General features: G+C 47.6%; 1 protein-coding gene and 1 long non-coding RNA gene across 3 annotated transcripts; both read left to right on the forward strand.

The window, feature by feature from the left end:
* The first annotated feature begins 4,144 nt into the window (after positions 1 to 4,144).
* LOC135054963 (zinc finger protein OZF-like) lies at positions 4,145 to 239,335 on the forward strand. Of its 2 annotated transcripts, XM_063958470.1 has the most exons (5): positions 4,145 to 4,403; positions 39,889 to 40,007; positions 203,596 to 203,769; positions 203,959 to 204,037; positions 236,683 to 239,335. In XM_063958470.1, exons 2-5 carry the CDS (start codon positions 39,930 to 39,932, stop codon positions 238,035 to 238,037), a joined length of 1,686 nt encoding a protein of 561 aa, XP_063814540.1. In that variant the 5' UTR covers positions 4,145 to 4,403; positions 39,889 to 39,929; the 3' UTR covers positions 238,038 to 239,335. The 2 variants fall into 2 exon arrangements, with proteins under 2 accessions (XP_063814540.1, XP_063814542.1); XM_063958472.1 differs by lacking the exons at positions 4,145 to 4,403; positions 39,889 to 40,007 and having other exon boundaries at positions 203,684 to 203,769; positions 203,959 to 204,041.
* On the forward strand, positions 108,465 to 135,285 carry LOC135054964 (uncharacterized). Its single transcript, XR_010243605.1, has 2 exons — positions 108,465 to 108,595; positions 134,382 to 135,285. It is a non-coding gene; the product is annotated as an uncharacterized LOC135054964 (long non-coding RNA).
* Positions 239,336 to 288,358: the final 49,023 nt, after the last annotated feature.

Consider the following 288,358-nt stretch of genomic DNA (forward strand, 5'->3'; position numbering starts at 1 on the left):
TCAAGACCCCATTTGGAAGGTAAGTATGCCTCTCTGACTTCAAGGAGTTGGTGATTTCAACCTTTTAAATTCCAGCCTTTAGGTATACGCAGTTACCAAGAACTCAGCCGGAAGGTGAGTATGCATGCCTGCCTGACAAGGACTAGGTGAGTTAAACCTTTTAAGTACCAACCTTTAGGTATATGCAGTTACAGGAAGCCCGCCGGAAGGTGAGTATTCCTGTGTGACTTCAAGGAGTAGGTGAGTTTAACCTTTTAAATTCCAGCCTACAGTTAAGAGAAGTTGCCAAGAACCCCGCCGGAAGGTGAGTATGCCTGTCTGACTTCAAGGAGTAGGTCAGGTTATCCTTTTAAATCCAAGCCTTTAGTTATATGCAGTTACAAGGACGCACGTCGGAAGGTGAGTGTTTCTGTGTAACTTCAAGAGGAGTAGGTGAATTTAACCTTTTAAATTCTAGCATTTAGGTAAGTGAAGTTGCCAAGATCCCCGCCGGAAGATGAGTGTGAATGCCTGACTTCGTGGAGCAGGTGAATTAAACTTTTAAATTCCAGCCCTCAGTTAAGTGAAGTTGCAAACACCCCTGCTGGAAGGTGAGTATGCCTGTCTGACTTCAAGGTGTAGGTGAGTTAAACCTTTTAAATCCAAGCCTTTAGGTATATGCAGTTACAAGGACGCCCGTCGGAAGGTGAGTGTTTCCGTGTAACTTCAAGGAGTGGGTGAGTTTAACCTTTTAAATTCTAGCATTCAGGTAAGTGAAGTTGTGAAGACCCGCACCGGAAGGTGAGTATGCCTGTCTGACTTCAAGGAGTATGTAAGTTAAACCTTTTAAATCCCAGCCTTTAGATATATGCAGTTACCAGAACGCACTCCAGAAGGTGAGTATTTCGTGTAACTTTAAGGAGTAGGCCACCAACTGGAAGGTGAGTATGGCTGTTAGGATCCAAGGGACAGGTCAGTGAAAATGTTTGGATCTAAAAAATCAGGTCCGTGGAGCAACCTAAACCCCAGCCGGAAGGTGAGTATGCCTATCACATTTCAAGAAATAGGTGAGTTAAACCTTTTTCTGTCTCCAAGGTGTAGGTGAGTAAATCCGTTTGAATCCCAGCCTTCAGCTAAGTGAAGTTGCCAGCATCACTTCTGGAAGGTGAGTATGCCTGTCTGAGTTTAAGGAGTTTGTGAATGATACCACTAAAATCCCAGCCTTTACGTATGCAAAGTTGCCAGGATCTATGCCGTAAGGTGAGTATGACAGTTGGGATCCAAGGATTAGGTGCATGAAAATGTTTAGATCAAAGAATTCAGGCACGTGGAGCAGCCTGGACCCCCACATATAGGTGAGTATGGCTGTCGGTCTCCAAGAAGTAGGTGAATAAATTTGTTTGAATCCTAGGCTTCAGGAAAATAAAGTTGCCAGGACAACCAGTGGAAGGTGATTTTTGCTGCTGGTAACCAAGTATTAGGTGAGTGAAACCCTTTAAATCCCAGCCTTTCGATATGCAAAGTTCCCAGGACCCCCGTCGGAAGGCGAATGTGTCTGTCAGACGTCAAGGAGTAGGTGAGTTAAACCTTTTAAATCCCAACCTTTAGGTATGTGAAGTTGGCAGAAGCACCACCAGAAGGTGAGTATACCTACTGGATTTGAAGGAGTAGGTGAGTTAAATTTTGAATACCAGCCTTCAGATAAGTGAAGATGAAGATTTCTCTCTATGATTTGATAAATCTCCCCCACTGTCTGCTGAAAACAGCCCTGCATGCCCAGGAGGATGACATCTCTCTTGTATGCATTTGTATCCATTTATAATATATATGTTTAGGAAAAGTACTTTCCACCATACAGCATGTAACTCTTTCACTCGATGTGACAACGTTGTATTATCGCCAAAAAAAGAGGTGGTTGTGATAGACAAGATTCCGCAAACCGCCGTCAGTTTCCCCTATCCTGCCTGTGTGGGGGAGAATGGAAAGAAATCCTCTCTTCACTAATGTCCAGTACTATTTATTTAATTTCTTTTACTTATACTGTAACTCGTCGCTTCCTCACTGTAAATAAAGGGAACACACTGTATATAACATACTTGTCTATCTTCTACACCTACATCCAAAGTTCAAGTGCAGAGTGTGTGGTGATGCGATTCACATAAACAAGACCCTGCCCATTACTGCTACATGCCGCAGGTCTGGGCATCTCATAATGAAGATCAGGGATTGCCGGGAAGTGAATGGGATGCAGGGGGGATGAGGGATTTTTAGGCAAATGCTATTCAGCTGGCCTAGGAAATGTGCGGCCTTTCAGCTGCCTTGGAACTACACATCCCAGCATGCCTAGCTTTAATTTTAGCATATCCTATCAGAGGCGTCACTCATCTCTTTTACACCCGGTGTGGCAGCGAAAGGGGTGTGGCTTTGCAGAGGGGCGTGGCTAAGAATGTGCCCCTCTGGAGGACATGGCTTCACGGGAGGGGGCGTGGCTTCGCGCCCCGACTCACATTTTCGTCACTCCTGGGGTCCGGGAAGTGCGGGCTGCCCCTGGAGACTAGTGTGTCTCTGTTGCCTTCTCCTACACAGTAACAGAAGCCAGGTTGCTGCACGTAATGTTACAGTGCAGCACCCGACTCCTGTCACTGAACAGGAGCTGGCACTTTGGTGTCACCCCTCGGCGGGTGACACCTGGGTGCGGGCCGCACCCCCCGCACCCACCTTGTGACGCCAGTGTATCCTAATATCAATTCTTTGGCAAGGTATGCTAGGATGTGTAGTACCACAGCAACAACCGTATGCATGAACATTTAAGCAAATGACAGCTCTTGCGTTAAGAGCTGGCATTTGCAGTGTGTGAACTTCTGGGTTTATGACCCGGAAGCCTGACTGCGCATGTGTCGGTGAGCATGCACCGCGGTGGGTGCTGGGAGGGATCTGATTGGATCCCTTTTAGCGGCAAAATGAAAAAGCAGTCCATAGGCTACAGGCCACAGCATCCAAGCCCCGGATTCTATTGCATTCCGGGGCATGGTGCATATGCTGTAAATGGCCAGACCCCCGGAGTGCCAGGTATCTTAAGGGAACCCTGCAGAGCTGAATTCTGTATCTAAATACGAAGTCCGAATCTTCACGCAGCTAAATGATTCACTGAATTCCCAAAAGTGTTTTCTATATGAAAAGAGTATACATATAAAGCAAAGCAAGTAACCCTCACCAAGTGTAGTGGATGGTTCACAGATAGTTAAGATCATTACTTAACGCACTACAAACTGTCTTTATACAGAATAGAAATGATATGGAACATTACCTGCTTCTGTCTTCCAGTGTCAGAGTTGCCATATAAACGGTATGAACATGTTAAATACCAGTCTTCTTATTTGAGAAATTTCACGCCCATAGTCCATAGGGATTAGATAAAAACCAACACAGTCTGGACCCCGGAACGCCGGACTGGCTTCCTGCAGAAAACTGTGCCATTCTGAAGCTTGTAGTGCTCGTCTCCGTCCGGTGGGTGTTCTGTCCGTAGTGGTGCCTACAACTGTCACCAGGGCGGCATGGAGGGAGAGATTACAGCATCCCTTTACGGTCCGGACCAGTTTTATCCCATCATACATACGGAACATACGGAGAGGCTGTAATCTCTCCATCCCTGCCTCCCTGGTGACAGCTGTACCCCAACTTGGATGGGACACTGAATGGCAGAGTTTGTTGCATGGAGCTAGTCCGGTCCAGCGCTTGGGGTTCCGGCCCGATCTGGTTTTTACCCAATCGCTAGTCCATACACTGTCTGGGAAACATATTCTAACAGCTAAACCTATTATATGGGCTAATGCTATCAAAGATAATATCTAATGTAACAAACACTTGTAACAATTCACACCAATATTTTCAAATATTTGCCACTTTACTAATTCAAATAAATGTTACTTTAACAAAGATTAATGTACAATACTGTGTAGATGTTCTGTTCTCAAATTCAGTGACACCTCCAAGGATAATTATTTCACAGGACAAACACAGACAAAACATAAATTAGGGACAAAAAGAAAAAAAAAACTAAAAAAAAAAAAAAAAAGTACCCCGAGCAAACCACTAGAGGTCATTGCCGCGCATATAACTAGCATATTAGGGAAAGTAGGGTTTTAAGCGAAGTGAATAGAGAAATGCATTCTGGGAGCTGTAGTTTAGTTCTCACCTGACAGCCTTACGCTGCCTGATGGGTCGGTAGATGCTAGATTCAACCGTCCCTAATAATCCTGGCACATCTGTAGCCTCCTCCTGTTTTTTCATATGACTAGAATAAGTGAGATACAGTATAATGGAGAGGCCTGATGCTCACCATCCGGATGTGCATCTCTAGCAATCAGCTTCCTGCCCAGGACAAAGAATACAGACAACATTGCTGGGAATATCCCAACACACTGGTAACTATGACATGGCACTGTAAATGTGTCTGTGACTGTAGTGTGACATTGGGTATAGTCCAGGTATTACACATTATCCCAGCAGCCTGTAACAGCAGCGAGTAATTGTTCTATATGACCTATAACATTTGGGGGGGTCACAGATCACTGACTTATCTCTGTCCGCCTACTGTAAATTTATTGTTGTCATTTAGATTTACTAGCACCTGTCAGATATTACATGCTCTTCATTTTCATACTGACCCAAATGGTCCCCTGTGTGGATACTGTGATACAGCAGATTATGATTTCTAAGATCAAAGCATTAAACACATTGATATGATTTTGATGTTAATGACTTATGGTGGCTACACACTAGGCAATTTTGTAAACAAAATCGCTCATTTTCACCCTCCTGAGCGATATTGTTTGTATGTGTGTATTCTGCCAGCGGTGGCCGATGCGCACTCCTGGGTGTCGTTAACGACCCTTGCTGTCGCCTGGACATGCAGCTCAAGCTGACTATATCATCAGATCTGCATGTTCGGGCCGGCCGCAGCATGAATTACTGTGCGATATCACATAGTGTGTATGCGATATCGCTCATAGAGCAGCGGTGGCCAACCCACGGCTTTCGAGCCGCATGCTGCTCTTTTATCAATCTGTTGCGGCACACAGTTGCACCTGTGGCCGCCTCCCACCTTGCAGCGGTGCTGGGAGCTGTGGCAGGAGCGCGACTCCGGGAGCAGGAGCAAGATGCCAGGGCAGGAGCGTGGCAGCGGACTCAGCGGAGGCAGGAGCATAAAGGCAGCGCTACATCAGGGGGAGCAGGCTGAGAGGCACAGAGTGAAGGCGGAGCAAGCTGAGAGGCACAGAGTGAAGGCGGAGCAAGCTGAGAGGCACAGAGTGAAGGGGTGCCAAGCTGAGAGGCACAGAGTGAAGGGGTGCCAAGCTGAGAGGCACAGAGTGAAGGGGTGCCAAGCTGAGAGGCACAGAGTGAAGGGGTGCCAAGCTGAGAGGCACAGAGTGAAGGGGGACCAAGCTGAAAGGCACAGAGAGAAGGGGGAGGGGGCTGAGAGGCACAGAGAGAAGGGGAGCAGGCTGAGAGACAGAAGGGGGAGAAGGCTGAGAGGCACAGAGTGAAGGGGGAGAAGGCTGAGAGACAGAGAAGGCTGAGAGGCACAAAGAGAAGGGGGAGCAGGTTGAGAGGTACAGAGAGAAGGGGACAAATCTGAGAGGCACAGATAGAAGGGGGAGAAGGCTGAGAGGCACAGAGAGAAGGGGGAGCAGGCTGAGAGGTAAAGAGTGTAGGGGTAGCAGGCTGAGAGGCACAGAGAAGGGGGCAGGCTGAAAGACACAGAGGAGGGATGCAGAGAGGCACAAAGTGAAGGGGGAGTCTTGCTTGTTTCAGTGTATTTTATGTATACCTGGATTGTTGGTGTTTTTCGCCTCCAGTGTAACTAAACATGGGTGTGTGACACATGGTCCCGCTCCTCCAAACATCATACTGAAGGTGGGCGCACAAAAATGGGGCGTGGCCTCATGCCAGTTAGGCCACGTCCCATTTTTTTGCACATGCGCCTTTGGTGCACACATGTTACTGGCTCTTTCACTTAACTATAGATATTTTTCATCTCTTTGCCTCTGACTGGTTGGCCACCCCTGGCATAGTGTGTACCCATCATTAGGAGGAGATGTGTCAAAGCTTGCAGAGAGATGAAGTACTGTCCAATCAGCTTCTGTAATTTTACAGGCTGTATTTGAAAAATTGATTGATGGGCATTTTATTTCTCTGCGCTGTATCTCTCTCCAAGCTCCCCCTACAGCAGCGGTGGCCAACCTGCGGCTCTTGAATCCCCCGCATGCGGCTCGATTCGCTCCCAGCCACCGCTGCCTGACACAGCGCACTCACAGCAGGTCTCCAGCGGCGGTGTCTATCTAAACTTCGGCACCGGCCTGTGAGCCAAACAGAGCTCGCGGACCGACAGCTAAGGCTCCTGATTGGCTGCCGGACAGCGAGCTCTGTTTGGCTCACGGGCCGGCGCCGAATTGAAGATAGACACGGCCGCCGGAGACTGAGGGGCTGCGCTCTCCTTCCCCTCACAACAGCAGTGCGGTAAGCAGCACTTTTTTTTCCTCTAACGTCCTAGAGGATGCTGGGGACTCCATAAGGACCATGGGGATAGACGGGCTCTGCAGGAGACATGGGCACTTTAAGAAAGAATTTAGTTCCTGGTGTGCACTGGCTCCTCCCTCTATGCCCCTCCTCCAGACCTCAGTTTACTACTGTGCCCAGACGAGCTGGATGCTTTTCAGTGAGCTCTCCTGAGTTTACTGATAGAAAGTATTTTGTTAGGTTTTTTATTTTCAGGGAGCTCTGCTGGCAACAGACTCCCTGCATCGAGGGACTGAGGGGAGAGAAGCAGCCCTACTCTCTGAAGCTAGGTCCTGCTTCTTAGGCTACTGGACACCATTAGCTCCAGAGAGATTGGTACGCAGGATCTCACCCTCGCCGTCCGTCCCAGAGCCGCGCCGCCGTTCCCCTCACAGAGCCGGAAGATAGAAGCCGGGTGAGTATGAGAAGAAAAGAAGACTTCACAGGCGGCAGAAGACTTCATGATCTTCACTGAGGTAACGCACAGCACTGCAGCTGTGCGCCATTGCTCCCACACACCTCACATACTCCAGTCACTGTAAGGGTGCAGGGCGCAGGGGGGGGGGGCGCCCTGGGCAGCAATATAAACCTCTTAATTTGGCAAAAGGAGCATATATACAGCTGGACACTGTATATATGCAGGAGCCCCCGCCACTTTTACACTTTTAGCGTGACAGAAGCCCGTCGTCGAGTGGGCGGAGCTTCTCCCTCAGCACTCACCAGCGCCATGTTTTTCTCCACAGCACCGCTGAGAGGAAGCTCCCCGGACTTTCCCCTGCTTATACCACGGTAGAAGAGAGGGTTTTAAAGAAGAGGGGGGGGACATAATTTGACGCAGATAATAACAGCGCTACTGGGTAAACATTAAATTACTGGGTTTTTCTCTGACGTCCTAAGTGGATGCTGGGACTCCGTAAGGACCATGGGGAATAGCGGCTCCGCAGGAGACTGGGCACAACTAAAGAAAGCTTTAGGACTACCTGGTGTGCACTGGCTCCTCCCACTATGACCCTCCTCCAGACCTCAGTTAGAATCTTGTGCCCGGCTGAGCTGGATGCACACTAGGGGCTCTCCTGAGCTCCTAGAAAGAAAGTATATTTTAGGTTTTTTATTTTACAGTGAGATCTGCTGGCAACAGACTCACTGCAGCGAGGGACTAAGGGGAGAAGAAGCGAACCTACCTGACTGGAGATAGCTTGGGCTTCTTAGGCTACTGGACACCATTAGCTCCAGAGGGATCGAACACAGGAACTGGTCTCGATCGTTCGGTCCCGGAGCCGCGCCGCCGTCCCCCTTACAGAGCCAGAAGCGAGAAGAGTCTGGAAAATCGGCGGCAGAAGACTTCGGTCTTCACCAAGGTAGCGCACAGCACTGCAGCTGTGCGCCATTGCTCCTCATGTACACCTCACACTCCGGTCACTGATGGGTGCAGGGCGCTGGGGGGGGGGGCGCCCTGAGGGCAATATTACACACCTTGGCTGGCAAATCTACACCATATATAGTCCCAGAGGCTATATAGGTGTAAAAATATACCCCTGCCAGAGTTTCAAAAACGCGGGAGAAGTCAGCCGAAAAAGGGGCGGGGCTATCTTCCTCAGCACACTGGCGCCATTTCTCCCTCACAGCTCCGCTGGAAGGAAGCTCCCTGGCTCTCCCCTGCAGTCTACAAGCTACAGAAGGGTAAAAAAGAGAGGGGGGGGGGGGCACTAAATTTAGGCGCAATATATATTATATAGCAGCTATAAGGGGATATAATTCAGTTAGTCCCTGTATTATATAGCGCTCTGGTGTGTGCTGGCATACTCTCTCTCTGTCTCCCCAAAGGGCTTTGTGGGGTCCTGTCCTCTGTCAGAGCATTCCCTGTGTGTGTGCGGTGTGTCGGTACGGCTGTGTCGACATGTTTGATGAGGAGGCTTATGTGGAGGCGGAGCAGATGCCTATAAATGTGATGTCACCCCCTGCGGGGCAGACACCTGAGTGGATGGACTTGTGGAAGGAATTACGTGAAAGTGTCGACTCCTTACATAAAAAATTTGACGACATGCCAAATGCGGGACAGCCGGCTTCTCAGCTCGTGCCTGCCCAGGCGTCTCAAAGGCCATCAGGAGCTCTAAAACGCCCGCTACCTCAGATGGCAGACACAGATGTCGACACGGATACTGATACCAGTGTCGACGACGAAGAGACTAATGTAATGTCCAATAGGGCCACTCGTTACATGATTGAGGCAATGAAAAATGTATTACACATTTCTGATATTACCCCAGGTACCACAAAAAAGGGTATTATGTTTGGGGAGAAAAAACTACCAGTGGTTTTTCTCCCTTCTGAAGAATTAAATGAAGTGTGTGAAGTAGCGTGGGCTTCCCCCGATAAAAAATTGGTAATTTCTAAAAGGTTACTAATGGCGTACCCTTTCCCGCCAGAGGATAGGTCACGTTGGGAGACACCCCCTAGGGTGGATAAAGCGCTCACACGCTTGTCAAAGAAGGTGGCACTACCGTCTCCGGATACGGCCGCCCTAAAAGAGCCTGCTGATAGAAAGCAGGAGGCGATCCTGAAGTCTGTATATACACACTCAGGTATTATACTGAGACCAGCTATTGCTTCAGCATGAATGTGCAGTGCTGCAGCTGCGTGGTCAGATTCCCTGTCGGAAAATATTGACACCATAGACAGGGACACTATATTGCTAACCATAGAGCATATAAAAGACGCAGTCTTATACATGAGAGATGCACAGAGGGATATTTGCCGGCTGGCATCTAAAATAAGTGCAATGTCCATTTCTGCCAGGAGAGGGTTATGGACTCGGCAGTGGACAGGGGATGCAGATTCTAAAAGGCACATGGAAGTTTTGCCTTATAAGGGTGAGGAGTTATTCGGGGATGGTTTCTCAGACCTAGTTTCCACAGCAACAGCTGGGAAGTCAACATTTTTGCCCCATGTTCCCTCACAGCCTAAGAAAGCACCGTATTATCAGGTACAGTCCTTTCGGCCCCAGAAAAGCAGGCGGGGTAAAGGCGCGTCCTTTCTGCCCAGAGGCACAGGTAGGGGGAAAAAGCTGCAACAGACAGCCTGTTCCCAGGAGCAAAAGCCCTCCGCCGCTTCCTCCAAGTCCGCCGCATGACGGTGGGGCTCCACAGGTGGAGCCAGGTACAGTGGGGGGGCGGCTCAAAAATTTCAGCAATCAGTGGGCTCGCTCACGGGTGGATCCCTGGATCCTTCAAGTTGTATCTCAGGGGTACAAGCTGGAATTCGAGTCGTCTCCCCCCCGCCGTTTCCTCAAATCTGCCTTGCCAACAACTCCCTCAGGCAGGGAGGCTGTGCTAGAGGCAATTCACAAGCTGTATTCCCAGCAGGTGATAGTCAAGGTGCCCCTACTTCAACAAGGACGGGGTTACTATTCCACAATGTTTGTGGTACCGAAACCGGACGGTTCGGTGAGACCCATTTTAAATTTGAAATCCTTGAACACATATATAAAAAAATTCAAGTTCAAGATGGAATCGCTCAGGGCGGTTATTGCAAGCCTGGAAGAGGGGGATTACATGGTATCCCTGGACATCAAGGATGCTTACCTGCATGTCCCCATTTACCATCCTCACCAGGAGTACCTCAGATTTGTGGTACAGGATTGTCATTACCAATTCCAGACGTTGCCGTTCGGTCTGTCCACGGCACCGAGGGTATTTACCAAGGTAATGGCCGAAATGATGATACTCCTTCGAAAAAAGGGAGTTTTAATTATCCCATACTTGGACGATCTCCTAATAAAGGAGAGATCCAAAGAGCAGTTGTTGGTGGGGGTAGCACTATCTCAGGAAGTGCTACGTCAGCACGGTTGGATTCTAAATATTCCAAAGTCACAGCTGGTCCCTACGACGCGTCTACTGTTTCTGGGGATGGTTCTGGACACAGACCAGAAAAAAGTGTTTCTCCCGGAGGAGAAAGCCAAGGAGCTGTCATCTCTAGTCAGAGGCCTCCTGAAACCAAAACAGGTCTCGATGCATCACTGCACGCGAGTCCTGGGAAAGATGGTAGCTTCTTACGAAGCAATTCCATTCGGCAGGTTCCATGCAAGAACTTTTCAGTGGGACCTGTTGGACAAGTGGTCCAGATCGCATCTTCAGATGCATCGGCTGTTAACCCTGTCTCCAAGGACCAGGATGTCTCTGCTGTGGTGGCTGCAGAGTGCTCATCTTCAAGAGGGCCGCAGATTCGGAATACAGGACTGGGTCCTGGTGACCACGAATGCCAGCCTTCGAGGCTGGGGAGCAGTCACACAGGGAAGAAACTTCCAAGGACTATGGTCAAATCAGGAGATTTCCCTACACATAAATATTCTGGAACTGAGGGCCATTTACAATGCCCTAAGTCAAGCAAGACCCCTGCTTCAAAACCAGCCGGTACTGATTCAGTCAGACAACATCACGGCAGTCGCCCATGTAAACCGACAGGGTGGCACAAGAAGCAGGATGGCGATGGCAGAAGCCACAAAGATTCTCAGATGGGCGGAAAATCACGTGTTAGCACTGTCAGCAGTGTTCATTCCGGGTGTGGACAACTGGGAAGCAGACTTCCTCAGCAGGCACGACCTCCACCCGGGAGAGTGGGGACTTCATCCAGAAGTCTTCCAAATGCTGGTAAACCGTTGGGAAAGGCCACAGGTGGACATGATGGCATCCCGCCTCAACAAAAATCTAAAAAGATATTGCGCCAGGTCAAGAGACCACCAGGCTATATCTGTGGACGCTCTAGTGACACCGTGGGTGTACCAGTCGGTTTATGTGTTCCCTCCTCTACCTCTCATACCAAAGGTACTGAGAATAATAAGAAGGAGAGGAGTAAGAACGATACTCGTGGTTCCGGATTGGTCAAGAAGAGCTTGGTATCCAGAACTTCAAGAAATGATCTCAGAGGACTCATGGCCTCTGCCGCTCAGACAGGACCTGCTGCAGCAGGGACCCTGTCTGTTCCAAGACTTACCGCGGCTGCGTTTGACGGCATGGCGGTTGAACACCGGATCCAAAAAGAAAAGGGCATTCCGGAGGAAGTAATTCCTACGCTCATTAAAGCCAGGAAAGATGTAACCGCACAACATTATCACCGCATATGGAGAAAATATGTTGCGTGGTGTGAGGCCAGGAAGGCCCCAACGGAGGAATTTCAGCTGGGTCGATTTCTGCACTTCCTACAGTCAGGGGTGACTATGGGCCTAAAATTGGGTTCCATTAAGGTCCAGATTTCGGCTCTGTCGATTTTCTTCCTAAAAGAACTGGCTTCACTGCCTGAAGTTCAGACATTTGTTAAAGGAGTCCTGCATATTCAGCCTCCTTTTGTGCCTCCAGTGGCACCTTGGGACCTCAACGTGGTGTTGGGTTTCCTAAAGTCACATTGGTTTGAGCCACTTAAACCCGATGATTTAAAATATCTCACGTGGAAAGTGGTCATGCTTTTGGCCTTGTCTTCGGCCAGGCGTGTGTCAGAATTGGCGGCTTTGTCATGTAAAAGCCCCTATCTGATTTTCCATATGGATAGGGCAGAATTGAGGACTCGTCCCCAGTTTCTCCCTAAGGTGGTATCAGCTTTTCACTTGAACCAACCTATCGTGGTGCCTGCTGCTACTAAGGACTTGGAGGACTCCAAGTTACTGGACGTAGTCAGGGCCTTGAAAATTTATGTTTCCAGGACGGCTGGAGTCAGGAAGACTGACTCGCTATTTATCCTGTATGCACCCAACAAGCTGGGTGTTCCTGCTTCGAAGCAGACTATTGCTCGCTTGATTTGTAGCACAATTCAGCTTGCGCATTCTGCGGCTGGCCTGCCGCATCCTAAATCTGTAAAAGCCCATTCCACGAGGAAGGTGGGCTCTTCTTGGGCGGCTGCCCGAGGGGTCTCGGCTTTACAACTTTGCCGAGCTGCTACTTGGTCAGGGCCAAACACGTTTGCTAAATTCTACAAATTTGATACCCTGGCTGAGGAGGACCTTGAGTTCTCTCATTCGGTGCTGCAGAGTCATCCGCACTCTCCCGCCCGTTTGGGAGCTTTGGTATAATCCCCATGGTCCTTACGGAGTCCCAGCATCCACTTAGGACGTCAGAGAAAATAAGATTTTACTCACCGTTAAATCTATTTCTCGTAGTCCGTAGTGGATGCTGGGCGCCCGTCCCAAGTGCGGATTGTCTGCAATACTTGTACATAGTTATTGTTAACTAAAGGGTTATTGTTGAGCCATCTGTTGAGAGGCTCAGTTATATTTCATACTGTTAACTGGGTATAATATCACGAGTTATACGGTGTGATTGGTGTGGCTGGTATGAGTCTTACCCGGGATTCAAAATCCTTCCTTATTGTGTCAGCTCTTCCGGGCAAAGTATCCTAACTAAGGTCTGGAGGAGGGTCATAGTGGGAGGAGCCAGTGCACACCAGGTAGTCCTAAAGCTTTCTTTAGTTGTGCCCAGTCTCCTGCGGAGCCGCTATTCCCCATGGTCCTTACGGAGTCCCAGCATCCACTACGGACTACGAGAAATAGATTTACCGGTGAGTAAAATCTTATTTTTCCTGGGTCATATAGCGCTGGGGTGTGTGCTGGCATACTCTTTCTCAGTCTCTCCAAAGGGCCTTGTGGGGGAATTATCTTCAGATGAGCATTCCCTGAGTGTGTGGTGTGTCAGTACGTGTGTGTCGACATGTCTGAGGTAAAAGGCTCTCCTAAGGAGGAGATGGAGCAAGTGTGTGTGTGAGTGGTGTCTCCGTCGACATCGCCGACACCTGATTGGATATGTGAAATTAAGTGCTAAGGTAAATTTATTGCACAAAAGAGTGAGAACAGACAGCGAATCTACACATGTCTGTCCCTATGTCGCAGAGACCTTCAGAGTCTCACAACGCTCACTATCCAAACTAATAGACACTGATATCGACACAGAGTCTGACTCCAGTGCCGACTACGATAATGCAAAGTTACAGCCAAAACTGGCAGAAAAGTATTCAATATATGATTATTGTAATAAAAGATGTTTTGCATATCACTGATGACTCATCTGTCCCTGACACAAGGGTACACATGTTTAAGGGGAAGAAAGCTGAGGTAAATTTCCCTCCTCTCATGAAGAAAAAGAGCGGGAATCTCCAGAAAAGAGACGGCAGATTCCCACAATGAATTCTCAGGGAGTATCCTTTCCCTGCTAGGGCCAGGATACGATGGGAATCTTCCCCTAGGGTGGACAAAGCTTTGTCACGTTTACCCAAAAGGTAGCGGTGACTTAACAGCTATCCTCAGGGATCCTGCAGATAGCATGCAGTAAAAGTACTTTGAAGTCCATTTACACACATTCTGGTACACTACTCAGACCGGCGATTGTGTCGGCATGGGTTTATAGCGCTGTAGCAGCGTGAACAGATACCTTGTCAGCGGAGATTGAAACCCTAGATAAGGATACCATGTTATTGACCCTAGTATATGTGTATATATATATATATATATATATATATATATATATATATATAAAAGATGCTGTCTTTATATATATATATATATATATATATATATATATATATAAAAGACATGCCCAAAGAGATATTAGTCTACTGGGTTCTAGAGTCAACACTATGTCGATACCTGCTAGACGTGTCCTGTGGAACATGCAATGGACAGGTGATGCCGACTAAAAGAGGCATATGGAAGGTTTACCTTACAAGGCTGAGGAATTGTGTGGAGAAGGGCTCTCGGACCTGGTCTCCACATCTATAGCTGGTAATTCTGATCTATTGCCTTATATTCCCTCACAGCCTAAGAAAGCACGACATTATCAAATGCAGTCCTTTCGGTCGCAGAATAACTAGAAAGTACGAGGAGCGTCCTTTCTTACCAGAGGTAAGGGCACAGGGCACAGCTAGTTCCCAGGAACAGAAGTCCTCACCGGCCTCTACTACATTCACCGCATGACGCTGGAGCTCCGCTAAGGGAGTCTGTCCCTGTGGGAGCACGTCTTCGGCTCTTCGGCCACATCTGAGTTCACTCACAGGTGGATCCCGGGGCAATAAAAATTGTTTCTCAAGGTTACAAGCTGGAATTCGAAAGGTGCCTCCTCGCCGGTTTTCCTTATCGGACCTACCGGCTTCTCCCCGAGAAAGGGATATAATATTAAATACAATTCACACATTGTATCTCCAACAGGTGGTGCTCAAGGTTCCCCTCCTGCAACAAGGAAGGCGATATGATTCACCCTTGGCTGTAGTCCCGAAACCGTACGGTTCGGTCAGACCTATTTTAAAATTAAAATCTCTGAACCTATACGGGAAAAGGTTCAGATTTAAAGTGGAATCGCCCAGAGCGATCATCGCCAGCCTGGAAGGGGGGGGATTTGATGGTGTATCTAGACATAAAGGCTGCATACCTTCATGTTCCCATTTATCCACCCCATCAGGCGTACCTGACACTTGCAGTACAGGATTGTCATTACCAATTTCAGGGTAATTGGCAAAAATAATGGTGCTCCTACGCAAGCAAGGAGTCACAGTTATCCCATACTTGGACGATCTCCTAATAAGGCCGAGATCAAAAAGGCAGTTGTTCAACAGCGTATCACTTTCGCTGAAGGTGTCACAGCAACACGGCTGGATTCTCAATTTCCCAAGGTCACAGTTTGTTCCTATACCTCGTCTGCCCTTCTTGGGTTTGATTCTGGATACAGACCAGAAATGGGTTTACCTTCAGATAGAGAAGGCCCAGGAACTCATGACTCTAGTCGAAGACCTATTGAAACCAAGACAGGTGTCAGTGCATCACTGCCCTCGAGTCCTGGGAAAAACATTCCCTTACGGTTCCATGCGAGGACTTCAAATGGGACCTACTGGACAAGTGGCCCGCGTCACATCTACAGATTCATCAGTTGATCACCCTATCCCCCAGGGCCAGGGTATCTCTCCTGTGGTGGCTGCAGAGTGCTCACCTTATAGAGGGCCGCAGATTCGGCATTCAGGACTGGATCCTGGTGACCACGGACGCGAGCCTCCGAGGCTGGGGAGCAGTCACACAGGGAAGAAATTTCCAAGGTCTTTTGGTCAAGTCAAGAGACTTGTCTTCACATCCACATATTGGAACTAAGGATACAACGCCCTACGTCAAGCGGAGACCTTTCTTCGCTACCAACCGGTTCTGATCCAGTCAGACAAAGTCACCGCAGTAGCTCATGTAAACCGCCAAGGCGGCACAAGGAGCAGAGTGGCGATGGCGGAAGCCACCAGAATTCTTCGCTGTGCGGAGAATCATGTAAGAGCACTGTCAACAGTGTTCATTCCGGAAGTGAACAACTGGGAAGCAGACTTCCTCACCAGACATATGTCCTGGAGAGTGGAGACTTCATCAGGAAGTCTTCGCACAGATTGCAGTTCGGTGGGGACTGCCACAGATTGACATGATGGCGTCCCACCTCACCAAAAAGCTGCAGAGTTATTGCGCCTGATCAAGAGACCCTCAGGCAGTAGTGGTAGACGCCCTAGTGACACAGTGGGTGTTCCAGTCAGTCTATGTATTTCCTCCTCTTCCTCTCATACCCAAGGGTTGAGAATAATAAGAAAAATGAGGAGTGAGAACAATACTCATTGTTCCAGATTGGCCACGAAGGATCTGGTATCCGGATCTTCAGGAAATGCTTACAGAAGATCCGTGGCCTCTCCCTCTAAGGCAGGACCTGTTGCAACAGGGCCCATGTCTGTTCCAAGACTTACCGCGGCTGCGTTTGGTGGCATGGCGGTTGAACACCGGATCCTAGCGGAAAAAGGCATTCCGGATGAGGTCATTCCTACGCTGATAAAGGCTAGGAAGGACGTGACATCTAAACATTATCACCGTATATGGCGAAAATATGTTTCTTGGTGTGAGGCCAGGAATGCTCCTACGGAAGAACAGGGGTGTATCTAGGGGTCCGAGCGCCCCTGGCAAAGTAAGGGGCTGGCGCCCCCCCCCCCACACACACATTTGGAATAAGATGTGAGTATTGGAAATGGGGCATGGTCTTGTGGGTGAAGGGAGTGGACACAATAGTACTTCCAATTCAAATGATGCCACACAGTAGTGTCCCTCATTCACATTACACCGCACAGTAGTGTCTCGTCTTCACGTTACACCATCCCTCCCCCCTAACCCACCTTTCCCACAGCCTGAGCCTAACCCGCCCCCCCCCCCCCCCCCCCCCCAAAGCCTCTTCAGTGGTGCCTAACACTAACCCACCCTTCCTAATCTCCCTCCCTGCAGCCTAACCCTAACCCTCCCACGTGGCTTGCCAGTGGAGTCTTTGGCACCAACTCGATCCGGATTTTGGCATTCTGCATCGCTATCTATGTTGGGATGCCAGCATCAGCATTCCGAGCAGTTTTGGGATGCTGGCGTCAGCTTTCCGACCGCCGGGATGCCAAACGCCAGCATCTTGACTGCATCCTGAATGAAATGCTAATGAGCTGCTGTGAGATGAGCCTCAAATGGACCCAGCCAGGGGCGGATCCAGAAGAAAATGATAGGGGGGGCACCATGGAAGGGGCAAGTACATTTGCGTGCGGCTTCGGTGCATGTGAGGTGGCGCTTCTTATACAATGCCCACAGTTGTAGCGCTCATTATGCAATGTCCACTGTACTGGTAGTGCCCCTTATATAGACCCCATAGTAGTGGTGTCCCTTATGCAATGCCCGTATTGCCCCCAGTAGTAATGTTGCCTGTAGTAATGCCCCCAGTCATTATGCCCCCAGTGGTAATGCCCCTGCAGTTATGACCCCAGTAGTTTAGCCACCAGTAGTAATGCCCCCCTATAGTTTGCCCCATTGTAGTTTAGCCCCTGTAGTTATGCCCCCCTTATAGTTTAGCCACCAGTAGTAATGCCCCCCTGTAGTTTGCCCCATTGCAGTTTAGCCCCTGTAGTTATGCCCCCCTTATAGTTTAGCCTCCAGTAGTAATGCCCCCAATAGTTTGGCCCCTGTAGTTATGCCCCCAGTAGTTTGGCTCCCCCTATAGTTTAGCCCCCAAGTAGTAATGCCCCTGTAGTTTAGCCCCCAAGTAGTAATGCCCCCTGTAGGTGCCCCCCAGTAATAATGCCCCCAGTAGCTGCCCCCCCCAGTAATAATGCCCCCAGTAGCTGCCCCCCCAGTAGTGATGCCCCCAGTTATAATGCCCCCAGTAGTAATGCCCCCCCTCAGTAGTAATGCCCCTTGTTGATGCCCCCACAGTAGTAATGCCCCTTGTTGGTGCCCCCCCAGTAGTAATGTCCCCCCGTAGTTTCCTCCAGGAGATGCCCCCGCTGCATTAAGGAAGAAAAAAACATAATACTTACCGAGCCCCGTTCCCGCGCCGCTGCAGTCCTCCTTCTGGCTGGCGTCTTCTCCTCAGTACTATGAGAGAGACGTCATGACTGACGTCTCTCCCATAGCGCACGGCGCAGTGACAGCGCCGGAAGCCGGAGCTCAGTACTGAGCTCCTGCCTCCGGCTACCGCTGTGCAGAGAGACGGGCGCCCGCTGGTAACACAATCTCAGCGGGCGCCCGTCATCTCCCTGTGCGGCGCCGACGCCGCGGGGGGGGGAGCCACAAATGACAGGGGGGGCACGGGCCCGAGTGCCCCCCCCCTGGATCCGCCACTGGACCCAGCCATTAACCAAACACCATTAGTTGGATGGTAGAAGTGCTTCCAGGGTGCCATCGCTTCCAAGATAAAATGATCAATTATACAATTAACTGATATACATTTCATTGAACCTGGCCTTGAAATAGGTAAGATATGTATTTTCTTTATTACACTCAACAAGTTAAAGTTTTCGCTTACTTGCTACTTACTTACATCTAACATGCATGAAAATCGTGTAGTTTTCCAGGTACTACAGTCCCTTCTCCCAAACACTGACACTTTATTATCTTCAACAACAAATAGATCTATAGCATTGTGCTATATAACAATTGCACTGTGGGGGCATGTGTGTCTGCACTGGTGCATATCTGGCACTGTGTTGGCATGTGTGTCTGCACTGGGGACATATCTGGCACTGTGGGGGCATGTGTATCTGCACTGGGGCATATCTGGCACTGTGGGGGCATGTGTATCTGCACTGGGGGCATATCTGGCACTGTGGGGGCATGTGTATCTGCACTGGGGCATATCTGGCACTGTGGGGGCATGTGTATCTGCACTGGGGGCATATCTGGCACTGTGAGAGGCACTGTGGGGACGTGTGTATCTGCACTGGGGGCATATCTGACACTGTGGGGGCTTGAGTATCTGCACTGAGGCATATCTGGCACTGTGGGGACATGTGTATCTGGCACTGTGGGGACTTGTGTATCTGGCACTCTGGGTCATATATGTATCTGGCACTGTGGGGCATATATGTATCTGGCACTGTGGGGACATACGTGTATTTGGCAATGTGGAAGCATACATGTATTTGGCACTGGGGGGTCATATATGTATTTGGCATTGTGGGGCATATATGTATCTTGCACTGTGGGGGACATGTGTATCTGGTACTGGGGGCATATGTGTATCTGGCACTGTGGGGACATGTGTATCTGGTACTGGGGGCATATATGTATCTGGCACTGTGGGAACATGTGTATCTGGCACTGTGGGGCATATATGTATCTGGCACTGTGGGGACATACGTGTATTTGGCAATGTGGAAGCATACATGTATTTGGCACTGGGGGTCATACATGTATTTGGCATTGTGGGGCATATATGTATCTTGCACTGTGGGACATATGTGTATCTTGCACTGTGGGGACATGTGTATCTGGTACTGGGGGCATATGTGTATCTGGCACTGTGGGGACATGTGTATCTGGTACTGGGGGCATATATGTATCTGGCACTGTGGGAACATGTGTATCTGGTACTGGGGGCATATATGTATCTGGCACTGTGGTGGCACCCATTTTTTGGTATTTATATGTATGTGGCACTGTACAACATGACTAAACGGGGTTATGACACAAGGTCACACTCCTACAAACATCATACCGAAAGGTGTGTGCACAAAAATGGGGCGTGGCTTTGTGACAACTAGGCCACCCCCCCATTTTGGCACACGCATGATAGTGGCTCATGCCCTTGCCTATGGATCTTTTCTGGCTCTTTGCCTCTGACTGGTGGTGGCCACCCCTGCCCTACAGTATTTCAAGCATCTCAGGTTCCATCTAGAGAGAAAGGTCCTAGTTATGCTGAATAATAGATCTTTTGAACATGTTACAATATAAACTGCAAAAATATTACCCTCCGACACTAGGTAGGTAGTGATCTCAGGCTGTTACATCCTTGTCCTATCAGGGTAATATAAAGCAGTATAGCAGCACTTACTGACCACTGTAAGCAAAGCAGCATTTATTAACGCCATATGCTTTCATTGAAATCACAAAGGATAGCTCTACCGATAAGAGCTGTCCTTTTCAATACAAGGACTTCGGGATTTATGACACAGCAGTCCTTTTGCGCGGGTGGTCTTCAGGTTTCCAACTGTCAGGATCCCGACGCACAGTATTCTGGCGCCGGAATCCCAACAGCCGTCATACAAACAGTTTTTCTTCCTCATGGGGGTCCACGACCCCCCTGGAGGGAGAATAAATAGTGTCGCACCACCGTGCCTGCAGCGTGGCGAGTGCAGCCAGCCAGCAAGGGGCTCATTTGCGCTCGCCACTCTGTTGGTATGTCGGCGGTCAGGCTTCCGGTGCCGGTATGCTGGTCGCCGGGAGCCCGGCCACCGGCATACCATACTACACCCCTTTTCCGCATGCGTTGGATGACACGTACGCTACAGGGGATACTGGAAGGGATCTGATTGGATCCCTCTCAGTGCACATTTTGAAAAGAACCGCATAGGCTTCTATTAGGCAACGCCATCTACATGGTATCCGGTCTCTAGGTCGACATGTTCTAGGTCAAAAGGTCGACATGGGATTTTCACAATTTTTTTCTTTTTTTAAAAACTTTTCCATACTTAACGATCCACGCGGACTACGATTGGGAATAGTAACCTAGCCAAGCACATGCGAGGGGACACGGTGCACTAATTGGGGTTCCCGGTCACTGTACGACAAAACGACACCAAAAAAACATAAAAAATGCATGTCGACCTTTTGACCTGTCGACCTAGACCGTGTCGACCTACAGACCCTGTTGACCTAGTTACTGTTGACCAATAGTGGTCGACCTAGTTACTGTCGACCCTCCATACCACACCCGCAACAGATGGCGTTGCATACCGGGTTCAAGCTCCAGAGTGTATTGCATTATGGAGCTTGTACATATGAAAATCCATATGACAGTACTTTTACCTTTGAGGCATCCCTTCCTGAAAGCTGTGAATGCAATTTTATAATTATTTATTGTATTGCTGACCAGTATGTACACCTATTTTGGCTTTTTTTTTAACTTTATTTAACACAGTTCTAGAACCAAATATGTAATGAGTTAGTTATATTATTTCTATTACTCTTGCGGTATAAGCCAGTGCCGTAAGTAGACATTTTGGTGCCCTGTGCCAGAAAAAGAAATGGTGGCCCCTCTCCCACCATATTTAAAGTAAGAACAGTGCGCGTCTAAGGGCAAATATTTAGGGGTGTTGCTTACAGGGAAGGAGCGTGGCCACAGAATAGTACCAATTCACATTACACGGCACAGTAGTGTCTGTTATTCACATTACACAGTAGTACGCCTTATACACATTACACAGCAGTAGAGCCCCTGATACACATTATGCCAGGTAGAGCCCCTGATACACATTATGCCAGGTAGAGCCCCTGATACACATTATGCCAGGTAGAGCCCCTGATACACAGGGGCGGATTTAGGTTCAGGCTGCTCCTAGGCACATTATTGGCCGTCGACCCCCATCCCCCCCAATTATGTTACTGCCCCCCCACCATGGGGCAAGTACAGATGCCTGGAGGCTGTCAAAGCAGCCCCAACCTCACCCCATTACCAGCTCCAACCATTCCCATCAGTTGCAAAATAAAATATTAAAAAAAATGTTGTAATGACAGAAAAAAATCCCCAATCACCTGGCCTCATCTGCCTTGTGTGCTACCCCCAACACGTGCCACGTGGAAAATCCACCACTGCTGATACACCTTATGCCAGTTAGAGCCCCTGTTACACATTAGTCCAAGTAGAGCCTACATGCCAAGTAGAGCCCCTAAAACACAGGTACATGCCAGGTAGAGTCCTTGGGGGGAGGGTCTCAGCACCCCTCCCCGGAGCTATACTGTCAGTACATTTCATGTGCCTAGTGATAAGTGGAGACACTCTGACTGCCCAGCGGTGCTGCATGTTAAACAGCCTTTCTAGTCACGCCATGTGGGTGACTCGGTAGCGCTGAGCATCTTTCCATTTAAATGCATCTTACTTGCATCGCTCTGTGGATAGGACGCACAAGCATTATGCTGATTAAAATGATATGTGGCATGCTATATTCTGTATGTAACTGTGGCTTTCTCTGACGTCCTAGTGGATGCTGGGAACTCCGTAAGGACCATGGGGAATAGCGGCTCCGCAGGAGACTGGGCACATCTAAAGAAAGCTTTAGGACTATCTGGTGTGCACTGGCTCCTCCCCCTATGACCCTCCTCCAAGCCTCAGTTAGATTTTTGTGCCCGAACGAGAAGGGTGCACACTAGGGGCTCTCCTGAGCTTCTTAGTGAAAGTTTTAGTTTAGGTTTTTTATTTTCAGTGAGACCTGCTGGCAACAGGCTCACTGCATCGAGGGACTAAGGGGAGAAGAAGCGAACTCACCTGCGTGCAGAGTGGATTGGGCTTCTTAGGCTACTGGACACCATTAGCTCCAGAGGGACCGATCACAGGCCCAGCCTCGGAGCTCGGTCCCAGAGCCGCGCCGCCGGCCCCCTTACAGAGCCAGAAGCGAGAAGAGGTCCGGAAAAATCGGCGGCAGAAGACATCCTGTCTTCACCAAGGTAGCGCACAGCACTGCAGCTGTGCGCCATTGCTCCTCAGCACACTTCACACTCCGGTCACTGAGGGTGCAGGGCGCTAGGGGGGGGCGCCCTGAGCAGCAATATAAACACCTTGGCTGGCAAAAATACATCACATATAGCCCCCAGGGCTATATGGATGAATTTTAACCCCTGCCAGATTCCACAGAAAAATGGGAGAAAAGGCCGCCGAAAAGGGGGCGGAGCCTATCTCCTCAGCACACTGGCGCCATTTTCTCTCACAGCTCCGTTGGAGGGAAGCTCCCTGGCTCTCCCCTGCAGTTACTACACTACAGAAAGGGGTTAAAAAAGAGAGGGGGGCACTAATTAGGCGCAGTATAACAATACAGCAGCTATAAAGGGAAAAACACTTATATAAGGTTATCCCTGTATATATATATATATAGCGCTCTGGTGTGTGCTGGCATACTCTCCCTCTGTCTCCCCAAAGGGCTAGTGGGGTCCTGTCCTCTATCAGAGCATTCCCTGTGTGTGTGCTGTGTGTCGGTACGGCTGTGTCGACATGTTGGATACGTGGAGGCGGAGCGGAGGCCGATAAATGGGATGTCGCCCCCTGTGGGGCCGACACCAGAGTGGATGGATAGGTGGAAGATATTAACCGACAGTGTCAACTCCTTACATAAAAGGCTGGATGACGTAACAGCTGTGGGACAGCCGGCTGCTCAGTCCGCGCCTGCCCAGGCGTCTCAAAGGCCATCAGGGGCTCAAACAACGCCCGTTACCTCAGATGGCAGACACAGATGTCGACACGGAGTCTGACTCCAGTGTCGACGAGGTTGAGACATATACACAATCCACTAGGAACATCCGTTACATGATTTCGGCAATTAAAAATGTGTTACGCATTTTCTGACATGAACCCAAGTACCACATAAAAAGGGTTTTATTTTTGGGGAGAAAAAGCAGCCAGTGTTTTGTTCCCCCATCAGATGAATGAATGAAGTGTGAAAAGAAGCGTGGTTTCCCCGATAAGAAACTGGTGATTTCTAAAAAGTTACTGATGGCGTACCCTTTCCCGCCAGAGGATAGGTCACGTTGGGAGATATCCCTTGGGGTGGATAAGGCGCTCACACGTTTGTCAAAAGGTGGCACTGCCGTCTTAGGATACGGTCACCTTGAAGGAACCTGCTGATAAAAAGCAGGAGGCGATCCTGAAGTCTGTAATTACACACTCAGGTTATACACTGAAGCCTGCTATTACTTTAGCATAAATAGTGCTGCTGCAGCGTGGTCTGATACCCTGTCAGATAATAGCTAAGACAGGGATAATGTTTTGCTAACATTGAGCATATTTAAGACGTTGTCATATATATAAAGGATGCACAGAGGGATATTTGCCGGCTGGCATCCAGAATAAATGCAATGTCCATTCTGCCAGGAGGGTATTAGAAACCTGGCAGTGGGCAGGTGATGCTTCATTTAAAAGGCACATGGAGATTCTGCCTTATAAGGGTGAGGAATTGTTTGGGGATGGTCTCTGGGACCTCGTATCCACAGCAACAGCTGGGAAGAAAAATTTTTACCTCAGGTTTCCTCACAAAAGCCTAAGAAAGCACCGTATTTTCAGGTACAGTCCTTTCGGCTTCAGAAAAGCAAGCGGGTCAAAGGCGCTTCCTTTCTACACAGAGACAAGGGAAGAAGGAAAAAGCTGCACCAGTCAGCCAGTTCCCAGGATCAAATATCTTCCCTCGCTTCCTCTGAGTCCACCGCAGGACGCTGGGGCTCCACAGGTGGAGACAGGTGCGGTGGGGGCGCGTCTCGGGAACTGCAGGGACCAGTGGGCTTGCCCACAGGTGGATCCCTAGGTTCTGCAAGTAGTATCACAGGGATACAGGCTGGAGTTCGAGACGACTCCCCCTCGCCGTTGCCTTCACATCAGCCTTGCCTGCTGCCCTCGGAAAGGTAGTACTGGCGGAAATTCACAAGCTGTACTTCCAGCAGGTGAAATCAAGGTACCCCTCCTTCAACAAGGCCGGGGTTACTATTCCAAAATGTTGTGGTACCGAAACCAGACGGTTCGGTGAGACCCATTCTAAAATTGAAATCCTTGAACACTTATATACGAAGGTTCAAGTTCAAAATGGAATCGCTCAGGGCGATTATTGCAAGCCTGGAAAATTTCAGGGTATCACTGGACATCAAGGATACTTACCTGCATGTCCCTATTTACCCTCTTCACCAGGTGTACCTCAAAATTGTGGTACAGGATTGTCATTACCAATTCCAGACGTTGCCGTTGGTCTGTCCCCGGCACTGAGGGTATTTATCAAGGTAATGGCCGAAGTACTTATCCCGTACTTGGACGATCTCCTTATAAAGGCGAGGTCCAGGGAGCAGTTGTTCGTCGGAGTAGCACTATCTCGGGAAGTGCTACAACAGCACGGCTGGATTCTGAATATTCCAAAGTCGCAGCTGGTTCCTACGACGCGTCTACTGTTCCTGGATATGGTTCTGGACACAGAACAGGTTAAAATGGGTTTCTCCCGGAGGAGAAGTCCAAGGAGTTGGCGTCTCTAGACGGAGACCTCCTAATACAAATACAGGTATCGGTGCATCAATGCACACGAGCCTTGGAAAAGATGGTAGCTTCTTACGAAGAATTTCCATTCGTCAATTCCCATGCAAGGGATCTGTTGGACAAGTGGTCCGGGTCGCATCCTCAGATGCATCGGCGGATAACCCTGTCTCCAAGGGCCAGGGTGTCGCTGTGGTGGTGACTGCAGAGTGCTCATAGGCTGGGGGGCAGTCACACAGGGAAGAAACTTCCAAGGCCTATGGAAAAGTCAGGAGACTTCCTTACACATAAATGTTCTGGAACTATGGGCCATTTACAATGCCCTAAGTCAGGCTAGACCCCTGCTTCAACACCGGCCGGTGCTGATCCAGTCAGACAACATCACGGCGGTCGCTCATGTAAACCGACAGGGCGGCACAAGAAGCAGGATGGCGATGACAGACGCCACAAGGATTCGCCGATGGGTGGAAAATCATGTGTTAGCACTGTCAGCAGTGTTCATTCCTGGAGTGGACAACTGAGAAGCAGACTTTCTCAGCAGATATAACCTCCACCCGGGAGAGTGGGGACTTCATCCAGAAGTTTTCCAAATGATTGTACACCGTGGGGAAAGGCCACAGGTGGACAGGAGGGCGTCCCGCCTCAACAAAAAGCTACAAAGATATTGCGCCAGGTCAAGGGACCCTCAGGCGATAGCTGTGGACGCTCTGGTAACACCGTGGGTGTACCAGTTGGTGTATGTGTTCCCTTCTCTGCCTCTCATACCAGGGTAATGAGAATAATAAGAAGGAGAGGAATAAGAACTATACTCATTGTTCCGGGGGGCCAAGAAGAGCTTGGTACCCAGAACTCCAAGAAATTATCTCAGAGGACCCATGGCCTCTGCAGCTCAGACAGGACCTGCTGCAGCAGGAGTCCTGTCTGTTCCAAGACTTACCGCGGCTGCATTTGACGGCATGGCGGTTGAACGCCGGATCCTGAAGGAAAAAGGCATTCCGGAGGAAGTTATCCCTACGCTATTTAAAGCTGGGAAAGAAGTGAACGCAAACCATTATCACCGCATATGGCGGAAATATGTTGCGTGCTGTGAGGCCAGTACGGCCCCAAAGGAGGAATTTCAGCTAGGTCAATTTCTGCACTTCCTACAAGTCAGAGGTGACTATGGGCCTAAAATTGGGTTCCATTAAGGTCCTGATTTCGGCTCTATCGATTTTCTTCCAAAATAGAACTGGCTTCACTGCCTGAAGTTCAGATTTTTGTTAAGGGAGTGCTGCATAGTCAGCCCCCGTTTGTGCCTCCAGTGGCACCGTGGGATCTCAACGTAGTGTTGGATTTCCTGAAGTCGCATTGAGTTGAGCCACTTAAATCCGTGGAGCTATAATACCTCACGTGGAAAGTGTTCATGCTGTGGGCCTTGGCGTCGGCCAGGCGTGTATCAGAATTGGCGGCTTTGTCAAAAGCTCTTATCTGTATTTTAAATGGATAAGGCGGAATTGAGGACTCGTTCCCAATTCCTTCCTAAGGTGGTAGCAGTTTTTCATGTGAACCAACCTATTGTGGTACCTGCGGCTACTAGTGACTTGGAGGACTCCAAGTTGCTGGACATAGTCAGGGCCCTGAAAATATATGTTTCCAGGACGGCTGGAGTCAGAAAATCTGACTCGCTGTTTATCCTGTATGCACCAAACAAGCTGGGTGCTCCTGCTTTTAAGCAGACTATTGCTCGTTGGATTTGTAGTACAATTCAGCTTGCACATTCTGTGGCAGGCCTGCCACAACCAAAATCTGTAAAAGCCCATTCCACAAGGAAGGTGGGCTCATCTTGGGCGGCTGCCCGAGGGGTCTCGGCTTTACAACTTTGCCGAGCAGTTACTTGGTCAGGGGCAAACACGTTTGCTAATTTCTACAAATTTGATACCCTGGCTGAGGAGGACCTGGAGTTCTCTCATTCGGTGCTGCAGAGTCATCCGCACTCTCCCGCCGGTTTGGGAGCTTTGGTATAATCCCCATGGTCCTTACGGAGTTCCCAGCATCCACTAGGACGTCAGAGAAAATAAGAATTTACTTACCGATAATTCTATTTCTCGTTGTCCGTAGTGGATGCTGGGCGCCCATCCCAAGTGCGGATTGTCTGCAATACTTGTACATAGTTATTGTTAACTAAATCGGGTTATTGTTGTAGTGAGCCATCTTTTCTAGAGGCTCATCTGTTATCATACTGTTAACTGGGTTCAGATCACAAGTTATACGGTGTGATTGGTGTGGCTGGTATGAGTCTTACCCGGGATTCAAAATCCTTCCTTATTGTGTACGCTCGTCCGGGCACAGTATCCTAACTGAGGCTTGGAGGAGGGTCATAGGGGGAGGAGCCAGTGCACACCAGATAGTCCTAAAGCTTTCTTTAGATGTGCCCAGTCTCCTGCGGAGCCGCTATTCCCCATGGTCCTTACGGAGTTCCCAGCATCCACTACGGACTACGAGAAATAGAATTATCGGTAAGTAAATTCTTATTTTTATTTGCATACGAAATGCTACGTTACAGTGTTTTTCCAGAAAATCACGGTGACATAGACATCCATATGCAGATACAGCTGCAGTCACACACAGAATATAGTCATGCTGCATATCATAAGCTGCTTGTGTGTCCTATCCACATAGCAATGCGAATAATACTCATTTTCTGCAACAACAAAAAAATGCCTGATGTCAGCAGAACTACCTGGAAACTGCTGGCTCGTTCACGCCAGGCATCTTGTGGTGCATGGCGTATTGAGGCTAGATGTATGAGGACACATCTATAAGTGACCAATTGTGCACCGCTGACACACACCTAGTTAGGGCCACTGTACACTGCCCAGCTTCTTAGTGAGAGGGGAGTAGGAACTGCCTAATACAGGCAGTAGCATGGTACAGTGTGAAGGTGCACTTTGTAGTGAGCTCATGTAGTGGTGGCATATTATTACCTATCTATACACCCAAATAATACATCTGAAGACCGCTAATTTATATAGCAAAGTATGTGCCAATATTGACATTCTCTCCATTGCTCTTTGCGGAGTATAAAACATTATCTGAATATTGTACAACAACTAAAGTGCAGCGCACCTGCAGCTAGGTTATGATCTTGGGGCTATACGTCAGTGCAATGGGAGCAGTTTTTGGATCTGTTGCCCTGAGTCACATATGGACGCAATGCCGATTATGTACGCAGTGGAGCCATATTTTGGCACTGCGCATAGGTCGCACTGAGCTTGTGCCGCGGTGGTCTTGCGATGATGGTCACAGTCAAAATTTTTACTAAACGCAGGCGTGTCATGACCATTTTGGGGTTGTGCAACTTGATCCTGTATGTAGTCACAATGGCTCCAGCGTCTCAGTTCCGTCAGCCAGTCTGCGTATGCATATGGTTTCTCATATGGTCTATTATGGACTTATGTTCATCCGATGGTTGCGTCTGCATACACAAGCGGCAGATCTATGTATAAGGAAAATAAGTATAAGGAATCTGGGACATGTCCCACCAGGAGGTTTAGGTATTTTGGGCTTGGGTATTTCCACTTTGTCACTGTATACAGGCGTGGTCAAATTTGTTGGTGCCCTTCCACGAAAATAGAAGAACCCTATTTGTTATCTGTAAAATAACTGTCCCACTCTTCCCGCATGATCAATAGGATTCATATAAGGGCTCATAAATGGCCACTTCAGAATAGTCCAATGTTTTGTTCTTACCATTGAATGGGTGCTTTTAGCTATGTGTCGTGTGTAATTATCCTGTTGCAGGATCCATGACCTGTGATACCCCTTTTCCACAGCCGCTAAAACCCAGGTTATTGCCATGACAACCCAGGAGCGGCTCAGTGGAAGTGGGTTAACCCGGGTCCCGATAATCCAACCTAGCTAGCTTACAGGGTTGGTCCCAGAAAGTGTAATACCTCTTTCACACCGCCATTGCTGGATCTCACCCGCGAATTGGAAACAGGTCCTTCCCGGGTGGGATCTGGCATTGGACCCTATCTGCTGGCTTCCCTACCCAGCAATTTGCCGGGCCAGTTGCCATAGCGGCGGGGGGCGGAGGCGGCGCTGGGAGATGAGCTCATCTCCGTGTCACCTCTCCCTATCTAGTTCACGCTGCCACTGACCCGGTATTCAACCCGGGAATAACACTGCTTTATTCCCTGGTTGAATTACCGGGACAGGGGACCCGGGAATTTGACCATGGCCCTTTCACACCGCACACCGACCCGTGTCGACCTGGCAATATACCAGGTCGATACCGGGTTATTTGTGCGGTGTGAAAGGGGTTTTAATGGGACGATCTCATTCCCAAACACTGGCACTGCACCTGTGTGCGGAGACATCATGCACCCCCCTGCGCTGCAATAAGCCAGGTCCTGCCGCCAGTCTAAAAGAGGACTCAGCCAGGTCGCACCCAGGTTGAACCCATGTCCAAAATCCTGGGTGTGACCCGGCATTTTAATCTAAAAGGGGTATAACGGAGACAGAGCTTTCTGACACTGGGCCTAATTCATATTTGTATGCACAAGCCTATGCAGCTGTGAGTTCTCAGGCTACAGTACTGCTAATCATCGCAAGTGAAGCTGCTGCCTAGAAAAAGATCCTTAATAGTCTATATTTCATTGTACCATGCATAGATTCAACACCCAGTGCCAGATGTAGCAAAGCAGCCCCAAAACATAACCAAGCTTTATTTTGTCATCTGTGAACATAGGACCTTAATCAGGTCTGGTTGTTACTGCGCCACATGCCGCAAAATACTGATGATCGTGCAGGACTCGTTCTGCGATGATGGACGCAGAACAGCATCAGAATGTCAGTGATTGACAGTCTGATGTGGTGTGGGGGCGTGAGGCTGCCGTTGCAGGGGAGGGAAGAGGCCAGGATCTCGTGCAGGACTCGTTCTGCGATGATGGACGCAGAACAGCATCAGAATGTCAGTGATTGACAGTCTGATGTGGTGTGGGGGCGTGAGGCTGCCGTTGCAGGGGAGGGAAGAGGCCAGGATCTCCATCAGAGGACAGAGATTTCCTGGCCTTTAGGTAGCAGCTCCAGTGACTGACTTGCACGACTCTATAGGTCGCGTAAGCCGTTTTTTTATTTGTTTGTTTTTTGTTTTTTTTGGGGGGGAGGTTTAGTCCATCTGGGCCTTCTTCCACGGAGCCTACTGTCACTTAAAATATGTCGGATGGTGTGGTAAGGTATATTTTTCTACCATTCTCACTTTTCTCCTGTTTCATCTGGGGTTGATTTTCTTCTTGCAGCTGCATGCAGGGAGGTTGGCTACAGACGTGTGATGCTAATTCAAGAAAAAATTTGTTAGAAATATAGCTATAATCAATTTTCTCTGACGTCCTAGTGGATGCCGGGTACTCCGTAAGGACCATGGGGAATAGCGGGCTCCGCAGGAGACTGGGCACTCTAAAAGAAAGTTTAGGTACTATCTGGTGTGCACTGGCTCCTCCCTCTATGCCCCTCCTCCAGACCTCAGTTAGAATCTGTGCCCTGCCCGAGCTGGTTGCACACTAGGGGCCCTCCTGAGCACCTAGAAAAGAAAGTATTTGTTAGGTTTTTTATTTTCAGTGAGATCTGCTGGCAACAGACTCACTGCTACGAGGGACTAAGGGGAGAGAAGCGAACCTGCCTGCTTGCAGCTAGCTTGGGCTTCTTAGGCTACTGGACACCATTAGCTCCAGAGGGATCGAACACAGGCCCAGCCTCGGTCGTCTTGGGTCGGAGCCGCGCCGCCGTCCACCTTGCAGAGCCAGAAGCAAGAAGAGCAACCTGGAAATCGGCGGCTGAAGACTTCGGTCTTCATTAAGGTAGCGCACAGCACTGCAGCTGTGCGCCATTGCTCCCTATGCACACCACACACTCCGGTCACTGATGGGTGCAGGGCGCTGGGGGGCGCCCTGGGCTGCAATTAGAGTACCTTAACTTTGGCAAACAACACATAATATAGCCTAATAAGCTATATATGTGTAAAAATCCCCTGCCATAATACAATTATAAGAGCGGGAGAAGTCCGCCGAAAAAGGGGCGGGGCTATCTCCCTCAGCACACTGGCGCCATTTTCTCTTCACAGTGCAGCTGGAAGACAGCTCCCCAGGCTCTCCCCTGCAGTTTCCAGGCTCAAAGGGTTAAAAAGAGAGGGGGGGCACTAAATTTAGGCGCAAACTGTATATAAAAAGCAGCTATAAGGATAAATCACTTTTCTGTTAGTGTAAATCCCTGATTAAATAGCGCTGTGGTGTGTGCTGGCATACTCTCTCTCTGTCTCCCCAAAGGACTTTGTGGGGTCCTGTCCTCAGTCAGAGCATTCCCTGTGTGTGTGCGGTGTGTCGGTACGGCTGTGTCGACATGTTTGATGAGGAGGCTTATGTGGAGGCTGAGCAGGTGCCGATAAATGTGATGTCACCCCCTGCGGGGTCGACACCAGAGTGGGTGGATATGTGGAAGGTATTAACAGACAGTGTCAACTCCTTACATAAAAGGCTGGATGACGTAACAGCCGTGGGACAGCCGGCTTCTCAGCCCGCGCCTGCCCAGGCGTCTCAAAGGCCATCAGGGGCTCAAAAACGCCCGCTACCTCAGATGGCAGACACAGATGTCGACACGGAGTCTGACTCCAGTGTAGACGACGATGAGACATATACACAATCCACTAGGGGCATCCGTTGCATGATTACGGCAATGAAAAATGTGTTACACATTTCTGACATTAACCCAAGTACCACCAAAAAGGGTATTATGTTTGGGGAGAAAAAGCAGCCAGTGTTCTTTCCCCCATCAGATGAGTTGAATGAAGTGTGTGAAGAAGCGTGGGCTTCCCCCGATAAGAAACTGGTAATTTCTAAAAAGTTACTTACTTTCCCGCCAGAGGATAGGTCACGTTGGGAGATATCCCCTAGGGTGGATAAGGCGCTCACAAGCTTGTCAAAAAAGGTGGCACTGCCGTCTTAGGATACGGCCGCCTTGAAGGAGCCTGCTGATAGAAAGCAGGAGGCGATCCTGAAGTCTGTACAGGTTGAGTATCCCTTATCCAAAATGCTTGGGGCCAGAGGTATTTTGGATATCGGATTTTTCCGTATTTTGGAATAATTCCATACCATAATGAGATATCATGGTGTTGGGACCTAAGTCTAAGCACAGGATGCATTTATGTTTCATATACACCTTATACACACAGCCTGAAGGTCATTTAATACAACATTTTTAATAACTTTGTGTATTAAACAAAGTTTGTGCACATTGAGCCATCAAAAAACAAAGGTTTCATTATCTCACTCGCACTCCAAAAAGTCCGTATTTCGGAATATTTGGATATGGGATACTCAACCTGTATATACACACTCAGGTACTATACTGAGACCCGCAATTGCCTCAGCATGGAGGTGTAGTACTGCTGCAGCGTGGTCTGATACCCTGTCAGATAATATTGATACCCTCGACAGGGTTACTATTTTGCTAACCATAGAGCATATTAAAGACGTTGTCTTATATATGAGAGATGCACAGAGGGATATTTGCCGGCTGGCATCCAGAATTAATACAATGTCCATTTCTGCCAGGAGGGTATTATGGACCCGGCAGTGGACAGGTGATGCTGATTCTAAAAGGCACATGGAGGTTCTGCCTCATAAGGGTGAGGAATTGTTTGGGGATGGTCTCTCGGACCTCGTATCCACAGCAACAGCTGGGAAGTCGACGTTTTTACCTCAGATTCCCTCACAGCCTAAGAAAGCACTGTATTACCAGGTACAGTCCTTTCGGCCTCAGATAAGCAAGCGGGTCAAAGGCGCTTCCTTTCTGACCAGAGGCAAGGGAAGAGGGAAAAAGCTGCACCAGACAGCCAGTTCCCAGGATTAAAAATCTTCCCCCGCTTCCTCTAAGTCCACCGCATGACGCTGGTGCTCCACAGGCGGAGCCAGGTGCGGTGGGAGCGCGTTTCTGGAACTTCAGCGACCAGTGGGCTCGCTCACGGGTGGATCCCTGGGTTCTGCAAGTAGTATCACAGGGATACAAGCTGGAGTTCGAGGCGAGTCCCCCTCGCCGTTACCTCAAATCTGCCTTGCCTGCTGCCCTCGGAGAAAAGGAGGTAATACTGGCGGCAATTCACAATCTGTATCTTCAGCAGGTGATAATCAAGGTACCCCTCCTTCAACAGGGACGGGGTTACTATTCCACAATGTTTGTGGTACCGAAACCAGACGGTTCGACGAGACCCATTCTAAATTTAAAATCCTTGAACATTTATATAAAAAAGTTCAAGTTCATGGATTTTATGGTGTCATTGGACATCAAGGAATGTCATTACCAATTCCAGACGTTGCCGTTTGGTCTGTCCACGGCACCGCGGGTATTTACCAAAGTAATGGCCGAAATTATGATGCTCCTCCGAAAGAAGGGAGTCATGATTATTCCGTACTTGGACGATCTCCTTATAAAGGCGAGGTCCAAAGAGCAGTTGCTAGTCAGCATAGCACTATCTCAGGAAGTGCTGCATCAGCACGGCTGGATTCTGAATATCCCAAAGTCGCAGCTGATTCCTGCGATGCGTCTGCTGTTCTTGGGAATGATTCTGGACAATTAACAGAAGAAGATGTTTCTCCCGGAGGAGAAGGCCCAGGAATTATCATCTCTGGTCAGGGACCTCCTGAAACCAAAGCAGGTGTCGGTGCATCACTGCACGCGAGTCCTGGAAAAGATGGTAGCTTCTCACGAAGCAATTCCCTTCGGCAGATTCCATGCAAGGATCTTCCAGTGGGATCTGTTGGACAAGTGGTCCGGATCGCATCTCCAGATGCATCGGTTAATCACCCTGTCCCCGAGGTCCAGGGTGTCTCTGCTGTGGTGGCTGCAGAGTGCTCATCTGCTCGAAGGCCGCAGATTCGGCATACAGGACTGGGTCCTGGTGACCACGGATGCAAGCCTCCGAGGTTGTGGGGCAGTCACCCAGGGAAGAATCTTCCAAGGACAATGGTCGAGTCAGGAAACTTCCCTACACATAAATATTCTGGAACTAAGGGCCATTTACAACGCCCTGAGTCAAGCAGAACCCCTGCTTCAAAACCAACCGGTTCTGATTCAGTCAGACAACATCACAGCGGTCGCCCATGTAACCCGCCAGGGCGGCACAGGAAGCAGGGTGGCAATGGCAGAAGCCACAAGGATTCTTCGATGGGCGGAGAATCACGTGATAGCACTATCAGCAGTGTTCATTCCGGGAGTGGACAACTGGGAAGCAGACTTCCTCAGCAGGCACGACCTCCACCCGGGAGAGTGGGGACTTCATCCAGAAGTCTTCCAGCTGATTGTGAACCGTTGGGAACGGCCACAGGTGGACATGATGGCGTCCCGCCTCAACAAAAGCTAAAAAGATATTGCGCCAGGTCAAGGGACCCTCAGGCGATAGCTGTGGACGCTCTAGTGACACCGTGGGTGTACCAGTCGGTTTATGTGTTCCCTCCTCTTCCTCTCATACCCAAGGTACTGAGGATAATAAGAGGGAGAGGAGTAAGAACTATACTCATTGTTCCGGATTGGCCAAGAAGAGCTTGGTACCCAGAACTTCAAGAAATGATCTCAGAGGACCCATGGCCTCTGCCGCTCAGACAGGACCTGCTACTGCACTGGCCCTGTCTGTTCCAAGACTTACCGCGGCTGCGTTTGACGGCATGGCGGTTGAACAACGGATCCTAAAGGAAAAGGGCATTCCGGAGGAAGTCATTCCTACGCTGATTAAAGCTAGGAAGGATGTGACAGCAAAACATTATCACCGCATATGGCGGAAATATGTTGCTTGGTGTGAGGCCAGGAAGGCCCCTACAGAGGAATTTTAGCTGGGTCGATTTCTGCACTTCCTCCAGTCAGGGGTGACTATGGGCCTAAAATTGGGTTCCATTAAGGTCCACATTTCGGCTCTGTCGATTTTCTTCCAAAAAGAAATGGCTTCACTGCCTGAAGTTCAGACTTTTATTAAGGGAGTGCTGCATATTCAGCCCCCCTTTGTGCCTCCAGTGGCACCTTGGGATCTCAACGTGGTGTTGGATTTCCTAAAGTCGCATTGGTTTGAGCCACTTAAAACCGTGGAGCTAAAATATCTCACGTGGAAAGTGGTCATGCTGCTGGCGTTGCATTCGGCCAGGCGTGTATCAGAATTGGCGGCTTTGTCATGTAAAACCCCTTATCTGATTTTCCATATGGATAGGGCGGAATTGAGGACTCGTCCCCAATTTCTCCTAAGGTGGTATCAGCGTTTCATTTGAACCAACCTATTGTGGTGCCTGCGGCTACTCGGGACTTTGAGGATTCCAAGTTACTGGAGGTAGTCAGGGCCCTGAAAATCTATGTTTCCAGGATGGCTAGAGTCAGGAAAACTGACTCGCTATTTATCCTGTATGCACCCAACAAGCTGGGTGCTCCTGCTTCAAAGCAGACTATTGCTCGCTGGATCTGTAGCACGATTCAACTTGCACATTCTGCGGCTGGACTGCGGCATCCTAAATCTGTAAAAGCCCATTCCACGAGGAAAGTGGGCTCTTCTTGGGCGGCTGCCCGAGGGGTCTCGGCTTTACAACTTTGCCGAGCTGCTACTTGGTCGGGTTCAAACACGTTTGCAAAATTCTACAAGTTTGATACCCTGGCTGAGGAGGACCTTGAGTTTGCTCATTCGGTGCTGCAGAGTCATCCGCACTCTCCCGCCCGTTTGGGAGCTTTGGTATAATCCCCATGGTCCTTACGGAGTACCCAGCATCCACTAGGACGTCAGAGAAAATAAGAATTTACTCACCGGTAATTCTATTTCTCGTAGTCCGTAGTGGATGCTGGGAGCCCGTCCCAAGTGCGGACTTTCTGCAATACATGTATATAGTTATTGCGTAACTAAAGGGTTTTGTTATGAGCCATCTGTTAATGAGGCTCATTATTGTTTCACACTGTTAACTGGATATAGTTATCACAAGTTGTACGGTGTGATTGGTGTGGCTGGTATGAGTCTTACCCTGGATTCCAAATCCTTTCCTAGTAATGTCAGCTCTTCCGGGCACAGTTTCCCTAACTGAGGTCTGGAGGAGGGGCATAGAGGGAGGAGCCAGTGCACACCAGATAGTACCTAATCTTTCTTTTAGAGTGCCCAGTCTCCTGCGGAGCCCGCTATTCCCCATGGTCCTTACGGAGTACCCAGCATCCACTACGGACTACGAGAAATAGAATTACCGGTGAGTAAATTCTTATTTTTTATTCTCTTTTCTAAGGGTTAGAAACAAATCTGTATGGGCTATTTTAGAATATATTTGGATAATAACCGATCATTTATCTGCTTTCGCTGTTTCTTAGCTTTATTGATATACCAAAGCCATGCAGGTATACATGATATATAATAGTTTTTAAGGTCAACACTTTTCAGGAGGAATGAAACAATGTTTCAATGAGATGTAATTGGCATATTGAATAAAGTGAACAAATTTGTCAACGTCTGTATACTGTTTCTAGTGTGTGGGTATACAAAGGTTATTTTGAGATGGTTACCAGTAGCTTTTATATCTACAAATTATGAGCCTTTAAATGGCAATGCAATGTACAAACAAAGGGGCAGATTGGATAAGTGTGAGGTGCGATGTGCTGTGAGACTATACACATAAGCCCTGATTCAGATGTGGACAGAGGTGCTATTACTGCTGCTTACGTGGAAGCAGCAGCAATAGCACTAATATGTTAATGTAGCAGGAGGCATCTGATATAAGTAGATGTCTCCTGCTTTTATTAGTGAGACCCGTACTGCACATCTGTGCAGCACCTCCAGCCACGTCTTAATAAGGCCCAATGCGCGTAATAATTGGAGGAAAATCTCTTTTTATTCCTTTCCCATCCTACAGATGTGTCCACGTGTGTGTACGCATCGCAGCAAACATGAGAAAGAACTCATCTGTATTTGGGGAACAGTGCAGACTGTCGGCTGAGGAGTAGGCGATAAATAGTTAAGCTGTTGGAGGAGCTGAACCAAGATCTAAAGCTGGGATATATCAGGTAGGATGTACCTGAAACTGGAAGTCCAAGGGTCACCACACACCAGCCCACCAGACTTTTATCCATCGTGACCAGGGTCCAGGGTTGCAGGTCTCCTCACAAAAGCACAAGTTAAATAATTAGCTCCACCTGTGGACCTTTTAAAACGTGTCAGTGAGTAATTAATACACCTGTGCACCTGCTGGGTTACCTGCAAAACATGCACTGTGTGGGGTCCTGAGGACCGAGTTTGGGAACCTATGCCAACACTGTTTATGTTATCTGTTAGTGTTGTGTTCTCTTTAGGCTTTGTTCGATAAATAACTGAGGGCCTTATTCCAGTTTGTATGGAATTGCACCGTCGCAGGTAGCCGGAGTCGTCTCTAGGAGATAGACGCCTCCTGCATGCATCTGCGAGATCCGAGTGCTGCATCTGAGGATGCAGCAATGGATCACCATCTTGACCATTGGTCGCTACTCACGATGGTAAGAGCCAAAGCTTACTCAGACTGGCCTTATGGTCCATGAAGCCTGCATTCCGACAACGCATACCCTGGGCCTGGCACACCTACAAAACAGGGTCGACGCCCCCGAGTTTGAAGAATGGTGTCGGTTGACACCCCTGCCCTGCCACAGAATTTCAACAGCGTGTCAATCTTGCAGCGCCTAAAGGGTGGGCTGTTAGCGATATCGCAAGACCTGTTCTGCACATGCGCAGAATGGGTATTGTGTATGCGCCAACCGCTATCCATGGGATTTGGGTGTAGACCATTGGGTTTGCATATAAATCTGAATCAGGTCCTGAGTTACTGGATACTGGAAAAAATGGGAGGGCTTAGAAAAGGGGGGGGGAGGGGTTCAGCTCCAGACCTTTAACTATTTAGGGGGGGTTATTCAAAGATGAATGCAGATGGCTGCATATGCAGCCAGATCTGCGTTCATCTCTGCAGATGCTGGGGGTAGCCCAGACCAGGCAAGGCCGCCCAGCATGTGTAAGGCCTCCTCCCGATGCGTCCACAATCTAATTGCGAACGAATCGGATCTAAGGTTGACCCCTGGTGCGCAGTCATGCGGTCAGCGGCCATTTTTTTAATTGGAGCGGCTGCGTGTGATGTCACACAGCTGTACCGAAAACGGTCCCGGCCCGCCCCCGTTTGCCCCGCACCGTCCCCCCAACGTCATGTTGCCAGCCCGAAAACTGCCTCCGTGGATGCGACCGCAACTGAGCTGTGCGCCACAACAGCGCTGGGGTCTCAATGACCCCCTTAGTGCCTACTCCTCAACCTCCCCGCTAAACCCACAGTCTGAGGTGCCTCTGAAGATTTCCAGTGAGTACAAAAATTTTGTTTTTTTTGCTCCCATCTCTATAGGGTGCAAGCAGAAACAAGCAAGGCTTCCCTACCTACATTGTATTCATGCACAATGTTTCAGTGGACCCTCATAGCTAATTTAATATCTTCCAAGGGTATATCCAGACAAACATAATCAACATCACATAAAGATCAATAGGCAGCTGTAATGTACTGTATGGCACTTTGCTGGATCTCCGCACAAGTGGGTTCTGAAAAAAGTGGGGTAGTCCTAATCGTTATCTCTGGAAACAAAAAAGAGAAGATACTACTTCACCAGCGCCTGCCCCGTTTGTAGCGGAGCAATCCACCTCTTACTCTCCGATAATGTCTCCTAATTAGGAGTGCTCGTATCAGTAGGTAACCGGAAAGAGAGGAGAATGCAAAGAATAGTGTGATATCGTAAAAACAAAGGCCCTCATTCCGAGTTGTTCGCTCGCAAGCTGCTTTTAGCAGCTTTGCACACGCTAAGCCGCCGCCTACTGGGAGTGAATCTTAGCATAGTAAAATTGCGAACGAAAGATTCTCAAAATTGCGATTACACACCTCTTAGCAGTTTCAGAGTAGCTCCAGACTTACTCGGCATCTGCGATCAGTTCAGTGCTTGTCGTTCCTGGTTTGACGTCACAAACACACCCAGCGTTCGCCCAGACACTCCTCCGTTTCTCCAGCCACTCCCGCGTTTTTCCCAGAAACGGTAGCGTTTTTTCACACACACCCATAAAACGGCCAGTTTCCGCCCAGAAACACCCACTTCCTGTCAATCACACTACGATCACCAGAACGAAGAAAAAGCCGTGAGTAAAATACCTAACTTCATAGCAAATTTACTTGGCGCAGTCACAGTGCTAACATTGCGCATGCGCACTAAGCGGAAAATCGCTGCGATGCGAAGAAATTTACCGAGCGAACAACTCGGAATGAGGGCCAAAGTAATTTAATTAACACATTATTCTAAAAACATGCAAAATGTAATTCCAATATGGAAGATACTGGTATAATGACACAGCATGTGTCACAATGGACAGAAACATTCACAAAAAAGAATCCACCCTCATGAGAGGAACAGAAGCAATGGCTGATTACCGATTCCTGGTGAACTGATGTGCGGCAGTTCTAAAGCGCATATGAATCCAGGTGGTCTCTCCCAGCTGCAGCAAGGGGATCTCCCGGTCTCAGTTTTATCCAAGCGTAGGTTCAGTCTATAAGCATCAGTGTCAGCATGTGGGGGGTATAAAGGCAAGGTACCCACGCGTTCCGACCCGCCTCGGGTCTTTCTCAAGGTCTGCTGTCAAAAGTGGAATGACATTCCACTTTTGGCAGCAGACCTTGAGACACTGATGCTTATGGACTGAACCTACACCTGGATAAAACTGAGACCGAGAGATCCCCTTGCTATTTTAAATTCCTTTCCAACGCTAATCGTTATCTCTATTAACAAAATCTGAGTAAAGTGTAACAATCTTCTTATTTAGAGGGAAGAGTCTTGTGTAAATTATCAGACTGACTCATTGGGATGGAGAAGCACAGAAATTACAGGACGGAGAGGATACTGAGTCTCACACTGGAGATCATCTACCTGCTGACCGGAGAGGTGAGGCATATGGAAATGTTGGTGCTACTGCTGCCATTATATCACACAGGTTACTAGACCAAGGGGTAAATTACTAAGCGCCAGATTTTTGGCGATTTCGATCTCTATATTTAAAATGGTAATGATATTGATTAAATGCAAAACACGCTAAATTATGTACTTTTTCTTTTGATTCTGTAGTGTTTTAGGACCATCCTTACAAACGCAGAAACTTTTACTGGGTGACATTAAAACTAGGGGCATTATGTAATAGCCTACAAGGTGCTGTCTTTTTGGGAATGTCTGTGAGTCTGTTTGTATTTTTAAAGTGGCAGTCGTTTACAAGGCAAAACTGATCTTGTTTTGCCTTGTAAATGATCAAAGCTTTAAAAATACGGACAGACTATCACAGAAATTCCCAAAAAGCCAGCACCTTGCAGGCTATTATTGTCCTAGGTCTTTGAAGCTGATGTTATCTGAGCAGGGGGCTGTGAGGCCACCAAGCAGTATTGCAGATGCTATTAACACTTGCTCTTACGTCCTAGAGGATGCTGGGGTCCATATTAGTACCATGGGTATAGACGGGTCCACCAGGAGCCATTGGCACTTTAAGAGTTTAATAGTGTGGGCTGGCTCCTCCCTCTATGCCTCTCCTACCAGGCTCAGTTTAGAAAGTGTGCCCGGAGGAACCAGTCACAGCTAGGGGAGCTCTACAGAGCTTTTCTAGTAAAGTTATTTTTTATTCAACAGCCTGCCTGCAGCGAGGGACTAAGGGGGGGAGCAGTGTCTGCCCTGTGTGGTCTGAGCCACTGTCTCCGCTGACAGGACATTGAGCTCCAGAGGGGATAGATCGCTCCCCGCCACAGGGAAACGCTCACCACAGCAGCAGGGGGCCACCCCCTTGCAGAGCTGAAGTGTGGCAAGTGAGTCACCATCCCCCCTAACAAGGGGTCGGTGTGAAGATGGCGGCTTCAGGGTAGGACAGCTCAGCTGTATTTCAGTGCGGCGCTGTGAGGGGCGCCCTGAGCCAGCGCCTGACCCTACACTGACCAATTCAGCCTGTCGGGGTCTGCGGATCTCAGCCAGCACTTAAAATCCTCAGGCCAGTATAATCGTGAAGAGCGGGAAGACAGCGCCATTAAGGGGGCGGAGTTTCTCCTCAGAGCGGACCCAGCAGGGTTTCAGCGCCATTTTCCTGTCTGCAGTCAGACGCAAGTGGAAGATCAGTCCCTCCAGTGCAACTCCAGCTATCTGTAAGGTACCAGGGGGGTTGTAGAAGGGAGGGGAGGCTATGTAAAGGCTGTGTCACCTATTAAGGGACACAGTCAGCGCTGGTTTAGGGTCTCCCTATACCTGTAATAGCCCTGTGTGTGGGTTGGCTCCAATCTCTGTGTCTCTCTGCCATTCTTGGTGGGGAAACTCTGTCTGCCCAGTACCCTGTGTGTATGTGGGGTGAGTGGTGTGTATTAGCAAACATGTCTAGAGAGACTGTTTCATATACTGCAGAGGATTTATCTTCTAAGGAAGATCCCATCCCATGTAATCAGGATTGCACTGTTGTAGCGCAGATCCCAGCTAGGGAACCGGAGTGGTTAGCCTCTCTTAGGGGGACTATTTCTCAAATTTCTGAAAAGGTTGCAAGAACTGAGCGTGCAACTCAGGTACTGCAATACTCTATGGCTGTATGGTCTGATACTGCTCCCACAGGGTCCCCTGCGGTACATTCTCACAAACGTGCACTTGCCAAGATTATACAGGATGACACGGACACCGATTCTGACACTGCAGACGGTGACAGGGATGTGTCAAGAGGGAGGGCATCACTTGCAAAGGGGGTGCAGTTGATGATTGAAGCCGTACGGCATGTGTTGCACATTTTTGACACAACTCCTTAGCAGGTTGAGGAGGCCTTTTTCACGGACAGTAAAAAGGCCCCTCTCACCTTCCCAGCATCTAAGGAATTAAATGCTATCTTTGAAAAAGCCTGGGAAACTCCGGAGAAAAATTCCAGATCCCTCAGAGGGTCTTGGTTGCTTTTCCCTTCCCAGAGGAAGATAGAAAGAAGTGGGAGTCTCCGCCGATAGTTGACGCTTCTGTCTCCAGGCTGTCAAAACAGGTGGTTTTACCAGTCCCGGGTTTTACCGCGTTGAAGGACCCGGCAGATCGCAAGGTGGATGCTACGCTCAAATCCATATACGCGGTCTCAGGGGCTATACTGCGGCCTACTATTGCCTGTGCATGGATTTCCAAAGCAATAGCCAGGTGGTCAATCACTCTGCAGGAGGACTTGACTACGATGGATAAAGGTGACGTTGATTTATTTTTACGTAATATTCAGGATTCTGCAGGGTTCCTGGTAGATTCCACGAAGGACCTGGGTTCCATGGCTGCAAGGATCTCCTCCATGTCTGTCTCTGCTCGCAGGGTTCTCTGGCTGCGACAATGGTCTGCGGACGCGGAATCCAGGAAAAGTGTGGAGGGCCTACCCTATGAAGGTCAGGCGCTCTTTGGGGAGGCGCTGGATGTGTGGATTGCCACGGCTACCGCGGGTACGTCTCCTTTTCTCCCCTCAGCTGCTCCAGCTACGAAGAAGCCTTTTACACCAGCCACGTCACAGTCCTTTCGGCCCGCGAGGTCTAGAAAGAACAAGCCTTCTTACACCTTCTTTAGAGGTGGTCGTGCTAAAGTAAAAAAGCCTGCTCCCGCAGGTACCCAAGACCAGAAGCCTGCTTCTGGTACCTCAAAGTCCTCCGCATGACAGTGGACAGCACAACCTGGAGGAAGGTCAGGTGGGAGCAAGACTCCGGCATTTCAGCCACGTCTGGATGTCGTCTGGCTTGGACCCTTGGGTACAGGATATAGTGTCCAGGGGGTACAGGCTGGAGTTTCAAACTCTCCCACCTCACCATTTCTTCAAATCAGGCTTGCCAACTGTGACGGCAGACATTCTTCTGGAAGCTATCCGAAAATTGGTAGTGTCCGAGGTCATTGTTCCAGTTCCACCTCATCAGTGGAACAAGTGTTACTATTCTAATTTTTTCGTGGTACCGAAGCCGGAGGGTTCAGTATGGCCAATTCTGCACTTAAAATCTTTGAACCCTTATCTCAGGGAGTTCAAATTCAAGATGGAGTCTCTGAGAGCTGTCATCTCAGGACTGACGGAGGGGGGAGTTCCTGGTGTGTCTGGACATCAAGGATGCGTACCTCCACATTCCCATTTGGGTGCTGCATCAGGCATATCTCAGGTTTGCACTACTGGACGATCAATATCAGTTTCAGCCGTTGCCGTTCGGCCTCTCCACAGCACCGAGGGTCTTCATCAAGGTGATGGCAGAGATGATGGTTCTCCTCCACAAGCAGGGGTTGAACATTATTCTGTATCTGGACGATCTCCTGATCAAGGCGTCGTCCAGGGAAAAGTTGTTAAGATCCATTGCTCTCACGAACTAACTGCTCAAGGAGCACGGTTGGATCCTGGACCTTCCAAAGTCTCACCTGGAGCCGACAAGGAGGCTGTCTTTCCTGGGGATGATCCTAGACACGGAAGTGCAGAGGGTGTTTCTTCCAGTGGAGAAAGCATTGGTGATTCAAACAATGGTCCGGGATGTCTTGAAGCCTATCCGGGTATCGGTTCATCAGTGCATCTGCCTTCTGGGGAAGATGGTTGCCTCCTACGAGGCTCTACAGTACGGAAGGTTTCATGCTCGACCCTTTCATCTGGATCTCTTGGACTAGTGGTCGGGATCTCATCTACATATGCACCAGAAGATACGTCTGTCACCGAAAGGCAGGATTTCGCTCCTCTGGTGGCTACAACTGCCACACCTTCTGGAAGGCCGAAGGTTCAGAGTTCGGGACTGGATCCTTCTAACCACAGATGCAAGTCTAAGAGGTTGGGAAGCAGTCGCTCAGGGGGAAATCTTCCAAGGAAAGTGGTCGAATCAAGAAACCCTTGTCCCAATAAACATCCTGGAGCTAAGAGCCGTGTACAACTGCCTTCTGCAAGCAGCACACCATCTACAGGATCTGGGCTGTTCAGGTGCAGTCGGACCACGTAACCACAGTGGCCTACATAAACCGACGAGGCGGAACGAAGAGCAGGGCTGCAATGTCAGAGGTGTCAAGAATCCTCCTCTGGGCAGAAAGACACGCTGTGGCGATGTCAGCAATCTTCATTCCGAGAGTAGGCAGCTGGGAAGCAGACTTCCTCAGCAGACACGATCTCCATCCAGGAGAGTGGGGCCTCCATCCGGAGGTGTTCAAGGAGGTAACCGGTTGGTGGGGGGTTCCTCACATAGACATGATGGCCTCCCGCCTCAACAAGAAGCTGTGGAGGTACTGTTCCAGGTCGAGAGACCCGCAGGCAGTGGCGGTGGACGCACTGGTAACACTGTGGGTGTTCACGTCAGTGTATGTGTTTCCTCCACTTCCTCTGATACCAAAAGTTCTTCAACTGGTAAGAAGAACAAAGGTTCTGGCAATCCTGATTGCTCCGGACTGGCCAAGGAGTGCTTGGTACGCGGATCTGCTGGATCTTCTGCTGGAATATCCGAGGCCCTTAACTTTTCTGGAGGATCTGCCAATGCAGGGGCCGTTCGCTTATCAAGACTTACCACAGCTACGTTTGACGGCATGGCGGTTGAACGCCAGATCTTAGCTCGGAACTGTATCCCGAGTGAGGTTATTCCTTTCCTGATACAGGCTAGAAAGGGGGTAACGTCTAAACATTACCATCAAATTTGGAAAAAATATGTTTCTTGGGGAAATTTCCTGTGCTGGAGTTTCAATTTGGACGTTTTTATCCTTTTCCTGCAAGCAGGTGTGGATATGGGCCTGAGATTGGTCTCCATCAAGGTCCAGATCTCAGCTTTGGCCATTTTCTTCCAAAAACAATTGGCTGTCCCCACTGAGGTTTAGACCTTTTTGAAAGGGGTTCTGCACATCCAGCCTCCCTTTGTGGCACCAAAGGTACCCTGGGATCTTGATGTGGTGTGGCAGTTCCTGCAATCAGCTTGGTTTGAGCCTCTACAGGAGGCTGACATTAAGTTTCTCATGTGGAAGGCGGTCACTTTGTTGGCCTTAGCTTCTGCTCGACACGTGTCGGAATTGGAGGCTTTATCTTGTAAAAGTCCCTATCTGATCTTCCATGAAGATAGGGCGGAACTCAGGAGATGTCCGCAGTTCCTGCCTAAGGTTGTATCAGCTTTTCATATCAACCAACCTATTGTGGTGCCAGTGGCTACTGACTCCTCAATTGCTTCAAAGGCCTTGGATGTTGTGAGGGCTTTGAAAATTTATGTGAAGAGGACGGCTCGTCATAGAAAATGTGACTCTCTGTTTGTCCTCTATGATCCCAAGAAAATTGGGTGTTCTGCTTCTAAGCAGTCAATTTCACGCTGGATGAGGTTCACCATCCAGCATGCATATTCTACGGAAGATTTATTCTCCGTGTCCAAAATCTGTAAAGGCCCATTCTACTCGTAAGGTGAGCTCTTCCTGGGCGGCTGCCCGGGGTGTCTCGGCTGTACAGCTTTGCCGAGCGGCTACTTGGTCGGAGTCGAACACATTATCAAAGTTTTACAAGTTCGATGCTTTGGCCTCTGATGACCTCAAGTTTGGTCAAGCAGTCTTGCAGGAGCCTTCGCGCTCTCCCTCCCGTTCTGGGAGCTTTGGTACATCCCTATGGTACTTATATGGACCCCAGCATCCTCTAAGACGTAAGAGAAAATAGGATTTAATTACCTACCGGTAAATCCTTTTCTCGTAGTCCGTAGTGGATGCTGGGCGACCGCCCAGCGCTTCGTTTTTCTGCATTAGTTTTATAGTTCAGTACTGCCTGGTTCCTAAGTATGTTCTGCGTTATTTACTGCTTCAGTACTGTTTCAGCTGTTGCTGAGTTTTCCGTCACGTTAGCCGGATTTGCCTGTTGTGTGAGCGGGTATGAATCTCGCCACTATCTGACTATTTCCTTCTCTCCAAGTATGTTGTCTCCTCAGGCACAGTTTCTAGACTGAGTCTGGTAGGAGGGGCATAGAGGGAGGAGCCAGCCCACACTATTAAACACTTAAAGTGCCAATAGCTCCGGGTGGACCCGTCTATACCCATGGTACTAATATGGACCCCAGCATCCTCTACGGACTACGAGAAAAGTATTTACCGGTAGGTAATTAAAATCCTATTTTTGCTACAGACAAGTCGGACACTCACCATTAGCATATACTTTTATAACTGTGGACAACAAGCCCCGATCTTCATTTTCAGTGATAGGGTAGATAAGTAGCTTAAGTATTGAAGGTTTAAATTAATTACTACCCTTTTAGATGAGCAACAGTCTTGTCCGATGGTAACTGAACCCTCTTTAGAGCTTCAAGGAGGTACGAAGTTTAACATTTTATTTAAAAGCAACAGTTCTATCAGTGCATCTTGGTAGGAATGTATCATGCACAGTATTCCTTGTCTCCTGTTCATCGGATTGCCTGTGGTGACTTCTCACATTAATGAATCTTGGCCGCCCAACACCCTGAGCTGTAAGTGGTCATGTCTTCAGATCTCCACTCCAACCTAGTCTCTATTCTGGGTTCCAGGCATGGCCTTTAGCCTGGCTGTGGTGGGCGCAACCTCTTCTGGTTACCTTTTATCTCCTGGGATCTGGACAGGGACGAGGTGATGTGCATTTCATTCTAACCCAGCCAGTACTAGCTCCGTAATGTCTGGAGATTACATGCTTGCAGAATGGTACTCAGAGACGGAGCATAAGGACTGGTGATTAACTCTGCTCTGATCATTTGAATGACTTAATACCTTCCTTTTTGGTAGATTCAGACTTCAAGGTAGTTCCTGTTGGTGCACCTTTAGGCAAAGCAAAAGTCCTCCCCTTCCGTACAAGCGTGTGTCCGAATGTGCAAAGACTCAGACGCCCACTTTCAGCGCCCGTAAATGCAGAACTAGCGATTGGTGCATCTTTAGATGGCCCATCTCTGAGAGTGCGCTAGGACACATCTTTCACCACCCAGGAATGGCTACTATATTTTATATACAGTTCTCCTTGTCAACACCAGAATCTCAACTGCGTTTCACGGACACAATCAGAGGGATTCGCAGTGCAACTTACGTTGCTCCGCTACAGATACTTTCTCATACATCTTTGCTGCAGTCATGCCATACAGTCCCTCTTGGCATGCCAGGTTGCATGAGAATATTCTAGCTTGGGGCGTCTCTTTTTTGTTAAAAATGCATCTTCGTTACAACACTTTTGACGGATGCACGAGGATACTGTGCTGATTAATCGATATGACACTTGTATATCTGTGTGCGACTGAGGGCCTGATTCAGACAACCATGCAAAACCGTTGCTCCACAGAACTGAGCGATTATCAGACAGCGCATGTGTTGCGTTTGTATTGCGCATGCATCATGGTGCCACTGTGAACCCGCCCACTTTGTGGACTCCTTTGCATATTAATTGACAGGAAGGGACTATTTGGGGGTGTAAACATGGGGCTAACGGGGAGTGGTTGTTAAAACGCAGGCATGTAATGGCAGCTTTCGGGCCATGTATCTGACATCAGATGCCTGCCTTAAAACACACAAACAGGACGCCTGCGTGACTATTGCCGGGGGTTCCCGTATAAAAGATAGATAGTGTCTAGTTAGACAGTCAATAGATAGACACCATATGTTAGACAGACATTAGGTCGACAGGGTCAAAAGGTCGACATGAAAATGGTCGACGTGAAAAAGATAGACACCATGTTTTTTGCATTTTTGTGGTTTGTGTGGATAGTTTTGTCATCTGGGACCCCCAGTTGTAGAAAGGCATACCCTCGCGGGGCTCGCTTCGCTCGCCACGCTTCGGGCTCGGTGGCTCGCTGCGTTCGCCGCAAGGTTTATAACCAACTCTATGCCGACATGGATAGAGAAGGTATGAAATAGTCCAAAAACGTTAATTTAAAAAAACAAAACATTTGTCTATCTTTTTTGTCGACCATTTTCATGTCGACATTTTGACTCTGTCGACCTTTTGTACTGTATACCTTTTTCATGTCGACCTTTTGACCCTGTCGACCTTTTGACCCTGTCGACTTAATGTCTGTCTAATACCCCTTTTCCACTAGTGTAGCACGGGTCGCAGCCGTGTCGCCTGATCTCCCAGCGCCGCCGTCCCTATGCACTATGAGGACGCCGTCCCTATGCACTGTGAACGGGAACATGTGTTCAACCCGGCTAGCTACCCGGGTAGGATTCCCGGATCACTTGATCCGGGAATTTGCCGGGGAACCCTTCCCCACTAGGGAAAAACACGGGTAAATGCGCGCCCCCGCGCATTTACCCGTGTTTAAAAAAGCTAGTGGAAAAGGGGTATAACATATGGTGCCTATCTATTGACTGTCTAACTAGACACTGTCTATCAACCGGATACCATTGCCGGGTTCAGTCTGCGTACCCTACCCTTTAGCCTGATTTTCATTGTTTTCTCATACGTCCTAGAGGATGCTGGGGACTCCGTAAGGACGATGGGGTATAGACGGGATCCGCAGGAGACATGGGCACACTATAAGTCTTTGAATGGGTGTGAACTGGCTCCTCCCTCTATGCCCCTCCTCCAGACCTCAGTTAGACTTTGTGCCCAGGAGTGATGGGTCACACACTAGGGGAGCTCTACTGAGTTTCTCTAAAAGACTTTATGGTTAGGTTTTCTCTGACGTCCTAGTGGATGCTGGTAACTCCATAAGGACCATGGGGTATAGACGGGCTCCGCAGGAGACTGGGCACTCTTAAAAGAAAGATTAGGTACTATATCTGGTGTGCACTGGCTCCTCCCTCTATGCCCCTCCTCCAGACCTCAGTTAGTATCTGTGCCCGGCCAGAGTTGGATGCACTCTAGGGGCTCTCCTGAGCTTCCTTGAAAGAAAGTATTTGTTAGGTTTTTATTTTCAGTGAGATCTGCTGGCAACAGACTCACTGCTACGTGGGACTGAGGGGAGAGAAGCGAACCTACCTGCTTGCAGCTAGCTTGGGCTTCTTAGACTACTGGACACCATTAGCTCCAGAGGGATCGAACACAGGCCCAGTCCTCGGTCGTCCGGTCCCGGAGCCGCGCCGCCGTCCCCCTTGCAGAGCCAGAAGAACCGAAGAGAAGTTGAAAATCGGTGGCTGAAGACTCCGGTCTTCATTAAGGTAGCGCACAGCACTGCAGCTGTGCGCTATTGCTCCCTCTGCACACCACACACTCCGGTCACTGATGGGTGCAGGGCGCTGGGGGGGGGGGGGGGCGCCCTGGGCAGCAATTAGAGTACCTTACATGGCTAAATAGCACATAATACAGCTATTAAACTGTATATGTGCATAATCCCCCGCCATAAAGCATATAAAAAAGCGGGAGAAGTCCGCCGAGAAAGGGGCGGAGCTATCTTCCTCAGCATACTGGCGCCATTTCTCTTCACAGCTCCGCTGGAAGACAGCTCCCCAGGCTCTCCCCTGCAGTTTCCAGGCTTCAAGGGTAAAAAAGAGAGGGGGGCACTAAATTTAGGCGCAAACTGTGTATAACAAGCTGCTATAGGGAAAAATCAAACACTTTAGTGTAAATCCCTGGTTATATAGCGCTGTGGTGTATGCTGGCATACTCTCTCTCTGTCTCCCCAAAGGACTTGGTGGGGTCCTGTCCTCAGTCAGCATTCCCTGTGTGTGTGCGGTGTGTCGGTACGGCTGTGTCGACATGTTTGATGAGGAAGCTTATGTGGAGGCGGAGCAGGTGCCGATAAGTGTGATGTCACCCCCTGCGGGGCCGACACCAGAATGGGTGGATATGTGGAAGGTATTAACCGACAGTGTCAACTCCTTGCATAAAAGGTTCGATGACATAACAGCTGTGGGACAGCCGGCTTCTCAGCCCGTGCCTGCCCAGGCGTCTCGAAGGCCATCAGGGGCTCAAAAACACCCACTACCTCAGATGGCAGACACAGATGTCGACACGGAGTCTGACTCCAGTGTCGACGAGGACGAGACTAATGTACAATCCACAAGGGCCATCCGTTGCATGATTACGGCAATGAAAAATGTGTTGCACATTTCTGACATTAACCCAGGTACCGCTAAAAAGGGTATTGTGTTTGGGGAGAAAAAGCAACCAGTGGTTTTTCCCCCATCAGATGAGTTGAATGAAGTGTGTGAAGAAGCGTGGGGTTCCCCCGATAAGAAACTAGTGATTTCTAAAAAGTTACTAAAAAGTTTCCCGCCAGAGGACAGGTTACGTTGGGAGACATCCCCTAGGGTGGATAAGGCGCTCACACGCTTGTCAAAAAAGGTGGCACTGCCATCTCTGGATACGGCCGCCTTAAAGGAGCCTGCTGATAGAAAGAAGGAGGCTATCCTGAAGTCTGTATATACACACTCAGGTACTATATTGAGACCTGCAATTGCTTCAGCATGGATGTGTAGTGCTGCAGCAGCTTGGTCCGATACCCTGTCAGATAATATTGATACCCTCGACAGGGATACTATTTTGCTAACCATAGAGCATATTAAAGACGTAGTCTTATATATGAGGGATGCACAGAGGGATATTTGCCGGCTGGCATCTAGAATTAATGCAATGTCCATTTCTGCCAAGAGAGTATTATGGACTCGGCAGTGGACAGGTGATGCTGATTCTAAAAGGCACATGGAGGTTTTGCCTTATAAGGGTGAGGAATTGTTTGGGGATGGTCTCTCGGACCTCGTATCCACAGCAACAGCTGGGAAGTCGACATTTTTACCTCAGGTTTCCTCACAGCCTAAGAAAGCACCGTATTATCAGGTACAGTCCTTTCGGCCCCAAAAAGGCAAGCGGGTCAGAGGCGCTTCCTTTCTGACCAGAGGCAAGGGAAGAGGGAAAAAGCTGCACCAGACAGCCAGTTCCCAGGAACACAAATCCTCCCCGCTTCCTCTAAGTCCACCGCATGACGCTGGGGCTCCACAGGCGGAGCCAGGTGCGGTTGGGGCGCGTCTCCGGAACTTCAGCGACCAGTGGGTTCGCTCACAGGTGGATCTCTGGGTTCTGCAAGTGGTATATCAGGGATACAAGCTGGAGTTCGAGGCCACTCCCCCTCGCCGTTACCTCAAATCAGCCTTGCCAGCTGCTCCCAAAGAAAGGGAGGTAGTACTGGCAGCTATTTACAAGCTGTACCACCAGAAGGTGATAATCAAGGTACCCCCCCTTCAACAGGGGTGGGGTTACTATTCCACAATGTTTGTGGTATCGAAACCAGACGGTTCGGTGAGACCCATCCTAAATTTAAAATCCTTGAACACTTATATAAGGAAGTTCAAGTTCAAGATGGAATCGCTCAGGGCGGTTATTGCAAGCCTGGAAGAGGGGGATTTTATGGTGTCATTGGACAACAAGGATGCATACCTACATGCCCCCATTTACCCACCTCACCAGGAGTACCTCAGGTTTGTGGTACAGGACTTTCATTACCAATTCCAGACGTTGCCGTTTGATCTGTCCACGGCACCGAGGGTATTTACCAAGGTAATGGCCGAAATGATGATACTCCTTCGAAAGAAGGGAGTTATAATTATCCCGTACTTGGACGATCTCCTGATAAAGGCGAGGTCCAAAGAGCAGTTGCTAATCAGCGTAGCACTATCTCAGGAAGTGCTGCATCAGCACGGCTGGATTCTGAATATCCCAAAGTCACAGCTGATTCCTACGAAGTGTCTGCTGTTCCTGGGCATGATTCTAGACACAGAACAGAAGAAGGTGTTCTCCCGGAGGAGAAGGCCCAGGAATGATCATCTCTGGTCAGGGACCTCCTGAAACCAAAACAGGTGTCGGTGCATCACTGCATGCGAATCCTGGGAAAGATGGTAGCTTCTTACGAAGCGATTCCCTTCGGCAGGTTCCATGCAAGGATCTTCCAGTGGGATCTATTGGACAAGTGGTCCGGATCGCATCTTCAGATTCATCGGTTGATCACCCTGTCCCCGAGGGCCAGGGTGTCTCTGCTGTGGTGGCTGCAGAGTGCTCATCTTCTCGAAGGCCGCAGATTCGGCATACAGGACTCGGTCCTGGTGACCACGGATGCAAGCCTCCGAGGTTGGGGAGCAGTCACTCAGGGAAGAAACTTCCAAGGACAATGGTCGAGTCAGGAAACTTCCCTACACATAAATATTCTGGAACTAAAGGCCATTTACAATGCCCTGAGTCAAGCAGAATCCCTGCTTCAAGACCAACCGGTGCTGATTCAGTCAGACAACATCACGGCAGTTGCCCATGGTAATCGACAGGGTGGCACAAGAAGCAGGATGGCAATGGCAGAAGCCACAAGGATTCTTCGATGGGCAGAGAATCACGTGCTAGCACTGTCAGCAGTGTTCATTCCGGGAGTGGACAACTGGGAAGCAGACTTCCTCTGCAGACACGACCTCCACCCGGGAGAGTGGGGACTTCATCCAGAAGTCTTTAAAGCTGATTGTAAACCGTTGGGAATGACCACAGGTGGACATGATGGCGTCCCGCCTCAGCAAAAAGCTAAAAAGATATTGCGCCAGGTCAAGGGACCCTCAGGCGATAGCTGTGGACGCTCTAGTGACACCGTGGGTGTACCAGTCGGTTTATGTGTTCCCTCCTCTTCCTCTCATACCCAAGGTACTGAGGATAATAAGAAAGAGAGGAGTAAGAACTATACTCATCGTTCCGGACTGGTCAAGAAGAACTTGGTACCCGGAACTTCAAGAAATGATCTCAGAGGACCCATGGCACCTGCCGCTCCGACAGGACCTGCTGCAGCAGGGGCCCTGTCTGGTCCAAGACTTACCGCGGCTGCGTTTGACGGCATGGCGGTTGAACGCAGGATCCTAAGGGAAAAGGGCATTCCGGATGAAGTCATAAAGTGATAAAAGCTAGGAAGGTTGTGACAGCACAACATTATCACCGCATATGGCGAAAATATGTTGCTTGGTGTGAGGCCAGGAAGGCCCCAACAGAGGAATTACAGCTCGGTCGTTTTCTGCACTTCCTACAGTCAGGAGTGACTATGGGCCTAAAATTGGGATCCATAAAAGTCCAGATTTCGGCCTTGTCTATTTTCTTTCAAAAAGAACTGGCTTCACTGCCTGAAGTTCAGACGTTTGTTAAGGGAGTGCTGCATATTCAGCCCCCTTTTGTGCCTCCAGTGGCACCTTGGGATCTCATCGTTGTGTTGGATTTCCTAAAATCACATTGGTTTGAGCCACTTAAGACCGTGGAGTTAAAATATCTCACGTGGAAGGTGGTCATGCTGTTGGCCTTGGCTTCGGCCAGGCCGGTGTCAGAATTGGCGGCTTTGTCGTGTAAAAGCCCATATCTGATTTTCCATATGGACAGGGCAGAATTGAGGACTCGTCCCCAATTTCTTCCTAAGGTGGTATCAGCGTTTCATTTGAACCAACCTATTGTGGTGCCTGCGGCTACTCGGGACTTGGAGGATTCCAAGTTGCTGGACGTAGTCCGGGCCCTGAAAATATATGTTTCCAGAACGGCTGGAGTCAGAAAAACTGATTCGCTATTTATCCTGCATGCACCCAACAAGCTGGGTGCTCCTGCTTCAAAGCAGACTATTGCTCGCTGGATCTGTAGCACGATTCAACTTGCACATTCTGCGGCTGGACTGCCGCATCCAAAATCGGTAAAAGCCCATTTCACGAGAAAGGTGGGCTCTTCTTGGGCGGCTGCCCGAGGGGTCTCGGCTTTACAACTTTGCCGAGCTGCTACTTGGTCGGGTTCAAACACGTTTGCAAAATTCTACAAGTTTGATACCCTGGCTGAGGAGGACCTTGAGTTTGCTCATTCGGTGCTGCAGAGTCATCCGCACTCTCCCGCCCGTTTGGGAGCTTTGGTATAATCCCCATGGTCCTTACGGAGTACCCAGCATCCACTAGGACGTCAGAGAAAATAAGAATTTACTCACCGGTAATTCTATTTCTCGTAGTCCGTAGTGGATGCTGGGAGCCCGTCCCAAGTGCGGACTCTCTGCAATACATGTATATAGTTATTGCGTAACTAAAGGGTTATTGTTATGAGCCATCTGTGAATGAGGCTCATTATTGTTCTCATACTGTTAACTGGGTATAGTTATCACAAGTTGTACGGTGTGATTGGTGTGGCTGGTATGAGTCTTACCCTGGATTCCAAATCCTTTCCTGGTAATGTCAGCTCTTCCGGGCACAGTTTCCCTAACTGAGGTCTGGAGGAGGGGCATAGAGGGAGGAGCCAGTGCACACCAGATATAGTACCTAATCTTTCTTTTAAGAGTGCCCAGTCTCCTGCGGAGCCCGTCTATACCCCATGGTCCTTACGGAGTACCCAGCATCCACTAGGGACTACGAGAAATAGAATTACCGGTGAGTAAATTCTTATTTTTGATTTTCAGGGAGACCTGCCGGCTACAGGCTCCCTGCATCGTGGGAGTGAGGGGAGAGAAGTCAGGCCTACTTCTGTGAGTTTCAAGGCTCTGCTTCTCGGCTACTGGACACCTTTAGCTCCAGAGGGTTCGATCACTTGGTGTGCCTAGCTGCTTGTTCCCGGAGCTACGCCGTCACCCCCTCACAGAAGCCAGAAGAAAGAAGCCGGGTGAGTATTGGAAGAAAAGAAGACTTCAGTGACGGCAGAAGACTTCAGTAACGGAGGTAACCACAGCGGTAGCGCTGCTCTCCATGCTCCCACGCACCAACGGCACTCGCAGGGTGCTGGGGGGGAGCGCTCTGGGCAGCAAGTTACTGAGGGCTAAAATTGATGGCAAGAGGGACATACTAGGTGCCCGGGCACCGCGTACGATACCCTGCCAGTGTAACACAGCGGCCTCGCCGCGTGCCTTTGCTCCCATACACCAACGGCTCACGAGGGTGCAGGGCGCAGGGGGGGGCGGCCTGGGCAGCGATATGTATATATATACAGGGTGTAGTGTTGTATACGGACCCCCCAGCTCAACTTATATATATATTTTAGCGGGGCTTAAGCGCGCCGGGAAGGGGCGGAGCTTAGCCCTCACAACAGATTCAGCGCCATTTTCCTCCATGTCCCCGCCAAGGCTATGTATACAGTATAAACAGAGTTTTAGTACTATATGGAGGGAAATATAGCACTATTTTCAATACTGGGCGTATATTCATTGTTGTGGTACATATATCTCTGTGTTTTTCCTGTCAAATTACCCACTATAGTTTTTAGTCAACATATGTCGACATCTGTGAGGGCTCTGTCACAAGTAGCTGTGGGGATCACTGTCGGCATCGCCGATGCCTGTTGGTACTTGATTCAGAAAATGCAGTGTCAGCAGGTCGGTAGTTGTATACTTGTAAAAAGTAAACCCGATATGGGAGACACAGTCGTATGTAAGTGCCCTGTCGGCATCAATATGTGGGGGGAGTGTTATTGAATTTATATATGTATGCTTCCCTCAGACCCCTCTGGTTTTCGAGAATGTTATTTTTTGCCTGCTTACTATTCCCTGCTGTCAACGACTACTAAGTTTTCTGTCGACCATAACGTTCCTGATAGATCCACAACTGGGGCATGTCAGTACATGGTCATACACATTCAGAACACATTACTGTCACTAGGGACCTGGCGGGTCTGGACAATCCACTTATATATATGTTTTATATATATATATATATATATATATATATATATATACACATAGTTAGGATATGTGTGTTATATTGTGTATTACATTATGTATATTCATGAATGCTGAAGTAATAGTATTTCTTCTCATGTGCTGGTCGTTCTGTTGATTAAGCTCTAGATCGGCCGTGACGAGTTGGTCTTCAATCCTCTCAATGAGTCCGAATGTTTATTCTCTTCCCGACGCGGGGAGAATACTGTGGCAGTTAACTCCTGGTCGACACGGAGCCCGGTCACAAAGGATCATACACAGGAAGCTAAGTGATATTTTATTTCTATACTTTGGACTTATTTGCATTGCATGCACATGGGGGAGTCTTATATTCGGATAGGCATCCGATAGAATTACCCTACAGAGAGTGGGTAAGGTTGTTTATGTTGATTCTACTTTATAAAATTGCAACAGGCTGCCGCGTGACGGCAGGAGGTGTGGCCGGGGAAATGCTGAGGATGTCTCTGAGAGATACTGGAGGGACGGTATACAGCTGTTTGGGGATGCCTCAGTACAGTCAGTCTCGGCGGATAGCACTGGTAAGTCTAACTTCGTGAGTTAGACTCCTTCACAACAGTTGGTGGCGCATTTTTTTGTGGGATGCAGTCGTTTTAACCGGTTCAATACCATTCTTTTTTCCTTTTCTGTGCAGACAGTGGAAGGTGAAAAGGTAAGAGTTCTGCAGCCTTGTTAGGTTCGCAGAAGCGGATGTTGTTTTCTGTTTCTACCACATCCACCACTTGTCGCTGAGTCTATCTGGCGGGACCCCACTCCGGTGAGCACTCGTCTACTAATTTTCAGTTAGTCCGGGAATAGACTAGGACCTGTGAGTTATTTATAGAATCCAAATGGGGACATTCTGAGTTACAGATGTTTCCCTTCGCTGTTTTTTCTAATAGATCTTGCCGTTCCCCTCTGGAAGGGGAGGTAGTATGCGACGCCATACAGAGGTGCGGCAGGTTCAGGGCATTGTCCTGCTGTCCCTGTTAAAAAAAAAAAAAAAAGACTAAGAGGTTTACATGCGTTGTTCTCCGCATTCAGATTACCTGGTTGGATATCCAGGATTGTCTTTGCCATTTCACCAGAGTGATGGCAGTATGATGGTTTTCTTTCAATAGTAAGAGCCATTGTTATTCTGTACTGTGACGCTCTCCTGATTAAGGCGAGGTCAAGAAACAAGTGGTGCAAATCGTTGTTTCTCTCTGACTGTTCTTCAACACAGGGAATGGCTGTTGTTCCCAACGACGCAGATGTCGGAGGTGGGTATCAGAGTAGATACTGACCGGTTAAGGTTCTGTGTTTTCCTGTGGATAGAGGTCTGAGGATCCAGAGTCGGATCAGGTTTGCTGTGAAAATCCATCAATATGTTCCGTTAATGAAACAGATGGGTGCGGCCTAAGAGGCCTTTTTGGTGAGCAGGTCAAATGCCAGAGTGGTTTTCAAAGGACCAGTTGGAAATGTGGTCCGGGTCTCACCTGCACGTGCACAGGAATATAATCCTAAGGGCCAGGACATCGCTCCTGTGGTGTCTGCTCGGTTCTCACCTTCTAGAGGGATGAAGGTTTGGGATCCAGGATTAGATCCTGGTGTCCATGCATGCAGATCTCTGAGGCTGGGGAGCAGTTCTTGCAAGGGACGTATTTCCAGAGGAAAAGGTCAAGCGGGAAAGCTTGTCTGCAATAAGCTTTCTTGAATTAAAAGTTTTTTTCGACGAGCATATGCTTCGTGATCTGCCCGTGTTAGTCCTGTCAGATGACGTGACAGCAGTGGCAAAAGTAAGCCGCTAGGGCGGAACAAGGAGCAAAGCGGCAATGTCAGAAGATGCAAAAGTTTGCCGCTGGGTGGAAAGACTGGTAAACGCTATATTAGCAGTCTTCGTTCTGGAGGTAAACGACTGAGAAATAGATTTACTCTGCAGACGCGATCTCCATCCGGGAGAAATATAGTCGGCATCGAGAAGTTTTCACAGAAGTGACAAGTCTTTGAGGAGTGTCTCAATTGGACATGTTGGCGTCTCGCCTCAACGAGTGGCCTCAGAGATATTGTTCCAGGTCAAGGGACACTCAAGCTATAGCAGTGGACGCCCCCTCGTGACACCTTGGGTGTTTTCAGTTGGTCTATGTGTCCTCTCCGCTTTCACTCTTTCTGAAGGTGATAAACGTGAGAAGAACAAAAGTTCAGGCGATCCTCTTTGCTCCGGTCTAGCCAAGGAGGGCTTGGTATCCAGTTTTTCATGATTTACTCATAGAAGATCCCTGGCTTCTTCCTCTACGTGAGGAACCGTTACAGCAAGATCAGGGCGTGTATCAAGACTTACCGCGGCTGCGTCTGACGGCGTGGCGGTTGAATGCCATATCCTAGCCCGAAAGGGTGTTCCCAGTGAAGTAATTTCCTCACTTCTTCAGGTTAGAAAAGAAGTAACGGCAAAGCCTTACCACCGTAGTTGGCATAACTATATGTCTTGGTGTGAATCCAAGAAGGCTCCTACGGAAGACTTTCAGCTGGGTCGTTCTTATCCATGCTTTGCAAGCCGGTGTGGATGCAGGCCTAAAGTTAGGCACCATTTCAGTGCAGTTTTGGTCTTAAAAATTTTCTTAAAAGAAAAAAAAAAGGGGAATTGGCCACCTTTCCGGAAGTTCAGACTTTCGTGAAAGGAGTACTGCACGTCCAACCTCCATTTGTGCCCCCATTGGCACCATGGGACCTTGACGTGGTGTTGCGTTACTTGTGTCACACTGATTGGAACCTTTAGGAAAGGTTGTGTTTAAAATTTCTCTCTTGAAGAGTGGTCATGCTATTGACTTTGGCATCCGCAAAGCGGGTGTCGGAAGTAGCGGCTTTGTCTCACAAGAGCCCCTGTTGGATCTTCCATGTGGATAGAGCGGAATGAGAACTCGGATAATAGTTCTGCCAAAAGTGGTTTCTGTGTTTCGCAGAAACTAGCCTACTTTGATGCCTGTGGTTACTTATGCATTGGCTGATTCAATTTCTCTCGATGTAGTCGGGGCTTTGATTATTTATGTTGCCAATTTGGCTCAGATTGGGGAAACAGAGGCTCTGTTTGTCCGGTATGCTCCCAGCATGATTGGGGCGCCTGCGTCTATGCAGTCTGTTACACGCTGGATCTGTGATACGATTCGGCGTGCTCGTTCTACGGCTGGATTGACGTTACAAAGTGGTGGAGACCCATTCTACTAGGAAGATGGGCTCTTCTTGGGCGGATGCCCGAGGAGTCTCGGCGGTTCAACTTTGCTGAGCGTTTACTTGGTCGGGTTCAAACACTTTTGCTAAGATCTACGCGTTTGATGCCCTGGCTGATGGGGACCTCATGTTGCTCAATCGATGCTGCAGAGTTGTCCTCACTCTCCCGCCCGGTCTGGAGCTTTGGTATAAACCCAATGGTCCTTACGGAGTCCCCAGCATCCTCTAGGACGTATGAGAAAATAGGATTTTAATACCTACCGGTAAATCCTTTTCTCTTAGTCCGTAGAGGATGCTGGGCGCCCGTCCCAGTGCGTACTGTATCTGCAGTTATTGATTATTCATACACTCTTGTGGTGTTTCTTTTCAGTCAGGCTGTTGCTGACATTGTTCATGCCATGGCATGCGGTATCTTATTATTGGTTCTGTTGACACACTGGTTGTGTTACATTTTATCGCAGCATATGGCTGTATTTTTTCATACCGTTGGCTGGTGTTCTATTGAATGCCACATTCTGCGGTAGGTTCGTGGTGTGAGCTGGTATGACACTCACTGTGTTTAAACAAATTCTTTCCTCGAAATGTCCGTCTCCCTGGGTACAGTTTTCTAACTGAGGTCTGGAGGAGGGGCATAGAGGGAGGAGCCAGTTCACACCCATTCAAAGTCTTATAGTGTGCCCATGTCTCCTGTGGATCCCGTCTATACCCCATGGTCCTTACGGAGTCCCCAGCATCCTCTACGGACTAAGAGAAAAGGATTTACCGGTAGGTATTAAAATCCTATTTTTGCCTATAGGCTGTAAAAGTGTACGCAATTGCCAATCAGTTGCAGTAGCACCAGTGGGTGTCTCTCTTCATCGTTGGGCGGCAGCTTTATTTGCTGATGTCTACAGTTGCGTTGCGGAGCAAATGCGCTTGCAGCTGCATTAGTGTACTTCTCTGAATCAGGCCCTGTATACAACGTCGCATCATTTTTCCAATACAAGTTCTGTTCTGCCCCATATACAGACTCCGTCACACACATTATACAAGTGTCATATATTAAATGAAACCGCACTGTCTCCTTGTGTGTCCTACTTGCACTGTGTTGTGACTAAGATGCAATTTGCGGGGGGAAAGACACCTGACTTTAGCAGAGCTGCACAGGACCTGACAGCTCACTTGCACCAGGCATTTTGCACTGCATGGCGTATTGAGGCTAGATGAGGACACATCTGTACATCCAACATCGGCAGTGCATCCACCTCTGCATCAGGCCCAGAGTTTCCTAAAAAATATTCAAAGACTAGTTATCAGCCCGTCAAAATAACGGAACAACAGTAATGTCTGCGCCGGCAGCTGTGCGCGCCCCGAACAGAGCAACACTTGAATTGCTCTGTTGGTCGCCATCTAGTGGCTGCCTGTGCAAAAACATTTGAATTCCCCCGATAGAAATGAGGAGAAGCATTAGCCATTTATTATATAGAATTACAGCAATACATGACAATACATAAATATATATATATTTCTACGGCTGGGTCCACAGGTTATCCACAGGATAACATTGGGATATGCCGGAGCAACACCGGAAATGGCACCAAATAGTCACGAGCTTTCTGGCCTCCCAGGATGCATCGGGGCTCCTCCATATAATCCCGCCCACCGACTCAGTCAAATCAGTTTTTTGTTTGGTGCAGCAGGAGCCGGACCATGGTCACAGGGCTGCTGTTAAGGCAGCCCTAAGCTTTTATTATTTTATTTTTATAGTCTTACTATGTTTTGAGTGATCTTTCTTAACAGCGTCTTAAACGCATGCTAGAAAGAGTCGCTCCAACAACTATCCACCGGGTCGCAACAACGCTTACCTCCGGGTACTAGTGCTGTCTCGTCGGGCATCTGTGACGGATGTTCTAGCAGGTCCAGCAGACGTTTCCAGGCTGTGGCCGGAGCATGGAGAGAAGGTAAGGCATTGGTTCCACTTACTAGGGGATTCCGGACACAGCTGCACTGTATTGGAGGAGACTACAGACAGTGGTTGACGCGCCGCCACTCTTAAGTGCTCCAGCGCTATACTTTAGGGATCATAGGCGCCTGGACTAGGTTGAGGGCGCGATCCCTAGAGTTGGTGTCAGCAGGGGGAGTCAGATGCTCTCCTGGTCGCCCCTCCCCCCCAGTTCATGACCAGTTTCTGCTGCGGGGTACACTGGGCTCCACAAGGAAAGACATAGGGTGTAGAGTAGGATCTTGATCTGAGGCACCAACAGGCTCAAAAGCTTTGACTGTTCCCAGAATGCATAGCGCCGCCTCCTCTATAACCCTACCTCCCTGCGTAGGAGCTCAGTTTTGTAGTTGGTGCCGCAGATAGCAGGCACATAACAGAGGGGCTGCTCTGGGCAGCCCTAAGAAGAGCTTTTTTTGAAGAAAAGTGAAGACTTCAAGGGCTGTAGCAGTGTGTACATGTCTAGTGACATTCACTGCTGCAGCTCCATCTCTCCCCAGCGGCGCTGTACACTCCCGAGCCTTGGTTGCCGGGTAACTACAGCAGGAGGCTCCGGTTTTCTTCTGGTCAGGCACACATGACGGGGGCTCTCCGGGATCGCGTGGCCGCGCTTCGGGAGGTGGTGAGTGGGTCCCGTTCGCGGGACCCGTGCTTTATCGCGATCTGGCGCGGCCAGTGGACACTGTGGCAGTACAGGCGTTCTCACTAGATCACCAGGGCATGGGTGAAGGTCAGGTTTTCCCTTAAAACCTTTTTATGTGTAGCCCGCAGTACCTGGTGGTTTTGCCAGCAGAGGGGATAAGGCTTAGACCTTGAGCCCCTCCCCCAGCGCGCCATTTCCAGCAAATGTTCCCGCCCTGGAGCTTCATATCTGTCTCTCCCTCACTCCCTGTCAGTGTTTGGGCGCCATTTCTCTCAGCTACACTGTTCCTGGGACTGCTTGGGCAAATCCTCCTGTGTAAAGCCGCCTGGTTGTCAGCGCTGTGACTTTACATGACGCTTAAGTATTCTACATGTCAATTAGACAGTGTTAGTTAAGAAAGAGTGCATTTAGTCAGGGTTCTCTGGTACAAGTACCCTGTGACATACATCCAGTTCTTACTGTGCAGTGTTATATCTATTGACTACATAGCTATATATAAGCTGGTCCAGTGCAGTATTATTGTTAGTAATAACCTCTGCATTGTTTAACTGTGACTATATGTGTGTGCATTAGCTTGCTGAATGGTTTCCATTTTGTGTCTCTCACTTAACTTGCTATCCCTATATTCTATAACCTGAGGGGGCTTGGTGGGTCAGGTTTTATAATTATATAAGATTTTCACTAGTGATGAGCGGATTCGGTTTTACTCGGTTTTACTCGGTTCTCAAAACGGCATCTTATTGGCTATCCAAAACACGTGACATCCGTGAGCCAATAAGATGCCGTTTTGAGAACCGAGTAAAACCGAATCCGCTCATCACTAATTTTCACAAGATATACCTTAATATATATTGTTCTCTGTGATTTTAGTCACTGTATCTCTCCTGTATCTCTGCTTGTGCTAACTACACTGCGCAGGGGTTTGAGTAAGAGGTATTGTGCTGCTGACAATTGTACTGTGTTACCTGATACTGCAAGTTACATTATGTCTGCTTCTGAAGGTAATGGTTCTGGGGCTGAACACACTGCGGGAGTTGCTGATGCCACAGATCCCTATGAGGAGAATATAGCAGCTTTGGGCTCTGGTTCTGGGGGCTCCTTGCCCCCCAGTGGGACTGTGGCAACGGGGGTACATAATGACCCACCGTGGGCTACTTTCTACACGCTTCTACATACGCTAGTTACTAAACTTACACCCCCTATGGGACCTCCTATGCCGTGCAACCGTATGTGGTCCCCGCAGCTAACCCGCCGTGGGCAGATAATTTGTCTGCTCAATTGAAGAAGTTGAACCAGTCCTTGACTACTAAAAAGTCTGACCCTCCTCGCCTAAGACCAAGGGGTCCTCTAAGCGAGCTCTTATCTCCTCACAATCCACTGCTGTCACTGACACCTCGTCTGATGAAGATGGCACTTACACTGACCCCACAGATTCTGACACAGACACTGCTGATCGGGAGGGTAGTTCACATGTGGATGTTCCTGATCTTTTGGAGGCTATTAAGTTAATGTCACGGTCCGGCGGATCGGGTTCCGGGACCAGCGGTACTTACCTGTCCGGATGCTCTGGCGCGGTCCCTCCGGTGGGGGTGCGGGCTGCTGGCGAGGGGCACGACTTGCAGGCATATCTGGGAGGAGAGGTCTCAGAGGCAGCAGCAAACGTTTGTGCAGCTTCCAGCTGCAGAGGTATGGGATGGGCGTCGCCGCTTTGGAAGGATCAGCTAATCTAAAACACTCAGTCACCTGCAAGGTTTGCAAAACCAGTGAGAAACAGTCTGCAGGTATAAATCTGGGGATTTCTGGGTAAGAAATCGCCAGTGCAACGTCTCTCACACAGTACTGTGTGTGTGTGTCAATCTGTGCTCCACAGCCTTGAATATACATCATTCTGTTCCAGTTTCTCTGCAAGTTCCTAGAATTCCAGGCTTCTTCACTTCACTGGCTGAATCCTCAGTTTTCAGCTCCAGCATCTCAGAAGTCCTATGAAAAAGACTTTTATCCAGCCTGCCCGGTTTATCCTGTGGAAAGCTACCGACACCGAAACCCAAGCCACAACTCCGGATATTCAAAATCCAAGCCCCGTGACAGTTAATTTTACAGATTACGGATGATCCCGAGCCATCCGCCCCTCCTAAGAAACCAGATAGGTTCAAGCGTCAGAAGGTGGTTAAACAAGTTTTACCTCACTCTGACCACCTAGTGGATATACGTCAGGAACCCTGGGGAAACCCGGTTAAGAAGTTTGTGCCTCAAAAGAAGATGCTGGCTCGCTATCCCCTCGCGCCAGAGCTGTCTAAAATTTGGGAAACGCCTCCTCCAGTGGACTCACATGTGGCTAGGATGGTGGTTTCCTCAGCTCCACCTGTCACTACCGTCACGTCTCTAAAAGAGCCTATGGATAAACGTGTGGAGGGTTGTCTGAAAGCGATTTACACCCTCACGGGTGCTGCACAAAGGCCCACTATTGCAGCAACATGGGCTGCAGAGGCTATTGAAGCATGGGCCCTAGAGTTAGAAGCTGAAATTTCTTCTGACCATGCTAGACAATTCTTGTCATATATTGTCACAGTTTCTCACTATATTAAAGAGGCGGCTTCTGATGCCGGTATCCTAGCAGCCAGGGCCTCTACTACATCAGTCCTGGCTCGCCGGATATTGTGGTTGAGATCCTGGTCTGTGGATCTGGACTCTAGAAAAACCCTGGAGGTACTCCCTTTCAAGGGAGATATTCTGTTTGGGGAGGACTTAAATAAGATAGTGGCTGACTTGGCAACTACCAAAACTGCCTGTCTGCCAAGTACCGCTCCTTCTTTGACGAAGGCTAAAGGTACTTCCTTTCGCCCCTTTCGTCCTTCAGGTAAAGCAAAAGGTCAGGAGTACAACAAGCAGGCCCGCACTTCCAAACCTGGTAAGCCAAAGCCCAAAAGAGCCTGGGCTGCCCGTCAGCCAGCTTCCAAGACCAATAAGCCTGCCGCATGACGGGGCGGGCCTCCTCCTGGGGGATCCCAGGGTGGGGGGCCGGCTTCTAGGGTATACCCAGGAATGGTTGAAGACCACTTCAGATGCCTGGGTACGGGAAGTCGTCACTCGAAGGTACGCTATAGCCTTCAAAAACCGACCCCCTCATCGATTTTTGCCGGACAGACGTCCCGTTGGACCAGACAAAGGCAAACACTCTACATTCGGTGGTACAGAGCCTCCTGGATACATGAGTCGTACAGGTGCCTCTTGCTCAGAGGGGCCGGGGGTACTACTCTCCGCTGTTTCTGGTCCCGAAACCGAATGGGTCCTCCAGGCCCATTCTCAACCTCAAGGCATTGAACAGGTTTGTGAAAGTTTCCAAGTTCCGTATGGAAACCCTTCGCTCTATAGTTCTGGCCTTGGAACCTGGGGACTACATGGTCTCCCTGGACATACAGGATGCTTACCTGCATATTCCTATAGCAGTGTCACATCAGCAAAACCTGAGGTTTGCGATCGGCAACCTCCATTACCAGTTTCGGGCATTACCTTCTGGTTTAACTACGGCTTTGCAAGTCTTCACCAAAGTGGTGGTACTCTGCCGTCAAGGGGTCCGGATACTGCCGTATCTGGACGACTTGTTAATCCTGGCAAATTCCCCAGAACTTCTCCTACGTCATCTGGATATAGCTGTCCGGTTTCTACAATCCCACGGGTGGCTCATCAACTAGAAGAAATCCTCCCTGGTCCCTGCTGTGAATGCCAAATTGCTTTCTCACAAATATTTAAAATGCCCGCTCTAATATATATTGCAGACGCCAGGCGCATCTTATTACCATATACGATAAAAGTGCGCTGTACATCGCAAAACACTGCATCCCATAAGAGAAAACAATACACCCACACATTATCTGAGTTCCAAAACTCATTGATGTATATATTTGTTATTAAAAGGATATGGATTCAATATATTACAATGTACAGTATACCTATAGTTACAACTCATACAGTAAGCAGTTAATACAAACCGTTACATACAGTTACAGTTACATACAGTTACAGGCCAGCAATACAATACCATTCCCTCAATGCTTATGTCTCTCTCTCTAAAATCATGCTGGGACTCCATCTTACGCTGAGACCAAAACAGGAACTGAGCTCCTGTGTGATCAGCAATGTGTTATCTAGTTTTTGAGGGAGGGAACTTACTCATTCATGATGAGTCACTAGTCTATTTGTATATGCTAATCAGGTTCAGCCTTGGGGACGTCCAAAGGGGCTGGCCTGAGCTTCCTGTCCACTACCTGTTTGGAATATCTATTGTTCTAATAAAAGTGATTTTAGCTTTTATACATTTAATCATAACTATTTGTTGCAATGTCCTATAACTTAATAACAAGTATCAAATGAGTCTACACATTAATCTGGTTGCTTTAATAGTAAATATGACAGGTCTATCTTGCTTCATTCAAATAATACACATACATGACATTACTTCATTATATAATTTTAAATCATCATGATGTCTGGCGCTTGATATTATTATAATTATGTACTGCATGAAATAAGTGTCAAATCCATCTCTGTGGCATGTCCGTGTAAATGCGTGTGTTACCATATATTGCTGTGCTCGCTGCGCGTATTTGCAAGTATAGCGACTCATATGTGTGTAGTTTGTATGTTCTTTTTATGTAATATTTTTTACTTCGACAGTCCACCCTTTGGCAGCAAACAATAACTGCCATCAATTATTAACATAAGATAAAAAAATATTTCATACAATAATCCGTGACCTAGACACAAGTATGTATGCATTTAGCAAATCAGACACTTAACTATATTTGGGGAAGACAGGGAGGAGGACGAGACATCCTCTATATGCACTCGGCGGTCACGGGACCACTGGTTGGGTGTGGGACAACATTCAACCTATAGAGTATGCTGGGACAGTGCTTTGGCCTATAATGTCTGATTTGCATCGAACATTTCACACATACATGTACCTACGTCTTTGTACACTGATGTTTGGATTCAATTGAGGTTCTGCTGGGTAGATGAAGAAGACACAAACAAATCGTGACAGTGACATGTTAAATTTTCATGATCTACATATTCCTATCATTTTCTGAAACCTTCGGAATTCGGGGAGATCACCTCTGAACTCCATAACTACTAGACCTTTGATTTTCTCTGACTTTAACAAACTGATCGGCTAATCCTGGGATCCTATAAGGAAATCACTCCTTCCTCCAGAACCAGTTCCAGTCCCACACTCGACTCCTCATAAAAAAAAAACCTTGCAAAAATAGAATATCCTGAAAAAAAAATGTTTGTCAGTGGGAAAGAGAGAAAAGAGAAATAGAACAAAACAACTCTTGTTCATAACAAATCAATTACAATGACTGGTCTTTCTGCAATCCTTTAGTACGCTCAGGTAGTGTTCAACAGTGCCGCCTCTCAGTCTTCACGGAACAGAGTCTCTGGTGATACTTTTGCGATCTCACTCCATTTACGAGTTCCTTCCGAACTACCGACTTTCCTGCAATGGGAATCGTGGACCCAAGTTTCTCTCTCAGCTACTTTCACTGGGATAGTGCTGTCAACAAAACTTGCTATGGTCCTTCCCACCTGTCTATTAGACAACCTGAGCGTAAGAACAATCACACAGTCTCTTGGTTCACAATCAAGATAATTAGTATTTGGCATACCAGCAATCAACAGTTTCAAGTTCTTTTGTCAAGTTCTCAAATGCTGGCTCATCTCAATAAGGTACTGTACTGTCACCTTATTGGTGTATTTCTGATCATTGTGCGGATCAATCATGACATGAGGTTGTCTTCCAAAAACAACCCAAAAAACCACAAATACCAAAACCAAAACACAAACAAATTTTGAAGAGGGTGATTCGTTAAGTGAAGATCTGGGAGTGGTTCCGAAGCTACATAATACTAGTGGCAGTATCTATGATCACAATAGTACAATTTCAAGCTATACTCCTATTTCTAGGGGTACCATTATCTACACACAAATTTCTGCACAATTTTTTCTTTGCGGTAAACACAGCAGCATCCGTGGCGGCAGGAAATGCCTCTACCCAGTTTGAGAAAACATCAGTGCACACCAATACATAACAATAATTCCTAAAGGGTGTTAAATGTACAAAGTCGATTTGTATTTCCTGAAAAGATCCGTCTGCAGGAGGGATATGGGATGGCTCTGTTGGTATTGCTTTACCAATATTCTTCCTCAAGCAAGCAAGACAGGTCATTGCTCTCTTACCTGCATGAGAGTAGAATCCTGGCGCACACCAGTAGGCTCTCATCAGCCTGCACATACCCTCTTTGCCTAGATGACTCAGACCATGTTCCACCTCAGCTAGACTTGGAAGGTATGCTCTGGGGGCTGCTGGCTTACCGTGTCCACCTGTCCACAGTCCTGAGGACTCCTGGCCATACCCCTTTGTCCTCCAGACTGCCTTTTCCTGTAGGGAACACAATCTTTTTCATTTTAATTTAACTATCATGTGTTTGCAATGAGAGTACCATGAGCATAACTCAAAAAAATAAAAGAAACATCTCTAGAGGAGAGAAGGAAGAAGAAAATGAAAAAGAAAATGTCAGGTTTGCCATTCACCAACAGGCATATCAGTGTCTATACAAAATTTCCCTTCACCAGTATTCCCATTCTCCACCCTTTGTGCATGACAAGGCACACTGCAGTAATACTGGTGTTATCGTGCTGTTGAGATATATTGGGTTCGGGCAGAACTCTGAAGGACCTAGGCATGTGGAGTTTGAACTGTACTTGGGTCCATGTATTGTACCACCCTGTGTGAACGCAAAAGATGAAGAGGAAACTAGAGAAACAGAATAGAGGTTGGTGACAGATGAGTTTGCAGAGGTGAAGAAGATTTTATAAAAAATTTGACAACTGGATTGGGCACTACGGGGAAGTGATTCTCTACTTGGTCTACTCCCCTTAAAAAAAATTCTGTGTTTGTCGTATCGCTATTGGGCCTATCCCAGCCATCAATCCAGTGTCCTGTCCATCCTAAGTTCATAGGGAACCCGGTATCTGTGAGATAATTTTCTCTACCTGTGATGGACATGCATCTAGAACAGTAGAATGCGACATTAGTCTTCGTGGGTGTCTAACATACGTTGTACTTCCTGAGCAGGAGCATAGTATATGTATATCATATTTAACAAAATTAAGTTAATCAGGGGCCATTTCTGCTAGGAAAAAGAAGCAAAAGTTTAGAAGCCCCATCTTAAACCCAGCAAGTATTGTCAAAGGGTAATATTGCATTTATTTTGTTCTTCCCATTAGCCGAATCTGTGTTTTCTATATGGCTTATGATTCCTTACTATATGTCCCTTGGTCCCGTCTATGTGTTTAATAATGTGGCTTGTGTTTTCTGTCTAGGGGATCTATATTGACTATGTGTCCTACTACTCCTACAATCTCTGGCAAAATGCCCTTCCTTCCTACAAGTGTAACATATTATTGACCATTAGGGATCTGGGGTTTGGACTGATGGGTCTTTCCTGTATGTGCCAGTATACTTACCGTCCTCAACCTCTCCACCTGTTGTTCTCTGCGCCTAGCACTCTTCTTGTGATGTTCAATAGCACACTATCTAAGATTAGCTACTGTGACCCCTTTCCAATTTTGCAAAGAAGTCTGCACCCTGACACTCAATGCCTTATTGAGCCCGTCCATTTGCACAGAGACAGCCACCTCCCATTTGCCGAATTAGTGTTTACCAGTGGTCTTATCCAGATGGAGAGTTTTCTATTACTGCAAGAGACCAAAAAAAAAAAAAAAAAGTTTAACAAGCTTCTAGGTCATGCGAAGTATTCATTCAATCCTTCTCATCCCGTATTACATTGTCCAACAAACATTTCCGAGCTCATCTTTACTAGGGGCATTACTAGGAATGAATACTTCTTATATGGTAACTGAAAGAAATACCCGGGGGTTACCTTATCTCTGTCCGCTTTCCTACTGGCAAATACTAATGCGCGGACAGGTTTTTCTCCATTTCTGACGTTACTTTCTTGATTTTTTTGTTTTATTTTTGGGTTTTACTATATATGTACACGAATGATACCATACTTACCTGTTCCACTGGTCTCAGCCACTTCCCCCACAGGCTACTGCTCTTCTTTTACCGGTTGGATACTCCTCTGGGTGCATAAGAAATGGCTGAAAACAATCAGGTCACCTTCTCCTCCTAAATAAAACTTCAACATTCATTAGTACATATATAGGTTACAGTCATATTTTTCATATTTTTATTATTTTCTATAGTTTCTATGCTGGCCGTAACTGCTTCCACATCTACATATGGCGGTGTACTTGCATTCTTTTTTTTTTCCTTCCTTCTTGCTTATTGTTGCTACAAGTTCAAACAGTTCTTATATTTCCATTCTTGTCTTATATGACTTTGGTTAGACATACCACCTGCAATACCTTAGGATCAAACTCACCAACCCCTCTTGTTGCCACAGATTTAAACAATTTGTATGTCTGACCCTTTGTTTTCTGGATTTTATCAGACATATCCTTATCCTTAAGTTCTGCAATACGTCTGGTTCAAAGCTTCCCCCCCTAGGGAATGGTACCCTATCTTTGTCAGTCATACATAACCATTCATTGCAAAAAGCCTCCGTGTGTGAACCATACTTTTCACACATAATAAACCTTGCTGACCCTCTTGGTCGCAATTCTGACCTTCTCGGTCCCGAGTCTGACCTTCTCAGTCCCAACTCTTCTTCAGCCTGAACCCTAGCTACCAAACGCCCACTGCTTGTGCAATCGGATCCCATCGCGGACTTTCTGCCAATAAACGCAATCCCCAATGCACACCGCAAATAGACGGTGAAAGACACCTAGCGCTTTCACTCGCTTGTTCTCCGCGGAGTACCACGACTCACTCCAATAGTGAACACCGCGTACCCAGTGAGGCCCTATTGGTTTCTATATACTGGAAGTGTTAGGAGTGACTTACCTTTTCCAGTAAATATCTGCTGCGGGAGATTTTCCTGAGAGAGACCAGCGAAAACTCCCTATACACTTTTTTTTATACACAAATCACGCTTGCATATGCTCTATACAGCGCTAATGATACCGCGATTTTACGCAAAAGCTCGTAAACCATAAACGCGCGGTCCAATCGCACAGCGTATAGGTACTTGTTACCTATCTGCCGTACAACCATGGGTCAATGTACAAACTGTGACCCTCCGCTCGGAGCGTAACAAAAAACCTTTTTACTTCAATACTACACAATGCACAATTCCCTATTACGCTCCTCTGCAAATCTCACGATTTGCGTATTAAACCTTATACTAACGTGAGTCAGCCGCCTCACGCCGCCAAGCCTCCACTTACTACCACACTACGGGATCCCGAATTCCCTGGGTTCAATATCCGCTCACTCAAATACACTTTGTTTTTTTCTGTACAGAAAATTCCCATTCATTCAGATAGGCAGCTTTACCCCAGAGGCAATACAGTTTTTAAACTAAATTTAGAGTAACCTGCTTTTGAAATCTGATAGTTATGTGCTATTGTATTAAATGTCTACTATCCCACCTTTGAACTAAACGACACTATTGTGTAATTTGTACTTAGCTCCCGCATTCTTACGCACTTTGCTTAACACGCGACCGTGCGTGTCTCACGCTGCTTGCGCAGTCCTTTACTTTGTCTGAGACACGAGTACAAAACCCTGCGTCCGCAATAAAACAAATCACACAGCTCTATAAATGTGAACATTACTAATTACTATTGCCCACTAGACACAACTTGTTCTGTATAAACTTTTATGCAGACCTGCGTTTGTGTCTTTACACTTACTTCCTTAAAATACTGTTATTTCAAATGTACCTATATAGCAACAAATGTATCCTATTTCACACAGATCTATAATGACTGTAGCAATAATCAATTATTTAAATGATATGATTCAGATTGGATAGCTATCTTGCAGAACATACACTGATATAAATGTACACATAATTATTATAATAATATTATATATATGTACCATTCACTGGTCTCCTATGAGACACCTTACCTCTTATTTGCATATCAAAGCTATTTGCTTTTCCACTGCTAAAAAAAAAAAAACAGTTACACAGGTTAATTTGATATCCTATAATTTGCTATTTCAATTGCTATCCTATAGCAAGCAGATTCTACAAGTCTTGGAAGGAAAAAGAGGAAAAAACAAACAAACCCGTTCTTTCCTTTTTCTATGTGTGTGCAATTTCTTACCCCAAGCCAAGCATTTATCTTACCATTTACTCTCACTAGGCCCAATTGAAACTATTTGTAATTGACTATGGCATGGGTTAAATAAATGCATTGGTAACTCATAAATTGTGCTTGATGTGACTAAGGTAACTGATTATTCTGAGCAGACTGAAAATCAGCTATTTAGAAAATGAATTTCCTAAAATGGCCACTGCTCCTCCCCATTCCACATCCATGAGGTTTACACAAAATGGTGGACAGGCCATGTGGTTAGTCCAAAATGGAGGACAGACCATGCGGCTTCCTTTGTCACAAAGAAATCACACATTATACAAGCACCAGAAGTTATTTTAGCCCTGAGTTAAAAAAAACCCTGTATCAAGGCTATGCAGCAACTTTTAAATGTACTTTTAACCCTACTTAACAGATAAACAATCCAATCTGAATCAAACACAATAGGACTTATTTGAACTTTGTTTTGCAACAATAAAAATTAGTGATGAGCGGGTTCGGTTTTACTCGGTTCTACTCGGTTCTCAAAACGGCATCTTATTGGTTCACGGATGTCACGTGTTTTGGATAGCCAATAAGATGCCGTGTTTAGAACCCAGTAAAATCGAGTAAAACCGAACCCGCTCATCTCTAATAAAAATAAATTTTAGCATCTTAAATATTATGAGAAATGCATTGTCCCTTGAAATTTCATATCATTGGCTTACTGATATCACAACAATACACGTGGATGTTATTTTCATCAGCGTCGCGATGCGTTCATCGGAGTCAGTCGATTACAGCCGCGTTTGTAATGTACAGTGCATCATTAAGACCCTGATATCGCGGACCAGCCCCCATCTGTGAATGCCAAATTGCTTTCTCACAAATATTTAAAATGCCCGCTCTAATATATATTGCTGACGCCAGGCGCATCTTATTACCATATACGATAAAAGTGCGCTGTACATCGCAAAACACTGCATCCCATAAGAGAAAACAATACACCCACACATTATCTGAGTTCCAAAGCTCATTGATGTATATATTTTTTATTAAAAGGATATGGATTCAGCTGCACTCCCGTCATTTCCCGCAGGGGTATTATAATGATTTCTCTGGGCTAAGGCCAAGGGGGTTGCACTTTTGTTTGCTAAACATATTAGACTACATGACGTAGTAGAAATCCCTATTGGAGATGGGAGGGGCCTGATGGTGAAGGCTACCATCGCTGACCAAATTTTTACATTTGTTAACCTTTATCTCCCTAATCAGGGTCAGATCTGTTTTGAGGGAGGCTTTGGAGCTGATAGAGCAATCTCTGGCGGGGGTATTAGTGATAGGTGGCGACCTTAACTGGGCATTGGAGCCTCTTCTAGATACTTCAACTGGAGCACCTAGATCCTCATTGAATGACGTTAGACGCTTTAAGTCATTTTTACATGATTTTCAGTTAATGGACACCTGGCGCCTGCTCCATCCCAAAGATAGGGACTACACATTTTATTCTCACCCACACAATTGTTACACCCATATTGACTATCTCTTTGTAGACCATAACTCCCTCGATTTTCTTGTAGATGCCACAATAGGTCAAATAGTCGGCTCTGACCATGCCCCAACTACTGTTACCCTGTCTTTGCGCCCCCCCCCCCCGCGCCAGTGGCATTGGCACTTTAACGAGCATTTTCTCAGAGATCCAGACTGTCGGGCCCAATTAGACAGTGCTATTGAGGATTATATAGCTCTTAATATGACTGATGAAGTCTCCCCAGTGACGGTGTGGGAAGCCCATAAATGTGTGATTAGGGGCAAATGTATTCAACTGGGCTCGCTCCTTAAGAAACAAAAAAATGAATGTCGGGAAGCTCTACTTGCTAAAATTAAAAGGCTGGAACTCATTCATAAATCCACACTAAACTCAGACGTGTTAGCAGAGCTGCAAGACACTCGATCTTCTCTTAATAACTTGCTGAATGAAGGCACCCGTAGGGCATTCCGCTGCTGTCGACACAAGTTCCATAGATGGGGTAACAAACCCGGGAAACTTCTTGCCCGTGCTCTTCGTGCCCAAAGATCCCTGACTTATATTAGAGAGATTAGGGACTCCTCTGGTGTGCCCCATGCTTCTGACGGTAAGATGGCTGAGATCTTTCATGCGTACTATACGAAACTCTATAATTTGGCGTCACAGAGCTCCCATTGTGAGCAGTCATTACATGGGAAGGCAGTGGAGGATTACCTGGAAGAGATTAAATTCCCGTCCCTCTCCCCAGTTATAATTGAGGCCCTTGACGACCCTTTTACAGCCGACGAATTGCTGTCCGCTCTGAAGTCCTCCCCGTCTGGAAAAAGCCCGGGCCACCGACGGCTTTCCCATATCTTATTACAAAACATTTCTGTTATGATTCCAATGCTCTGGTCTGGGGAGATCTTATAGCAAGGACCCGAGTACTGGAACGTAATGCTGGGAATGAGAGTGGGAACGGGAATAGCCCCTGGCGTCCTATCTCCGTTGTCTCGCCCGTGCTGTCAGAATTCTCTTGCGAGACTATGGTTGCTTGAGCCCATGGCAGCCGCGTTTGAAGGGCGGATTAGGTCTGCCCAACTCCGATGCCCCCTCAGGTCTTAATGGGAGACAAAGAGAAATCCGAGACAGGGTGATAACAAGGGGCCCTCTAACTAAACAACAAGGCCAGGGGCTACAAACTAACCTAAAACTAGAGTATGTGCGGAAAACCGCCAGGGAAAAGGACAACCAAAATACCCACTTGTCCACTCTCCTACTCGGCACCGCCGAGTTCCGGAGAGGACTGTGGAAGCGGAAACCTCCGCAAATGCTCCAAAACAGAATACAAAATAAAGCGGCCTAGGACGCAGCACGCGGCAGAGCCGCCACTCACGAAAACCACACGAGATCCTCTAGTGACTGTTGCGGGTAAATGAGGACCAGAAGACTCCTTGGGATGAGATAACATACACCAAGATTCAGAAACTCTGAGGACAGGAATGACCGGACACAGCAGAACTGGAACAGACGTTCAGCAAACCAAAGCAGCATGCAGGAAGCTATAACCGGCGTCTGTGTGAGGCACTGGGAAGGCTTAAAACCTTGCATCCTCCAATCAGAGTTTCAGAGCCTGATTAACATAAATGTCGTGCAGCTGCCTGGTTGCACGACCAGAAAAGTGTCTATAATTAACTTGATTGACCCTGCACCGGGGAACGCGGTCCGCCCGTGGCGTCCCCGTTGCTAGGGTCCTGGCGGCTCGGCGCGCCCGGCGTCCTAGCGTTGCTAGGGAGCCGGCGGCTCAGCACGCACGGCGTCCTAGCGTCGCTAGGGACCCGGCGGCTCAGCGCGCTCGGCGTCCCTAGTTGCTAGGCGCCGGGCCGCGAAGAGAACCCGGACCGCGGCGCCTAACAGTACCCCCCCCCCCCCCCTTGAGGAGGGGTCAATGAACCCCTAAAGCCAGGTTTCTGGGGAAATTCCAAAAAAAATAATCTCTTGAGTTTGGGGGCATGAAGATCCTTATCCAGGACCCAAGACCTTTCCTCCGGACCATAGCCTTTCCAGTGAACCAAAAAATAAAGCCGGCCCCGGGACACTTTAGTATCAAGAACCTTCTCTACCAAGAACTCCTGTTGTCCCTGTACATCCACTGGAGATCTTCCCTGAGAGGTCCTCCGAGGAAATCTACTGGAAGAAACATATTGTTTCAACAGGGAACAGTGAAAGGTATTTCCAATTCTGAGAGATCTTGGTAAACGTATCCGAAAGGCAACTGGGTTGACCTTCTTAATGATAAGAAACGGTCCAATAAATTTGGGTCCCAGTCTAGCCGAGGATTGTCGAAGCTTGATGTTGCGAGTTGACAACCACACCTTATCTCCCACCTTAAAAGTGCAAGGACGTCAGAGCCTATCAGAAAATTTCTTTTCTCGGAAGGCCGCTTTTCTGAGAGCACAGTGCACTTTTCTCCAAATTGCTCTGAGATGGGAGGTTAAGGTCAACGAGGAGACTGGAGAATGATGAAAAAAAGAATTGGCTCTAGGGTGAAAACCAAAAACAGAAAAGAATGGAGACTCTTTGGTGGAGGAATGACAAGAGTTATTATAAGAAAATTCAGCCAAAGGGAGAAACTCGGACCAATCATTCTGGAGTTTGGCCGAATACAAACGTAAATACTGTTTTAATGACTGGTTGACTTGTTCGGTTTGCCCGTTAGACTGTGGGTGGTAACCAGATGTTAAAGACAGTTTCATTTTCAATGAGGCACAAAAACGTTTCCAGAATCGTGAATTGAATTGTGGACCCCGATCAGAAACGATATCAGTGGGCAAACCATGAAGCCTGAACACATGGCGGAGGAACAAAACTGCCAACCCTTGAGCAGAAGGCAATCGGGGAAGAGCAATAAAATGAGCCATTTTACTAAAACGGTCCACTACCACCCAAATGACTCGGAAACCGGCTGAAAGGGGAAGGTCAACCACGAAATCCATGGAAATATGAGACCATGGCCTGAGAGGAACAGTTAAAGGCATAAGTTGCCCGATAGGCAACGAATGAGGAACCTTATGCTGTGCACAAACCTGACAGGAATGGACAAATTCCTTAACGTCTTTAGAAAGACTAGGCCACCACACTGAGCGAGAGACTAACTCTAAGGTCTTAGTGATACCCGAATGCCCTGAGACTTTGTTGTCATGAAACTCAGTTAAAACAGTGCCTCTCAAAAATTCAGGGACATAAAGATGACCAGCAGGAGTAAAGCTAGGAGCTTGGTGTTGAAGCTGGTTTAACTGAGTAAATAAATCCTGTGTGAGGCCTGCCCGAATGACTGAAGATGGAACTATGGGGGTAACAACAGGATTGCTATTGTGAACCGGAAGAAAGCTACGTGACAGGGCATCAGCTTTCGTATTCTTGGAACCAGGCCTGAAGGTGATTATAAACCTGAAACGAGTAAAAAATAATGCCCAACGTGCCTGCCAAGCATTAAGCCGTTTAGCTGATTCAATATATTGCAGGTTTTTATGGTCAGTAAAAACTGAAATAGTATGTCTAGCTCCCTCCAGCCAATGCCTCCATTCCTCGAAAGCCCATTTTACTGCCAGTAACTCCCGATTACCAACGTCATAGTTGGATTCAGCGGAGGAGAATTTCCTGGACATGAAGGCACAAGGATGTAACTCCAGAGACTTCTGATCTTCCTGAGAAAGAATAGCCCCCACTCCAACCTCTGAGGCATCAACCTCCACAATAAAGGGCAGTTCTGGATTAGGATGTCTGAGGACAGGAGCCGAGACAAAGGCTTGTTTCAAGGCCCGGAAGGACAACTCAGCTTCATGCGACCAATTGGAGGGATCCGCTCCTTTTTTAGTCAGAGCTACTATGGGAGCGACCAGGTCAGAAAAAGTATGAATGAACCGCCTATAATAATTTGCAAACCCTAAAAAGCGCTGAATTGCTTTTAAATTAGTGGGTTGCGCCCAATTAAGGATGGCCTGGAGCTTCTTCGGTTCCATGGAAAATCCCTGGGGAGAAATTATGTACCCTAAAAAAGATACCTCTGTGATGTGAAAATCACACTTCTCCAGCTTGGCATATAAATGATTCTCAAGTAACTTTTGAAGAACCAGACGCACCTGGGTAACATGTTGTTCCATCGACTCAGAATATATCAAGATGTCGTCCAAATAAACGACCACGAATTTCCCAAGGAAGTCACGGAGAACATCGTTAATGAGGTCTTGAAAAACCGCCGGAGCATTTGACAGGCCGAACGGCATCACCAGGTATTCATAGTGACCCGACTGAGTGCTGAAAGCCGTCTTCCACTCATCCCCAGATTTAATTCGGATGAGGTTGTAAGCTCCCCTAAGGTCAATTTTAGAGAAAATCACGGCGGAACGTAACTGATCAAAGAGTACAGAAATTAACGGCAAAGGATAGGTGTTTTTAACAGAGATCTTATTCAGTGCCCTAAAATCAATGCATGGTCTAAGCGAGCCATCTTTTTTCTCCACAAAGAAAAAACCAGCACTTAAGGGAGATTTTGATGGTCTAATAAATCCCTTCTTAAGGCTTTCCTGAATATAATTATTCATGGCCGTGGTTTCTGGCCCCGACAAGGCATATAATCTCCCCTTAGGCAAAGTGGCACCTGGAACAAGTTCAATTGCACAATCATAGGACCGATGGGGAGGCAGAATGTCCGCATTGCCTTTGGAGAACACATCGGCAAAATCCTGGTATTCCACAGGAATGAGCTCTGGGACGACTGCTGCAACCCTGACTGGATAAGAAATACATTCTTCAGCACAAAAAGAACCCCATTGGGAAATCTTCCCGGACCGCCAATCAATGGTGGGATTATGAAAGGCAAGCCAAGGGTGACCCAAAACTACAGGAACTGCCGGGCAATGTGTAAAGTAGAATTCTATATCTTCAGAATGTAAGGCTCCTACTGTAAGTACTACTGGAGGTGTACGGTGAGTAATTACCCCGTTGGAAAGCGGACCCCCATCTAAGCCGTGCATGGTGATACATCTATCCAACGGTAAATGTGGAATACCTAAGGCCTTAGCCCAAGTTAAATCCATAAAGTTTCCTGCAGCTCCACTGTCGACAAAGGCCGACACCAATGAACTGAGGCTGCCAAAGGAAACCTTAACAGGGACTAATAGAGAGTTGTTTGAGGAGATAAGCTGCAGACCTAAGTGAACCCCCTCACAATTCACCTGGTCAGAGCGTTTCCCGACTTGTTCGGGCAGTTACGAGCAAAATGTCCCTTACCACCACAGTATAAACAAAGACCGGAATTTTGTCTTCTGGTTCTTTCCTCAGGAGACAGCCGGGAGAGACCCATCTGCATGGGCTCCTCGACGTCCTCTGGGAAGGTATAAACACAAGGACTAGGCCTTACAGTTATTCCTCTTTCAGCCCTCCGCTCTCGGAGACGACGATCAATTTTTATAGCAAACTCCATGAGTTTATCGAGAGTCTCAGGAGCGGGGTACTGGAGGAGACTGTCTTTAATGAAATCAGATAAACCGATGCGAAACTGACTGCGCAGGGCCGGGTCATTCCAGCCACAGTCGTTCGACCAACGGCAAAACTCGGTACAATAAACCTCCGCTGGATTTCTACCTTGTTTGAGAGCGCGCAGATGACTCTCAGCTGACGCCTCTCTCTCTCTGGGTCATCATACAAGAGCCCTAATGACTTATAAAAGGCGTCTACAGATAGCAACGCAGGATCCTCAGCTTTTAAACCAAACGCTCAGGTCTGAGGATCCCCCTGGAGTAATGAAATAATAATCCCCACACGCTGGGATTCAGTACCAGAGGATGCAGGTCTCAAACGAAAATATAGTTTACAAGCTTCTTTAAAATTAAAAAAATCCTTTCTGTCACCGGAAAAACGGTCGGGTAAATGCATCTTTGGTTCTGGGACTACCCTCGGGGAGGCTCGCAAAAGATCTTCCTGCGATCTCACCCGAAGAGAAAGATCCTGAACCATCTGAGTTAGTTCTTGCATCTGGTTGACTAAGAGCTGACCGGGATTTGGTCCTAAGCCTGTCGGATTCATGAGGCCGATAAACTCTCACAAAAACAGAATGAGAAAAAATTAAACCCCCTTTAATTTTAAGTTTTGGGGCCGGTTATAATGTTATGATTCCAATACTCTGGTCTGGGGAGATCTTATAGCAAGGACCCGAGTACTGGAACGTAATGCTGGGAATGAGAGTGGGAACGGGAATAGGCCCTGGCGCCCTATCTCCGTTGTCTCACCCGTGCTGTCAGAATTCTCTTGCGAGACTATGGTTGCTTGAGCCCATGGCAGCCGCGTTTGAAGGGCGGATTACGTCTGCCCAACTCCGATGCCCCCTCAAGTCTTAATGGGAGACAAAGAGAAATCCGAGACAGGGTGATAACAAGGGCCCTCTAACTAAACAACAAGGCCAGGGGCTACAAACTAACCTAAAACTAGAGTATGTGCGGAAAACCGCCAGGGAAAAGGACAACCAAAATACCCACTTGTCCACTCTCCTACCCGGCACCGCCGAGTTCCGGAGAGGACTGTGGAAGCAGAAACCTCCGCAAATGCTCCAAAACAGAATACAAAATAAAGCAGCCTAGGCCGCAGCATGCGGCAGAGCCGCCACTCACGAAAACCACACGAGATCCTCTAGTGACTGTTGCGGGTAAATGAGGACCAGAGGACTCCTTGGGATGAGATGACAAACACCAAGATTCAGAAACTCTGAGGACAGGAATGACCGGACACAGCAGAACTGAAACAGACGTTCAACAAACCAAAGCAGCACGCAAGAAGCTATAACCGGCGTCTGTGTGAGGCACTAGGAAGGCTTAAAACCTTGCATCCTCCAATCAGGGTTTCAGAGCCTGATTAACATAAATGTCGTGCAGCTGCCTGGCTGCACGACCTGAAAACATGTGTCTATAATTAACTTGATTGACCCTGCAACGGGGAACGCGGTCCGCCCGTGGCGTCCCCGTTGCTAGGGTCCTGGCGGCTCGGCGCGCCCGGTGTCCTAGCGTTGCTAGGGAGCAGGCGGCTCCGCGCACGGCGTCCTAGCATCGCTAGGGACCCGGCGGCTCAGCACGCTCGGCGTCCCTAGTTGCGCCTAACAATTTCAAGATAAACTTCTCCCTCTCTTGCTCCGCGCATGCAATTCTGTCTCTCCGCAGGCCCCCTTCTCGAACCAGTCCTTGGGGGCTCATGTCACGGTCATCCCTAAGGATGGAAAAGACCTATCATTGCCATCTAGTTATAGGCCAATCTCCCTCCTTAACGTTTATATTAAATTGTATGCTAAACTCTTAGCAAACCGCCTGTGTCTGTTGCTGCCAACAGTGATACACCCGTATCAGGTTGGTTTCGTTCGAGGTAGAGAAGCAAGAGACAACACTATACGAGTGATTGACTTGATAGCTCATGCGAACTCCGCTAAAGTTCCCATGATGCTTCTCTCCATAGATGCTGAGAAAGCCTTTGACCGCATCGACTGGGTCTTTATGGAAAGGACGCAGCGTCGGCTGGGCCTGGGAGAGGTGTTCTTGCAAAAAATCTTGGCGCTATATCGAGCACCCTCGGCGCAAGTGCAGGTAAATGGAATACTTTCTGACCCGATAGCCATCTCTAATGGGACTAGACAGGGATGCCCGCTGTCGCCATTGATATATGTTATCTGCATGGAGGCTCTGGCTAGAGCCATTCGGCAGAACCCTGATGTCACTGGCCTGAGGGTGGACGGAAATTAACATAAACTTGCAATATTCGCGGACGACCTTTTGGTGGTCGTTACAAACCCTGCTATATCCCTGTCTGGTCTTATGAAAGAATTTGCACGCTTTGGAGCATTGTCCAATTTCAAGATTAACTATGCTAAATCGACGGCCCTTAGTATCTCTCTCACCACGGATTTAGTTTCGTCCCTAAAGACTGCATTCCCTTTTGCCTGGCACCCCTCACACATTAAATACTTAGGCATTCTGATCCCCTCCTCCCTCTCGGCCACGGTCACTCTAAACCACCTTCCTTTATTGCGCAAGCTGTGTAAGGAAATGTCGCAGTGGCTCCAATAGAAGTTCTCCTGGCTAGGCCGTATGAACATTGTGAAAATGAATATCCTGCCACGGCTACTTTATCTTTTCCAAACTATCCCCTTAAAGCTCCCCCATCAGTTTTTGGTAAGTGCACACAAAGCTATCAGCCACTTTGTTTGGGGTGGCAGAAAACCCAGGTTTAAACATTGCTACTTATTCTTAAGGAAGGCTCAGGGGGGCCAACAGCTGCCCATGGTTTTGTCATAATATCAGGCTACAATTTTGAATAGGGTTCTGGATTGGTCACGATCTGGCGCCGGCTCTAAACAGTGGGTTGACTTGGAGAAACGGTCCTCGGGTCTACATTTACAGGTAGTACCCTGGCTTGGAACCATTGGCCGCTCCTCACATCTGACGGTTGGACCCACCTTGGCTCTGTGGAGAACACAGATTTAAAATGGGTCTTTCCTCATCAACTTCCCTGCTTCTCCCGCTCCTCGACAACCCGCTGTTTGGACCGGGTATGGGTGGTGGTGTGGCCGCTAGGTGGAGCAGGGCAGGTTTGAATAGAATAACACATTTGCTCTCTGGGGGGAAGATCAAAGCTTTTAATGACCTTAGGGAGGGAACTGATATTCCTGCGACTGACTTCTGGTTCTATCTCCAAACTCGCCATTTTATTTTGTCTCACAGGACAGCTGCTGCATTGACTGGTAGTCTTACCCCTTTTGAAGCAATGTGCTCCCAATCCTCTGAACCCTCACATGTTGTATCAGGTATCTATAAGATATTGCTACATGGTCGTTTCCCCGGTGACCCCGCTTTCTGCGCGAAATGGGATGCAGATCTCACACCTAGAGGGATACATATTAACTGGAAGAAACACTGTGAAGTTATGTCCCGTTGCTCTACAAGCTTAGAAGTTATTTAAACACAGTATAAACTGCTTACTAGATGATATCGCTGTCCCTCCCTTTTACATAAGTTCTTTCCCTCAGTGTCCCCCTTGTGTCGGAGATGTGGAAGGGAGTGTGGCACCCTTATTCATATATGGTGGGACTGTCCCCTGATCGCTACCTTTTGGGGCCAGATAATTCAAATCTCCTCCAAGATCCTGGGGTTTCAGGCTCCTACTGGAATTGACTTCTGGTTGCTCTCCCACACTACAATTCCGCTGGCAAAGTACAAACACTCCCTTCTCAAACACCTCAATAACGCAGCGAGAGCGGTGGTACCGGTCCATTGGAAGTCTCCGGCCCCCCCCCTCGAATATGGGAATGGTTCCAGCGGATAGACTTTTATAGATCAATGGAGGATATTTTTCATTCAGTCCTTGACTCACATGCCGATTATGTCGCCACGTGGTTTTCTTGGATGGAATTTAAATCTACGTCTACCTACAAAGACCAGATCCCGCTAGACTCAGCATGATGCCGCTTATCTGTGTAGCCCGCCTCGCTGTATGGAACCCAAACTTATATCTAGTTAAGAGTGATTAGCTCGCTCATTCCCCTTCCCTGATTTTATTCCCATTTCCTCGCTCTAACCTTTGTCTTGTTTTTTGTGTAGATTTTGGATGTTTTATATTTTACCGGTCTATTGACCCATGTGTTTCTATATTGTACGACTTGTTGTACTCTTGGTAACGTCCTTACTTTTTCTGTAAAACCAAAATAAAGAATATATTAAAAAAAAAAGGATATGGATTCAATATATTACAATGTACAGTATACCTATAGTTACAACTCATACAGTTACATACAGTTACAGGCCAGCAATACAATACCATTCCCTCAATGCTTATGTCTCTCTCTCTCTCTCTCTCTCTCTCTCTCTAAAATCGTGCTGGGACTCCATCTTACGCTGAGACCAAAACAGGAACTGAGCTCCTGTGTGATCAGCAATGTGTTTTCTAGTTTTTTGGGGAGGGAACTTACTCATTCATGATGAGTCACTAGTCTCTTTGTATATGCTAATCAGGTTCAGCCTTGGGGATGTCCAAAGGGGCTGGCCTGAGCTTCCTGTCCACTACCTGTTTGGAATATCTATTGTTCTAATAAAAGTGATTTTAGCTTTTATACATTTAATCATAACTATTTGTTGCAATGTCCTATAACTTAATGACAAGTATCAAGTGAATCTACACATTAATCTGGTTGCTTTAATAGTAAATATGACAGGTCTATCTTGCTTCATTCAAATAATACACATACATGACATTACTTCATTATATAATTTTAAATCATCACGATGTCTGGCGCTTGAAATTATTATAATTATGTACTGCATGAAATAAGTGTCGAATCCATCTCTGTGGCATGTCCGTGTAAATGCGTGTGTTACCATATATGGCTGTGCTCGCTGCGCGTATTTGCAAGTATAGCGGCTCATATGTGTGTAGTTTGTTCTTTTCTCTGACGTCCTAGTGGATGCTGGGAACTCCGTAAGGACCATGGGGAATAGCGGCTCCGCAGGAGACTGGGCACAAAAGTAAAAGCTTTAGGACTACCCGGTGTGCACTGGCTCCTCCCCCTATGACCCTCCTCCAAGCCTCAGTTAGATTTTTGTGCCCGGCCGAGAAGGGTGCACACTAGGGGCTCTCCTGAGCTTCTTAGTGAAAGTTTAGTTTTAGGTTTTTTATTTTCAGTGAGACCTGCTGGCAACAGGCTCATTGCATCGAGGGACTAAGGGGAGAAGAAGCGAACCTGCCTGCTTGCAGCCAGCTTGGGCTTCTTAGGCTACTGGACACCATTAGCTCCAGAGGGACCGAACACAGGCCCAGCCTCGGAGTCCGGTCCCAGAGCCGCGCCGCCGGACCCCTTACAGAGCCAGAAGCAAGAAGAGGTCCGGAAAAATCGGCGGCAGAAGACATCAGTCTTCAACAAGGTAGCGCACAGCACTGCAGCTGTGCGCCATTGCTCCTCAGGCACACTTCACACTCCGGTCACTGAGGGTGCAGGGCGCTAGGGGGGGGGCGCCCTGAGCAGCAATGTAAACACCTTGGCTGGCGAAAATACACCACATATAACCCCCGGGGCTATATGGATGTATTTTAACCCCTGCCAGAATACAGCAAAAAGCGGGAGAAAAGGCCGCCGAGAAGGGGGCGGAGCCTATCTCCTCAGCACACGGGCGCCATTTTCCATCACAGCTCCGCTGGAAGGACGTCTCCCTGACTCTCCCCTGCAGTCCTGCACTACAGAAAAGGGTAAAAAAGAGAGGGGGGGGCACTAATTTGGCGCAGTTTTGATAATAACAGCAGCTATAAAGGGAAAAGCACGTTATATAGTGGTATTCCTGTCTATATATAGCGCTCTGGTGTGTGCTGGCATACTCTCCCTCTGTCTCCCCAAAGGGCTAGTGGGGTCCTGTCCTCTATTAGAGCATTCCCTGTGTGTGTGCTGTGTGTCGGTACGTTTGTGTCGACATGTATGAGGAGGAAACTGATGTGGAGGCGGAGCAATTGCCTGTAATGGTGATGTCACCCCCTAGGGGGTCGACACCTGAGTGGATGGGCTTATGGAAGGACTTACGTGACAGTGTCAGCTCTTTACAAAAGACAGTTGATGACATGAGACAGCCGGCTACTCAGCTTGGGCCTGTCGGGGCGTCTCAAAGGCCATCAGGGGCTCTAAAGCGCCCGTTACCTCAGATGGCAGATACAGATGCCGACACGGATACTGACTCCAGTGTCGACGGTGAAGAGACGAATGTGACTTCCAGTAGGGCCACACGTTACATGATTGAGGCAATGAAAGATGTTTTACACATTTCTGAGATTACAAGTACCACTAAAAAGGGTATTATGTTTGGTGAGAAAAAACTACCCGTAGTTTTTAATGAATCTGATGAATTAAATGAAGTGTGTGATGAAGCGTGGGTTTCCCCCGATAAAAAACTGATAATTCCTAAAAAGTTATTGGCATCATACCCTTTCCCGCCAGAGGATAGGGCACGTTGGGAAACACCCCCTAGGGTGGATAAAGCGCTCACACGCTTGTCAAAACAGGTGGCACTACCGTCTCCTGATACGGCCGCCCTTAAGGAACCTGCTGACAGAAAGCAGGAGAATATCCTAAAATGTATATACACACATACTGGTGTTATACTGCGACCAGCAATCGCCTCAGCCTGGATGTGCAGTGCTGGGGTGGCTTGGTCGGATTCCCTGACTGAAAATATTGATACCTTGGATAGGGACAGTATATTACTGACTATATTGCATTTAAAAGATGCATTTTTATATATGCGTGATGCACAGAGGGATATTTGCCGACTGGCATCAAGAGTAAGTGCGCTGTCCATTTCTGCCAGAAGAGGGTTATGGACGAGGCAGTGGTCAGGTGATGCGGATTCCAAAAGGCATATGGAAGTATTGCCTTATAAAGGGGAGGAGTTATTTGGGGTAGGTCTATCAGACCTGGTGGCCACGGCAACGGCTGGGAAATCCACATTTTTACCCCAGGTAGCCTCTCAACATAAGAAGACGCCGTATTATCAGGCGCAGTCCTTTTGGCCCCATAAGGGCAAGCGGGCAAAAGGCTCCTCTTTTCTGCCCCGTGGCAGAGGAAGAGGAAAAAGGCTGCAGCAGACAGCCAGTTCCCAGGAACAGAAGCCCTCTCCCGCTTCTGCCAAGTCCTCAGCATGACGCTGGGGCTTTACAAGCGGACTCAGGCACGGTGGGGGCCCGTCTCAAGAATTTCAGAGCGCAGTGGGCTCACTCACAAGTGGACCCCTGGATCCTTCAGGTGGTATCTCAGGGGTACAAATTGGAATTCGAGACGTCTCCCCCTCGCCGTTTCCTAAAGTCTGCTTTACCGACATCTCCCTCCGACAGGGAGGCGGTATTGGAAGCCATTCACAAGCTGTATTCTCAGCAGGTGATAATCAAGGTACCTCTCCTGCAACAGGGAAAGGGGTATTATTCCACGCTGTTGGTATACCGAAGCCGGACTGCTCGGTGAGACCTATTTTACATTTAAAATATTTGAACACTTACATACAGAGGTTCAAATTCAAGATGGAGTCACTCAGAGCAGTGATCGCGAACCTGGAAGAAGGGGATTATATGATGTCTCTGGTCATGTCCCAATTTACCCTTCTCATCAAGGGTACCTCAGGTTTGTGGTACAGAACTGCCACTATCAGTTTCAGACGCTGCCGTTTGGATTGTCCACGGCACCCCGGGTCTTTACCAAAGTAATGGCCAAAATGATGATACTCCTCCGAAGGAAAGGAGTTTTAAATTATCCCTTACTTGGACGATCTCCTGATAAGGGCGAGATCCAGGGAACAGTTGGTAGTCGGGTTAGCACTATCGCAAGTAGTGCTGCGGCAGCACGGTTGGATTCTCAATATCCCAAAATCGCAGCTGATCCCGACGACTCGTCTTCTATTCCTAGGGATGATCCTGGACACAGTCCAGAAAAAGGTGTTTCTCCCGGAGGAGAAAGCCGGGGAGTTATCCGAGCTAGTCAGAAACCTCCTAAAACCAGGCCAAGTCTCAGTGCATCAATGCACAAGGGTCCTGGGAAAAATGGTGGCTTCCTACGAAGCAATCCCATTTGGCAGATTCCACGCAAGAACATTCCAGTGGGACCTGCGGGACAAATGGTCCGGATCGCATCTTCAGATGCATCAGCGGATAACCCTGTCCCCAAGGACAAGGGTGTCTCTCCTGTGGTGGTTGCAGAGTGCTCATCTTCTAAAGGGCCGCAGATTCGGCATTCAGGACTGGGTCCTGGTGACCACGGATGCCAGCCTGCGAGGCTGGGGAGCAGTCACACAGGGAAGAAATTTCCAGGGCTTGGGGTCAAGCCTGGAGACATCACTTCACATAAATTTTCTGGAGTTAAGGGCCATTTACAATGCTCTAAGCCAAACAAGACCTCTGCTTCAGGGTCAGCCGGTGCTGATCCACTCGGACAACATCACGGCAGTCGCCCACGTAAACAGACAGGGCGGCACAAGAAGCAGGAGGGCAATGGCAGAAGCTGCAAGGATTCTTCGCTGGGCGGAAAATCATGTAATAGCACTGTCAGCAGTGTTCATTCCGGGAGTGGACACGACCTCCACCCGGGAGAGTGGGGACTTCATCCAGAAGTCTTCCACATGATTGGGAACCGTTGGGAAAAACCAAGGGTGGACATGATGGCGTCCCGCCTCAACAAAAAACTGGACAGGTATTACGCCAGGTCAAGGGACCCTCAGGCAATAGCTGTGGACGCTCTGGTAACACCGTGGGTGTACCAGTCGGTGTATGTGTTCCCTCCTCTGCCTCTCATACCCAAGGTACTGAGAATTATAAGACGGAGAGGAGTAAGAACTATACTCGTGGCTCCGGATTGGCCAAGAAGGACTTGGTACCCGGAACTTCAAGAGATGCTCACAGAGGACCCGTGGCCTCTGCCTCTAAGAAGGGACCTACTCCAGCAAGGACCCTGTCTGTTTCAAGACTTACCGCGGCTGCGTTTGACGGCATGGCGGTTGAACGCCGGATCTTAAAGGAAAAAGGCATTCCTGAGGAAGTCATCCCTACCCTGATCAAAGCCAGGAAGGATGTAACCACAAAACATTATCACCGCATTTGGCGAAAATATGTTGCGTGGTGTGAGGCCAGGAAGGCCCCAACGGAGGAATTTCAACTGGGTCGATTCCTGCATTTCCTGCAAACAGGAGTGTCTATGGGCCTCAAATTGGGGTCCATTAAGGTTCAAATTTCGGCCCTGGAGATTTTCTTCCAGAAAGAACTGACTTCAGTTCCTGAAGTCCAGACGTTGTCAAGGGAGTGCTGCATATACAGCCTCCTTTTGTGCCTCCAGTGGCACCTTGGGATCTCAATGTAGTTTTGGGGTTCCTCAAATCACATTGGTTTGAACCACTTAAATCTGTGGATTTAAAATATCTCACATGGAAAGTGGCCATGCTGTTGGCCCTGGCTTCGGCCAGGCGCGCGTCAGAATTGGCGGCTTTATCTTGCAAAAGTCCCTATCTGATTTTCCATTCGGACAGGGCGGAATTGAGGACTCGCCCTCAGTTTCTCCCTAAGGTGGTGTCAGCGTTTCACCTGAACCAACCTATTGTGGTGCCTGCGGCTACTAGGGACTTGGAGGACTCCAAGTTGCTAGATGTTGTCAGGGCCCTGAAAATATCCTGTATGCACCCAACAAGCTGGGTGCTCCTGCTTCTAAGCAGACTATTGCTCGTTGAATTTGTAGTACAATTCAGCTTGCACATACTGTGGCAGGCCTGCCACAGCCAAAATCAGTAAATGCCCATTCCACAAGGAAGGTGGGCTCATCTTGGGCGGCTGCCCGAGGGGTCTCGGCTTTAAAACTTTGCCGAGCAGCTACTTAGTCAGGGGCAAACACGTTTGCAAATTTCTACAAATTTGATACCCTGGCTGAGGAAGACCTGGAGTTCTCTCATTCGGTGCTGCAGAGTCATCCGCACTCTCCCGCCCGTTTGGGAGCTTTGGTATAATCCCCATGGTCCTTACGGAGTTCCCAGCATCCACTAGGACGTCAGAGAAAATAAGAATTTACTTACCGATAATTCTATTTCTCGTAGTCCGTAGTGGATGCTGGGCGCCCATCCCAAGTGCGGATTGTCTGCAATACTTGTACATAGTTATTGTTAACTAAATCGGGTTATTGTTGTAGTGAGCCATCTTCCTAGAGGCTCCTCTGTTATCATACTGTTAACTGGGTTCAGATCACAAGTTGTACGGTGTGATTGGTGTGGCTGGTATGAGTCTTACCCGGGATTCAAAAATCCTTCCTTATTGTGTACGCTCGTCCGGGCACAGTATCCTAACTGAGGCTTGGAGGAGGGTCATAGGGGGAGGAGCCAGTGCACACCGGGTAGTCCTAAAGCTTTTACTTTTGTGCCCAGTCTCTGCGGAGCCGCTATTCCCCATGGTCCTTACGGAGTTCCCAGCATCCACTACGGACTACGAGAAATAGAATTATCGGTAAGTAAATTCTTATTTTTATGTAATATTTTTGACTTCGACACTGCTCAGAGCATGGTGCACCTGGGAGCGATATTGGACACTCACAACCAGCGGTTGTTCTTGTCTCAGGAGAAAGTCCTGAAGCTTCAGGACAGGATTCGTTGCTTCCTTTCTCGTTCGCAGGTGTCGATACATTCGGTGATGCAGGTGCTGGGCCTCATGGTGTCAGCATTCGACATGGTGGAGTATGCTCAATTCCATTCTCGCCCCCTCCAGAGGCTGATCCTAGCCAAGTGGGACGGCCTGCCTCACCGGATCAGGTCTCACATGATCTCATTGACTCTGGAGGTCCGTCTGTCGCTGCACTGGTGGCTCCAGGACCATTGATTGCAATGGCCGTTCCTTCTGGATATCCGACTGGGTCCTGTTGATGACAGATGCCAGTCTAAGAGGTTGGGGCATGGTGCTGGAGCAACACTCCCTTCAGGGTCGGTGGACCAAGGAGGAATCTCTCCTCTCGATCAACATTCTGGAATTGCGGGCGGTCTTCAATGTGTTGAACCTGGCCCAGCATTTAATTCAGAACCGTCCTGTTCAAGTACAGTCGGACAACGCCACCACAGTGGCTTACATAAATCATCAAGGCGGCACTCGAAGCCGTTTGGCAATGAAGGAAGTCTCACGGATTCAACATTGGGCGGAACGCCATCTACCGGCAATATTCATTCCGGGAGTCCTGAATTGGGAAGCGGACTTTCTCAGTCGTCAGGACGTACACGCCGGAGAGTGGGGCCTCCATCCAGAAGTGTTTCAACTCCTAGTGGAAAAGTGGGGCCTTCCAGACGTAGATCTGATGGCGTCTCGACACAATCACAAGGTTCGGAGCAAGGGATCCTCAAGCAGCATTCGTGGATGCGCTGGCGGTGCCATGGAGGTTTCGGCTGCCATATGTGTTCCCTCCGGTGTCACTCCTGCCCAGGGTAATTCGGAAGTTCAAGCAAGAAAGAGGAATCCTGCTTCTAATAGCTCCAGCGTGGCCCAGACGGCACTGGTTCTCAGACCTGCAGGGCCTATTGTCAGAGCGTCCACTTCTACTTCCACAACGCCCAGACCTCCTCGTTCAGGGCCCCTGTGTCTACCAGGACCTAGCCCGGCTGTCTTTGACGGCGTGGCTCTTGAAGCTTCCGTCTTGAGGGCTAAAGGGTTTTCTGAGGCGATCATTCAAACTATGTTGCGGGCCCGGAAACCGGCTTCTGCTCAGATTTACTATAGGGTCTGGCATTCTTACTTTGTTTTGTGCACATCTAACCATTATGACGCTTCCAAGTTTAGTATAGCCAAGCCGGGGGCCTTTCTTCAGCAGGGCCTGGACTTAGGCCTGCGTCTGGCCTCCCTCAAGGTTCAAATATCTACCTTGTCTGTGTGGTTACAGAGAAAGATTGCAACCTTACCTGATGTGCATACCTTTACTCAGGGTGTGTTGCGTATCTAACCTCCCTATGTCCCACCTGTGGCTCCTTGGGACTTGTCGGTGGTTTTGGAGGCGTTACAAGAATCTCCGTTTGAACCTCTTGGTTCAGCTGATCTTAAGTGGCTTTCCCTTAAGGTGGTGTTTCTGCTGGCTATTGCTTCAGCTAGAAGAGTGTCGGATTTGGGTGCCTTGTCTTGTAGTTCCCCATATATATGATATTTCACCATGACCGGGCGGTTCTTAGGACTCGTCCCGGATATTTACCTAAAGTGGTTTCTTCGTTCTACCTTAACCAGTAGATTGTGGTTCCGGCACTTGTTTCTCATGATTTGTCTCCCAAAGAGCGGTCTTTGGATGTGGTACGGGCTCTCCGTATCTATGTGAAGAGAACTGCTTCTATTACGAAATCTTATTCTCTCTTTGTGCTGTTTGGATTTTACAAACGGGGCTGGCTTGCTCACAAGCAAACTTTGGCCAGATGGATTAGAATGGTGATTGCACATGCTTATGTGAGGGCTGGTCTATCAGCTCCTGCTCACATTACGGCCCATTCTACACGGTCTGTTGGACCTTCTTGGGCGGCCCGCCGTGGTGCGACCCTTGAACAATTGTGCAAGGCGGCTACGTGGTCCTCTGTGAACACGTTCATAAGGTTCTATGCCTTTGATACTGCCTTTGGACACCGGGTTCTTGTGCCCGCTAGTGCGTCCCCTCCCATAAGGAACTGCTTTAGGACATCCCCTATGTCTTTCCTTGTGGAGCCCAGTGTACCCCGCAGCAGAAAACGAGTTTTATGGTAAGAACTTACCTTTGTCAAAACTCTTTCTGCGAGGTACACTGGGCTCCACAAGGCACCTACCCTGACGCACTATATAACACTCAGTAGAGTGGGATACAGGGTCTCACCCCACTTCCAGGATCGATCAATACGCTCGAAAGACGCTGAAACTAGGGAAAGACATAGGGTGTAGAGTAGGATCTTGATCCGAGGCACCAACAGGCTCAAAAGCTTTGACTGTTCCCAGAATGCATAGCGCCGCCTCCTCTATAACCCCGCCTCCCTGCACCGGAGCTCCGTTTTTAGTTAACCAGCCCAATGCAGTAGCAGGAAAAGAGACGACAACGGTTAGTAGCCACATACACCACACTCTCACAACAAGAGAAGTGTTAGCGGCTAATGCCATATCGACCCAAAGAAGCTAAGTGCGTCAGGGTAGGTGCCTTGTGGAGCCCAGTGTACCTCGCAGAAAGAGTTTTAACAAAGGTAAGTTCTTACCATAATACTGGTTTTCCGTGCGTCTCCCGTCCATGAACTGATGACCTCACTTCCGTCTCAGACGCTACCACGAGGGTACTCGGTCGCAGCTTAGGCCGCTGCGGTTGTGTACACTAGAGTTGCCACCGAGACCGGGTCGCAGACAGGAGTGTCTGCATACACTCATCGTTCACTGAGCGTCTGTGTCCGTTAGTGAGCGTCTGTGTCTCTTATCAGTTACCGGAGCGGCAGTGTACACTAGTAGCGTCTGCATCCACTCAGCGTCTTTCGAGCGTATTGATCGATCCTGGAAGTGGGGTGAGACCCTGTATCCCACTCTACTGAGTAAGTGTTATATAGTACTAAGATTCTATCTACTTGTTAGTATGAATAGTTAATTCTGGTACACAATGCATATGAGGCCTGTACAGTACTGTTGTTTTCTCTTACGTCCTAGAGGATGCTGGGTACTCCAAAAGGACCATGGGGTATAGACGGGATCCGCAGGAGCTTAGGCACACTAAAAAGACTTTGACTGGGTGTGAACTGGCTCCTCCCTCTATGCCCCTCCCCCAGACCTCAGTTAGACTTTGTGCCCAGGAGTGACTGGACATACACTAGGGGATCTCTACTGAGTTTCTCTAGAAAGACTTTTGTTAGGTTTTTTATTTTCAGGGAGACCTGCTGGCTACAGCAGGCTCCCTGCTTTGTGGGAGTGAGGGGTGAGAAGTCAGACCTACTTCTGCTTAGTTAAGGGCGCTGCTTCTTAGGCTACTGGACACCATTAGCTTCAGAGGGTTCGATCACTTGGTTCGCCCTAGCTGCTTGTTCCCGGGGCCGCGCCGACACCCCCTCACAGAAGCCAGAAGACCGAAGCCGGGTGAGTATTAGAAGATCCGAAGACTTCAGTGATGGCAGAAGACTTCAGTAACGAGGTACAGCGCAGCGGTAGCGCTGCGCTCCATGCTCCCACACATACCTCTAACGGCACTCACAGGGTGCAGGGCGCTGGGGGGGGGCGCCCTGGGCAGCAGTTACTGAGGTGTTTTTGAACTGGTAAATGACATATTCGGTGCCCGGGAACCGTATATCAGACCCCCGCCAATATAAAAAATTCAAATTCAGGCGGGACTGAAGCGTGCCGGGAAGGGGCGGGGCTTAGCCACACAGCTCACCAGCGCCATTTTCTTCTCTCCGCGGACGCTGCAGAGAACGCTGGCCCGGACCTCCAAGCTCCTCACACTTAAAAGGAGCAAAACGGGGAGGGGGGCACAAATGTTTTGTTGCTTTTATTATTATTATTAGTACAGCGCTGGACATATATTGTTGTGGTGTAATATATGAGCGCTGGGGTGTGAGCTGGCATACTTCCTCTGTTTTTCTCTCTCCAGGCTTCCCTGTAAGCTGTCACCTTTATTGGCCAGTGTGTGTGTCGGCATGTCTGAGGCTGAGTGTTACTCCCCGGAGGAAGTTACTGGCGCAGAAAAGGAGCTGGGAATGGCTCTGTCGACACAGTCGACTACTGATTGGGTTGCTATGTTGAGTACACTTAATGCTAATGTTGCTTTGTTTGTCTAAGAGGTTGGATATATCTGATTCTCGGACACAGATATGGAGAAAATCCATGGAGGATGCTTTGACTCAAGTGCAGACCCCCTCAGGGTCACAAAAACGTTCATTTACCCAGATGGTAGATACAGATGCCGACACGGACTCTGATTCCGATGTCGATTTTAATGAGGCTATTTTACACCCTAGGGTAGTTAAGAGTATTCAGTGCATGATTGTGGCTATTAAAGATGTTTTGCGAATCTCTGATGAACCTGCTGTTCAGGAAACAAGGATTTGCCTATTTAAAGTGAAAAAACCTGAGGTGAACTTTCCCCCCCTCTCATGAAATGAATGCTTTTTGTGAAAAAGCTTGGGAGTCGCCAGACAAGAGGTGGCAGATTCCCAAGAGAATTTTTATGGCATTTCCTTTCCCCTCTGATGACAGGGAAAAATGGGAGTCGTCTCCGAATGTTTACAAGGCTCTATCCCGTTTGTCCAAACGGGTGGCGCTTCCGTCCCCTGACACGGCTGCTCTCAGGGATCCGGCGGACCGCAAGCTGGAGACGTCTTTGAAGGCCATTTTCGTTAATACTGGTGCATTGCTCAGACCTGCTGTGGCGTCGGTATGGGTGAGTAGTGCTATTGCTAAATGGGCTGATAATTTAGCTTCTGATATGGATACCCTTGATAAAGATAATATTCTCTTGACTCTTGGTTATATCAAGGACGCTGCTGATTACCTAAAGGATGCGGCGAGAGATGTTGACCTCTTGGGATCAAGAGCCAATGCCATGGCGGTCTCGGCTAGGAGGGCGCTGTGGATCCATCAATGGAATGCTGATGCCGACTCCAAGAAAAATATGGAAGCTCTCCCCTTCAAAGGTAGTGTCTTGTTTGGTGACGGTCTGGCTGACCTGGTGTCTACCCGCTACTGCGGGTAAGTCATTTTTTCTTCCTTATGTTCCCACACAACAGAAAAAGGCACCCCATCAACAGATGCAGTCCTTTCGACCTAATAAATATAAACAAGGTAAAGGCTCGTCCTTCCTCACTTCTAAGGGTAGAGGAAGGAGAAAGAAGTCGCTTGCAGGATCAGGCACCCAGGACCAAAAGTCCTCCCCCGCCTCTACCAAGTCCACCGCATGACGCTGGGGCTCCCCTGCGGGAGTCCGTGCCGGTGGGGGGCCGTCTCCGGATCTTCAGTCAGGTCTGGGTTCAACCAGCCCTGGATCCTTGGGTCGTAGACATAGTGTCCCAAGGGCACAAGTTGGAGTTTCAGGAGACCACCCCCCCCCCCCCGCCGCTTTTTCATATCGGCCTTGCCAGTTTCTCTTCCAGAAAGAGAAGTGGTAAATGCTGCGATACAAAAGTTGTGTCAACAAAGGGTCATTGTTCCCATTCCCCTGTCCCAACGGGTGGAAGGGTTCTATTCGAGCCTCTTTGTCATACCGAAGCCGGACGGTTCGGTCAGACCGATTTTGAACCTAAAATCCCTCAATCCATACTTGAAAACTTTCAAGTTCAAGATGGAATCTCTTCGAGCTGTGATCTCTAGCCTAGAAGGGGGGGATTTTATGGCGTCAGTCGACATAAAGGATGCCTACTTACACGTCCCGATTTATCCTCCGCATCAGGCCTTCCTGAGATTTGCAGTGCAGGATTGTCATTACCAAATTCATACATTGCCGTTTGGGCTTTCCACGGCCCAAGGGTTTTCACCAAGGTTATGGCAGAAATGATGGTACTCCTTCGCAAGCGAGGGGTCACAATTATCCCGTACTTGGACAATCTCCTGATAAAGGCGAGGTCAAAGGAACAATTGTTAAAGAATGTGGAACTCTCCCTGACAGTTCTGCAACATCACTGTTGGATTTTAAATTTGCCAAAGTCTCAGTTACTTCCGACGACTCGACTGCCCTTCCTGGGCATTATCCTGGACACGAAGCTTCAGAGAGTGTTTCTTCCGGAGGACAAAGCTCTGGAAATTCAGACCATGGTAAAGGAGCTTTTGAGACCGACAAGAGTGTCGATTCATCAATGCACTTGAGTGCTAGGGAAGATGGTGGCGGCTTACGAGGCCATTCCGTTTGGCAGGTTTCATGCCAGGGTGTTTCAGTGGGACCTGCTGGACAAATGGTCCGGGTCTCACCTACACATGCACCGGAAAATAAGTCTATCTTCCAGGGCCAGGATCTCTCTTCTGTGGTGGCTGCAAAGCTCTAACCTCCTAGAGGGACGCCATTTCGGAATCCAGGACTGGGTCCTGCTGACCACAGATGCAAGTCTCAGAGGCTGGGGCGCAGTCGCGCAGGGAAGAAGTTTCCTGGGAAAATGGTCAAGCCAGGAATCTTCTCTCCACATAAATGTTCTCGAGTTAAGAGCCATTTACAATGGCCTCCTGCAAGCAAAGAACATTCTTCAGGGTCTCCCTGTCCTGATCCAGTCGGACAACATCACAGCAGTGGCGTACGTAAACCGCCAAGGCGGAAAAAGGAGCAGGGTGGCAATGGCGGAAGCCACAAGAATTCTATGCTGGGCGGAACAGCATGTGAGCGCTCTGTCAGCAGTTTTCCTCCCGGGCGTGGACAACTGGTTAGCAGATTTCCTCAGCAGACACGATCTCCATCCAGGAGAGTGGGCTCTTCATCAAGAGGTATTTGCAGAAGTGGCAAGGCGTTGGGGAATTCCTCAGATAAACATGATGGCGTCTCGCCTCAACAAGAAGCTTCCGAGGTATTGTTCCAGGTCAAGGGACCCCCAAGTCTGTGCAGTGGACGCCCTGGTAACTCCGTGGGTGTTTCAGTCGGTATATGTGTTCCCTCCGCTTCCTCTCATTCCAAAGGTGCTGAGGATCAGAAGATGAACAAGGGTCCAGGCAATACTCGTTGTTCCAGATTGGCCGCGGACGGCCTGGTATCCGGATCTTCAGGAATTACTAGTGGAAGATCCCTGGCCGCTTCCTCTAAGTGAGGACCTGTTACTGCAGGGGCCCTGCCTCTTTCCGGACTTACCGCAGCTGCGTTTGACGGCGTGGAAGTTGAACGCCAGATTTTAGCTCGGAAGGGTATTCCCGGGGAAGTCATCCCCACTCTCCTTAAGGCTAGGAAGGAGTTCATGGTGAAACATTATCACCGTATTTGGAGAAAATATGTGTCGTGGTGTGAAACCAAAGCAGCTCCTGCGGAGGAGTTTCACTTGGGTCGCTTCCTCCATTTTTTGCAGGCAGGCGTGGATGCGGGCTTGAAATTGGGTTCCATCAAAGTGCAGATTTTGGCTTTATCTGTTGTCTTTCAAAAGGAATTGGCCGTCCTTCCTGAGGTTCAGACTTTCGTGAAGGGAGTGCTGCATATCCATCCTCCATTTGTGCCACCCGTGGCGCCGTGGAATCTTGAAGTGGTGTTGCAGTTTCTTATGTCTAACTGGTTTGAGCCTTTGCGTAAGGTTGAGTTGAAGTTTCTCACTTGGAAACTGGTCATGCTTTTGGCTCTGGCGTCTGCCAGATGAGTGTCCGACTTGGTCGCCTTAGACTCACATTAGCCCATATTTGATATTTCATTCGGATAGAGCAGAATTGAGGACGCGTCAACAATTTCTGCCGAAGGTGGTTTCTTCGTTTCACATAAACCAGCCTATTGTGGTACCTGTGGCTACAGATGCTGTAGCGTTCCCAAAATCTCTTGTAAGAGCTTTGAAAATTTATGTCGCTAGAACGGCTCTTACTAGGAAGACAGAGGCTCTGTTTGTCCTGTATGCTTCCAACAAGATTGGAAATCCTGCTTCTAAGCAGACTATTGCACGCAGGATTTGTAATACAATTCAGCAAGCTCATTCTTCGGCTGGACTACCGGTACCAAAGTCAGTAAAGGCCCATTTTACCAGGAAGGTGGGCTCATCTTGGGCGGTTGCCCGAGGGGTCTCGGCACTTCAACTTTGCCGAGCAGCTACATGGTCGGGTTCAAACACTTTTGCTAAGTACTATAAGTTTGATACCCTGGCTGATGAAGACCTCATGTTTGCTCAATCGGTGCTGCAGAGTCGTCCGCACTCTCCCGCCCTGTCTTGAGCTTTGGTATAGACCCCATGATCCTTTTGGAGTCCCCAGCATCCTCTAGGACGTAAGAGAAAATAGGATTTTAATACCTACCGGTAAATCCTTTTCTCCTAGTCCGTAGAGGATGCTGAGCGCTTATCCCAGTGCGGACTGTTCCTTGCAGTTGTATTGATACTGGTTACTTATGGTTACACGTGGTTTGTGTATCAGTTATGTTCAGCTTGTTGCTGTTGTTAGTTCATACTGTCCTCTGGTTTCATGCTACTCCGGTTGTATGGTATGTTTGTGGTGTGGGCTGGTATGTTTATCGCCCTTAGTTAACAAAAATCCTTTCCTAGAAATGTCCGTCTCTCCTGGGCACAGTTCCTATAACTGAGGTCTGGGGGAGGGGCATAGAGTGAGGAGCCAGTTCACACCCAGTCAAAGTCTTTTTAGTGTGCCCAAGCTCCTGCGGATCCCGTCTATACCCCCATGTCCTTTTGGAGTCCCCAGCATCCTCTACGGACTAGGAGAAAAGGATTTACCGGTAGGTATTAAAATCCTATTTTCTGCTGTTTAAAAACAGAAATGCAGTAATTGTACTTCTACATACTGGAGAAATATTTTTGTGGTTGATTATATTCTCATATGACAATGTCTAATATTTAACATGTGACTGACTGCTAGTGTGATTGCTGACTTTTATACGTTTTTCAGTATTGTTTCTGAACCTCAATTCAGGTGCTCAGGTTGTGGTCAGATTGATATCACTTCTATATCTATATAGGTGATTTTCAGTCACAGAGAGTGTAGTTTTTGTAAAAACTGATTATTTACAATTGACAGATATTCTAGAATCGGAAGCTGAATCCAAGAAGGTCAGGTTTCCGGCTAGTTATAACCCTAAGCCTAGGGGTTTGAAATTTCGGCCTTTTTGATGGCAAGACAGAGCAAAAGGGAAAGATGAAGCTAAGCAACCCCAGTTCAATAAATCAGCTAGGGGTAGGAAGCAATGGGCTAATAGACAGCCAGCTTCCAATCCGGAACAGAAGCCATCAGTCTGAGGGTGCGGGCCTCCGGCTGGAGGATTCCAGGGTTGGGGGACGACTCCTTCACTTTGCACACATATGGCCGCAGTCGACGACAGATGCTTGGGTGCAGAAGGTGGTATCTCTCGGTTATGGTTTCCCTTTCAAGAGGCAGCCTCCTCAAAGGTTTTTTTGCACCAGCCCATCTCGTATAGAGTCAAAGGCCAACGCCCTGCAAGAAGCAGTTCAGAAATTGCTTCAGTCTGGGGTAATTATCCCAGTTCCCCACACACAACGGGGACAGGGTTTTTACTCCAATCTATTTTTGATTCCGAAGCCAAATGGGTCATTCCGACCAATTCTCAATCTCAAAATGTTAAACAAATACATTTGGGTTCCAAAGTTCCACATGGAGACGTTACGCTCCATAGTTTTGGCCATGAAACCAGGAGATTACATGGTATCTCTAGATATACAGGATGCTTACCTGCATGTGCCCATAGTGCGATCCCATCAGTGTTACCTCAGGTTTGCCATCCCCCAGGGTATTTACCAAGATTATGGTGGTTATGGCAGCATATCTCCGCAAGCAGGGGATAAGAATTTTTCCATACCTCTACGATCTTTTAATCCTGGCACAATCCCAGGAATTACTATTGAGCCATTTCCAACAGACAATAGTCTGTCTGCAAAGACACGGGTGGCTCATAAATTGGGAAAAGTCATCTCTGAGTCCATCACAACGGATGGTTCATTTGGGGGCCATATTGGATTCAAGTCTACAAAGAATAATTTTACCTTGGAAAAAGATATACAAGGTGCAAGTAATGACTCAAGAGTTGTTGCACAGTCAGACAATATCAGTCCATGCTGCGATGCGACTGATGGGTCTTATGGTGTCAACATTCGACATGGTGGAATATGCACAATTCCACTCCAGACCTCTATAGCACCTCATTCTGACCAAATGGAACGGAAGGCATCAGACAATAAAAAGACAGATGATAAAGCTTCCAATAAACGTAAAAAGGTCACTAACTTGGTGGCTACAGACGGACCATCTAGACAAGGGGAAACCCTTTTGGATAACAGATTGGCTAGTCCTGACAACAGATGCCAGGGCTGGGGAGCGGTGTTCGAAAGTTTCTGGTTCCAGGGAAAATGGACCATAAAGGAAAGTTGCCTGCCAATAAATCTCTTGGAAATAGGGGCCATATAGCTCTGGTTCAGGCAAAGGACATTCTGCAAGGAAGACCAGTCCAGATCCGCTCAGACAATGCAACAGCAGTAGCGTACCTCAATCATCAGGGAGGAACTCACAGCAAAAGGTTGATGGACAAAGTAACTCACATACTAAGATGGGCAGAACTCCATCTTCCGGCATTGTCCGTTGTGTTTGTTCCAGGAGTGCTGAACTGGGAAGCGGACTTTCTCAGTCGACACACCATTCAGGAAACCGAATGGGTGTTACACCCGGAAGTATTTCAGACTCTAGCAAACAGATGGGGTCTGCCAGAGTTAGATCTCATGGCGTCCCATCTGAACAACAAAGTTCCGATATACGGGTCAAGAACAAAGGATCCCCGGGCGATCCTTGTAGACGCACTGTCAGAGAAATGGGAATTTCATCTTGCATATCTGTTTCCTCCAATCTCCCTGTTACCCAGGGTGGCGAGGAAAATAAAGCAAGCAAAGGGGGCTATAATTCTAATAGCTCCAGCTTGGCCCAGAAGGCATTGGTACACAGACCTACTAAGGATGTCCATGGAAGCTCCAATACTGCTTCCTCAACGTTTAGATCTACTAATGCAGGGTCCTTGTTATCACAGCCACCTGGATCATCTGTCTTTGACGGCGTTGCTGTTGAGACCTCTATCCTAAAGTCAAGAGGATTTTCACAAGTAATTCAAACTATGCTTAGAGCAAGAAAACCTTCTTCAGCTCGTATTTATCATCGAATATGGCAAGTCTATATTCATTGGTGTAGTGAAAGAAGTATGGATCCAAGATCTTTTAGAGTATCCAGGATTTTAGATTTCCTTCAAGCAGGATTGGATAAGGGGTTAAAAGTAGCTTCCTTGAGAGTTCAGGTATCAGCATTAACTATGGTTTCAGAAAAAGATTGCTAACCTACAGGATGTGCGTACTTTCTTTCAGGGAGTGTTGCACATTCAACCTCCATTTGTTCCTTCTGCAGTTCCCTGGGATTTGAATCTGGATCTTGAGATCCTTCAGGGGGCTCCGTTTGAACCACTTAAGAGAGCAGATCTTAAATGGTTGACGGCTAAAGTTCTCTTTCTGCTGACGATGGTGTTGGCTAGAAGAGTGTCAGATTTAGGAGTGCTGTCGTGTAAGTCTCCTTTTCTGATCTTTTATCCAGATAAAGCAGGTCTCAGAACTAGATCTGGGTATCCTCCGAAGGTGGTCTCAAAGTTTCACCTTAATGACGAGATTGTAGTCCCGGCTTTTCAGGTATCAGGACTTTCTGCGGGAGAAGCGTCGCTGGACGTAGTCCGTGCATTAAGAAGCTACGTAGATCGTACTAGTGCCATCAGAAACACAGATTCTCTCTTCTTTCTCTACGGATTTCACAAAAGAGGATGGCCTGCTAGTAAACAGAAGCATATTCTCATGCTGATCTCCCTGCTCCGGCTAATGTCTCTGCGCACTCTACACGTAAGGTAGGTCCTTCATGGGCAGCACAACATGGTGCTTCAGCAGAACAGATTTGTAAGGCAGCCACAAGATCTTCCATTAACACTTTCATTAGACATTATGCCTTGGATACTTTTGCCTCTCATGACGCGGAATTCGGGCGAAAGGTTCTCCTGTCTAATCAGGAGCGTTCCCACCACTAAAAATGGTTTTGGGAATCCCAATGTTATCCTGTGGATAACCTGTGGACCCAGCCGGAGAAATATACGTTATGGTAAGAATTTACCGTTGATAACGGAATTTCTCTTATGTCCACAGGTATCCACGGGGATCCCACCCTGACGCACCTGATTTGAGGATCTTTACAATTACTAAACCTCTTCCCTCTTGTATGGAAGGGTGTGCATGTGTGTTCTTATCGCCTGAATAGGGTTCTATATGATGCTCCTGCCTAAATTGCTGTGAAAACAACTGATTTGACGGAGTCGGTGGGAGGGATTATATTGAGGAGCCCCGATGCATCCTGGGAGGCCAGAAAGCTTGTGACTATTTGGTGCCATTTCCGCTGTCGCTCTGGCATATCCCAATGTTATCCTATGGATACCTGTGGACACATGAGAAATTCCATTATAAACGGTAAGTTCTTACCATAATGTGTGTGTGTGTGTGTGTGTATATATATATATATATATATATATATATATATATAGTCAAATGTATAAGCGTGCGCTCAAGTAGGCCAATAAGATCTGTAATTATATCTTTAAAAATTCAATAAATATTCTGATAAAAACAACCATTTTCACATGCATTCCTCACTGTCATGAGTGGCTGCTGGTCACTAGTTATAATAGTTAAAATGTGTTTAAAAATGAAAGTGATCAGCGCCTATTAATGCCCAGAAAATGAAGGTGCAAACATAAGGTGGGGTTTAGTGAGCTAGTGATGTTAAAAAAGTTGGAACAAGCACTTATCTCTAGCGGAAATATTCAGTCCTTAGACCAGTAATATCTTTCACTGTGATATGAAAAAGAGAAGAGACAACCGTTTTAACCTATATGTACTTATAGCGATTTACTACTAAGTGGGTGTTAATGGAAATAGTATTGTAGTAGAAAGAAATTTTCACATTTAATTAGTACATAGAAATATCCAGGGTTGAAAATGAGCAGGTATCACACGTACAAGAAACAATTAGTATTAAAAGCTTATCTGTCCATCAAAAGAGGGTCCAGGGTAACCTCCGACGCGTTTCGTCTTTAAGGCAAGATTCATCATGGAGATAATGTCCCAGAGGTATTGAGATGAATTTATACCTCTGGCACTTAAGATGGTGGAGACATGTGGGACAAACATCATGACCTCACTTCCTGTCATTATGTGACAGGAAATTATAAAATTACATCAAAACTCTTTATTTATAAAGATAGAGTAGAAGAAAGGGAGTATAATAACTAGGAATAGACGTTATCTTATTAACAGAACAGGGCAAAACTCGCCCGTCTGAATATAAACAACAAAAAACCTATTGGAACGCATATGGAATGCATATTGACGTCACTTCCAGTCCTGGAAGTGACGGAGTATGCTAAACTACCAGATTAATTTAAAATTAAAACTAAAACATCATGCAGTACAATCACAAGCCATATTTATGAAAATAGCAGTTAAATAACAATTACAAGCGCTCCTATGCACTGGGCGGTGCTGACACGCAAGACGCGCTTCCTGTCAGCTAGCTGGAACGCATTTCCTGTTCTGAAGTCCTAGTGCAGATCGTGGAACGCGGAAGTAGAGTTGTATTCAATCTATCAAAGCACCAGCTGACAGCTGCAGAGGCATCACTGCCTAGAAAGGGTTTTAAATTTGCCCCCTCCAACCAGACGAATAAATTTGAGTTATTCATCGATTTGAATAAATTCATAAGATCATTGACGTTAAAAAGACATTTTAACAAGAAAGATAAAGAAAAGATGACCGAAGTCCACCAGATCTTGCCATCAAAATCTGGCCTTAAGAAAAATTCTAATTATTTCCCGCTTGAGTCAAAAGGCAATCACATTAATGTATTTCATGACCTCATAAAACAAGATCTGTGTGATCAAGAGTTAAAACACACGGGAAAATTTAATTTGAAAAATGTTGAAAAAGAAGCCTTAAAAAATCTCCAAAAGAATGTAGATGTGGTATTTAAACAGGCTGACAAGGGAGGAGGAGTAGTGATTTTAGACGAGACGCGTATGAAGAAGCTTACAGGCTTCTGAGTGATGACTCCTATAAGAAACTGGCGAAGGACCCAACGAACCTGTTTATCGATGAACTGAGGACATTATTATTACACTACTTTCACAACAAAGTGCTAAATAAAGACTAATTCCAAAATCTGATGGTGTCCACCCTAACTATTCCTGTCTTCTGAAAAAAGAAGAAAATACTGTTATCCCCATTCCACCTATAAGGAGGGATCACAATCCACTCCCCCAAAGAATTAGACCTCGCTTCCAAAGAAGTTACCAAAGATCAGATCAAGTCTCCCATTATAAACCAGAGTATACATCTTACAGGTCTCCTCTAATTAATCAAAAAATGAATCAAATAGATTCTCTGCTACCAATCAAAGGGGTAGACCAGTTGGGAGAGAGTATGGACAAAAAAGAGAACATCAGTGGCCACGTTATCGTGAAAATGAAACTACCATGAGAAAGTTTCATTCTGAAAATGTGGGCCACAATACATTGGTAACTAATACACCCAAGGGGAGATTTAGAACACAATCCAACTATGATGATGAACAACATTTTTTGGGGAAGACACACTTCCTAAAGAGATACCATTAAAGGGAACTGAATCAAGTGTCACCAATAATATACATCCCAAGGGCAGAAAGAGAGGGAAAAGAGGAGGAAAACGCTCCAAAATCCTAAAAAGGAAGAATAAGAAATCTGTTGTTAGTCCGGTAATATTAGGAGAACAAGACACTGATACTGGAGTTATCAGTGATACAGTTGATAAAATTGAGGGTATAAATTTTTTTAATCTGAGTTAATATGTGCTGAATGAGATAGAATCCCATGTCCTGAAAAAAGGACTTAAATTCTGCCCCACTAATGATATTAATCATTTTAATCTATATGTAGACTTACAAAAGTTCATCCGAAAATTATCATTAAAAAGGTTCTTCAAGGATGGCACAGAACCAGAGATAGAGAAACAAGTCACCCCTTTCAAGAGAAAATCTGTTTTTTATCCCATCCATAGCAAAGGATGTTTCGTAGACACATTTTACAAAAGTATTTTGGATGAATTTAATCAGCTTAAAAAAGCAGTCCCAAATAAAATTAACAATCTGAACAAAAAAGAACGGGAATGTCTCAAAAACTTACAAGAGAACCATGAAATTATCCTCAAACCAGTGGATAAGGGGGGAGGGATTGTTGTTATGGACAGGGAAAATTATATTAAAGAAGGTTTACGACAATTTGAGGATGGGGTCACATATGTAAAACTTAAAAGTGATCCATCAAATAATATTTTTAAATCATGAGATCAAATGGTAAGTCAATACGTGAATTTGGGAACCATTGATGAAGGGGCTGCCCAGTATTTGATAAATGAAAATTTTTCGATACCAGTGTTGTACCTTCTTCCCAAAGTGCACAAAAGCACGACTAATCCCCCTGGAAGGCCAATAGTGGCAGAAACTAATTCCATTACGTCTAATTTATCGGCATATATAGATTATCATCTGCAGCCCCTTGTAATACAGGGTAAGTCACACCTTAAGGACACTAGGGATATATTGAATTATCTTTCAGATTTACAATGGGAAGATGACTTTATCATTACAACTGCTGATGTATCTTCCCTATACACTATTATCTCTCATACGGATGGTCTAGAAGCCATTAAGGCCACATTGGATCAAGCTAATTTTGATAACACTCTGTCCAATTTTATCCTTGATGGCATATCATTCATTCTCAAAAACAATTATTTTAATTTTGATGGTTCTTTTTATAAACAGCTAGTTGGTACCGCCATGGGCACCAGGTTCGCGCCCAGCTATGCCAATCTATTTATGACTAGGTGGGAGGAGTCTCATGTTTGGATGGGTCATGGCTGGGGCGCGAGTTTGGTGCGGTTGTGGCGGTACATTGATGATATTATTTTCATTTGGAGGGGTGATGAATCTTCCCTTCATGAATTTTGTCAATATTTGAATGATAACAATTTAAATATCCAGTTATCTTTTGATAGTAGCCGAGTGTCTGTTCACTTTTTGGATTTAAATATTGAAATATTGGAAGGAGTTCTCACTACTAGTAATTATGTGAAACCAACTGACTGCAATACATATATACCTCTGGATAGCAATCACTTACCTATTTGGCTGGAGAATGTACCGAGAGGCCAACTGCTCAGACTACGCAGGAATTGTTTAAATAATGTTAAATATAAAGAACAAGCTTCCGTGATGGTTAAGAGTTTTGCAGATAAGGGTTATGAGGCAGCTAAACTCTTACAAACATCAGAGGAAGTTGGTAGGGTAGATAGACTCACATTGCTAAAAAGTAAGAATAAGACAGCCACTAATACTTCCAATTTTCAAGTATCCTTCCATACACAGTTCAATAAACAACATAAAAAGATTGAAGGCATTATCAGGAATAATTGGAAGATTCTATTGAAAGATGAGATCCTAAAGGAAATCTTACCTGATAAACCCAAATTCACCCACAGGAGGGCACCAAATATTAAAAGCAATCTTGTATCCAGTGCCCTATATATGGATGGTAAGCATTTTCTTCCCAGAAATAAAGGTTTTTATCGATGTGGAGATTGTAAAATGTGCAAAGCCTGCCCAAGTCGTGAGTCGAAAGTGACCAATTTTTGTTGGGATAAGAAAACCATCAAAATTGATGAATTTATCACATGCCATACAGATTACCTGATATATGGTATAATATGTAAATGCAATCTATTATATATAGGAAAAACAAAGCGTCAGGTGAAGATTCGATGGGCCGAACATGCTAGGAATATTATCAATGGAAATAGAAACCATCCTTTCTCATTACATTTTAAAGAGAAACATGATATGTCAGTAAAGGGGATAAAGAGCTTTTGTGCCATAAAATGGATAAAAAACAACTGGCGCACAAGGGATAGAGATAATAGGTTAGTAAAAGCAGAAATGAGAAATATCTATGAATTCAACAGTCTTAAACCCCATGGTCTTAATCATGATTTCGAAATCCTATATTGTATCGTTTACCATCCATTTGTTCTTGTGTACATATTATTGATCGCTTTGCCCACACTATGTAGGGCTGACCTAATCATGGCGGCCATCTTTGATAGAGGCTAATGGATATATCACAGTATAATACATGTCTAAGATTTATAACTGCATCTTTTTAATCAAAACCACGGTTTACATACGTAATTAATGGTTGTTAGAAAGTTCATTCACTTTAATGTATGATACTGTGTAAATCCGGCAGCCATCTTTGAAATGGGTAAAATTTATCCCATAGTTAATATAAAGGTATCCGTCTCTAAGATTCATCCCCGATTTATATATATTTTTGTTGGAAACCATATATTTGATCACAACATATTGGACATTATTTGTTAGAATCTATGGGAAGGAAGCGTGTCATGCGATTCCACACAATTAGACACGACGGGTTCCCATGGAAACGTGAAAGGCTACGGTTGGAGGAAGCGCGGACACGTGACTACATTCGGCTGTCTGTTCAGCCTGCAGTCATGGGAATGGTAACGCGGATGTAGGTCAAGACGCACACAAGACTAACGTGCGTCACGTGATCATCGTTCGGGCAAGTTCCGGCCGGATTGCTATGACAGCGGGATGCGCTGTCAGGATAGTGGACGGAGGACATCTGTTCTCATTAGCGGGTTGTATATGTTACCATGGCGATAGGCCGCTGGTTCATATCGTCAGTAGGATTAAAGCACGGAGTTTGGCGCCAATTATGCAAATAAACCTCAAAGGGTTTGTATATAATTGGTGCATTTAAATGTCCACCATGTGAGATTCTAATCTATTGGTTAAAAACACACCAGTTCTTTGCTATTTAAGGGAGGTCAGTTTGGGTTTCATTTCATCCAGCTGACCCCATGTGAGAGGCTGCACGCCAGTGGTATGTTTCATGTCAGGTTTTTATGGAAATGTTTATGGGAATTTTATAAATATGGTTAATTTTCTGATTGATGTCTTTTTTATTATAGTTAAACACACTGTTTAATCTTGATAAAGACGCCTCCGTGCGTCGAAACGCGTTGATACAGTGTTTTATCAATGTTTTAAACCAGTCTATCCACTGAGGGGAACATATGACATTGTAAATTCCGGATTTTTCCTTGTCAGCTGAAGTCCATCTCTGTTTCCCAATTTGGGTACGACTATTTGTTTGTTTGAATTTTCTTATAAAAAATAAAAAGGGTTTTGGTTTGCCCTAATTGTCCTCCCCCTTCTTTCTTAATTTCCACACAATACTGCATGAGTGGTATCCATCCACGTCATGAGGTCTAAGAAGAATTTCATCTTCATTAAAGAAACCTTTATTGGTGTTCTACTACACTGATACAAGTAAGCATACATGTAAGAAATCTGTCAAGTCCCCATTACATCACTTTGGTGACCCCATAAGAAGGTGGACGTCTGATCTCCTCTGGGACTGTTCTCCATCACCTTTTTTTCCTCGTCAACACCGTGGAAAGGACTCTGTGTATATACAGTATTACACTATGATATGTTTAATTCTTTGTTCCATGTAAACCCTGATATCGGTGAGAGGACAACTCAAGTGAAGGGACAATTGGAGCGCAAAAAGTGAGATTGTACATTTTCTTTGCTACATATTCCTGTCTTCTATTTTTTGCCAAAGATACATAAGTCTTTGTCAAAACCACCAGGCCGACCCATTATCGCAGGGATTGGGTCTCTGACGTCCAACTTATCCGAGTGTATTGATATTTTCCTGAGCAAGTATGTGTCAGATCTACCTTCATATCTAAAGGATACAAGTAGTATCATAGCTCTTGTGGCACAAATAGAGTGGAAGGACACCTACCTGTGGGTGACGATCGACATCCAGAGCTTATATACCTGCATTGAACATGACAAGGGCATTGCAGCATGTCGGAAATTTTTAGACAGAGACAATGAGATGTCGGTTCTACATAAGAATGGGATTTGTGATTTTATCAGAATTATTCTTAGTCACAATTATTTTACATTTTTAGACTCTTTTTTTTTTCTTACAAACATGTGGGACGGCGATGGGGACGATCTTTGGCCCAAGTTTTTGCGAACCTACTGTTGGGAAGAGGAAAGTGTATAAACCAACAATCCATTCCGGAAGAACTTGAAGATGTACAAGAGGTACATAGATGATATTATAATTATCTGGGAGGGTGATGAAGCATCTTTTTTAGAATTTTGTAAAATGATCTCAACCAATAGTTTTAACTTAAAATTTACGTTCAATATTGATCATGAGAAAGTGGAATACCTGTACTTGGTGCTGAAAGGGGAAGGAAGTAAGATAATTACTTCAAATTTTATTAAGACAGTTGACACAAACAGTTACTTGCACTTTAATAGCTGTCATGCTAAGCACTGGAAAAATTAATATACCTTTTGCACAATTCTCAAGGATCACAAGGAATTGCAGTAAGAAAGAAGACGGTGATCAGCAAATACAACGATATGCAGAGAGATTTAGAGAAAGAGAGTATCTAGATAAGATTATCAGAAATGCCATCTCAAAAGTTGAAAAGTTGTTCCATTTATTACAACTTTCTCTGACGTCCTAGTGGATGCTGGGAACTCCGTAAGGACCATGGGGAATAGCGGCTCCGCAGGAGACTGGGCACAAAAGTAAAGCTTTAGGACTACCTGGTGTGCACTGGCTCCTCCCCCTATGACCCTCCTCCAAGCCTCAGTTAGATTTTTGTGCCCGGCCGAGAAGGGTGCACACTAGGGGCTCTCCTGAGCTTCTTAGTGAAAGTTTAGTTTTAGGTTTTTTATTTCCAGTGAGACCTGCTGGCAACAGGCTCACTGCATCGAGGGACTAAGGGGAGAAGAAGCGAACCTGCCTGCTTGCAGCCAGCTTGGGCTTCTTAGGCTACTGGACACCATTAGCTCCAGAGGGACCGAACACAGGCCCAGCCTCGGAGCTCGGTCCCAGAGCCGCGCCGCCGGCCCCCTTACAGAGCCAGAAGCAAGAAGAGGTCCGGAAAAATCGGCGGCAGAAGACATCAGTCTTCAACAAGGTAGCGCACAGCACTGCAGCTGTGCGCCATTGTTACTCAGGCACACTTCGGTCACTGAGGGTGCAGGGCGCTGGGGGGGGGGGCGCCCTAAACAGCAATGTAAACACCTTGGCTGGCATAAATACACCACATATAACTCCCAGGGCTATATGGATGTATTTTAACCCCTGCCAGAACTCACCAAAAAGCGGGAGAAAAGGCCGCCGAGAAGGGGGCGGAGCCTTTCTCCTCAGCACACGGGCGCCATTTTCCATCACAGCTCCGCTGGAAGGATGTCTCCCTGACTCTCCCCTGCAGTCCTGCACTACAGAAAAGGGTAAAAAAGAGAGGGGGGCACTAATTTGGCGCAGTTTTAATACTAACAGCAGCTATAAAGGGAAAAGCACATTTTATAGTGGTATTCCTGTCTATATATAGCGCTCTGGTGTGTGCTGGCATACTCTCCCTCTGTCTCCCCAAGGGGCTAGTGGGGTCCTGTCCTCTATCAGAGCATTCCCTGTGTGTGTGCGGTGTGTCGGTACGATTGTGTCGACATGTTTGAAGAGGAAAATGAGATGGAGGCGGAGCAGTTGCCTATTATAGAGTTGTCACCCCCTAGGGAGTCGACACCTGAGTGGATGAGCTTATGGAAGGAATTGCGTGACAGTGTCAGCTCTTTACGACAGACAGTTGACGACATGAGACAGCCGGCTACTCAGCTTGTGCCTGTCCAGGGGTCTCAAACGCCATCAGGGGCTTTAAAACGCCCGTTACCTCAAATGGCAGACACAGACACGGATACTGACTCCAGTGTCGATGATGAGGAGACAAACGTGACTTCCACTAGGGCCACACGTTACATGATTGAAGCAATGAAAAATGTATTGCATATCTCTGATAATACAAGTACCACTAAAATGGGTATTATGTTTGGTGAGAAAAAACTGCCTGTAGTTTTTCCTGTATCCGAGGAATTAAATGAAGTGTGTGATGAGGCGTGGGTTTCCCCCGATAAAAAACTGATAATTCCTAAAAGGTTATTGGCATCGTACCCTTTCCCGCCAGAGGATAGGGCACGTTGGGAAACACCCCCTAGGGTGGATAAAGCGCTCACACGCTTGTCTAAACAGGTAGCACTACCCTCTCCTGATACGGCCGCCCTAAAGGAACCTGCCGATAGAAAGCTGGAGAATATCCTAAAATGTATATGCACTCACACGGGTGTTATACTGCGACCAGCAATCGCCTCAGCCTGGATGTGCAGTACGGGCCTGGCGTGGTCGGATTCCCTGACTGAAAATATTGATACCCTAGATAGGGACAGTATATTACTGACTATAGAGCATTTGAAGGATGCATTTCTATATATGCGTGATGCACAGAGGGATATTTGCCGACTGGCATCAAGAGTTAGCGCGCTGTCCATTTCTGCAAGAAGAGGTTTATGGACGCGGCAGTGGTCAGGTGATGCGGATTCTAAAAGGCACATGGAAGTATTGCCTTATAAGTGGGAGGAGTTATTTGGGGTAGGTCTATCAGACCTGGTAGCGACGGCAACTGCTGGAAAATCCACATTTTTACCCCAGGTAGCTTCTCAACCTAAGAAGACGCCGTATTATCAGGCGCTGTCCTTTCGGCCCCATAAGGGCAAGCGGGCAAAAGGCGCCTCAGAGGAAAAAGGCTGCAACAAACAGCCAGTTCCCAGGAACAAAAGCCCTCTCCCGCCTCCGCAAAGTCCTCAGCATGACGCTGGGGCTTTACAAGCGGACTCAGGCACGGTGGGGGCCCGTCTCAAGAAATTCAGTGCGCAGTGGGCTCACTCGCAAGTGGACCCCTGGATCCTTCAGGTGGTATCTCAGGGGTACAAATTGGAATTCGAGACGTCTCCCCCTCGCCGTTTTCTAAAGTCTGCTTTACCGACGTCTCCCTCAGACAGGGAGGCAGTATTGCAAGCCATTCACAAGCTGTATTCCCAGCAGGTGATAATCAAGGTACCCCTCCTACAACAGGGAAAGGGGTACTATTCCACACTATTTGTGGTACCGAAGCCGGACGGCTCGGTGAGACCAATTTTAAACCTAAAATCCTTGAACACTTACATACAAAGGTTCAAATTCAAGATGGAGTCACTCAGAGCAGTGATTACAAACCTGGAAGAAGGGGACTATATGGTGTCTCTGGACATCAAAGATGCTTACCTACATGTCCCAATTTACCCTTCTCACCAAGGGTACCTCAGGTTTGTGGTACAGAACTGTCACTATCAGTTTCAGACGCTGCCGTTTGGATTGTCCACGGCACCCCGGGTCTTTACCAAGGTAATGGCCGAAATGATGATACTCCTTCGAAGGAAGGGAGTTTTAGTTATCCCTTACTTGGACGATCTCCTGATAAGGGCAAGATCCAGGGAACAGTTGGAAGTCGGGGTAGCACTATCTCAGATAGTGCTGCGCCAGCACGGTTGGATTCTCAATATTCCAAAATCGCAGCTGATCCCGACGACACGACTTCTATTCCTAGGGATGATCCTGGACACAGTCCAGAAAAAGGTGTTTCTCCCGGAGGAGAAAGCCAGGGAGTTATCCGAACTAGTCAGAAATCTCCTAAAACCAGGCCAAGTCTCAGTGCATCAATGCACAAGGGTCCTGGGAAAGATGGTGGCTTCTTACGAAGCAATCCCATTCGGCAGATTCTACGCAAGAACCTTCCAGTGAGATCTGCTAGACAAATGGTCCGGGTCGCATCTTCAGATGCATCAGCGGATAATCTTGTCACCAAGGACAAGGGTGTCTCTCCTGTGGTGGTTGCAGAGTGCTCATCTTCTAGAGGGCCGCAGATTCGGCATTCAGGACTGGGTCCTGGTGACCACGGATGCCAGCCTGAGAGGCTGGGGAGCAGTCACACAGGGAAGAAATTTCCAGGGCTTGTGGTCAAGCCTGGAGACATCACTTCACATAAATATCCTGGAGCTAAGGGCCATCTACAATGCTCTAAGCCTAGCAAGACCTCTGCTTCAAGGTCAGCCGGTGCTGATCCAGTCAGACAACATCACGGCAGTCGCCCACGTAAACAGACAGGGCGGCACAAGAAGCAGGAGGGCAATGGCAGAAGTTGCAAGGATTCTTCGCTGGGCGGAAAATCATGTGATAGCACTGTCAGCAGTGTTCATTCCGGGAGTGGACAACTGGGAAGCAGACTTCCTCAGCAGACACGACCTCCACCCGGGAGAGTGGGGACTTCACCCAGAAGTCTTCCACATGATTGTGAACCGTTGGGAAAAACCAAAGGTGGACATGATGGCGTCCCGCCTCAACAAAAAACTAGACAGGTATTGCGCCAGGTCAAGGGACCCTCAGGCAATAGCTGTGGACGCTCTGGTAACACCGTGGGTGTACCAGTCAGTGTATGTGTTCCCTCCTAGGTACTGAGAATCATAAGAAGGAGAGGAGTAAGGACTATACTCGTGGCTCCGGATTGGCCAAGAAGGACTTGGTACCCGGAACTTCAAGAGATGCTCACAGAGGACCCGTGGCCTCTACCTCTAAGAAGGGACCTGCTCCAGCAGGGACCCTGTCTGTTCCAAGACTTACCGCGGCTGCGTTTGACGGCATGGCGGTTGAACGCCGGATCCTGAAGGAAAAAAGGCATTCCGGATGAAGTCATCCCTACCCTGATCAAAGCCAGGAAGGATGTAACCGTACAGCATTATCACCGTATTTGGCGTAAATAAGTTGCGTGGTGCGAGGCCAGGAAGGCCCCTACAGAGGAATTTCAACTGGGTCGTTTCCTGCATTTCCTGCAAACAGGACTGTCTATGGGCCTAAAATTAGGGTCCATTAAGGTTCAAATTTCGGCCCTGTCGATTTTCTTCCAGAAAGAACTGGCTTCAGTTCCTGAAGTTCAGACGTTTGTCAAGGGGGTACTGCATATACAGCCTCCTTTTGTGCCTCCAGTGGCACCTTGGGATCTCAATGTAGTTTTGGGGTTCCTAAAATCACATTGGTTTGAACCACTCACCACTGTGGACTTAAAATATCTCACATGGAAAGTGGTAATGCTGTTGGCCCTGGCTTCAGCCAGGCGTGTCTCAGAATTGGCGGCTTTATCCTATAAAAGCCCTTACCTAATTTTTCATACGGACAGGGCAGAATTGAGGACTCGTCCTCAATTTCTCCCTAAGGTGGTTTCAGCGTTTCACTTGAACCAGCCTATTGTGGTACCTGCGGCTACTAGGGACTTGGAGGACTCCAAGTTGCTGGACGTAGTCAGGGCCCTGAAAATATATGTTTCCAGGACGGCTGGAGTCAGAAAATCTGACTCGCTGTTTATCCTGTGTGCACCCAACAAGCTGGGTGCTCCTGCTTCTAAGCAGACTATTGCTCGTTGGATTTGTAGTACAATTCAGCTTGCACATTCTGTGGCAGGCCTGCCACAGCCAAAATCTGTAAAAGCCCTTTTCACAAGGAAGGTGGGCTCATCTTGGGCGGCTGCCCGAGGGGTCTCGGCTTTACAACTTTGCCGAGCAGCTACTTGGTCAGGGGCAAACACGTTTGCTAAATTCTACAAATTTGATACCCTGGCTGAGGAGGACCTGGAGTTCTCTCATTCGGTGCTGCAGAGTCATCCGCACTCTCCCGCCCGTTTGGGAGCTTTGGTATAATCCCCATGGTCCTTACGGAGTTCCCAGCATCCACTAGGACGTCAGAGAAAATAAGAATTTACTTACCGATAATTCTATTTCTCGTAGTCCGTAGTGGATGCTGGGCGCCCATCCCAAATGCGGATTGTCTGCAATACTTGTACATAGTTATTGTTACAGAAATCGGGTTATTATTGTTGTGAGCCATCTTTTCAGAGGCTCCTCTGTTATCATGCTGTTAACTGGGTTCAGATCACAGGTTGTACGGTGTGATTGGTGTGGCTGGTATGAGTCTTACCCGGGATTCAAAATCCTTCCTTATTGTGTACGCTCGTCCGGGCACAGTATCCTAACTGAGGCTTGGAGGAGGGTCATAGGGGGAGGAGCCAGTGCACACCAGGTAGTCCTAAAGCTTTACTTTTGTGCCCAGTCTCCTGCGGAGCCGCTATTCCCCATGGTCCTTACGGAGTTCCCAGCATCCACTACGGACTACGAGAAATAGAATTATCGGTAAGTAAATTCTTATTTTTAGTTGTCAGGAGGAAATCATCAGGAAATCCCTTTTCTCTGACGTCCTAGTGGATGCTGGGTACTCCGTAAGGACCATGGGGAATAGACAGGCTCCGCAGGAGACTGGGCACTCTAAAAGAAAGATTAGGTACTATCTGGTGTGCACTGGCTCCTCCCTCTATGCCCCTCCTCCAGACCTCAGTTAGAATCTGTGCCCGGCCAGAGCTGGGTGCTCCTAGTGGGCCCTCCTGAGCTTGCTAGAAAAGAAAGTATTTGTTAGGTTTTTTATTTTCAGTGAGATCTGCTGGCAACAGACTCACTGCTACGAGGGACTGAGGGGAGAGAAGCAAACCTACCTGCTTGCAGCTAGCTTGTGCTTCTAAGGCTACTGGACACCATTAGCTCCAGAGGGTTCGAACACAGGGCCCGACCTCGATCGTCCGTTCCCGGAGCCGCACCGCCGTCCCCCTTGCAGAGCCAGAAGACAGAAGAAGCGACGAAAAACGGCGGCTGAAGACTCCTGTATTCATTAAGGTAGCGCACAGCACTGCAGCTGTGCGCCATTGCTCCCACAGCACACCACACACTCCGGTCACTGTTGGGTGCACGGCGCTGGGGGGGGGGGGGTGCGCCCTGGGCAGCAATTATTATACCTTTTGGCACAAAATGCACATAATACAGTTTATAAAACTGTATATGTGCAAAAAACCCCGCCATTAACATTATACAAAACGCCGGAGAAGCCCGCCGCTGAGGGGGCGAGGCCTTCTTTCTCAGCACACCAGCGCCATTTTCTCTTCACAGCTCCGCTGGAAGGACGCTCCCCAGGCTCTCCCCTGCAGTATCCAATACAACAAGGGTAAAAAAGAGAGGGGGGGGCACATAAATTTAGGCGCAAATGTGATAATAAGCAGCTATTGGGAAAAGTCACTTTTTAGTGTAAATCCCTGTGTTATTTAGCGCTGTAGTGTGTGCTGGCATACTCTCTCTCTGTCTCCCCAAAGGACTTTGTGGGGTCCTGTCCTCAGTCAGAGCATTCCCTGTGTGTGTGCGGTGTGTCGGTACGGCTGTGTCGACATGTTTGATGAGGAGGGTTACGTGGAGGCGGAGCAGGAGCCGATAAGTGTGGTGTCGCCCCCGACGGGGCCGACACCGGAGTGGATGGATATGTGGAAGGTATTAAACGACAGTGTCAACTCCTTACATAAAAGGTTCGATGACGCAGCAGCCTTGGGACAGCCGGCATCTCAGCCCGCGCCTGCCCAGGCGTCTCAGAGGCCATCAGGGGCTCATAAACGCCCGCTAGCTCAGATGGCAGACACAGATGTCGACACGGAGTCTGACTCCAGTGTAGATGAGGATGAGACAAATGTACAGTCCAATAGGGCCATCCGATGCATGATTACGGCAATGAAAAATGTATTGCACATTTCTGACATTAACCCGGTTACCACCAAAAAGGGTATTATGTTTGGGGAGAAAAAGCAGCCAGTGACTTTTCCCCCATCTGATGAGTTAAATAAATTGTGTGAAGAAGCGTGGTGCTCCCCTGATAAGAAACTAGTGATTTCTAAGAGGTTACTGATGGCGTACCCTTTCCCGGCAACGGATAGGTCACGTTGGGAAACATCCCCTAGGGTGGACAAGGCGCTCACACGCTTATCAAAAAAGGTGGCACTGCCGTCTCAGGATACGGCCGCCCTAAAGGAGACTGCGGATAGAAAGCAGGAGGCTATCCTGAAGTCTGTAAATACACACTCAGGTACTATACTAAGACCTGCTATTGCTTCAGCATGGATGTGTAGTGGTGCAGCAGCATGGTCTGATACCCTGTCAGACAACATTGATTCCCTCGACAGGGATACTATTTTGCTAACCATAGACCATATAAAAGATGTTGTCTTATATATGAGAGATTCACAGAGGGACATTTGCTGGCTGGCATCTAAAATTAATGCAATGTCCATTTCTGCCAGGAGAGTATTATGGACTCGGCAGTGGACAGGTGATGCTGATTCTAAAAGGCACATGGAGGTTTTGCCTTATAAGTGTGAGGAATTGTTTGGGGACGGTCTCTCGGACCTCGTATCCACAGCAACAGCTGGGAAGTTTACTTTTTTACCTCAGGTTCCCTCACAGCCTAAGAAAGCACCGTATTATCAAGTACAGTCCTTTCGGCCTCAGAAAGGCAAGCAGGTCAGAGGTGCATCCTTTCTGCCCAGATGCAGGGGTAGAGGAAAGAAGCTGCACCAGGCAGCCAGTTCCCAGGAACAAAAATCCTCCCCTGCTTCCTCTAAGTCCACCGCATGACGGTGGGGCTCCACAGGCGGAGCCAGGTGCGGTGGGGGCGCGTCTCCTGAACTTCAGCAACCAGTGGGTTCGCTCACAGGTGGATATCTGGGTTGTACAAGTTGTATCTCAAGGATACAAGTTGGAGTTCGAGGCGACTCCCCCTCGCTGTTAACTCAAATCAGCCTTGCCAGCTGCTCCCAGGGAAAGGGAGCTATTCACAAGCTGTACCTCCAGCAGGTGATAATCAAGGTTCCCCTCCTGCAACAGGGACTGGGTTACTATTCCACAATGTTTGTGGTACCGAAACCAGACGGTTCGGTGAGACCCATTCTGAATTTAAAATCCTTGAACACTTATATAAGGAAGTTCAAGTTCAAAATGGAATCGCTCAGGGCGGTTATTGCAAGCCTTGAAGAGGGGGATTTTATGGTGTTGCTGGACATCAAGGATGCTTACTTGCATGTCCGTATTTACCCACCTCACCAGGAGTACCTCAGGTTTGTGGTACAGGACTGTCATTACCAATTCCAGACGTTGCCGTTTGGTCTGTCCACGGCACCGAGAGTATTTACCAAGGTAATGGCAGAAATGATGATACTCCTTCGGAAGAAGGGAGTTATAATTATCCCGTACTTGGACGATCTCCTTATAAAGGCGAGGTCCAAAGAGCAGTTGTTAGTCAGCGTAGCACTATCTCGGGAAGTGTTGCAACAGCACGGCTGGATTCTGAATATCCCAAAGTCGCAGCTGATTCCTGCGACGCATCTGCTGTTCTTGGGCATGATTCTGGACACAGAACAGAAGAAGGTGTTTCTCCCGGGGGAGAAGGCCCAGGAATTGTCATCACTGGTCAGGGACCTCCTGAAACCAAAACAGGTGTCGGTGCATCATTGCACGCGAGTCCCGGGAAAGATGGTGGCTTCTTACGAAGCAATTCCCTTCTGCAGATTCCATGCAAGGATCTTTCAGTGGGATCTGTTAGACAAATGGTCCGGATCGCATCTTCAGATGCATCGGTTGATCACCCTGTCCCCGAGGGCCAGGGTGTCTCTGCTGTGGTGGCTGCAGAGTGCTCATCTTCTCGAGGGCCGCATATTCGGCATACAGGACTGGGTCCTGGTAACCACGGATGCAAGCCTCCGAGGATGGGGGGCAGTCACTCAGGGAAGGAACTTCCAAGGACAGTGGTCAAGTCAGGAGACTTCACTACACATAAATATACTGGAACTAAGGGCCATTTACAACGCCCTGAGTCAAGCAGAGCCCCTGCTTCAAAACCAACCGGTGCTGATTCAGTCAGACAACATCACAGCGGTCGCTCATGTAAACCGCCAGGGCGGCACAAGAAGCAGGATGGCGATGGCAGAAGCCACAAGGATTCTTCGATGGGCGGAGAATCACGTCCTAGCATTGTCAGCAGTGTTCATTCCGGGAGTGGACAACTGGGAAGTAGACTTCCTCAGCAGGCACGACCTCCACCCGAGAGAGTGGGGACTTCATCCAGAAGTCTTCACACTGATTGTAAATCGTTGGGAACGGCCACAGGTGGACATGATGGCGTCCGGCCTCAACAAAAAGCTAAAAAGATATTGCGCCAGGTCAAGGGACCCTCAGGCGATAGCTGTGGACGCAAGGATGTGACAGCAAAACATTATCACCGCATATGGCGTAAATATGTTGCTTGGTGTGAGGCCAGGAAGGCCCCAACAGAGGAATTTCAGCTGGGTCGTTTTCTGCACTTCCTCCAGTCAGGAGTGACTATGGGCCTAAAATTGGGATCCATAAAAGTCCAGATTTCGGCCCTGTCTAGTTTCTTTCAAAAAGACCTGGCTTCACTGCCTGAAGTTCAGACGTTTGTTAAGGGAGTGCTGCATATTCAGCCCCCTTTTGTGCCTCCAGTGGCATCTTGGGATCTTAACGTTGTGTTGGATTTCTTGAAATCCCATTGGTTTGAGCCACTTAAGACCGTGGAGTTAAAGTATCTCACGTGGAAGGTGGTCATGCTGTTAGCCTTGGCTTCAGCTAGGCGTGTGTCAGAATTGGCGGCTTTGTCATGTAAAAGCCCATATCTGATTTTCCATATGGACAGGGCAGAATTGAGGACTCGTCCCCAATTTCTCCCAAAGGTGGTATCAGCGTTTCATTTGAACCAACCTATTGTGGTGCCTGCGGCTACTCGGGACTTGGAGGATTCCAAGTTGCTGGACGTAGTCCGGGCCCTGAAAATTTACTTTTCCAGGACGGCTAGAGTCAGAAAAACTGACTCCCTGTTTATCCTGCATGCACCCAACAAGATGGGAGCTCCTGCTTCAAAGCAGACTATTGCTCGCTGGATCTGTAGCACGATTCAGCTGGCACATTCTGCGGCTGGACTGCCGCATCCTAAATCAGTAGCTGCCCGAGCGGTCTCGGCTTTACAGCTTTGCCGAGCTGCTACTTGGTCAGGTTCAAACACATTTGCAAAATTCTACAAGTTTGATACCCTGGCTAAGGAGGACCTTGAGTTTGCTTATTCGGTGCTGCAGAGTCATCCGCACTCTCCCGCCCGTTTGGGAGCTTTGGTATAATCCCCATGGTCCTTACGGAGTACCCAGCATCCACTAGGACGTCAGAGAAAATAAGAATTTACTCACCGGTAATTCTATTTCTTGTAGTCCGTAGTGGATGCTGGGCGCCCGTCCCAAGTGCGGACTCTCTGCAATACATGTATATAGTTATTGCTTAACTTAAGGGTTATTGTTATGAGCCATCTTTTAAATGAGGCTCAGTTTTTTGTTCATACTGTTAACTGGGTATAGTTATCACGAGTTATACGGTGTGATTGGTGTGGCTGGTATGAGTCTTACCCTGGATTCCAAATCCTTTCCTTGTTGTGTCAGCTCTTCCGGGCACTGTTTCCCTAACTGAGGTCTGGAGGAGGGGCATAGAGGGAGGAGCCAGTGCACATCAGATAGTACCTAATCTTTCTTTTAGAGTGCCCAGTCTCCTGCGGAGCCCGTCTATTCCCCATGGTCCTTACGGAGTACCCAGCATCCACTACGGACTACGAGAAATAGAATTACCGGTGAGTAAATTCTTATTATTTAGAACTGGAACATCTTTTTAATGGACCCTGTACTTAAGGATCTCCTCCCACCTCAACCTAAGATCGTCTATAAGAAGACTAAAAGCTTGAAGGAAACCTTAGCACCTAGTCTCCACAGGGAAAAAAATAAACCTAATAATACAATAAAGTGCCAAGGATGTTTCAAATGTGGCGGATGTAATATCTGCAAATTTGTACACGCAAAAAGAAAAGTTTTTGATAATCATGACCACTCAAAAGTATATAAAATAAAAGACTTTATAATTGTATATGGTCATATATATACTTGAGTGCTCATGCCGGATGAAATATGTAGGTAAGACGAAAAGGACACTGAAACTGCGCATCCAGGAGCATGTGCGAAATATTAAAAATAAAATTACTACTTATGCTATATACAGACACTTTATTGAAAGTCATAACTGCAGTCTTCACGATTTTTAATTTAAAGCAATAGAGCTAGTGAGAATGGGAGAGAGGGGAGGGGACATCCTTAAGAAACTATCACAAAGAGAGATGTTTTGGATTTTTGAGTTAGGAACCCCCTCTCCCTTAGGCTTTAATGAATCATTCGAGATTGCACCATTTTTATGAACCTTGTACGTCTGCCTACTTGCACTTTATTCACTTTGTCACTTTATAAATTATTTAAACACTTTTGATATATATATATATATATATATATAAAATTTAATATATATTTAGGTGGCCTGGCTAGCTGAGGGAGCAGAAGTGTATACTCCCAGCTCCTGCAGTGTGATCGCTTTAGGGGCATATATTTGTGGGACCCCACCACCAAACTGCTTATAGTGCCCCCCGGTTAACTACCAACACCCCTATCCCTCACTGGCTGACATTTGGAGGCTCTGCCGACATCCCTTCCGCTGAGGCCTCTACCTGAGGTGAAGCCGCGGCCTCAATTTCAGGACCTTCCTTTGGCGTACACAGCTGCTGCAAGCCCGGCGGATCTCTACCCTCCTCACTGACAGTCCGGCGTTCCGGCCCGCGACCACCCGTGCCCCTGTGCTTCCACGTCTCCCTGTCCCCGGACTGTGCCATGACCCCCCGCGAACCCCGCCCGCCATCTTGGCAGCGGCTTGCGCAGCCTTTCTACCGGCGCCAGCCTGCGGGAATCTCCGGCCACCCTGCCCCACTTACACCTCCGTTGAGTGGTGCTGTGGTGGGAGAACGGGCGCATGGCTTGGAGGAAGTGCTCTCGGAGCCCCTGTCAGCTGAAGTGCAGCGGTGTGCAGACATCAGTGCCGCTCCTGCTGCTACGTGTGAACTCTGGAGGTACACTGCAGGCACTGGAGCTGTGGCAGCTCTCAGTGACCTGGTTCCCTCCTGTGCTGAAGATTCCCTTAGAGGTGGAAGGGCAAACACCTGCAGATCATAATATTGCATGCCAGCCTTTTATGTATATATAGCAGCTATTTTGATTAGACTCCCTGGCTGATGCTAATCTCAAACGAGCTGCCAGAGGTTTCCTATAGCTGCCACCTGTATTTTACTTTTCTCATTGCCTATATTGTCCCAGGGTTCCTGAAAGACTATATAAGTGGTGTATACTGTACTGACCCTTACTAGTTTCTGTGTGCCTCATCAAGATTGCACTACAGCTCTCCATGAGGAATTAATTGTGCATTCAGCTGTACCTTACTTCAGTTTATTGGAACTATTCCTCTCCTGGATACGTTTCACCACTCCGTCCTGGCGACGTGACTTTCTTTCGCAGCCCTCTCCCACTGCCGACTCTGCTCTTCATTCCCACCTGAAGAGGGGGATCACTCGGCTCAACAACACAGGGCCAGCTGTCTTCCTGTGCCGTAGCTGCCCCCAGCTCTTTGCTCCGGAAGGACAGATGCGGCTTTCTGCGACAACCATGTCGGCCTCTCTCCGACGTGATGTCTGAGCTTTAACCTACAATGGCTTAGCCGGGCCACGTTGAGGGGAACACATGATATGTCGCCTGTATGTCACTATTCAGCTCAAAGATAATTATTTCTGACTACGCTTAAACACGTGCCTCATGCCAAGACGACGTTCCTCCAAGAAATTGACAAACACTTCAGCTAACTCATCCCAAGCTACAGCTTTTCGTACACTATTTAGACCACCAGTGTCCGATTCTACCTCGTCAACCCCTTTGTCGCCCTCTTTCCTCTCCAGTGCCATGGAAGACAATGCAGCTGCGGGACCCCCTGCTCCCATTCCACTGTCTACACCTACAGTGGAATCTTCAGATTTATCTGCCATTCTCTCCAAATTGCGGTCTCTCCCCACCCGCCACGATCTGCAACAGTCCATGGAACAACTGATACAGGATTCCATCCAAGCCCGTATCTCTTCCATTCAGTCTGATGTCGCCCACGTCGCAGACAGAGTGGTGACAATGGAAGATTGTTCAGAGAGGACAGATTCTAAGGTATCTGATCTCCATGATCTCATCTCTCGCCAATCACGCTCTCTGATAGCCATGGGCCTCAGGCTCGATGATATTGACAACGGAACGCAGGAATAATTTGCGAATACGGGGACTGCATGAAGACGTCGCTCCCCAAAACATTGAACCTGCTCTGACTAGAATATTTAATGAACTCCTGGGTGCGGACTCCGACTACCAGATGGTGTTTGACAGGGCGCATCGGGCCTTGCGTCCTAGTGGGGCCCCAACGGAAAGACCACGCGACGTTATCTGCAAACTCTACTATTTCCAGGAAAAGGAGGAGATCCTTAAAGCAGCCAGACGTGCTCCGGACATTGCTTTTAATGCCATAGAATACAAATTTTTCCGGACCTCTCGTCAACCCTGCAACATAGGTGTCTTCTCCGCCCCCTCACAGACGAACTCAAAAAACGTAACATCAAATTTTGCTGGGAATTCCCCTTATCCATTCAAGTGACCTCCAAAGGGGCCCTTCTTATCTTACAGGAATTTGAAAATGTTAAGGATTTTTGTTCAACCTTAGACATCCCTACCCCAATTCTTCCTAACTGGCTGGACCCGTTTGAGCTTTCAATGTCACCTCCGCCTCGTGCGGAACAGTGGCAGACAGTCTGTAACACTAGGAGGTGACGACAAGCTGACACATCCGAGGAGTCTGAAGCCGTCACGGCTGCCACAGGTGACGCTGATAACACGGGATGACAATTTCGGACTGGACTCCAAGTTCAAATGTCTATGGACACGTGAATGTTTGACATATTTAGTGTGTTTTTGATGTTTTTTTTTTCTCTTTTTGTTGTGTCCTTCAACTAAGGGTTAAATTGTCCACTGTGATTGTTTAGCCAATTGATTGCCCCTTGTGGCTGCTTGAATACTGCCACTTCTTATCAGGTCATGTTGTTTGTTCTTGTTTTTTGGTTTTAAGATGTGTCACGTATACACTAGATTAATATTGCCTGTTAAGCCATTTTGCCTTTGGCTTTCAGTACTCTATTTGATCTCGTAGTTTTTTGATCCAGTTTTTTTCCCCTTCCTTCGATTTGCTTACCTGCTGAATACTTTTATTTATATTTCCATGCTATATAATGGTGATGTATCCCGGGTCCCCTCTGACCCCCCTTGCTCTGCAGTATATTTTTAGATCATGGGCCGTTTATGGTTTCCCATGACTAATGATGCACAGTACTGCTGTTCTACTAACAGTAATTTTTTTTTTGTTTTTCATTGTCTACGTCTTTTCCCCCTGTCTTTCCTCCTGTGCTCTCCTTCCTCCCCTCCCCCACTTGGATAAGGTGTAATAGGTGGTTATCCTCTCAGCGAGGTCAAAAAGGTGATACGGGGTTGTGGCAGCATTGGGATTCCCTGGTAACCTACCAATATGGCTAACTTGAAGTTCATTTCTCTTACGTCTTAGAGGATGCTGGGGACTCCGTAAGGACCATGGGGTATAGACGGGCTCCGCAGGAGACATGGGCACTCTAAAGACTTTAGATGGGTGTGCACTGGCTCCTCCCTCTATGCCCCTCCTCCAGACCTCAGTTAGATCTTGTGCCCAGGGGAGACTGGGTGCACTGCAGGGGAGCTCTACTGAGTTTCTCTGAAAAAATACTTTTTGTTAGGTATTTTATTTTCAGGGAGCACTGCTGACAACAGGCTCCCTGCATCGTGGGACTGAGGGGAGAGAAGCAGACCTACTTAAATGATAGGCTCTGCTTCTTAGGCTACTGGACACCGTTCGCTCCAGAGGGTCGGAACGCAGGTCTCACCCTTGCCGTTCGTCCCGGAGCCGCACCGCCGTCCTCCTCACAGAGCCGGAAGATAGAAGCCGGTTTAGTATGAGAAGATAGAAGACTTCAAAGGCGGCAGAAGACTTCTGATCCTCTATGAGGTAACGCGCAGCGGTAACGCTGCGCGCCATTGCTCCCAATACACACACACACTGGCGGCACTGTATGGGTGCAGGGCGCAGGGGGGGGCGCCCTGGGCAGCAATTATTAACCCTCTGGGGACACTGGCATAGATATATACTGCGGAGGCAGTATATTGCAAAAAGCCCCGCCAGTATAAAGATTTGAGCGGGATCGAAGCCCGCCGGTAAGGGGGCGGAGCTTGATTCCTCAGCACTAACCAGCGCCATTTTCTCCACAGCACGCTGCAGAGAAGCTGGCTCCCCGGACTCTCCCCTGCTGAACACAAGTACAGAGGGCAAAAAAGAGGGGGGCACACTTAATTGGCGTAGAAAGTATATTTATAAAAGCGCTGTATTGACTGGGATTTATTCCAGTGTCCGGTGGCGCTGAGTGTGTGCTGGCATACTCTCTCTCTGTCTCTTCAAAGGGCCTTATTGGGGGACTGTCTCCATATATATATATATATATATATATATATATATCCCTGAGTGTGTGGGGTTGTCGGTACGTGTGTGTCAGCATGTCTGAAGCGGAAGGCTCATCTAAAAAGGAGGGGGAGCAGATGATTGTGGTGTCTCAGTCGGCGACGCCGACACCTGATTGGCTGGATATGTGGAATGTTTTAAATGCAAATGTGTCTTTATTACATAGGAGAATGGACAAAGCAGAGTCCAGAGAAAAGAAAGGGAGTCAATCCATGGCTTTGGCTGTATCACATGGCCCTCCAGGGTCTCAGAAACGTCCCCTGTCCCAAGTAGCAGACACTGATACCGACACGGATTCTGACTCCAGTGTCGACTATGATGATGCGAGGTTACACCCAAGGGTGGCCAAAAGTATTCATTATATGATTATTGCAATAAAAGATGTTTTGCATATCACAGATATCACAGATGACCCCTTGGTCCCTGACACGAGGGTATACATGTTTAAGGAAAAGAAACCTGAGGTAACCTTTTCCCCATCTCATGAGCTGAACGCGTTATTTGAAAAGACTTGGGAAACTCCAGACAAGAAGCTGCAGATTCCCAAGAAAATTATTATGGCTTATCCTTTCCCTGCACAGGATAGGTTATGGTGGGAATCCTCGTCCAGGGTTGACAAGGCTTTAACGAGCTTGTCCAAAAAGGTGGCGTTACCGTCTCCAGACACGGCAGCCCTCATGGATCCTGCTGATCGCAGACAGGAGCCTACCTTAAAATCAATTTATGCACATACGGGTGCCTTGCTCAGACCGGCAATAGCGTTGGATTGTGTTTGTAGCGCTGTAGCAGCTTGGGCAGATACCTTGTCATCTGACATTGATACCCTAGATAGGGATAGCATTTTATTGACCTTAGGTTACATTAAAGACGCAGTCTTATATATGAGAGACGCTTCGAGAGATGTTGGGCTGTTAGGTTCGAGAGCCAACGCCATGGCGATTTCTGATAGGCGAGCCCTGTGGACCCGCCAATGGACGGGTGATGCCGACTCAAAGAGACATATGGAAGTTTTGCCTTACAAGGGTGAGGTTTTATTTGGGGAAGGTCTCGCGGACCTGGTTCCCACAGCTACCACAGGTAAATCTACTTTTTTACCTTATGTTCCCCCACAGCAAAAGAAAACACCACATTATCAGATGCAGTCCTTTCAGTCGCATAAGTCCAGAAAAGGTCGGGGCTCTTCCTTCCTCGCCAGAGCTAAGGGTAGAGGGAAGAGAATGCCTGCTACGGCTAGTTCCCAGGAGCAGAAGTCCTCCCAGGCTTCTACTAAATCCACCGCATGACGCTGGGGCTCCTCTGAGGGAGTCCGCGCCGGTGGGGGCACGTCTTCGACTATTCAGCCATGTCTGGGTTCAGTCAGACGTGGATCCTTGGGCGATGGAAATTGTATCCCAAGGCTACAAGCTGGAATTCGAAGACGTGCCTCCTCGACGATTTTTCAAATCGGCTTTACCAACTTCTCCCCCAGAAAGGGAGATAGTTTTAGCTGCAATTCAAAAACTGTGTCAACAACAAGTCATTGTCAAGGTTCCCCTAGTGTAACAGGGGAAGGGGTACTATTCAACCCTGTTTGTGGTCCCGAAACTGGATGGCTCGGTCAGACCCATTCTAAATCTAAAATCCCTAAACCTGTACTTGAAAAAGTTCAAATTCAAGATGGAATCGCTCCGGGCAGTTATTTCCAGCCTGGAAGGGGGGGATTTTATGGTGTCACTAGACATAAAGGATGCATACCTTCATGTCCCCATATATCCCCCTCATCAGGCATACCTGAGATTCGCTGTACAGGACTGTCATTACCAGTTTCAGACAGTGCCGTTTGGGCTTTCCACGGCCCCGAGGATTTTCACCAAGGTAATGGCGGAAATGATGGTGCTCCTGCGCAGGCAGGGAGTCACAATTATCCCGTACTTGGACGATCTCCTGATAAAAGCGAGATCGAGAGATAAATTGCAGAAAAGCGTGTCGCTCTCCCTGAGAGTGCTGCAGCAGCATGGCTGGATTCTAAGTCACAGTTGATTCCAACGACTCGGCTATCTTTCTTAGGCATGATTCTGGACACGGAACAAAAGAGGGTTTTTCTCCCGATGGAAAAAGCCCAGGGACTCCAGAACATGGTCAGAGACCTGTTAAAACCGAAAAAAGTGTCAGTCCATCAAATGCACTCGAGTACTGGGAAAAATGGTGGTGGCCTACGAGGCCATCCCCTTCGGCAGGTTCCATGCGAGGACATTTCAGTGGGACCTTCTGGACAAGTGGTCGGGGTCCCATCTACAAATACATCAGAAAATAAGCCTGTCCTCCAGGGCCAGGGTGTTTCTCCTGTGGTGGCTGCAGAGTGCTCACCTTCTCGAAGGTCGCAGGTTCGGCATTCAAGACTGGGTTCTGGTGACCACGGACGCGAGCCTCCGAGGATGGGGAGCAGTCACACAAGGAAGAAATTTTCAGGGACTATAGTCAAGCCAGGAGGCTTGTCTACACATCAACGTACTGGAATTGAGGGCCACATACAACAGCCTACGACAAGCGGAGAATCTTCTTCGCGACCTACCGGTTCTGATTCAATCAGACAACGTCACAGCTGTGGCTCATGTAAACCGCCAAGGCGGGACAAGGAGCAGAGTGGCAATGGCGGAAGCCACCAGGATTCTTCGCTGGGCGGAAAATCACGCAAGTGCTCTGTCAGCAGTATTCATTCCGGGAGTGGACAACTGGGAAGCAGACTTCCTCAGCAGACACTATCTCCATCCAGAAAAGTGGGGACTTCATCAAGAAGTTTTTGCAGAGATAACAAGTCAGTGAGGACTTCCACAAATAGACAAGAAGCTTCGGAGGTATTGTGCCAGGTCAAGGGGCCCTCAGGCAGTAGCGGTGGACGCCCTGGTGACACCATGGGTGTTTCAGTCGGTCTATGTGTTCCCTCCTCTTCCGCTCATCTCAAAAATACTGAGAATCATAAGACGAAAAAGAGTGCAGACAATACTCATTGTTCCGGATTGGCCTCGAAGGGCCTGGTATTCAGATCTTCAGGAAATGATCACAGAAGATTCGTGGCCTCTTCCTCTAAGGCAGGGGTGGGGAACCTCAGGCCCGAGGGCCGTATAAGGCCCGCAGAGCCACTTGATCTGGCCCGGCCAGGCTCATCTAGCCGGGTGCCCGCTGAGATTTTGTTACTAGAGGGCGCCTGGCTTCTTACCCTCAGTAACAGCCGGAGGCAGGAGCTCCCTCTGGCAGTGTGCATATGCTGTTGTGCGGTGTTATGGGAGAGATGTCATGACTTCTCTCCCATAGTTCTGAGGAGTGAGTAGCCAGGCGGAGGGCAGCGATCTGGAAACAGAAGCGGGGCTGGTGAGTATTGTGTTTTTTTGTTTTAGTTTTAATGTGTGTGTGTAAGCGTTGCTACTAAAGGGCATATCTAATGGGGCATAACAAGTGACGGAGCATATCTAATGCGGCATAACAAGTGACTGGGGGCATATCTACTGGGGCATAACAACTGACTGGGGGTATATCTACTGGGGGCATAACTACTGACTGAGGGCATAACTACTGACTGGGGGCATATCTACTGTGGCAAAACTACTGGGGCCATATCTACTAGGGGCAGGCTCATTTTTAAGTTGATAATTTTTGTATGGCCCCCGAAGGATTTTATAAATATCCAAATGGCCCTTGGTAGAAAAAAGGTTCCCCACCCCTGCTCTAAGGGAAGACCTATTGCAGCAGGGGCCCTGCGTGTTCCAAGACTTACCGCAGTTACGTTTGACGGCATGGCGGTTGAACACCAAATCCTAGCGGGGAAAGGTATTCCGGAGGAAGTCGTCCCTACTCTGATTAAGGATAGGAAGGAGGTGACGGCGAAACATTATCACCGCATCTGGAGGAATTATGTATCTTGGTGTGAAGCCAAGAATGCTCCTACTGAAGATTTCCATGTGGGCCGTTTTCTCCACTTTCTACAGACAGGAGTGGATATGGGCCTAACGTTAGGCTCCATTAAGGTACAGATTTCGGCCCTATCAATTTTCTTTCAGAAGGAATTGGCTTCTCTCCCAGAAGTCCAGACTTTTGTAAAGGGAGTGCTGCACATCCCGCCTCCTTTTGTACCCCCAGTGGCACCATGGGACCTTAACGTGGTGTTACAGTTCCTAAAATCTCACTGGTTTGAGCCTCTTCAAACAGTGGATTTAAAATTTCTCACTTGGAAGGTGGTCATGTTGTTGGCCTTGGTATCTGCAAGGCGGGTGTCCGAATTGGCAGCTTTGTCTCACAAGAGCCCCTATCTGATTTTCCATGTGAATAGAGCAGAATTAAGGACTCGTCCTCAATTTTTGCCTAAGGTGGTTTCATCTTTTCATATGAACCAACCTATCGTGGTGCCTGTGGCTACGGGTGACTTAGAGGATTCCAAGTGCCTTGATGTAGTCAGGGCCTTGAAAATGTATGTAGCCAGGACAGCTCGGGTTAGGAAAACAGAGGCACTGTTTGTCCTGTATGCAGCCAACAAGCTTGGCGCTCCTGCTTCTAAGCAGACTATTGCTCGCTGGATCTGTAACACGATTCAGCAGGCTCATTCTATGGCTGGATTGCCGTTACCAAATTCGGTAAAGGCCCATTCTACAAGGAAGGTTGGCTCTTCTTGGGCGGCTGCCCGAGGCATCTCAGCATTACAGCTTTGCCGAGTGGCGACTTGGTCGGGTTCAAACACTTTTGCTAAATTCTACAAGTTTGATACCTTGGCTGAGGAGGACCTCATGTTTGCTCAATCGGTGCTGCAGAGTCATCCGCACTCTCCTGCCCGGTCTGGAGCTTTGGTATAATCCCCATGAAAGTCCCCAGCATCCTCTAGGATGTAAGAGAAAATAAGATTTTAAACCTACCGGTAAATCTTTTTCTCCTAGTCCGTAGAGGATGCTGGGCGCCCGTCCCAGTTCGGATTAAATTCTGCATGACTTGTATATAGTTCTTGCTTACATAAGGGTTATGTTACAGTTTGATTAGTCTCGGGCTGATACTGTTTTTTGTTTCATACTGTTAACTGGTTCGTATGTTCCAAGTTGCACGGTGTGGATGGTGTGGGCTGGTATGTATCTTGCCCTTGGATTAACAAAAATCCTTTCCTCGTACTGTCCGTCTCCTCTGGGCACAGTTCTTGAGGTCTGGAGGAGGGGCATAGAGGGAGGAGCCAGTGCACACCCATCTAAAGTCTTTAGAGTGCCCATGTCTCCTGCAGAGCCCGTCTATACCCCATGGTCCTTACGGAGTCCCCAGCATCCTCTACGGACTAGGAGAAAAAGATTTACTGATAGGTTTAAAATCTTATTATCGTTTAATGTGAAAGGCCTTAACATCCCTGAGAAGAGATCCCGGCTTCTACACGCCCTGCATATTGATAAAGCGGACGTGGTGTTCCTCCAGGAGACACACTTTAAAAGAGGTGCCTCTCCGAAGCTGCACTCACGTCATTTCCCACAGGGATATTATAATGACTTCTCGGGAGCTAAGGCCGAAGGAGTTGCAATTTTATTTGCCAAACATGTTAGATTGAGTGATGTATCGGAGGTTCCTATTTGGGATGGGAGGTGCCTGCTGGTGAAAGCTACTATTGCCAACCTAATTTTTACATTTGTTAACTTTTATCTTCCCAATCAGGGTCAACTCCGTTTTATGAGGCAGGCTTTGGAATTGATAGAGCAAAATCTGGAAGGGGTGTTGGTGGTAGTAGGGGACCTTAATTGGGCTTTGGAGCCTCCTATAGATACCTCAACTGGTGCGCCCAGATCTTCTTTAAAGTATATCGCACGCTTTAAATCAATTCTTCATGATTTTCAACTCATAGACGCTTGGCGACTGCTCCACCCTAAAGATAGAGACTACACATTTTACTCTTACCCGCATAATTGCTATACCCGTATAGATTATCTCTGTGTGGATCACAAATCTCTAGATTTTCTTGTGGATGCCACAATAGGACAAATAGTTGGCTCTGATCATGCCCCCATTACTCTTATTCTATCTTTTCACCACCCTCCCCCATGGCAATGGCGCTTTCATGAGCAATTTCTCAGAGACACAGACTGTCGGGCCCAAATAGAAAACACTATTGATGACTACATTGCTCTTAATCTGACTGACGAGGTCTCCCCAGTGATGATATGGGAAACCCATAAATGCGTGATTAGAGGTAAATGCATTCAACTGGGTTCCCACCTCAAAAAACTGAATGCTGTGATGCCCTACTTGCTAAAATTAAAAGACTGGAACTCGCACATAAATCTACGCTAACTTCTGATGTGTTGGCAGAGTTACTAGAGGCACGGTCATTCCTAAATAGTTTAGTGAATGAGGGCACCCGCAGAGCGTTTTGCTGCTGCCGACATAAATTCCATAGGTGGGGTAATAAACCTGGGAAGCTTCTTGCCCGTGCCTTACGAGCTCAAAGATGCTTAACTTATCTTAAGGAGATGAAGGACTCCTCTGGTGTGCCTCATGCCACTTATAATAAGATGGCTGAGATCTTTCATGAATATTATACTGATCTCTATAATTTGACATCGCTGCGCTCCCATTGTGAGCAGTCAGTACATGAGAAGGCAGTAGAGGACTTCCTAGAAGAGATCAAATTACAGTCACTCTCCGCGGATTTGACTTCAGCCCTTGGAGACCCCTTTACAGATAGTGAGCTCATGACCGCCCTGAAGTCCTCCCCAACTGGTAAAAGTCCGGGCCCTGATGGCTTCCCCATATGTTATTACAAAATGTTTCAAGATAAACTTCTCCCTCTTTTGCTCCATGCTTGCAACTCAGTCTCTCCACAGGCCCCTTTCTCGAATCAGTCCTTAGGAGCACACATCACAGTCATACCTAAAGATGGCAAAGATCCATCATTGCCATCCAGTTACAGGCCAATCTCCCTCCTTAACGTAGATGTTAAATTATATGCCAAGCTCATAGCGAACCGCCTGGGTTTATTACTGCCAGAGTTGATTCACCCTGACCAGGTTGGTTTTGTTTGGGGTAGGGAAGCAAGGGATAACACCATAAGGGTGATTGACCTGGTAGCCCATGCAAGATCAGCTAAAACTCCTATGATGCTTCTTTCCATAGACGCTGAGAAAGCTTTCAACCGCATAGACTGGGTCTTTATGGAAGCGACACTGCGACGACTGGGCCTGGGAGAGGTGTTCTTGCAAAAAATCCTTGCGCTATATCGGGCTCCCTCAGCACAGGTGCGGGTAAACGGACTACTTTCTGACCCAATAACCATTTTTAATGGGAGCAGACAGGAATGCCCATTGTCACCATTGATATTTGTTGTCTGCATGGAGGATCTGGCTAGAGCCATTAGACGGAACCCTGATATCACTGGATTGAAAGTGGGTGAAAATGAACATAGACTTGCATTGTTTGCAGATGACCTCTTGGCGGTCGCTACAAACCCTGCTGTATTATTACCTAATCTTATGAAAGAATTTTCACGTTTTGGAGCATTATCTAATTTTAAGATTAATTATACTAAATCAATGGCTCTTAATGTCTCCTTTTCTACTAAATTAGTCTCGTCCCTTCCCCTAGGATCCCACTCACATTAAATATTTAGGCATTCTAATCCCCTCCTCTCTATCTACTACAGTCACTTTAAATCATCTCCCTTTATTGCAGAAACTGCGTGGGGAAATGACCCAGTGGCTCAAGCAGAAATTCTCCTGGTTAGGCCGTATGAGTATTGTGAAAATGAATATACTACCAAGGTTGCTATACCTTTTCCAGACTATCCCCTTGAAGCTCCCCCATCAGTTTCTGGTAGACACACATAAGGCAATTAGCCGATTTGTTTGGGGTGGCAGGAAACCTAGGTTCAAACATTGGTACTTGTTTTATAGGAGAGCCCATGGGGGCCAACAGTATACCCATGATATCGGCATATTATCAGGCCACAATGTTACATAGGATCCTAGACTGGTCACGGCCTGGCACCAGCTCCAAACAGTGGGTAGACTTGGAGAGATGGTCCTCGGGTCTATATTTGCAGGCAGCACCCTGGCTTAGGACCATTGGCCGCTCCACTCATTTGACGGTTGGACCCACTTTGGCTCTCTGGAGAGTGCTACGTTATAAATTGGGTCTTCCTTCGCAAAATTCCCTGCTTCTCCCATTTCTTAACAACCCTTCATTTGTGCCGGGCACTGGAAGAGGCGCGGCCACCAGATGGAAACTGGCAGGCTTGACTAGGATATCCCATTTGCTCTCAGGGGGAAAGGTTAAATCTTTTAATGAACTCAGGGAGGGCACTGACATTCCTGCGACTGACTTTTGGTTCTATCTCCACACCCGTCACTTTATTTTGTCACAAAGGACAGCTGCTGCATTAACAGGAGACATCACACCTTTTGAAGGTGTTCCCAATCTTCCGAACCCACTCATGTTATCTCAGGTATATATAAGATATTATTGCATGGTCATTTCACGGGAGATCCCACTTTTTACACAAAGTGGGATACTGACCTTATACCTTGAGGGATACATATTAATTTGAACAAACATTGTGAATTTATGCTGCGGTGCTCTACAAGTTTGGAGGTGATAGAAACACAATATAAACTGCTTACTAGGTGGTATCGATGTCCCTCCCTTTTGCATAAGTTCTTTCCTTCTGTGTCCCCCCTGTGCTGGAGGTGTGACAGGGAACGAGGCACCCTCATTCATATATGTGGGACTGCCCTCTAATTGCTGCCTTTTGGGACGGGGTTATTCAAATTTCCTCCGAAATCCTGGGGTTTCATGCTCCTACTGAGCTTGACTTCTGGCTACTCTTCCATACTACAATACCACTAACAAAATATAAACATCCCCTTCTCAAGCATCTTAATTACGCAGTGAAAGCTGTAATACCGGTTCACTGGAAGTCTCCAAGCCCCCCCAAGTTATGGGAATAGTTCCAGAGGATAGAATGTTATAGAACCATGGAGGATATTTACCATTCAGTACTGGAAAAACACTCTGATTATGTTGCTACGTGGTCCTCATGGCTGGATTTTAAGTCTGCCTCCACCTACAAAGACCAGATCCCGCTAGACTCACCATGATACTGATTACCTCTGTAGTCCACTTCACTAAATAAATAAACACACTTGTACTAGATGTGATTGGTTAGCTCACTCATTCCCCCCCCCCCCGACTCTACCCTCTCCCTCCCTCTACCCTTTGTCTTGTCTTCTTCTTTGTAATATTAGTTGTGATTTCAATGTATTTTGTCATATTTATTTTTGTTTTCCATACACACTGAATATACTATTGCCGATCCTCTGATATATAATGAAAAATGTGTTACTTCCTAGACGGATCAATTATATATATTATTTTTTCATTTTCTGTTTGTATTGTTGATGTTATATTGATGCTTTGTGATATGTGTTCATACGATATTGACCTATTTGTATCGTTTCTATTTCTTTTGAAAAACCAAAATAGAGAATATATAAATATATATTTATTCTTTCTGCATATCTATGAAATCATATTGATTGATATCTTTATATTAGCACAGATCACGGATTAAATATGGAATCAATACTCCAGCAGCGCTTGGACAATTATAATGAACTGCCTGAGAATGGATTTTTATATGACTGGCACTTTTAAAATGACTTTTGAGTTGAGATTGGACCAGTACAAAATCAATACTGTAATAGACTCTTCTTCTATCTAAGACTTATGTTTTTCTGTATTAATTCATTATGTATTCTGGATTTGCGATCAGCATTTGTTCTCTGGAGCCGGAAGAAAGCATGCGTTCCACAACTCTACTTCCGCGTTCCACGATCTGCACTAGGACTTCAGAACAGGAAATGCGTTCCAGCTAGCTGACAGGAAGCGCGTCTTGCGTGCCAGCACCGCCCAGCGCATAGGTGCACTTGTAATTGTTATTTAACTGCTATTTTCATAAATATGGCTTGTGATTGTACTGCATGATGTTTTAGTTTTAATTTTAAATTCGTCTGGTAGCTTTGCATACTCCTGTCGCGTCCGGGACCGGAAGTGACGTCAGTATGCCTTCCATATGCGTTTCAATAGGTTTTTTGTTGCTTATATTCAGACGGGCGAGTTTTGCCCTGTTCTTTTAATAAGATAAGGTCTATTCCTAGTTATTATACTCCCTTTCTTCTACTCTATCTTTATAAATAAAGAGTTTTGATGTAGTTTAATCATTTCCTGTCACATAATGACAGGAAGTGAGGTCATGATGTTTGTCCCACATGTCTCCACCATCTTAAGTGCCAGAGGTATAAATTCATCTCAATACCTCTGGGACATTATCTCCATGATGAATCTTGCCTTAAAGATGAAACGCGTCGGAGGTTACCCTGGACACTAATTGTTTCTTGTACGTGTGATACCTGCTCATTTTTAACTATGTACTAATTAAATGTGAAACTTTCTTTCTACCACAATACTGTGGAGTGTGTTACTTTGGGAGTATTCCCATTAACACCCACTTAGTAGTAAATTGCTATAAGCACATATAGGTTAAAACGGTACACCCTATTTTGTTGTCTCTTCTCTTTTTCATATCACTGTGATATTACTGGTCTAAGGACTGAAGATTTTGTAAGTGCTTGTTCCAATTTTTTTAACATCACTAGCTCACTAAACCCCACCTTATGTTTCCACCTTAATTTTCTGGGCATTAATAGGCACTGATCACTTTTATTTTTAAATATACACATATATATATATATATATATATATATATCCAAAGAAGTTGCACTAGCATACTGAAGCTTCACAACCGCTGGGGTGCATAAACCAGAGATCAGTCCATTCCAGATACTGTCCCAAATAAAGGAAAAAATAGCAAGGAACGCACTCACCAGACTTCTTCAATGTTGAAAAGTAAAAGCCTTTTTAATTCAGCTAACATGATTTACATGGTCAGGGTCAACGTTTCGGACCTCTCTGGAACCTTTGTCAAGACCAAAGATTTTAGGTTGCCATCTCCCCTGCACAGTCACATACTGTGGAACTATAAATACCCTATGGGCCATCCCACCAATCAAACAATCATTGGAAACTACCATAACGTATGTTAAAGCAATGAAATATCTCATACATATCCCTCACAATCATGTCAGTATCATGCTAACACTCAAAAACCAACTATAGGAGAGCGAAAACATGATTTAAATCCCTGTGTTCCAGCAATAAACAGCGGTGAACCGCACGCCGCCGCTGTGGAACGCACTAGACTTCCTGTTCCGATCGCGCACTTCCGGTTGCGCATCACCTAGCAACCGGACCGGGTCTTGTAGCGTCTCTTAGCAACCTGATCAGTGCGCTCCGCTGAACAGTGGAACACATCGGTGCCAATGGCTGGGAGCACAGCATTTATAAATGCAAGGGACCCACCAGAAAGCAGCGTATCATTAGAGGCTTATCACTAGAGAGCTTAATAATAGAGCCTAAAATGGAGTGTTATGGGTACATAATGACATAAGATGCTAATAAACTTATGTAATAACATAAGTCTGTAGGTGATATGGTGACATATAGTGGACCAATGTCCATGATGTCAACTTTATATTTATGTAGCCCTGGGTTTTTATAGTTCCACAGTGTCAGAGCCATCTTAAAACACATAACAAAGAAAGTGAAAATATAGAATATCAAAAACATGCGTCCACATGTGCAGAATCAAACACACATGGGGACCTCACAGGACATAAACTATACCATGGTGTCAGAGGGTGCCCTAATGCCATGGTCAATGAGCCCAACCAAACCAAAGCACACCAGCACCGTCAAGAAAATCAAAATTAAAAAAATACAAAAAGCTGGGGGGAAAAAAATTAAAAAATTAAAAGAATCGGACGTTTAACTACAGGAACATATGCAACGGGTTTTGTTCATTGAGTCCTTTAGGAGACATAGTCCCAAGGAAATGGATCCAATATGACTCCCTCTTCAATAGGAGCTTGCCCCTGTCTCCTCCCCGGGGTAACGGAGGAATCCAGTCAATCATCATACACCGTAGTGTTGAGAGTTGATGCTGGAGCTGCAGGATGTGTGCTGCGACTGGCTTGTCGGTGTTACCGGTATAGTATGCTAGATGAATTGAGGAACGCTGGTTCATTCTCTCAAGGAAAGGTCTAATTGTCTTGATCCATCATGCACGTTAAATTATGTCGTAATCTTATCTTCGTGCCATACAGCGGATGGCTAAAGAATTGCCCGGTAATCATCGACCTGCATGTGGTGCATTGCAAGCACTTGTAACAGCCGTGTTGTTTGTTCAACCACTGGTACCTGCTAGATGCATCAGGTTTCATTGTTGGTCTGAGGAGCATATCTTTCATATCTTTCATCGTTGGTCTGAGGAGCATATTTCCACCTCTCTACAAAACTTCAAACGGGCTCTCAAGACCCACTTCTTCACCAAACCCAGCCAAATCTCATCCTAACCCTCTGTTCTACACTCCCTATGTACCCCATCTGTGTCACCCCTGTCTGTCTACCCCTCCCCTTTAGAATGTAAGCTCTCACGAGCAGGGCCCTCTTCCCTCATGTGCTTATCCTTTCTTACTTTAATAATCTTCAACTGCATCAACTTCAGCAGTCTTCTGCCACCTGATACTTATTCCAGTGTCATCTGCTGATGTAACTATGTTTGTTTACCCTGTACTTGTCCTATACTGTCATCAACTGTAAGTTGCTGTTTTCCTGTTTGATTATTTATGTACTCTGTAATTGGGCGCTGCGGAACCCTTGTGGCGCCATATAAATAAAGGATAATAATAATAATAATAATAATAAATCTTTCAAATTACTTCCTCGCTGTATGCTTAGTAGGGGTGGCGCCGAACCGATGGTCTTGAATTTAGGATCGCTGTTAATTATATGCCAGTTCATCTTTATCGATTTCTGCACCGTCGATAATCTAATATTGCAACTAGTTTTAAGATGATACGTTCAGACCCAGTAGAGCTGTCTACAGCAGTGCCCCCTGCTTTATGTAATTTACGTGCTTTGGATAGACCGTTCGAAACAGTCTTTTTCTTATAGCAAAGTTCAATAAACCGGTCGGCACACTCCTTGAGCTGTTGCTCCGCTACTCTCCCATCTGAATTATTACGGAAGACTCTTAGGAACTGTGAAACAGGCAAGTTGGACTTCAATTTATCTGGATGGTGGCTGGTTGCCCATAAAAGGGTATTGCGGTCTGTTGGCTTCCGGAATAAAGTATACTCCAAAACTGGAGAATTTTAAAAAATGTATAGAAACATCATTAATGGCTGCAGTACATCTAATCGGAGTGTCTAGTTGGTTGAGCTCACTGACCATGGCCTCAAAAGACTCGACACTGCCCTTCCACACCACAAAAAGGTCATCTATGTATCTTTTATAATAAATCAAGTGTTGTGAAAACTTGTCATAGATCTGTTCCATTTCATATTTCGCCATGTACAAATTACCGAACCCCGGGGCCAGATTAGAACCCATCGCGGTCCCGATCCGCTGGATGTAATATTCATCCTGGTATTGAAAATTATTATGTGATGGGACCAATTCAATCAATTCCAACATAAACTCAATGGGTGGACCCTGATAGGGGCCATTCAGTAAAGCCTAACTGCCTCTATACCCTCCTTGTAGGGTATGACAGTGTATAACGAGCTAACATCAAGTGTAGCTAGATAGCAATCAGAGGAAATGTCACATAATGAAGATATTCCCTTCAAAAAATCGCTAGTGTCCCTTATATAACTGGTCATGGATTGAACACACGGTTGTAAATGATGATCGACAAATATAGCCAATGGTTGCAACAGCGACCCACGGGCAAATATAATAGGACACCCTGGGGGCTTGTCCATCGACTTGTGAACCTTGGGGAGTGTGTATATAACTGGGCACACTGGAAATTTGACTGTCAGATATTCAAAGACGTCCTCAGTAATCCATGCATTTTGAAAGGCGGAATTGAGAGCCGTTTAATCCTGGGAATAGGATTAAATTCAACAGATACGTGAGTGTTGGGATCAGCTAATTGTGACCTTATCTCAGAGTCGTAATCAGAAAAGTTCTGCAAGCCGACTGCACCACCCTTATCGGCATTCCGAATGACGAGCGATGTGTCATTCTTCAGACCCTTAAGGGCCACCCATTGGTCATGAGGAAGATTAGAATAATGTCCAGTACTTGCTTCATCATACCCATTAACATCAGAATTTAATATACGTAAAAAGGTACGTAGACTGGGATTATTCGAGGTGGGATCGGAAGTGCTGGGGTTCCTAAATAGTGTGGAAGAAACATTACTAGACTTTAGAGTAGGTTGAGAGGGTTTGCTACCAAAATTTGCGTAATCTTAATTATCTTCCCATCTTAAAATGCTCAACCGACCATTGAAAAGGTCTAAATCTGCTAGTCGACACAAAAGACCATCCTTTGCTCAGTAGGGATGTCTCTGCCTGTGTAAATTGATGGGTAGACAAGATAAAGATTAGGTTTTCGGGCCTTCCCTGCCTCTTCCGCAAGTTTTTGCCCCCCCCCCCCCCTCCCCCTCTGCGGGTAGGGCCTCCCGTATTTTTCTCTCTTTTTGATCTGGTGTCTGGACCTAAAAAAAGAGGATGAAGAGGAGGCTCCTGAGGGTGCTAGTGTATCAATGTAATCTGAGTCAGAAGAGGAATATGGTGGATGAGTGTTTGGAGTATGTGATCTACCTCCTCTACCTCTGGAGCCTTGTGAACGGCCCTGATAAGGGGGTCTCCCACGGCTCTCTCCTGACCGCCACCTATAGACAGAATGTCTTTGGTAGTCAATCTCAACCGTCCCCCACTTCTTCATCTTAAAAGATAATAAATCACTTCAATATTTATCAACTTGTTCCTGGATCTTATTGATCCAGTCCTCAGATTTATCAGATCTTAAGACTGCACCCTGAGCTTTCTCAAAAACCTCGATTTCACCTTTGACCTTCTTGAGTTCCACACCAACCTCTTCAATCACTAAAACAAGTAAGTCTAAAGAGCACTTGTTTAGCACCACGCACCATTTGACACAGAAAGCTGGATTCTTTCTCCCAATGGTGGGTGTGTTGTTGACGCGGAACCCTCTAGGTATTCTTTTCTTTCTAAAGTACTCAGACAAGAATTGTCCGTGCAGATTTAAATCAATCTCTCTCCGCCGCAAACAGTGCAATTTGTGATATAAGTCAAGAGGAGTCTGCACAGGTAATTCATCAAAATCAATTTGGTTAAACAAAACTCTCTCAACCTCATCATCAGTCAGACTAACCAACAAGTTCTCAGCCTCACTTAGAGACTGCTAGTCTAATATGCCAAGGGCATGTGTCATATTTAGAATGCAAAGTAGAAAGAAGTATTAAATGGTGTAGAATCCAACTTGCACCCTCTGACCCACATGCAAAGCAAAAAACATACAAAAATAAAAATAAAAAACAAGACAGTGCAAAAAAAGAGAAAGCTTTACATCAGACTAAGCGGTATATGCAATTGCGGTCAAATTGATGCAAAAGTCGAAAAACGGGACATTTTCGACAAAAAAAACATGTCGAATTGGATTCGTCAATGCAATACAGTACTTTTCGCCAAAATATCTTCTGTTTCAGACTCGACTTTTTACAAATCGACTTTTTCAAAATTCGACATGTCTGCAATGGTCAAAATGCGGCTTTTCGACAAAAGTATATTCAATTGAAGAATTACGATTCGACAACAGTGCTTTTCGACCGCAAATTCGTCATTTTCAGTCCGCCTCACTTTGCTGGCGGGTTCTAATAAAAAAAAATTAATAAATGATTTTTTTTTTTTGCTTTTTGGATTGCTAATAGCATATCTATTTATATTTGAAGGGATTATCTACTTGGTTTGTCTTTTTTTGACTCACAAGTATTATTTAATTGATTTTTTAAGAGAATATTTTTTTCTTCACTCTGCTGAGGGAAATGTACCCATGATTCCACAGTTTTACCCAGGATACACTTCTGCAAAGCTCCTCCTATCTCCTCACTCCCAGTTTTTTGAGACTAGGGAGAAGGAGCCATTACAGTCAGCTCTCTTGTGGAATCGTTTTTTTTTAGGACAATCCCTGCGTTTTAAAACACGTTTATCCTATTTTTGTACTGACTACAATAATGGAGCCTTTTTCTGACCAGATTGTGATGTTCATGTTGGCTGCAAGCATGGAGAAAGAAAGGGCTGCTGAACATCAGGATCAAGGTCAGCAAATGTCTGCATTGGGTGAGCCAGTATTGCGGGTTTAATTTCCACGTCCACGCCAGTATCGCACTAGGCGTGAACTGGAGGATCTCAGCGAGTTCGAGGTGATTCAAAATTATCGCTTATCGACTTGCGACATATATTCGCTGTATGCTCTGTTGGAGGCTGACCTGGAACCTCGGGCACGGACCAATCGCGCAGTCAGCGGTTTCCAGAAACTGCTGGCTACGTTACATTTTTTGGCGTCAGGCACATTCCAGCCTCCACTGTCTCAAACATGCGGTTTTTCACAGTCGACACTGTCGCGCTGTATAACCCAGGTCATTAGGGCTTTCCGCAAATTGACGATCCAGTTCATCACAATTCCAGAGACGGACAGCGAATGTCGTGAGATAAAATTAGGCTTTTTTACCAAATACAAATTTCCCAATGTGCTGGGCGCGATTGACTGTACCCACGTGCAGATCAGACCGCCACGGAATTCGGAAGAATGTTTTCGGACCGAAAACATTTCCATTCCATGAATGTCAACATGACATTTTTGAATATTTTTGTGGGATTTCCTGGATCGTCTCACGACTCCTTCATCCTAAGCCAGTCATCGCTGTTTGACAAGTTCGAAACAGGAAACATGCCTGGTGGCTGGCTGTTAATTGTTTTTATTTTTTTATTATTTATTAAAAAAAAAATTATTTTTTTTAGATTACCTACCATTTCTTTTCTTTTCTATAGGCGATGCGGGTTATCCCAACAAATCGTGGCTCTTGACCCCATTGTCTAATCCTGTTGGTAGAGCAGAAAAACATTACCAAGAGACACACAAAGCATCGAGGCAAATAATTGAACGTGCGGTGTCCTTAAAAGCCGGTTTCGATGTTTAGACACTTCCGGCGGTGCTCTTTTGTACTCACCGGCGAAGGTTTGCGGCATAGTAAATGCATGTTGTATTTTACACAACATATGTGTCGCAAACCGTTTGCCGGTGACTCTTCGTCGCAGTGCTTTCCGATGCGGGAACCGTTCTTCTGCTCTACCGGTGGGTATGGACGAAGAAGATGATTCCCGACGGACATTGATCCAAAACTTTTTTCCGTTGCCTGTGAGTATACTTGTAACATTTGTATTATCGTGTAAAGTGAGATTGTAATATTCTAAAAAAAATCTTTATTTATGTATTTCAGAGTTTTACGTCCTGTTGACGTACCTTTCCAGCCCTGTTTTTAAAGTTTTGTCCTGTTGACGACCCGTTACCCCCTGTTTTCTCCTGTTGTTGGATTGCCGCAAATATTGGACCCGTTTATCCAACTCTACCATGGGCGACCTACTTGTGATGTGGACCTGACCCTCCGACATGTAGCTGACAACCCCCCTCAGGTGAGATGTATTGCCCAAAACTCCCTCTTGTCCAAGTCAGACCAGCATGTCCAAAGTGCAGCCCTCCGGCTTTTGCAAAACTGCACATCCAATCATGCCTTGACAGCAATGCTTACGCTAGGTCAGGGAATGTTTGGATGTGTAGTTACGCAAGTGCCGGAGGGTTGCATTTGGGCCCGCTGTAACCTGCTTGTGTCGTGTTGCTTGTACCTTTTCCATACCAGGGGTACACTATTACCAATAGCTGGAACCTCATACTATTCTCTTCCACAGGTCTTGCGGAGTATCCTTCCCAAGTGGCGTGGATGTGAAGAGACACGACATTTCTCCTGATGTACCATGGGCGACCTACTTGTGATGTGGACCTGACCCTCCGCCATGTAGCTGACAACCCCCCTCAGGTGAGATGTATTGCCCAAAACTCCCTCTTGTCCAAGTCACCCCGGCATGTCCAAAGTGCAGCCCTCCTGCATTTGCAAAACTGCACATCCAATCATGCCTTGATGCTTACACTGTGTGTCAGGGAATGTTTGGATGGGTAGTTACGCAAGTGCCGGAGGGTTGCATTTGGGCCCACTGTAACCTGCTTGTGTCGTGTTGATTGTACCTCTTCTTTTCCGTACCAGGGTGTCACTATTACCAATAGCTGGAACCTCATACTGTTCTCTTCCACAGGTCTTGCGGTGTATCCTTCTCAAGTGGCTTGAATCCTCGTGGATGAAGAGGGACACAACAGTTCCCCTGCTGTACCATGGGCGACCTAACACAATTCCACTGCATCTCATATTTAACATTGTATTTACTAATAATTTAAATAAAAACCACAGAAAACTTCTCATTTTAAAAATGTATTGAAGAAAAATTGTATTTTATTTTTGAAATAAAAAAATGAAAGGTAATTAAACAAAAAAGTAGTTTGTTCTTTTTTACATTCTTTTCTTGTGTAGATAGATATCTGTGGGGGGGGGGGGGGGAACATATTAAGTAAAGACACTAATGTCATGTTCATTCCTTTCCCCAATAACATTTGTGGAACCGCACAGCCCAGCTTGACCCATTGCTGGGCTGTGTGGTTCCACAAAGGCAGGCGGTCCAAAGTGGAATAGTGGTGTCAGTGGTCAGCACTTTGACACGCTTGCATTTGTGGAACCACACAGCCCAGCATGACCCATTGCTGGGCTGTGTGGTTCCACAAAGGCAGGCGGTCCAAAGTGGAATAGTGGTGTCAGTGGTCTGCACTTTGACATGCTTGCATTTGTGGAACCACACAGCCCAGCATGAGCCATTGCTGGGCTGTGTGGTTCCACAAAGGCAGGCGGTCCAAAGTTTCTTGAATATATACATTGAAACATGGCTCTACTCACCTTGGTACGCACAACACGAACTTATGCCGTCCACTTCAATTTTCCACCCAATCCTTTGAATAAGCCAAAAACAAACACTAGTGAATAGTAAATTCACACAACAGTGAAAGCCTATTGTACACCAAACAAAAAGTTTTTTTGGGGTAAAAAAGTGGTATCAGAATAGCTCTTTGGCCCATCATACATGTAGCCACAAGGAGCTTTCATCCGTTACCACACGCGCCCGCATACATGCCCACGCATGTATGCTTAGACATAAAGCTCCTTGGTAGTACCCGGTCACGGGTGGGGGAGCCCAACACATATAAAACAATAGGAAGAAAAAAAAACTAATGGGAGGGGGAGAAAGGGATACATGAAAAACATAACAGTAAATAAAACAATACGACCGGGCTCATGGTGGATGTCTTTCCGGATCCTCTTCGTCCTCCTGATGGAGCGTCGATGTCCTGGGCGGCTGAATAGTGGGTTGACTGGGCCTCGGTGCCCGTGCAGCTGTAGATGTTGCGGCCGGTGTTGGTGGTGGAGGCATCTGGTGGGTGGGGTACATCCCTGTATATCCTTGGTACAGCTGTGACCGTCTATACCAGGATGTTGGTGGAGGAAGGGAAGGAGGCGTCCATGTGGCTTGTGATGGCGGAAGTGGTAGATCACCAGCGTGTTGATGAGCTGGTTCTGGGAGTTTATCGTATATCATCTGCAGTGTGGTTGCGATGATCTGTTGGCTGGATGCGGAATGTCGATGGCTCTCCGACATGTTGTCATTGCTGTGTGCCAGGCATGATGTGTTCTCCACCGGTTGATGGATTGGGCCAGAATTTGAAGGATGTCCATAGTCTCCCTGTGATCTTCTCTTCTGGTCTTTTGAATTTCGGCCGCACTGTCGGCATGAGCCTTCTGCATTTCAAGCAGACCGTTTGCCATCTTATCCATTGTCCTCTCAATGGCGTCCAGTCTGCTTCCAACGACAACCCGAAAACTATCCTGGCTGACATTCATCTCTGCTGCCAGGTTGTTTACCCTCTGAATATTTGAGGGATCCTGCCCTTCCTGGACGTCTGCCACCAATTGCATTTTTGCAGCTGAAAAGAAAATTTGAAATTATTATACACATTCATCATACATTTGTTTGAAGGCTCACAATTCGATATTTACTCACACAGGGATGTAGAATCAGCAGGCTGCTGCACTTCCACCTCGTCATCCTCTGACGAATCCTGTAGGAGATCCGGCCTGAAGAATGAACCAATCCCCGATGCAAGTCCGCTGCTAGTCCGTAGCACCTCTGTTTGCAAAAGGAAAAAAAAAATAAGTTAATAAACTATACAAAACTGGTGCAACCCCCTCCACCACCCCCCCAAAAAGTAAATACAAACCTTCTCCATCCTGAGGTGCCGCTGCTCCAGGAGCTTCACTTGTCCTCAATTCTGGAGACTTTTCAAGGGTCTGGCTGGATACTTCTGCACGGCTGTCTTCAAACCCAAGAATAGTCTCATCCGTTAACCCTGTAGACTCAAACAGTTCGGGTGATGGGTCCACAAGGGTAGTGTCTTGTTGAGGCTCTTCGGTCACAGTCCCAAAACTCCTGGAGAGATGACGATCTGGTGATGGCCTACGCGCAGGAGCTGTAGTTTGGCGCCCATCTGGTGGTGTGGTCGCCGACGGTGTCTGGCGCACAGGTGACGTTCTGCGTGCTGATGTCTGGCGCGCAGGTGATAGTCTGTGCGCTGACGTCATCTGGCGCACAGGTGACTTACTGCGCGCTCCTGATGCTTGCTGCGCAGGTGATGGTCTGCGCGCTGCTGCCGATGCCTGCTGCGCAGGTGATGGTCCGCGCGCTGCCGATGTCCTGCGCGCAGGTGATGTCCTCTGGGCAGACGTGTCTGCAAAAAAAATCACATTAGCAAATACAAAAAAAAATAACTCATCTGAATGTATTCTTACCATCAGGCCTCCTTTTGGACTGCTTGTCTCCCGCAGTCTTCCGTCTTCTGGGCGGTTCTTCCTCCTCGGGAAAGCCAGCAGGACGGCTGGAGTCCACACCTCCGCAAACTCCTTCAACCATGGCAGGGTTCATGCGCCTTTTAATAACTTCCTCCCAGGGTAGCCACTTTAGATTGAGAGCCGGACCACCTCCCGTAGCTGTCTCATGTCGGCGCTGAATCGCCATCTTCTTTTTGGTCTGTCTGCGGCAATCACTGTACCGCTTCATGCAGTTTCTGGTGCTCCGGCGGTTTCCAGATACTGCAGTGACTTGGCTCGCGATGGCATCCCAGATGTTTCGCTTGGTCTTAGCTGCTGTGGTATGTGCCCTTGGTCCATACAGAACGTCGTAGGACCTGTTGACACCATCCACTAGGGCACAGTTTTCCGCCTCAGTGTATCTGGGTCCATGCGGCTTTTTCGGTCCTGCATCTTCACCAGAGGCTTCCTCCTCCGACTGCTCCTCTGGCTGGCTTCTTGCCTTTAGGGATTAAAAAAAAAACATGCATTTACTAAGATCAGTATGTACCTGTGAGTGTCAGTATCCCTGGCAGTGCGCAAAGATACCTGTAGGTGTGCATGGCAGTGAGCAAACTAGGGTGTGTCAAGTTGGATGCTATTGTGTCTGCAGGTGTTGTCAGTACCTTTCTAGGCTTTTTCTTTTTCGACTTCTCCATTTGGTCCCTTGACGACCGCGGCTGGTCACTGCATGCCTGGTCGGTCGTATCCTCCTCCTGGGTCGGCTCCCACTCCTCGTTGCTATGCAGGGAAAGTTCTGAGGGGTGGGGGGAAGGGGGGGATCAGGCCCGCTTGTCCCTGGACATCTCTGTTGTAAAAAGAAAAAAAACAAAATTATATATTTTTACAAATTTAACACACATTACATAATTACATGCAACCACACGTCATGCTGCTGGGACCCCAGTTCTCAAGCAGGACCAAACACACACAAAAAATGAAAAATAGAAAGAAAAAAAAGCCAAAACCCCCGTACAAGCATCCCTGCACATATTGGAGGTCAACCAGTGCTAAGACAAAATGGCTGACACAAACAAAATGGCTGACACAAACAAAATTGCTGACACAAACAAAATGGCTGACAGTCACCCCAAACTAGCCAAAAAGCATCCCTGCACATACTGGAGGTCAACCAGTGCTAACACAAAATGGCTGACACAAACAAAATGGCTGACAGTCACCCAAACTAGCCAAAACGCACCCCTGCACATTCTGGAGGTACACCAGTGCTAAAATAGGAGGGGAAAAAATTGTTTTAGCAAACAAACGACATGACATGTCGACCACGTTGATACCGACACACACTAAAATCACCCCAAACTAGCCAAAAAGCATCCCTGCACATTCTGGAGGTACACCAGTGCTAAAATAGGAGGGAAAAAACATGTTTTAGCAAACAAACGACATGACATGTCGACCACATTGATACCGACACACACTAAAATCACCCCAAACTAGCCAAAAAGCATCCCTGCACATTCTGGAGGTACACCAGTGCTAAAATAGGAGGGAAAAAACATGTTTTAGCAAACAAACGACATGACATGTCGACCACATTGATACCGACACACACTAAAATCACCCCAAACTAGCCAAAAAGCATCCCTGCACATTCTGGAGGTACACCAGTGCTAAAATAGGAGGGAAAAAACATGTTTGGCAAACAAACGACACGACATGTCGACCGCATGTCTGACACAAACTTGCTCCAAGTCACCCCAAACAAGCCAAAAAGCATCCCTGCACACTCTGGAGGTACACCAGTGCTAAAATAGGAGATAAAAAACCTGTTTTAGCAAACAAACGACACGACATGTCGACCGCATTGATACCGACACACACTAAAATCAGCCCAAACTAGCCAAAAAGCATCCCTGCACACTCTGGAGGTACACCAATGCAAAAGCATGACCCAAAAAGTAATTTTAAGAAGAAGAAAAAACGTGAAAAACTACCCCAAAACACAAAACTCCCCCAAAAAATGCAGCAATACAAGCAGGAGCTATACACATACCTGCACACATATATATATACATACACCAAACACATACCCCAAACACCCCATGTACACCTCATGGCAACCCCCACTACACAAACGCATACATGCAACACCAGACCCACATGTGGTACTTACCTAAAAATGTAGAAATAGCTCCAAAAACAACTCTCCTCCGGGGTAACAGGTATCCTCCTGTCTGTCCTGGAATAAAGCCTGCTGGGTGTCCAAACGATACCACAGCAAACAACCAATTTGCTAGCTCTGCACCTCCTCACACCTCTCTGCAGGTTCACAAAATGGCTGCTGAGCAAGCAGCAAACAAGACCTAATAAAGGGCTGCAAACGGCGGGAAGTCGAATTCAGGACGCCCACTACTCGTCGATTGGTCCGTTATCCGCCAACAGGGAGTGTCGAATCCGTTTTGTATTGCATATGTTGAATTCATGGTCCCGGCGGGAGGGCTGCTGCTGTCGAGTACAGGCAATTTTTTTTAAAACGGACGAAAAAAATGCGCAATTCGTCCGGAATTGCATATACCCCTAAATATGCAAAAAAAACAAATATTGAGAGTTCCACTTAACTAGCGCTTTCAGTGATTCCTTCCTTGTTTCATATCATTCCATCATATTTTCCAAAGAGAGATGTCATGTAGAGTGAAGGAGTAATAATGTGTAGTGAAATACCGTTTTAATTGGAACAACACATATACATTACATTACATACATAACATGCATAATACAAAAATAGGATCGAATATTCAACATAATCCTTTAGAGAGGCATGTGAAATAGTGGGTAATTACCAGAATCTAAGGGAACTGCGATTAGACAGTCCCTAACAGCACATGTGTCCCAATATGGGTGCTCCGGATCAGCCCATACACCACACAGATCGTTACTGCTGGATCCTGGATAACAACACGCTCCTCCCTGGCGCCTCAGTAGGAAAACTGACGCGTTTCAACTCTTTGCTAGAGTCTTTTTCAAGGTTGAAGTGAATAATGATCTTTTCTCCCAGTTCCCATATTTAAATACCCATCCACCAATTAGACTCCGCGCTTCACAGCGGGAGCAAATCGCATAATCAGTCCTCTCCCTATGACGTAACGCTAAGCCCCAGCGTCTATTACCGTGTGTAGTGGTTGCCCTGATAACATGACTTCTTCTCCGGCTGCCGCCGTGTTCTTACTACACGTCTGTGTTACGGCTTCTCGGTTGCCCTAGCAACCAGACTGCTCTCTGCCTTGGCGTCGCGTCACTTCCGGCATCGCTGTTAGTGTTTTAAAGTCCTGACTCTCGGTGCTCGTTTCACAAATCCCCATCCATCCTTATAAAAGTCTTTGCTGTAATGATGTCTCTGTCCTTAAATTATACATATTTGAGCATATATCTGTAAAAAAATAGCCTCACAATTTTGCTGGATTCAAAATTCCAATTTTTGAGATCATCAATGATAATACACATGGGTGCCAACTTAGACATAAAAGAATGTCCCAATATATATATCCAAAGAAGTTGCACTCGCATACTGAAGCTTCACAACCGCTGGGGTGCATAAACCAGATATCAGTCCATTTCAGATACTGTCCCAAATAGGCGCTGATCACTTTCATTTTTAAATATATATATATAGATAGATATCCCCATGATGAAGTCATACTGCTGACGAAACGCGTTGGGACTGCTATACCTGAGACCTCCTTATGGACAGATAAGCCTTTTTAACTTTAATATCCTGTACGTTTGCATTTTTACCGATATTGGATTTTTATGAAAAACAGGATGTATCCGCTTGTACATACAGATTGATAAGCTCGAACCTTGTTATATTCTGTACGCTTGCACTTTTACTATTATATACCTTCTATGTTTTATGTTGTATTAAAATTTGTGAAAAACCCCAATAATCCCTGTTGGTGGATTTTTATCATTGAGGATTTGCTTATCCTTAGGAGGTTTTTTAGATACAACTATTTTTAATTTTATTTTTATGGTGAAATATGTCTTAGAAACTGTACAGACAAAAAAATGTTCTTTTAAAAAAACTGTACGCGCTATGTTATTTCTGTTTTATCTTCTTTTCACATATGTGCATTGGTCATGAGACCGAAGAAAATATATATATCAGATAAGTGATGTCCATACATTATCACCCTAATTCACTTTATATCAATTTTTTTAAGAAACACAAAATAGGCGCCCTTTTCTTCACTAGTTCTATATATATATATATATATATATATATATACACACACACACACACATATATATATATATATATATATACACACACACATATATATTTCTCTGACGTCCTAGTGGATGCTGGGTACTCCGTAAGGACCATGGGGAATAGACAGGCTCCGCAGGAGACTGGGCACTCTTAAAAGAAAGATTAGGTACTATATCTGGTGTGCACTGGCTCCTCCCTCTATGCCCCTCCTCCAGACCTCAGTTAGAATCTGTGCCCGGCCAGAGCTGGATGCACCCTAGGGGCTCTCCTGAGCTTCCTAGAAAGAAAGTATTTGTTAGGTTTTTTTATTTTCAGTGAGATCTGCTGGCAACAGACTCACTGCTACGTGGGACTGAGGGGAGAGAAGCGAACCTACCTGCTTGCAGCTAGCTTGGGCTTCTTAGGCTACTGGACACCATTAGCTCCAGAGGGATCGAACACAGTCCCAGTCCTCGGTCGTCCGGTCCCGGAGCCGCGCCGCCGTCCACCTTGCAGAGCCAGAAGAACGAAGAGAGTTGAAAAATCGGCGGCTGAAGACTCCGGTCTTCATTAAGGTAGCACACAGCACTGCAGCTGTGCGCCATTGCTCCCTCTGCACACCACACACTCCGGTCACTGATGGGTGCAGGGCGCTGGGGGGGGGGGGGGGCGCCCTGGGCAGCAATTAGAGTACCTTACATGGCTAAGAAGCACATAATACAGCTAATAAACTGTATATGTGCATAATCCCCCGCCATAAAGTATATAAAAAAGCGGGAGAAGTCCGCCGAGAAAGGGGCGGAGTTATCTTCCTCAGCACACCGACGCCATTTTCTCTTCACAGCTCCGCTGGAAGGCAGCTCCCCAGGCTCTCCCCTGCAGTTTCCAGGCTTCAAGGGTAAAAAAGAGAGGGGGGGGCACTAAATTTAGGTGCAAACTGTGTATAATAAGCTGCTATAGGGAAAATCACTCACTTAAGTGTAAATCCCTGGTTATATAGCGCTGTGGTGTGTGCTGGCATACTCTCTCTCTGTCTCCCCAAAGGACTTTGTGGGGTCCTGTCCTCAGTCAGAGCATTCCCTGTGTGTGTGCGGTGTGTCGGTACGGCTGTGTCGACATGTTTGATGAGGAGGGTTACGTGGAGGCGGAGCAAAAGCCGATAAGTGTGATGTCGCCCCCTACGGGGCCGACACCGGAGTGGATGGATATGTGGAAGGTTCTAACCGACAGTGTCAACTGCATACATAAAAGGTTGGATGACGTGACAGCCTTGGGACAGCCGGCTTCTCAGCCCGCGCCTGCCCAGGCGTCTAAGAGGCCACCAGGGGCTCAAAAACGCCCGCTACCTCAGATGGCAGACACAGATGTCGACACGGAGTCTGACTCCAGTGTCGACGAGGATGAGACGAATGTACAGTCCACAAGGGCCATCCGATGTATGATTACGGCAATGAAAAATGTATTGAACATTTCTGACACTGACTCCGTTACCGTTAAAAAAGGTATTATGTTTGGGGAGAAAAAGCTTCCAGTGACTTTTCCCCCATCTGAGGAGTTAAATGAATTATGTGAAGAAGCGTGGTGTTCCCCTGATAAAAAAACTGGTAATTCATAAGAAATTACTGATGGCGTACCCTTTCCCGCCAACGGATAGGCTACGTTGGGAAACATCCCCTAAGGTGGACAAAGCGCTCACACGCTTATCAAAAAAGGTGGCACTGCCGTCTCAGGATACGGCCGCCTTAAAGTAGCCTGCAGATAGAAAGCAGGAAGCTATCCTGAAGTCTGTATATACACACTCAGGTACTATACTGAGACCTGCTATTGCGTCAGCATGGATGTGTAGTGCTGCAGCAGCTTGGTCCGACACCCTGTCAGATAACATTGATACACTCGACAGGGATGCTATTTTGCTAACCATAGACCATATAAAGGACGTAGTCTTATATATGAGAGATGCACAGAGGGATATTTGCCGACTGGCATCGGGAATTAATGCAATGTCCATTTCTGCAAGGAGAGTTTTATGGACTCGGCAGTGGACAGGTGATGCTGATTCTAAAAGGCACATGGAGGTTTTGCCTTATAAGGGTGAGGAACTGTTTGGGGATGGTCTCTCGGACCTGGTATCCTCAGCGACAGCTGGAAAATCAACTTTTCTACCCCACGTTCCCTCACAACCAAAGAAAGCAGCGTATTATCAGGTACAGTCCTTTCGGCCTCAGAAAGGCAAGCGTGTCAGAGGCGCTTCCTTTCTGCTCAGAGGCAGGGGAAGAGGAAAGAAGCTGCATCAGACAGCCAGTTCCCAGGAACAAAAGCCCTTCCCCGCTTCCTCTAAGTCCACCGCATGACGCTGGGGCTCCACAGGCGGAGCCAGGTGCGGTGGGGGCGCGTCTCCGGAACTTCAGCAACCAATGGGTTCGCCCACAGGTGGATCCCTGGGCCATACAAGTGGTATCTCAGGGATTCATGTTGGAGTTCGAGGCGACTACCCCTCGCCGTTACCTCAAATCGGCTTTGCCAACTGCTCCCAGGGAAAGGGAGGTAGTGCTGTCGGCTATTCACAAGCTGTACCTGCAGCACGTGATAATCAAGGTTCCCCTCCTTCAACAGGGACGGGGTTACTATTCCACAATGTTTGTGGTACCGAAACCGGACGGTTCGGTGAGACCCATTCTAAATTTAAAATCCTTGAACACTTATCTGAGGAAGTTCAAGTTCAAAATGGAATAGCTCATGGCGGTTATCGCAAGCCTGGAAGAGGGGGATTTTATGGTATCATTGGACATCAAGGATGCATACCTGTGTGTCCCCATTTACCCACCTCACCATGAGTACCTCAGGTTTGTGGTACAGGACTGTCATTACCAATTCCAGACGTTGCCGTTTGGTCTCTCAACGGCACCAAGGGTATTTACCAAGGTAATGGCCCGTACTTGGACGATCTCCTGATAAAGGCGAGGTCCAAGGAACAGTTGTCAGCCAGCGTAGCACTAGCTCGGGAAGTGCTGCAACAACACGGCTGGATTCTGAACATATCAAAGTCGCAGCTGATTCCTGCGACACGTCTATTGTTCTTGGGCATGATCCTGGATACAGAACAAAAGAAGGTGTTTCTCCCTGCGGAGAAGGCCCAGGAATTGTCATCTCTGGTCAGGAATCTCCTGAAACCAAAACAGGTGTCGGTGCATCACTGCACGCGAGTCCTGGGAAAGATGGTGGCTTCTTACGAAGCAATTCCCTTTGGCAGGTTCCGTGCAAGGATCTTTCAGTGGGATCTGTTAGACAAATGGTCCGGATCGCATCTTCAGATGCATTGGTTGCTCACCCTGTCCCCGAGGGCCAGGGTGTCTCTACTGTGGTGGCTGCAGAGTGCCCATCTTCTCGAGGGCCGCAGATTTGGCATACAGGTCTGGGTCCTGGTGACCACGGATGCAAGCCTCCGAGGTTGGGGGGCAGTCACTCAGGGAAGAAACTTCCAAGGACAGTGGTCAAGTCAGGAGACTTCCCTACACATAAATATTCTGGAACTAAGGGACATTTACAACGCCCTGAGTCAAGCGGAACCCCTGCTTCAAACCTACCGGTGCTGATTCAGTCAGACAACATCACGGCGGTCGTCCATGTAAACCGCCAAGGCGGCACAAGAAGCAGGATGGCGATGGCAGAAGCCACAAGGATTCTTCGATGGGCGGAGAATCTCGTACTGGCACTGTCAGCAGTGTTTATTCCGGGAGTGGACAACTGGGAAGCAGACTTCCTCAGCAGACACGATCTCCACCCGGGAGAGTGGGGACTTCATCCAGAAGTCTTCACACTGATTGTAAATCGTTGGGGACGGCCACAGGTGGACATGATGGCGTTGCGCCTCAACAAAAAGCTAAAAAGATATTGCGCCAGGTCAAGGGACCCTCAGGCGATAGCTGTGGACGCACTAGTGACACCGTGGGTGTACCAGTCGGTTTATGTGTTCCCTCCTCTTCCTCTCATACCCAAGGTACTGAGAATAGTAAGAAGGAGAGGAGTAAGAACAATACTGATCGTTCCGGATTGGCCAAGAAGAACTTGGTACCCAGAACTACAAGAAATTATCTCAGAGGACCCATGGCCTCTGCCTCTCAGACAGGACCTGTTACAACAGGGGCCCTGTCTGTTCCAAGACTTACCGCGGCTGCGTTTGACGGCATGGCGGTTGAACGCCGGATCCTAACGGAAAAAGGCATTCCAGATGAAGTAATTCCTACGCTGATAAAAGCTAGGAAGGATGTGACAGCAAAACATTATCACCGCATATGGCGTAAATATGTTGCTTGGTGTGAGGCCAGGAAGGCCCCTACAGAGGAATTTTAGCTGGGTCGATTTCTGCACTTCCTCCAGTCAGGAGTGACTATGGGCCTCAAATTGGGATCCATAAAAGTCCAGATTTTGGCCCTGTCTATTTTCTTTCAAAAATAACTGGCATCATTGCCTAAAGTTCAGACATTTGTCAAGGTAGTGCTGCATATTCAGCCCCCTTTTGTGCCTCCAGTGGCACCTTGGGATCTCAACGTTGTGTTGGATCTCCTTAAATCTCATTGGTTTGAGCCACTTAAAACCGTGGAGTTGAAGTATCTCACCTGGAAGGTGGTCATGCTGTTAGCCTTGGCTTCGGCCAGGCGTGTGTCAGAATTGGCGGCTTTATCGTGTAAAAGCCTTTATCTGATTTTCCATATGAACAGGGCGGAATTGAGGACTCGTCCCCAATTTCTCCCAAAGGTGGTATCAGCGTTTCATTTGAACCAACCTATTGTGGTGCCTGCGGCTACTAGGGACTTGGAGGATTCCAAGTTGCTGGACGTAGTCCGGGCCCTAAAAATCTATGTTTCCAGGACGGCTAGAGTCAGAAAAACTGACTCGCTATTTATCCTGCATGCATCCAACAAGCTGGGTGCTCCTGCTTCAAAGCAGACTATTGCTCGCTGGATCTGTAGCACGATTCAGCTTGCGCATTCTGCGGCTGGCCTGCCGCATCCTAAATCAGTAAAAGCCCATTCCACGAGGAAGGTGGGCTCTTCTTGGGCGGCTACCCAAGGGGTCTCGGCTTTACAACTTTGCCGAGCTGCTACTTGGTCAGGTCGTTTGCAAAATTCTACAAGTTTGATACCTTGGCTGAGGAGGACCTTGAGTTTGCTCATTCGGTGCTGCAGAGTCATCCGCACTCTCCCGCCCGTTTGGGAGCTTTGGTATAATCCCCATGGTCCTTACGGAGTACCCAGCATCCACTAGGACGTCAGAGAAAATAAGAATTTACTCACCGGTAATTCTATTTCTCGTAGTCCGTAGTGGATGCTGGGAGCCCGTCCCAAGTGCGAACTTTCTGCAATACATGTATATAGTTATTGCTTAACTAAAGGGTTATTGTTTGAGCCATCTGTTGCATGAGGCTCAGTTGTTATTCATACTGTTAACTGGGTATAGTTATCACAAGTTGTACGGTGTGATTGGTGTGGCTGGTATGAGTCTTACCCTGGATTCCAAATCCTTTCCTAGTAATGTCAGCTCTTCCGGGCACAGTTTCCTTAACTGAGGTCTGGAGGAGGGGCATAGAGGGAGGAGCCAGTGCACACCAGATATAGTACCTAATCTTTCTTTTAAGAGTGCCCAATCTCCTGCGGAGCCCGTCTATTCCCCATGGTCCTTACAGAGTACCCAGCATCCACTACGGACTACGAGAAATAGAATTACCAGTGAGTAAATTCTTATATTATATATGTATTGTAACACTGTAGGGGTGCAAGGTGCCTTTTCCTGGGGAATATGGCAGCCCGCAGCAGCTGAGGAACAACACAAGTCCAGTTTCTGGTACAACTGACCCCGGCCAGTTTTATTGAAACAGAAAATAAAACAAACCCCAAAATAAAAATACCTTGCCTGTCCGGCACTAACTAAACATAAGATGTTCCTAACTGTCACTAAACAAAACACAGAGTTCTTCAGTACATACTGTATAGCTTACTTGCATCAGAAAGCGTGTCTCTCACACACAGATCCTGCAGCCTTCCCAGGCAGTCTGCCCATACTAATCAGGTTAGAAGCACTATATCACTCTTACACAGCTGAAACCCTGATTAGCCCTCTGTGAGGCCAAAGACCCGAACTGGGCCCAATGTCTAGAACTCGCCTTATCTCTCTCTCAGAGCCTTTTCCCAGCTTTTACAGCAAACTGAAAAGGTTCAGACAAAACAAAAAGCATTTTTCCTAGAAGTTAACATTTTCTAAAACATGTAAGACAAGAACCTGGGACAAATATACCTGCCCTCAAACACTATCCCAGTGTTCTTGTCACATATCCCCCTCCCCTGTTTCGACCTAGGGGCCGGAACACTTGTAGCCCCCAAACAGAAGATGCGAGACAATGCATCTGCGTTGGCCAATTGTGTTCCCGGTCTATGTTCGACAGTAAACTTAAAGTCCTGCAACGCTAGAAACCATCTAGTTACACGAGCATTCTTGCCTCTATTTACATACATCCATTTTAAAGGGGCATGGTCTGTCACTAGTCTGAATTGTCTACCCAAGAGGTAATATCTCAAGGTATCTAGTGCCCACTTAATGGCCAAAGCCTCCTTTTCCACAATGGCATACCTTTTTTCATGCTCATTGAGTTTCCTACTCAAATAAATGATAGGGTGTTCGTCCCCATCTCTGGTTTGGGACAGCACAGCACCTATCCCTACCTCTGAGGCATCTGTCTGTACCACAAATTCTTTTGAAAAATCTGGTGTTATCAACACCGGTTGTGAACACAAAGCCACTTTTAATGCTTGGAACGCCTTTTCTGCATCAGGGTTCCATTTCACCACATTTGACTGCTTCCCTTTGGTAAGGTCTGACAACGGCACCGCTGTGGTCGCAAAATTAGGAATAAACCGTCTATAGTACCCAGTAATTCCCAAAAAAGCCCTTACCTGTTTTTTATTCACTGGACGAGGCCAGTTTTGAATAGCATCAACTTTATTCAATTGGGGCCTAATCAGACCTCTGCCTATGGTGAAGCCCAAGTATTTGACCTCCTCCATTGCGAGGCAGCACTTCTTTGGGTTAGCAGTTAACCCTGCCTCTCTGATTGAGTCCAGTACTGCTTGTACTTTAACCAAATGGGACCCCCAGTCTGTACTGTGAATTACCACATCATCCAAATAGGCAGCTGCATATTTTCTATGGGGCCTCAAAATTTTATCCATCGCCCGTTGAAAGGTTGCTGGAGCCCCATGCAACCCAAAGGGTAACATCTTATACTGGTACAGCCCCTCCGGAACCGAAAAGGCTGTTTTTTCTTTGGCGCTATCAGATAAAGGTATTTGCCAGTAACCTTTGGTCAGGTCCAATGTGGTGAGAAACCTGGCTGTTCCCAGCCTTTCTACAAGCTCATCCACACGGGGCATGGGGTATGCGTCAAACTTGGACACCTCATTTAACTTACGAAAGTCATTACAGAAGCGTATGCTACCGTCGGGCTTCGGGATGAGCACTATGGGACTGGACCACTCACTGTTAGACTCCTCTATGACTCCAAGTTCTAACATGGTTTTAACTTCCTTAGAAATAGCTTCTCGCTGAGCTTCAGGAATCCTATATGGCTTTAAATGAACCCTGACCCCTGGTTCTGTGACAATGTCATGTTTTATTATGGTCGTTCGGCCAGGCAGCTCTGAAAATACCTCCCTATTTTGGATGAGAAATTCTTTAACCTGATTGTTCTGATCAGCTGATAATGTCTCTGACACCTTCACTGCGGGAAGCAACCGGGGTGAAGACACCGAAGGGCAAGGCTCCGCTGACAGAGACAACCTATCTTTCCAGGGTTTGATTAAGTTAACATGGTAGATCTGTTCGGGTTTTCTCTTTCCCGGCTGGTATACTTTGTAATTAACCTCATTCACTTTTTCCCTAATCTCAAATGGACCCTGCCATTTAGCTAGGAATTTGCTTTCCACAGTGGGTACCAAAACAAGAACTCTATCTCCAGGAGCAAATTCCCGTATCTTGGCACTCCGGTTATAGACCCTCTGTTGAGCACTTTGGGCCTGTTCCATGTGCTCTCTGACAACAGGTACCACGGCTGCAATCCTATCCTGCATTTGTGTTACATGCTCAATAACGCTTCTATAAGGAGTGGGCTGTCCTTCCCACGTCTCTTTGGCAATATCCAACAGCCCTCTGGGGTGTCTACCATACAACAAATCAAATGGAGAAAACCCCGTAGAGGACTGAGGGACTTCTCTGATGGCCATTAACAAGTAGGGCAACAAACAATCCCAGTTTTTCCCATCTCTCTCAACAACCTTTTTTAACATACTTTTTAATGTTTTATTAAACCTTTCCACCAACCCGTCAGTTTGGGGATGGTAGATGGACGTCCTGAGGTGAGTGACCTTAAATAACTTGCACAATTCTTTCATGATCCTTGACATAAATGGAGTACCTTGGTCAGTCAAAATTTCTTTTGGTATTCCCACTCTACTAAATACCTGCACCAGCTCCCTAGCTATCGCCTTGGTTGTGATAGTGCGTAAAGGGATAGCCTCAGGATATCGAGTGGCATAGTCCATAATTACCAGGATATACTGATGGCCCCGAGCAGACTTTAACAAGGGCCCCACGAGATCCATGGCTATTCTGTCAAACGGGACCTCTATAATAGGCATGGGAACTAGTGGGCTCCTGAAATGGGGTCTAGGGGCATGATACTGGCATTCAGGACAGGAAGAACAATATTCAGACACTTCTTTATAAACCCCTGGCCAAAAGAACCTTTGTAAAACTCTTTCAGTGGTTTTTTCTGCCCCTAAATGTCCTGCGGTAACGTGACTATGAGCTAAATCTAGTACCGTTCTCCGATAAGGCTGGGGAACTACCAGCTGTTCCACCACATCCTCACCCCTTTTGACAATGTGGTACAAGAGCTCATTACAGATGGCCATGTGGGGATACGTAACCCTGTCACCTGGTACCACAGGTTCCCCATTAACAATCTTAACATTCTCTCTAGCCTTTATTAAGGTAGGATCCTTTAACTGTTCAGACGCAAACAGATCCTTCTTTACCTCCAGGTCAGGCACGCTTTCAGTTCTAACTACTATGTCTCTGTTCCCGGCAAGAGGGTCCTCACTGGACTCCCCATCTGTCACTTCCCCAGCCAAACTAGCAAAAGGCAAAGGGACAGAAAGTTCCGAAGACCCACGTACATCCATAAAATCACCGGTATTATCAACTGGTTTTTTACTTCTCACATCTGTTGATAACCGTGATTCCCACAGTTTCCAAAAATGAGGAAAATCCCTCCCTATTATGGCCTCATGCACCAAGGTAGGGACCAGTCCCACTTTAACCCTTGCTGACCCACAACAAGTTTCTATATTCACCTCAGCAGTGGCATAATATTGGGTATCCCCATGTATGCAAGTTACCCCAATAGGTATTTGCTGGACCTTTAAGGGGTTCACTAACCCAGCTTTCACGAGGGTAACTAAACTTCCTGAATCTAGCAAGGCCTCTACCCGGTTACCTTCTAAGAACACATCACACATTTGTTTTTCCAGCTCAGGTGAAGGTACCACAGTACAGGCTAACCTAGCAAAGAAAGACATTCTGCGACATTCAAAGGCAGCATCACATTGCATGGGTTCTTGCGTGACTGGGCAATTGGCAATAACATGACCTGGCATACCACACCTAAAACATTTAACCACACGATTATCAACCCATTTGGGCAGCATAGACCGTTCTAGCCCCATTGGCCTGTTTCCAGGGCCAGTGTTTACAGTCTCTCCAGCCTTGCGTTCTCTTAACCGCCCAGCAACGTTTTCCCACGGAACAGTCTTACCAGTCTTTACTGAAGGGCGCTGTCGAGGACCTATGGGTTGCTGGGTGGTCATCAGTAGTTCCTCTGCTGCCAAATACCTCTCTACCATGTCCACTAATTGGTCAGCAGTACCCGGGTTTCCATGGCTCACCCACTTGCGCAGGACCATGGGCAAAGATCTCAAGTAGCGGTCCATGACGACTCTTTCCACCATCTGGGGACCAGTTAATGTCTCTGGCTGCAGCCATTTTTTTGTTAGCTGAATAAGGTCGTGCATCTGGGAGCGCGGAGGCTTCTCCATGGCGTACAGCCAACGGTGCACCCGTTGTGCTCGTACTGACAGCGTGACTCCCAGGCGGGTCAGGATCTCAGTCTTTAGTTTATCATAGTCCCGAGCCTCAGCAGGGCTTAAATCAAAGTAAGCTTTTTGGGGCTCACCTGACAGGAAAGGTGCCAGCAGACTGGCCCACTGTGCTTTCGGCCAGTTCTCACGCTCGGCAGTCCTTTCAAACGTGGTCAGATAGGCCTCCACATCATCAGCCTCTGTCATTTTCTGCAGGAAGTGACTGGCTCGTATAGAACTAGAGCTGGTTGGAGCACTGACGGCCACATCTCCAACCCGAGCTGCAAGTCTCTGCACCACTTCTGTTAAGGCCTCTCTATCCTGACGCTGTTGCCTGTAAAGTTCATCAACAACTGCCTGCTGTTGTCTCTTATTTTCCTCCATTGCCACCTGCTGTAGTCTCCAATTTTCCTCCATTGCCACCTGCTGCTGTCGGTTGGCCTCCTGCTGAGCCGCTGTAGCTTGCAGCAAGGCTTTAAGCAGATCCTCCATGTCAACAGATTTTTCAGGCGGCTTTGCAGCTGCTTTCACCCAGGACATATATCAAACCCTCAGGGGTGAGTCTCAGTAACTTCACACTGGGCTGTATCTGCATAAACCACCGTTTTCTGCAGGCCTCACAAAGCTGCTGCTTTCACTTATGCGCAGAACGGCCTGCTCGCATTCTCCACCAAGTTGTAACACTGTAGGGGTGCAAGGTGCCTTTTCCTGGGGAATATGGCAGCCCGCAGCAGCTGAGGAACAACACAAGTCCAGTTTCTGGTACAACTGACCCCGGCCAGTTTTATTGAAACAGAAAATAAAACAAACCCCAAAATAAAAATACCTTGCCTGTCCGGCACTAACTAAACATAAGATGTTCCTAACTGTCACTAAACAAAACACAGAGTTCTTCAGTACATACTGTATAGCTTACTTGCATCAGAAAGCGTGTCTCTCACACACAGATCCTGCAGCCTTCCCAGGCAGTCTGCCCATACTAATCAGGTTAGAAGCACTATATCACTCTTACACAGCTGAAACCCTGATTAGCCCTCTGTGAGGCCAAAGACCCGAACTGGGCCCAATGTCTAGAACTCGCCTTATCTCTCTCTCAGAGCCTTTTCCCAGCTTTTACAGCAAACTGAAAAGGTTCAGACAAAACAAAAAGCATTTTTCCTAGAAGTTAACATTTTCTAAAACATGTAAGACAAGAACCTGGGACAAATATACCTGCCCTCAAACACTATCCCAGTGTTCTTGTCACAGTATATATATATATAGCAATCCAATTCAGCCGGCACTCCACGCTTCACTGCAACCGGTCCCGGTGCTCGCATATAGAAATCAATACTCCTCCAGCAATAACGCGGCACTCCAAGGGACTCTTCTTATACAAAGTTTAATTGCGGTTAAAACATCAACATGTTTCGAAGCCGCAGCTTCTTCTTCAGGACTCACCGACAAACACATAACACATATACAAACACACATTTAAATACCTGCTGGTCACCATGTCCTTCCCCGCCCGTATCGCTCACAGCTGTAGCCGCCGAATGTCCTCACGTACCTCACTTCCGGGTAAACGCAAGCTGATGTTGCCAGGCAACACCTTGCTTGCGCTCCAGCATCAGAGATCCTTCCGGCATCGAACGGCGCTGACAGTGAACGGGGCTAAAAGGATACACACCGATGACACAGTATGACATAACATATTAAAAAACAGCACTTGTTAATCATCACATCATAAGATTAGACTTATTCTCCTCTAGAAGGCTTCTACCCCCACAAAGTTTAATGAAAACCAACACCATTATTACTTAAATACCCTTCATGCACTTCTACCACTATTAAGGTATACCACTAATTAATCCACCCTTCTTCACAGTTGTCCCCTTAAGGCCTAGTTATAGGAGGAGAATAAGTCTAATCTTATGATGTGATGATTAACAAGTGCTGTTTTTTAATATGTTATGTCATACTGTGTCATCGGTGTGTATCCTTTTAGCCCCGTTCACTGTCAGCGCCGTTCGATGCCGGAAGGATCTCTGATGCTGGAGCGCAAGCAAGGTGTTGCCTGGCAACATCAGCTTGCGTTTACCCGGAAGTGAGGTACGTGAGGACATTCGGCGGCTACAGCTGTGAGCGATACGGGCGGGGAAGGACATGGTGACCAGCAGGTATTTAAATGTGTATTTGTATATGTGTTATGTGTTTGTCGGTGAGTCCTGAAGAAGAAGCTGCGGCTTCGAAACATGTTGATGTTTTAACCGCAATTAAACTTTGTATAAGAAGAGTCCCTTGGAGTGCCGCGTTATTGCTGGAGGAGTATTGATTTCTATATGCGAGCACCGGGACCGGTTGCAGTGAAGCGTGGAGTGCCGGCTGAATTGGATTGCTGTATGCTGGGTCTGGTTAGTTTGACTGGAAACAACGTTGCATGGCACCACTGCTGTTGTTCATTGTTTTTCAACACATGTACATTGGACTTTAGTACCTGCATTAGAGTGGGACTGTGTGTGTATTGAAAAGTACCATTGCTAAGTAATAGCGGTTTTAAAATAGCAGTGTCTTGATTTTTCATCACTTATCACCACTGGGAAGTATTGTTTGCGTACAGTGGCATTATGGAGCCTACTATAGAGGGTCCTGAGGTACAAGAAATACCTGGCTGTAAAGATTTCAGAGTACCACCGTGTGAGACTTTTAGCTTCACTGCAGATGAAATACAAGGAATATTGTTTAAAGAGCCAGTAATAACACCAGACCCAACCCTTACCCTCGAGGATGTACAGCACCAGCTTTTTAAATTAAAGCGCCGTGAAATTGACTATTTAATGCACGGAACGTCCTTATCTGATTATGTTCGCGAGAGAAAAATCCCCCGCGGTTTCAGGGTTAATAATATACCCACAATAGGGAGACAAAACCCAGAAGTGGTCCGAAAATGGATCGGAATCCTGAACAAGTGTGCACTGGACCTGATGGTCCTAGTGATCGAGGAAGCGGGTCGGGAATTGCAGGCCACCCGCATAAAGATCCAGCGGTATGAGAGCGAACATCAAAACATTCTGGAGGATGTGGCAAACGCAAGTTGGCTGGTTAAACTACAACAGCAATGCGACCAGTATAAAAAGAATTTAATTAAATTCAAGAAAAATAAAAAATATACTGTGGACGCAGACTACGAGGAAAACAGGGTATACAGATGGCTGACGGGCGGGGGCCCTGGAGCAGGTGGTAATGCCTTAGAGAGACGTCGCAGACCGTGGCATCAGCGACGCCCACAAAATCAGCATCGGAACACAGTGCCCCAGAATAACAGCGACAGCGAATTTGCAGTATCCGATATTGAGGAGGCGTCTTCATCTGAGATGGCCCCTTTAGAGGGGGGATCGGCCACCCAAAGGGGTGGAGGAAGACCACCCGTAGGGGTGGGCAAAACCAAAGAGGCAAGGGAAGTCCGAAGGAACCCCTCCCGGAAAAAGTCTAATTTTCAATTTGTCTAAAAGAGAACTTAATGTAACGGAATTACAAGTACTTCAAAAAGGTCTTTCCTTTGTACCCACTAACTCCCACGATGATTTTAGGTGAAAACTCGATCACCATAGATTTTCAAGAGACCTGAGGCTGAAAGAGTATTTCCAACATCAGCCCCCGTTGGTAGAACCCTCAGTATTTGATTCCTTCCTTAAAGGCAAATCAAGATCTAAATTTGATCCTGTATCCATGAATCCATCATTAAAAACGTTTGACCGTTTACTACAGGAATCAGTTACAAAATTCACTGCGGCGCCAGGTAAAATCAGGAAGAATCTTTCAAGAGAGGAATCTATGGCATTAAAAAATCTCAGCACATATGATTATATTATTATTAGGCCCGCCGATAAGGGCGGGGCCATCGTGGTGCAGGACATTCACGAGTATCGTTTAGAAATTAATCGTCAACTGAACGAGGAGGGAGTGTACAGTCAATTACCGGGGAATCCGACAGCGGAATTCCAGATAGAACTCCGGAACATTTTGAGGTTGGCAGTCCAAGACAGCATGATCACTGCTAAAATCAGTAAAGTTCTGGAGGTAGATCATCCGAGAGTCCCGGTACTGTACACTCTACCTAAACTCCACAAAGATAGTATGACCCCGCCAGGTCGTCCAATTATATCAGCTCGCGGATCCCTGTATCACCCGACGTCGCAGTTGTTGGACCATCTCCTGCAACCTTTATTGCTACTAAAGGATACTTTCTTGAAGGATACGACTGAATTCCTGAAACTGCTACAAAACATTACTGTGGTCCCCAAAGGCACGCTGATGTGTTGCCTGGATGTATGCAGCTTGTATACATCAATACCCCATGAAGGCGGGTTGGCTGCTATGAGTAATTTCTTAACTGAGTTCCTTGACCCAAATGTATTTGATCATGGTTTATTCTTGAAGTTGCTAGAATTAACTTTGCAGAGAAATTACTTTCTATATGATGGGCATTATTACTTGCAGCGACGGGGGTGTGCGATGGGGTCACCTGTGGCCCCATCGTACGCCAACGTATACATGTTTGAACAAGAGGATAAGTTGCTTTTGAAGCATCCGATGGCATCTGGATGTATTCAATTATACACCAGATACATCGACGATATTTTCTTATTATGGTCTGGTGGCAGAGATAAGTTTGTGGCTATCATGGATGAGATAAATGGGAGTACTTCGGCCATTAAATTTACATATGTGTGTAGTGAAGAACAGACACAATTTCTTGATGTACAGGTGACAATCCAGGAGGGGATTATTGAAACTGAAATATTCAGTAAAGATGTAGATAGGAATACTTTTCTTCTGGCCTCCAGCCACCACCCGTTACCACTGAAGCAGGGTTTACCGCTGTCTCAAATGATGCGGGTGGCGAGAATCACTAGTGATAAAACAAAAGTTTCTGTCTCCATTGATAAATTAATCACTAAATTTATCGCCAGAGGTTATGATCCTAAAACACTGCACGAGAATAAATTACAAGTATTGAGCATGTCCCAGTCAAGATTAATGCAATCCCGTAGTAGTAAGCCAGGCAAATTTTTACCCTGGGCCAGTAGTTTTTCCACAGCTAGTCCAGTAATTAAACATGCCACTAAGGCTTTGTGGCCAATTGTAGCTACGGATAGGGATTTGCCATGCTTTAGTGATGTACGCCCGTTGGCAGCATTTAGGAGAGGTCGGAATCTCAAAGATAGATTGATGATCACAGACATTACAGGGAGAGGCATCCCTCGGATGCCCAATGTATATGTGAAACCAGCTGGTTGTTACAGCTGTCATAATTGCACGACCTGTAGATTTATGATAACATGCAAAACTTTCAATCATCCACACTCCCAAAAAAGTTATGATATCCGACATGTACTTACTTGTACGTCATCGTTTGTGGTGGTTGTGATCACATGCCCTTGTGGCTTGTATTATGTAGGTCAGACCTCACGCAAATTTCGTGAGAGGATGGCCTTACATAGGTCGGCGATCCATCTATCTTTGGGGGGAAAAACTAATGATCAACCGGTGGCCCGCCATTTTAAAATGATGGGCCACTCTTTAACTGATTTGAAATATTTTTTAATTGATCATGTACCGGATTCTCCAAGGGGAGGAGATCGTATTAAATCCTTAATTGTTACAGAGGCAAGGTGGATTTTTCGCCTCGATACAATTATTCCAAAAGGATTAAATGATAAAATTAACTGGAACACTCTCCTATAACTAGGCCTTAAGGGGACAACTGTGAAGAAGGGTGGATTAATTAGTGGTATACCTTAATAGTGGTAGAAGTGCATGAAGGGTATTTAAGTAATAATGGTGTTGGTTTTCATTAAACTTTGTGGGGGTAGAAGCCTTCTAGAGGAGAATAAGTCTAATCTTATGATGTGATGATTAACAAGTGCTGTTTTTTAATATGTTATGTCATACTGTGTCATCGGTGTGTATCCTTTTAGCCCCGTTCACTGTCAGCGCCGTTCGATGCCGGAAGGATCTCTGATGCTGGAGCGCAAGCAAGGTGTTGCCTGGCAACATCAGCTTGCGTTTACCCGGAAGTGAGGTACGTGAGGACATTCGGCGGCTACAGCTGTGAGCGATACGGGCGGGGAAGGACATGGTGACCAGCAGGTATTTAAATGTGTGTTTGTATATGTGTTATGTGTTTGTCGGTGAGTCCTGAAGAAGAAGCTGCGGCTTCGAAACATGTTGATGTTTTAACCGCAATTAAACTTTGTATAAGAAGAGTCCCCTGGAGTGCCGCGTTATTGCTGGAGTAGTATATATATACACACACACACACACACACACACACATATATATATATATATATATATATATCCAAACAAATAGAACACGACTTGATGCAGCATGCAACAAGCAGATTCAAAAAAGCTGTCTGGGCAGCATAGATGTCAACGTTTCATTTAATGTCTAAATTTCGTCAGGACAAGATAACAGAACTAACAGATGTGCTTACCTTAAATACCAAAAGCAAACACAGACAAGTCAGTCACCTCGCGGCGTGAGCGGGTCCCGGGCGGGAGCTGATGACGTCACCATCAAGCGACGTGCGCTCTCCAGCGCCGTTTCCACGATTACCTGCCGGACACACACAGCGCTGCGGGTGAAATCATTACACCATTCAAAAGTGTATCATAAAAACATAAATGGAAATAGATAGGCAGTATCAATAAAGCAAATAACTAATCATGAAGAATGCATACTGTTATGATTCCAGCACTCTGGTCTGAGGTGGTCCTATTGCAAGGACCGGAGCACTGGAACGGAATGCTGGGGAAGGGAGCGGGAATAGAAAGTAGCCCCTGGCGCCCTAACTCCGTTGTCTCGCCCGTGTTGTCAGAAATCCCCTGCGAGACTATGGTTGCTTGAGCCCATGGCAGCCGCGTTTGAAGGGCGGATTATGTCTGCCCAACTCCGATGCCCCCTCAGGTCTTAATGGGAGACAAAGGGAAATCCGAGACAGGGTGATAACAAGGGGCCCTCTGACTAAACAACCAGGCCAGGGGCTACAAGCTAACTGACTAAACCTGAGGTATGTGCGGTAACCCGCCAGGGAAAAGGACAACCAAAATCCACTAGTCCGTACTCCTACCCAGCACCGCTGGATACCAGAGTGGATCTGTGGGAGCGGAATCCTCCGCAAAAGCTCCGAAACACAAATAATAAATGACAAATAATAAATGACAAATAATAAAGCGGCCCAAGCCGCAACACACGGCTACGCCGTGACTCACGAACACCACTGGATGTTCAGAAGGTGCTCAGTCAGGACTCCAGGAACAGATGACGACTTCCGAGTACAGGACAACTGAGAACAGGAACGACCGGATACAGCAGGACTGGAAACACTCACAGCAAACAGATTCAGCATGCAGGAAGCTATTACCGGCGTCTGTGAGAAGCCCAGGAAGTGTATTTAACAGGGAGTCCTCCAATCAGCTGTTTGGAGGCTGATTGGATTAGATGCCATACAGCTGCCAAGCTGCATGGCCAGGAAAACAGATATCTATTAATTAAATTTAACCCAGCAACGGGGAAACGCAGTCCGTAAGTGGCGTCCCCGTTGCTAGGGTCCGTGCGGCTCCATGCGCCCGGCGTCTAGCGTTGCCAGGGAGCCGGCGGCTGTACGTGCACGGCGTCCCTGGTTGCTAGGCGCCGGGCCGCACCGACGAGCGGACCCCGACGCCTAACAGTACCCCCCCCCTTGAGGAGGGGTCAAGGAACCCCTAAAGCCAGGTTTCCGAGGAAATTCCCGAAAAAATGCCCTCTTGAGCCTCGGGGCATGGAGATCCTAATCCAGGACCCAAGACCTTTCCTCTGGACCATAGCCTCTCCAGTGCACCAGAAAATAAAGCCGACCCCGGGACAATTTGGAATCGAGAACCTTCTCCACCAAGAACTCCTGATGACCCTGTACATCTACTGGTGATTTCCCCTGAGAGATCTTCCGAGGAAATCTACTGGAAGAAACGTATGGTTTCAACAAGGAGCAATGGAACGTATTTCCGATCCGGAGAGCTCTTGGTAAACGTAACCGGAAAGCAACTGGATTGATTTTTTTAATAATATGAAATGGTCCAATAAATTTGGGGCCCAATCTAGCTGAGGTTTGTCGAAGTTTAATGTTACGAGTCGACAACCATACCCTATCTCCCACCTTAAAAGTGCAAGGCCGCCGGAGCCTGTCAGAAAATTTTTTCTCTCGAAATGCCGCTTTTCTGAGAGCAAGGTGCACTTTTCTCCAAATGAGTCTGAGATGAGAAGTTAAGGTTAGCGAGGAGACAGAGGAATGTTGAAAAAAAGAATTAGCTCTGGGGTGAAAACCAAAAACTGAAAAGAATGGAGACACATTAGTGGAGGAATGACAAGAATTGTTGTAAGCAAACTCCGCCAAAGGAAGAAACTCGGACCAATCATTCTGGAGTTTGGCTGAGTACAAACGCAAATACTGTTTTAATGATTGATTAACTCGCTCGGTCTGCCCGTTGGATTGGGGATGGTAGCCGGACGTTAAAGACAATTTCATCTTTAATGAGGCACAAAAAGACTTCCAAAATTGTGCAATGAATTGTGGACCCCGATCAGAAACAATATCAGTGGGTAACCCATGAAGTCTGAAAACATGGCGGAGAAACAAAACTGCCAATTCCTGGGCAGATGGCAGTCGGGGAAGAGCAATGAAATGGGCCATCTTGCTAAAACGGTCCACTACCACCCATATGACTCGGAATCCGGCTGACAGAGGGAGGTCTACCACAAAATCCATGGAAATATGAGACCATGGCCTGAGAGGAACATTTAAGGGCATAAGTTGCCCGATGGGTAAGGAACGGGGAACTTTATGCTGTGCACAGACCTGACAAGAAAAAACAAACTCCTTAATGTCTTTAGAAAGACCAGGCCACCATACTGAGCGGGAGACTAATTCCAAAGTCTTAGAGGTCCCCGGATGCCCGGCAACTTTGCTATCATGAAACTCAGTCAAAACAGTAGCTCTCAAAAACTCAGGGACATAAAGACGACCAGCAGGAGTATTTCCAGGAGCTTGATGTTGAAGCTGCTTTAACTGGGTAAATAAATCTTGTGTGAGGCCTGCCCAAATGACTGAAGAAGGAAGTATGGGAGTAACAGGACTGTTATTATGAACTGGAAGAAAACTGCGTGACAGGGCATCCGCCTTGGTATTCTTGGAACCTGGCCTGAAGGTGATAATAAACTTGAAACGAGTAAAAAATAAAGCCCAACGAGCCTGCCGGGCATTCAGCCGTTTAGCTGATTCGATGTACTGAAGATTTTTGTGGTCAGTCAATACTGAAATGGTATGTGTTGCTCCCTCAAGCCAATGCCTCCACTCCTCGAAAGCCCATTTAATAGCCAGTAACTCCCGGTTACCAACATCGTAGTTGGATTCAGCGGAAGAGAATTTCCTGGACATAAAGGCACAAGGATGTAATTCTAGAGAGTCCGGATCCTTCTGAGATAGGATAGCCCCCACTCCAACCTCCGAGGCATCAACCTCAACAATGAAGGGCAATTCTGGGTTGGGATGTCTGAGGACTGGGGCTGAGACGAAAGCTTGTTTCAAGGCCTGAAATGATAACTCAGCTTCACGTGACCAGTTGGTAGGATCCGCTCCCTTCCTAGTCAGTGCCACAATGGGAGCAACCAGGTCGGAAAAAGAATGAATAAATCTTCTATAATAATTCGCAAACCCCAAAAAGCGCTGAATTGCTTTTAAGTTGGTGGGTTGCGCCCAACTAAGGATAGCTTGGAGCTTCTTTGGTTCCTTACAGAATCCCCGAGGGGAAATAATGTACCCTAAAAAGGATACCTCCGTGACATGAAACTCACACTTCTCCAGCTTGGCATAAAGGTGATTTTCACGTAATTTTTGAAGAACCTGACGCACCTGGGTAACATGTTGTTCTATAGAGTCAGAATAGATCAGGATATCGTCTAAGTAAACGACCACGAATCTTCCAAGAAAATCACGGAGTACATCGTTAATGAGATCCTGGAAAACTGCCGGAGCGTTAGACAAGCCGAACGGCATCACCAGATACTCGTAGTGACCCGACTGAGTACTGAACGCCGTTTTCCACTCATCTCCCGACTTGATTCGGATGAGGTTATACGCTCCCCTCAAGTCAATCTTAGAAAAAATCACAGCCGAACGCAGCTGATCAAAGAGGACAGAAATCAGCGGCAGAGGGTAAGTATTTTTAATTGAGATCTTATTCAGAGCTCTAAAGTCAATGCAAGGTCTGAGTGATCCATCTTTCTTCTCCACAAAGAAGAAGCCTGCACTTAAAGGGGATTTAGATGGCCTGATAAATCCTTTCCCTAGGCTCTCCTTAACATACTCATTCATGGCCGCAGTTTCTGGTCCGGACAATGCATATAACCTTCCCTTTGGCAATGTGGCACCAGGAATTAGCTCAATAGCACAATCATAAGGCCGATGGGGAGGCATAATGTCCGCATTGCCCTTGGAAAATACATCAACAAAGTCCTGGTATTCCACGGGAATGGGTTCAGGAATGGCAGCAGCTATTCTGACGGGAAACGTAATACATTCCTTATTACAGATGGTACCCCATTGTGAGATCTCCCCCGACTGCCAATCAATGATGGGATTATGAAAGGCCAGCCAAGGGTGACCCAGAACCACTGGAACTGCTGGGCAATGGGTAAGGAAAAACTCAATCTTTTCGGAATGAAGAGCTCCTACCGTAAGTAATACAGGGGGTGTACAGAGGGAAATAACCCCATTGGACAAGGGACTCCCATCTAAACCATGCATGGTGATACACCTACCCAAGGTTAACTGAGGAATACCTAAGGCCTTGGCCCACGTTAAGTCCATAAAGTTCCCTGCAGCTCCACTGTCAACAAAAGCCGACACCGAAGAACTGAGGCTGCCAAAGGAAACTTTAGCTGGGACTAACAGGGAGTTACTCGAGGAGATAAGCTGCAGACCAAAGTGAACCCCCTCACAATTCACTTGGTCGAGGCGTTTCCCGACTTGTTCGGACAATTACGGGCAAAATGTCCCTTACCCCCACAGTACAAACAAAGACCAGAGTTTTGCCTTCTGGCTCTTTCTTCTGGAGACAGCCTGGAGAGACCCATCTGCATGGGTTCCTCTATGTCTTCAGGAATGGAAAATACACAAGGAGTAGACCTGACAGGTGCTCCTTTTTCAGCCCTCCGCTCTCTGAGACGACGATCAATCTTAATAGAAAGCTCCATGAGTTTATCGAGCGTCTCAGGAGCGGGATACTGAAGGAGACTGTCTTTTATAGACTCAGATAAGCCGAGGCGAAACTGACTGCGCAGAGCTGAGTCATTCCAGCCACAGTCGTTCGACCAACGGCGAAACTCTGTACAATAAACCTCTGCAGGATCTCTACCTTGTCTGAGAGCGCGTAACTGACTCTCGGCGGATGCCTCCCTATCAGGGTCATCATACAAAAGCCCTAAAGACCCCAGAAAGGCGTCTACTGACAACAATGCCGGATCCTCTGCTTTCAAACCAAAAGCCCAGGTCTGGGGATCCCCCTGGAGCAAAGAAATAATAATTCCGACCCGCTGAGATTCAGTACCTGAGGAGATTGGTCTTAAACGAAAATAAAGTTTACAGGACTCTTTAAAATTAAAAAACTGCTTCCTATCACCAGAAAAACGGTCAGGCAAGTGCATTTTTGGTTCAGGGACTACCCTCGGGGAAGTTCGTAAAAGATCTTCCTGCGACTTCACCCGAAGGGAAAGATCCTGAACCATCTGAGTAAGTTCTTGAATCTGGCTAACTAGAAGCTGGCCAGGATTTGGCCCTAAACCAGTGGGATTCATGGGGCCGACAATTCTTACAAAACTGAATAAGGGAAAAAATCAAACCCTGTTTAATTTTAAGTTTTGGTTTGGCCGGTAATAATGTTATGATTCCAGCACTCTGGTCTGAGGTGGTCCTATTGCAAGGACCGGAGCACTGGAACGGAATGCTGGGGAAGGGAGCGGGAATAGAAAGTAGCCCCTGGCGCCCTAACTCCGTTGTCTCGCCCGTGTTGTCAGAAATCCCCTGCGAGACTATGGTTGCTTGAGCCCATGGCAGCCGCGTTTGAAGGGCGGATTATGTCTGCCCAACTCCGATGCCCCCTCAGGTCTTAATGGGAGACAAAGGGAAATCCGAGACAGGGTGATAACAAGGGGCCCTCTGACTAAACAACCAGGCCAGGGGCTACAAGCTAACTGACTAAACCTGAGGTATGTGCGGTAACCCGCCAGGGAAAAGGACAACCAAAATCCACTAGTCCGTACTCCTACCCAGCACCGCTGGATACCAGAGTGGATCTGTGGGAGCGGAATCCTCCGCAAAAGCTCCGAAACACAAATAATAAATGACAAATAATAAAGCGGCCCAAGCCGCAACACACGGCTACGCCGTGATGCACGAACACCACTGGATGTTCAGAAGGTGCTCAGTCAGGACTCCAGGAACAGATGACGACTTCCGAGTACAGGACAACTGAGAACAGGAACGACCGGATACAGCAGGACTGGAAACACTCACAGCAAACAGATTCAGCATGCAAGAAGCTATTACCGGCGTCTGTGAGAAGCCCAGGAAGTGTATTTAACAGGGAGTCCTCCAATCAGCTGTTTGGAGGCTGATTGGATTAGATGCCATACAGCTGCCAAGCTGCATGGCCAGGAAAACAGATATCTATTAATTAAATTTAACCCAGCAACGGGGAAACGCAGTCCGTAAGTGGCGTCCCCGTTGCTAGGGTCCGTGCGGCCCCGTGCGCCCGGCGTCTAGCGTTGCCAGGGAGCCGGCGGCTGTACGTGCACGGCGTCCCTGGTTGCTAGGCGCCGGGCCGCACCGACGAGCGGACCCCGGCGCCTAACACATACATAATCTATACAGACCTAATACTGCAATCAAAGCATATAAAAGGCAACAGTAAATAAAGATATAATTAATATCTCTAACAAAGGTCAGAAATAAGGTAAGGAGATATAATTCATAAAGCTAGTGGAGGCCACCCAGGGCTGGTGCTAGGGTGTTCAGCGCACCCCTGCAAACTATAAATTTGCGCCCTCCCATATTCCTTTGGCGCGCGCCGGGAAAAGGTGTGGTCTCACAAGTAAGGGGCATGGCCACACAACAGTACCCCCATTTAAAATTACGCCACAATGTAGCACAATCTTATTCATCTTATACGTAATTTCCCACCCGTAGTAGTAGCGTCCTTATATGTAATGCACCCCAGTAGTAGTAGCAGCATCCTTATACATAATGCCCCCCAGTAGTAGTAGCATCCTTATACATAATGCCTCCCCCCCAGTAGTAGTAGCATCCTTATACATAATGCCCCCCCAGTAGTAGTAGCATCCTTATACATAGTGCCTCCCCCCCAGTAGTAGTAGCATCCTTATACATAATGCCCCCCCCAGTAGTAGTAGCATCCTTATACATAATGCATCCCCAGTAGTAGACGCATCCTTATACGTAATGCCCTCCCCCTCCCTCCCCCTCAGTAGTAGTAGCGTCCTTATACATATGCCTCCCCCCCAGTAGTAGTAGCATCCTTATACATAATGCCCCCCCCAGTAGTAGTAGCATCCTTATACATAATGCATCCCCAGTAGTAGACGCGTCCTTATACGTAATGCCCTCCCCCTCCCTCCCCCTCAGTAGTAGTAGCGTCCTTACACATAATGCCTCCCCCCCAGTAGTAGTAGCAACCTTATACATAATGCCCCCCCCAGTAGTAGTAGCATCCTTATACATAATGCATCCCCAGTAGTAGACGCATCCTTATACGTAATGCCCTCCCCCTCCCTCCCCCTCAGTAGTAGTAGCGTCCTTATACATAGTGCCTTCCCCCCAGTAGTAGTAGCATCCTTATACATAATGCCCCCCCCAGTAGTAGTAGCATCCTTATACATAATGCATCCCCAGTAGTAGACGCGTCCTTATACGTAATGCCCTCCCCCTCCCTCCCCCTCAGTAGTAGTAGCGTCCTTACACATAATGCCTCCCCCCCAGTAGTAGTAGCAACCTTATACATAATGCCCCCCCCAGTAGTAGTAGCATCCTTATACATAATGCACCCTCAGTAGTAGACGCGTCCTTATACGTAATGCCCTCCCCCTCCCTCCCCCTCAGTAGTAGTAGCGTCCTTATACATAATGCCTCACCCCCAGTAGTAGTAGCATCCTTATACATAATGCCCCCCCCCCAGTAGTAGTAGCATCCTTATACATAATGCATCCCCAGTAGTAGACGCGTCCTTATACGTAATGCCCTCCCCCTCCCTCCCCCTCAGTAGTAGTAGCGTCCTTACACATAATGCCTCCCCCCCAGTAGTAGTAGCAACCTTATACATAATGCCCCCCCCAGTAGTAGTAGCATCCTTATACATAATGCACCCTCAGTAGTAGACGCGTCCTTATACGTAATGCCCTCCCCCTCCCTCCCCCTCAGTAGTAGTAGCGTCCTTATACATAATGCCTCACCCCCAGTAGTAGTAGCATCCTTATACATAATCCCCCCCCCAGTAGTAGTAGCATCCTTATACATAATGCACCCTCAGTAGTAGACGCGTCCTTATACGTAATGCCCTCACCCTCCCTCCCCCTCAGTAGTAGTAGAGTCCGTATATGTAATGCACCCCAGTAGTAGTAGCATCCTTATACATAATGCCCCCCAGTAGTAGTAGCATCCTTATACATAATGCCCCCCCCTGTAGTAGTAGCATCCTTATACATAATGCCCCCCCCCTGTAGTAGTAGCATCCTTATACATAATGCCCCCCCCCTGTAGTAGTAGCATCCTTATACATAATGTCCCCCCCCCCCAGTAGTAGTAGCATCCTTATACATAATGCACCCCCAGTAGTAGACGCGTCCTTATACGTAATGCCCTCCCCCTCAGTAATAGTAGCGTCCTTATAAGGTAAGGTTAGGGTTAGGCAGTAAGGGGGGGAGAGTTAGGGTTAGGTTGTGGAGGGGTGGGTGGGATGGTTAGGCGGTGGAGGGTTAGACAGAGAGGGTTAGGATACTTGCCTCCCATGTATCGGGATTCTGTGTATGGGGGATGCCGCTGTCGGTCTTTTGGCCGCCATCATCCCTATTTCATCCCATATAAAGCATATGCTACTATAGTATTGTGTGAGTAAACATAATAATAAATACATTTTTGTAAAAAGCAGTCAGAGTGTGCAGTCAGTTGCATAATATACACTGTATTCTGGTGTAAGCGGACTCAGATCCACAGTTCAGCCCCATGTAAATAAGTTAATATCTCACACTGCACAGGTATGTACTGCCTGGTTCTTGGTCTATTGCTATTTGCTACACTTGCAAAAGCTGGTACCTTGCGGTGGGCGGATGGGTTTGCAGGGTCCGTGTGTTCTTGAACCCCACTATGCTTCCAAGAGCTAACAGCATGGTCCACTACCCGTACACCCCAAAGACTCTAGCGGTCGGGGGAGGGGTGGTTTCTTTAAGCAGCGGCGGCGGCTGTTCTGTCTAGCGGGTGGGAGGGGGGTGTTCTATCCTCCGCACTGCAGTCTCCGTTCTCCAGCGAGCGGGGATTGTTCTGTCCAGCAGGGTGAGTGGACACAAGTCTTCCAATGTAAGATGCAGCCTGGCTCTGCCCAGTGCCCTGTCCTTAATTTTTGCGCCGGGGACGTCATGATATCAGACGTCAGATCCCGGGCAGAAGCCGCAGTGTCAGAGGCGAGGAGGGGAATGGAATGAAGGGGAAGCCCTGGACCGCCTCCTTCCGCTTCATAGTGTCCCGATGCAGACTGTGTTCCGCCGCTGACAGGCACAGGGGGGACAGGCCGCTGACAGCAGCAGGGGGGACAGAACGGCGCAGCACCAGGGAGGGGATGCAGAGCAGGGAGAGTGCCTCTCCGTCCCATCGCCTCCCTGCACTGCATCCCTTCGCTGCGCGTGTAGCGCCGGGCCTGAAGCCACCATTACTTTGTTGGCATATAAGAAGAATTTGAACTAATTTTAGTGCAGCAGGTGTGTGTGTGTGTGTGTGTGTGTGTGTGTGTGTGTGTGTGTGTGCGCACGCGCCATTCAGTCTGTTAATCCAGGACAGTTTGTATTTTGTGTTATCTAATGTTAAAAATAATGCATTTATCTTTACACCACAACCTGGTGCTTTTTATAATAAAATAGTAAACTTACAATGGCCCATGCTTATGCCCATTTGGGTAGTATAACATATACAAATGAATACCGTACATACCCACAGAAAATATACGTTATAATAAGAATTTACCGTTGCTAACAGTATTTCTCCTAAATCCACAGGATAACATTGGGATATGATGAAGTGACAGCGGATTTGCACCAATTGGTCAAAGCGTTCGGCCTCCTAGCATGCAACCCGTCCATATATCCCCGCCTCCTGGCTCAGGCAAATCAGTTGTATTCCCAAAGCTCAAGGCAGGTGCATCATACTGTAGATAGCCCTAATCAGGCGAGATGAACACACATGCACACCCTTCCGTACAAGAAGGAAGAGGTTAGTGAGTAAAAGGATCCTCAAATCAGGTGTGTCGGGGTGGGATCCCGGGAAATCCTGCAGATTTAGGAGAAATACCATTATCAGCGGTAAGTTCTTACCATAACGTATATTTCTCTTACGTCCTACAGGATACTGGGGTCCATTTAGTACCATGGGGTATAGAAGGGTCCACTCGGAGCCATGGGCACTTTAAGAATTTGATAGTGTGGGCTGGCTCCTCCCTCTATGCCCCTCCTACCAGACTCAGTTTAGAAAATGTGCCTGGAGGAGCCGGTCACGCTGAAGGAAGCTCCTGAAGAGTTTTCTGCATTTATTTTCTGTTTGTTATTTTCAGGCAGGGCTGGTTGGCATCAACCTGCCTGCTTCGTGGGACTTAAGGGGAGGGGGGGGGGCAACCTCTTGAAGGATTAATGGTCCTGTTCCCTGCTGACAGGACACTGAGCTCCTGAGGGAACTATTCGCAAGCCCCACCACGGCGAGCGTACATTCCCGCAGCACGCCACCACCCCTAACAGAGCCAGAGAAGTTGTGAGTACTGAGCCAGTGTCCCGCGTAGCGGGGCGCCGGCCATTATGGTGGCACAAGGGTACAGAGAAGCACGGCTTCTAAACGGGGCGGAATGCGTCTCCGACAGTACACAGCTGCGTCTCGATTCTGCTCCATTTTAAGCACAAAAATGTCCTCAGCGAGTATAAAAAAAATTGGGAAGACCGCGCGCCATTGAAGGGGCGGGGCTTCACCATGAGAGGATCCAGCAGCTCACCAGCGCCATTTTCCCTCTGCAGTGGACACAGACGCTGACTAACAGGGACAGGTGGCTCCTCCGGTGTGACTCCAAATTACCTCAGTGGTAAAAGGGGGTCATAGCAGGGCGGGAGCGACTATTAGTGTACTAAGTCCCCTATCCGGGTACTTAGTCTGCGACCCGGCTAAGCTTGGCATGCGCAGTGGGGGCCTGTGTCTCCCTGAAGGGCTCTTCGTGGGTTACTTGTGCTTAACCTTTCCTGTGTGTGTGTGTGTGCTGTCACATTTACATTATGTCAGGCAAAGAGTGTGTTTCTTGTACAGCGGAGTGTTCCTGTTCACCAGGGGGATCACTACTGGGCACTCAGGGTTCACAGAATAGCGGGGCTGAACCAGAGTGGGTTAATTCTCTTAAAAGAATGATCTCCACTCTTTCTACAAAATTGTCCCGCACTGAGAAAGAGACGCAATACTTAAAACAGACTGTGGATGAGTTTATGAACAGAGACTTAGTCCCCAAAACAGCGTCTCAATCCCCTCCCATTTGTCTGCAAAAGCTATCTCTGACCCATTTCCTGCAATCTGACTCTGACGGGTCAGACTTGGAGGAGGGTGAAGTGAACTTGGAGGGGGGGATGCAACTCTGTCACATGGAATAGAGGCTATCAGAGATGTTCTGCATATTCCTGATAAGGTGTCAGAGGAGTGTGAGGAATCTTATTTTAATGTAAAAAAGAAGTCCTCAGTCACTTTTCCTGTGTCAAAGGAATTGATTACCCTGTTTGAAGAACCGTGAGTTAATCCTGATAAGAAATTTCAGATCTCCAAAAGGTTACTCTTATCTTTTCCCTTTCCTCTGGAGGATAGGAAAAAATGGATGCATCAATCTCTAGGCTGTCACGAAAAAAATTGTATTGCCTGTTCCTGGTGCAGCCTCCCTAAAAGATACGGCTGATCGTAAAATTGAGACTACACTCAAATCACTGTGCACAGCTGCTGGGGTGGCCCAAAGACCCACTATTGCATGTGCGTGGATCACAAAAGCCATTGCAAAATGGTCAGGTAACCTAATTGAGGGGTTAAATTCCTTGTCTAGGGGGGATGTTGTTTTACTCCTGCAGCATATACAGGACTCTGCGAACTTTATGGTGGAAGTCATAAAAGAGATAGGCTTGCTTAATGCACGCACCACCGCTATGGCAGTGTCGGCACACAAGGGCTTGTGGCTACGCTAATGGACTGCAGACGCAGACTCCAGGAAAAGCGTGGAAGGCCCACCATTCACAGGAGGCCTTGTTTGGAGATGAAATAGACAAATGTATCTCCACAGCTACTGCGGGTAAGTCTACGTATCGTCCTTCCGCAGCCCCCCCAACCAAGAAGACTTATTAAGCTTCTAAGTTACAGTCCTTTCGGAAGTTCAAGGGCAAATCCAGATGTGCTTGTACATCCTCCAGCTGTGCAAGTGGTAAACCACGCAAACCAGCAACTGCAGGTGCTCAGGTACAGAGCTCAGGCTCTGCTTCCTCAAAGACTTCAGCATGACGGTGGACCGCAATGCCTGGAAGGCTGTCAGGTGGGAGCCCGCCTACAATTCTTCAGTCACAACTGGTCACGTTCGTGCCAGGATCCCTGGGTCATAGATCTTATTTCCAAGGGCTACAGACTGGAGTTCCAAAACCTCCCACCTCACAGATTCTTCAAATCAGGCTTGCCAGTTTCACAAGAGGCAAGTATTACTTTACAGCATGCCATCCAAAAACTGGTACAGACACAGGTCATTGTTCCAGTTCCACCTCATCTGCTCAACAAGGGGTACTACTCCAACTTGTTTGTAGTACCGAAACCGGACGGTTCGGTAAAACCGATTCTGATCCTCAAGTCTTTGAACCCATACTTACGAGTGTTCAAATTCAAGATGGAGTCTCTGAGAGCGGTAATGTCAGCTCTGGAGGAGGGGGAATTCCTAGTGTCTGGATATCAAGAATTTGTATCTTCACATTCCGATCTGGCTGCCTCATCAGGCTTATCTACGGTTTGCATTGCAGGACTGTCACGACCAGTTCCAGGCCCTGCCACTTGGTCTCTCCACGACACAGGTGATGGCAGAGATGATGATGTTTCTGCTCCGCATACAGGGAGTGAACATAATTCTGTACCTGGACGATCTACTGATAAAAGCCCCGTCCAGGGAAAGGTTGCTGGACAGCATTAATCTCTCAACCAAACTCCTCCAGGATCACGGGTGGATTCTGAACCTTCCAAAGTATCACCTAGAGCCAACAAGGAGGTTCCCATTCCTGGGAATGATACTGGACACGGAGTTGCAGAAAGTGTTCCTTCTGTTGGAGAAGGCATTGATAATCCAGTCGATGGTTCGGGATATCCTGAAGCCAACCCTGGTGTCAGTGCATCTGTGCATTCGCCTTCTGGGGAAAATGGTGGCCTCTTACAAAGCTCTTCAATACAGAAGGTTTCACGCACAACCCTTCCAGATCGATCTGTTGGACTAATGGTCCAGATCGCATCTTCATATGCACCAGAGAATCCGTCTGTCGCCAAAAGCCAGTATCTCCCTTCTGTGGTGGCTACAGACTTCTCACCTCGTCGAGGTTCGGAATTCAGAACTGGATTCTGTTAACTACAGACGCAAGCCTCAGAGATTGGGGAGCAGTCACTCAGGGGGTGCAGTTTCAAGGAAGATGGTGAAGTCAGGAAGTCGTCCTTCCAATCAACATTCTGGAACTCAGGGCCATATACAACGCCCTTCTGCAAGCCTCACATCTTCAAGATCGGGCCATTCAGATCCAGTCGGACAATGTGACGGCAGTAACGTACATAAACCGACAGGGCAGAATGAAAAGCAGAGCAGCAATGTCAGAGGTGTCAAGAATTCTCTTCTGGGCAGAAAGAAACGCTGTGGCATTGTCAGCGGTCTTCATTCCGGGAATAGACAACTGGGAAGCAGACTTCCTCAGCAGACACAACCTGCACCCCTGGGAGTGGGGCCTTCACCCGGAAGTGTTCAGGTGCTTGACAAGTCGATGGGGATATCCACAGATCGTCATGATGGCCTCTCGTCTCAACAAGAAACTCAAGCGTTATTGTTCCAGGTCGAGAGACCCACAGGCATTGGCGGTAGACGCCTTGATGACTCCGTGGGTCTATCAGATGGTGTACGTGTTTCCTCTTCTTCCTCTGATCCCAAGAATTCTAAAAAGAATAAAAAGGGAAAGGGTTCAAGCATTATTCATTGCTCTGGACTGGCCAAGAAGGGCCTGGTACGCGAACCTTCTGAAGATGCTCCTCTAAGATCTGTGGCCTCTACCTCTTTGCGAGGATCTTCTGCAACAGGCCCCATTTGTCTATCAGGACTTACCGCGGCTACGTTTGATGGCATGGAAGTCGAACGGCTAAATCTAGCCAGAAGAGGGATCACTCACTAGGTTATACTGACTATGATCCAAGCCAGGAAGGGGGTAACGTCTAAGCATTACCATCATATTTGGAAGAAATACGTCTCATGGTATGAGAACAGAAATTATTCTGCGGTGAAATTTCATCTGGGATGTTTCCTGCTTTTTCTGCAGGCAGGCGTGGATGTGGGTCTGCGTCTGGGCTCCATAAAAGTCCTGATTTCGGCTTTGTCCATTTTCTTCCAGAAACAATTGGCTTCTCTTCCTGAGGTCCAGACGTTCTTGAAAGGTGTTCTGCACATCAAACCTCCCTTTGTGCCTCCCACGGCACCTTGGGATCTCAATGTGGTGCTGCAGTTTCTCCAATCGGACTGGTTTGAACCATTACAGGAGGTGGACGTAATATATCTTGCGTGGAAGACCGTCACACTGTTAGCCTTGTGTCGGAGCTGGGAGCTTCCTCTCACAAAAGTCCTTATTTAATTTTCCATAAGTACAGAGCTGAACTCAGAACTCGTCAGCAATTTCTTTCTAAAGTGGTGTCCGCATTTCACATCAACCAAGCTATTGTGGTTCCGGTTGTCACCGACACCTTTGCTACTTCAAAGTCTTTGGATGTTGTGAGGCCTTGAAGGCAGGGGCGGATCCAGAAGAAAATGATAGGGGGGGCACCCTGGAAGGGGCAAGTACATTTGCGTGCGGCTTCGGTGCCTGTGAGGTGGCGCTTCTTATACAATGCCCACAGTTGTAGCGCTCATTATACAATGTCCACTGTACTGGTAGTGCCCCTTATATAGACCCCATAAGAGTGGTGCCCCTTATGCAATGCCCGTATTGCCGCCAGTAGTAATGCCCCCAGTCATTTGGCGCCCTAGTAGCTATGCACCCAGTGGTAATGCCCCTGCAGTTGTGACCCCAGTAGTTTACCCCCCCCCCCCTCCCAGTGGTAATGCCCCCAGTAGTTTGCCTGCTTGTAGTTTAGCCACCAGTAGTAATTCCCCCCTGTAATTTGCCCCATTGTAGTTTAGCCCCTGTAGTTATGCCCCCCTTGTAGTTTAGCCCCCAGTAGTTTGGCCCCTGTAGTTCTCCCCCAGTAGTTTGGCCCCTGTAATTATGCCCCCAGTAGTTTGGCCCCCCTGTAGTTTAGCCCCCAAGTAGTAATGCTCCTGTAGTTAAGCCGCCAGTAGTAATGCCCCGGTAGTTACGCCGCCAGTAGTAATGCCCTCCTGTAGTATGCCCCCAGTAGTTAGCACCTTTGTAGTTGGCCCCCAGCAATAATGTCCCCCAATAGTTTGCCCCCAGTAGATGCACCCCAGTAATAATGTCCCCTAGTAGTTTGCCCCCAGTAGATGCTCCCCAAGTAATAATGTCCTCCAGTAGTTTGCCCCCAGTAGTAATGCCCCCTAGGAAGTTGCCCCCAATAGATGACCCCCCAGTAGTAATGCCCCCAGTAGATGCGCCCCCAGTAATAATGCCCCCAGTAGTAATGCCCCCCACGCAGTAGTAATGTCCCTTGTTGATGCCCCCCAGTAGTAATGCCCCCAGTAGATGCTCCCCCAGTAATAATGCCCCCAGTAGTAATGCCCCTTGTTGATGCCCCCAGTAGATGCTCCCCCAGTAATAATGCCCACAGTAGTAATGCCCCCCACCCAGTAGTAATGTCCCTTTTTGATGCCCCCAGTAGTAATGCCCCCAGTAGATGCTCCCCCAGTAATAATGCCCCCAGTAGTAATGCCCCCCCCACCCAGTAGTAATGTCCCTTTTTTGATGCCCCCAGTAGTAATGCCCCCCCCCCCCCCCCGTAGTTTGCCCCCAGTAGATGCCCCCCGCTGCACTGAGGAAGACAAAACACAATATACTTACCAAGCCCCGTTCCCGCTTCCAGATCTCTGCAGTCCTCCTCCTCCTGGCGTCCTCTCCTCAGCACTATGAGAGAGACGTCATGACTGATGTCTCTCCCATAGCGCATGCTGCACAGTGACAGCGCCGGAAGCCGGAGCTCAGTACTGAGCTCCTGCCACCGGCTGCCGCTGTGCAGGGAGACGGGCGCCCGCTGGTAACACAATCTCAGCGGGCGCCCGTCATCTCCCTGTGCGGCGCCGGGGGGAACGACAACGACGGAGGGACGGGGGACGGACCGGGGGACGGAGGCCACAAACGACGGGGGGGCACGGGCCCGGATCCGCCACTGCTTGAAGGTGTATGTAAAGTGAACAGCTCGTCACAGAAAATCTGACTCGCTGCTTGTTCTTTATGATCCTAATAAAATTGGGTGTCCTGCTTCAAAGCAGTCCATTTTATGCTGGATCAGGCTTCCTATTCAGCATGTTTATTCTACGGCAGGTTTGCTGTGTCCAAAATCTATACAGGCCCACCCTACTAGGTCGGTGGGTTCTTCCTGGGCGGCAGCCTGGGGTGTCTCGGCTTTACAGCTCTGCCGAGCGGCTATTTGGTCAGGTTCGAACACGTTTGCTAAGTTCTACAAGTTTGATACTTTGGCCTCTGAGGACCTTCAGTTTGGTCAATCAGTTCTGCAGAAACCTCAGCACTCTCCAACCCGGTTTGGGAGCTTTGTTACATCCCCATGGTACTAAATGGACCCCAGTTTCCTCTAGGACGTAAGAGAAAATAGGTTTTTAATTACCTACCAGTAAATCCTTTTCTCGTAGTCCGTAGAGGATACTGGGCGCCCGCCCGGTGCTTCATTTTTTCTTCACTGTTATTTGGTTAAGTAATGTTGGTTCAGCCGTTGCTGTTCCTGTTTCAAGTTTGGTTAGCTTAGCTTTCCTTTTGTTGTGTGTGCTGGTTCGGAATCTCACCACTATCCTTATCTATCCTTCTCTCAAAGTATGTCTGTCTCCTCGGCCACAGTTTCCTAGACTGAGTCTGGTAGGAGGGGCATAGAGAGAGGAGCCAGCCGACACTGTCAAATTCTTAAATAGCCCATGGCTCCTAGTAGATCCATCTATATCCCATGGTACTGAATGGACCCCAGTATCCTCTACGGACTACGAGAAAAGGATTTAACGGTAGGTCATTAAAATCCTTTTTTCTACGGCAGGGTCCACAGGTTATCCACAGGATAACATTGGGATTTCCGAAAGCAATTTAGTGGTAGGGACGCTCCTGATTGGACAGGAGAATCCTTCGCCCGAATTCAGCATCATGAGAGGCAAAGGTGTCCATGGCATAATGTCGAATGAATGTGTTAATGGCTGCCTTACATATCTGTTGTGCTGAAGCACCACGTTGTTCTGCCCATGATGGACCTCCCATACGAGTAGAGTGAACAGAGACATTAGCCGGAACAGGGAGATCAGCTTGAGAATATGCTTCTGAACTCGTCATCTGAAGCCACCTTACCAGTGTCTGCTTATCCGCAGACCATCCTCTCTTGTGAAATTCATAGAGAATGAAGAGAGTATCTGTCTTTCTGATGGCACTGGTATGATCCATGTCACGGACTACGTCCAACGATGCATCTCCCACAGTAAAGTCCGGCCCTTAAGACCGAGACAACATTTTCTTCATTAAGATGGACTTTAGAAACCACCTTCGGAAAATACCCAGATTTGGTTCAAAGAACTGCTCTATCTTGATAAATAATTAAGAAATGAAGGATGACATAACAATGCCCCTAAATCTGAAATTCTTCTAACTGAAGCAAGGTCAGTAGAAAAAGAACTTTAGCTGTCAAACATCTAAGATCTAATCTTTCAAGTGGTTCAATTAGGACAGCCTAAAGGGCCTTTAGGACTAACTTAAATCCCAAGGCACTGTAGGAAGAACAAAAGGAGGTTTCATGTGTCGCATTCCTTGGAAAAAAATGCACACATCCTGTAGGTTAACAATTTTCTTTTGGAACCATACAGTCAGCGCTGACACTTGTACTTCTCAAGGAAGTCGGTCTTATCCTTTATGCATTCATACCTGAAAGAATGCTAAGATTCTAGAAATTCTGAAATACCAAGAGTAAAATATTTGATCCCTAAACCATTGAATATAGTCTTGCCATATTTGGTGATAAATGCGAACTAAGGAATTTTCCTTGCTCTGAGAATATTTAAAATTACCTGTTGTGAGAGTCCTCTTGCCTTTAGGATAGAAGTCTTGAGAGTCAAAAACAGTCCATCCGGGTATTTGTGATAACCATGACCCTGAGACAGTAGATCGGCTGAAGAAGTATGAATGGAGCATCCATTGACCTCCTCTGTAGATCTGTGTATCAATGTCTTCTGGACCACGCAGGAGCTGTTAGTATCACAGCACCCTTACCTTGTCTTACTTTTCGTATCACCCTGTATCACTAGGTCAGAGGTTCCCAAACTGTGTGCCGTGGCTCCCTGGGGTGCCTCGGGACACTTGCAGGGGTGCCCTGGGTTGGTGTTCCAGGACCAATTCAAATTATTCATGGTCAATATAATAGGCAAAACCAGTGCTGGTGGCTGCCAGTCATAAAATATGTAGCCAAACAGAAGCAAATCTTGTTCCTCACCACACAACTGACCCTAAGGATGACATATAAATGCAATCTACTTAATGTAATATTTCTTTCTACATTTCTTAATAAGAAATTTTTGGCCTAGGGGTGCCGTGAAAAAAATTCTGATATTCTAGGGCGCCGTGATTCAAAAAAGTTTGGAAACCACTGCACTAGGTGATTGGTGGAAACACATGAACCAGACGAAAGTTGACAAGTCCTCCAGAAGATCGCTGTGGGGTTTGTTCTTGACCCGTATGCAAAACCTTTGTTGTTCTGACCGGACAGCATGAGATGTATCTTCGGCAACCACAATCATCTACCAGAGTTTTTGAGACCTAGGGGTATAAGTCCATACATTTATCTGAATGGCGAGCTGACTGAGAAAATCTGCTGCCTAGTTTAAGACTGCCCGAATGAGTACTGCGGACGAGGCTGGATAATGAAGTTCTGTCCACCTTAAAGTGTGACTTCCCTTCATTATGTTTTGGCTGCGAGATCCTCCCTGATGGCTGAGGTACGCCACTGTCATTGCATGTCCTGGCAGATTCGATCTGGATTCATCAAAAGGATATTGTTTGCCTGAATAAATGCCATATATATGGCCCGAGGCAACATTTCTTCCTTGGTCCACTGCCCCTGGAATCAACTCCTTCCTGACACTTCACCCCTGCCCCACAGGCTGGCATCCATTGTCAGAGTTGCCATCTGATATACAAAGAAGCCTTCCTTTGTCCAGTATTGGATGTCCAATAACCATCAAGCTGTTGATCTTTCCATCAGTTGTTTTGGGACATTTAAACACAGCTGCCTTGGTTTCAAACATAGGCTCTGCTGCTTCTGAGGATAGAATGGCTTACATAGCACTAATTCGCTCATATATACACTGATCTGAGACCTTCCAAAGTGCGAAAAATCGCAAAACTACAACTCCTTCCACTAGCATGCGGGGAGGCACCCAGCACAGGGCAAATAATAATCCAGATGAGCATGCCAAAAATAAGTGACTAGAATCCCCTTAAAAAATTATATCAATCTACCTATTGAATAAAAATGGTGATAGCAATACAGAAATATAAATGGAAACTTTTTTTAGTTATTGCCATCGACCATCAATGGTTAGCAATCATTAATGGTTTTGCTATCGACGGCGGAGTTCTGATCATTCTCTGCCATCGATGGAAGAGATGCACTGATCTTATTTTTTTTTTCCTGGCCCACAGTGCATAGCCCGGCCCCTGTCACATTGCTTGCCAACCCCCTTTTTCCTGATTGGCCCGCGCCTTCTTATGAAAGATAGCAGGGATACCTGTTGATGGTGAGTGCAGAGTTTCCATGATTTATTATTTTTGTTTTTTTTGTTTATCAAAGTGGCCCTCTCACCCTCGTAATGACGCTGACAACTTTGCGAGCAGCCATATGTGAAAGAGGGAAGTACGCACTTTCAAGTGATGTTGCTCACTAGTAGCTTTTGCCTGGTGATCATTTGTGATCATAAAACAATGTTACCCTGCCCTATGGAAATAGACATTTTCTACATATGTGTGGAAGGGCACTATCACGCCCTCAATTATACCTATAAAATGGGGCCACTCACAAATGAAAGAGGGCAGTCCCCTCCTCAAATAATGTGGCTTCCTTACCGGCTTTTGGGGGTCATTCCGAGTTGAGCGCTCGCTAGCTACTTTTTGCAGCCGTGCAAACGCATAGTCGCCGCCCACTGGGGAGTGTATTTTAGCTTTGCAAGTGTACGAACGCTTGTGCAGCCGAGCAGTACAAAAACAGTTTGTGCAGTTTCTGAGTAGATCTGATCTTACTCAGCCGCTGCTACTATCATTTCAGCCTGTCCGGTCCCGGAATAGCCGTCAGACACCCGCCCTGCAAACGCTTGGTCACGCCTGCGTTTTTCCAAACACTCCCTGAAAATGGTCAGTTGACACCCATAAACACCTTCTTCCTGTCAATCTTCTTGCGATCGCCTGTGCTAATGGATTCCTCGTTAAATCCATCGCCCAGCAACGATCTGCTTTGTACCCATATGACGCGCCTGCGCATTGCGGTGCATACGCATGCGCAGTAGTGACCTGATCGCTGCGAAAAACAGCAGCGTTCTATCAGGTCAGAATGACCCCCTTTGTCTGGTGATGATCAGACAGTGTCGCCCAGCGTTCCAGAAAAAAAAATAGTTTTTCATAGGGCGCAATGTGTTCTTCCCCGATCTAACTCCCCCATATTGGCTGCACACACCTGGGGGAACCCTGTCTTAAAAGAGGGAAATCTCCTTTTTCAACCAATATGTCCCCTGGTTATTGTCTAGTGATGACCATGCAATAAGTAAAACAGTACAATTTTCCACAGATGGGTGGGATCTAAAACCCATATGTCCATCTTGTGTCAAATATATAAAAGTGATCCCTGCTGTAAGTTTTCTAGTTTATAAAATAGTAGGCCTTGTTGGGCTACCATATTCTTCCTATGCATAGTGGTGCTGGTTCCGGTACCCATGCAACAGGAAAAAGAACACAAAGTACCGGTAGTTGGACAAGCGCCAAACCAGTACTGTGCATGTGCAGTATTTGTCCTGGGTCGCTGGTCGCAGTGAGGCTGCAGATGTCAAGTGATTTACAGTCTGCATCCATTTGGGGTGGGGATGGCTTGTCACCTCTGTTTTGTGGGAGTGCCAAGGCCAGGATCTCTGTCTTCCGATGGATTTTCTGGCCTCTCGGACTGAGGTGCTGCGGCGGCCGGCTTGGCAGTGGCTTTGCAGGTGAGCCGATGCTATGTCCTAGGACGCAGCAGTGGATGACACATGCATGCAGGAACCATCTACGTATACCACACGCCTCCTACTGCAGTAACATATCTGTGCATCGCTGCTGCTTCCAAGTAACCAGCTGTGATGCTCACACTCCGCATCTGAAGCAGGCCAGGTAAATGTTTAAATAAAAAAAAATAAAAAATAATCATTTCAACTGCTGATTTTATTGTTATAATGACATAGCATCCTGATTTTTACTATTTTGGGAAGGGGGATTATTGGAAAAATAAGAGCCGCAAAGTATTTATTTGTGGTGTTTCTGATACGAACAATAAAAACATTTTCCTTTTGGTTCCTTTCTTGAAATTTCAATAAAAAAAACACTATTGGCCATTTGATGCAACGACTCCCAAAAAAAGCAAAGTATACTTTGTGTGGGTACTGCCTATAAAGCAGATCAGTGATATTGGTGTTGGAATGTAGTGAGCGATAACGTTGTAAAATGGCCTCAGCACAGGGGTGTGAAACTCTCAGCAGCGAAGGTAAACCTAGAGGCTATCTGTCCAGCATTGATTTGGAAATAGCAGGTCGGAGCCTGTTACATTTGGGGCTCTGCCTTACTCTCTGTTCTATGACATAAAAAAGCAGAGAATGAGTAATTATCTGTGGGAGGGATTATAGATTGCAAGCTCCACTGGGGCAGGAACTTCTATGAATGACTGAACAGTCTTTGTAAATTGCTGCATAATATACAGTATGGGGGTCATTCCGAGTTGTTCGCTCGCTAGCTGATTTCAGCAGCTTTGCACACGCTAGGCCGCTGCCCTCTGGGAGTGTATCTTAGCTGAGCAGAATTGCGAACAAAAGATTAGCAGAATTGCGAATAGAAAATTCTTAGCAGTTTCTGAGTAGCTCCAGACTTACTCCTACACTGCGATCAGCTCAGCCCGTTTTGTTCCTGGTTTGACGTCACAAACACGCCCTGCGTTCGGCCAGCCACTCCCCCGTTTCTCCAGAAACTCCCACGTTTTATCCTGGCACGCCTGCGTTTTTCCACACACTCCCAGAAATCGTCCAGTTTCCGCCCAGAAACACCCACTTCCTGTCAATCACACTCCGATCACTTCAACGATGAAAATTCTTCGTTCAGACATGAGTAAATCTACTAAGTTTTGAGCTAAAATACTTAGCGCATGCGTACTGCGTACCATGCGCATTTTTGCCTTAATCGCTTCGTTGCGAAAATCGGCAATGAGCGAACAACTCGGAATGACGCCCAATGTGCACTATTTGAATAATTAAGGGGTCTATTTATGTAGAAGTGAAAAGAGAGAGAAGTGAGCCAGTGGAGAAGGGGACCACAGCAACCAATCAGCTGCTCTGTATAACTTTATAGTATGCAAATTACAAATGTTACTTCAATGCTGATTGGTTGCCATGGGCAAATTCTCCACTGGCTCACTTCTCCACTCTTATCACTGCTTCATGAATAGACCCCTAGGTCTGAGTGGGGACTGAAATCTGGGGTCACTGGAGAAGTGTCACCGCAAGTACTGCCTGATACCCATCACTGCTTATAGTAACATGCTCTGGAATGTTTCCTCTTAGTGCCAGACAGATGATCACTGTCAGGTGTACATAGATTAGAGATGTGCACCGGAAATTTTTCAGGTTTAGTGTTTTGGTTCTGGATTCGGGTCCACGGCCGTGTTTTGGATTCGGACGCGTTTTGGCAAAACCTCCCTGAAATTTGTTTGTCTGATTTGGGTGTATTTTGGATTCGGGTGGTTTTTTTTTTTTTTTTTCAAAAACAGCTTAAATCATAGAATTTGGGGGTAATTTTGATCCTATAGCATTATTAACCTCATAAACCATAATTTCCACTCATTTCCAGTCTATTCTGAACACCTCACAATATTATTTTTAGTCCTAAAATTTGCACCGAGGTCGCTGGATGACTAAGCTAAGCAACCCAAGTGGGTGGCACAAACACCTGGCCCATCTAGGAGTGGCACTGCAGTGTCAGACAGGATGTCACTTAAAAAAAATAGTCCCCAAACAGCACATGATGCAAAGAAAAGAGAAAAAGAGGTGCACTGTGGTCGCTGGATGGCTAAGCTAAGCGACACAAACACCTCAATATCACAGGAATTATTCATTCTAATCAGTGGTATTATTGGTCCAAATCACTGGAAGAAAATGACAAAATCACAGGAATTATTTGTTCTAATCGATAGTATTATTGGTTCAAATCACTGGAAGAAAATTACAAAATCACTGGAATTAAATGGCAGTAATGTTGGGAACTATATGAAATGGCAGTACCACTGGACATATACGGAAGTGTCAGACAGGATGGCACTTAAAAAATAGTCCCCAAACAGCACATGATGCAAAGAAAAGAGAAAAAGAGGTTCACTGTGGTCGCTGGATGGCTAAGCTAAGCGACACAAACACCTCAATATCACAGGAATTATTCATTCTAATCAATGGTATTATTGGTCCAAATCACTGGAAGAAAATGACAAAATCACAGGAATTATTTGTTCTAATCGATAGTATTATTGGTTCAAATCACTGGAAGAAAATTACAAAATCACTGGAATTAAATGGCAGTAATGTTGGGAACTATATGAAATGGCAGTACCACTGGACATATACGGAAGTGTCAGACAGGATGGCACTTAAAAAATAGTCCCCAAACAGCACATGATGCAAAGAAAAGAGAAAAAGAGGTGCACTGTGGTCACTGGATGGCTAAGCTAAGCGACACAAACACCTCAATATCACAGGAATTATTTGTTCTAATCAATGGTATTATTGGTCCAAATTACTGGAAGAAAATGACAAAATCACTGGAACTATTTGGCAAGATCACTGTAATTAATAATTATAAATCACTGATATTAATTGCTAAAATCTCGCTATCGCCTGCCTAGTGAAGTAGATTCTAGATGGGATTTTGTACCGGGGACACAATAACTTCATCAATTGTCTAAATCCCAATGCACTAATGGCGGAAAACGGGCGCACATCTAACAGCGCACTGATTATATTGAGAACTGATTATACTGAGCGCTGATTATACTGAGCACTGATTTTACTGAGCACTGATTATACTAAGCACTGATTTTACTGAGCACTGATGATACTACGGAGAACTGACACTGAGCAGCGAGAACAGCACTGGACTGTTGTACTGTAGTATACTGGTCACCACAATGCAGCACTGACACTGAGCACAGATATTAAGCACTGATCAGGATACTAGAAGTGACACGGTGCAGCAAGATAACGCTATGGCCTACTGTACTGTACTACTATATACTGGTGGTCACTAAAATGCTGCACTGTACTACTATATATACTGCTCACAAAAATGCAGCACAGATATGGAATGGATACTTTCAGTGACACAGCTGCAAGATACAGCAATGGCCTACTGTACTGTACAACTATATACTGTTGGTCACCAAAATGCTGCACTGAACTACTATATATACTGCTCACAAAAATGCAGCACAGATATGGAATGGATACTTTCAGTGACACGGAGCTGCAAGATACAGCAATGGCCTACTGTACTGTACAACTATATACTGTTGGTCACCAAAATGCTGCACTGTACTACTATATATACTGCTCACAAAAATGCAGCACAGATATGGAATGGATACTTGCAGTGACACAGAGCTGCAAGATACAGCAATGGCACTACTGTACTGTACAACTATATACTGTTGGTCACCAAAATGCAGCACGCTGAGCACAGATATTTGCAGTACACTGAGCACAGATATGGAGCTTTTCAGGCAGAGAACGTAGATATTTGCAGCACACTGAGCACAGATATTTGCAGCACACTGAGCACAGATATTTGCAGCACACAGAGCACAGATATGGAGCTTTTCAGGTAGAGAACGTAGCCACGTTCTCCGTTCAATCTCCAATGCACGAGTGAAAATGGCGGCGACGCGCGGCTCTTTATATAGAATACGAATCTCGCGAGAATCCGACAGCGGGATGATGACGTTTGGCCGCGTTCGGGTTAACCGAGCAAGGCGGGAAGATCCGAGGCTGCCTCGGACCCTTGTAAAATAGGTGAAGTTCGGGGGGGTTCGAACCAAACCCGCTCATCTCTACCATAGATATTGTGGAGTGCCAGGGTACTGCATGGTGGCAGAGACACGTGTACATTGGTTACCACCTGCTATGTATGTGTGTTGTACAGTATTGCTGAAGGCAATGTAGTGTTTCTCTTAACAGCTGGACCCTCTTGAAGCTGAATAGTGTAATAATTTGGTTTTGTTCCATTCATAACTTGTAAGCATATCTCTAAGCCAGTGTTTCTCAAACTCAGTCCCCATGATGATGCATGTTTACAAGGTATCCCTAGGAATAATTAGTACCACTTGTAGATCTATTGTGTTTGCCAATGAACACATCTGTGCTCCAGCTAGATTATCTGGAAAACATGCACTGTTAGGGTTCCAGGGGGGTGTATGGGAAACCCTGTTCTAAGTGACTGAATTGCTTCTCTCAATGCTGAAAACATCTTTAGGATACCTATAATTTTACTATTTTGTGTTTCCGTCTAAACACAGAGACTGTGGTGGCGATGGCGGCAAAGGAGTAGGAAGCAGGTCCCGGGAGCTCCTCGGCTTACAAATTCCCTTCTACAATCCTGAGCCCCTTCGGTATACCTACCCAGCGCAGCTCTTCTCCCCACCCCTCTGGGCTGCGGCGGGCGCCCCTGTCCGCTGCGTCTCCTGGCGGTCCGGCTGCTCTCCGGTGTTGTGGCCTGGGCCTCTTCCGGATCCCCGGCCTAAATATTTGGAGCCCTCGGCCGCGCGGATCCCGGAACCTGAACCGGCGAACCTATAGCGCTGCCAGATATAGCTGAGTGACTGGGGAGGCACTGACACTCCTGCAGCTCCCGACCAGCATCATTTTGGAGCTCCGTGGGCCTACTGAGGTACTCCTGGGGAGGAGGGGAGAGGGCTGTGAGCCCGGCGGCCATTTTAGCAGCAGCTACATAGCCAGTCTCACAGCACTGCATTGCTCTCTATATCTACAGAGGCTGTACTCATATGAGGACTGTTTGAGCTGCATATGTACTTCAGTGCACACTGATTTTATCTCCTGGAACCCTGTTATAGGCTGCCTTCATTTGTTTTATACATTTGGGGCATCCCTCTGTCTGCAACTGTCTACACTTCTATTTTTGGGACGCTGCCTGGGCTCATCCCTTTATTAATCTGCTACCCTGGAGGTCATACACGGTTGCATATATACTGTAGTTACTGAATACTTGCGACCTCATTGCTGCCTGCATCTAACTACACTTCTACACTGTGAGCCAGTCAACTATCACTACCTTTTGGTCACCATGGTTAAGGATAGTCAACGTGCAGCTGCGGCTAAGTTGGAGAAGTTTGTCAGACAATCTTCTCTTGGGCCTCGCTAGTTCCTCCTCAGGGTGCTTCTCCAGCACATCCTTCCTCCCCATCTGTGACGACTGCCGACTCCCCTACAGCACCCTCTGCACCTTCTATTCAACAAGTGTTGGAGGCTATAGCAGGCAGTGAGAAGCGTCTATCGGATAAGATGGAGAAAGTGCAGTGCGATCTTTCTTTACTCTGGCAGGATGTACAACGAATCCGAGAGAGAGTGGGAGAGGTGGAGACGCACGTCTCAAATCTGGAAGATATGTGTGGTCCCCTAAAACAGTCTGTATCCACAGTGACCCAGCAGGTTTCCTCCCTCCAAAACAAGCTTCTAGACATGGAGGGTCGACTGTGAAGAAACAATGTACAATTTGTGGGCCTGCATGAGAAAGAGGAGGGCTCCCACCCAGAAGATTTCCTCGAATCGTGGCTCAAGGAGTTGTACGGTGCGGAATCTTTTACGGCTCAGTTTACGGTGGAACGTGCACACCGGATACCATCCCGCCCACTACCTCCTGGTGCCCCTCCACGCACCTTCATAGCCAAATTTCTACACTATAAGTATTGTGACTCAGTCCTCCTCTTAGGCCGCAAGAACGGCCCCCTTGTCAGGAATGGCGTCAGGGTGTCGGCTTTCCCAGACTTTGCTGCAGATGTCTAGAAAGACCGAGCCCAGTTTATGCCTATTAAGCGACGTCTCAGAGACCTAAATCTCTCCTACTCTGTGCTGTTCCCATCTCGACTCCGGGTGGTGATGTACGGGGAGACCAAATTCTTTAATTCCCCTAGAGAGGCATCCCAATGGCTGGACAGATACGCATCGGGCGCTCGTCAGATGGCTCCAGACTGATTTCCTGTGCTGATTATGCTATAACTCTGACTACCGGAGGAGCTAGTTCATTGTCCGTGGGAGCCCCCCTTTTGCTTTGGTGGTTCTGGACTTTTTTGACCAGTTTTGCATACAGGTTTAACTGGGAATTTAGTTCTTGGTAGCTAGGTTGGTTGTTTGGGACATAAGTATGCCAGTGTTGGGGGTGGTATACGGGGTGGGTGTTGGGCGAACTGTCAGTTACTGTTCCTATTGTTCTCTTTTTTTTTTTTCTTCAGTTTATTATTTTTCATATAATTAATAATTATTTTTGTTTTAAATTGTGAGAAGTGTATTTGGTGCATCGGATGGTATTGTAAATGCTGATTTACTTACAGGACTAAAAGCAATACTTTAATACACTCAATACACTTTAAAATCGAGCCGCTGCGGCTGCCGTATTCAATCCTTAACCTACGTACTTTTTACTCAGCTTACAAAGGCCTGTACCATGCACGCCCTTTGCGTACTCACGCCGTGACAGACGTACAAAGTACACGCAGTGCATACACACACACCAACACGCTGAGAGCACAATGCAGCTTCACGTGTGGCTGAAATACATTTAAAACCTTATTTAAAACCTTAGCAGGCAAAGAGACACAACACCAATTGTATTTAAGATGTTGGGATCCGACCCACCAACATATAATTGCTGAAAAGGGGTTACAACAGATATACAATTACAATAAGAGAAAAGAGGCTACAATACAATGGTACATACGTTTGGTTTCGCCAGCACCACATGGTCCGGTGCTCAGTCAATCTAGCAAGTTGACCTTCAGAGAGAGAGACTGACCGGCTAGGCAGCTTTGGCTTTTATACAGTTGGTCAAAACACAATACAATAGAAACTGTAACCTCTTCATCCATAGGTCAAAGGGCTGGTCATTTACAGTACAGGAGGGGTAGTGGGTTGGTTTGAATAGGTGGGCGATGTCTGTTCCAGGTGCACTTGCAGTCGGTCTACACTGGGTTCCCGCCGAATATCAGAGTACAGTAAATACTATCATCTACAAACTGCTACCGGAATGTTGCCCTTAAAATACCCTACAGCTGGATACCAGACACCACCTCATAACCTAATGCTGTCTCCTCATATCCTGTAAAGGTGAATCCCTTTGTTGTTGTACCATTTAAACAAGTATAAATTGCTGGTGTGGTGCATGTGGGCTATGTGTTCATTGTGCACTATGTGGATTAAATATGTGATATGTGTTTGTGGTTTTTCCATGCGAGTACAAATGCTACCGTAATTACTCATACAACGTGCTAATATGCAGGACCGTATGAGCGGTCATACGCAACTTGCGGATATTTGCACGCACGGCAGAACAAGTAAGCGTACGGAGGACATCTGTGTGGAGTTTGTACGTGATGTGTGTACTTTAATATTTTCCGACTTCGACAGTATGGTTCACAAATCAGGGACAATGTTTGGTATATGTTTACTTGTCTCTTAATATTAACCTCCATATATAGTTGGTATGGCTTTTATCCGCAGCGGTATGTAGACTCCTGCTGGGGATATGCCTGATCTGAAATTTCTGAGATAAAATGCTCCCTAGTTTTGAATATGCTTAGGAAATATTACCCCGATATTGCCTGTTTTAGCGAGACCCATTGGGAAGATAATAGATTGCTGTCACTTCGTCGGCACTGGGTGGGGTGGGCATACCATGCCTCTCATTCCTCCTTCTCCCGAGGTGTGACAGTGCACTACAAGTTAATATCGACCAAAACTGACCCATATGGTATATTTCTGTTTCTTGAATGCAAGCTGAGCTCCCAGCCCTATTTTATTTTAGTGGATTATGTCCCCTGCCCCCCCTTTTCATATGATGTTTTGCAGAGGGCCGCCTCCTTTATAGCTTCCTCTCCATATACCCCTGTGATTTGTTTGGGGGATTTTAATAATGTTATAAATGTATCTCTTGATAGATGGCACTCTCCCCAAGCTGCCGCGGTGGGTGGTGGCTCTGCTAAATTTGCTGATTTCTTAAATAGTTTACAGTGGATGGATGTTTGGAGACTTCGGCATCCTACAACTCGCCGGTTTTCAAGTTTTTCCAGTACGCATGGTTCCTTTTCCAGAATTGACCTGATCCTGGTATCTCCCGCTCTTTTCCCTAAAATCACAGGTATCCATAATGAGGCCTGTGGTATCTCTGACCACTCCCCTTTGTTGTTGACTCTTAATGTGGAGAGCCAGAGGGGACAATCCTACTGGAAATTGCACCCTTCCTGGTTGTCTCAACTGGGTGACTGTAGTGACTTGGAAAACATTTGTAAGTGACCCCATTCAATGATAATATAGGTTCAGCCCCAGGGACGGTGGTCTGGGACTCATTCAAGGCTTTTTTGAGGGGTACGTTTATTAGACGCATAGCGGCCCATAAAATGTTATGTAGGGAGAAGGAGAACACCCTTGAAAATTATGCCAGGAACCTGGAATCCCAATACCTGGCAGATGGTACCCCTGGGCAAAAGGCACAATGGTTGGTGGCCCATTCAACATGGTTGGCACATTTATCAGATAAAAATTCACGTTCCCTGCTGTTTCGGGCTACTAATATTTATATGCAGGGTGATAGACCAGGCAACTTGCTGGCCCGTCTGATCCATCACGACCGCCCTGGAACTACGGTTACTCAAATGTCCAACAGTGATGATTCCATTGTTGACACCACCCCAGACATTGCGTAGTTGTTTCGGTCTTATTATGCTGATGTTTACAGTTCACAACTGGTGTGCTCTGCTTTGGATCTTTGCCAATACCTGGGAAATATTCCTCTACCTACACTCTCCTACGAGGCCTGTGAGGTATTGGAGGCACCTTTGACGTTGGATGAGGTGACAGCGGCTATTGACTTATCACCTAATGGCAAGGCACCGGGGTGTTGATGGAATTCCTTATGAAGTGTGCAAAACCCATGTTGATTTTTATGGTCCCAGACGTCATGCCTTATATTTGGGTATATTTACTAATAATGCACTCCCCCCTTCTATGTCGGAAGCGGTTATTATAGTGATCCTGAAACCCGGAAAGGACCCTAGGTTTCCGGATTCCTATAGGCCAATCTCTCTGATTCCCACCGCTGCTAAGATCCTGGCAAAAATCTTGGCAGTACGGCTCAACACAGTTATTACTTTTATCATTCACCCAGACAAGACCGGCTTTATGCCTGGGATGTCCACCTCTATTAACCTGCGTAGATTGTATAACATTCTACAGATCCCACATGCTTTTCCTTGGTCTCTTTGGATGCGGCTAAAGCATTTGACAGTGTTGAATGGGCTTACCTATGGGAAGTGAATGAATTGTATGGGCTTTGGGCCTAATTTTATAAAATGGACTAAACTGTTGTACCAACATCCGGGTGCCAGGATCTCGGTAAATGATTATGTATCTCCCTCCTTTCAATTATCTTGAGGCACTAGGCAGGGCTGCCCCCTAGCCCCCCACCTAGCCATTGAGCCCTTGGCTTGTTTGATAAGATCGCACACTGATATTGTAGGAATCCCCACGGGCCCTCGAACAGATAAGATTGCACTTTACGCAGACGACATGCTATTATTTCTGCAAGATTACGCCAAGTCTATGCCTAGTTTGTTGCAGGTGATTGAGGAGTTTGATGCTTATTCAGGTCTTCATAGCAACTGGTCTAAATCTTACATTATGCCAGTAATTGGCCCCCCTCCTAATGTTCCTAAAATTCCCTTGCCATTGTGCCAGTTTAAGTACCTCGGGGGTTCAAATAACTAATGACCCTTCCGACTTTATTCCCTTGAATCTTGATCCACTCATGCAATAAATTGCGTGTAAATCTAAAACTTGGTGTAAGCTTCCATTGACAGTGTCTGGCAGGGTTAGTCTCATTAAAATGATTATATTGCCTACAATTCTATATATTATCCTCCAATTTCCTGTTTATATTTACCCATTATTTTTTAGGAAACTAAATAGCGTATTATCATCTCTAAGTTGGGCTAATAAGAGACCCAGGATACGATTGAACACTCTTACCAGACAGCGATGTGATGGCGGCCTGGCACTACCTAATTTTCAGATATATTAGTAAGCTGCCCAGTTGACTCACAATTGTACTTGGGCTCAGGATACTAGCGTCAATTCTCTACACTGGGTGTTCATTCGATGCTATTTTCCTGACCTCTCTCCTATGCAGGTATTGCTGAGTGGGAGCATGACTCGGTTTCTTCCCGCAATTGTTTTCCAGGCTTTGAAGATCTGGCAGGCCCTGAGGGTTCTTCTTAGATTTGACGGCCTGGATCAGACACCCCCCTCTGGTACTCTAACTGGCTTCCCGAATTACATACGCTTGAGGGACGAGAGGTCTGGGCTCCCAGATCTATTGTTTCTATTTCCCACATATATAAAGACAGTATACAGGTATTTAAATCATTTCAGCAATTGAAAGATGAGTTTGATTTGTCTAACTCATACTTTTATAGATACATTCAACTTCGCCATTTTTTACAGACCCAATTTGCGAGATCACCCCCTACTATCCTCCCATTTCCCAATAAGACCTTTATAAGTACACTGGGTCGAGTAAAGAAGATTTCCCTTGCTTATGGATATCTCCTCACTAAATTTCACACTGGCCCTCTTACTCATCACCGTGAAAAATGGGAGGGAGACTTGGGTCCTATAGATGAAGGGAATTGGGCCCTTGCTCTGGAGAATCCGGGTATGGTCACCAAGTCCCTTAGGTATCAACACATACAGGGGCAGATGTATTAACCTGGAGAGGGCATAAGGAAGTGATAAACCAGTGATATGTGCAAGGTGATAAAGGCACCAGCCAATCAGATCCTAACTGTTAATTTACATATTGGAGCTTATTGGCTGGTGCCTTTATCACCTTGCACATTTCACTGGTTTATAACTTCCTTATGCTTTCTCCAGGTTAATACATCTGCCCGACAGTTCTTTATTTTACATAGAACATATATGACTCCGGTTAGACTGGCCAAATTTTGGGCTGGTCGATCGGATGTCTGCCCTAAATGTGGGGTAGCTGTGGGTACTTTTGGCATCTGGTGTGGGACTGCCTGATGCTGCGAGTGTTTTGGTCGGGGATCAGGTCGATTCTGGAGAATAAGGGGATAGATGAAGACTTGCTCACCCCACGGTTCTGTATATTGGGGATGGGATGTTCTGCTTTTGTGTCCAGTCCGGAGGGCCTCTATGCTCGCAGTATATGCGCCTTGGCTAAGGTGTGTCTTGCGAGACTATGGTTGGCTCTTAATAGTCCCTCCATCTCTGCATTCAGGGCCCTAGTAAATGACACTATTTTCAAGGAACGCTATATATATGAAACATAATGCTTCCATTAAGTTTGACAGAATCTGGTCTACTTGGCTTGAATCTCCCTATTCTTCTCCTGACCCCTTGCTATAATGGGTAATGGGCTGATGCTATGTCCCTGATTTGGTTTGATTCGATATGTGGTTTGATTTTTGTTTTTTCTAAAATGCGCCTTGGTTGGATGCCTGGTTTTGAGTAATGAACACTATAGTTATAGGTTAGGTAGTTCTCTTTTCTTTTTTTCTCTTTGTGTACAAGCAAACCAATATAAAATCTAATGAAGACTAATATACTGTTTACGGATTTTGCAAGTTTATTCGGTATGAACAAATATGTGTACATGTACTTTTCTTTACCAACAAGGATTATTGATGTATACCACGTCTTGCATACCCCTAAATATGATGTACAGTACTATGAGTGGATGTTTTATTCATGTGAGATACCTTGGTTTAAAGTACACGATACATCAATGTTATGCCTTATCTGTAACTGATAATATGGGGTATATGCAATTGCAGTCAAATTCCGGCTAAAATTCGAACATTTTTAAATTCGACACAATTCGACAGTCGAATCCCGGCAGCCGGGACCCGAATTCGACATGTTCAATAAAAAACAGATTCGACAGTCCCGCTGTCAAAAAACGGACCAATTGACGGATAGTGTGCGTCCTGGATTCGACTTTTTTGACGGCACAAAAATGTTTAAAAAACCCAGAAAAAAATTGTGTGGGGTCCCCCCTCCTAAGCATAACCAGCCCGGGCTCTTTGAGCCGGTCCTGGTTGTAAAAATACGGGGGGGAAATTGACAGGGGATCCCCCATATTTTTACAACCAGTACCGGGCTCTGCGTCCGGTCCTGGTGCAAAAAAAAGGGGACAAAAAACGTAGGGGTCCCCCGTATTTTTAAGTAGTAAGAGAGATAATGCCACAGCCGGGAGACACTTTTATATTGGTCCCTGCGGCCGTGGCATTAAATCACTAACTAGTCACCCCTGGCCGGGGTACCCTGGGGGGAGTGGGGACCCCTTAAATCAAGGGGTCCTCCCCTCCAGCCACCCAAGGGCCATGGGTGAAGCCCAAGGCTGTTCCCCCCCATCCATGGGCTGCGGATGGGGGGCTGATAGCCAAGTGACAAAATAAAGAGTATTGTTTTTTGTAGCAGAACTACAAGTCCCAGCAAGCCTCCCCCGCAAGCTGGTACTGAAGAACCACAAGTACCAGCATGCGGGGGGGAACGGACCCGCTGTTACCTGTAGTTCTACTGCAAAAAAAATACCCAAATAAAAGCAGTACACGCACACCGTGAAAGTAAAACTTTATTACATACATGCCGACACACACATACTTACCTATGTTCACACGCCGACTCTGTCCACTTCTCCAAGCAGAATCCACGGTGTACCTGAAAATAAAATTATACTCACCAAAATCCAGTGTAGCTTGTATCCTCTTCTTTTTTGTAATCCACGTACTTGGCAAAAAAAAAAAAACGCATTTACCCGGACCACGCACTGAAATGGGTACCATTCACCGAATGCCGGGACCCCCCGTGACTCCTGTCACAGAGGGTCCCTTCAGCCAATCAGGGAGCGCCACGTCGTGGCACTCTCCTGATGGGCTGTGCGCGTCTGAGCTGTCAGACGGCGCTTTGCTCAGCTGCTCCATTATGGTGGATTCCAGTGGGGACGAATTAATAATCTGTGCGGAGGGGGCTGTACACAGTGAAAGGGGTGAGGAATAGGAGGATGAGGAGGAGGTGGACATCTTGCCTCTTTAGAGCCAGTTTGTGCAAGGAGAGATTGATTGCTTCTTTTTTGGTGGAGGCCCAAACCAACCAGTCATTTCAGTCACAGTCGTGTGGCAGATCCTGTCGCTGAAATAATGGGTTTGTTAAAGTGTGCATGTCCTGTTTATACAACATAAGGGTGGGTGGGAGGGCCCAAGGACAATTCCATCTTGCACCTCTTTTTTCTTTCATTTTTCTTTGCATCATGTGCTGTTTGGGGACTATTTTTTAAATCTGCCATCCTGACTGACACTGCAGTGCCACTCCTAGATGGGCCAGGTGTTTGTGTCGGCCACTTGGGTCGCTTAGCTTAGCCATCCAGCGACCTTGGTGCACCTCTTTTTTTCTTTGCATCATGTGCTGTTTGGGGACTATTTTTTGAAGTGCCATCCTGTCTGACACTGCAGTGCCACTCCTCGATGGGCCAGGTGTTTGTGTCGGCCACTTAGGTCGCTTAGCTTAGCCATCCAGCGACCTTGGTGCACCTCTTTTTTCTTTGCATCATGTGCTGTTTGGGGACTATTTTTTAAATCTGCCATCCTGTCTGACACTGCAGTGCCACTCCTAGATGGGCCAGGTGTTTGTGTCGGCCACTTGGGTCGCTTAGCTGAGCCATCCAGCGACCTTGGTGCACCTCTTTTTTTCTTTGCATCATGTGCTGTTTGGGGACTATTTTTTGAAGTGCCATCCTGTCTGACACTGCAGTGCCACTCCTAGATGGGCCAGGTGTTTGTGTCGGCCACTTGGGTCGCTTAGCTTAGCCATCCAGCGACCTCGGTGCAAATTTTAGGACTAAAAATAATATTGTGAGGTGTGAGGTGTTCAGAGTAGACTGGAAGGGGATGGAAATTATGGTTATTGAGGTTAATAATACTATGGGATCAAAATGACCCCCAAATTCTATGATTTAAGCTGTTTTTGAGGGGTTTTTGTAAAAAAAACACCCGAATCCAGAACACACCCGAATCCGCCAAAAAAATTTCAGTTAGGTTTTGCCAAAACTCGTCCAAAGCCAAAACACGGCAGCAGAACCAAAACACAAAACCCGAAAAATGTCCGGTGCATATCACTAATTTTAACCCATTCCCACCCTTCCAACTGAAAAACCATACTTTGATCCCTCCATATTATTTTAGTCAGTTAAAAAAAAAATATTCTTTTAAAAAATATATAAATAATACTTGTGTCTCCTAATAGACAAACCAAGTACATAATCCCTTCTAATATAAATAGATATGCTATTAGCAATAAAAAAAAAACACACAAAAAAACATGTTTTTAAAATTTTTTATTAGATTCTGCCAGCAAAGTGAGGCGGAATTAAATTGACGAAATTACTGTCGAAAAGCACTGTTGTCGAACCGACATTCTTCAACTGAATATACTTTTGTCGAAAAGCCGCATTTTTACCATTGCAGACATGTCGAATTTAACAACTGTCGAATTTCAAAAAGTCGAATCAGAAACGTCCGTTTTTTTGACGAAAAGTACTGAATTGCATTGTTGAAAAAAAAATTGTGTCGAAAAATGCCTCATTTTTCGACATTTGCGGCAATTCGACCGCAATTGCATATACCCCTATATCTTTGAATAAAATTTACTCTATTAAAAAATAACAACATAGAGACTGTATCATTCATTTCAATTTATGTCTCTGGTATTGTTTAAAAAGTGTGTGTGTGGTGAGGGGGGGGGGGGGGGGGGGTCGTGTCTCACAATTCTCAAGCTTTGTAAGGAAATTTACACAATTGTGTTTAGAATTTTATGTGCTGATTAGTGTTGTCAATTGCCAGCAGTGTAATATTGAGTTGTTGAATTTGAATCATGGAACTAAACATCCCTGCCCTTTCTCTTCCTCCAAAGAATCTGAATAGAGGCCACAATGTGTTTGTTTCTGGGTGGGTAATAGGTGTAGTTTTCAACAAATGATATTGTTCATGTAAAATATCTCTTTGCACTCCTCTCCCAATGTACAGGATTACACCGTTGTGAAAAAAACATCTGGTGAGTGTGTCCCCATCTGTCCACGCGTGACAGGAGGAGTCTGCATGACCCAAAGGCCCATCCTGGATCCTCCGATAAAGGAGAGAGACAGTGACCAGAAGATTCTAGAAGTCATAAACCGGATCATTCAGCTGCTGACTAGAGAGGTGAGCACCGGGCAATGCTGGGAATGGAACTTAGGGGGGCTGTTAGTGTACAGGCTATACTACAGAAATAATGCAGTTTCCTGTGCACTAGTCCCTAGTTATGCAGTAATGCAGAGGGCGAAATGGGGATGATACCTGCGTCACTGTGTGTGTGGATGGGAGGATGGCAATAACTATTTCTCTTTATAGGAGTGGGAGTATGTAGAAGGACACGGAGACCTGTACATGGATGGAGTAATGAGGAATCGAAATCCTGATGGACCCCTGGGTGGGTAAGAGGAAGTGTAGCCTTCGCTTTATCTGTGGAACAGCTTAACCCCGCTGTAAAAAATTCAGTAGTTTGAGTTTGGACGAACTGAGATTCACAGACAAAGGAATGTTGTACAGGTTGAGTATCCCATATCCAAGTATTCCGACATACGGAATACAGTATTACGAAATATGGAATTTTTTGAGTGAGAGTGAGATAGTGAAACCTTTGTTTTCTGATGGCTCAGTGTACACAAACTTTGTTTAATACACAAAGTTATTAAAAATATTGTAATAAATGACCTTCAGGCTGTGTGTGTAAGGTGTATATGAAACATAAATACATTCTGTGCTTAGACTAGGGTTCCATTGCCATGATATATCATCACGGTATGCAATTATTCCAAAATACGGAAAAATCCGATATCCAAAATACTTCTGGTCCCAAGTATTTTCGATAAGGGATACTCAACCTGTATTAGGAGGACACTTCCTGTCAGGAAATAGCATGGAGACACTTGGGGGCCTAGCAGGCTATATGAGTCCTGCATTTTGGTCACAGCAAGTGCCTTTGAGAATAGAAAAAGAACAAGAGAACAGGTGCACCATACAACCATTAGAATTATAATAAATTTCATTGTACATATCTGAGGTTCTTGGCATACATTGGCCAATATATGAGAATGCCCACCAATCATCACAGTGACCTCAATCGGACAAGTACCTAACATTATATGAATAGGCTTATATATTGGCCAATGTATGCTTACATGGTTATATGGTGCACCTGCTCTCTTGTTCCTATGTTGTAGTACTGCGTTCTAGTAAGGTAGCACATCCCATTATAAGGAGCTAGGGTGTGCAGTCCAGGCCCCCTCCCCCAATATGTTCAGAATATAAAAAGATGCTACAAACACCTCCCAGCGCTTTTCTCATTTGCAGCCTCTAGTTATGGCTAAACCTGTAGTGTTATGAGAGACCTGTAGTGTGGCTATTTCCTGAATTGAGTCAAAGGACTTGTTATTTTAGCATCTTTACTTTGTTAATTCACCAATTTGGTGTTGAGTGTTACATTGCATACAAAGTGGTTGAAAGTAGGATTTTGGTTACCTACCGGTAAATCATTTTCTCGCAGTCGTAGAGGATGCTGGGGTCCACATTAGTACAATGGGAATGTACCAGAGCTCCCAGAACGGGAGGGGGAGTGCGGAGGCTCCTGCAGAACTGATTGACTGAACTTCAGATCATCAGAGGCCAAAGTATCTAACTTGTAAAACTTTGCAAACGTGTTCAACCCAGACCAAGTTGCAGCTCGGCAAAGTTGCACTGCCGAGATACCCCAGGCAGCCGCCCAGGAAGACCCCACCTTACGAGAAGAGTGGGCCTTAACAGATTTTGGACACGGCAGTCCTGCCGTAGAATAAGCGTGCTGGATAGTGAACCTTATCCAGCGAGAAATAGTCTGCTGAGAAGCAGGACACCCAATTTTCTTGGGACCACATAGGACAAACAGAGAGTCCTACTCTGTGACGAGAAGTTCTCATCACATACATCTTCAGAGCCCTTACAACATCCAAGGACTTTTATGGAATTGAGGAGTCAGTAGGCACTGGCACCACAATAGGTTGGCTGATATGAAATGCCGACAACCTTCGGAAGAAACTGCCGACGTGTCCGGAGCTCAGCTTTATCTTCGTGGAAGATCAAGTAAGGCTTTTACAGGATAAAGCCCCCAGCTCGGACACATGTCTAGCAGAAGCTAAGGCCAACAACGTGACCGCCTTCCATGTAAGAAATTTGACCTCAACCTCCTGGCAGCCAAATATTTCTGAAAGAAAATAGATAGGGTCGAAATCTGGACCATCATAGATCCTAACCACAGGCCCATGTCCACCAGGGACGTGCGGTGAGCTAAATGGCTCAGGAACCACTGGCTAGCACCAGAGCCAGATTTACACACAATATATGAGCCAAAGGGTACATGGGGGCATTATACACAGGTGCAGCAGTATAAACTCCTGGAAATTTGGTTAGTGTTAATCAGAGATGTGTGGAGTAGATAAGCAGGTGAGGCACTGCCTCACCTGCCATTGACTTTTCACTACAGAGATTTGGCTATAAAAATGATTAGAATAATACAAAGAAGATATTTCAAACATATTCTTTGTATTTTTCATATACTTTATACAGTCAAAACGTTGGCACAAACATTAGTATGGCAGGAAAGGCTGTGCCTCACCTGCCTCATCCCACCACACGTCACTGATATCCACTCCTGCATGCAGCAAGAGGAGAAACGTCCAAGTTGAAACCCCACCATAGGAAAATTCTTGGACTCACACCAAGAGACATATCTTTTCCAGCTACGATGGTAATGTTTAGATGTTACGCCTTTCCTAGCCTGTATCAGGGTAGGAATGACCTTCAACAGAATGCCCTTTCAAGCAAGTATCAGGTGCTCAACTTCCATGCCGTCAAACGTTGCCACGGTAAGTCTTGATAGGCGAACGGCCCCTGCTGCAGCAGGTCTTCCCGAAAAGGAAAAGGCCTCGTTCTTCTTGCAGTAGATTCAGAAGATTTGTGTACCAAGTCCTTCTTAACCAGTCTGGGGCAATGAGGATCGCTTGAACCCTTGTCCTCCCTATGAGCTTTAGGATTCTCGGTATGAGTGGGAGTGGTGGAAACATGTACGGAGACACCAGGGCGTCCACTGCCACTGCCTGTTGGTCCCTCGACCTGGAACAATAACGCCGAAGCTTCTTGTTGAGAAGAGAGGCCATCATGCCTATTTGGGGTAAACCCCAAAGGTCTGTTATTTCCATGAACACCTCCTGATGGAGACCCCACTCCCCTGGATAGAGATAGTGTCTGCTTAGGAAGTCTACTTCCCAGTTGTCTACTCCCGGGAATGAAGATGGCTGGCAGCGCCAACGTGTGCTTTTCTGTCCAGAGGAGTATTCTTGTGACCTCTGACATTGCCACTCTGCTCTTCATTCCGCCTTGTCGATTTATGTAAGCCACTGTTGTTACGTTGTCCGACTGCACTTGAATGGCCCGATTTCTTAGAAGAGGGGCCACCTGAAGAAGATCGTTGTAGACGGCTCTTAGTTCCAGGATGTTGATGGGCAGGCCGGCTTCCAGACTTGACCACCTTCCTTGGGAAGTTACTCCTTGAGTGACTGCTCCCCAGCCCCGAAGGCTCGCGTCCGTGGTTAGAAGGACCCAGTCCCGAATCCCGAACCTGTGGCCCTCCAGAAGATGAGGCAATTGGAGCCACCAGAGGAGTGAGATCCTGGCCTGTGGCGACAGACAAATTATCTGGTGCATATGGAGATGAGATCCCGACCACTTGTCCATGAGATCCTGCTGGAAGCTCCGAACGTGGAACCTTCCATACTGGAGAGCCTTGTAAGAGGCCACCATCTTTCCCAACAGACGAATGCATTGATGAACCGACACCCGGGCTGGCTGCAGGACAACTCGGACCATAGCTTGTATCACCAACGCCTTTTTCTACGGAAGAAACACCATTTGCACTTCCGTATTCAGGATCATTCCCAGAAAGGACAACCTCTGGCTTGGTTCCAAATGTGACTTTGTAAGGTTCAGAATCCAACCATGACTCCTGAGGAGACGTGTTGTGAGAACCACGGATTGTAGCAGCTTCTCCTTGGACGAAGCTTTTATCAGCAGATCGTCCAGATATGGAATGATGTCCACCCCTTGTTTGCAGAGGAGAATCATCATCTCTGCCATCACCTTGGTGCTGTGGAGAGGCCGATGAAAGGGCCTAAAACTGGAAATGACAGTCCAGCAATGCGAAACGGAGGTAAGCCTGATGCGGCAGCCGTATCGGAATGTTGAGGTACGCATCCTTGATATCCAGGGATACCAGGAATTACCCCTCTTCCAGACCTGATATCACCGCCCTGAGAGACTCCATCTTAAACTTGAACTCCTGTAGAAAGGGTTCAATGATTTTAGATTCAGAATGGGCCTGACCGAACCATCTGGTTTCGGTACCATGAAAAGGTTCGAATAGTAACCTTTTTTCAGCATGTGAGGTGGCACTGGCACAATGACCTGTGCCTCCACCAGTTTTTGGACAGCATCCTGTAGTACAGTGCTGTCTGCCAACAGAGTTGGTTAGCCTGATTTGAAAAAGCGGTGAGGAGGGAGACTGTGAAATGTTAGCCTGTTTCCCTGGGATACAAAATGTATCACCCAGGGATCCAGGCCGGACGATACCCAGACGTGACTGAAATGTCTGCTGAGTCTGGTTCCCATTGGCCCCATCTCCAGGCCGCGTTGTCCACCATCATGCGGAGGACTTTGGCGTACCTGAAGCAGGCTTTTGTTTCTGGGAAGCTGCAGGTTTCTTGGATTTAACTCGACCTCCCCTAAATAAGGTATTGGACGCTCTGGCCTTTCTAGGCCTGTTAGGCCGAAAGGACTGCTTTGCAGATGAAGAGAAGGATTTCTTCGGAGCTGGTGCAGCTGAGGGAAGAAACAGAGACTTACCCGCTGTAGCCGTGGATATCCACGCATCTAGAGCTTCCCCCAAAGAGAGCCTGACCTGTATAGGGTAGGGCCTCCACACTTTTCCTGGATTCTGCGTCGGTCGACCACAGGCGCAGCCACAGTCCCCGACGAGCTGAAACAAACATGGAAGATATTCCCGCAGCCATGTAACCCAGGTCTTTCATGGATTCTACCACAAAACCTGCTGGATCATGTATATTGCGTAAATATAATGCAACATCATCCCTTTCATCATATCCAAATCCTCAAGTAAGGTAGCCGACCACTTTAATATTGCCTTTGCAATCCATGCACTAGCAATAGTGGGACGTAATATGGCCCCTGAAGCAGTGTACATTGATTTAAGCTGTTATCAATTTTTCTATCAACCGGCTCTTTTAAGGCGGTAGATCCTGGAATAAGCAAGACCAACTTCTTTGAGAGTCTGGACACAGACGCGTCAACAATTGGTGGGTTTCCCATTTTTTTCTATCCTCCATAGGGAAAGGAAACGCCACCTGGACCCTTTAAGGGACCTGGAACCTTTTACTTACATAGCATTCAATTCCTTTGACGCAGGGAAGGTTAGCGAGGCTTTTTTATTTTCAGTGAAAAAAGCCTCCTGAACCTGCTCAGGTGTGGTTTCATTAACATTCAAAACATCCCTGATAGCCTCTATCAACAATTGCACCCCCTTTGCAAGAGATGCGGACCCTCGCAACACATCCCCATCACTGTAAGTGGTGTCAGAATCGGTATCCCTGTCGTCTTGTGTGACATGCACAAGCACACGTTTGTGGGGGTACATAGCGGGGCGTCCTGAGGTACCAGAAACCGGCCATACTGCCATAGAGCTCTGTAATACCTGGGTTGCAGATTCATTACTTGTCACCCTGTCAGAAATCTGAGAAATCCACGATTTGATAGAGGAAAACCACTTTGGTTCCCTTGCAGGTATCTGTGCTAAACCAGTGCTATCCTGATTACATGCCATACAGCATTTAATTCCTTTGACGCAGGGAAGATTAGCGAGGCTTTCTTATTTTCAGTGGAAAAAAGTCTCCTCAACTTGCTCAGGTGTGGTATCATTCATTTCTCATACGTCCTAGAGGATGCTGGGGATGCTTCAAGAACCATGGGGTATAGACGGGATCCGCAGGAGACATGGCCACTTTAAGACTTTAAATGGGTGTGAACTGGCTCCTGCCTCTATGCCCCTCCTCCAGACTCCAGTTAGATTCTGTGCCCAGGGAGACTGGTCACACACAGGGGATCTCTACTGAGTTTCTCTAAAAAAGACTTTATGTCAGGTTTATTATTTTCAGGGAGACCTGCTGGCAACAGGCTCCCTGCATCGAGGGACTGAGGGGAGAGAAGCAGACCTACTTCAGTGAGTTTCAAGGCTCTGCTTCTTAGGCTACTGGACACCATTAGCTCCAGATTGCTAGGTACGCCTAGATGCTCGTTCCCGGAGCCGCGCTGTCACCCCCCTTGCAGAGCCAGAAGTCAGAAGACGGGTGAGTAAAAGAAGATCAGAAGACTTCAGTGACAGCAGAAGACTTCAGTGTCTTTGAGGTACCGCGCAGCGTGCCATGCTCCCACACACACAGCGGCACTACAGGGTGCAGGGCGCAGGGGGGGGGCTCCTGAACAACATAATACCTCATAAATACCTGGCAAAAGAGGAATACAGTGCTTTGGCACTATATCCAGCCAGTATAAAGAATATGAAAATTAGCGGGACTGAAGCGCGCCATTAAGGGGGCGTTGCTTAGCCCTCACAGCTCTAATCAGCGCCATTTTCTCTTCACAGAGCTGCAGAAATGCTGGTCCTGGCCTCCTACACTACTGTCCAAGTAACAGGGTGCAAAACGGGGGGGGGGGGGGGGGGTACAGTGAATTTGGTGCTATTTTAATAATTATAAAAGCGCTAACAGGTCTGAGGCATTGTGTGTAAGTTTCGGTACCGGGATAGGCGCTTGGTTGTGAGCTGCCAAACTCCCTCTGTGTTTCTCTGACAGGCTTTACTGTGGGACTGTCCCCTATAGCCCAGTGTGGTCGCGGGTGTCGGTGCGTGTGTGTCGGCATGTCTGAGGCTGAGTGCTCTTCCCAGAAGGAGGCTGGAGTGGGGACAGAAAAGACTATGGGAGTGACCGTGTCGGCACCACCGACAGCTGATTGGGTAAATCTTTTGAGTGTTTTGAATGCAAATGTGGCTCGATTAAATAATAGATTAGATAAATCTGAGTCTCAGAACCAGACATGGAGAAAATCCATGGAGGATGCATTATCACAAGGTCAGACCCCCTCGGGGTCACAGAAGCGTTCATTTACCTAGATAGCGGATACAGATACCGACACGGACTCTGATTCCAGGGTCGACTATAGTGATGCCAGATTGAATCCTAAACTGGCTAAGAGCATTCAGTACATGATTGTGGCGATAAAAGACGTGTTACATATCACAGAAGACCCTGCTGTTCCTGTTACTAGGGTCTGTATGTTAAAGGGAAAGAAACCTGAGGTGACGTTTTCTCCCTCTCATGAACTGAACGCTCTTTTTGAAAAGGCTTGGGAAAAACCTGACAAGAAGTTACAGATTCCAAGGAGAATTCCGGTGGCACATCCGTTCCCCTCTGGGGACAGGGAAAAGTGGGAGTCAACCCCCACGGTGGACAAAGCTCTATCGCGTCTGTCCAAAAAGGTGGCGCTTCCGTCTCCTGACACGGCAGCCCTAAAGGATCCTGTGGATCGTAAGCAGGAAAATACACTAAATCCATTTATATCGCTACAGGTGCGCTGCTCAGGCCTGCCGTTGCATCGGCATGGGTGAGTAGCGCTATTGAAAAGTGGGCAGATAACTTGTCATCTGATATAGATTCCCTGGACAGGGATAGCGTTCTTTTGACACTGGGTCATATCAGGGACGCTGCAGCCTATCTAAAGGAAGCTGCGAGGGATATTGGCCTGTTGGGATCAAGGGCCAATGCCATGGCAGTCTCGGCTAGGAGGGCATTGTGGATTAATCAATGGAATGCTGATGCTGACTCTAAGAAGGCTATGGAGTCTCTGCCGTATAAAGGTGGTGTCTTGTTTGGTGACGGCCTCGCTGACCTGGTATCTACGGCTACCGTGGGTAAGTCATCGTTTCTACCTTATGTCCCTGCACAACAAAAGAAAACGCCACACTATCAGATGCAGTCCTTTCGGCCCAATAAATACAAAAAAGGACTAGGGTCTTCCTTCCTTGCTGCGAGAGGAAGAGGAAGGGGAAAAAGGTCACAGGCTGTGGCAGGTTCCCAAGAGCAGAAGTCCTCTCCGGCTTCTACCAAATCCACCGCATGATGCTGGGGCTCCTCTGCGGGAGTCCGCACCGGTGGGGGCATGTCTCCGACTCTTCAGTCAGGTCTGGGTTTGCTCGGCCCTGGATCCTTGGGTATTGGAAATAGTAGCCCAAGGGTACAAATTGGAGTTTCAAGATGTGCCCCTTCACCGATTTTTCCAATCAGCCTTGCCAGCTCCTCTTCTAGAAAGGGAGGTAGTATGCGCTGCAATACTAAAGCTGTGTCAGGATCAAGTCATTGTCACAGTACCCCCGTCACAACAGGGGGAAGGCTTTTATTCGAGCCTGTTCATGGTCCTGAAGCCGGATGGCTCAGTCACACCGATTCTGAACCTAAAATCCCTCAATTTCTATGTAAAAAAATTCTAATTCATTATGGAATCTCTCCAAGCAGTGATCTCCAGTCTGGAGGAGGGGGATTTTATGGTGTCGGTCGACATAAAAGTTGCCTACTTACACGTCCCCATAATATATCCTCCACATCAGGCTTATCTGTGGTTTACTGTTCAGGATTGTCATTACCAATTTCAGAAGTTGCCGTTTGGTCTGTCCACGGCTCCGAGGATTTTCACCAAGGTTATGGCGGAAATGATGGTTCTCCTGCGCAAGCAGGGAATCACAATTATCCCGTACTTGGACGATCTCCTGATAAAGGCGAGATCCAAGGAGCAATTACTGAAAAACGTTACGCTCTCCCTGGCAATTCTGCAACAAGATGGTTGGCTCCTAAACTTGCCAAAATCACAGTTGGTCCGACAACACGGCTGTCATTCTTGGGTATGATTCTGGATACAGAATTACAGAGAGTTTTTCTTCCAGTGGAAAAGGCTCTAAAAATACAGAACATGGTAAAACAGATTCTGAAACCGGCAAGAGTGTCGATTCTTCAATGCACTCGGTTGCTGGGGAAGATGCTGGCGGCCTACGAGGCCATTCCGTTTGGCAGGTTCCATGCCAGGGTATTTCAGTGGGACCTGATGGACAAGTGGTGCGGGTCTCACCTGCACATGCAACGGAAAATAATCCTATCTTCCAGGAACAGAATCTCTCTCCTGTGGTGGCTGCACAGTTCTCACCTCCTAGAGGAACCCAGGTTCGGGATTCAGGATTGGATCCTGGTGACCACAGATGCAAGTCTCCGAGGCTGGGGAGCAGTCACACAGGGGGGAAATTTCCAGGGAAAATGGTCAAGCCAGGAAGCTTGTCTGCCCATAAACATTCTGGAATTAAGGACCATTTACAACGGCGTTCTACAAGCGGAACATCTTCTTCGCGGTCTGCCCGTCTTGGTTCAGTCAGACAACATAACAGCAGTGGCGTACATAAACCGCCAGGGTCGGAACAAAGAGCAGAGCGGCGATGGCGGAGGCCGCAAAAGTTCTTCGCTGGGCAGAGAAAAATGCAAGCGCTCTGTTAGCAGTTTTTATTCCAGGAGTGGACAACTGGGAAGCAAACTTCCTCAGCAGACACGATCTCCATCCAGGAGAGTGGGGTCTTCATCAAGAGGTCTTTGCAGAAGTGACAAGTCTTTGGGGAATTCCTCAAATAGACATCATGGCGTCTCGCCTCAACAAGAAACTTCAGAGATATTGTTCCAGGTCGAGGGACCCTCAAGCAATAGCGGTGGACGCCCTGGTGACACCGTGGGTGTTTCAGTCGGTCTATGTGTTCCCTCCGCTTCCACTCATTTCAAAGGTGATAAAGATCATAAGAAGAACAAGGGTTCAGGCGATACACATTGTTCCGGACTGGCCAAGGAGGGCCTGGTATCCGGATCTTCAGGACTTACTCATAGAAGATCCCTGGCCTTTTCCTCTACGAGAGGACCTGTTACAGCAAGGACCGTGCGTGTAACAAGACTTACCGCGGCTGCGTTTGACGGCATGATAGTTGAACGCCAAATCCTAGCCCGAAAGGGTATTCCCAGTGAAGTCATTCCCACACTACTACAGGCTAGAAAAGCAGTAACGGCGAAGCATTACCACCGTATTTGGAGGAAATATGTGTCTTCGTGTGAATCCAAGAAGCCTCCTACGAAAGAATTTCAGCTGGGGCGTTTGCTCCATTTTTTGCAAGCAGGTGTGGATGCGGGCCTAAAGTTAGGCTCCATTAAAGTACAAATTTCGGCCTTATCAATTTTCTTTCAGAAAGAATTGGCCTCCCTTCCAGAAGTTCAGACCTTCGTGAAAAGCGTGCTGCACATCCAACCTCCCTTTGTGCCGCCAGTGGCACCATGGGTGTCAGGAATCGACTTACCAGGCTGACATCTGTCCGCCGCTGCGGACTCCGTCCTGGCTCCCTGCGGTCACCTGTCATCTGTGTCCCTGTCATGGGACATCATCGCGGGCCTAGGAGCGCTCCTGTAACAGCGGGCGTGTAGCGCGCCGCGTTCCCGCTGGGCCGCGGCGTGGGCGCCGCCATGACAGTTTGCAAACAGCCAGTATACAGCGGCCAATCCGGTGCTTGGCCGCACCCACTTTCCCTCACTCATCCAATCCCTGTGAACCAAGGGGTATATATGTAGCTGCAGGTCCAGTCTGCAGGCATCCTGGACTTTGTGTCACTCCTGCGACCCATGTGAAAGGATCTGTTCCTGTTGCTCCCGTGTTCCTGGCTCTCTGGCTAAAGACTTGTACTCCTGGTTATCTGCACAGCTTCGTGGAACTTCAAGGCCCAGCAATACCTGCAACTTCCAACCAGGCTTCACACTCATCACCACCTTGTGTGCTTCAGCCTGCAGTTGAGACTGACTCCAGGTGTGTTCCATTCCTCCACCTGTGAATACAGCTTGCTGCTGCCAGTGCCTCATCACCTGCACTGTGAAGTCAGACTCCTGCTTCTGCTCAGGTTTGCCATTCTACACCTTGCTGCCTAAAGTTTCCTGTTTTAAAACCTGCACTGGTTTCCAAACCAGAACCATTTCACAAGCACCTGTTCTTCTGTTTATTATATTACCGGTTATTATTTCTTCAAGTCATCTGTCATCCAGTGCCATAGACTTTCTGCTATCATGCTGAGTGATTGACATTTCCGTTGTTATTATTATTTCTGCTACCACTCTGTTATTATCATCTGTTAATAAATATCATTGCGCTCATGCGCAGGAACGTTATCCAGCCTCCTCGTTTTCTCCCATCTACCTCCACTGACCCACTAGCGCCCCCTCCGGGGACACAACCTAAACACAATCTGACAGTAAGTCCAGGATCGATGGACTCGGATGGTGGACGGAGTGTGGGGTCAGAGGCCTTGCAAAACCTGGTCTCCCGTCTGGATGGTCAAGAGGCTGCGCAGCAGCAGATGTTTCAATTCCTGCAAGGGATGTCCTCCCGGTTAGATACACTACAGCAATCCCTGCCTAGTGTACTCACTTCTACTGTTCCTGTTACTCCAGCACCTGCCAGTGCTGTGAGTTCCTCTGTGCCGGCTGCATCAGCTCCAGTGTCACGTCTGCACCTGCCCGTGCCGAGCAAGTATGATGGCAGTCCAAAGTTATGTCGCGGGTTTCTCAACCAATGTGAAATTCAGTTTGAGTTGTTGCCATATAATTTCCCCACGCCAAGATCCAAGGTTGCCTACATCATCTCCTTACTCTCTGGATCTGCTCTGAGCTGGGTGTCTCCTCTGTGGGAACGTGCTGACCCTCTGATTAACAACTACACAGACTTCGTGTCAACCTTCAGACGGATCTTTGACGAGCCTGGTCGTGCAACATCAGCTTCGGCAGACCTGATCCAACTTCGTCAAGGTACCCGAAGCATGGGACAATATGTCATCCAGTTCCAGACGTTGGCTGCAGAGATTCAGTGGAACAACCAAGCTCTAGTAGCAGCTTTCTGGCATGGACTCTCGGATCGGATCAAGGATGAACTGGCGACCCGTGACCTTCCTGTTCTATTGTCTGATTTGATCTCCCTGTGCATTAAGCTGGACTCTCGTATCCGCGAACGCAATAATGAACGCGCTCGGAGTGAGCCACGCAGACCAAGGTTAATACCTTCTGTACAGTTCCAGTCTCCCTCTTCTGACGAGCCTATGCAGATAAATAGGTCCCGCCTAACTCCTGAAGAGCGGGCAAGAAGAATGCGTGAGAGACTCTGCCTGTACTGTGCGGCTGCGGGCCACCAAATTAACTCCTGCACAGTGCGTTCGGGAAACGCCAGATCCTGACTTGTAAAGGAGGAGTCAAGTTAGGATCTTTCAGTCAAGCTCCTTCCAATCAAGACCTCATCCTTCCAGTGACGTTAGAGACTTCAGTTGGGCTCCAGTCTGCGTCAGCATTAGTGGACTGCGGTGCTGCAGGAAACTTTATCACCCAAGCTGCAGTAAATAAATTTTGCCTACCTACATGTGAACTTTCCTGTCCAGTTTATATTACTGCTGTGGATGGTAGTCGAATCTCCAAGGGGAACATTTCTCATCAAACTGCCCCAGTGGTCCTGGGAGTTGGATTTCTACACTCTGAACTGATCAAGTTCCTGGTCATCCCTCAAGCCACCCAGGAGATCGTCTTGGGCATGCCCTGGCTCCAGCTTCATAATCCACAGTTTGACTGGTCAACGTTGCAGCTTACTTCATGGGGTTCACATTGTCATCAGTCCTGTTTAGCCCAAGTATGTCCCATAAAGTCTACCGAAGTAAAGACACAGTCGAGTCTTCCAGCAGCTTATCAAGACTTTTCAGATGTCTTCAGTGAGAAGGCTGCTGATGTCCTACCGCCCCATAGGGAATGGGATTGTCCCATCGATCTCCTCCCTGGCAAGAAGCCACCTAGGGGGCGCACCTACCCGTTGTCTGTTCCTGAAACTGAGGCGATGAGCGATTACATCAGGGAGAATTTACAGAAAGGATTCATCCGTCCTTCATCATCACCCGCTGGTGCAGGTTTCTTCTTTGTTAAAAAGAAGGATGGAGGTCTGCGTCCATGCATTGACTACCGAGGTCTCAATGACATTACCGTCAAAAATAGTTATCCATTACCACTCATTACTGAATTATTTGACAGAGTTAAAGGAGCCCGCATCTTCACCAAGTTAGATCTTCGCGGTGCCTACAATCTCATCAGAATTCGGAGTGGTGACGAGTGGAAAACAGCTTTTAACACTCGAGATGGCCATTATGAATACCTGGTAATGCCATTTGGGTTGAGTAATGCTCCAGCAGTGTTCCAACACTTTGTGAACGAAATCTTTCGTGATGTCCTGTATAAGTACCTCGTTGTTTACTTGGATGATATCCTCATCTTCTCCCAAGACCTTCCATCTCATCGTCTACAAGTCCGTGAAGTCCTCCGACGTCTTCGTGAGAACCGGCTCTACGGGAAACTATCTAAATGCACCTTTGAAGTTCCCTCTATACCCTTCCTGGGTTATGTAATTTCCGGATCGGATCTTCAGATGGACCCGACAAAATTGGAAGCTATTGCCAATTGGTCCATTCCAAATTCTCTCAAGTCTATCCAGCGGTTCCTGGGTTTCGCCAACTACTATAGAAAATTTATTCGGGGATTCTCCACTCTCATCGCTCCTATTACCAACCTGACTCGGAAAGGGGCAAACCATTCCAACTGGCCAGAAGAAGCCTTAGCAGCCTTCCAGAAGATCAAGCTGGCCTTTATGTCTGCTCCAGTTCTGTCTCAGCCAGATGTCAACAGACCGTTCGAGTTGGAGGTAGATGCCTCTACAGTTGGGGTTGGAGCTGTCCTCTCCCAGAAGGGACCCGATGGGAAAGTCCACCCTTGTGGATTTTATTCCCGCAAGTTTCTTCCTGCAGAAGCTAACTACTCCGTGGGAGATCAAGAACTACTGGCGATCAAGCTGGCCCTCGAGGAATGGAGATATCTCCTAGAAGGGGCCAAACATCCGTTTAACATCTACACGGATCATAAAAACCTGCTATATTTAAAGGCAGCTCAGTGCCTTAACCCTCGCCAGTCCAGGTGGGCTATGTTTTTCTCACGTTTTAATTTCAAGCTTCATTTCCGCCCAGGTTCGCAGAATGTGAAAGCCGACGCTTTATCCCGATCCATGGAATCTGAAGAGGAAACGCCTGACTCGGTGCCACATTCCATCCTGAGTCCAGTGGTATTCGCGGCATCTCAAGTCTCCCCAGCTCCTCCTCCTGGTAAGACTTTTGTTTCCCCAGAACTCCGTCCCAAGTTGCTATCTTGGGCTCATCAATCCAAGTTCACCGGTCATCCTGGTGTCCTGAAGACCTTCAAGTTCCTTTCTGCGACATACTGGTGGCCAAAGATGAAAATGGACATCAAGGATTTCGTGGCATCCTGTCCTAAGTGTGTGCAGCACAAGACTCCTCGTCAGTCTCCAGCAGGTCAGTTACAACCATTGTCTGTCCCTAGTCGTCCCTGGTCACACCTGTCCATGGATTTTATCACCGACCTTCCTCCTTCTCAAGGACACAATACCATTTGGGTTGTAGTGGACAGATTCACCAAGATGGCTCATTTTGTTCCTCTCCAGGGTCTCCCTTCTGCCCCGAAACTTGCCCAAATCTTCCTACGGGAGATTTTTCGCTTACATGGTTTACCCTCAGAAATAATATCTGACCGGGGGGTACAGTTTGTAGCGAGGTTTTGGAGGGCCCTCTGTTCTGCCATGCAGGTCAAACTGAAGTTTTCGTCATCATACCATCCTCAGACGAATGGGCAGACAGAGAGGGTTAATCAAGAACTTGAGACGTTTTTGAGATTATATGTTTCGTCTTCCCAGGATGATTGGTTCGATCTGCTCCCATGGGCTGAGTTTGCCCACAACTTCCGATACCATACTGCTACTGAAACAACACCATTCTTTGCAGTATATGGGCAACATCCCCGTGTCCCGGATTTCCAAGAACTCCCTCATATGGATGTTCCTGCTGCCACTACTGCTCTGTCTCAGTTCTCATCCATTTGGAGAAAAATTCACGTTTCTCTCAAAAAGGCCTCCAGCCGGTACAAATTCTTTGCCGACCGCAAGAGACGTGCGGTTCCTGATCTGAAACCTGGGGACAAGGTTTGGCTGTCAACCCGTAACCTCCGTCTCAGGGTCCCGTCCATGAAGTTTGCACCACGCTTCATTGGTCCTTTCCCTATAGAAAGAGTCATCAACCCAGTGGCCTACAAATTGAAGTTACCACCTTCCCTTCGAATACCTAACGCTTTTCATGTTTCTCTCCTCAGACCTTTAGTCCTAAACCGTTTTCAGAATGCTCTTCCAGTTGGCCCCAAAGTTCGAACTCAGCGGGGCGTGGAATTCGAGATCAACAAGATTCTGGACTCCCGTTGCCGGTATGGACGTCTCCAGTACCTGGTCGATTGGTCCGGTTATGGCCCAGAGGAGAGAAGTTGGGTGAATTCGTCCGATGTCCATGCTCCAAGGTTGGTCCGTGTCTTCCACAGCACTCATCCCTCCAAGCCACGTGGGTGTTCGGTGTCCACCCCTAAAGGAGGGGGTACTGTCAGGAATCGACTTACCAGGCTGACATCTGTCCGCCGCTGCGGACTCCGTCCTGGCTCCCTGCGGTCACCTGTCATCTGTGTCCCTGTCATGGGACATCATCGCGGGCCTAGGAGCGCTCCTGTAACAGCGGGCGTGTAGCGCGCCGCGTTCCCGCTGGGCCGCGGCGTGGGCGCCGCCATGACAGTTTGCAAACAGCCAGTATACAGCGGCCAATCCGGTGCTTGGCCGCACCCACTTTCCCTCACTCATCCAATCCCTGTGAACCAAGGGGTATATATGTAGCTGCAGGTCCAGTCTGCAGGCATCCTGGACTTTGTGTCACTCCTGCGACCCATGTGAAAGGATCTGTTCCTGTTGCTCCCGTGTTCCTGGCTCTCTGGCTAAAGACTTGTACTCCTGGTTATCTGCACAGCTTCGTGGAACTTCAAGGCCCAGCAATACCTGCAACTTCCAACCAGGCTTCACACTCATCACCACCTTGTGTGCTTCAGCCTGCAGTTGAGACTGACTCCAGGTGTGTTCCATTCCTCCACCTGTGAATACAGCTTGCTGCTGCCAGTGCCTCATCACCTGCACTGTGAAGTCAGACTCCTGCTTCTGCTCAGGTTTGCCATTCTACACCTTGCTGCCTAAAGTTTCCTGTTTTAAAACCTGCACTGGTTTCCAAACCAGAACCATTTCACAAGCACCTGTTCTTCTGTTTATTATATTACCGGTTATTATTTCTTCAAGTCATCTGTCATCCAGTGCCATAGACTTTCTGCTATCATGCTGAGTGATTGACATTTCCGTTGTTATTATTATTTCTGCTACCACTCTGTTATTATCATCTGTTAATAAATATCATTGCGCTCATGCGCAGGAACGTTATCCAGCCTCCTCGTTTTCTCCCATCTACCTCCACTGACCCACTAGCGCCCCCTCCGGGGACACAACCTAAACACAATCTGACAGTGGGATCTTAATGTGGTGTTACAGTTCCTGTAATCTCATTGGTTTGAACCTTTACGTAAGGCTGAGTTGAAATTCCTTACTTGGAAAGTAGTCATGCTGTTGGCCTTGGCATCCGCAAGGCGGGTGTCTGAATTGGCGGCTTTGTCTCACAAAAGCCCCTATTTAATCTTCCATGCAGATAGAGCAGAGTTGAGAACTCGTCAGCAATTTCTGGCAAAAGTGGTTTCATCGTTTCACGTAAACCAGCCTATTGTGGTGACAGTGGCTACTGACGCCTTGGCGGAATCGAAGTCTTTTAATGTGGTCAGAGCTTTGAAAATCTATGTCGCCAGAACGGCTCAGATTAGGAAAACAGAGGCTCTGTTTGTCCTGTGGGCTCCCAAGCAGACTATTGCACGCTGGATCTGTAATACGATTCAGCAGGCTCATTCTACGGCGGGATTGCCGTTACCGAAATCGGTGAAGGCCCATTCTACCAGAAAGGTGAGCTCATCCTGGGCGGCTGCCCGAGGGGTCTCGGAATTACAGCTTTGCCGAGCTGCTACTTGGTCGGGATCAAACACCTTTGCGAAGTTTTACAAGTTTGATAACCTGGCTGAGGAGGACCTCTTGTTTGGTCAATCGGTGCTGCAGAGTCATCTGCACTCTCCCGCCCGTTCTGGAGCTTTGGTATAAACCCCATGGTTCTTGAAGCATCCCCAGCATCCTCTAGGACGTATGAGAAAATAGGATTTTAATACCTACCGGTAAATCCTTTTCTCCTAGTCCGTAGAGGATGCTGGGCGCCCGTCCCTGTGCGGACACTATCTGCAGTACTTGTTTCATAGTTATTGCTTGTGTTACACAAAGGTTGTGTTTCGGTTATGGTCAGCCTGTTGCTGATTTTGTTCATGCCGTTGACTGGACTTTTTGCTAATGCCATGTTGTACGGCGTGTTTGTGGTGTGAGCTGGTGTGTATCTCACCCTTAGTTTAACAGTAAATCCTTTTCCTCAAAATGTCCGTCTCCCTGGGCACAGTTCCTATAAATGGAGTCTGGAGGAGGGGCATAGAGGGAGGAGCCAGTTCACACCCATTTAAAGTCTTAAAGTGCCCATGTCTCCTGCGGATCCCATCTATACCCCATGGTTCTTGAAGCATCCCCAGCATCCTCTACGGACTAAGAGAAAAGGATTTACCGGTAGGTATTAAAATCCTATTATTCAACACATCCCTGATAGCCTCTGTCATCAATTGCACCCCCTTTGTAAGAGAGGCAGACCCCCGCAACACATCCCCATTACCGTCTGTGGTGTCAGAATCGGTATCCGTGTCATCTTGCATGACATGAACAAGTGCACGTTTGTGGGGGTATATAGTGGAGCGTCCTGAGGTACCAGAATCGGGCCATACTGCCATAGAGTTCTGTAATACCTGAGTTGCAGATTCATTACTTGCAACCCTGTCTGAAATCTGAGAAATCCAAGATTTGATAGAGGAAAACCACTCTGGTTCCCTTGCTGGAATCTGTGCTAAACCAGTGCTATCCTGATTACATGGAATGGGATCCTCTGCAACATATGACACAGTGTCCCTGGAAATAGCCAAAGGAGACCACCAAACACTCCACACACACACACACACACACACACACGGGAGGGCAGACAGAAGTTCCCCCCAAAGAATGGCAAGAGAGACACAGAGATTGGAGCCAACCCACACGCAGCGCTTCTAACCAAACGGAGACCCCTTGTCGGCGCTGACTGTGCACCTTAATAGGATACAAAGTCATATTGCAGCCTCCCCAAACCCCCTGGTACCGTTTACAGATAGCTGGAGTTGCTGTGGAGGGACCTGTTTCTCCTGATCAGCGCTGTGCAGGCAAGAAAATGGAGCTGAACGCAGCTGGGGAGAAGCTCTGCCCCAAAATGGCGCTATCTTCCCGCTCTTCCACTGATTATACTGGCCTGAGGATTGAGTGCTGGCTGAGATCTGAGGACCCCGACAGGCTTTGGAACCAGTGTAGGGTGTAACACTGGCTCAGGGCACCCCTCACATCGCTGCGCCATGTACCGCTGAGCCTCCCGGAGCGCAGTTACTGCGCTACTACCTTGCTGCCGCAATCTTCACACCGACCCCGCGCTTGCTAAGGGGGTCGGTGTCTCACTCGCCACCGATTCTTCAGCTCTGTAAGGAGGTGGCGGCATGCTGCTGGGGTGAGCGATCCCCTGCGGTGGGTAGCGGTCTGACTCCTCAGGAGCTCAGTGTCCTGTCAGCGGAGTAAGTGGCTCAGACCCCACAGGGCGGACACTGCTCCCCCCCTTAGTCCCTCGCTGCAGGGAGGCTGTTGCCAGCAGCCTCCCTGTAAAATAATAAACTCTAAAAATAAACTTTACTAGAGAAACCCTGGAGAGCTCCCCTAGCTGTGACCGGCTCCTCCGGGCACATTTTCTAAACTGAGTCTGGTAGGAGGGGCATAGAGGGAGGAGCCAGCCCACACTCTCAAACTCTTAAAGTGCCAATGGCTCCTGGTGGACCCGTCTATACCCAATACACAAAGTGGAAAGCTGCTTAATCAGATTGTAATGTCACTCAGGTGCTAAAAGGGGAGGGGTAATTCTGTGTAGGAAAAAAACTGTGTTCCCTAATGCACACCGAGTGAATAATATTACTACATAATAATAGTCAGATAATACGGAGATCTTAGTTGCGTATATCTGCAGATATAGGGTTAAGCCCCCAGGCCGATCGACAAGGCTTCTCCGTCACTAGTGACGGAGAAGCCTTGTCGATCGGCCTGGGGGCTTAACCCTATATCTGCAGATATACGCAACTAAGATCTCCGTATTATCTGACTATTATTATGTAGTAATATTAGGGACCCGTCTATACCCCATGGTACTAATGTGGACCCCAGCATCCTCTAGGACGTAAGAGAAAATAGGATTTTAATTACTTTCCGGTAAATCCTTTTCTCGTAGCCCGTAGAGGATACTCGGCGCTCGCCCAGTGCTTCGTTCTTCCTGCAATGTTATTTGGTTAAGTAATGTTGGTTCAGCGGTTGCTGTTCCTGGTTTAAAGTTTGGTTAGCTTGGCTTTCCTCTTGTTGTGTGTGCTGGTTCGGAATCTCACCATTATCCTTTTCTATCCTTCTCTCAAAGTATGTCTGTTTATGTCTATACCACATGATACTAAATGGACCCCAGTATCCTCTACGGACTACGAGAAAAGGATTTACCGGTGGGTAATTAAAATCCCATTATTTCCCCACGTGTTAAAAGCAGGAGGATGCATTTAACACACATTTTCCTCGCGACACCTGAGGCGGTGAAGTAACATCCGGCCTCTGGGGATTAATTTGCGGGATTCCTGCAGAAAATTGAATTGGGCTGTAGGGTAAACACCACTCCTAATTTAATCTCCCCTGCAGTTGGGCTGGATCTTTGTATATAAAGTAATGCTCCTAATGCAAGACAATGCTAGACCTCATGTGGCTGGAGTGTGTCCTGCAAGATGAAGGCATTGATGCTATGGACTGGCCCGCCCGTTCCGCAGACCTGAATCCAATTGAGCACATCTGGGACATCATGTCTCACTCCATACACCAACGCCACGTTGCACCACAGACTGTCCAGGAGTTGGCGGATGCTTTAGTCCAGGTCTGGGAGGAAATCCCTCAGGAGACCATCTGCCACCTCATCAGGAGCATGCCCAGGCATTGTAGGGAGGTCATACAGGTACGTGGAGGCCACACACACTACTGAGCCTCATTTTGACTTGTTTTAAGGACATTACATCAAATTTGGATCAGCCTGTAGTGTGTTTTTCCACTTTAATTTTGAGTGTGACTCCAAATCCAGACCTCCATGGGTTAATAAATTTGATTTCCATTGATAATTTTTGTGTGATTTTGTTGTCAGTACATTCAACTATGTAAAGAACAAAGTATTTAATAAGAATATTTCATTCATTCAGATCTAGGATGTGTTATTTTAGTGTTCCCTTTATTTTTTTGAGCAGTGTATATATATATATATATATATATATATAGATACACACATAGTATCCAAGTAATAGATGATGGTTGCAATAAACATATTCGTTTATTTAGTTGCAGAAGCTAATATGTTTTGCTGACCATGTAAGACCGACTGGCATCGACGGCAGTTTAGTGTCTGTAGCAAAAGTATTTACAAAGCATTGGTTTTTACTGTCACTTCAAAACCAATGGGCACTGATAGGGAATTTAAAGCCCCTATCCTCCAGACAAACCAACGAGAATCACACAGGTATCAGGACCTGTATAGATCAATAATATTTGGGCAGGCATTTTGTGTTTTAAGGTGCTTTGGGTCACGTGCGGAACAGATGCATGCCTCCCAAATAGACCAGCTCTGCATCCACCCCTATGGCTATATAGAGGGGAACTTACATTTTCTCTGACGTCCTAGTGGATGCTGGGAACTCCGTAAGGACCATGGGGAATAGCGGGCTCAGAAGGAGACTGGGCATTCTAAGAAAGAATTAGGACAACCTGGTGTGCACTGGCTCCTCCCTCTATGCCCCTCCTCCAGACCTCAGTTAGAATCTGTGCCCGGCTCGAGCTGGATGCACACTAGGGGCTCTCCTGAGCTTCTAGAAAAGAAAGTATATTTAGGTTTTTTATTTTCAGTGAGATCTGCTGGCAACAGACTCACTGCTACGAGGGACTTAGGGGAGAGAAGCGAACCTACCTGCTTGCAGCTAGCTTGGGCTTCTAGGCTGCTGGACACCATTAGCTCCAGAGGGATCGAACACAGGCCCAGCCTTGGTCGTCCGGTCCCGGAGCTGCGCCGCCGTCCCCCTTGCAGAGCCAGAAGCAAGAAGAACGTCCAGGAAATCGGCGGCTGAAGACTCCGGTCTTCATTAAGGTAGCGCACAGCACTGCAGCTGTGCGCCATTGCTCCCCATGCACACCACACACTCCGGTCACTGATGGGTGCAGGGCGCTGGGGGGGGGGGGGGGGGGGCGCCCTGGGCTGCAATTAGATTACCTTATATTGGCAAAAAACACACATAATATAGTCATTAAGACTATATATGTGAAAAATCCCCTGCCATTATATCCATAAAAAAGCGGGAGAAGTCTGCCGTGAAGGGGGCGGGGCTATCTCCCTCAGCACACTGGCGCCATTTCCTCTCACAGCTCCGCTGGAAGGACGCTCCCCAGGCTCTCCCCTGCAGTTTCCAGGCTCAATAGGGTAAAAAAGAGAGGAGGGGCACTAAATTTAGGCGCAAATACTGTGTATTATAGCTGCTATAGGGTAAATCACTTTGTGTAGTGTAACTCCCTGCATTATATAGCGCTGTGGTGTGTGCTGGCATACTCTCTCTCTGTCTCCCCAAAGGACTTTGTGGGGTCCTGTCCTCAGTCAGAGCATTCCCTGTGTGTGTGCGGTGTGTCGGTACGGCTGTGTCGACATGTTTGATGAGGAGGCTTATGTGGAGGCGGAGCAGGTGCCGATAAATGTGATGTCACCCCCCTGCGGGGTCGACACCTGAGTGGATGGATATGTGGAAGGAATTACGCGACAGTGTCAACTCCTTACATAAAAGGTTTGATGACATAGCAGATGTGGGACAGCCGGCTTCTCAGCCCGTGCCTGCCCAGGCGTCTCAAAAGCCATCAGGGGCTCAAAAACGCTCGCTACCTCAGTGGCAGATACAGATGTCGACACGGATACTGACTCCAGTGTCGACGACGATGAGACTAGTGTACATTCCAATAGGGCCATCCGTTACATGATTACGGCAATGAAAAATGTGTTGCACATTTCTGACATTAACCCTGGTACCACAAAAAAGGGTATTATGTTTGGGGAGAAAAAGCAACCTGTGGTTTTTCCCCCATCTGATGAGTTGAATGAAGTGTGTGAAGAAGCGTGGGCTCCCCCGATAAGAGACCGGTAATTTCTAAAAAGTTACTAAGGGCGTACCCTTTCCCGCCAGAGGACAGGATACGTTGGGAGACATCCCCTAGGGTGGATAAAGCGCTCACACACTTGTCAAAGAAGGTGGCACTACCGTCTCCGGATACGGCCGCCCTAAAGAAGCCTGCGGATAGAAAGCAGGAGGCTATCCTGAAGTCTGTATATACACACTCAGGTATTATACTGAGACCGGTTATTGCTTCAGCATGGATGTGCAGTGCTGCAGCTGCGTAGTCAGATTCCCTGTCTGATAACATTGATACCCTTGACAGAGACACTATTTCTCTAACGTCCTAAGTGGATGCTGGGGACTCCGTCAGGACCATGGGGAATAGCGGCTCCGCAGGAGACAGGGCACAAAAATAAAGCTTTAGGATCAGGTGGTGTGTACTGGCTCCTCCCCCTATGACCCTCCTCCAAGCCTCAGTTAGGTTTTTGTGCCCGTCCGAGCAGGGTGCAATCTAGGTGGCTCTCTTAAAGAGCTGCTTAGAAAAAGTTTTTTAGGTTTTTTATTTTCAGTGAGTCCTGCTGGCAACAGGCTCACTGCATCGAGGGACTTAGGGGAGAGAATTTCAACTCACCTGCGTGCAGGATGGATTGGATTCTTAGGCTACTGGACACCATTAGCTCCAGAGGGAGTCGGAACACAGGTCTCACCCTGGGGTTCGTCCCGGAGCCGCGCCGCCGACCCCCCTTACAGATGCTGAAGATTGAAGGTCCGGAAACAGGCGGCAGAAGGCTCTTCAGTCTTCATGAAGGTAGCGCACAGCACTGCAGCTGTGCGCCATTGTTGTCACACACTTCACACCAAGCGGTCACGGAGGGTGCAGGGCGCTGCTGGGGGCGCCCTGGGCAGCAATATTTTATTACCTTAAGGCAAAAGAATACATCACATATAGCCATTAAGGCTATATGTATGTATTTAACCCATGCCAATTATCTAAATCCACGGGAGGAAAGCCCGCCGAAATAGGGGGCGGGGCTTATTCTCCTCAGCACACAGCGCCATTTTCCTGCTCAGCTCCGCTGTGAGGAAGGCTCCCAGGACTCTCCCCTGCACTGCACTACAGAAACAGGGTAAAACAGAGAGGGGGGGGCATTTTTTGGCGATATACTGGATATATTTAAGCTGCTATAAGGAACAACACTTATATAAGGTTGTTCCCATATATATTATAGCGCTTGGGTGTGTGCTGGCAAACTCTCCCTCTGTCTCCCCAAAGGGCTAGTGGGGTCCTGTCTTCGATAAGAGCATTCCCTGTGTGTCTGCTGTGTGTCGGTACGTGTGTGTCGACATGTATGAGGACGATGTTGGCGTGGAGGCAGAGCAATTGCCGATAATGGTGATGTCACCCCCCAGGGAGTCGACACCGGAATGGATGGCTTTGTTTATGGAATTACGTGATAATGTCAGCACATTACAAAAATCAGTTGACGACATGAGACGGCCGGCAAACCAGTTAGTACCTGCCCAGGCGTCTCAGACACCGTCAGGGGCTGTAAAGCGCCCTTTACCTCAGTCGGTCGACACAGACCCAGACACAGACACTGAATCTAGTGTCGACGGTGATGAAACAAACGTTTTTTCAAGTAGGGCCACACGTTATATGATCACGGCAATGAAGGAGGCTTTGCATATCTCTGATGCTGCAAGTACCACAAAAAGGGGTATTATGTGGGGGGTGAAAAAACTACCTGTAGTTTTTCCTGAATCAGAGGAATTAAATGATGTATGTGATGAAGCGTGGTTTAACCCAGATAGAAAAATGCTAATTTCAAAAAAGTTATTAGCATTATACCCTTTCCCGCCAGAGGTTAGGGCGCGCTGGGAAACACCCCCTAGGGTGGATAAGGCGCTCACACGCTTATCAAAACAAGTGGCGTTACCGTCTCCGGATACGGCCGCCCTCAAGGATCCAGCAGATAGGAGACTGGAAACTACCCTAAAAAGTATATACACACATACTGGTGTTATACTGCGACCGGCCATCGCCTCAGCCTGGATGTGCAGTGCTGGGGTCGTCTGGTTGGATTCCCTGACTGAAAATATTGATACCCTGGATAGGGACAGTATTTTATTGACTATAGAGCAATTAAAGGATGCTTTCCTTTATATGCGAGATGCGCAGAGAGATATTTGCACTCTGGCATCGAGAGTAAATGCGATGTCCATATCTGCCAGAAGGAGTTTATGGACGCGACAGTGGTCAGGTGATGCGGATTCCAAACGACATATGGAAGTATTGCCGTATAAAGGGGAGGAATTATTTGGCGTCGGTCTATCGGATCTGGTGGCCAAGGCAACTGCCGGAAAATCCACCTTTTTACCTCAGACCCCCTCCCAACAGAAAAAGACACCGTCTTTTCAGCCGCAGTCCTTTCGGTCCTATAAGAACAAGCGGACAAAAGGACAGTCATATCTGCCTAGGGGCAGAGGAAGGGGTAAGAGAGGGCAGCAAGCAGCCCCTGCCCAGGAACAGAAGCCCTCCCAGGGTTCTGCAAAGCCCTCAGCATGACGCTGGGGCCTTACAAGCGGACTCAGGAACGGTGGGGGTTCGACTCAAGAATTTCAGCGCACAGTGGGCTTGCTCACAGGTGGACCCCTGGATTCTGCAGGTAGTATCTCAGGGTTACAGGTTGGAATTCGAGAAGTCTCCCCCTCGCCGGTTCCTAAAGTCTGCTTTGCCAACGTCTCCCTCAGACAGGGCGACGGTATTGGAAGCCATTCACAAGCTGTTTGCTCAGCAGGTGATAGTCAAGGTACCCCTCCTACAACAGGGAAAGGGGTATTACTCCACGCTATTTGTGGTACCGAAGCCGGACGGCTCGGTAAGACCTATTCTAAATCTGAAATCTTTGAACCTGTACATACAAAAATTCAAGTTCAAGATGGAGTCACTCAGAGCAGTGATAGCGAATCTGGAAGAAGGGGACTTTATGGTGTCCCTGGACATAAAGGATGCTTACCTGCATGTCCCAATTTGCCCTTCACATCAAGGGTACCTCAGGTTCGTGGTGCAAAACTGTCATTATCAGTTTCAGACGCTGCCGTTTGGATTGTCCACGGCACCTCGGGTCTTTACCAAGGTAATGGCCGAAATGATGATTCTTCTGCGAAGAAGAGGCGTATTAATTATCCCTTACTTGGACGATCTCCTGATAAGGGCAAGGTCCAGAGAACAGCTGGAGGACGGAGTAGCACTAACCCAAGTAGTGCTGCAACAACACGGGTGGATTCTGAATTTTCCAAAATCTCAGTTGACCCCGACAACACGTCTGCTGTTCCTGGGAATGATTCTGGACACGGTTCAGAAAAAGGTGTTTCTTCCGGAGGAGAAAGCCAGGGAGTTATCCGAACTTGTCAGGAACCTCCTAAAACCAGGGACAGTGTCTGTACATCAATGCACAAGAGTCCTGGGAAAGATGGTGGCTTCTTACGAAGCGATTCCATTCGGCAGATTCCACGCACGAACTTTTCAGTGGGATCTGCTGGACAAATGGTCCGGATCGCATCTGCAGATGCATCAGCGGATAACCTTATCGCCACGGACAAGGGTGTCTCTTCTGTGGTGGTTGCAGAGTGCTCATCTGTTAGAGGGCCGCAGATTCGGCATACAGGACTGGGTCCTGGTGACCACGGATGCCAGTCTGAGAGGCTGGGGAGCGGTCACACAAGGAAGAAACTTCCAGGGAGTATGGTCAAGCCTGGAGATGTCTCTTCACATAAATATACTGGAGCTAAGAGCGATTTACAATGCTCTAAGTCTGGCAAAACCCCTGCTTCAGGGTCAGCCGGTGTTGATCCAGTCGGACAACATCACGGCAGTCGCCCACGTAAACAGACAGGGCGGCACAAGAAGCAGGACAGCAATGGCAGAAGCTGCAAGGATTCTTCGCTGGGCGGAAGATCATGTGATAGCACTGTCAGCAGTATTCATTCCGGGAGTGAACAACTGGGAAGCAGACTTCCTCAGCAGACACGATCTACACCCGGGAGAGTGGGGACTTCATCCAGAAGTCTTCCACATGATTGTGAACCGTTGGGAAAAACCAATGGTGGATATGATGGCGTCCCGCCTCAACAAAAAACTGGACAGGTATTGCGCCAGGTCAAGAGATCCTCAGGCAATAGCTGTGGACGCTCTGGTAACACCGTGGGTGTTCCAGTCAGTGTATGTGTTCCCTCCTCTGCCTCTCATACCAAAAGTACTGAGAATTATACGGCAGAAGGGAGTAAGAACGATACTAGTGGCTCCGGATTGGCCAAGAAGAACTTGGTACCCGGAACTTCAAGAGATGCTCACGGAGGATCCGTGGCCTCTACCTCTAAGACGGGACCTGCTTCAGCAGGGACCGTGTCTATTCCAAGACTTACCGCGGCTGCGTTTGACGGCATGGCGGTTGAACGCCGAATTCTAAAGGAAAAAGGCATTCTGGAAGAGGTCATTCCTACACTGGTAAAAGCCAGGAAGGAGGTGACTGCACAACATTATCACCGCATTTGGAGAAAATATGTTGCGTGGTGTGAGGCCAGGAAAGCCCCCACGGAGGAATTTCAACTGGGTCGATTCCTACATTTCCTGCAAACAGGATTGTCTATGGGCCTCAAATTGGGGTCCATTAAGGTTCAAATTTCGGCCCTGTCGATTTTCTTCCAGAAAGAATTGGCTTCAGTTCCTGAAGTCCAGACCTTTGTAAAAGGAGTACTACATATACAGCCCCCGGTTGTGCCCCCAGTGGCACCGTGGGATCTTAATGTAGTCTTGGATTTTCTCAAATCCCATTGGTTTGAGCCGCTCAAATCGGTGGAGCTGAAGTATCTCACATGGAAAGTAACCATGCTACTGGCCCTGGCTTCAGCCAGGAGAGTATCAGAATTGGCGGCTTTATCATATAAGAGCCCATATCTGATTTTCCATACGGACAGGGCAGAACTGCGGACGCGTCCTCATTTTCTGCCTAAGGTGGTGTCAGCGTTTCACCTGAACCAGCCTATTGTGGTGCCTGCGGCTACTAACGAGTTGGAGGATTCCAAGTTGTTGGACGTGGTCCGGGCATTGAAAATATATATTTCAAGAACGGCGGGAGTCAGAAAGTCTGACTCACTGCTTATATTGTATGCACCCAACAAGATGGGTGCTCCTGCTTCTAAGCAGACGATTGCTCGTTGGATTTGTAGCACAATTCAACTTGCACATTCTGTGGCAGGCTTGCCACAACCTAAATCTGTCAAGGCCCATTCCACAAGGAAAGTGGGCTCATCCTGGGCGGCTGCCCGGGGAGTCTCGGCATTACAACTCTGCCGAGCTGCTACTTGGTCAGGGGCAAATACGTTTGCAAAATTCTACAAATTTGATACCCTGGCTGAGGAGGACCTTGAGTTCTCTCATTCGGTGCTGCAGAGTCATCCGCACTCTCCCGCCCGTTTGGGAGCTTTGGTATAATCCCCATGGTCCTGACGGAGTCCCCAGCATCCACTTAGGACGTTAGAGAAAATAAGAATTTACTTACCGATAATTCTATTTCTCGTAGTCCGTAGTGGATGCTGGGCGCCCATCCCAAGTGCGGATTGTCTGCAATACTTGTACATAGTTATTGTTACAAAAAAATCGGGTTGTTATTTGTTGTGAGCCGTCTGTTCAGAGGCTCCTACGTTTGTCATACTGTTAACTGGGTTCAGATCACAAGTTATACGGTGTGATTGGTGTGGCTGGTATGAGTCTTACCCGGGGTTCAATATCCTTCCTTATTGTGTACGCTCGTCCGGGCACAGTATCCTAACTGAGGCTTGGAGGAGGGTCATAGGGGGAGGAGCCAGTACACACCACCTGATCCTAAAGCTTTATTTTTGTGCCCTGTCTCCTGCGGAGCCGCTATTCCCCATGGTCCTGACGGAGTCCCCAGCATCCACTACGGACTACGAGAAATAGAATTATCGGTAAGTAAATTCTTATTATTGCTAACTGTAGAGCATATTAAAGACGTAGTCTTATACATGAGAGATGCACAGAGGGATATTTGCCAGCTGGCATCTAGAATAAATGCAATGTCCATTTCTGCCAGGAGAGTATTATGGACTCGGCAGTGGACAGGTGATGCGGATTCTAAAAGGCACATGGAGGTTTTGCCTTACAAGGGTGAGGAATTGTTTGGGGATGGTGTCTCGGACCTCGTTTCCACAGCGACGGCTGGGAAGTCGACATTTTTACCCCAGGTTCCCTCACAGCCGAAGAAAGCACCGTATTATCAGGTACAGTCCTTTCGGCCCCAGAAAGGCAAGCGGGTTAAAGGAGCGTCCTTTCTGCCCAGAGGCAGAGGTAGAGGGAAAAAGCTGCACCATACAGCCAGTTCCCAGGAACAAAAGTCCTCTCCCGCTTCCTCTAAGTCCACCGCATGACGCTGGGGCTCCACAGGTGGAGCCAGGTGCGGTGGGGGCCCGTCTCCGGAACTTCAGCGACCAGTGGGTTCGCTCACGGTTGGATCCCTGGATTCTACAAGTGGTATCTCGGGTACAAGCTGGAATTCGAGACGTCTCCCCCTCGCCGTTTCCTCAACTCAGCCTTGCCAACTACTCCCGCAGACAGGGAGGCGGTGCTGGAGGCGATTCACAAGCTGTACTCCCAGCAGGTGATAACCAAGGTACCCCTCCTTCAACAAGGACGGGGTTACTATTCCACAATGTTTGTGGTACCGAAACCGGACGGTTCGGTGAGACCCATTTTAAATTTAAAATCCTTGAACACTTATATAAGAAGGTTCAAGTTCAAAATGGAATCGCTCAGGGCGGTTATTGCAAGCCTGGACGAAGGGGATTACATGGTATCACTGGACATCAAGGATGCTTACCTGCATGTCCCCATTTACCCTCCTCACCAGGAGTACCTCAGATTTGTGGTACAGGACTGTCATTACCAATTCCAGACGTTGCCGTTTGGTCTGTCCACGGCACCGAGGGTATTTACCAAGGTAATGGCCGAAATGATGATACCCCTTCGAAAAAAGGGAGTTATAATTATCCCGTACTTGGACGATCTCCTTATAAAGGCGAGGTCCAGGGAACAGTTGTTGATCGGAGTAGCACTAGCTCGGGAAGTGCTACAACAGCACGGCTGGATCCTGAATATTCCAAAGTCGCAGCTGGCTCCTACAACGCGTCTACTGTTCCTGGGGATGGTTCTGGACACAGAACAGAAGAAGGTGTTCTCCCAGAGGAGAAGGCCAAGGAGTTGTCATCTCTAGTCAGAGACCTCCTAAAACCAAAACAGGTGCTGGTGCACCACTGCACGCGAGTCCTGGGAAAGATGGTAGCTTCTTACGAAGCAATTCCATTCGGAAGGTTCCATGCAAGGATCTTTCAGTGGGATCTGTTGGACAACTGGTCCGGATCGCATCTTCAGATGCATCGGCTGATAACCCTGTCTCCAAGGGCCAGGGTGTCGCTGTTGTGGTGGATGCAGAGTGCTCATCTTCTAGAGGGCCGCAGATTCGGCATACAGGACTGGGTCCTGGTGACCACGGATGCCAGCCTTCGAGGTTGGGGGGCAGTCACACAGGGAAGAAACTTCCAAGGACTATGGTCGAGTCAGGAGACTTCCCTACACATAAATATTCTGGAACTAAGGGCCATTTACAATGCCCTAAGTCAGGCAAGACCCCTGCTTCAACACCAGCCGGTGCTGATCCAGTCAGACAACATCACGGCGGTCGCCCATGTAAACCGACAGGGCGGCACAAGAAGCAGGATGGCGATGGCAGAAGCCACAAGGATTCTCCGATGGGCGGAAAATCATGTGTTAGCACTGTCAGCAGTGTTCATTCCGGGAGTGGACAACTGGGAAGCAGACTTCCTCAGCAGACACGACCTCCACCCGGGAGAGTGGGGACTTCATCCAGAAGTCTTCCAAATGATTGTACACCGTTGGGAAAGGCCACAGGTGTACATGATGGCGTCCCGCCTCAACAAAAAGCTAAAAAGATATTGCGCCAGGTCAAGGGCCCCTCAGGCGATAGCTGTGGACGCTCTGGTGACACCGTGGGTGTACCAGTCGGTTTATGTGTTCCCTCCTCTGCCTCTCATACCCAAGGTACTGAGAATAATAAGAAGGAGAGGAGTAAGAACTATACTCGTGGTTCCGGATTGGCCAAGAAGTGCTTGGTACCCAGAACTTCAAGAAATGATCTCAGAGGACCCATGGCCTCTGCCGCTCAGACAGGACCTGCTGCAGCAGGGGCCCTGTCTGTTCCAAGACTTACCGCGGCTGCGTTTGACGGCATGGCGGTTGAACTCCGGATCCTAAAAGAAAAGGGCATTCGGAGGAAGTCATTCCTACGCTGATTAAAGCTAGGAAAGATGTGACAGCAAAACATTATCACCGCATTTGGCGGAAATATGTTGCTTGGTGTGAGGCCAGGAAGGCCCCAACGGAGGAATTTCAGCTCGGTCGATTTCTGCACTTCCTACAGTCAGGAGTGACTATGGGCCTAAAATTGGGTTCCATTAAGGTCCAGATTTCGGCTCTGTCGATTTTCTTCCAAAAAGAACTGGCTTCACTGCCTGAAGTTCAGACTTTTGTTAAAGGAGTGCTGCATATTCAGCCCCCTTTTGTGCCTCCAGTGGCACCGTGGGATCTCAAAGTGGTGTTGGATTTCCTAAAGTCGCATTGGTTTGAGCCACTTAAAACCGTGGAGCTAAAATACCTCACGTGGAAAGTGGTCATGCTGTTGGCCTTGGCGTCGGCCAGGCGTGTATCAGAATTGGCGGCTTTGTCATGTAAAAGCCCTTATCTGATTTTTCATTTGGATAGGACGGAATTGAGGACTCGTTCCCAATTCCTTCCTAAGGTGGTATCAGCTTTTCATGTGAACCAACCTATTGTGGTGCCTGCGGCTACTCGGGACTTAGAGGATTCCAAGTTACTGGACGTAGTCAGGGCCCTGAAAATATATGTTTCCAGGACGGCTGGAGTCAGGAAAACTGACTCGCTATTTATCCTGTATGCACCCAACAAGCTGGGTGCTCCTGCTTCTAAGCAGACTATTGCTCGCTGGATCTGTAGCACGATTCAACTTGCACATTCTGTGGCTGGACTGCCGCATCCTAAATCTGTAAAAGCCCATTCCACGAGGAAAGTGGGCTCTTCTTGGGCGGCTGCCCGAGGGGTCTCGGCTTTACAACTTTGCCGAGCTGCTACTTGGTCGGGTTCAAACACATTTGCAAAATTCTACAAGTTTGATACCCTGGCTGAGGAGGACCTTGAGTTTGCTCATTCGGTGCTGCAGAGTCATCCACACTCTCCCGCCCGTTTGGGAGCTTTGGTATAATCCCCATGGTCCTTACGGAGTTCCCAGCATCCACTAGGACGTCAGAGAAAATAAGAATTTACTCACCGGTAATTCTATTTCTCGTAGTCCGTAGTGGATGCTGGGCGCCCATCCCAAGTGCGGATTGTCTGCAATACTTGTATATAGTTATTGCTTAACTAAAGGGTTATTGTTATGAGCCATCTGTTCGTGAGGCTCAGTTGTTATTCATACTGTTAACTGGATATAGTATCACGAGTTGTATGGTGTGATTGGTGTGGCTGGTATGAGTCTTACCCGGGATTCCAAATCCCTTCCTTATTGTGTCAGCTCTTCCGGGCACAGTTTCCCTAACTGAGGTCTGGAGGAGGGGCATAGAGGGAGGAGCCAGTGCACACCAGGTTGTCCTAATTCTTTCTTAGAGTGCCCAGTCTCTTTCGGAGCCCGCTATTCCCCATGGTCCTTACGGAGTTCCCAGCATCCACTACGGACTACGAGAAATAGAATTACCGGTGAGTAAATTCTTATTATTGTATTCATTTAATCTGATACAAACAAGACTACTGAGTTACTGTAAAGTGTTTTATGTATGTAAAAGTGAAAAGCTGTTTGGGAAGCGGTAAAAATACAGCTAGTCGGGATCCCGGCGGTCACAATGCTGACGCCGGATTCCCAACTATCGGTGAAATGCCACCGCCGGAATACCGGCGCCACAGACTATTCTGCCTCTGTGGGTGTCCACGACACCCATAGAGGGAGAATATAACCTGTGATGAGCACAGTGGGCCACCGTGCCCGCGGTGCGGCGAGCGCAGTTTTTTAGAGTGCGCCTTGCTACCGGCATACTAGTGGCCGGGATGCCGCTGTCGGTATACTGACTGTAGGCATCCCGTACACCGGTAATTCATACTGAACCCTGTTGTTCGTTTGGCTGGTAATCTTACTATACACTTCCTACTGTAGAAGCATCTCACTCTTACATACCGTATAAGACACTACTGCAGCAGGTAACTGTGTAAAGATGATCAAATTGGAAGTAGCTGTTGAGCTTTGTAGCTTTAGTCGTCAGTGAAACTGCAGGCTGGAAACCGTGGTATTCATAGGTTACAGTCTAATCACAATGCATTTCTCTCCATCAGGTTTCACTCAGACTAAAACGGCCTCCGCAGGATTACACGGTTCTTTTCCTTCCCCAGGTTGTATAAGTGAGGATCCCGGCATAGAGATACACCACCGGGACGCTGATCGCACACATGTACAGCAGTCATCTACTTCTGTCAAAGCAGAGTCTGACTCTTGCCAGGCAGGGACTGTCCAAGATCCTGACACTCATACACCCCCAGGTCACACACAGGCACAGCATCTATCCAGTCACATTAAGGAGGAAGCCACTGCATCTAAAGACAAGGCTTTGACAGGCGAGGACATATACACACCAACCGAGTATACACAGCCGCGCTCTACTGATGGTCACATTAAGGAGGTATCTGAATCATCTGAAGAGGAGATTCCCCTAGATTCTGACAGCTGTACACCCACTGATCATAGCCCGATACAGTACACAGATCATAGCCCAATACAGTATACCACGGTACATATTAAAGAGGAATCTGACTGGTGTGAAGAAGGAAATCTCCCAGATGCTGACAGTTACACACGCCCCGGCCACACGCAATACACAGTGCCTCCTCCTGGGATGAACAGCAGAAACAACCAGAGACTTCAGGTAGGAGAGAAACCATTTATGTGCTCTATGTGTGGGAAGTGCTTTAACAGTAAGTCAAATTTTGTTAGACATCAGAAGACTCATACAGGGGAGAGAATATACTCCTGCTCCCAGTGCGGGAAGCGCTTCAGCATTAAGTCGCATCTTGCTAACCATGAGAAAATCCACTCCGGGGATAAGCCCTACTCCTGTGCTGAGTGCGGGAAGAGTTTCGTCGTGAAATCCAATCTTGCTACTCATCAGAAAATCCACACGGGAGAGAGACCCCATTCCTGCATTGAGTGCGGGAAATGTTTTACCAGCAACAAAGACCTTATAATACACAACAGGACTCACACCGGGGAAAAGCCCTATTCCTGCTCAGAGTGTGGGAAATGTTTTAACACAAAATCAAATCTGGTTACACATCAGAAAATCCACACGGGAGAGAGACCCCATTGTTGTGCTGAATGTGGGAAATGTTTTATCAGTAACTCCAAGCTAGTGATCCACCAGAAGAATCACACAGGAGATAAACCGTTCGCCTGCCCCGATTGCGGGAAATGTTTTACCGTCAGATCCTGTCTCGTCTCGCATCAGAAAATTCACTCCGGGAACAAACCGTATTCCTGCGCAGAGTGCAAGAAGCGTTTCATCAGCAGCTCAGATCTCAACAGGCATCAGCGGATTCACACGGGAGAGAAACCGTTTTCCTGTACTGAATGTGGGAAATGTTTCGCCCAGAAGTCACAAGCGTTTCGTCATCAGAAAATTCACAAAAGATATTAAGTGTATGCAGAATGCGTGTATATCAAATACATGCTGTACAGTTGTCCTTATATAAATCCATAGATTCTGTAATCCATATGTGTAATATTTAATTTATGCATTTCCTGTTTATTGGTCGCTGAAAAAAACACTGCTTTCCATTAACTTCAGAGTATGGATCATTAGTGGAATGTTTGCTTTATTTGAACAGTGTTTTTTTTACTGTGTGTTGCATGGTATCCGGTCTTTAGGTCGACCACTATTGGTCGACATGGTCACTAGGTCGATATGGCAAAGGTCGAGGTGACTTTTTCAAATTTCTTTTCATTTTTTTTACTTTTTGATACTTTACGATCCACGTGGACTACGATTGGGAATAGTAACCTGCGCTGAGCGATGCACCTTGCCCGAAGCATGGCGAGCAAAGCGAACTATGCGAGGGGACGCGGTGCACTTATTGGGGTTCCCGGTCACTTTACATAGAAAACGACAGCAAAAAAATATAAAAGAACTAAAGTCAACTTTTTTCCATGTCAACCTAGTCACTGTCGACCTAATGACTGTCGACCTAGTTACTGTCGACCCATTGATCCACACCCGTGTTACATACAGTAGTTTAGAGCAAAAGATCTGGGTTTTATGAACTCTAGTCCTTTCCCAACAGATCATGTTCCGTGGATTCCTTTAATCATGCAGAGGTGAGTTTATCTATTTTGCTGGGCCACTAACTACACCACCTGCTTCCACAGACCGAAATCCTGAAAACATGACCTTTCAGGAAAACTTGAGGGTGGAGTTTGAGAACCACTGAGTTCGTTTAATGGAGCAACATCCGGGAGATCAAGTACATGTACATTAGGGTTGCCAGATCATCCCTACAATAAGGGACACATGAATTACACAGGTTCTGTAGCCGATATAAAATGGAGACTGCCAGCCAGCCGCATAATCTCTGTAATTCATATGTCTCTTATTAAAGGGATGAACTGGTAACCCTACGTAAATGAGCAAAGTAAATTGAAATGAATTATAATGAAAGCCTCCAGCAATGTTGTCACTAATGCCCAGATTTATCAAGCCTTAGAGAGTGATAAATAGCACGGTGATAAAGTATCAACCCACCAGCTCCTATCATTTTTCAAACACAGCCTGTAACATGACAGCTAGGAGGTGATTGGTTGGTACTTTATCATCGTGCTATTTATCACTCTCCAAGGCTTGACAAAATGTGGGCATAAATCTGAGAAATGTACCAATAGCCAGTGTTTTATTAAGGGGCCCATTTATGAACGAGTGATAAAACTTGTTGCGAATACTAGAAATTGTTGTATATGATAGATAGTGCTCCAGCCAATCAGCTACCAACTGACATTTTTCTAACGTATTAGGAGCTGATTGGCCGGAGCACCATTTATCAAACGCAACAAGTTCTATCATTCACAACGAGTTTTATCACTCGTTGATACTGTAAATGGGCCCTTTAGTCTACACAATCTACTTTTGCACTATGTGATTCGGGGGGAGATGCATCAAACCTCCTAAAAAGTGGAGAAATAAAGTGGTTGCCCATAGCAGCCAATCACCGTCAATATATAATTTTAACAAATGTACTTGACACATGCTAGCTAGAATCTGACTGGGTGCTGTGGCCAACTTCTCCACTCTTCAGGAGGCTTTACACATCTCCCCTTCTGTCAGCAGGATAGAGATGTCTGTATCCAGATTTACAGGACAAAATAACCACTTTGTTTAGGAAATCCTGTTACCTGAATGAAGATTGCTAATGTGACGTTACACAACTGAAAATAAAAAGTAGAACTGAGGAAACTATTATAGGATCAATGTAATAAGATTAAAGGAAATTCTCTACCTTACTTGTAAAATAATTTTAATGTGGAAAATAATATAATAAAAGCTCAGTTTTGTGTTTGCTAATGAAGTATTATATTTAATTAGTACACTATTGACATGTGGCTTTTGTCTTGGGCGTGGTTTAGAAGATCTACAGTAATTAGAAAGTCATTAGGTTGACCCTATATGGTTGACAGGGCCAAAAGGTCGGCATGGGAGATTTAGACAAAAGAAAAGGTTGACAGGATCAAAAAGTCAAACAGCAGACAGAGAAGGGGGCATGCTCACCCCCCCCCCCCCCCATTCCCCCTTGGTATTCCTCCAGCACACTAAAAAATGACCTGTACCATACCTGAACCTGTCTGGTAATAGAAATTCAGAGATTTTGTCACACATGTTTGCAAACGCATGTTTAGCTGCTGAGCCACTTAATTTCCAGGAATGACCAAGCAACTGCTACTGTTTGTCTGCTTGTGTGAGAAAGGCATTGAATGGGAGCAGTATTTGGAAGGCATGCTGTTCATTGTAGTGCTAATGGGAGATCCTGGGGGTGGCTCCCGGGTAAGTTAGCTCTCTGTCTGGATGTATTTTAGTAGTAGCCTTTATCATGAGGCCTTACTGTAGACAAATCACATGGTCCTATGTGGGCCCTGCTATTATGTAGTGTTAGGACTGCTGATACCAGAGAAGCCGTGAAGTGACTCAGCAGCTAAACATGCATTTGCAAACATGTGTGACCAATTCTCTGAATTTCTATTACCAGATAGGTTCAGGTATGGTACAGGTAATTTTTTAGTGTGCTAGGGGAATACTGGGGAGGGGGACCACCCGTTCGCTGTTTGTCTGTGACCCCTCCCCCTTTCTAGCACCTGATGTCACAACTGAGGGTTTTAGCTGACAGGAGGAAGCCTCAGTTGTAGGGGCTGAGAGGAACTTAAACCGGGGAGGTGTAATCAGACCCCTGGACATGTAAGTGTTAAAAGGAAACCCGAAGGTGTGACCATGACAACCAGGTAAAAGTAAATTCAAAGTTTATTGACAAACTCCGTGTAACAACAGACAGCAAATGATGACAGTGGCAATAAATAATATTCCTGGAACACTTTGACCATGGAAGGTGTAACAGAGCACTGGTAGGTTAAGAACAGCTGTTAAAGTCCTTGATGGAAAAACCTTACCAGGACTGGCTGTAGTAGTGCAGATAACCAAGGAACATGCCAGTAGATGGAATAGATGAAGCTGGTAACTTGAATCAGCTGTTGTGTTTGCTGGATAGAACCAGCCAGGAGGTAAGACACGGAGTGGATGCTGAGTGGGATCAGCCAGGTGATAAAGTCACTGAGTGAATGCTGGATGGAACCAGCCAGGTGATGATACACGGAGTGGAAACTGTAAGATGCTAGGGAGCGTGGAAACAGAGGAGTAGAAGGATGGTTACCGGTGGTAGTGGATACTGCTGGAAGCAGATGAAATAGCTGGAAACTGGAACAGCCACGGAAGACTGCAGAGTCAGACTGCACCGCAGGATGGTAGGCAGGTGCGGGTCTCTTGGTGGATGCTGGAGACAGGAACTGGAACCTGGAGAAACAACCACAGAGCAGAGAGACTGGAACAAGGTATGACAAACAAAGCACTGACGAATTGCCAGCCCAGGCACAGGATACTTGTACCTGCAGCAATGCAGGTATTGGCTGGGCAATTATGCAGATTTCCAGGCAGTGGATTGGAGGAACTGAAGCATGTGATTGAATCCAACATGGCTGCGCCCATGTTAGAACTTGGAGTGAAAACTGGTTTGGGAATCCATGTGGAAACATAACTGTAATGGCGGCGCCGGCCGCAGAGGACAGGAGACGCCAGACTGACAATTGCATGCTGAGACTCATGGATGACAGCGGAGGCCGCGGAAGGCATGGAACACCACACTGACAACCTGCACTTATAACACAGGAGCGGAGGCCGCGGAGGACAGGAGACGCCATGCAGACTTCAAACATGGCGGCGCTGTGACAGCGTAACAGGAGGGATGTGCAGTATGTAGAGACAGATGGAATCCGGCTTTGGAACGCTGAGCACCCTCAGGAGACATCTGAAAGGCAAGTAATGGCGTCCAGATGCCCGGATCGTGACAGCACCCCCCCTTTAGGAGTGGCCCAATACACTTCTTAGGCTTTAGAGGAAACGTCGAGTGGAAATTCCGGACCAAGGCAGGAGCATGGACATCCGACGCATTGGTCCAAGAGCGTTCTTCAGGACCATAGCCCTTCCAGTCAATAAGATACTGCAACTGACCGTAACGGAAACGTGAGTCCAGAATCTTGGCCACCTCATACTCGACTCCCCGTTGAGTCTGAACTTTAGGAGCTGGAGGAAGTGCAGAATGAAAACGATTCAGGATCAGCGGTTTCAACAGGGAAACATGGAATGTCCTGGGTATTTTCAAGAAGGGAGGTAACTGGAGTCTGTAAGCAACAGGATTGATGACTTGTTCAATTTTAAAAGGACCGATGTAACGAGGAGCAAATTTCATGCTGGGAACTCTCAACCTCAAATTCTTCGTGGATAACCATACTCGATCACCCACCTTGAGAGCAGGAACCGCTCTACGCTTCCTATCTGCAAACTTCTTGTATCTAAATGAGGCTTTAAGCAGGGCTGCGCGGACATTCTTCCAGTTTTTTGAAAACTGACGCAAGGTGACATCCACTGCTGGAACAGAAGTTGCTGGAAGCGGTTGGAATTCTGGAACCTTAGGGTGAAATCCATAGTTGATGAAGAATGGTGTTGAGGAGGATGAGGAATGGTATTGATTGTTGTGGCTAAACTCGGCCCACGGAAGGAGTTGAACCCAGTTATCTTGGGAGGAAGACATGTAAATGCGGAGGAAGGCCTCCAAGTCCTGATTCACCCTCTCGGTTTGACCATTGGTCTGAGGATGGTAAGCTGTAGAAAACTTTATCTTGACTTGGAGGGATTGACACAAACTTCGCCAAAATTTGGCTACAAATTGTACTCCACGATCCGAGATGATCTCTTCAGGAAGACCGTGAAGTCGGAAGATCTCTTGGATAAACACTTGAGCCAACTTGGAAGCTGACGGAAGACCGGTGAGGGGTATGAAATGTGCCATCTTGGTGAACCGGTCAACTTCCACCCAGATGGTATTAAACTTGTTGCATATAGGCAGATCTGTAACAAAGTCCATCGACAAATGGGTCCACGGTCGACTGGGAACAGATAATGGAACCAGTTGCCCCGCAGGCGACTAGCGGGGGACTTTGTGTTGGGCACACTTTGGGCAAGAGACAATAAACTCCTTGACGTCCTTCTTCAGAGTTGGCCACCAGTAGGACCTAGAGATAAACTCGAGGGTTTTCTGAATGCCTGTATGTCCGGCAAAACGGGAAGCATGGGCCCAATGCATGAGCTTCTTTCTCAACACCGGCTTCACAAAACTTTTCCCTGGTGGGGGCGTAGAGTCCATCCCTACCGTGGAGAATGCCAACGGATTAATAATAGGATGCTTGTCTGAAGACTCTGACTCGTTTTCTTGCTCCCAAGAGCGGGAAAGGGCATCGGCCTTGCGATTCTGAGAGCCCGGACAGAACTGGAGTTTAAAGTCAAACCTGGAAAATAAAAGTGCCCATCTGGCCTGACGAGGGTTAAGACATTGTGTGCCTTTCAGGTATAGAAGATTCTTGTGGTCGGTAAGTATAGTGATTGAATGAGAAGCTCCCTCCAACAGATACCTCCACTCCTCTAGAGCGAGCTTGATGGCTAGCAACTCCTGGTCGCCAATGGCATAGTTGCGCTCAGCTGGGGAGAACTTCCGGGAGAAGAAACTGCAAGGATGTAGATGGCCATCTTTAGCCCTCTGGGATAACACCGCTCCTACTCCAACGGAGGAGGCATCTACCTCTAAGATGAAAGGAGAGTCGATGTCGGGCTGTTTCAGAACTGGTGCAGAGATGAAACGTTGCTTTAAAAGATAAAAAGCTTGCGTAGCTTCTTCAGACCACTTGGACGGGTTAGCACCCGTCTTGGTTAATGCAGTGATAAGCGCCACAATGGTGGAAAAGTCTTGTATAAACTTTCTGTAATAATTGGCGAACCCTAAGAACCTCTGGACCCCTTTGATGGTTAAGGGTATCGGGCAATTCTGGATTGCTTTTAGTTTCTCAGGATACATCTCTAGTCCGGAACTGAATGGATTTAACTTCAAACACACATTTCTCCAATTTGCAATAGAGATGATTGACACGGAGACGGGACAGAACCTCCTTTACCCAGTAACGATATTCCTCTAGATGATTGGCAAAGATGAGGATATCATCTAGATAAACCACGACATGGCGGTATAAGATGTCTCTGAAAATCTCATTCACGAAATGCTGGAAGACAGCTGGAGCATTGCTCAATCCAAGGGGCATGACGAGGTACTCATAATGTCCATCACGGGTGTTAAAGGCGGTCTTCCACTCGTCACCCTCACGGATCCGGATGAGATTGTAGGCACCCCTCAAATCCAACTTTGTAAAGGTGGTTGCTCCGCTGACTCTATCGAAGAGCTCTGTAATCAAGGGTAAAGGATATCGGTTCTTGATGGTAATGTCGTTCAGACCTCTGTAGTCGATGCACGGCCGCAGACCACCGTCTTTCTTCTTAACGAAGAAGAAGCCTGCGCCAGCTGGAGAAGAAGAAGGTCGGATAAAACCCTTCGCCAGGTTCTCTTTGATGTACTCCTCCATGGAGTGCGTCTCAGGCAGAGACAACGGATAAGTTCGGCCTCGAGGTGGAACCTTCCCTGGAATGAGATCAATTGGGCAGTCCCATTCTCTATGAGGAGGAAAGATATCAGCGGAAGCCTTACTGAACATGTCCGTGTAGTCTTGATATGGAGGAAGTGGAACATCAGACGACCTGGGGAAAGAAGAACAAACAGGAAGCACTTTGGACAAACAGGTCTCAGCACAGGAGGGACCCCATGCTAGTATCTGCGTAGTCATCCAGTCAATCGATGGATTATGAAGACGGAGCCATGGAAGGCCCAAAACCACTGGATGTGTGGCTCTTGGAATCACTAAAAAGGAAATAAATTCTGAATGAAGAACTCCCACTCTCAGACGAACTGGTAGAGTCCTTAGAGAAATAACTGTGTCAAAAATCTTGCTGCCATCCACGGCAGTCAAGGAGATGGACGAGGAAAGTCTCTCGGTGGGTAGGGACCACCGCTTAACATAAGCCTCGGTTACAAAATTCCCAGCTGCTCCGGAATCAAGTACGGCAATGACGTTCCTGTAACATTGAGCAATTTGAAGCGAGACTGGGAGATTACAATCATGAGGAGATGGAGAGGAGATCATTACTCCTAGCCGGCCCTCTCCTTGGCGAGCTAGGATTTGGAGTTTCCCGGACATTTGGGACAGGCAGTGATAATGTGAGACGGAGCTGCACAATAGAGAAAGAGAGACTCAGAGAGACGTCTTCAGCGCTCAGCAGGAGATAGACGGGAACAGCCAATTTGCATGGGCTCATCCTTGGATGGAGATGGTTGACGAGGAGGAGGAGGAGCAGAAGGTTTAGGAGTAGATGATCTTCCTCGTTCAGTTGCTCTCTCTCTAAACCGTAGATCAACCTTCATGCATAGTGAAAATAGCTCATCCAACTTAGAGGGCAAGTCTCTGGTAGCTAACTCATCCTTAATGCGTTCTGATAAGTCATGCCAGAATGCAGCATACAGGGCCTCGTCGTTCCATCCCAGTTCGGATGCCAGGATTTTGAACTGTATGAGATACTGTCCCACAGTACGTGTTCCCTGGCGTAAACGGAGAATCTCAGATGAAGCAGAGGTTACCCGGCCTGGCTCGTCGAAGATGCGCATGAATGTTGCCACAAAGTCCGTATAGGAGGACAGCAGGGGATCAGACTTCTCCCATAAAGGTGATGCCCAGTCAAGGGCTGAGCCGCTGAGAAGGGAAATGATATAGGCAATCTTAGTACGGTCACTGGGGAAATTGCCAGGTTGAAGCTCAAGGTGGATTTCGCATTGGTTAAGAAATCCCCTGCAGAACCTTGGAGATCCGTCAAATTTTGCTGGCGTTGGAAGATGAAGACGTGGAATGGAAATAGGTAAGGTGGGTGGGGTTACAGCTGGTATCACTGTTGTGGACGCACCGGACGTGCCAGGTCCACAGAGGGTCATTTGAATCCCGTCCAGCCGCGTAGAGAGATCCTGGAGACAGCGGATAATGTGGCCTTGTGCAGCCTCCTGATGTTGATGTTCAAGTCGGGCTGCCAGTTCTTGCATCGGCCTGGCCGCTTGATCCTGGTCTCCGGCTGGATTCATATGGTCAGTGCTTACTGTCACAACTGAGGGTTTTAGCTGACAGGAGGAAGCCTCAGTTGTAGGGGCTGAGAGGAACTTAAACCGGGGAGGTTTAATCAGACCCCTGGACATGTAAGTGTTAAAAGGAAACCCGAAGGTGTGACCATGACAACCAGGTAAAAGTAAATTAAAAGTTTATTGACAAACTCCGTGTAACAACAGACAGCAAATGATGACAGTGGCAATAAATAATATTCCTGGAACACTTTGACCATGGAAGCTGTAACAGAGCACTGGTAGGTTAAGAACAGCTGTTAAAGTCCTTGATGGAAAAACCTTACCAGGCCTGGCTGCAGTAGTGCAGATAACCAAGGAACATGCCGTGTCTTACCTCCTGGCTGGTTCTATCCAGCAAACACAACAGCTGATTCAAGTTACCAGCTTTATTAGAAGGAATAGATAAAGCTGGTAACTTGAATCAGCTGTTGTGTTTGCTGGATAGAACCAGCCAGGAGGTAAGACACGGAGTAAATGCTGAGTGGGATCAGCCAGGTGATAAAGTCACTGAATGAATGCTGGGTGGAACCAGCCAGGTGATGATACACGGAGTGGAAACTGTAAGATGCTAGGGAGCGTGGAAACAGAGGAGTAGAAGGATGGTTACCAGTGGTAGTGGATACTGCTGGAAGCAGATGAAATAGCTGGAAGCTGGAAACTAGAACAGCCACGGAAGACCGCAGAGTCAGGCTGCACCGCAGGATGGTAGGCAGGTGCAGGTCTCTTGGTGGATGCTGGAGACAGGAACTGGAACCTGGAGAAACAACCACAGAGCAGAGAGACTGGAACAAGGTATGACAAACAAAGCACTGACGATTTGCCAGCCCAGGCACAGGATACTTATACCTGCAGCAATGCAGGTATTGGCTGGGCAATTATGCAGATTTCCAGGCAGTGGATTGGAGGAACTGAAGCATGTGATTGAATCCAACATTGCTGCGCCCATGTTAGAACTTGGAGGGAAAACTGGTTTGGGAATCCATGTGGAAACATAACTGTAATGGCAGCGCCGGCTGCAGAGGACAGGAGACGCCAGACTGACAATTGCATGCTGAGACTCATGGATGACAGCGGAGGCCGCGGCAGGCATGGAACACCACACTGACAACCTGCACTTATAACACAGGAGTGGCGGCGGAGGCCGCGGAGGACAGGAGACGCCATGCAGACTTCAAACATGGCGGCTCTGTGACAGCGTCTCAGTGTAACAGGAGGGATGTGCAGTATGTAGAGACAGATGGAATCCGGCTTTGGAACGCTGAGCCAGCCTCAGGAGACATCTGAAAGGCAAGTATTGGCGTCCAGATACCCGGATCGTGACACCTGATATATAATTATTTCCAGGAATGACCGAGCAACTGCCACTGCTAGGATCAAAAAGTCGACAAGGGAACGGTTGACACAAAAAAGGTTGACGCAGTTTTTAAAAGGGTTTTTTGTATCCATTTCTATGTTTCATAGCGGACAATGGGGGTAATTCTGAGTTGATCGCAGCAGCAAGTTTGTTAGCAATTTGGCAAAACCATGTGCACTGCAGGGGGGGCAGATATAACATTTGCAGAGAGAGTTAGATTTGGGTGGATTATTTTGTTTCTGTGCAGGGTAAGTACTGGCTGCTTTATTTTTACACTGCAATTTAGATTTCAGTTTGAATACACCCCACACAAATTTAGCTCTCTCTGTACATGTTATATCTGCCCCTCCTGCAGTGCACCTGGTTTTGCCCAATTGCTAACAAAATTGCTGCTGCGATCAACTCAGAATTAGGCCCCATAATCGAATGACTGCGTATGCTTATTATTTATTTTATTTATTATCAGTTATTTATATAGCGCACATATTCCGCAGCACTTTACAGAGAATATTTGCACATTCACATCAGTCCCTGCCCCAGTGAAGATAACAATCTATATTCCCTATCACATATATGCATTCACGCTAGGGTTAATTTTGTTGGGACCCAATTAACCTTCCAGTATATTTTTGGATTGTGGTAGGAAAACAGAGTACCCAGAAGAAACCCACGCAAGTACAGGAAGAATATACAGACTCCACACAGTTAGGGTCATGGTCGGAATCAAACCCATGACCTCAGTGCTGTGAGGAAGTAATGCTAACCACTGCACCATCCATACTTCCCAAATGCACCGCAATGCGCCGGCGTGAGCCCAAACAGCGTCAGAATGGCGCAAAAATTTCAATTGCTAGACGTACGCAAGGTGGTTGACAGGAAGCGGTCATTTGTGGGTGGTAACTTGCCATTTTCTGGAGTGTCAGGAAAAACGCAGGCGTTCCGAAGCTTTTTCAGGGCGGGTGTGTGACGTCAGCTCTGGTTTCTATCAGCCTGTTTGTATCGCACTGGAAAAATCATTCGATGGTGAGTGAGTTGCGAGTGGCTTTGCAGATGTACACTGTCTGGCTAAGTTTTTGTACGGCGTACGCATGCATTCGAACACTTGAACGGGGTGGGTTTTTACTCTCTATTTGGCAGTGGCTATCTGATTGCAGACCTCTGCAGAGGAGCGATCAGGTCTGAATTAGACCCATAGTGGTTTATTCAATTGCTGTCGAAGGACCGCAGTTTTTGACCGATTTAGGTCGGAAGGGGTTTCGACCTATTCAATAGGGGTTGTTTTTTTCCGACAATTTGGGAATTCCTGACTTGTCGGAAAATACGTGGATCGGTGGACTAGCCGCGGATCCAAGTGCTTTTGTCAGAAACGTGGCCCAATGCAACAGTTTTTGGCCTAGTTTTCAACACTCAATCCGACTTTAAAGAAAGTAAGATTGAGAAGATGAGACGGGGGTGATGCTGTAGAAGCTCAGCTGGATGTGGCTGCCCTCGGTCACCTGCAGCTCCCCGCTCTCTGACAGCCATTTCTCCTGGTCGCTGCTCACCAGCTTGAAGCCCAGGATGAGGGGCAGCTGCTCTGGGTCCGGGCAGGGGGAGCTGGCCGGGGTGAGCAGCAGCAGCGCAGGGAGGATGAGGATGCCCGGCTGCCACTTGTCGGAAAGGATCCGACTTGAATTGAATATACCCCATAGTCCACATGGTTGATAAATAAAGTAAAGGTTGAAAAATATGCGGGGGGAAATAATACAGTTTTGTGCTGACCACTGTCATCTCAACCTTTTGAACCTGTTAACCTTATGCGATGTCTACCTTTTACCTGTTGACCTAATGTATGTCGACCATATGATGTCGACCTATTGATTATCTATGCATTGAAAACCTTTGTCTTGGCTTAATATTGGACATTATGGGTCTGATTGAAAGATGGCTTCTACTGCTTCTGCTCTTGCATCTGTTGCTGGAGTCACATCTGTGATAATGTGCAAATGTTGGTGTCAGCCTTCCCCTGGTGCAGTAGCCTGCGTCTCATATAAGGGGGTTGCTGTCTCCTTTGAGAGAAATATATGGGGTTATGTCTAGAAATAGGTAAAGGGCTTGAAGCCTAAGCCTTGTGTGTGTATATATATAGGTATATAGAATGAGTCTGACGGAAAATGATAGATATATATATATATATATATATCAGAAACGCCAGATGGCGCTATAATTAGAACTTGTGCTGAGCTATACCAGTATGTGTGTATATACATTAAAAGTGTGTGTCTTTTAATTTTAATTTTCGTTTATAGTATGTATTATATTATAATGCAGTCATTGGGCTGTTTTTGTGGTGACAATAATAAGATTATCTAGTGAGCTGCGAAATTACTTAGCGGAGAGAATACTTCCTGATAGAGTATAATGAAAGGGAGGCTTGAGGTATGAGAATCTAAGTTGCACATGCCCAGTGAGTATTGCGGAGAACGAGGCTTGAACCGCATGGGGAGTGCGCATGCGCAAACCGCGGGATGCGGTATTTAAATGCCTATCTGTACAGGGAGGCATTTATTACACTGAGGAAGCCGCCGATAAGGGTCCACAGGCGGAGAAACGCGTTTGTAAGGACGGGACATTATTGCTGCAGTCTGTGTAAGTATGGGACATTATTGCTGCAGTCTGCTGTATTTACCTGCAGGTGACACATCACTTTGAGCCGGCCGGCTGCTTCATAGCCTTACCCCAGTGCTAAGGGGAGAATAAAGAGGAGTGCTTTCCCTGCTTGGGACTCTGGAGAAAAGTTGCCAGTCCTCAGTACCCTCACAGCAACGGGGGAGAGGTATTTTAAGCAAGTATATTGCATGGTATACAATTAATGATCCTATGCTGCTTTTCATGTGTGTCTGAACTACTAACCGTTGTGGAAATAACTGCATGTTGTACTAAAACTCCATTCATTAATCTCTGCACATGGAATTCAAGTTGGAATAACTACGAGTTGAGAGTGAATAAGATTGAGATCTGACAATTAAGGTTGTGTTGGGAGACACAGGAATATATGAACATTAATTTGTGTCTTTTTCTCTTTCGTCCTAGAGGACGCTGGGGACTCCGTAAGTACCATGGGGTATAGACGGGCTCCGCAGGAGACATGGGCACTATAAAGAACTTTTAGTATGGGTGTGCACTGGCTCCTCCCTCTATGCCCCTCCTCCAGACCTCAGTTAGATCTTGTGCCCAGAGGAGACTGGGTGCATTACAGGGAAGCTCTCCTGAGTTTCTCTGATTAAAGAATTTTGTTAGGTTTTTTATTTTCAAGGAGCACTGCTGGCAACAGGCTCCCTGCATCGTGGGACTGAGGAGAGAGAAGCAGACCTACTTAAATGATAGGCTCTGCTTCTTAGGCTACTGGACACCATTAGCTCCAGAGGGAGTCGGAACGCAGGTCTAACCCTGCAGTTCGTACCGGAGCCGCGCCGCCATCCTCCTCGCAGAGCCGAAAGATAGAAGCCGGGTGAGTATGAGAAGAAAAGGAGACTTCAAGGCAGCAGAAGACTTCAGATCTTCACTGAGGTAAGCGCGCAGTGGTAACGCTGCGCGCCATTGCTCCCGCACATCACACACACAGAGCAGGCACAGATGGGTGCAGGGCGCAGGGGGGGGCACCCTGGGCAGCAATAAACCTCAAGGCTGGCATAATAGGGTCTGTAAGGCTGCGGAGGCAGTAAATAGAGTAACCCCTGCCATATTTTGAAAATCAGAGCGGGACCGAAGCCCGCCGCTGGAGGATGCGGAGCTTGATCCCTCAACACTAAACAGCGCCATTTTCTCCACAGAAGCTGCAGAGACGCTGGCTCCCCGGACTCTCCCCTGCTGAACACGGATCAGAGGGCTGGAAAAAGAGGAGGGGGGCACAATATTGGCGCAGTGAGTGGGAAAATTATTGTTATAATATAAAAGCGCTATCTGGGTTATTCCAGTGTCAGTTTGGCGCTGGGTTGTGCTGGCATACTCTCTCTCTGGTTGGGGAATTGTCCCCTTATAGTTATATCCCGGTGTGTGTGGGGTGTCGGTACGTGCGTGTCGACATGTTTGAAGCGGAAGGCTCGTCCAAGGAGGGGGTGAAGCAATTGAGTGCTGAGTCCCCGTCGGTAGTGCCGACTCAGGAATGGATGGATATGTGGCATATGTTAAATGCAAGTGTAGCATCCTTACATAAGAGACTGGACAAAGCAGAGTCCAGGGAGACAACAGGGGGTCAATCCACGGATTGGACCGACTCACAGGGCCCTTCGGGGTCTCAGAAACGTTCCTTGTCACAAATAGTAGACACGGAAACCAACACGGATTCTGACTCCAGTGCCGACTATGAGAAAGCAAGATTGCACCCTAGGGTGACAAAAAGTATTCAGTGTAAGATTATTGCAATAAAGGATGTTTTGCATATCACTGATGAACCCTCTGTTCCCGACACGAGGGTACACATGTTTAAGGGAAAGAAGCAGGTAGTAAACTTTCCCCCATCTCATGAACTTAACGAGTTATTTGAAAAAGCTTTGGAATCTCCAGATAAGAAACTGCAGATTCCCAAAAGGGTTCTTATGGCATACCCTTTCCCTACGCAGGACAGGGTACGTTGGGAATCCTCTCCCAGCGTGGACAAGGCTTTAACACGCCTGTCCAAGAAGGTGGCGCTGCCGTCTCCTGACACGGCGGCCCTCAAGGATCCTGCGCACCGCAGGCAGGAGACTATGTTAAAGTCTATTTATACACATACTGGTACTTTGCTCAGACCGGCAATTGCGTCGGCATGGGTATGTAGCGCAGTTGCAGCTTGGACAGATACCCTGTCAGCTGACCTTGATACCCTAGATAGGGATACCATTTTGTTAACTTTAGCCCATATTAAGGACGCAGTCTTATATATGAGAGACGCTCAAAGAGACATTGGTTTGCTGGGTTCCAGAGCCAATGCCATGGCTATTTCTGCGAGAAGATCTTTATGGACCCGCCAATGGATGGGTGATGCAGACTCAAAAAAGCATATGGAGGTTTTACCTTACAAGGGTGACGTGTTGTTTGGGGACGGTCTCGCGGACCTGGTTTCCACAGCTACAGCGTGTAAATCTACCTTTTTACCTTTTTTTCCCCAACATTAAAAGAAAACTCCACAGTATCAGATGCAGTCCTTTCGGTCGCATAAGTCCAGAAGAGGTCGGGGCTCCTCCTTCCTTGCCAGAGGTAAGGGTAGAGGGAAAAGAACAACTGCTTCGGCTGGTGCCCAGGAGCAGAAGTCCTCCCCGGCTTCGACTAAGTCCACCGCATGATGCTTGGGCTCCCCTACAGGAGTCCGCACCGGTGGGGGCACGCATTTGACTCTTCAGCCACGTCTGGGTTCGGTCAGACGTGGATCCTTGGGCAATGGAAATTGTTTCCCAGGGCTACAAGCTGGAATTCGAGGAGGTGCCCCCGTGCCGGTTTTTCAAGTCGGCCTTACAAGCTTCTTCCCCAGAGAGGGAAGTAGTGTTATCTGCAATTCAAACGCTGTGTCAACAGCAAGTGATTCTCAGGGTTCCCCTAGTCCAACAGGGAAAAGGATATTATTCGACCCTGTTTGTGGTCCCGAAGCCGGATGGTTCGGTCAGACCCGTTTTAAATCTAAAATCCCTAAACCTGTACTTGAAAAGATTGAAATTCAAGATGGAATCGCTCCGAGCTGTAATATCCAGCCTGGAAGGGGGGGATTTTATGGTGTTGCTAGACATAAAGGATGCTTACCTTCATGTCCCCATATATCCCTCTCATCAGGAATACCTGAGATTCACTGTACAGGATTGTCATTACCAGTTTCAGATGTTGCCGTTTGGGCTTTCCACGGCCCCGAGGATTTTCACCAAGGTAATGGCGGACATGATGGTGATCCTGCGCAGGCAGGGAGTCACAATTATCCCATACTTGGACGATCTCCTGTTAAAGGCGAGATCAAGGGATCAATTGCTGCAGAACGAATCGCTCTCCCTGAGAGTGCTCCAACAGCACGGTTGAATTCTCAATCTGCCAAAGTAGCAATTGGTTCCAACAAATCGACTATCGTTCCTAGGCATGATACTGGACACGGAACGAAAGAAGGTTTTTCTACCATTGGAAAAAGCCCAGAACCTCCAGAACATGGTCAGAGACCTGCTAAAGCCAAAAAGAGTGTCAGTTCATAAATGCACTCGAGTTCTGGGAAAAATGGTGGCCTCCTACGAGGCCATTCCCTTCGGCAGGTTTCATGCGAGGACGTTTCAGTGGGACCTCCTGGACAAGTGGTCCGGGTCCCACCTACAAATACATCAGAAAATAACACTGTCCCACAGGGCCAGGGTGTCTCTTCTATGATGGCTGCAAAGTGCTCACCTTCTAGTGGGTCGCAGGTTCGGCATTCAGGACTGGGTTCTGGTGACCACGGACGCGAGCCTCCGAGGATGGGGAGCAGTCACCCAAGGAAGAAATTTTCAGGGACTATGGTCAAGCCAGAAGTCTTGTCTGCACATCAACGTGCTAAAATTAAGGGCCATATACAACGGCCTTCGACAAGCGGAGAGTCTTCTTCGCAACCTACCGGTTCTGATTCAATCAGACAATGTCACAGCCATGGCTCATGTGAACCGCCAAGGCGGGACAAGGAGCAGAGTCGCGATGGCGGAAGCCACCAGGATTCTTCGCTGGGCGGAAAATTACGTAAGCGCTCTGTCAGCTGTCTTCATTCAGGGAGTGGACAACTGGGAAGCGGACTTCCTCAGCAGGCATGATCTCCATCCAGGAGAGTGGGGACTTCATCAAGAAGTCTTTGCAGAGATAACGGGTCTCTGGGGTATTCCTCAAATAGACATGATGGAGTCACGCCTCAACAAGAAGCTTCGGAGGTATTGTGCCAGGTCCCGGGACCCTCAGGCAATAGCAGTAGACGCCCTGGTAACACCATGGGTGTTTCAGTCGGTCTATGTGTTTCCTCCTCTTCCTCTCATCGCAAAAATGTTGAGGATCATAAGACGAAAAAGAGTACAGATAATACTCATTGTTCCAGATTGGCCTCGAAGGGCCTGGTATTCAGATCTTCGGGAAATGCTCACAGAAGATCCTTGGCCTCTTCCTCTCAGTGAGGACCTGTTACAGCAGGGGCCCTGCGTGTTCCAAGATTTACCGCGGTTGCGTTTGACGGCATGGCGGTTTAACGCCTGATCCTAGCTGGAAAAGGTAGGTATTCCTCCGGAGGTCATACCTACTCTAATAAAGGCTAGGAAGGAGGTGACGGCGAAACATTATCACCGTATCTGCCGGAAGTATGTCTCTTGGTGTGAAACCAAGAATGAAACCAGACGGAAGATTTCCATCTGGGCCGTTTTCTCCACTTCCTACAGACAGGAGTGGATATGGGCCTGAAGTTAGGCTCCATTAAGGTACAGATTTCGGCCCTGTCAATATTCTTTCAGAAGGAATTGCCTTCTCTCCCAGAAGTCCAAACGTTTGTGAAGGGAGTGCTGCACATCCAGCCTCCTTTTGTGCCCCCAGTGGCACCATGGGACCTGAACGTGGTGTTACAGTTCCTTAAATCACACTGGTTTGAGCCCCTTCAAACGGTTGAGTTGAAATTTCTCACCTGGAAGGTGGTCATGTTGTTGGCCTTAGCTTTGGCAAGGCGAGTGTCAGACTTGGCGGCCTTGTCTCACAAGAGCCCCTTCTTGATTTTTCATGTGGATAGAGCAGAATTGAGGACTTAAGGTGGTGTCTTCATTTCATATGAACCAACCTATCGTGGTGCCTGCAGCTACGAGTGACTTGGAGGACTCCAAGTCCCTGGATGTAGTCAGGGCTTTAAAGATTTATGTAGTCAGGGTTAGGAAAACAGAGGCTCTGTTTGTCCTGTATGCAGCCAACAAGATTGGCGCGCCTGCGTCGAAGCAGACTATTGCTCGCTGGATCTGTAACACGATTCAGCAGGCTCATTCTACGGCTGGATTGCCGTTACCGAATTCGGTAAAGGCCCATTCCACTAGGAAGGTGGGCTCTTCTTGGGCGGCTGCCCGCGGCGTCTCGGCTTTGCAGTTATGCCGAGCGGCTACTTGGTCGGGTTCAAACACTTTTGCAAAATTCTATAAGTTTGATACCCTGGCTGATGAGGACCTCGCGTTTGCTCAATTGGTGCTACAGAGTCATCCGCACTCTCCCGCCCGGTTTGGAGCTTTGGTATAAACCCCATCGTCCTTACGGAGTCCCCAGCATCCTCTAGGACGTAAGAGAAAATAAGATTTTAAACCTAACGGTAAATCTTTTTTTCCTAGTCCGTAGAGGATGCTGGTCGCCCGTCCCAGTGCGGACTTACTTCTCAAGACTTGTATAAAGTTGTTGTTTACATAAGGGTTATGTTACAGTGGGAATCGGTCTTTGGGGGTCATTCCGAGTTGTTCGCTCGTTATTTTTTTCTCGCAGCGAAGCGATTAGTCGCTAATGCGCATGCGCAATGTCCGCAGTGCGACTGCGCCACGTAAATTTGCTATGCAGTTAGGTATTTTACTCACGGCATTACAAGGTTTTTTCTTCGTTCTGGTGATCGTAATGTGATTGACAGGAAGTGGGTGTTTCTGGGCGAAAACTGGCCGTTTTATGGGTGTGTGCGAAAAAACGCTACCGTTTCTGGGAAAAACGCGGGAGTGGCTGAAGAAACGGAGGAGTGTCTGGGCGAACGCTGGGTGTGTTTGTGACGTCAAACCAGGAACGACAAGCACTGAACTGATCGCAGATGCCGAGTAAGTCTGGAACTACTCAGAAACTGCTAAGAAGTGTCTATTCGCAATTCTGCTAATCTTTCGTTCGCAATTTTAATAAGCTAAGATTCACTCCCAGTAGGCGGCGGCTTAGCGTGTGCAAAGCTGCTAAAAGCAGCTTGCGAGCGAACAACTCGGAATGAGGGCCTTTGACTGATGCTGTATTTTGTTCATACTGTTAACTGGTTGCATGTTTCCAGGTAATATGGTATGCTTGGTGTGGGCTGGTATGAATCTTGCCCTTAGATTAACAAAATCCTTTCCTCATATTGTCCATCTCCTCTGGGCACAGTTCTCTAACTGAGGTCTGGAGGAGGAGCATAGAGGGAGGAGCCAGTGCACACCCATACTAAAAGTTTTTTATAGTGCCCATGTCTCCTGCGGAGCCCGTCTATACCCCATGGTCCTTACGGAGTCCCCAGCATCCTCTACGGACTAGGAGAAAAAGATTTACCGGTAGGTTTAAAATCTTATTTTTTCAACCTTAGTTACTATGTTACTATATCCCAAACGCAACAGCACCTTTGTGCGCACACTGAGTGTCACTCATGTGCCAAAGGAGTTGTTTTAATTGCTCGCACATGCGCAGTTGTAATTATTTGCCCAACTATGTGGACCTACGCACTGCAAGTGAATTGTGTGCCCCTCTGAATCAGTCCCTATCTGTTGTAAAGGCAAAGTTATTCATAATTAGCTCCATAATTTGAATTTGCTCCAATGGACCATGAATTGTTCCTCTGTGACCCTGCCATTCCGCTGCCCCTCTGATAAGGAATAAGGTATTCCCTCACGCTCCCCTGCAAGATTTGCTGAACGTCAACACCTGATGCTTATGTGACCGACCACAATCTTGAACAACACCAAGAAGGTAACTAAGTACCTCAGCTTAAAACCTGTTGGGTGACTCAGTAATTATTGGTCTTCTCAAGACTCATGGGAAAGGTATTAAACCATAGGGCCCCATTTAACAACGAGACATAAGCCCTTTAGCACTCCTTTCAGTATTTAACACCATCACTGTACTGCTTACGCCATTCATAGATGGCGATAGCACTGCCGGGTCCCCACCGGATGAAAGTGTCAGTGTACAGAATGGCTGCATGACACAGCAACCCATCACTGGCAGCAGTAGACTTCCAGCAACAGAGTTGAGGATGCCGCCAGGCAGGGGGACTACACCCTAGGGGTAAGTAATGCGAAATAACAATGGCACATTCATTAGTATCACAGAGATACTTACAAAATATTCAGCTGGTAATAAGTGCCGTTGTTAGATGGGGCCCTTAGAGAGAGAGAAATTGGAAAAGTTGCTTGGACTTGGGGGAATGTTCACTAAAGTGTGGGTTTTTAGAAGTGGAGATGTTGCCTATAGCAACCAATCAGATTCGGTTTGTGTATCTAGCACCTACTAGAAGATAATAGCTACAATCTAATTGTTTGCTATGGGCAACATCTCCACTTCTAAAAGCCTGCACTTTAGTAAATGTACCCCTTATTGGCCCTCATTCCGAGTTGTTCGCTCGCAAGCTGCTTTTAGCAGCTTTGCACACGCTAAGCCGCCGCCTACTGGGAGTGAATCTTAGCATCTTAAAATTGCGAACGAAAGATTCGCAATATTTCGAAAAGACATCTCTGCAGTTTCTGAGTAGCTGGAGACTTACTCTGCCAGTGCGATCAGTTCAGTGCTTGTCGTTCCTGGTTTGACGTCACAAACACACCCAGTGTTCGCCCAGACACTCCTCCGTTTCTCCAGCCACTCCCGCGTTTTTCCCAGAAACGGTAGCATTTTTTCTCACACGCCCATAAAACGACCAGTTTCCGCCCAGAAACACCCACTTCCTGTCAATCTCACTCCGATCACCAGAACTAAGAAAAAACCTTGCAATGCCGTGAGTAAAATTCCTAACTGCATAGCAAATTTACTTGGCGCAATCGCAGTGCGGACATTGCGCATGCGCACTAAGCGGAAAATCGCTGCGATGTGAAGAAATTTACCGAGCGAACAACTCGGAATGACCACCATTGTTAGGGCAGAGTTTTCTAACCTGGTCTGGAAACATCTCCAGTGTGTGACACCTAGAGCATACAAACATATAACAAAAAGTTCTTGGCCAACGCGTCTGAATTTATGATCAACCCAAGCATTGTAGTAATCCAGTCTCTGGGATAAGATCAGCAACAAAGTATATAATCTCTTGTAGATATTTTTTCCCATCTCCAGAGTGGTGATAGATGAGAAGTTCTCCCAAACCCATAAATGTAGCTCTCTGGGCAGCAATATATTCACATGAAGGCAGCTGTGCAAGTGGGCGGGTATGGGTGGGTACGGCGTACCCTTAAGAATTTAGCCATGGGTATGCCGTACCCACCGCCGACGGGCCGCCACTCCCTCCCTACCTCTGCTGCTGCTGCTCACCGCCGCTGCTGCTTGAGTGGAGGAGAGCGCAGCGTGCGCCTCTCCTGCCCCTCAGCGTCTCCCTTCAATTCAGCGCCGGCCCGTGAGCCAATCAGAGCTTGCGGACCGGCAGCCAAGGCTCCTGATTGGCTGCCGGACCGCGAGCTTTGATTGGCTCACGGATCGGCGCTGAATTGAAGGTAGTCATCCGCAGCTGGAGACTGAGGGGCAGGAGTGGCGCAGGCTGCGCTCTCCCCTCACACACAGACCAGCAGCAGGGGAGGGGGAGGGCATGTTTACCTAGCACTGGGAGGACATGTGTATCTGGCGGTTGGGGAACATGTGTATCTGGCACTGGGGACATATCTGGCACTGCGGGGACGTGTATCTGGCACTGGGAGCATATCTGGCACTGTGGGGGCATTTCTGTATCTGTCACTGTGGGCATATCTGGCACTGGGGGGGACATGTTTATCTGGCACTGTGGGGGCATTTCTGTATCTGGCACTGGGGGGCAATGTATATCTGACACGGGGGCATTTGTGTATCTGGCACTGTGCAGCAATGTATATCTGGCACTCTGGGTTCATTTGTGTATCTGGCACAGTGAGGCAATGTGTATCTGGCACTGTGGAGCAATGTATATGTGGCACTGTGGTGCACCGTGTATCTGGCACTATTGGGGTCAAGTATGTATCTGCCCCTCCACCCAAAAGTGTATCATGCCCCCATTTTTATTGGCCACGCCCCATGTGGCATTTGGCCACACCCATTTATTTGGCGCACACAGTGCCTATAAGACAATTTTTTTACTTGCACCACTGCATGAAGGAGATATTCCCAGTGCAAACTCCCTAAGGTTGTACATTATTGTAAAGCCAATGCTACTCCCCTACATTACTGTCTTGTGCATGAAAGTGTCAGTAGTGAATGTATAAATCGACACACGTATAGGGGATAGCGATTGCCATTACTATTATAGCTGTCAACACACTGTATACCTTTACTACAGAACTCCATTAGTCCACCAGAACGCCTGTGTATTTATCCCTTGTGCGGTGGATTATGCCGCTGTACATGTTGTACTTTAGAACAATAAAGCAGCATCACAATTATCACTGCTATTACAGCTACCAACATATTGCTGGCCTTTATCATAGAACTCCATCGGCTCATTAAACTGCTTATGCTTATTTTTTGTGCGGCATCACTCCACTAGATTACCTGTGCACCTATCTTCTGCACGGTATACTGTGTCGCTGAACCTGCTATATTTTATAATTAATAAGTTGTGGGGCAGTGTCTGTCTCTGGTAATAGGCAGATGATTGGTACTAACATCTAGTACCAGTATTTATCTACACCGCATAAGGTTCATATTGCATATATTTAATACACGGACATAAGTGGGATTGTGTCACTGCACTATTCTACATATTATTTCTCTGACGTCCTAAGTGGATGCTGGGACTCCGTAAGGACCATGGGGAATAGTGGCTCCGCAGGAGACTGGGCACAACTAAAGAAAGCTTTAGGACTACCTGGTGTGCACTGGCTCCTCCCTCTATGACCCTCCTCCAGACCTCAGTTAGAATCTTGTGCCCGGCTGAGCTGGATGCACACTAGGGGCTCTCCTGAGTTCCTAGAAAAGAAAGTATAATTTTAGGTTTTTTATTTTCAGTGAGATCTGCTGGCAACAGACTCACTGCTACGAGGGACTAAGGGGAGAAGAAGCGAACCTACCTGCTTGCAGCTAGCTTGGGCATCTTAGGCTACTGGACACCATTAGCTCCAGAGGGATCGAATACAGGCCCGACCTCGATCGTCCGGAGCCGCGCCGCCGTCCCCCTTACAGAGCCAGAAGCAAGAAGATGGTCCTGAAAATCGGCGGCAGAAGACTTCGGTCTTCAACAAGGTAGCGCACAGCACTGCAGATGTGTGCCATTGCTCCTCATGCACACCTCACACTCCGGTCACTGATGGGTGCAGGGCGCTGGGGGGGGGGGGGGGGCGCCCTGAGCAGCAATATTAACACCTTGGCTGGCATAAAAAATCACAATATATAGACCTAGAGGCTATATATGTGAAAAATACCCCTGCCAGAGATCCAGGAAAAAGCGGGAGAAGTCCGCCGAAAAAGGGGCGCGGCTATCTCCCTCAGCACACTGGCGCCATTTTTCCCTCACTGCTCCGCTGGAAGGATCGCTCCCAGGCTCTCCCCTGCAGTTTCAAGCTACAGAAGGGTAAAAAAGAGAGGGGGGGCACTAAATTTAGGCGCAGTAGTAGATATATAAGCAGCTATAAGGGAAAATCACTCGGTTATAGTGTTTATCCCTGTGTTATATAGCGCTCTGGTGTGTGCTGGCATACTCTCTCTCTGTCTCCCCAAAGGGCTTTGTGGGGTCCTGTCCTCTGTCAGAGCATTCCCTGTGTGTGTGTGGTGTGTCGGTACGGCTGTGTCGACATGTTTGATGAGGAGGCTTATGTGGAGGCGGAGCAGATGCCAATAAATGTAATGTCACCCCCTGCGGGGCCGACACCTGAGTGGATGGACTTATGGAAGGAATTACGTGAAAGTGTCAACTCCTTACATAAAAGGTTTGACGACATACCAAATATGGGACAGCTGGCTTCTCAGCCCGTGCCTGCCCAGGCGTCTCAAAAGCCATCAGGGGCTCTAAAATGCCCGCTACCTCAGATGGCAGACACAGATGTCGACACGGATACCGACTCCAGTGTCGACGACGATGAGACTAATGTAACTTCCAATAGGGCCACACGTTACATGATTGAGGCTATGAAAAATGTGTTGCACATTTCTGATATTACCCCAGCTACCACAAAAAAGGGTATTATGTTTGGGGAGAAAAAACTACCAGTGGTTTTTCCCCCATCTGATGAGTTAAATGAAGTGTGTGAAGAAGCGTGGGCTTCCCCCGATAAGAAACTGGTAATTTCTAAAAGGTTACTAATGACGTACCCATTCCCGACAGCGGATAGGTCACGTTGGGAGACATCCCCTAGGGTGGATAAAGCGCTCACACGCTTGTCAAAGAAGGTGGCACTACCATCTCCGGATACGGCCGCCCTAAAGGAGCCTGCTGATAGGAAACAGGAGGCTATCCTGAAGTCTACATATACACACACAGGTATTATACTGAGACCAGCTATTGCTTCAGCATGGATGTGCAGTGCTGCAGCTGCGTGGTCAGATTCCCTGTCGGAAAATATTGATACCCTAGACAGGGACACTATATTGCTAACCATAGAGCATATAAAAGACGCAGTCTTATACATGAGAGATGCACAGAGGGATATTTGCCGGCTGGCATCTAAAATAAGCGCAATGTCCATTTCTGCCAGGAGAGGGTTATGGACCCGGCAGTAGACAGGGGATGCAGATTCTAAAAGGCACATGGAAGTTTTGCCTTATAAAGGTGAGGAGTTGTTCAGGGATGGTCTCTCGGACCTCGTTTCCACAGCGACAGCTGGGAAGTCAGCATTTTTACCCCATGTTCCCTCACAGCCAAAGAAAGCACCGTATTATCAGGTACAGTCCTTTCGGCCCCATAAGGGCAAGCGGGTTAAAGGCGCGTCCTTTCTGCCCAGAGGCAGAGGTAGAGGGAAAAAGCTGCAGCAGACAGCCAGTTCCCAGGAGCAAAAGCCCTCCCCCGCTTCCTCTAAGTCCACCGCATGACGCTGGGGCTCCACAGGCGGAGCCAGGTATGGTGGGGGCCCGTCTCAAAAACGTCAGCAATCAGTGGGCTCGCTCACAGGTTGATCCCTGGATCCTTCAAGTAGTATCTCAGGGGTACAAGCTGGAATTCGAGACGTCTCCCCCCTGCCGTTTCCTCAAATCTGCCTTGCCAACAACTCCCTCGGGCAGGGAGGCTGTGTTAGAGGCAATACACAAGCTGTATTCCCAGCAGGTGATAGTCAAGGTGCCCCTCCTTCAACAAGGACGGGGTTACTTTTCCACAATGTTTGTGGTACCGAAACCGGACGGTTCGGTGAGACCCATTTTAAATTTGAAATCCTTGAACACATATATAAAAAAATTCAAGTTCAAGATGGAATCGCTCAGGGCGGTTATTGCAAGCCTGGATGAGGGGGATTACATGGTATCTCTGGACATCAAGGATGCTTACCTGCATGTCCCCATTTACCATCCTCACCAGGAGTACCTCAGATTTGTGGTACAGGATTGTCATTACCAATTCCAGACGTTGCCGTTCGGTCTGTCCACGGCACCGAGGGTATTTACAAAGGTAATGGCCGAAATGATGATACTCCTTCGAAAAAAGGGAGTTTTAATTATCCCGTACTTGGACGATCTCCTGATAAAGGCGAGGTCCAGGGAGCAGTTGTTGGTCGGGGTAGCACTATCTTAGGAGGTGCAACAACAGCACGGTTGGATTCTAAATATTCCAAAGTCACAGCTGGTCCCTACTGTTAGGCGCCGGGGTCTGCTCGTCGGTGCGGCCCGGCGCCTAGCAACCAGGGACGCCGTACGCGTACAGCCGCCGGCTCCCTGGCAACGCTAGACGCCGGGCGCACGGAGCCGCACGGACCCTAGCAACGGGGACGCCACTGGCAGACCGCGTTCCCCGTTGCTGGGTCCATTTAAATTAAGTAGGGCACCTGTTTCCTGGCCGTGCAGCAAGGCAGCTGCACGGCATCCACGGCATCCTGTCAGCAGTTGATTGGAGGGCTTCAGTTTATATGCTCTTGCAGTGCCTCACACAGACGCCGGTAATAGCTTCCTGCATGCTGTCTCTGTTTGCTGAGAGTGTTTCCAGTCTTGCTGTATCCGGTCGTTCCAGTCCTCAGTTGTCCTGCACTCGGAAGTCGTCATCTTGTTCCTGGAGTCCTGACTGAGCACCGTTTAAACATCCAGTGGTGATCGTGAGTCGCGGCGTTGCCGTGTGTTGCGGCTTGGCCGCTTTATTATTTATTACTTATTATTTGTGTTTCGGAGCATTTTGCGGAGGATTCCGCTCCCACAGATCCACTCTGGTATCCAGCGGTGCTGGGTAGGAGTTATGGACTAGTGGATTTTGGTTGTCCTTTTACCTGGCGGTTTTTCCGCACATACTTCAGGTTTGGTTAGTTAGCTTGTTGCCCTTGGCCTGTTGTTAGAGGTCCTCTTGTCATCATCCTGCCTCGGATTTCCCTTTGTCTCTTACTAAGACCGGGGGGCACCGGAGTTGGGCAGACATAATCCGCCTTTCAAACGTGGCTGCCAGGGGCTCAAGAAACCATAGTCTCGCAAGGGATTTCCGATAGCACGGGTGAGACAATAGAGTTAGGGCGCCAGGGGCAACTAGTCTTTCCTGCTCCCGTAACCAGCATTCCCTTCCAGTACTCTGGCCATTGTCATAAGATCTCCTCCGGTCAGGAGTACTGGAATCATAACATTATTACCGGCCCAATACCAAAACTTAAAATTAAAACAGGGTTTAATTTTTTCCTTATTCAGTTTTGTAAGAGTTATCGGCCTCATGAATCCCACAGGTTTAGGGCCAAATCCTGGTCAGCTCCTAGTCAGCCAGATTCAAGAACTTACTCAGATGGTTCAGGATCTTTCCCTTCGGGTGAAGTCGCAGGAAGATCTTTTACGAACTTCCCCGAGGGTAGTCCCTGAACCAAAAATGCACTTGCCTGACCGTTTTTCTGGTGATAGGAAAGAGTTTTTTAATTTTAAAGAATCCTGTAAACTTTATTTTCGTTTAAGACCGATCTCCTCAGGTACTGAATCTCAGCGGGTCGGGATTATTATTTCTTTGCTCCAGGGGGATCCTCAGACCTTGGCATTTGGTTTAAAAGCAGAGGATCCGGTGTTGTTGTCAGTAGACGCTTTTTTTGGGTCTTTAGGGCTTTTGTATGATGACCCTGATAGAGAGGCATCCGCTGAGAGTCAGTTGCGCGCTCTCAGACAGGGTAGAAATCCTGCAGAGGTTTATTGTACGGAGTTTCGCCGTTGGTCGAACGACTGTGGCTGGAATGACCCAGCCCTGCGCAGTCAGTTTCGCCTCGGCTTATCAGAGTCTATAAAAGACAGTCTCCTTCAGTATCCCGCTCCTGAGACTCTCGATAAACTCATGGAGCTTTCTATTAAGATTGATCGTCGTCTCAGAGAGCGGAGGGCTGAAAAGGAGCACCTGTCAGGTCTACTCCATGTGTATATTCCATTCCTGAGGACGTAGAGGAGCCCATGCAGATGGGTCTCTCCCGGCTGTCTCCAGAAGAAAGAGCCAGAAGGCAAAACTCTGGTCTTTGTTTGTACTGTGGGGGTAAGGGACATTTTGCCCGTAATTGTCCGAACAAGTCGGGAAACGCCTCGACCAAGTGAATTGTGAGGGGGTTCACTTCGGTCTGCAGCTTATCTCCTCGAATAACTCCCTTTTAGTCCCAGCTAAAGTTTCCTTTGGCAGCCCCAGTTCTTCGGTGTCGGCTTTTGTTGACAGTGGAGCTGCAGGGAACTTTATGGACTTAACTTGGGCCAAGGCCTTAGGCATTCCTCAGTTAGCCTTGGGTAGGTGTGTCACCATGCATGGTTTAGATGGGAGTCATTTGTCCAATGGGGTTATTTCCCTCTGTACACCCCCTGTACTACTTACGGTAGGAGCTCTTCATTCCGAAAAGATCGAGTTCTTCCTTACCCATTGCCCAGCAGTTCCAGTGGTTCTGGGTCACCCTTGGCTGGCCTTTCATAATCCCACCATTGATTGGCGGTCGGGGGAGATTTCACAATGGGGTACCATCTGTAATAAGGAATGTATTATGTTTCCCGTCAGAATAGCAACTGCCATTCCTGAACTCATTCCCGTGGAATACCAGGACTTTGTTGATGTGTTTTCCAAGGGCAATGCGGACATTCTGCCTCCCCATCGGCCTTATGATTGTGCTATTGAGCTAATTCCTGGTGCCACATTGCCAAAGGGAAGGTTATATGCTTTATCCGGGCCAGAAACTGCGGACATGAATGAGTATGTTAAGGAGAGCCTAGGGAAAGGATTTATTAGGCCATCTAAATCCCCTTTAAGTGCAGGCTTCTTCTTTGTGGAAAAAAAAGATGGATCACTCAGATCTTGCATTGACTTTAGAGCCCTGAATAAGATCTCAGTTAAAAATACTTATCCTCTGCCGCTGATTTCTGTCCTCTTTGATCAGCTGCGTTCGGCTGTGATTTTTTCTAAAATTGACCTAAGGGGAGCGTATAACCTCATCCGAATCAAGTCTGGAGATGAGTGGAAGACTGCATTCAGTACTCAGTCGGGTCACTACGAGTATCTGGTGATGCCGTTCGGCTTGTCTAACGCTCCAGCAGTTTTCCAGGATCTCATTAACGATGTGCTCCGTGACTTCCTAGGAAGATTCGTGGTCGTTTACTTAGACGACATCCTGATTTATTCTGACTCAATTGAACAACATGTTACCCAGGTGCGTCAGGTTCTTCAAAAATTACGTGAAAATCATCTATATGCCAAGCTGGAGAAGTGTGAGTTTCATGTCACGGAGGAATCCTTTTTAGGGTACATTATTTCCCCTCGGGGATTCTGCATGGAACCTAAGAAGCTCCAAGCCATCCTTAGTTGGGCGCAACCCACCAATTTAAAAGCAATTCAGCGCTTTTTAGGGTTTGCGAATTATTATAGAAGATTTATTCATTCTTTTTCCGACCTGGTTGCTCCCCTTGTGGCACTGACTAAGAAGGGAGCGGATCCTACCAACTGGTCACGTGAAGCTGAGTTATCCTTTCAGGCCTTGAAACAAGCTTTTGTCTCAGCTCCAGTCCTCAGACATCCCAACCCAGAATTGCCCTTCGTTGTTGAGGTTGATGCCTCGGAGGTTGGAGTGGGGGCTATCCTATCTCAAAAGGATCCGGAGTCTCTGGAACTACATCCTTGTGCCTTTATGTCCAGGAAATTCTCATCCGCTGAATCCAACTACGACGTTGGTAACCGGGAGTTACTGGCTATTAAATGGGCTTTCGAGGAGTGGAGGCATTGGCTTGAGGGAGCAACACATACCATTTCAGTATTGACTGACCACAAAAATCTTCAGTACATCGAATCAGCTAAGCGGCTGAATGCCCGGCAGGCTCGTTGGGCTTTATTTTTTACTCGTTTCAAGTTTATTATCACTTTCAGGCCAGGTTCCAAGAATACCAAGGCGGATGCCCTGTCACGCAGTTTTCTTCCAGTTCATAATAACAGTCCTGTTACTCCCATACTTCCGTCTTCAGTCATTCGGGCAGGCCTCACACAAGATTTATTTACCCAGTTAAAGCAGCTTCAACATCAAGCTCCTGGAAATACTCCTGCTGGTCGTCTTTACGTCCCTGAGTTTTTGAGAGCTACTGTTTTGACTGAGTTTCATGATAGCAAAGTTGCCGGGCATCCAGGGATCTCTAAGACTTTGGAATTAGTCTCCCGCTCAGTATGGTGGCCTGGTCTTTCTAAAGACATTAAGGAGTTTGTTTTTTCTTGTCAGGTCTGTGCACAGCATAAGGTTCCCCGTTCCTTGCCTATCGGGCAACTTATGCCCTTAAATGTTCCTCTCAGGCCATGGTCTCATATTTCCATGGATTTTGTGGTAGACCTCCCTCTGTCAGCCGGATTCCGAGTCATATGGGTGGTAGTGGACCGTTTTAGCAAGATGGCTCATTTCATTGCTCTTCCCCGACTGCCATCTGCCCAGGGATTGGCTGTTTTGTTTCTCCGCCATGTTTTCAGACTTCATGGGTTGCCCACTGATATTGTTTCTGATCGGGGTCCACAATTCATTGCACAATTCTGGAGGTCTTTTTGTGCTTCATTAAAGATGAAATTGTCTTTAACATCCGGCTACCATCCCCAGTCCAACGGGCAAACCGAGCGAGTTAACCAATCATTGAAACAGTATTTGCGTTTGTACTCAGCCAAACTCCAGAATGATTGGTCCGAGTTTCTTCCTTTGGCGGAGTTTGCTTACAATAATTCTTGTCATTCCTCCACTAATGTGTCTCCATTCTTTTCAGTTTTTGGTTTTCACCCCAGAGCTAATTCTTTTTTTCAACATTCTTCAGTTTCCTCGCTAACCTTAACCTCTCATCTCAGAGTCATTTGGAAAAAAGTGCACCTTGCTCTCAGAAAAGCGGCCTTTCGAGAGAAAAAATTTTCTGACAGGCTCCGACGTCCTTGCACTTTTAAGGTGGGAGATAGGGTATGGTTGTCGACTCGTAACATTAGACTTCGACAATCCTCAGCTAGATTGGGCCCCAAATTTATTGGACCATTTCATATTATTAAAAAAATCAACCCAGTTGCTTTCCGGTTACGTTTACCAAGAGCTCTCCGGATCGGAAATACGTTCCATTGTTCCCTGTTGAAACCATACGTTTCTTCCAGTAGATTTCCTCGGAAGATCTCTCAGGGGAAATCTCAAGTAGATGTACAGGGACAACAGGAGTTCTTGGTGGAGAAGGTTCTCGATTCCAAATTGTCCCGGGGTCGGCTTTATTTTCTGGTGCACTGGAGAGGCTATGGTCCAGAGGAAAGGTCTTGGGTCCTGGATAAGGATCTCCATGCCCCGAGGCTCAAGAGGGCATTTTTTCGGGAATTTCCTCAGAAACCTGGCTTTAGGGGTTCCTTGACCCCTCCTCAAGGGGGGGGTACTGTTAGGCGCCGGGGTCCGCTCGTCGGTGCGGCCCGGCGCCTAGCAACCAGGGACGCCATACGCGTACAGCCGCCGGCTCCCTGGCAACGCTAGACGCCGGGCGCACGGAGCCGCACGGACCCTAGCAACGGGGACGCCACTGGCGGACCGCGTTCCCCGTTGCTGGGTCCATTTAAATTAAGTAGGGCACCTGTTTCCTGGACGTGCAGCAAGGCAGCTGCACGGCATCCACGCAATTAGCCCTGTCAGCAGTTGATTGGAGGGCTTCAGTTTATATGCTCTTGCAGTGCCTCACACAGACGCCGGTAATAGCTTCCTGCATGCTGTCTCTGTTTGCTGAGAGTGTTTCCAGTCTTGCTGTATCCGGTCGTTCCAGTCCTCAGTTGTCCTGCACTCGGAAGTCGTCATCTTGTTCCTGGAGTCCTGACTGAGCACCGTTTAAACATCCAGTGGTGTTCGTGAGTCGCGGCGTTGCCGTGTGTTGCGGCTTGGCCGCTTTATTATTTATTACTTATTAATTGTGTTTCGGAGCATTTTGCGGAGGATTCCGCTCCCACAGATCCACTCTGGTATCCAGCGGTGCTGGGTAGGAGTTATGGACTAGTGGATTTTGGTTGTCCTTTTACCTGGCGGTTTTTCCGCACATACTTCAGGTTTGGTTAGTTAGCTTGTTGCCCTTGGCCTGTTGTTAGTCAGAGGTCCTCTTGTCATCATCCTGCCTCGGATTTCCCTTTGTCTCTCACTAAGACCGGGGGGCACCGGAGTTGGGCAGACATAATCCGCCTTTCAAACGTGGCTGCCAGGGGCTCAAGAAACCATAGTCTCGCAAGGGATTTCCGATAGCACGGGTGAGACAATAGAGTTAGGGCGCCAGGGGCAACTAGTCTTTCCTGCTCCCGTAACCAGCATTCCCTTCCAGTACTCTGGCTATTGTCATAAGATCTCCTCCGGTCAGGAGTACTGGAATCATAACACCTACGACACGTCTTTTGTTACTGGGGATGGTTCTGGACACAGACCAGAAAAAAGTATTTCTCCCGGAGGAGAAAGCCAAGGAGCTGTCATCTCTAGTCAGAGGCCTCCTGAAACCAAGACAGGTGTCGGTGCATCACTGCACGCGAGTCCTACAAAGCAATTCCATTCGGCAGGTTCCATGCAAGAACTTTTCAGTGGGACCTGTTGGACAAATGGTCCGGATCGCATCTTCAGATGTATCGGCTGATAACCCTGTCTCCAAGGACCAGGGTGTCTCTGCTGTGGTGGCTGTAGAGTGCTCATCTTCAAGAGGGCCGCAGATTCGGCATACAGGACTGGGTCCTGGTGACCACGGATGCCAGCCTTCGAGGCTGGGGGGCAGTCACACAGGGAAGAAACTTCCAGGGACTATGGTCAATCCAGGAAATGTCACTACACATAAATATTCTGGAACTAAGGGCCATTTACAATGCCCTAAGTCAAGCAAGACCCCTGCTTCAAAACCAACCGGTGCTGATTCAGTCAGACAACATCACGGCGGTCGCCCATGTAAACCGACAGGGCGGCACAAGAAGCAGGATGGCGATGGCAGAAGCCACAAGGATTCTCCGATGGGCGGAAAATCACGTATTAGCACTGTCAGCAGTGTTCATTCCGGGAGTGAACAACTGGGAAGCAGACTTCCTCAGCAGGCACGACCTCCACCCGGGAGAGTGGGGACTTCATCCAGAAGTTTTCCAAATGATTGTAAACCGTTAGGAAAAGCCACAGGTGGACATGATGGCATCCCGCCTCAACAAAAAGCTAAAAAGATATTGCGCCAGGTCAAGGGACCCTCAGGCGATAGCTGTGGACGCGCTAGTGACACCGTGGGTGTACCAGTCGGTTTATGTGTTCCCTCCTCTGCCTCTCATACCCAAGGTACTGAGAATAATACGAAGGAGAGGAGTAAGAACTATACTCGTGGTTCCGGATTGGCCAAGAAGAGCTTGGTACCCAGAACTTCAAGAAATGATCACAGAGGACCCATGGCCTCTGCCGCTCAGACAGGACCTGCTGCAGCAGGGGCCCTGTCTGTTCCAAGACTTACCACGGGTGCGTTTGACGGCATGGCGGTTGAACACCGGATCCTAAAGGAAAAGGGCATTCCGGAGGAAGTCATTCCTACGCTGATTAAAGCCAGGAAAGATGTAACTGCAAATCATTATCACCGCATATGGCGAAAATATGTTGCGTGGTGTGAGGCCAGGAAGGCCCCAGCGGAGGAATTTCAGCTGGGTCGTTTCTGCACTTCTTACAGTCAGGGGTGACTATGGGCCTAAAATTGGGTTCCATTAAGGTCTAGATTTCGGCTCTATCGATTTTCTTCCAGAAAGAATTGGCTTCACTACCTGAAGTTCAGACATTTGTTAAGGGAGTGCTGCATATTCAGCCCCCTTTTGTGCCTCCAGTGGCACCTTGGGATCTCAACGTGGTGTTGGATTTCCTAAAGTCACATTGGTTTGAGCCACTTAAAACCGTGGATTTGAAATATCTCACGTGGAAAGTGGTCATGCTGTTGGCCTTGGCTTCGGCCAGGCGTGTGTCAGAATTGGCGGCTTTGTCATGTAAAAGCCCTTATCTGATTTTCCATATGGATAGGGCAGAATTGAGGACTCGTCCCCAGTTTCTCCCTAAGGTGGTATCAGCTTTTCACTTGAACCAACCTATTGTGGTGCCTGCGGCTACTAGGAACTTGGAGGATTCAAAGTTACTGGACGTAGTCAGGGCCTTGAAAATATATGTTTCCAGGACGGCTGGAGTCAGGAAAACTGACTCGCTATTTATCCTGTATGCACCCAACAAGATGGGTGCTCCTGCTTCGAAGCAGACTATCGCTCGCTGGCAGGGCCGTTTCTAGACAATTTGGCTCCCAGTGCGAGATTTCAAAATGCACCCCCCCCCTCCCCCCATATAGCCGTAAAAAGAAAAAGCATGCGCGCGCCGAAGGCGCGTTCGCTCCCGACAAGGGTGTGTGGCCTGATTAAAATGGGTGTGGTCTCATTAAAGTGGGCGCAGCCTCGTCTGATATCATCACACCCACCACAGGGGGGAAAAAAAAAAAAAAGTCCCCTTTTTACACATTACAGCAGGCAAGTGTCCCCATATTACACAGCGCGACAGGCAGGTGTCCCCATTTTACACAGCGCGGCAGGCAGGTGTCCCCATTTTACAAAGTGCGGTAGGCAGGTATCCCCATTTTACACAGTACGGTAGGCAGGTATCCCCTTTTTACACAGTGCGGCAGGCAGATATCACCATTTTACACAGTACGCAGGCAGGTGCCCCCATTTTACACAGTGCGGCAGCAGGTATCCCCATTTTACACAGTGCGGCAGGCAGGTGTCCCCATTTTACACAGTCCGGCAGGCAGGTGTCCCCATTTTACACAGTCCGGCAGGCAGGTGTCCCCATTTTACACAGTGCGGCAGGCAGGTGTTCCCATTTTACACAGTGCGGCAGGCAGGTGTCCCCATTTTACACAGTGCGGCAGGCAACCCCATAGGCAGGTGTCCCCATTTTATACAGTGCGGCAGGCAACCCCATAGGCTGGTGTCCCCATTTTATACAGTGCGGCAGGCAACCCCATAGGCTGGTGTCCCCATTTTATACAGTGCGGCAGGCAACCCCATAGGCAGGTGTCCCCATTTTATACAGTGCGGCAGGCAACCCCATAGGCTGGTGTCCCCATTTTATACAGTGCCGCAGGCAACCCCATATGCAGGTGTCCCCATTTTTACAGTGCAGCAGGCAACCCCATATGCAGGTGTCCCCATTTTATACAGTGCGGAAGGCAACCCCATAGGCAGGTGTCCCCATTTTATACAGTGCAGCAGGCAACCCCATATGCAGGTGTCCCCATTTTATACAGTGCAGCAAGCAACCCCATATGCAGGTGTCCCCATGTTATACAGTGTGGCAGGCAGGTATCCCCATAGGCAGGTGTCCCCATTTTACACAGTGCGGCAGGCAGGTTTCAAGTGGGGGGGAAGGAAGAGGGAGAAAGAGAGAGAGGATACTTACATCTTCCCGCTCTTCGGTCCCGCCGCCTCACGTCCCTCGCGCCGGCCTCCTCCTCCTTCCATGCGTATCTCCTTATCTCCTCTCCCCGAGCGCTCCTGCTCGGGGGGGCGGAGTTTTCGCGGAATGACACGTTTGCGTCGTGACGTCACGACGCAAACGCATCATTCCGCGAAACTCCGCCCCCCGAGCAGGAGCGCTCTGGGAGAGGAGATAAGGAGTCACAAAGTGCCGCGGCGGGCGCCCCTAGCCCGCCGCTAGAAACGGCACTGCTCGCTGGATCTGTAGCACAATTCAGCTTGCGCATTCTGCGGCTGGACTGCCGCATCCTAAATCTGTAAAAGCCCATTCCACGAGGAAGGTGGGCTCTTCTTGGGCGGCTGCCCGAGGGGTCTCGGCTTTACAACTTTGCCGAGCGGCTACTTGGTCAGGGTCTAACACTTTTGCAAAATTCTACAAATTTGATACCCTAGCTGAGGAGGACCTTGAGTTTGCTCATTCGGTGCTGCAGAGTCATCCGCACTCTCCCGCCCGTTTGGGAGCTTTGGTATAATCCCCATGGTCCTTACGGAGTCCCAGCATCCACTTAGGACGTCAGAGAAAATAAGATTTTACTCACCGGTAAATCTATTTCTCGTAGTCCGTAGTGGATGCTGGGCGCCCATCCCAAGTGCGGATTGTCTGCAATGCTTGTATATAGTTATTGTTAAACTAAAGGGTTATTGTTGAGCCATCTGTTGAGAGGCTCAGTTATATTTCATACTGTTAACTGGGTATAGTTTAACGAGTTATTCGGTGTGATTGGTGTGGCTGGTATGAGTCTTACCCGGGATCAGTGGTGCAAGTGGGCGGGTACGGGTGGGTACGGCGTACCCGTAAGAATTTAGCCGTGGGTACGCCGTACCCACACCGACGGGCCGCCGCTCCTCTTCCTTCCCTCCCTCCCCCACGCCGCACCGCCGCACACGCCTCTGATGTGAGGGCAGGAGAGTGCAGCCTGCGCCTCTCGTTCCCCTCAGTCTCCGGTGGGTGTTTCAGTTTACTTCAGCGCCGATCCGTGAGCCAATCAGAGCTCGCACCCGCGAGCTCTGATTGGCTCACGGATCGGCGCTGAATTAAACTGAGACACCCGCCGAAGACTGAGGGGAACGAGAGACGCAGGCTGCACTCTCCTTCCCTCACATGACAGACAGGAGGACAGCGACGGCAGCGGTGAGTAGGGGAGGGGGGCATGTTATACCTGGCACTGGGGGGGCATGTATACCTGGCACTGGGGGCATATCTGGCACAGGGGGGCATATATACCTGGCACTGGGGGCATATCTGGCACAGGGGGGCATATATACCTGGCACTGGGGGATATCTGGCACAGGGGGGCATGTATACCTGGCACTGGGGGCATATCTGGCACAGGGGGGCATATATACCTGGCACTGGGGGCATATCTGGCACAGGGGGGCATATATACCTGGCACTGGGGGATATCTGGCACAGGGGGGCATGTATACCTGGCACTGGGGGCATATCTGGCACAGGGAGGCATATATACCTGGCACTGGGGGATATCTGGCACAGGGGGGCATGTATACCTGGCACTGGGGGATATCTGGCACTGGGGGGGCATGTTATACCTGGCACTGGGGGATATCTGGCACTGGGGGGGCATGTTATACCTGGCACTGGGGGATATCTGGCACTGGGGGGGCATGTATACCTGGCACTGGGGGATATCTGGCACTGGGGGGGGCATGTATACCTGGCACTGGGGGATATCTGGCACTGGGGGGGGCATGTATACCTGGCACTGGGGGATATCTGGCACTGGGGGCATATCTAGCACAGGGGGGCATATATACCTGGCACTGGGGGATATCTGGCACAGGGGGGCATGTATACCTGGCACTGGAGGATATCTGGCACTGGGGGCATATCTGGCACTGTAGGGGCATTTCTGTATCTGGCACGGGGGGCAATGTATATCTGACACAGTGGGGGCATTTGTGTATCTAGCACTGTGGGGCAATGTGTATCTGACACTGTGAGGCAATGTATGGCACTCTGGGGGCATTTCTGTATCTGGCACTGTGGGGCAATGTGTATCTGGCACTGTGGGGCAATGTGCATCTGGCACTGTGGGGCAATGTGCATCTGGCACTGTGGGGCAATGTGTATCTGGCACTCGGGACATTTGTGTATCTGGCACTGTGGGGCAATGTGTATCTGGCACTGTGGGGCAATGTGTATCTGGCACTCTGGGGACATTTGTGTATCTGGCACTGTGGGGCAATGTGCATCTGGCACTGTGGGGCAATGTGTATCTGGCACTGTGAGGCAATGTGTATCTGACACTCTGGGGACATTTGTGTATCTGGCACTCTGGGGACATTTGTGTATCTGGCACTGTGGGGCAATGTGTATCTGGCACTGTGGGGTTATATGTATCTGGCACTGTGGGGCAATGTATATCTAGCACTGTGGTGCAACGTGTATCTGACACTATTGGGGTCATACGTGTATCTGCCCCTCCCCCATATGTGTATCACGCCCCCATTTTCATTGGCCACGCCCCATGTTGCATTTGGCCACACCCATTTTTTTGCGCGCGCGCCTAAGGCGCGCGCACACAGTACCCGTAAGACATTTTTTCTACTTGCACCACTGCCCGGGATTCAAAATCCTTCCTTATTGTGTCAGCTCTTCCGGGCACAGTATCCTAACTGAGGTCTGGAGGAGGGTCATAGAGGGAGGAGCCAGTGCACACCAGGTAGTCCTAAAGCTTTCTTTAGTTGTGCCCAGTCTCCTGCGGAGCCGCTATTCCCCATGGTCCTTACGGAGTCCCAGCATCCACTACGGACTACGAGAAATAGATTTACCGGTGAGTAAAATCTTATTTTAGTGATTGAATGTTACACATTTTATCTTTATTTTTTGTGGATATATGAGATATATGCAGCAAAAAGTGTGACTGTTGATAAAAGACACAAGACCTGAGGAGATCAGTAGTGACTGTATAATTCGATACACGTATAAAGGATATAGTGAATCACAGACAGATTACTTTAAACTGACCAACGTGGTGTGTGAATTAAATTAAATACAGAACAAAACATTGAAATGGGAGTAGAAGATAACCTCTTCGGAGATTTATTTTTCCTGGTTCTGGCACTAATAGGTGAGAGACACCTCAGGCAGCAAATTATTCTATGAGGCTGACACTAACAAGTGAGAGACTTTATTGATTAGAACTCCAAATATAGTAGGAGATTCTGGGGTTATATGCCCAAATGTTAACAAACTACGGGCCTAATTCAGAATTGATCGCAGCAGCAAATTTGCAGTTGGGCAAAACCATGTTGCACTGCAGGTGGGGCAGATGTAACATGTGCAGAGAGAGTTAGATTTGGGTGGGGTGTGTTCAAAATGAAATCTAAATTGCAGTGTAGAAATAAAGCAGCCAGTATTTACCCTGCACAGAAACAATATAACCCACCCAAATCTAATTCTCTCTGCAAATGTTTTATCTGCCCCCCTCTGCAGTGCACATGGGGGGTCATTCCGAGTTGTTCGCTCGTTGCCGATTTTCGCTATGCTGCGATTTGTTGGTATTTGCGCATGCACAAGGCACGCAGGGCGAATGCGCTTAGTTATTTAACTAAAAACTTATCAGTTTTGCTGTGGATCCTGCGGCGCTTTTCAGTCGCACTGCTGATCGATGAATGATTGACAGCAACGGGGCGTTTCTGGGAGGTAACTGAGTGTTTTCCGGGAGTGTGCTAAAAAACGCAGGCATGCCAGGGAAAAACGCGGGAGTGTCTGGAGAAACAGGGGAGTGGCTGCCCGAACGCAGGGCGTGTTTGTGACATCAAACCAGGAACTAAACGGACTGAGCTGATCGCAATCTGTGAGTAGGTCTGGAGCTACTCAGAAACTGCAAAGAATGATTTAGTAGCAGTTCTGCTAATCTTTCGTTCGCAATTCTGCTAAGCTAAGATACACTCCCAGAGGGCGGCGGCCTAGCGTGTGCAATGCTGCTAAAAGCAGCTACATACCCTCCAACATGACCCGCCCCACTAGGTACAAAATGCTCTGTTTCTGGACTTCCCTCTTAATGCATTATTGCCATCACCTGTGAAGAAACAGCTTTCTTATCATTTAACTAGTTCAACACAGGTGATGGAAATCATAAATTAAGGGGGAAGCCAGAAACAGAGTATTTTGTACCTAGTGGGGCGGGTCATGTTGGAGGGTCTGCAGCTAGCGAGCGAACAACTCTGAATGAGGGCCATGGTTTTGCTCAACTGCTAACAAATTTGCTGCTGCGATCAACTCTGAATTATCCCCTGAATATGTGAGAGGTAGATTACCAACACAACTGACACTTTAACATACCTCCCAACACGACCCTCTCCAGGAGGGACAGAATGCTTTGTTCCTGGACTTCCCTCTCAATGTATGATTGCCATCACCTGTGCTGAAACACCTTTCTTATCCATTAACCTTTTAGACAATGTGCAAAATGCAGATATGCGCACCCTGGGGTATTGTGGGATAAGTATATATTTTGTGGAGAACGTTCGATGTTGAGATGTTCAAATCCTTCCCTTTTAGAGTAAGAACAGAATTCCTCCTTTTTCCCTCAAAAAAGCAGAATTAAGGGAATATATAGTGAAGTACAGTTTTATTTATAGTGTAAATAACATGAACAAAAACAAAAGTAATAATTCCACCAACTTATAGTGGGGCAAATGTGCGTACCAGAATATGTGGGGTTCCCACCAAAGGTTACCCTATAACGCTTGTGAGGTGTTAAACAGATACCTCCCGGGATCTCAGTACTGTTCCTCCTCTAGCCGTGGTATTCCTGGGTATTCCCCCTCTTACTGGATCAATCGCAGTCTGTCCCACAGCACCAACGCGTTTCTGCTCTCTGGGAGCCTGGGGGAATACCCAGGAATACCACGGCTAGAGGAGGAACAGTACTGAGATCCCGGGAGGTATCTGTTTAACACCTCACAAGCGTTATAGGGTAACCTTTGGTGGGAACCCCACATATTCTGGTACGCACATTTGCCCCACTATAAGTTGGTGGAATTATTACTTTTGTTTTTGTTCATGTTATTTACACTATAAATAAAACTGTACTTCACTATATATTCCCTTAATTCTGCTTTTTTGAGGGAAAAAGGAGGAATTCTGTTCTTACTCTAAAAGGGAAGGATTTGAACATCTCAACATCGAACGTTCTCCACAAAATATATACTTATCCCACAATACCCCAGGGTGCGCATATCTGCATTTTGTACATTGTCTAAAAGTTCCTTTGGAAGTGGGGGTGACCACTTCAGCGGAGATTGCAGCACTGCTGTGTTGGAGCGCTGGTTTGAAAACGTTTCTAACAAAATTATCCATTAACCTGTTCAAAACAGGTGTCTGCAATCACAAATTAAGTGGAAAGTCCAGGAGCAGAGCATTGTGTTCCTCCTGGAGAAGGTCATGTTGGGAGGTATATGTTTTACGTAAAAGGTAATTTTGAGGTTATGAATTAATCCTCCCCCTATGAGATTTAACATCCTACATAGGCTCATATTGTTAAATATATAATACACGAGAATAATACCTGATATTATAAGTAAGACCTTTAAGATAGAAGCCATATAGAAATTCCAAATATAATTGTCAATATTTGGCTCTCTAGTTGCTAGATCAAAAAGATCAATAGATGACAATATGTCTTCTCAACACACCACACTGTAGTCAGTTGAAACACATCTTGAAACCTGTAGGCTTGTAGCTGTTTCAATATTGTTTCATTATTTGATTGTTTATATGTATTGAAATAGCAACGGCCATCTAGGCAATATGCCAAGACTTTTGGATTGATATATTAGTAACAATTCTGCTAGATTTCAAAAGAAACTATGGGCTTAATTCAGACCTGATTGTAGATGTGCTAAATTTAGCACATCTACGATCAGCTTCCCTGACATGCGGGGGGACGCCCAGCACAGGGCTAGCCCGCCCCGCATGTCAGGCCCTACACCGACGCACAAGTACAAAAGTATTGCACAGCTTTTCTACATGAAGAGTAGCTCCCTACCAGCGCAGCTTCTGCGCGCTGGCAAGGAGCTACTCGTCGCTGTCCGGGGTTCAGCAACTGCGTATGATGTCATGCAGCCGCCGTTGCCCGCATCGTCCTGGCACACCTGCGTTGCCTGGACGGCGCCCCTAAAACGGTGGCCAAACACCACCGGCCCACCCCCTTCCACCCAGCGACGACCTCTGCCTGTCAATCAGGCAGAGGCGATCGCAAGGCTGAGACGCCAGCGCATGCTCAGTTCAGACCTGATCGGCTGCTGTGCGAAAACGGCTCTTGGCGGCTCAGTTTGTGCTCCCCCTCCTCCCCGTCATTACTACTCCGCTCAGGGGTGGAGTTTGTCCAATGACGCGTTTGCATCGTGACGTCATGATGCAAACGTGTCATTACATGAAACTCCGCCCCCCGAGTGGAGTACTGATGATGGGGAGGAGGGGGAGCCGGGATACGGCGGGCAAGATAGGAGGAGGGAGAAGCGGGCCGAAGAGTGGGAAACGGAATGGAAGAGGACCTCTGGCCGGCGGATGCCGCTGCAAACGTAAGTATAACACACTCTTTCTGTCTCTCTTTGTAGAAGGGGGCTCTGCCTGCTATAATGTGTAAAATGGGGACAATTGCCTGCCGTAATGTGTAAAATGGGGACTCTTGCCTGTCGTAATGTGTAAAATGGGGACTCTTGCCTGCCGTAATTTGTAAAATGGGGACTCTTGCCTGTCGTAATGTGTAAAATGGGGACTCTTGCCTGCCGTAATGTGTAAAATGGGGACTCTGCCTGCCGTAATGTGTAAAATATTTCAGTGTTTCTCGCCCCCAATGGGGGGGTGACACATGGTCTTGCTCTTACGAACGTCAAACTGAAGGTGGTCACACAAAAATGGGGCATGGCCTTGTACCAGTTAGGCCACACCCCATTTTTGGGTGTGCGCATGATACCGGCTCTTTGGCTTGACTTCAGATATTTTTAGGCTCTTTGCCTCTGACTGGTTGGACACCCCTGTTGTAGGGTATAATGTATCAAAGGTATTGCGGTGTGTGGCATAATATGATGAAGGGGGCATTACTGTGTAGGGCTTCATATGGTGGAATTATTTTTCTCATACGTCCTAGAGGATGCTGGCGTCCACTTCAGTACCATGGGGTATAGACGGTTCCGCAGGAGCCATGGGCACGCTAAGACTTTTCAAAGGGTGTGAACTGGCTCCTCCCTCTATGCCCCTCCTCCAGAACTCAGTTTTTAGAAATGTTCCCAGGCAGACTGGATGCACTCCAGGGGAGCTCTACTGAGTTTCTCTGAAAAGACTTTTGTTAGGTTTTTTTATTTTCAGGGAGGACTGCTGGCAACAGTCTCCCTGCTTCGTGGGACTGAGGGGGCAGAAGTAGGAACCAACTTCATCAATAGTTTCATGGCTCTGCTTCTGGCTGACAGGACACCATTAGCTCCTGAAGGGTACTGAACGCTAGCTGTGCCTAGATGCTCACTCCCACAGCATGCCTTCACCCCCTTTACAGAGCCAGAAGTCAGGTGAGTGTTAGAAGAGAGATCTTCAATCAAGGTGACGGCTAAAGGTACCGTGCGGCTGTCGGGAGCGCAGCGTGCCATACTGCCCACACAACACAGGCACTGTAGGGTGCAGGGCGCGTGGGGGGGAGCCTTGGGCAGCATGAAACCTTATAAAACTGGTAGAAAAGGGGCATAAGATGCCAAGGCACAGCCCTACCCCCGCCAGTATAAATATAGTTATCAGAATCTCTGAGGAGAAACGCGCCATTGCGGAGGCGGAGCTTCCTCCTCAGTCAGCCAGCCAGGGGTGTATCTTCCTATTGGCCAGGATGGCACTCGCCAGGGGTGCCAGTAGAGGAGGGGCGCCATCCAGAGGTGCTCCCCCTCGGGCAGTTGGTACTGTGGATCACTTTTAGAGGCAGCAGCTATCCCCCCACCCATGTGTAGTTCCTCACCAGCATGGATGATCAGTAACGATCACAGCATGCAGCAGAGGCTGCTGGGAGGTGTAGTTTACAGTATGTAGAGTTTCTTGTCTGTATTGTGGTGTGGTGCTGGACCCCGGCGCCAATTACAGTGGCTGTTGCGGCATTCTTTGATACCTGCTGGTAAGGAACTACATGGGGGTAGGGGGGGGGGGGGGAGCTGCCACCTCTAAAAGTGAATCTACTTAAAAGTTCTGCCTTTAATAGTAAAATCAACATGGGGGAATATGTGTGTCTGGCACTGAGGGGGCATATGTGTATCTGGCTCTGTGGGGGCATACGTGTATCTGGTACTGTGGGGGCATATGTGTATCTGGCACTGTGGGGGCATATGTGTATCTGGCACTGTGGGGGCATATGTGTATCTGGCACTTTGTAGGCATATGTGTATCTGGCACTGTGGGGGCATACATGTATCTGGCACTGTGGGGGCATATGTGTATCTGGCACTGTGGGGGCATATGTGTATCTGGCACTGTGGGGGCATACGTGTATCTGGTACTGTGGGTGCATATGTGTATCTGGCACTGTGGGGGCATACGTGTATCTGGCACTGTGGGGGCATATGTGTATCTGGCACTTTGTAGGCATATGTGTATCTGGCACTGTGGGGGCATATGTGTATCTGGCACTTTGTAGGCATATGTGTATCTGGCACTGTGGGGGCATACATGTATCTGGCACTGTGGGGGCATATGTGTATCTGGCACTGTGCGGGCATACGTGTATTTGGCACTGTGGGGGTATATGTGTATCTGGCACTGTGGAGGCATACATGTATCTGGCACTGTGGGGGCATACGTGTATCTGGCACTGAGGGAGCATACGTGTATCTGGCACTGTGGGGCATACATGTATCTGGCACTGTGGGGGCATTTGAGTGTCCAGCACTGTGGGGGCATACGTGTATTTGGCACTGTGGGGGTATATGTGTATCTGGCACTGTGGAGGCATACATGTATTTGGCACTGTGGGGGTATATATGTATCTGGCACTGTGGAGGCATACGTGTATCTGGCAGTGAGGGGGCATACGTGTATCTGGCACTGTGGGGCATACATGTATCTGGCACTGTGGGGGCATTTGAGTGTCCAGCACTGTGGGGGCATACGTGTATCTGGCACTGTGGGAGCATACTGTATGTGCATCTGGCACTGTGGGGGACATTATGTGTATCTGGCACTATACTCTGAGGCATTATGTGTATCTGGCACTATACTCGGAGGCATTATGTGTATCTGGCACTATACTGGGGGACATTATGTGCATCTGACACTATACTCGGGACATTATGTGTAAGGAGAACTACTGTGGGTATTGTGTGTAAGGCTGCTAATTGTGTGTGTGCATGTGTAGGGGGCGTGATTATATATTTATAGTTTGATATCATAATATAACATTATAAGATCACGCCCACTTTCCCAGGAGCGTGCACGCCTTCCCATACATATGGGCACTACTGTGTGGCATAATGTGTATAAGGGCTAGTATTCAGTGGCGTATCTATAATGGGTGCAGTGTACATGGGCCCCTGAGTCCACGGGGGCCCACACCACACACACTGCACCCATTTCTCCTATACTAACCTTTCCAGAGTCCATCGCTGACTGTGTGTGGGCCCCTCCTCTCCAGTATCTGCCAGCACAGCTACTAGCGAACTGAGCACTAGAGATTCTGGAACAGTGCCAGAGTCTACAGCGCATGGGTAGGACTTAAAAAAAATGGTGCGGAGTCCTGCGCTGTGCCAGAGTCTCTAGTGCTCAGAGCGCTAGCAGCAGCGGTGATGGCTACGAGAGAGGAGGGGGCCCAAACATGGAGTCTGCACATGGGTCCCCTCCTCTCTAGAGACGCCCCTGATACTACTGTGTAGCATAACGTGAATAATGTACATTACTGTGCTGTGTAATGTGAGTAAGGCACACTATTGTGGTGTCATTTAAATTGGGGTACTATTGAGTGGCCACGCCCCTTTTTTGGTACACGTGCCTTCCCTATTTCAAATATGGGGGTGGAGCACCAGTCCTTTACTTTGCCAGGGGCGCTCGGACCCCTAAATACACCCCTGCAGCCAGCACACTGCTCAGCGCCATTTTCTCTCTCTCCTCAGGCTGCAGAGACAACGCTGGTCCTCCTCCACTACTGAATACAAGTATCCGGGTGCAAAATAGGGATGGGGGGGGGAGAACAGTGAAATTGGTGCTTTATATTGTGTAGTTACATTATAAAAAAGCGCTGCATGTCAGTGGTCATTTTATGTTTCACAGGCATTGTGTTACTGGCGCTGGGTTTGTGAACTGGCTGCTCCTATCTGTGTCCTTCTGACAGATTTTACTGTGGGTCTGTCCCCTCTGTCCCGGAGTGTCTGTGGTGTTTGTGCACGTGTGTGACATGTCTGAAGCAGGGAGTTCTTCCCCTGAGGGAGCCATTTTAGGGACACAGAGTTGTAATGTGGTGGCGCTACCTGCACACCACGAGCCTGAATGGGTGAAAGAAATACGTGATAGTGTGAATCATATCAGTAGGAGATTAGATAAGTCTGAGTATCATGCAGAATGCTGGAGAAAATCAGTGGAAGATGTGATTTTTCAGGGTTCTGCTTTCTCATCCACAGGCGACCCCTCTGGGTCACATAAGAGACCGTTTGCAAACATTGTACATACTGATACCGACACGGACTCTGATTCCTGTGTCGACGATAGTGATTCCAGGGGGATAGATCCCAAATTGGCAAAAAGTGTACAATATATGATTGTTGCTATAAAGGAGGTCTTAGAAGTTACGAAAGCCCCTACTGTACCTCAGGAGAAGGCTTATGTAAGGTAACTTTCCCTCCTTCCCACAAGCTAAATACTCTTTTTGAGGAAGTTTGGGTGAATCCTGAAAAGAAATGTCATATTACCAAAAGGACCCTTTCCCATTAGAGGACAGGAAAAGATGGGAGTCACCCCCAGTGTTAGACAGTGCACTGTCAAGGTTAACAAAAAAAGGTGATTCTCCCTGCACCTGCGACAGCTTCACTAAAGGAGCCGGCAGACCGCATAATGAAGACTACGTTAAAATCTATGTGGCCAATGGTATGCTACTCAGACCCACCATTGCTTGCGTGTGGGTGAGTCATGCTATCGAAAAATGGTCAGATAACTTGTCATCAGAAATTGACACGGTTGATAGAGACGAGATACTCCTAACGATAGGTCATGTCAAAGACGCTGCCGCATACATGCTGAAAGCTATGAAGAATATTGGAGTCTTGGGTTCAAAAGCCGCTACCATGGCAGTATCGGCTCAGAGGGCATTGTGGATTTGCCAGTGGAATGCTGATGCAGATTCCAAAAGAAATATGGAGGCTCTCCCGTATAAAGGTGAGGCCTTGTTTGGTGATGGGTTGGATGCGTTAGTCTCGGCGGCTACCGCAGGTAAGTCGACATTCTTGCCTTATGCTCCTACACCGGCGAAAAGGACACATCACTCTCTCATGCAGTCTTTTCAGCCCAACATATACAAAAAGGCCAAAGGTTCCCCCTTTTTTGCAAGTAGGGGAAGGGGAAAAGGAAAGAAATCAGCAGCGTCTCCCGGATCGCAGGAGCAGAAGCCCACCCATGCTTCTGCCAAATCTGCAGCATGACGCTTGGGCTCCCTTGCGGGAGTCCGCTCGGGTGGGAGCACGTCTGAAACTTTTCAGTCAAATCTGGATTCCATCTAGCCTGGACCCATGGGTCTTACAAATAGTGTCCCATGGGTACAAACTAGAGTTTCAAGACGTCCCCCCATGCCGATTTTTCAAATTGATCCTTGCCAGCTTCTCTTCCAGAAAGAGAAGCAGTAACAACGGCAATTCAAAAATTATGTCAGGATCAGGTCATTGTCATGGTACCCTTGTCAAAGCAAGGAGAACGTTTTTATTCAAGCCTCTTCGTAGTTCCGAAGCCAGACGGCTCGGTCAGACCGATTTTAAACCTGAAAAATCTCAATCTCTACCTGAAAAGGTTCAAGTTCAAGATGGAATCCCTGAGGGCAGTGATTTCCAGTCTGGAGGAGGGGGACTTCATGGTGTCAGTAGACATAAAGGATGCTTACTTGCATGTTCCCATTTATCCTCCTCACCAAGCTTATCTGAGATTTGCAGTACAGGATTGCCATTACCAGTTCCAGATGTTGCCGTTCAGACTTTCTCCACGGCACCGAGGGTATTCACCAAGGTGATGGCAGAGATGATGGTCCTCCTTCGTCAAAAAGGAGTCAATATAATTCCTTATCTGGACGATCTCCTGATAAAAGCGAGATCCATGGAATTGTTGGTGCAGAACATCGCACTCTGCCTGTCAGTACTCCAACAACACGGTTGGGTCATGAATTTTCCAAAGTCGCAGTTGGAACCGACGTCAAGATTGTCCTTTTTAGGGATGATTCTGGACACAGAAGTACGGAGAGTATTTCTTCCAGTGGAAAAGGCTCTGGAAACCCAGAAAATGGTCAAACAAATATTGAAACCAGCAAGCGTGTCGATCAATGCATTCGGTTGTTGGGGAAAATGGTAGTGACCTACGAGGCCATACAGTTTGGCTGATTTCATGCCAGAGTATTCCAGTGGGACCTGTTGGACAAGTAGTCCGGATCCCACCTACACATGCACCGGAAAATAATCCTGTCCCACAAAGCCAGGATTTCGCTGCTGTGGTGGCTACACAGCTCTCACCTACTAGAGGGACGCATGTTTGGGATTCACGACCGGGTCCTTATAACCACGGATGCAAGTCTCCAAGGCTGGGGAGCTGTCACACAGGGGGAAAGCTTCCAAGGAAAATGGTCAAGTCAGGAAGCCTGCCTTCACATAAACGTTCTGGAATTGAGAGCCATTTACAATGGCCTTCTACAAGCGGTACTTCTTCTTCAAGATTATCCCGTGCAGATCCAGTCGGACAATGTAACAGCAGTCGCGTACATAAACAGGCAAGGCGGAACGAAAAGCAGAGCGGCAATGGCAGAGGTGACAAGGATTCTCCTCTGGGCAGAAAAACATGTAAGAGCTCTGTCAGCAATTTTCATTCTGGGACTGGACAACTGGGAAGCAGACTTCCTCAGCAGACAAGATCTCCATCCAGGAGAGTGGGACCTCCACCAAGAAGTCTTCGCAGAGGTGACAAGTCTTTGGGGAGTTCCTCAAGTAGACATGACAGCATCTCGTCTAAACAAGAAGCTTCAGAGATATTGTTCCAGGTCGAGAGACCCTCAAGTAATAGCAGTGGATGCACTGGTGACCCAGTGGGTGTTTCGTTCGGTATATGATTTCCCTCCACTTCCACTGATTCCAAAAGATCTAAAAATAATAAGAACAAGAGTTCGAGCAATCTTCATTGCCCCAGATTGGCCAAGGAGAGCTTGGTATCCAGATCTTCAGGAGTTGCTCAAAGAAGATCCTTGCCTCTTCCTCCTCGAGAGGACCTACTACAGCAGGGGCCGTGTGTGTATCAAGACTTACTGCGGCTACGTTTGTCGGCATGGCTGTTGAGCGCCGGATCCTAACCCAAAAGGGTATTCCCAAGGAAGTCATCCCCACTCTTATTCAGGCCAGGAAAGGAGTAACATCTAAACATTACCACCATATTTGGAGAAAATATGTGTCTTGGTGTGAATCCAAGAAGGCTCCTATGGAAGCGTTTGAGTTGGGACGTTTTCTCCATTTTCTGCAGGCTGCTGTGGATGCGGGCCTTAGATTCGGGTCAATCAAAGTCCAGATTTCAGCATTGTTGGAGATAAGCCTCCTCTTATCAATCTCCTTCAATTGTCTGTTGTTACCCTTTGTTTACCAATCGATTGGGAATCCCAGGAAACTGACACCACACGTAGTTATGTCCGTTAAAATAAGACTAGCTCTACTTTATTCAGCAGGGCATTATAGAGAGAAAAAAGCTACTTGCATGAACACTTGATACATGTCACATTTTAAAAACAATAATGCATCTCTTCTCATAACTCTTCTCAGGCTGTCACCCTCCTATGTGTCCTTCACAGTAGTCTAAACACACAGAGACTGTCTAATAACATGTTTTCAAGACTTATAGCTACGACCTTGCTTCGCTCAGAATGTACTAATTATGAAATGTCAGCATTATTATGATTAACTCAGCAAAGCATACTTCTACTTCACTACATCATGGCTGCTACTTAACAAAATGGCTGACATGCTTAAGCTATATACATCTATCTTCCTCAGCCTTAGCGGTTTTCTTTCAAAAACAATTGGCCTCCTTTCCAGAAGTTCAGACGTTCATGAAAGGGGTTCTGCACATCCAGCCTCCATTTGTGCCTCCAGTGGCACCATGGGACCTTAATGTGGTGTTGCAGTTCCTTCAATCAGATTGGTTTGAACCTCTGCAGGTAGATTCTGCATAGAATTGAAGTTTCTCACTTGGAAAGTGGTGATGCTTTTGGCCTTGGCATCCGCAAGGCGGGTGTCTGAGTTGGGGCCTTGTCTCACAAGAGCCCTTACCTGATCTTCCATGAAGATAGGGCAGAGTTAAGAACTCGTCAACAATTTCTTCCAAAGGTGGTTTCGTCCTTCCACATAAACCAACCTATTGTGGTGCCAGTAGCTACTGACACTTTCACTGAGTCAAAGTCTCTAGATGTGGTTAGAGCTTTGAAGATTTATGTTGCAAGAACAGCTCGGTTACGGAAATCAGAGGCTCTGTTTGTCCTGTATGCTTCCAGCAAGATTGGGTGTCCTGCTTCTAAGCAGACTATTGCACACTGGATCAGAGGGACAAATCAGCACGCTCATTCTACGGCAGGTCGGTGAAGGCCCATTCCACTAGGAAAGTGGGCTTATCCTGGGCGGCTGCCCGGGGCGTCTCTGCTTTACATCTTTGCCAAGCGGCTACTTGGTCAGGGTCAAACACATATGCTAAATTTTATACGTTTGATACTTTGGCCGATGAAGACCTCACGTTTGGTCAATCGGTGCTGCAGGCTCATCCGCACTCTCCTGCACGTACTGGAGCTTTGGTATAACCCCATGTTACTGAAGTGGACCCCAGCATCCTCTAGGATGTATGAGAAAACAAGATTTTAATACCTTCCGGTAAATCCTTTTCTCCTAGTCTGTAGAGGATGCTGGGCACCTGACCCAGTGCGTACTTTACCTGCAGTTTGTTCATTATAGTTACACAAGTTGTGTTGCATTTGTTTTCAGCATGTTGCTGCAAATGGTTCATGCCTGTTGGCATGTGTTATGTTGAATGCCATGTTGTGCGGCATGGTTGAGGTGTGAGCTGGTATGAATCTCACCATTAGTATAAAAGTAAATCCTTTCCTCGAAATGTCCGTCTCCCTGGGCACAGTTCCTATAACTGAGGTCTGGAGGAGGGGCATAGAGGGAGGAGCCAGTTCACACCCATTGAAAAGTCTTAGAGTGCCCATGGCTCCTGCGGAACCATCTATACCCCGTGGTACTGAAGTGGACCCCAGCATCCTGTACGGACTAGGAGAAAAGGATATACCGGTAGGTAATAAAATCCTTTTTTTTTTTCCTGTGGTGGCCATGATCTGTTGGTGCAGGGTCAAAAACAGATGAGGCCACACCCACTTTAACAAGGCCATGCCCCCTTTGTTATTTTTGTCTCTATGGGGGGGCACATTTTTATATATAAATGGGGAGGGGTGCGCATTTTTTAAATCTCGCACTGGAAGCCAGATTGGCTAGAAACAGGGCTGTATACACCAATATAATTATTCAGCTGCGTTCTTTCACATTTTTTATATACTTTCTTAAAAATATTTTGCATAGTTTGTTCACAATATATG

This window comes from Pseudophryne corroboree, chromosome 3 (assembly GCF_028390025.1).
Source record: "Pseudophryne corroboree isolate aPseCor3 chromosome 3, aPseCor3.hap2, whole genome shotgun sequence".
Classification (NCBI taxonomy): Eukaryota; Metazoa; Chordata; class Amphibia; order Anura; family Myobatrachidae; genus Pseudophryne; species Pseudophryne corroboree.

Bases quoted from the DNA above. Each gene is read 5' to 3' on its own strand.
- LOC135054963 (XM_063958470.1), top strand. From the start codon at position 39,930: ATGGAGAAGCACAGAAATTACAGGACGGAGAGGATACTGAGTCTCACA. The intron at 203,770-203,958 runs GTGAGCACCGGG...TTCTCTTTATAG, and splicing joins TTCAGCTGCTGACTAGAGAG to GAGTGGGAGTATGTAGAAGG. The intron at 204,038-236,682 runs GTGGGTAAGAGG...TCTCTCCATCAG, and splicing joins AAATCCTGATGGACCCCTGG to GTTTCACTCAGACTAAAACG.